Consider the following 283,592-nt stretch of genomic DNA (forward strand, 5'->3'; position numbering starts at 1 on the left):
AAGCTACACGCCCGTTCGCAGGCAGAGCCCATGCCCTGCCCTGTCAATAAAAGACCCTGCAAGTTGGTGCAGAGCACAGAGAGTGAGAAACTGGGGAAGCCGTTGCCTTCCGGGTGATTATTATTCCTTCAGGTAAGTGAGGTAGGTCCAGGGCAAACAGCCTGCTAGTCCATGCTGAGTCTCTAAGATCCACAGTGATTGGAACGTAATTGTATGGATGGGTTGATCCACAATTCTGACAGTCAGGGAAATAGGAAAGATGTCAGAAATGAACCATGCTGTGGTTAGCGCTGTCAACTGACGGAACCTGTAATTCCCCCGGGGGATGGGCCTCTGGACATGACTTTGGAGGATTATCTTGCTTTCCTTAGTGGAAGTGGTAAGTCCTGCCCACTGTGGGCAGCACCATTCCCCAGGCAGGGGATCCTGAACTGTTCATTCCTTGTCTCTGGGACTGTGGATGAATGTGGCCGCGGACCTCAAGCTCCGGTGGTTTTGAAATCTCTGCCGTGGCCCCTTCTCCCTTAAGCTGCTTTTGCCAGGTCACCCTACAGCTAGAGGAGAAGAAACTGCCATATAAGAGAAGAGGAGCAGCGAGAGAGAAACTAAAACATTCTTGGCTGAAGCAGATGATGACAGATTAGGTTAAAAACCAAAGATCAAAAAGCCAGGTCTTCAGAAGGATTGCGCCAATCCTCCTCCTTTCAGAAGACTCCTCGGCTTTGCAGCAAACACCTAAGGAATTCAGCACAGGGTGTGGGTTAGATGGAGAAGAGGAACTAAGGAACTAGTTAGCTTTCGCCACTTCATGGGTTTCCTCCTGTGAGCTCCTGCCTGAGGCTTACCCCAGGGCACCCCAACCTACCCCATCCTGAAGTGTGTTGCTGCTGCCCCCTGCTGGACGAACCCTGTCAGACCCACCTGCCCCACCTCGGGGGACGGCCATTTTCCACATCCAGGCAGGAACTGTAGGAGGCAAACAGTGAAATAGTATTTAAATATAGCCAGAGACCAAAATAAATCTGTTCTGGAGAAGGCTGAAACCTCTGGCTAGTAATCAATATACCAGCTTGTGAAAAGGGGAGAGGGAGAGAGACTAGGGAACAGGAAGCCGGCTGAGGCTGGAGGCTTAAAGGCCTCAGCTGCCGGCCCCACTGTCCTGGGTCCATCTGGACCATGCTCCCCTCCCCAAACGCACTGCTAAACGTCAGGAAGGTTTGCAAAGACCACACGGCTAAGAGAATAACGTTCAAGCTTTTCAGCAATCCTTTTTTTCCCTCTATTCCAGAGACTCTCGACTTAGCCCCCACCTCCTGGGTTAGCCTTCCTTCCTCTCACTGCCTGTGCTCCCATCCAGCGGAACTTTTCACAGTGCCCACGCTCTCCTCCTGCCTTCCCACTGTCTGTGTTCTCTCCTATCCACACCCCAACACTTACAAATCTATTACTAGTACGTATATATAGTATGTATTTGTAATACACACACACACACACACACACACACACACACACACACACATATATATATATATATATATATAGAGAGAGAGAGAGAGAGAGAGAGAGAGATGAAACAAAACTGAACAAAAATGAAATAAGAACAGAAAAAAAGCCGGGCATAGTGGTGCACGCCTTTAATCCCAGCACTCAAGAGGCAGAGGCAGGCAAATCACTGTGAGTTCGAGGCCAGCCTGCACTACAAAGCGAGTCTAGGACAGCCAAGGCTACACAGAGAGACTCTGTCTCAAAAAAACAAAACAAAACAAAACAAAAAAAGAACAGAACAGAAAAAATATATATGTATTGAGACAGAGTTTCATTGTGTAGCTCTGGCTGTGTTGGAACTCACTATGTAGACCAGGCTGGCCTCAAAATCACAGAGGTCTACCTGCCTCTGCCTCCAGAGTGCTGGGATCAAAGATGCCACTATGCTTGGCCAGAAGAGATAAATATTTTTAAGCCAATAATTTCTTCATTTTATTTTGTCTCTTTTGAATCTTGAACTATGTAGCCATAACTCCTATCCAAAAATAAATTCATCTTTAGTTTTTTGAGATGGGATCTCTTGTAGCCTAGGCTGGCCTCAGATTTCCTATGTAGTCAAGGATAACTAACCTTGAACTCCTGATCCTCCCGCCTCCACCGTCACCATCAGCATGCCCACTTTTATGCAGTGCTGGGAGCAAACCCAAAGCTTCCTGAATAGGCAATCACCCTCCAGCTGAGCCACGTCTCTGGCCCTTATCTGTTTCCTTCTAATCAGAAGCCAATGAGAAATCTTGGAAACATAATATATATATATAAATTCATTTAAAATAATCAATGGACAGAATAAACTCTAGGTTAAACATAAACTACGAATTAAAACATGACAAAGGAGCTAGGCATGGTGGCCAGATCTCAGTATAGATGGTTGTGAGCCACCCTGTGGCTGCCGGGAATTGAACTCAGGGCCTTTAGGAAGAACAGATAGTGCTCTTAACCTCTAAGCCATCTCTCTAGCCCATGGATAATAATTCTTCTTCTTCTTCTTCTTCTTCTTCTTCTTCTTCTTCTTCTTCTTCTTCTTCTTCTCTTCTTCTTTCTTCTTCTTCTTTGTTTCTTGTTCTTGTTTTGTTGTTGTTTTGTTTTGTTTTTCGAGACCAGGTTTTCTCTGTGTATCCTTGGCTGACCTGGACTTGCTCTGTAGATCAGGCTGGCCTCGAACTCACAGCATTCCACCTGTGCCTGCCTCCTTGAGTGCTGGGATTAAAGGCATGCGCCACCATGCCTGGCTGGATGATTCTTGGGGGGGAAAGGGAGTTGGGGTTAGCAAAAGAAGCCATAAACAGAATGTCACACGTTGTATGATATTCAATTTGTGTGAACCTTCGTTACATTTTTTTTTAGGGGTATGTTGCATGTGGAGATCTGAGGATAAATGAGGGAGCTTATTCTCTTCTTCCACAATGGGGTCCCAGCCCCCAAACTCCAGCCATCAGTCTTGGTGGCAAGCACCTCTACCTGCTGAGTCAACTCGCTGGCTCTCTGCGTGAGAATTGTAGAGTGTGTAAATCTGTGACTACAGAAAGCAGGTTAGTGGGCCACAGGGTGTGCAGAGGAGAGGGGGCAGCAGTGACAGGTAGGTGACGGGTAGGGGGCTCTTTGGTTGATTCCTGGTTACTATTCTGAGCTTTCTGAGCAAGTGACGCAGCTAGGAACGACACACTGTGTGGCGGCAGATTTCATGCCGCGTGAAGCCCATCTCAATAAAGCTACCAAAGGAAAACCATTGAAATTGCCCTAAAATGTAAGAAATACAGGATTCTTCATATAAAAAGTATATCCTGATGTCCACGCAGGAGATATAAGTACAGCAGCCCTTGGTGTGTTGAACTAAAGTGTCAACTGTAGACTCAAACAAAACAAAACAAACAAACAAAATCACCTTCCCACGCACAGTAGGAGCGCACCTCTGTAATCACAGGTTGAGACAGGGTTTCTTTGAGTTCCAGGAAAGCCTGGGCTACAGAGTGAGATTCCAAGGAGAGAGGGGAAAGGTAAGCAGTCCATCCCAACTATGGGCAGAAGAGCGAGGGGCATCTTAGGGCAGCTTGCTTTGCACCTGTCATCAGAATAGCTGGAATAGACTAAATGCTCACAAATAGGGACGAAGTAAGAGAGCTGGGCCCTGTTGGCCATAGATGCCATGCTTTCTTTGGACGCTCACACGGGCGAACAGAGCAGGGCCTAAGCGGAGTGCGGCTCCTCATCTCGACCTATGGACTGGAGCAGGCGACGTTGCCTCTCTGTTGACTCAATTTCCTCATGTGAAAGAGGCTGGAGAGAGAACTCAGACTCAGTGGCTAAGAGCACTGACTGCTCTTGCAGTCAGTTCAATTCCCACATTAGGTGTCTCACAGCCACTCCAGGCCCAGGGGATCGGACACCATTTTCTGGCCTCTACCCTCTCTCTCTCTCTCTCTCTCTCTCTCTCTCTCTCTCTCTCTCTCTCTCACACACACACACACACACACACATACACAAATTTAGAAAAATAAAATTGAAAAACATCTGTAAGTGCAACATTAACAATGCCCAGCTCACAGGTTGTTCTATGATATCTGAAAATGAGATAAAAATAGACATATGCCAGTGAACGTCCTCACACACTCACAATAACAGATGAGAATATATAGTAAGAAATAAATCTTGACAGGCAGTGGTGGCATATGCCATTAGTGCTACATTAGGCAGATTTCTGGGTCTGAGGCCAGCCTGGTCTACAGAGTGAGTCTGAGACCAGCCTGGTCTACAGAGTGAATTCCAGGACAATCAGCCACACAGAGAGCTCCTGTCTCGAAAAATAAATCAATAAATCTTTTTTTTTTTTTTTTTTTTTTTTTTTTTTTTTTTTTTTTTTTTGAGACAGGGTTTCTCTGTGTAGCCTTGACTGTCCTGGACTCATTTTGTAGTCCAGGCTGGCCTTGAACTCATAGCGATCCACCTGCCTCTGCCTCCCGAGTGCTGGGATTAAAGATGTGTGCCACCACGCCCGGCTAAGTCAATAAATCTTATTCTCCATTCAAAAACCATTGGCAATCAACTTAGATGCCATAAGGAAAGCACACGTCCTCTCTTCCTCTAAATCTTCCATCCGGTTAAATGGAGCACCACCAGGCTGACGATCCGTCTCCCCTTTGCTTCCTGGAGGACAGAGTGACTCCAAGCTGAACATTGATGAAGACTGAACCAGGCTCGCTGAGCTCACATTTGCTTTTTATTTGGGGCACAAACTGCTGCTCCTGTCCTATCTACAGATATAACACCCCTGCTAGATTGTTTGTGTGATATTTGTGGCTTGAACTGCTAGGCTCTTGATGACCAGACCTAACCCTGCATCCTTTACTCTGGTCTCCATCATACTGAAGGCCATGTTTGGCCACACCGGATACTGCTCCCTTACAGGGGAAGCTCTGTGTGTTGCCTGGACGCTCAGACAATAGTAGAGGACACAACAAAAGATGGTGACAACTATGGATGCGAAGGCATTTTATCGTAAAGACATCAAGACTCCCCAAATGTACTAATTCAGTGTGTGTATTGATTTGCAGCTTATATTTTTAATTTTTCAGTGAACTTGACAAGCTAAGTTTAAAATCTATACAGAGGGCTGTGAGTGGTGGTCCGTGCCTCTGATCTCAGCACTCAGGTGTCAGAGGCAGGTGACTTCCAGGACAGCCAAGACTAAGAGGGAGATTCTGTCTCAATCAATCAGTCAATCAAATCTATGTGGTGGAGTGGAAGGCTAAGAATGGCAGGCGGAGTGTTAAAAAAATAAATTTGAGGAACTGGAGAGATGGCTCAGAGGTTAAGAGCACTGCCTGCTCTTTCAGAGGTCCTGAGTTCAATTCCCAGCAACCACATGGTGGCTCACAACCATCTACAACATGATTCAATTCCCTCTTCCGGTGTGCATGAAGACAGCATACTCACACATAAAACAAACAAAAAAGAGCACTTGCTGTTCTGGCAGAGGACCCAGGTTTGGTTCCCAGCACCCATATGGTGGCTCACAAACATCTGTAACTCCAGTTCTAGGGAATCCAATGCCCTCTTCTCACCTCCAAGGTCACTATGTGTGTACATAGACACACATGCAGGCAAAAACCTGACTCCCATCAAATAAAATAAATAAAATCTTCCAAAAACTGAATGACTTGCTCGTGCCAAACTTAGTAGACTCAGGTGTGGTGTCATGCATCTGGAGTCCCAGCCATCAGGAGCCTGAAGCAGGAAGGTCCAGAATTCCAGGGCAGCCTGAGCCACCTGGCAAGAGCTGGCAAGGACGGTGTCTTAGTTAGGATTTATTGCTGTGGAGAGACACCCCCCCCTGACCATGGCAACTCTTATACGGAAAGCATTTAACTGGGGCTGACTCACAGCTTTCAGAAGTTTAGTTCGTTGTCATCATGGCAGCACGCATGCAGACACGATGATGGAGGAGCCAAGAGTTCTACATCTTCATCTGTCCACAGTGACACACTTCCTCCAACAGGACCGCATCTACGCCAGCAAGGCAACACCCTCTAAAAGTGCCACTCCCTGTGGGCCAAGCATGAGTTTATGGGGGCCACTCCAATTCAAACCACCACAGAAGGGTTGCCCATTGGAGCAGGAAAGCGGGAACTACTCTGTAAACCAGGCTGGGCTGGTGTGGTGGTGTTGGACCCTAGAGTCCACTTGGGTAGGGAGTCGTCTTGAGAGACCACTCGAGGACCACAGTGTTGATGCAAAAGCACAAGGTTTATTGCTGACACGCGTCAGGGGGCCTCAGCACTCACTCGGGAGGGAGGCATACCGAGTCACTGTTATAGGTTACTCTTAAAAGCTAAAACCGCAAAGGTTAGGAGGGGCTGCGTGCCCTATGTTAGGATTGGCTCTGGTGGTCGCTAAGGGTGCTTGTCTAAATGTTATTGGCTATTGCAGGGGTCGTTGGTCTTGGGGGCTATTCTTGGCAGGGAGGGGTGTTGGGGAGTTTCCAGAGAATTTCCAGATGGTACTTTTCTGAAAATTGTTTACCTTAGTTGAAATTGTTTATCTCGGTTGGCCACCTTGATCTCAGAAACTGAAACTGGCCTTCAATTCTTTCTGAGTCACTTTCCCAAGCTTGCCTGGGTCACATTCCCGGCTTAGGCTGAGAGAGAGAGAGCCTTACAGTGGTTTGAAAGAGACGGTTCTGCCCAACACCACCAAGAGGATCATGGACTTGGTAGCCAGTTGGCGATGCTGTGTGGCTCAGAGCTCTGAGCCTAGAGGAAGCGTCACTGGCAATGGCTTTGAAAGTTTATGGCAGTGGTGGCGTAAATGAGAATGCCCTCCCCCACTCCTGACACACAATGGGCTCTAATGTCTGAGTCCTTGGTATCCGGTTGGTGATACTGTTCGCGTAGGCAACTGTAGCCTTACTGGAAGTGCTTTGCTGGAAGTGGCCATTGCGGTTTCAAAGCCTCACAAGCCATTCCCTCTCTGCTTGCTGTTTGCAGTTCCGGTTCCGGGATGTGAGCCTTCCACATGCGGGTCCTGCCACCGTGCCTGCTGTTTGCTACCATGCCTCCCTGCCATGACAGACTCTTCCCCCTCGGGAACCGGAAGGCAAATGAACCCTTCTTTCTGTATGTTGCCCTGGTCGGGGTGTTTTATCACAGCAGAAAAGCAAACAAACGCAATAGCCTAGTCCTCTTCCGGTTCACGCTCTGCTTCCTGTGTGGCTGACATGCGGTCCCTCAGTGTCCTGACGCACCTCCCTGATGCCGTGCCTTCCTCACCATCAGAGACTCTCCCTCTGGAACGATAAGCAAAAACAAACTCTCTCTTCTGCAACAAAAAGCAACAAATAGCGGTAGCAAATCAGAAACCTATGTATAAATGTTTAAACACTCTTTTCCTTTGCATTGCACATGGGGACAAGAAGCAGCCAAGTACTTTTTATGCATTTGGTGGCCTGTAGTGCAAGCGTGTCACAGCACTGTCAACTGAAACCATGCCCAGGGCCATGTGGCTATTTAATACATTCACAAGGTCAGAGGTGTGATGCAGACCTGTAAACCAGTTGTCAGCAAGATGGTGTTTGGGGAAGTCTCACAGGCAGGCTGGGGGGAGTCAGGTCTTACAGGGCTGCAGAAACTCAGTGTACACAATGCCCTCTGAATCGCTGGGTTATTTCTAAGCTGTTTCTCAGTTCTGAAAGATCACAAAGCCAGATGGTCCCTGATCCCATCAACTGCTCTATAAACTCACCATGTAATACAATAGTCATCCCTCTCTGTGTACTCAGTATACAGCATAGCAAAGTGGACACAGCCTAGGCACTTGCCCATATAGAATCCAACTTTTTTGCGCCTCCAACACATGCATGTACTATTGCATTGTCTGTCCTTGGCCCTTGCTTCCTAAACAGAACTATTGCTAGTGGGGGAGAGAGGAACTGCTCTGAATATTATGATTATGATTATGGTTATTATTTTGTTTTTGAGACAGGGTTTTTCTCTGTAGCCTTGGGTGCCCTGAAACTCACTCTGTAGACCAGGCTGACCTCAAACTTAGAGATCCTCCTGCCCCTGCCTCCTGAGTGTTGGGATTAAAGGCATGTGACACCACTGCCCAGCTTATTTTTATTATTTGTGTGTGTGTTTGTGTGTGTGTGTGTATTAATGGCATGTGTATGTGGGTTTCTCCTGTCTATGCTAGAAAAGGGTGTTGGATGCCCTGGAGCTAGAGTTACAGGTCATTGTGAGCTACCAGACTTGGGTGCTGGGAACATAACTTGGTGGGTCCTCTGTAACAACAGCAAGTGTGCTTATCTGCTGAGCCATCTTTCTAGCCACACCCCACCTGCAGCTTTGTTTATAGTAACAAAACCTTCAAACAACCTAAATGGTGATCAGTGGAAAAACAGATAGATGGTAATATGACAGGGAGAAATGATTTAGCAACTCTATTTGTTCTATGAATAAGTCATAAGACTGGGTGTTAAACAATGACATCAGGGGCTGGAGAGATGGATCAGAGGTTAAGAGCACTGGTTGCTCTTCCAGGGGTTCTGAGTACAATTCCCAGCAACTACATGGTGGCTCACAACCATCCATAATGAGATCTGGTGCCCTCTTCTGGTGGTCAGGCAGAACACTATATACTAATAAGTAGACAAACAAATAAGTAAATAAATTTTTTTTTTAGTTTTTAGAGGCAGAGTCTCTCTGTGTAGCCTTGGCTGTCCTGGACTCGCTTTGTAGACCAGACTGGCCTCAAACTCACAGCGATCTGCCTGCCTCTGCCTCCCGAGTGCTGGGATTAAAGGCATGTGCCACCACACCAGGCAATAAATAAATCTTTTTTAAAAAATGACACCAGCAGCATTATGCACATGCATATACACGTAGTCATATCATTTATTGATGGGGACACGCTGAGAAGTATAGCTTTAAGTGATTTCATCATCGTGGCTATTATAAGGTGTACTTACACAAACGTAAATGGTAACACCTACCATATACTATAGTGTAGCGTTCTTTTGAAAAAATTTCATTGTAGCTTCTTTTTTTTTTTTTTTTTTTTTTTTTTTTTTTTTTTTGGTTTTTCGAGACAGTGTCTCTCTGTGTAGCCTTGGCTGTCCTGGACTCACTTTGTAGACCAGGCTGGCCTCGAACTCACAGCGATCCGCCTGCCTCTGCCTCCCGAGTGCTGGGATTAAAGGCGTGCGCCACCACCGCCCGGCTCCATTGTAGCTTCTTAATGCCTCTTCCTTTCTTCCTTCTCCTCCCCTTATTTCTCTTAATACCTTCTAACCCCCCAACACTCAGTAGGAGAGAAAGTTAGTGGGGGGATGGGGCATAGTTCTCTTTAGCTATTTCCTGCTAGTTAGGGTCATCGGGTTCCTTGGGGCAAGTCCAATCTCAGTCATCAGGATATCCAGCAAGCCAGCAAATGCAGCAGCAGCAGCAGCCAGGTGTGAGCATCAGCAACTTTCTTCCTTCTCAGAGGCTCCCCCACCCCCACCCCCGCCCCTGTCCCTCTCTGGGCTCTAGCATTTATTCCCTCTCAGCATCTGCTTCTGTGGACAATCTGAAGCAGCCTCATATCTCACACCTGGGATTAAAACAAAAACATAACTGAGTTTTTAAAGACACCAAAACTTCCCACTACGCCATAGCTGTATACCATTGCCCATCACTCCTAAGCTGCCACCTTGTTCAGCCTGTTACTGTCTGGTACTTTCCACTGGAGGACGACGGCAAGCACTCCCGTATCTAAATGTATCTAAACATAGTACAGTAAAATGTCTAGTGAAGGCAGTGTCTCGGCTCCCCTATAATCTTTGGGGTCACATTATGTGTGTGGTCGTTTTGCGGCTCATGGCTGTGTATACACATGGTGGTTTGGTAATACACAAAAGCTCTCTTTTTGGAGCCATTCCTATGTAGAAAAGCATAAAACCAGACACAATAGAGACAAGAGTCACACTCTGGAGAGGAGGGGGAGGACAGGAATTGCAGGCTCAGGGGCAGTGCCTGGATCGGCGGTACTTTGCTTTTGAGTTATCTCAAGCAGACCTATAAGACATCTCAAAGCCAAACGGGGGGCAAATGTTTGTGTGCTGTTACCCGCTTTATGCTCCTGTCTGTCTCAATCATGTCAAGAATTTTAAAAGAGGGCAGGTAGAGCACTTGCTTGGAGTGTGCGGCCTGGAGTCCCATGCTAGAAACACACAAGCTTTATCATTTAAGTCGTGTGTGTGCATGCATGTGTGTGTGTGTGTGCACGTGTGCGCGTGCGTGTGCATGTACCTATGAAGGATCATGAGCCCCACACCACACAAATGGAGGCCAGAGGGCAGCTTCAACTCCCCAGCAGGATCCAGGGATGAACTGAGGTTGTGAGACCTGAACGCAGACTCCACAATCTGCTCATCCATCTTGCTAGCCCCTATACATATAGAACAGTCACAGACTTAACATGACAGAAACAAACAAACAAACAAAAAAATCAAGCAAGTATTTGGAGTGTGTGTCGTGGGGAGGGGCACCCGTGGGAACTAAGCCAGCAAGTGATGAAGGAATACCAAGGAGCCAACAAAATGGGTTGACACTCGCCCAGAAGACAGAAAAACACATTTGGGACAGGAACGTCGCCTGCAATTAGAAAAATTAAAACTAGAGCTGCAGAGATGGCTCAGCACTTAAGAACACTTGTTCTTGCAGAGAAACTGGCTTCAATCTGAGCGCATGCGCACACACATACACACACACACACACACACACACACACACACACACACACACACACCTACCTGCAAGTGGCAACTTAAATACTTAGGTGTAAACCCCTTCCCAGATCTAGCCAATGGTCAGAATATTCTCCACAGCTGAGTGGAGAGTGTGATATGACTTTCTCACGTACTCTGGTGCCTCACATTTGACCATGTCCCCTGGAGGGGGAGACCTGGTGGCACTCAGAGGAAGGACAGCAGGTAGCCAAGAAGAGACTTGATACCCTATGAGAATATACAGGGGGAGGTATTCCCCCTCAGGAACAGTCATAGGGGAGGGGAATAATGGGAAAATGGGGGGGGTGGAATGGGAGGATACAAGGGATGGGATAAACATTGAGATGTAACAAGAATAAATTAATTAAAAAAAATAAAAATAAATAAATAAAATATAACTTAAACCCAGAAAAAAAAAATACTTAGGTGTATGTTGCTAGCACTGAACTTGGGGCCGCACACACCAGGCAAGCACTCTACCAGCCCTCTTCAAAATCCAGGGGATTTTTCCCCCTCTTCTGACCTCCTCAGGAACTGGAAATGTATACAGTGCACAAGCATACATGCAGGCAAAACACCCACACACATAGCATAAATAACCCAAAAAAATAATATATAAACAGACTATTTGGAAGCCTTGGTGAGAAATAAATTGCTATAAATTCAGCACATTGTTAAGAAGAATAAAACTTCACTGAGCAAAACCGGTCAATTGTTATTAGCAAATTTGCCTTTCCAGATTTTCTTGGCATGTTAACACATGTTTAAATACTATTTTTTCCTTTGAGGTTTTGCTCAAATGACACCTCCTCCACAAGGCCACTTGGATTGAGTCACTTGTCTTTGCCCGCTTGAAGGGGTGGTGCTCATGGGAGGTGCTTGGTAAGTATACAAAAGGAGAGACCTTATTGAGGAGAGAACAGATAACTGAAAGTGGCTGCCTGGTCCAGCCTGCAGTGCGCAGGGCATTTGCACAAGCCAGCCTCAGATGCCCTCCTCTGAGTCATGTGCCCTGTCAGTTTCTGTCGCCAGCCTCAGCCTCAGCCCCAAGATGCTGATGTGGTCTCAAGGAGATGCTTTCAGAAGCATCCAGGGGAAATTATGCCTGGAGCTCCGCTGAGGAGCTGGATCAGGCTCAGCTCTCGGTCCGGGACATATATAGCAGCACACAGGGATGGCCGGGTGGGGACCAGGAGCCCAGAATCAGGATTCCACACAAGAAGGCCAGGGGTATCAAGAATCAGGCTGCTGAGGGTTGGTCTGGACCAGCAGGAAGTCTGGCTGCACTTTAAGGAATGCTCTCTCACCTCACTGTCATCGGTGTGGCTATTAAAACAACAAAACAAAAACAAAAACAAAAAATAACAACTGTCTTCCAGGATGCAGAATAATTTGAATTCCTTGAATTCTGTTGCTGGAAGTGTAGACTTGTGCAGCTGCTTTAGAAAACAATATGGCAGTTCTTCAAAAAGTTAAATATAGAACTCCTCATCGCAAAGTCTCTTCCCTTCTGGGAAGCATTAGCAAGAGTCAAAAGCAGAGTCTTAAAGTGGTAGTTGCACACCTAGCTGCTCATGCTAGCATTATTCACAATAGGCAAGGGGGGAGGCTCACTCACATCCAATGGGGAGTGAATGAAGATGAAAATGTGACATATGCCTAAGGGAATATTACTCAGTCTTAAACAGAAAGGAAGGCTGGAGACGCCCCTATCGGTAAAATGCTGGTCCTATGAGTGGGAAGACCTGAGTCTGGCCTCCAGAACACATACAAAATTGCCAGGTGTGGTGGCATGCTTGCAGTCCTAGTGCTGGGAAGGTGAGGACAGGAGGAGCCCTAGGGCTTGCTAGCCAGATGACTGCTGAGCTTCAGGCCAATGAGATCTTGTCTCTCAGGAGCTGGACAGGCTTCCTGAGGATAATACCTGGGGCAGTCCTCCGGCCTACACAGACACACACAGAGAGACACACTTACACAGTCACACACAGAGACACAACACACACAGACAGATACACACATAGACACACACACACACTGTTTTAAAGGGAAGAACATTCTAACACATTCTACAAGAAGATGAACCTCGGGGACCTTATGCCATGTGAAATAAGCCAGTCAACAAAGGCCAAGGCTTTATGATCCCAGTTATATAAAGCATTTAGACGAATCAGAAATCATAAAGAAAGTGGAATGCCAGGGACCGCAGGATGGGAGGAATGAGGAAGGTTTTTTTTTTTTTTTTTTCAGTTTTCTTTCCTTTCAATTTTGTAAGGTGAAAAATTCAGGACACAGCATTATGAATGTATGTAACCTCACTTAGCTGTATGGTCCAAAGGGATTAAGATACGAAATTACAAGTTTCATGTATTTTATCACAAGACAAAAGTCTAGAGAAATGGCTAACTGGCTAAACGGACTGGCTGGTCTTTTGTAGGACCTCAGTTCCCAGCACCACACCGTGGACATAGTCACCTGTAATTCCAAACCCCTGCTCTGGCCTCTGAGGGCACTGAACACAAGTGGTGGTACACAGACACTGGAGACAAAAAATACCAATATGCATTTTAAAAAGTAATAAATCTTGTTGTTTTTTTTTTTTAAAAAAGCATACAGGATGACCAATGAATTTTGCATTTCAGACAAACAACTAAATTCTTCAGCATCATTATGTGTTATACAGCACTGGGGACATACTTAAACTATTCCTCACACATCTGAAATTTTCTTGGGCACTCTCTAACCAGGGTTTTGCTGTTGTGGTTTGGTTTGGTTTGGTTTGACTTGGTTTTGGTTTTTTGAGACAGGGTTTCTCGGTATTAGCCTTGGCTGTCCTGGACTTGCTTTGTAGACCAGGCTGGCCTCGAACTCACAGCTGCCTTCCGAGTGCTGGGATTACAGGCATGAGCCACCACACCCAGCATTGTTTTTTTGATGGGATAGTTCACAGGCATGAAATGAGAAGCTGAGAGATGTTCGCTCAGGCCAGAGCGTGCCTCCTGGCAGGGGGTGTGTTCCAGTCACACTTGCCTGTCCAGCCTGGTGAGACTCCATATGGGTGGAGCCCTCTCAGCTGGATCTGCATTTCTGACCTCACTCACCTCGTAAGATGTCCTCTGACTGACATGCCTGCCTCTACCTGGGAGGGGAAGTGACTAAGTTTCAAAGTCAGAGAATCCGGTGTCAATGCAGCCTGTGGCATGTAAAGCTGGGTGGCTTTGGCAACTCGCTTCACCTCTGGGAAGTGAGTCTCCCCTGCCCCCATAAAAAATGTGAATACCACTAAGATGCTGTAATAAATATACATAGTAGGATGCAGGGACCTGGTGCTGAGACTACCAGCATCATCTACACTCCAGGGTGGCGCCGTTGGCTAGATAAATGGACCACGGGGGGGGGGGGGGGTAGTGGGGGGGCCATGCGCTGTGTGGACTCTGGCTCCTAGTGTTCCATCCTGGCTGTGAGCCATGGTTCTGGTGGAGGCGGGAGACCTCAGTCACACATGTTCCAATGCCAGCCTCTGAGAAGGCCCGAAGGGAACGTGAGGGAGACGAGGTCTTGAATCCCTTTGGGCTTTGCTATATCCAGCGCATCCTCATGAGCAGATGGCATGGAAAAGCCTGTCAACTCACAGGGTCCCAAAGTCACAGACTTAGCGGTAAGGGTGACAGCACAACTGCCCAGGGAGCCAGGGAACATATACAGGCTCATGAGACCTCCCACACCCTGCTCCATCTTCCCTCAAGAGCATCTTTCCACCTCTAACCTTGTAGCTTCAGCTTCCTTCGTGCTAGGATTATAGGCTACACAGAGAAACCCAATCTGGGAAAACAAAAACAAACAAACAACGACAACAAAGAACACAATTAGTTTCGGGGGTACCTGCAGCCCAAGTGATAGTCCAAGCTCCCGATAGCTTTCCACTGCCTTGTTCAAGTCTCATTGTGTTCCTGGCTTTGTTTGGTTTTGAGACACGAATCCCAGGCTGGCCTTGAACTCCTGATCCTGCAGCTACCTCGCCCAGTTTCTGTGGTGCTTGAGATTAAAGGCAGAGCTTCATGTATTTTTCACAAGTGCTCTACCCACCCGAGCTATGCCCCTGCCTTCCAGGCCTTTGACTTTAATATTTTGTTGTTGTTGTTTTGCAGTTTGCTTCACGGGGCAATAGAATTGCAAGAAAGCAGCTTAAGGTTAGACCCAATGCAGTCACTGAAGAGCACTGACCTTGGGCATCATTGTGTCAGCCTCTCTGGATCCCAGATTATTCTTCTCTGGAGCAATGATTTAAGCTCAGATTTCTGTGGTGCTAATGAGAAGTAACATTTTATGGTGTTTCTGTTCTATCTCTATAATAAGCTCTATTTGCTTAGATTACTTCAAATTCAGTTGGTCATGTAAAATGTTTTTAAAGAGATGCTTTTATTTTATGTGTTTTTCCCTTATGTGTCTTTGGGCCTCGAGCATTCAGTGCCTGCAGAACTGGAATTACAGGGAGTTGTGAGCCACCATCTGGGTGCTAGGAGCTAAGCCTGGGTCCTCTAGAAAAGTAGCCAGTGCTCTCAACCACTGAGCCATCTCTCTCTAGCGTTATTTTGAATATTTTTTTAAAAATCCTATTCTTAGCTGCTCAGAGATGGCACATACCTTTAATCCCAGCACTCTGAAGGAAAAGGCAGGTGAATCTCTGAATTCGAGGCCAGCCTGGTCTACAGAACAAGTTCCAGGACACAAGGCTACATGAAGAACTCTGTCTTGAAAAACAAAGATTCCTTTTCTTTTCCCCAAGAAAGGTTTTCTCTGTGTATCCCTGGCTGTCCTGGAACTCCCTATGTAGACAATGCTGGCTTCAAACTCATAGAGATCTGCCTACCACTCTCTCTGAGTACTGGCATTACAGGTATGTGCCACCACTGCCTAGCTAAGGTTGCTATTTTTTTTTTCATTTCTCGAGACAGGGTTTCTTTGTGTAGCCATCCTGGTCTCACTTTGAAGACCAGGCTGGCCTCGAACTCACAGTGGTCCACCTGCCTCTGCCTACAGAGTGCTGGAATTAAAGGCATGTGCCACCACTGCCCAGCTCAAGATTCCTATTCTTAACTACTCTTAATTTTAGAAACAGATAAGTTACATTTTTTGTTTGTTTGTTTTTGTTTTTCAAGACAGTTTCTCTGTGTAGCCCTGGCTTGCTGTCCTAGAACTGTCTTTGTAGACCAGGCTGTCCTTGAACTCACAGAGATCTTCCTGCCTCTGTCTCCCGGGAGCTGGGATTAAAGGCATGTGCTGGCACCGCCACCACCACCACCACCGCCACTGCCACCGCCACCGCCACCACCACCACCGGACAATAAGTTACATCTTGTATTAAAAAGCATCTACAGCTGGGCTCCTACAGCGCAGCTGGCATGTGGCTGCAGGGCTTCCAGCAGGAGCCCGGAGGGCCTCATGGCCTCACCTCCCTTGGCAGGCAGGCAGGCAGGCAGGGAGGCATCCTCTCCGCTCTTCAGCCACTCCTCCTCACAGGGGACTCTCTCCCTCGGTGGACTCTCTCCCTCGGTTGGGCCTGCCTCCCTGCTGCCTGAGGCCAAGTTCATGCCAGATCTCCAGCAATCCAGCAATCCAGAAAACAGCAACAAACAGCAAACAGCAACAACAAGCAAGCATATCAGCATCAGCAACAGCAGGAGGAGAAGCAGCAGGGGGAGCAGCAGTCACTCCAGCACTCTTGGGTATAATACATGGTCTTCCATCTCTTAATTCATTTCATAGAGAACCCCGTGAAACTGATGGAAGAGGCAGAGTGTTTCTTCTTCTGTTCCTCCCAGAAAGTCTTAATCAAGCCTGCTGATGCAGATGTAGAGCTCTTAGTTGCCTCTCCAGCACAATGTCTGCCTGCATGCCACCATGCTTCCTGTCATGATGATAACGGACTAAATTACTTGAGTAGAGTTTATTTCTGTTTCATTGTCCCCACTGTCAGCTGATAAGGAGAATCTTTTCTGTCAGGAAGGAGACTAAGGACCCTACTGGGATCCACAGACCACAAGACCTGGAGAACCGTAGGTGACAGGGGTCCACACAGTGCAGACCACAAGCAGGTCTGGCCCTAGTCATCCACTGGCCCACGGAGGACGGGAGCCCACTCCCCAGAGTCTGGACTGGAACCTTCCTGCAAAATAGCACAAACTTGGTATATGGGACTGAACTCCAGGAAGTAAAGCATCAGAGCTCCTGGCCTGGGGATATCTCAGGGAAACAGGTGGATCTGTCCTCAGACCCCACCCACCCACCCTGCTCCAGTCCACAGAAATCCCCAGGTGCCACACAGGGCCCAGGCAGCTGTGGACACATTATCCAGCCACAGCTGGGTGCTCTGAATGGAAACAGGCAGGAACCTAGAGGCCCAGAGGACCAGCCCTGCACAATTGGGCAAAACAGACCCCGCCTAGCCAGGCTCCATAGCTCAGCAGGGCCTCCCATGCTCTCGGGAAAGGCTGGGCAGGACTGAGGGGATAGGACAGAAATCTAACCAACCAACAACAATCAGAAGCCAGTAGCTGCTCTCTCCCTGGATGGATCAGGCAGAAATCTAAACAACTACTAGAAGCCAGCAGGGGTTCAGGCACTCTAGGGTGATCTGAGCCCAGGACCCAAAGCCCCAAGGCTCGAGGGCAGGGTATTCAAAGCTCAGCGAAAGATAGGACAACCAGCTCTATATACAGTACCTTGAACTGTTCCTGAGGCTACAGAGCACCAGCACCTACCTCTGCTGACCCAGTGGGGAGCCCAGGGTGTGGAGCGATGTCTCCTGGAGTCAAAACCAGGTCACCTGCCTGGCCCAGGCGAGCGTTCCCTGATCCCCACAGGCAAGGACCTTCAACCTATAATCACTCACCAACAATCTGCTCTCAACGATCAGTGAAGGACACCAGAAGCCACCTCCCAACATCAGAAACAGCAAGATGACTAAAGGCCAGCATAACAAACATAAACAACAAAACCCAAAACAATATGGCATCTCCAGATCCCAGCTATCTCAAAGAAAGCAACCCTGAGAATTCAAACACAATTGAAATACAAGAAAATGACCTCAAATCCTTAGTAATGAAGATGATAATGACGGAAACAAATAAAATCTGTAAATAAATGCAGGAAGATGCAGCCAAACAGGTTGAAGACATAAAAGAGGCCTATAGAGAGGCACTAGAAGAAATTCAGGAAAATACAATCAGATGAAGGAAATCAATAAAAATATTCAAGATCTGAAGATGAAAATGGAAATGATAAAGGTACAGACAAAAGAAAAATGGGAATGAGAGAACTTATAGAAGAAGGCAAGCAACACAGAGGTGAGCTTCTCTAACAGAATCCAAGAGATGGAGGAACAAATCTTGTGACTAGAAGATACAATTAAAGAATTTGAAGCAACCATCAAAGAAAATGCTAAATCTGAAAAATTCCTGACACAAAACATCAAAGAAATTAAGGACACCATGAAAAGACAAAACCTGAGGATAATAGACACTGAGGAAAGAGAAAACGCCCGACACCAAGGCCCAGAAAATATTTTCAACAAAATCATGGAAGAAAATTTCCCCAATTTAAAGAAGAAGATGCATATAAACATACAAGAGGTCTACAGAACACCAAATAGAATACTCCAGAAAAGAAAATCTTCCCGTCACATAATCAAAACACAAAATATATGGAACATAGAAAAAATATTAAAAGCAGCAAGGGAAAAGGGCCAAGTAACATATAATGGCAAACCAATAAGAATTACACCGACTTTTCAACAGAGACCATAAAAGCCAGAAAGGCCTGGACAGAGGTCCTGCAAAACCTATGAGACCACAGACCCAGCGAAACTATCAATAACCATTGATGGAGAAAACAAGATATTCTATGACAAAAACAAATTCAAACAGTAACTATCCACAAATGCGGCCTTATAGAAGTTACTAGAAGGAAACTTCCAACCCAAAGTGACAAGCTACAACCAAAATTACATGGGAAATAGATAGCTATACTGTTGCAAAAACATAACCACAGAAAAACTCTACTGCAACCAACATCAAAATCAAGGGACTTAACTGTCACTGGTTATTAATATCTCTCAACATCAATGGTCTCAATTCTCCAATAAGAAGATACAGACTAACTGAATGGATGCATAAACAATACCCAAAATTCTTCTGGATTCAAGAAACACATCTCAGCCACAAGGATAGACATTACCTCAGTGTAAAAGGCTGGGAAAAGGTATTCCAAGCAAAAGGACATAATAAGCGAGCTGGTGTAGCCATTTTAATATCTAATAAAATAGACTTTCAACCAAAGTTAATCAAAAGAGATGAGGAAGAACACTTCATACTCATCAAAGGTAAAGTCAACCAAGATGACATCACAATTCTAAACATCTATGCTCCCAATACAAGAGCACTCACATTTGTAAAAGAACTATTAACAAAATTTAAATCACACATTGATCCCCACACATCAATAGTGGGAGACTTCAACACCCCACTGTCACCAAAGGATAAGTCATTGAAACAGAAAATAAACCAAGAAATAATGACACTAACCAACATCATGAATCAAATAGATCTAACAGATATCTACAGAACTTTTCACTCAAACACAAAGGATTATACCTTCTTCTCAGCACCCCCATGGAACCTTCTCCAAAAGTCATCACATAGTAGGTCACAAAGCAAGCCTCAACATATACAAGAAGATTGAAAATATAGGGGCAAAATTAATGCCATATTCTATATATAATTTATATTCTACAATCAAAGATGGTCTGTATGAGAACTTGTCTTCTTGTTGCCTTTCTCCCTGTATTCTGGGAATGACACCCGCCAACACTCTCCAGAAACTGCACTGGAACAATTAGATACAATTAGTGCCCAATGATCCTCTGAGATAAAACAACTTCCTTGGAGACTCAGCCTCCTGGACCCAACCTGCTGAGATCACGACCCCCGCTTATGTTTTTTTTTTCCTTACTTTCCTGTCATCTCAACCCCTAATTACAGTTTTCCCCTATAAGCCCATTGCCCTTGAAGCTCAGGGTCACTCTCCTATCCTGCTCCATCAGGACGGGTTGTGATCCAAAGCTCTGAGCCTGTAATACAGGACCCTGTGTTTGTTGCTTCAGTATCGAGTCCTGCTGGTCTTTTTTTTGGGGGGGGGGCCTCGTGATCCGGGTAATCTCAGCATGACAAAATAATACCTTGTATCATATCAGACCACCATGGTTTAAAGTTGGACTTCAACAACAGAAATAATAAAAAGCCTACACACACATGGAAACTAAACAACTCCCTACTTAACGACACCTGGGTCAGGGAAGAAATTAAGGACATCTTGAAATTCAATGAAAATGAAGGAACAATCCTGTACAATAAAAGATCATCCAGAGGAATCTCCATACCTGATCTCAAGCTGTGCTATAGAGCAACAGTAATTAAAACAGTATGGTACTGGCATAGCAACAGGCTGGTTGATCACTGGAATCGAATTGAAGACCCAGAAATAAATCTACATACATATGGACACTTGATTTTTGACTAAGAAGCCAAATCTATTCAATGGAAAAACGAGAGCATCTTCAACAAATGGTGCTGGTCTAACTGGATGTCTACATGTAGAAAAATTCAATTAGACTCATTTATCACCATGCACAAAACTCAAGTCCAACTGGATTAAAAACCTCAACATAAAACTAGAGACACTAAATCTGTTAGAAGAAAAAGTGGGGAAGAGCCTGGAACTCATTGGCACAGGAGACAACTTCCAACAGTCCAGGCCTTAAGGTCAACTATTAATGAATGGGATCTCATGAGGCTGAGAAGTTTCTGGAAGGCAGAAGATACTATCAAGAGAACAAAGCGACAGCCTACAGACTGGGAAAAGATCTTCACCAACCCTACATCTGACAAAGGTCTAATATCCAAATTATATAAAGAGCTCAAGAAATTAAACACCACCAAACCAAATAACCCAATTAAGAAATGGGGCTCACAATTAAACAGAGAATTCTCAACAGAGGAATGCCTGAGAAACACTTAAAGAAATGCTCAACATCCTTAGTCATCAGAGAAATGCAAAGCAAAATGACCGTGAGATTCCATCTTACACCCATCAGAATGGCTAAGATCAAAAACTCAAGTGACAGCACATGCTGGCGAGAATGTGGAGAAAGGGAAACACTCCTTCATTGCTGGTGTGAGTGCAAACTTGTGAAACCACTTTGGAAATCAATCTGATGCTTTCTCAGAAAACTGGGAATAGGGCTACCTCAAGACCCAGCTATTCCACTCCTTGGAATATACCCAGAAGATGCTCCACCACACAAGGACATATGCTCAACCATGTTCATAGCAGCCTTATTCGTAATAGCCAGAACCTGGAAAAAAAAGCTAAATATCCTTCAGTTGAAGAATGGATAAAGAAACTGTGGTACATTTACACTATGGAATACTACTCAGCTATTAAAAACAAAGAAATCATGAAGTTTGCAGACAAATGGATGGAACTAGAAATGATCATACTGAGTGAGTTAACCCAAACCCAGAAAGACTGACATGGTATATACTCACTTATAATTGGACACTAGCCCAAAAGGGATGTCCCATTAAAGTCTTCACTTACCAGGAGATTGGGATAGATGTGAGGACCTCCTATTGGGTTGGGACTCTAGGTGAGAGAAGTATGGGAGATGGGGAAATAGAAAGCTCCAGAGGGTCCTAGAAACCTACAAGAAGAACATTATGATGGGAGGATCTGGACTCAGGGGTGTCTGCTCAAACTACTGCACCAACCAAGGAAAATACATGCAGTAAACATTGAACCCCTACTCAGATTTAACCAATGGACAGGACATTCTCTACAGTTGTGTGGAGAGCAGGGACTGACTCTGGCATGAACTCTGGTGCCTCACATTTGACCACTTCCCCGTGGTGGGGAGGCCTAGTGGCACTCAGAGGAAGGGCAAACAGGCTACCAAGCTAAGACTTGATAGGGTATGACCATATGGTGGGGAAGGAGGTCCCCTTCTGTCACAGACCTAGGGGAGGGGAATAGGGTGAAAGAGGAAGGGAGGGAAGAACGGGAGGATACAAATGATGGGATAATAATTTAGATGTAATCTGAATGAATTAATTTAAAAAGAAAGAAAGGGGGGGGGGGAGCATCTACAGTGCCTGGCAAGGTAGGACATGCCTGTAATCCCAGCACTCCGGTAGGCAGAGGCAAGCATGGTCTAACAAAGCCAGTCCAAGCCAGCCAAGGCTACACAGAGAAAAACTGTCTTGCGAGCACGTATGTGCGCACGCGTGCCCGTGTGTGTGTGTGTGTGTGTGTGTGTGCGCGCGTGCTTGTGTGTGTGTGTGTGTGTGCGCGCGCGTGCTTGTGTGTGTGTGTGTGTGTGTGTCTACAAATTCACTCTCGGGCTTGGCTACTAGTACTGACTTCATAGAATAGCTCAGAAACAGGAGCTATTCAGTGATTGCTCTCTATGCTCCTGGAACGATCCCAAACAGCTCCGTGGACGTTAACGCGCACATCACCTTTTAAAGTGCATAGCTTAGACCAGCAAGATGGCTCAACCTGTAAAGTCATTTGCCACTAAGCCTGAGTTTGATCCTCAGAACCCAAATAATGGAAAAGACACAATGGACTGCTAAAAGTTGTCTGCCCTCTGACTTCCACATGTGTGTGTGTGACGTACTCACAAACACAATAAATAACTAAATGCAAACAACACCCAGCACACCTCCCATCTCACTACATACCCTGTCCCAGTAGTAACTAGTGTGTACTGGGCTTTGCACATGAACAGCCTTCATTCCAGAATCCGCATCACAATCACTACACCATGTGTTTTACAAACACTGGCCTTCAAACACAACCCAGCAAGTGACCTCCCATTGACTCTCCGTCACCCCTAAAACTACTGATGGCCTTTGTTGTAGTAAATCACCAAATTCTGCATCAAAGTCCCCTCCAGAGAGAAAAAGCAAAATTGATTAAAACAAAACAAAACAAAACCTTACCTCAGGGCTGCCTCAGCAGAGGATCACAAACGGGCAACAAAGTTATTGTCTCACTATTGTGAAAGATAAGCATTCCAGATCCAAGTGCCAGCTGGGTTGGCACTGTCTTGAGGGTAGGAAAAGGAAGCTGTTCCAGGCTCCCCCTAAGTGTGTGGGGGTGTCATGGTTTTGGTTGGGTCACCCAGCCCATGTGTTCTCTTATTCTTAAGGCATTCATTTGTGTTCATGTCTTGCCTAAGTGTCTATTTTTCAAAGGGCATTAGCCATAGATTAGGGGACCCTTCTACCACAGTATAACCTCATCTATACTAACTGTATCTGAAATGACCCTGTTTTTAAAAGGATACATTCTAAAGTACCTGAGGGCTAAGAACTCACATGTGAGGCAGGCGTGGTGGAGCACACCTGTAATCCCAGCATTTGGGAGGCAGAGGCAGGTGGATCTCTGTGAGTTCGAGGCCAGCCTGGTCTACAAAGCGAGTCCGGGACAGGCAAGGCTACACAGGGAAACCCTGTCTCAAGCAAAGCAAAACAAAAGAATACTGTGGCCCATGTTCTTAATCTCGGCACTTGGGAGGCAGAGGCAGTTGCATCTCTGTGGGTTTCAGTACAGCCAGGGCTACTTAGAGAAATCTGACGTCTAAATGACAGCAGAACGTATGTGTGCTGCAGGATATTCGATCCTATTGTGAACCCAAGAATGTGAACTATGAAACCCTGTTTCTAGCTGTAGGGTGCCTCGGCCCAAACACACACCTTCAATCCAAAAGCTTCCTGTAAACAGGAGTAAGTAAAGTTAACCCTAGGTCAAGAGGTGGAGCAAGTGACCAGCTGACAGGGATTAAACAGAAAGGAGGGACTTGGAGTTGAAAGGTGTTTAAGAGTGTGGAGCAGGAAGGGCTTTTGACTTTTTCCTTCTGGGACATCAGCTAAGCAGGAAGATCAGGTAGCTGCCTTCTCTGCCTCTCTGAGCTAGCAGGCTTTCACCCCAGCATCTGGCTGCCAAGTCTTTGTTTTCATTTGTTTGTCTGGTTTTGGTTTTGGTTTTTTGAGACAGGGTTTCAATGTGAAGTTTTGGCTGTCCTGGACCTGCTTTGTAGACCATACTGGTTTCAAACACACAGGCCGGCCTCTGCCTCCCAGTGCTGGGATTACAGGCATGCACCACCGTGCCCTGCTGTCCACTGACTTTTTGTTTTATATGTGTACAGGCAGATGTTAATGTGGGCCTGTGTTCGTGAATGTATGTTATCTTGACTAGATTTTGTCAACTTGACATAAGCTAGAGCCATTTGGAGAACAGGATTCAGTTGAGAAAATGCATCCGTAAGATTTGCATTTACACAGCTCACAACTGTCTGTAACTCCAAGATTTGACACTCTCACACCAATACACATAAATTTTAAAAATTAAATAAAATATTTTAAAAAGTTTTTGCCTGTACAGCCAGGCCAGGCGTCGGGGCACACTCTTTTGATCCCAACATTCAGGAGGCAGAGGCAGGAGGATCGCTGTGAGTTCAAGGCCAACCTAGTCTACAAAGTGAGTCCAGGACAGCCAAGGCTACACAGAGAAACCCTGTCTCGAGAGGGTAAAAAAAAGAAAAAGAAAAGATTTGCCTACAGTGGTGTGTAGTGTATTTTATTAATGATTAATATAGGACGGTCCAGCTCTCTGTGGGTGGTGACACCCCTGGACAGTTGGTCCTGGATGATGATATAAGCAGGCAGAGTGGTCTATGTGGAGCAAGGCAGCAAGCAGCGTTCTTCCAAGGCCTCTACTTCAGTTTCTGCCCCTAGGTTGCTGCCCTGGCTTCTCTTCATGTTGGGACTATAAACTGTAAACTGAAATGTAGGCATAAGGTTATTGTGTACTGATCCACAACCCTTCCCTCCCCCCAAAATCTGGTTGTAACCTTGTTCTGAGAATTTCCTGTCTCAATGTTATGCAAACATTGCTCCCCAATTGTCTCCTGGTATGACAATAAAAGCAGCTTATAGCCAATTGCTGAGCAGAGGCGGGGAATAGGGCTGGACTTCCTGCCAGCCAGAAGAGGAGGAGTTAGAAGACTAAGTAGGGGGTGTGGCCAAGGGCGAGCTCCAAGAAATATCAGGAGAAGAACTGGAACAAGGAAAGCTATAAAGTGCAAGTATCTCTGGGATGTATGCTGGGAGGAAAACAGATTAGTTTAGAGGGTTAAGAATACTGCTCAGTGGTGTACGCCTTTAATCCCAGCACTCGGGAGGCAGAGGCAGGTGGATCACTGTGAGTTTGAGGTCAGCCTCGTCTACAAAGTGAGTCTAGGACAGTCAAGGCTATACAAAGAAACCCTGTCTCAAAAAACCAAAACAACAACAACAACGACAAAAAGCTCAGGCCTGTGCTGTGAAGCTTAAGATAATATAATAGTCTCAATTACCTGTGTGATAGCCAGATTAAGAGAGAAACTGAGGGGAAAAAAAGCCATAGTTTTATAAAAAATAACATTAACACTGACCTAAACCTTTCCTCCCTAAGTTGTTTTTGGCCATGGTGTTTACCACAGCAATAGAAGCAGTAAGAGAGCAGTGTAGGCAAGAGGTCAACGGTGGGTGTCATCTTTAGTTTTCCACCTTATTTTCTGAGACAGAAACTCTCCCTGAACCTTGGACTCCACTGATATGGCTAGACTGGCTGTCTGGCCAGCAAGCTGAAGGGATCCCCACCTCCCATCCTGTGCCCTGAAGCACTGGGCTAACAGGTGGTGCTCAAGACTGCTTCCATAGCCAACACTACTGAGTCATCCCCATCCCCTCAGACTATCTCAACACTTCCCACCTTCCTATCCTTAGTCACCTTAGTTATGTCTCAATCAGTTCCTGTCCTGACCTCCTGTTACTTTTTGCAGTGGAATAATCATAGGATTGTATTGTGGATCACGCTGTGACCCTGCTACAGACCTCTGAACGGCTTCTCGGTGAAGCTCATAAAGCCTGAAGCCTTTAGTTTGACAGCTAAGATCTGACCTCAATATCTTGGTACTAGACTCACCACTTCTCCAGCATGTAGTTCCTAGCTACTCCCTAGAGCTTGCATCACTACACAGACTGCTATCTGCCTGGGTCTATCCTTTCATCACTTGAGACTCTTACCTAGACAACATCATTCCCGGTTTAGAGTACCCATTCTCCTTGCCACAGGGGAGCCCATGAATAAGTCCATTGAGGTAATGACCGCTTTGGTGTTGTGGCCATCTTCACATCTAACTTTGGAGCAGAACAGACTGTTACTCCTAGCTTTGTTCGCTTCTTTCTCTGTATATCACAGTAGCTGGCATGAGCCTAGCATTTAATAGGTGCTACAAAATATTTAATCAATACTGTTAACTTTTCTGATTTTTTTTTATTCTTTCTAGGTAGCTAACAGCAAGGTTATTGGGGAGAACTTTCACAATGTCAAAGCTGGCCACACAAAGCACATTAAAAGCCTGTGGGGAATCATCACTTCCACGTGATGGCTGCAGAGCCCTGGAGTTCATTGGAGCTTGTGCTCTGAAAAAGTGGACAGCACTTGGCTGCTCCCAAATGCTCCAGCTTTCAGGAAATGACCATGTGTGTGCGCCTTCACCCCTCTGGGAATCTAGCTAGAACTGGTTATTACCCTTTGGCTTCTGAAGAAGACTGACAATGTTCATCCCAATATTTTTTTTAATTTTTAAAAAAGATTTATTTATTACTTATACAGTATGCTGCCTGCATGTATGCCTGGGGGCCAGAAGAGGGCACCAGATCTCATTATAGATGGTTGTGAGACACCATGTGGTTGCTGGGAATTGAACTCGGGACCTTTGAAAGAACAGACAGTGCTCTTAACCTCTGAGCCATCAATCTCTCCAGCCCATTCATCCTAATTTTAAAGCCCTCTTTCCTCCAAAAGTGACGCTGTACCACGTCTGTAATCCCAGTACTCTAGAGCTATAGGCTGTATGACAGATGCAAGTTCAAGACCGGTCTGCTCCACTCCAGAGTGAGTCCCTACCACAAAACCCATAAAAAATGGTGACTTGAAGACTGCATTTTCCATCATATGCAGAGTCTAGACTTAAATGCACGCACATGTGACATCAGAGTAGAAGGGCTGGAGGGAGGACAGAGGTAATGGGAACAATGTCAGAATGCGTGTGACCAAAGTGGATGATATGCAGATGAAAACAGCATTGACAAAACCCATCATTCTTACAACGGATGCATGTCAACAAAGGAGCACAGAAAGTAAAATCTCTTTAAACACAGACTGGGAAAGGAAGCAAGTCAGCCATGTTACAACAAAGATGTCTAGCTTACTCCCATTGTAATATGCCTAGAACTAAACTTTGGACATTAGCATTTTGTTATTTATGCATGGTGCTGGGGGTTGAACCCAGGGCCTTGCTCATGCTAGGCAAGCACTCTACCACTGAACTAGATCTCTATACAGACATTATTTTTTCATTTTGTTTACTTTTACATTTTAGTTTGTCTGCAAGTGTGCGTGCACATGTGGGCCACAGCCTGCATGTGAAGGGCAACTTTTGGAACTGGCTTTCTCCTTCCAGCTATGTGGGTGCCAGAGATCAAACACAGGTCATAGGCTTTGGTGGCGAGTACCTTTACCTGCCGAGCCATCTTGCCGGCCCTAGTTTTAACCTTTCATTAGGAAGCTAAGGCAAAACAGACCCCTCAATTAAAATACAACATTCTCACTTCTAAACAAATATCAAATCTATATCAAGAACTAGAAAGTCATCTTACCAGTATTTCTGAGTAAAGGAGTTGGACAAAAAGCACTGACAATAACAACTGCTTCACCGGCTCAGATTCGCATCCTCTGCCTTCCTGCTTCTCCTGGGAGCCATCTTACGACATCGGATTTCTTCCTCATCTGTCTTTGCTTACACTCTGGTATGTACATTCATAGGAACCTCCTACTCACTAGGCTTAGGGATGAGGCACAAACAGTTCGCCCAAGATGCTGTATTTGTACAGGAGAGCTGGACACCAGGAAATAATCAACACTAATAAGCAGGGTGTAAAACCCACAGTTTGAGCCAAGTATGTATTAAAAAATAAAACCAGGGAAATTGCAAGGAAGGAGAGACTCCATTGAGGGGACTGAGGAAAATGTTATGAGAGCAACATTTGGGTTTAACATAGACTATTCTAACCGTCATCAAAGTGGCCTTTCCCACAGTCTCAGCCATGGCTGTCCTGGCTTATGCCATTCTTTCAATACTAATATTTGTGAAGACGCCTTAATTTCTGTCTCATCCAACTGCTATTTCTTAAAATGATGGAGTTAACTGTAATTTCTGGAAAGTTTAGGTCTTTGCTGTTTTTCAAGCTTCCTAGTCAAGTCAGACCCAAGAGGCAGGAGATACTTGATTCAGAGCTATCTCACTCACTCAGCTGGACCAAATGAACTTGCTTCCGATGCTTTGTCAAATCTGTATTTAAGCTTATTTGAGTAAAAATGAGAGATGAAAGAAATGGCCTGGCACTCAAGTCAACAATGAAAATAAAATGGCAACTATGAAATGACACAGAATTCCTTGTATGAACTTTTTAATGAAATATGAGCCAATGAGTATTACAGAATTCAGCCTTAATATTTCTTTCCTATGAAAATCCAAATAATAACAGCCTATCTCAAGTAGGACAGAAGACCATAGTGAATATGAGTAATGGTAATTAATGTTTGTTCACCCCTGCATGCTTCCTCACAGGATGACACAAGAGCTCCCACGACAACAACAAATTCAATTACATGTTTTCCTGATCACAGCTGCAACTGAAATGTAACAAATACTTGCATTTCTGCAGGACTTCCCCCACAACACTAACACTCTCAGTGTTATCTCTGGTACCCTCTGTGTCCTTGTGAGGTAATGAGGGGAGCAAGATTTCCTACTCTACAGATGAGAAAACTCTAGGCAAAATTCAGCACAAGTACCCTCAACCTTTGGCAGCATTCTGAAACGAGGGCATTTTAAATCCTTGTGGTCAGAACACATCCTAGTCCCAACACCACAGTCAGGACACAGAGCCCGAGCTTTAGTATTTTTAAGCCATTCCAAAATCCAGCCAAGCTTGAGGGGCAGTGATTTAGGAGGTTTATGTTCAGTCTTCAGGTACAACTGTGTTCTTCTATGTGCTCCTTAAGTACCAGTGAGATCATGGCCTCCTTCAACACTGCACAGTTTGCCTTAATGATCTGGACAGCCACTACTGGTCCCTAGTAACAAACAGATCAGGCTATAAATGGAAGTTCTCCATTCTCTTGATGTTCACTCTAAACTAGGAACATTCAGATCTTTGAGCTAAGAATGGCTTGTTGTTCTGGGAACAGCAGTGCACAGCTCCAGTCCCAGTGCTGGGGAGACTGACGCACGCACATCTCTGAGTTCAATGACAACTTGAGCTGCACAGTGAGAACCAGTCTTTAAAAATCAAAAACAAAACAAAACACGGAGAGAATGGCTTGGTGTTAAATAGTTAAGCAGTTATCCAATTCTAGGATCAATAAGGAACGAGTAACCATGTGATTTCGTTTTCCAGTCAGCACCTTCAAAAATTTGTTGCAAATGAACGTTTACAGACAAGACAAAAGCAGAAGTTATAAACCAAACTCATCAGGAGCTGGAGGACTCGTCACAACCCAACAGTGTGGCAAGTGTGTACGGACTGCCATCACCTCTTAACTAGTCAACCTCACGCTTAACCAAGACTTAATCATTTTTTAAACGCCACCAAATTGAGTTGTTCTAGACCAGAAAAACAAAACAAGAAAACAAGAAAAACAAGACAATTTCTGGGCCAGATAGCTTCCCTAAGAAGTTTAACATAGAATTCCATCTTGTACAAGGTTTCTTCTCGATACAGATTATCAAAAGAATCTTTAACACGGTTCTTTTTCAAGCAACATAACAAATACACAATAAATCCCTGTGACCCTTTCAGGAGGCAACTACAGACTGACCTAAGGCTGAAGACTCCTGCTTCATAGCAGTACTGACAAGTTTAGTTCTCAAGGACCCCAAGAATCCCAGCAAGCTGCTCACTGTCCCTAATTTTATTAGATTTAGAACAAAATATACATACAGCAATCATGTAAAAAGTACAAAGATTTTACTTGCCTTCATCAGTTCTTACGTATCTGAACCACATTAATTATACTTTAATATAGAAAGATGTTTCTGTTCTAACAAAAGAAAACAAACAAACAAGAACACCTCAGCTCTTGTGTAGAATTATTAATTCCAGAGAGTGTTAGTGAGAAGGTTTATGGGTCAAAATAGGAAATAACGTTCTTTCCAACGAAACTTTCAATTTGTTGCCAACCTGCAGCATTCAGCGTTAAGTCCCATGGGGCAATGCCTAGGTGACTAAGGATAAATAGCCTTCCCTGCTTCAGGCCCTGATCAGATGGGTAAGTAAACATTTTGTTGACAGCCCCAGTGGAGACTTTGAGGCTTCGATTGTTGTATAATGTAAACAATATGAAATTAAAAATTCTTCATAACATCTACAGCATTATAAAGTTAGGAAATAAAGGAACCGCTGACCATGTGTTCTCCTAGGGTTTATGCTAATGGTGCCCATACTGAGTCCTGTGAGAGCAGCTGGGACTGTTCTGTGTGGAGACCACTCTTCTCAGAGGGCCAAAACTAAAGCCAGATGCCAAGGGACACACATTCCTATTACGTTTGTATCAGCCTTGCTAGCATATGCATAATTATAAGTAGGTCTGCTTTCCCAGTCGTCAGCCAATTGAGGAACCTTTATCATAATTGTTAGAGCCATGGACTATAAGCCCAAAACATTATCAAATGACTCAGCATAACATGTCTCCTCTTCTTGTGTTACCATACTGTCCCCAAATGTCACTCTTAATTTTGTACCATGTAGTGATTTTTTTAAGAAATTGAACTAGAACAAAGCAATTCCTTTGTCCTTTTTCTTTTTCTTTACAGTTTTTACACACATTATATATACAACTTTTAAAATAGCTGCACAATTTTGTTTCTCGTTGCTAGAGAAGTGCAGTCCAGGCAGACCATGCTTCTCAATATATTAAAAATATTAAATAAAACCCAGCCAGTTTCATACTTTCTAAAGTCAAGCTGGCTGGAAATAAAGGGACCGGAGAAAAAACAGGCAGTTGTAAGATGGGACGGAGCCTTCTCCATGAACACCACAAGTCAGTCTTGCGATTCCCTCCTATAGCACCTCTAGGCGCTCACCTCTAAGCTGGAAGCGACACACTGCTCACTGCGGCAACACGCATGTCAACTGCCCACTCAGCCCACTGCAACCCTGAGGATTTTCTGGCCCAGTGGAGAGAGGGAACACTGCGATCACGTCTGCTGCAGAGCTGCTTCTCCAGTTCTCAACTTCATGTGTTCTCGGGATGTTTCTTGGGCATGCACACATGATACTATCACTTCATGGTTCCACTTCCCACAAGCAGATCTCTTCTCCACTGTCCTCCTTCCCAGAAAGCCACTGTCATCCATCCAAAGGTTTTCCAAGGTACACCAAAGTCACTTCTGTGTTGCCATATACTGCAGAGACTGCTGGGTACAAGCAGGCCTTTGGAAGTCCTCGGAAGGCAACCCCCAGGAACTCATACCCACGTTCGAAAGCTAAAGTCTTATCCTCCATGTCCAGGATGACTCGGATCCTCTCTCCTATCTGTAAACAGACAGCACATGGTTAGCAGGGGCTCCACCAAAGGCCATCTAAAGAAATGATACAAATTAGAAAGAGGAAAAGTACAAAGAATCTCTATCTTCTAAGTTATCTCTGCAAGCCAGAAGGGGGATTTCTGGATGGGGTAAACAGCTTGAAGAAGGAACACTATTCTTAACACAAATGCTTATCTTGATTTTCTTTTTGGATTTTGAGACAAGGCTTCTCTGTGTAGCCCTCACAGTCCTGGAACCCACTCTGTAGACGAGGCTGGCCTTGAACCCACCTGTCTGCCTCCCAAGTGCAGAGGATTAAAGGCGTGAGCCTATGCCACCATGCCTGGCTTATAAAAGAACAGCAGCACTGCCTGTTTACACTGCAACCTCAATACATCCAGCTTTCTCCCTTTTGAAAGCTGAAACAGCAAGCCTGTGTCACCTTTATAGTTTGCAACTATAAAGGAATGCTACATTGTATGCCGAAGAGTGGCAGTAGGGCTAGCCACTAGCTCCTCTGACAGGCTGCTTGCTCAGCATGCACGAAGCTCTGGGTTCAACCCCAGCACCACACAAACTGGGAATGATGGCGAATGCTAGCATCCCCAGCACTGGCGAGGTGGGAGTAGGAACACAGAAGTTCAAGGTCACCATTGGCTACACAGTGAGACCAAGGCCAGCTAAGCTACATGAGCTCCTGTCTCCAAAGGGGGGAACTAACAAAGTCCTAAGATCCACAATTTAATTTAATTTAATACTTCCTGATTATGGTGATTCTGTTGTTATTTAACTTTCCGTCATTTATTTCCTGTCATAAATGACTGGCAACACCTGCTTTTATCCACTCTTTGCCCAATTTGACCACTAACATATCCAATCTTACTGTCTTCTAAATTTTCTTTACCATGCCTACCAAACAATACAAACAGAACACTGCTCCTGCTCCGTCAGGCAACACTGTTTATTAAGCCAGAGTCCTTCCTTCAACCTCAGAAATGAGCCCTATTTTGCAACAGATTAAGAAGACACAACTAACTCTGCTGAAATTCTCACATTTGCCTCACCTTGGGACAGACAGCATGTACGTTCACAGTAAAAGAACCAGGAAGCACGGGTCTCACTAGTGTTGGTGTCAGTTCTATGACAGCCAAAACTATACTGGGCTACACTATCTCGGGGTGGGGGTGGGGGAGTAGATGGCAGAACCAGACAGTGTGGAAATGAGTGAACACAAACTCCACCCAACGGCATGAGAGCCCAGAGACTGCATGAGAAGCTCCCAGGGAGGTGGACGAGTAAGCAGACAGGCCTAGGAGCCAAAAAGTGCTGCTGCACACCACAGGGGCATGGGGTTTACAGCCTTGACAAGTTAATGCCTTGACAAGACCTGGCAAGTTAATGTCTGTACTGAAGAATACAGCAGTTTCTGGGGAAAAAAAGACATCCCAGAGTTGTTAATATACCTTACCCACACATCCAACTTTCAGTTTAAAAAAAAAAAAATCACTGGAATAAAATAGGAAAAGTATGAATTTCAAAGTGGTGGGAAATTAAAAGAGACTCAACCTGGACCAAAGTTTTCTAATTTGACAAATAATTCAAAGTATTTATAGTTATTATATATGTGTGTGTCTGTATATATAACTGTGAAGTTATACACACACATATATATATTAGTATATTACAGATATTCTAAATATGTCCAAAGAATTAAATAAACAAGAAATCTCATAGAGAAATAGAGACAGAAAAGAAAGCAAATGAAATCTGGATCTAAAACCTACAATAGCCACATCTCATTAGTCAAAATGGTACAATGAATTGGCTGGGCATGAAGATAGAACAATAGAAATTATGCAAATACACAGGACAGAGTGCCCAGCATGGGGACACACACCTTTAATTCCAGCACTCAGGAACAAAGCCCAAAACAAAATGGAAATAAAACACTGAAAACAAGGACATCAGCATTTTCTTTTTTTGTTGTTTTTGTTTGGTTTGGTTTTGAAATAGGGGTTCTCTGTGTAGCCTTGGCTGTCCTAGATTGCACTGTAGACCAGGCTGGCCTTGAACTCACAGAGATCCGCCTGCTTCTGCCTCCTAAGAGCTGAGATTATAGACATGAACCACCTGGCCCCGTTGTGCACCTGAAGTGATAAGACTGCACATTCCAGGCTGGAGAGAAAGATGGCTCAGTGGTTAAGGGCACTACCTGCTCTTCCAAAGGTCCTGAGTTCAATTCCCAGCAACCACATGGTAGTTCACAACCATCTGTAATGTGATCTGATGCCCTCTTCTGGCCTGCAGGTGTACATGCAGACAGAGCACTGTATACATAATAAATAAATATTTTTTAAAAAAGAGACTGTACATTCCTCTCTGTAGGATACATACAGAACCTTAACAGACAACAAGAAAGTGAGTTTATGAAAGAAAACTTTGCAGTTTTTTGCACTTCAGAAAACTGATGTATCTTTTTACCATTTACATTAGTGTAGCAGAGCTGATAATTTTATTACTTTTTTTTTTTTTTTAATGTGGATGGGTGTTTTTCCTGTAAAGGCCAGAAGAGGTCATCAGATCCCTGGGAACTAGAGTTCTGGACAGTTGGTTGTGAGCTGCCATGGGTGCTGGGACTTGGACCTGCAGTTCTCTGCAAGAGCAGCTAGTCTTCTTAACCACTGAGGTATCTTACCAGCCCCTGAAAGCATTATTGAAACTTGAGATTTTGGCTACCTGTGGCTCCAAAATATGAAATCTACATTTCCTCAAGGCTTTTACAGATTTAAAATAAAAAGATATATTTTAAATGGGGGATAGGAAGCCAGGCGGTGGTGGTGCACACCTTTAATCCCAGCACTCAGGAGGCAGAGTCAGGCAGATCGCTGTGAGTTCGAGGCCAGCCTGGTCTACAAAGTGAGTCTAGGACAGCCAATGCTACACAGAGAAACCCTGTCTCGAAAAATCAAATAAATAAATAAATAAATAAATGAAGATAGGGGTGGGAGCACTGGAGGGAACACTCAAAGGTTAAGAACACCACTGGTATTCTTCCAAAGACTCTGAGTTCAATTCCCAACAACCACATGGTGGCTCATAACAATCTGTAATGAGATCTGGTGCCCTCTTCTGGCCTACAGGCACAACACTGTATACATAAAAAAAAAAAAAAATTGTGTGCATATGTGTCTGCAAATGTATGCAAGCGCCCACAGAGGCAAAAGGCGGAGTCTTATCCCCTGGAGCTGGAGTTAGAAGCAGCTGTGGACTGCCCAAGGCAGGTGATGGGAACTGAAGTCTGGAAAAGCAGCAAGTACTCTCAACTACTGAGCCCACTCTCCAGCCCAATTTCTAGAATCTTTTTGAACTGTTGGTTTACACTTTCCCAAATCTATAATAAATGGCTTTAAGACACAAGGATTGTAATTTTGATTCTAGAATCAAATGAGTGCTAGACATTAAGATGGAATAAGGGTGGAGAGGTGATTTAGCAGTTAAGAACACTGTTGGCTCTTCTAGAGGACTGAGGTTCAATCCCCAGCAATGTCTGTAACTACGATTTTAGAAGATATGACTTCTTCTGTACTCCGAGGGCACCAGGCATGCACATGGTTCAGACATACATGCAGACAAAACACCCATACCCATAACATAAAGTTTAAAAACATATAAGATATGAAAAACAGCCATCTGTCTGAACTTGTTTGTCGCTATAGAAAACACTGACACCTCCAGGGACTTTGAATGCACACATTAGTAAGGAGCAGAGAGTGACTGTGCATGTGTAGGTACACACATGCATTTGCTGTGGTGAGGTGACCAGAAAAACAAAACAAAAACATCTTAGATGTTTCATGACCCAGGAAAGATGACAAGCACACATGAGCCAACACACCGCAGCCCTTGGGCAGACTAGTCTTGCAGCGTAGATAAGGTCTTTTCCAGCAGACGATGCTTCTTCGTTCACATTACCTAGAGCTGATGCGATGCTGAACCAACAGAGCTGGAAGTGTGTTTGAGACACACCAACAGCAAGGCCTAAAACAGTTACTCTTTGGCCTGTACAGAAAAAGCTTGGCAATTTCTGGTCCAGAGCAAAGATGGATTGCTCAAATAATGTATTAAGAAATACTGAGAAAACCAGGAGTGGTGGCACATGCCTTTAATCCCAGCACTCAGGAGGCATAGGCAAACGGATCACTGTGAGTTTGAGGCTAGCCTGGTCTACAAAGTGAGTCTAGGACAGCCAAGGCTACACAGAGAAACCCTGTCTCAAAAAAAAAAACCAAAAACAAACAAACAAACAAACAAAAAAAGCAGCAGCAGAAAAGAAAAAAAAATACTGACATGCAACATTGTATCATTTATTTAAAAATTGCCAAAACAAAGACAAAAACCTATATATAAAAAAAGTTCATGTTTTAAACAAACTAAGGTGTGATTCAAAATGGCTGATACTGAGAAAGCAGCACTTCTCACCTGATATTTTGGTGCATTGTTGCACTGTGGGAAACTGCCATTGACTTCCCCATTATGTAGTAGATTATTGTCCACCAGATTCCAGCCCCAGCTCTGGTCGTCACTCCCCAGCAAGGCAACATAGCCTTGGCACTGCATGGGGGCCCGTTTCGTAGCAATCCCTATCACTGCCACAGTGCCCAAAGGGCCCTCCCACCATACTTCCCAGGCGTGGCGGCCCTCACTGAAACCAATCTTGGTCCTTGCACCATCGGTGCTCTGAGCGATGGGGTTCCGATGTAACGTGAAGCCATTCTTCTTGATGTAGACATTCCTGGAACAGTCATTCGTGCTGAAAGCATGCTGGAAAGCACGTACCTAAAAACGTAAGAAACAGAACCAAAAAAGTAAGTTTGATTTTTCTTGAATATTAAAATGCAACAAGCTAGGGCTAGAGAGATAGCTCAGAAGTTAAGAGTACTGGATGCTTTTCCAGAGGTCCTGAGTTCAATCCCCAGCAACCACACAGTGGCTTACAGCCATCTGTAATGAGATTTGGTGCTCTCTTCTAGCCTGTAGGTGTACATGCAGGCAGAACACTACATACATAATAAATTTTTTTTTTAAAGGCAACAAGCACCCGGGTGTGGTGGCGCATGCCTTTAATCCCAGCACTCGGGAGGCAGAGGCAGGCAGATCTTCGCGAGGTTAGCCTGGTCTACAAAGTAAGTCCAGGACAGCCAGGGCTCCATAGAGAAACCCTGTCTCGAAAAACCAAAACCAAAACAAAATAAAAAAGGCAACAAGCTAAATGTGGTGGCTCAAACCTGTGATCTCAATCCTCTGGGATGCTGAAGCAGGATTGAAAATTCAAGGCCAGCCTGGGCTACTTATGAAACCTCATCTCTCTCCTTTGGCCCAAACCAAAAAACCTGAGGCATGGTGGCCTTTAACCCCAGCACTCGGGAGGCAGAGGCAGGCAGATTGCTGTGAGTTCAAAGTGAGTCCAGGATACCCAAGGCCACACAGAGAAACTCTGTCTCGAAAACAAAAACAAAAATAATCTGAGGCTTTGTGTTTATAAATAGTAAGATTATTAACTTTAAGTAACACACGATTTCCAAATAGTGACTAAGGTTTCTGGATGGGAAACTAACATTAGATATTGTGCCCTGTTAAAAATAATTCTGAGCTAGCGCGAGGCATGGTAACATATGCCTGCAGGCCTTACTAATGCTTGAGCCAGTTTTGGATGAACATGGGAAACAGAGGCCCGTCCAAAGAAAGGGTGAGAAATCCGATAGCCTTATTGACCAAATTCCAAACTGTAGCATAGCTTCTACAAATAAACTTAAACCATCAAACACACAACTATCCTTGTACTTTAGAGAAATTCCTGAAATAATGACATATGGTAATTGATTTGAAACAGCCAGAGGCAGAGTGCAGTAAACATGAAACTTTGTCATGAGTCACTGGTAAAGCTCGGCGTAAATGTGTATGGAAATTCAGCAAGCTACTTTACTTTTATTTACACTTACGTGCTACAGTTTCCACACTGTCAAGGCTGTGATCCAGAAGAACTACAGCCTAGTGTGGTGTATGCTGTAATCACTGCCGGGAAAGAAGAGGCAGGAGAGCCGAAGCTCAAGGCTATCCATAGCTGCATATCAAGTTTGAGGCCATCTTGGGACTACATCAGGGCTGAGATCACTGATAGAGTGCTGGCCCTGCACAGGCAAGGGAAGAAGTGTGTGTGTGTGTGTGTGTGTGTGTGTGTGTGTGTGTGTGTGTTGAAATATTATATAAAGAACTTAGTCATAGCAGCTCTAAAGTTTAGGAAAGGTTTCAGTGCTCACAAACTACCTGGGATCCGCAGTTTACTTGCTCGGTATTACTCACACCCTGCTATATCACCACGCTCATTGTTTCAAGCCACCTAGAGAGCACACGAATTCAACCAAATGGAAGCCAGACATGGTGGCGAGCACCTTTAATCCCAGCACACAAGAAACAGAGGGCAAGAAAAGAGCCCGGAGTTCAAGGGAAAGCTAATCTTTGAGTTCAAGAACAGCTTAGTTTTTACAGAGTAAGTTCCAGCCAGGGATACATGGAGAAACCCTGCCTAAAAAATAAAATAAGGACTGGAGAGATGGCTCAGAGCTTAAGAGCACTGTCTGCTCTTCCAGAGGTCCTGAGTTCAATTCCCAGCAACCACACGGTGACTCGCAACCATCTATAATGAGATCTGGTGCCCTCTTCTGCTAGGGAGGTGTTCATGCAGACAGAGCACTCATCCTTCCCTTTGTCCCAGTGACAGCCAAGGATACACCGAGAAACCAGGGCTCTTGTTACCCAGGACAGCCACGGCTACATCGAGGAAACAAACCCTATCTTAAAGAACAAAACAAAATATTAAAGTCACAGTTTCTGAACAAGCTCGATTTTCTATTTCCACAGCATGGAGACCTACCTTAGGGCATCTGAGTGCACAATCTCCCTAGCTCACCAGCCCACCCTCATTCCCCAGAATAATCTCCCTTCCTCAACAAATTGTCTCTAGGTCTGTTTCTGAAAAAGAAGAAAAAAATAAAATAAAATAGCTTAGGCTATAAGTCTGATATTTAAAGTATAGTAGATGCAAAGTATTTGGGAAAACCAATGCTACGTGGAGATAGGTAAAACTTGAGTTATAAAAAAGAACATTTGCTGGGCATGGTGGTGCACGCCTTTAGTCCCAACACTTGCGAGGCAGAAGCAGGTGGACTGCTGTGAGTTCGAGGCCAGCCTGGTGTACAAAGTGAGTCCAGGACAGTCAAGGCTACACAGAGAAACCATGTCTCGAAAAACCATAAATAAATAAATAAATAAACGTGAGCATTTCTGGAAATGGCGTAGCTCAGTGGTAGAATGAGTGCTGAGCATGCATCAGGCCCTGGTGTTGAGCTACAGCACGGAAGGAGAAGTGAAGGGTAGGGAAGGGGGGGAGGAGGCACGATGGGCCACCTGAACACTTGCCAGGATTGTATCTTGCTGTTGCCCAGGCTCCTTGGGAGTTCTATTTGGTCCACCCGCCCTGTCATCTGTCACCCATGTGGAGCTGTCCTCTGTGGTGGCTCTCTCAGCCAGTGTCCTTCCCTCTTCTATGCCCTCTGCATTTCAGGCCTTGTCTTTTTAAAGCACGGCTTTTACTTCATTGTTCTTCTGTTCAAACCTGGATGGCGTTTCCACTCGCAGAATCAAGTCCAAACAGCTGCTTCAGAAGGCCTTCCATGACATACCTAGTCCCAGGTCACCTTAACATCGCAGTTCCCTTCATCAGTCCATCTGGAAAGTACTGCCTTTAGCCTAGATTTCCTCTACTCCTGGGCTACCAGGAGCTGCCTCTCTGAAATCCGTGGAGCATCTCAACAACAGTATGAGTTCTGCTCTCTCACAGGTGAACTCGCTGCCATTCCCCTAACCTCTAGCTCAAGTGCTGCTTACATTATGCAAGGCAAATAGCTAGGAGTCCTCCGTAGCTGCTCCTGCCTCATCTCTACTTCAAAACTACTGTCAAATTCTGTAGATTCTTTTAAAAAAATGTTTGATCCCACAAATTTCAGAGAATACATAGATAATCCTAATATCTTAATATTCTCTGAGTGAAAAAAAAATTAACTTTAGTTTATGATGACCTAAAATCCTAGTGCCACGTCTAAGGCAGCAGGAGGAACAGCCATCAAGCTCTGTAGATCGCGTCTCCTGCGTCTGTCCGGTCCTCTCTGTCTCCACTGCCTACTCTCTAACTGCTCCACCTCATCTCTAGAGTCTTCTTCCACCCTGCTCTCTACACTGCAGTCAGATCAAACCACCCATCCCCACATCCACTTTTCTTGCTTCCAATTAGAAATGGCTTCACTGTAGTTTGTCCCATTTCTTTTCATCTTATTCAAACCAGCATCACCTGAGCAGCCAGATTCCCTCCTCAGAGGCTCCTCCTGGGCTCTTTAGCCTTGTATTTTAGGTCTCACTGACCGTATGCATCATGTCTTGTAAGAAAGCCTTCCTGACCCCAGTACCTAGTAAAAGTCTCCATTACTGACACTCACAACAGCATGTAACTCCAATTTATAATACTTACCATACGCACTTTTACAACTGCAATTATCAGATTAATAACTACCCCCCAGGCTAGGGGTGTAGCTAGCACGTATTCAATCCCTAGAACTGAAAAAAAGAAGCAGGCAGGCAGGCAGAGAACGCATGCACGCACACACATGCCCCTGACTAGACTGGAAACCCCACAAAGGAAAGTGTTGGTAAGAGTTTGCATTTTTGCTTTCCTTGTTCTTTTGCTCAGCTTTTCATAATGTTTCAAATCCACCTCATCTTTTTTATTAAAGGATTTATTTATTTAATATTTATGCAATATTCTGTCTGCGTGTGTGCCTACATGCCAGGAGAGGGCACAAGATCTCATTATAGATGGCCGTGACCCACCATGTGGTTGCTGGGAATTGAACTCAGGACCTTTAGAAGAACAGCCAGTGCTCTTAACCACTGAGCCATCGCTCCAGCCCAAATCTACCTCATCTTAAAGTTCAGCTTCGTATCATCTTAACCTCAAACCTTTTCTAATTCTCCACTCAACTCTTGTTGAAGTTTTTCTTTTTTAAGATTTACTTATTTGCCAGGCACGGTGGCACATGCCTTTAACCCCAGCACTGGGAAGGCAGATTCAGGCGGATCACTGTGAGTTTGAGGCCAGCCTGGTCTACAAAGCGAGTCTAGGACAGCCAAGGCTACACAGAGAAACCCTGTCTCGAAAAACAAAACAAAACAAAGTGTTTTTATTCATTTTATGTATATGGCTGCTCTATCTGCATGTACACCTACAGGCCAGAAGAAGGCATCAGATCACATTATAGATGATTGTGAGCCACCATGTGGTTGCTGGGAATTAAACTCAAAACCTCTGGAAGAGCAGCCAGTGCTCTTAACCTCTGAGCCATCTTCCCAGGCCCCTTAAGTTTTTTCTTTCCATGAACTTCCAGTATTCCTACATGCACTAAGGAGCAATGTGTGCCATGGGTCAGTTATTTCTATACATTCCCCTCAACTAGTCCGAGGACTTGTAGGTTCTCTGAGTCCTCCTAAACTAACCTTCCATCTCCACAGTCATTGCCTAAAACAACCCAGGACAAGCCCATCTGGTGGCTGCATTAAACACAGCAGAAAATTAAACAAAGTATTAGAAACTTCAGAAAACTAAAATCTCTCTGGAAATATACAAAACTCGTATCACCTTGGGCTGCTTGCAGGGAGGGCTGGGTAAGCAGGCAAAGGGGGACATGTTACTTCTACTGCTGCTTCCCTCGTATGAACACAGCATCTATGACATGCTATGTGAATCTTTTGTGTAGGTGTGGTTGTGTGAATGTGTGTACTTACTGGGGCACATAATCCCAGTGTGAACACTGGCTGGCTCCCTCCTTTGCTCACTTGGTCTCTGGGCCCCGCGCTGGGGTTGCAGATGCATGCCAGGCTGGCTTTTTCACGGGTGCTGAGAATCTGAACTCAGGCCCTGCAGCTTACCCAGCAAGCAACTTACGCACTAAGTCTTCCCCAGCCCTTTATCTAAATCTGGACTCACATACACGTAACTATCAGAAGTAAAAAACAGTATTAATTTAGCCAAGCGTGGTGTTGTACACCTTTAATCCCAGTACTGATGGAGACAGAGGCAGGCAAATCTCTGTGAGTTTGAAGCCAGACTGGTCTACGAAGTGATTCCGGGACAGAAAAGGCGACATAGACGAGGGATAGTGGTGGCACACGCCTTTAATCCCAGCACTGGATGGCAGAGGCAGGTGGATTGCTGTGAGTTCGAGGCCAGCCTGGTCTACAAAGTGAGTCCAGGACAGCCAAGGCTACACAGAGAAACCCTATCTCGAAAAACCAAAAAAGTATTGATTTATTTTGCTTTGTTTTTTTTTTAAACAAGATTTCACTCTGTAGTTCAGGCTAGCCTGAAATTCATCAAGCTGACTTCAAATTCATGTTGGTGCTTCCACCACAGCCTCCCAGTGCAGAGAGTTTAGGTGTACATCACTGTACCAGGCTCCGAAACCTTAAACTTGGTAAAATTAACAAATCTTAAGGGAAATTTTTAAAAAAATATATTTTTTTTGTAGCTCTAGCTAGCCTTGATCGCACAAAAGACCCACCAAGGCCAAAATTTTTCATTTTAAAGTTAAAAACGCTGAATATCGAGCAAAGTAGGACAATACTGAAGTCTTCTGAACTCTCCCATAAATTACTTATACAAGTAATACCCATTGACTATGTGCCCTACACAAATACAATCCTGGCAAGTGATTTTCTCTTACTTAACAAGAAAACAAGTCGGGCGGTGGTGGTGCACGCCTTTAATCCCAGCACTTGGGAGGCAGAGGCAGGCGGATCGCTGTGAGTTCGAGGCCAGCCAGGTCTACAAAGTGAGTCTAGGACAACCAAGGCTACACAGAGAGACCCTGTCTCGAAAAAAAAAAAACACACACACAAAAAAACAAACAAACAAACAAAAAAGAAAACAAGCAGTTTGGGTGGGGTAACATCTGTCTGCAACTCTAGCCGCAGAGGTTGGCACTCTTCTAGACTCTGCGGGCACTGATAGTCACATACACATAAACACAAAAAAGTCTTGCCAGGAGTGGTGGCACTTTAGTCTCAGGACTTGGGAGACAGAGACAGGTGGGTTTCTGTTAAGTTCCAGACCAGCTTGGGCCAGAAAGTGTCTCAGAAAAAAAATGAAAGACTATCTATCCGGTAGTAGGCATGTTCAACAGCAGTGCCTCCTTCTCTTATCACATCAACACTTGTCTGAATAGACAAAAATAAAGCAGTAGCCGAGGCCCATATCACAATCCCAACACTCTCTGACAGAAAGGTGACAAGTGGGAGAGTACTCTGAGCTACATGTGAAGCCCTGTCTCCAAAAAGACAGACATAAAATAAGTGTGTATAAACACATTTATAATACATATATATTAAAAGAAATAGTGCATCTATTTCACATGCCAAAAAGGAAAACTTACTTAGACAATCACTGGCAAGATAGCATTTAAAAAGGGATACGCTCTACGGGGTGAGTTCCAGGACAGACACAGTGAAACCCTATCTCGAGGTGGGGAAATGGGTATGTTTACCACATTGCAGATGAGAATTTATCATCTCTCATATGTGTTTTTTGCTTTGTTTGAGGCAGTCCCTCCCTTTATATAGCTCTGGCTGTCCTGGAGCTCGCTATACAGACCAGGTTGGCCTTGAAGAGATGCATTTGCCTTTGTCTCTGGAGTGCTGGGATCAAAGGTGTGCATCGCCACACCTGGCGACTGCTCTCCTGAAGAGCTACCATCTATCTAAATGAACCAAGGCCCTTTGTTTGTATGGGCTGGACACTACTTGGTCCTGCACTCCAACTTTGTTATGAAGGCACAAGAATCAAGGATAACAACAGCAACAAGAAAAACTCCGGCAAAACAGCAATCAACATACTAAATGACAGAAGAGACATCAACTGAGTAGAACTATGAAAAAGGTATCAATAACACCGGTACAAGGCAGTTTTATTAGTTAAATGGCGCCAATGGGAGGACGTAATACTAAAATCTCTTTCTTGCAAATTAGTTAGCAGGATGCCTAACCTCATACTAACTTGGAAGCGTTAAATATTGTGGGCCCTGAGAGAACGTGGGCGGAAATAATGAAAATGTGCTTATTAATCAAAGCTTGGAAAAGGGGAGGTGAACACAAAGATCCCAACAACTAAACCCATCTTAAAGCAACCGAGATGAACTAATGTCATCAGTCTACTTGGAGGCCAGGAAAATATTCAGTCAAGGGTACTGGCTGGTGGTCTGTCTTTAGGAGCAGAGACTGTCGAAAGTAGGACGAGTAATTAAACTGAATGGTGGGAAACCACCTAATATTTTAAAAAGTGAGGTGGGTTACGTAGCAGAACTTCAAGCCAAAGAAAGGATCTTTACGGAGAGGAGGGGTGAGAGAGGTATTGACTGGCTGGAGCCGTGGAAAGGCGGGATGATAAGGTTAAACCTGACATAAGCTTTGAAGGGACCCCCACCCCATCCCCAACCCCCGAGAGTGGCAGGCAGGTTAAAAGCCGGGTTTCGACGTGGCCCGGGATTCCCTCACCTTGGCCTTGTAGCTGGGCAGGTTGCAGAGGATGTCCGTGCGCAGAGCCTCTTCTGCTAAGCTGCGGGCGCACAGGCTCCGCCACACCTCGCTGTTCTCGTCGCCGTGGAGGCAGCGGTACCAGTGCTTGCACACCAGGGCGCAGCTCCGCAGCTCGGACAGCTCCAGGTAGGAGAACACCAACTCCAGCACCCGGCTGGGCAGCCGGCCGCCGGCCCCGGAGGACCCCGAGCCCGAGCCCGAGCCCGCGCCCGCGCCGCCGCCACTTGCGCCGCCCGAGGCTGCCCCAGCCCCCGGGCCCGGCGCCGCCATCGCCTCAACAGCCGGCCCGAGGGCCGCCGCTGCCGCCGCTTCGCCCCGTCTCGGCACGGGAGGCCAAGCCTCGCCTTAGAGACCGGAGCGGCTCGCTGACCGCCCCTTTCAGCGCCAGCCGCCCGCGCCTCCACCGCTCCCGCCCCTGCCCGGGGGCGTCCGTCGCGCGCCCCGCCTCACTAAGGGCAAACGCGCCGGCCGCTCGGGTCCCCGCCCCTCGTAGCCGCTCAGCGAGGGCGCCGGAACCACCCGCCTCGCCCGGCCCGCCTGCGACGCGCCCCGGGATCCGCCATGCGGGTTGAGGGCAAGAAGCAAGGGCGCACGCCCAGCTCGCCCGCCGCGCCTCTCAGCCCGGAAGTGACTGCTCGGCGGAGGCGCCTCGCTCCCTAAACTTGGTGGGATTGGATGCTGCGCGTGAGGTCATCACTAGGCGCCGACCGGGAACGGGAAGCGAGGTATGAGGCTGATGGCTAGTGTGTTCTGATCTCCTCTCAAGTGCATTTTTCTCTTTTTCGTCTGATGGCCTTGAATCAGCTTTCCTTGGCCTCTCTTCCTACGGAGTTTCTTGTTTCATTTGCTTTCTGCGCAGTCTCCAACTTTATTCATGACACTTCCCTTTTTTTGCTAGCCAATTCTTAGTTCCTGCACGGTCAATTCTGTTTGGACCCATTTTCTTTCCCTTTGGGCAGTTGAGGACCTCTTGTCTTGGACAGGTTAGATCCATTTTACTTTATTTTATTTACTTTGAGCAATTGACATAGTCTTTTTCCTGGCCAAGAGCGTAGGAACTCACCAAAACATCTGTATCAGTACTCATTCTAAAAATAAGGAGGCTAAATCCGAGCAACCCTTGTAAATATGCAGCCAAAAACAAGTTTAGATAATCTCAAAGTGCCATTTGAATACTAAATGTCACAACCGTTTTGGACAAAATGAGTCCCATCTCCTACTAAAAAGATTAAGGAAAGGTATAGTTTGTTCTTTTCTTTTTTTATTTGTTGCTCCCAAGAGGGAGAATAAAGTAGATGCATAAAGGAAAAGAAATCCAGCATTATTCAGTTATACTAAGTCTTCAAATTTTAAAGAGCACCTAGGGGAAAAAAAAGGATAACAGGAGCTGAAGTGATGGCTGAGCAGTGAGGAGCGCTTGCTGCTCTTGGAGAGGACCCGAGTTTGTTCCCAGCGCCTATGTGGAAGCCTAAGGCTGCCTGTAACTTCAATTCAAGGGGAGCCAAGCCCTCTTCTGTGTTCATGCATGCCTGAGAGGCACATACGTACATGCCATACACATAAAGTAAAATAAAAGAACTGCAATGTGAGCCTGGCATTATATGAAGTCTTTAAATCTGGCTTTTGTATAATTCTCAAGACAGTTCTAAGAAGTGATGGTTATTATAATAATAGAGTTCACAGACTCAGAGGTCAACTCCAGTGTCATGCAATCTTTGTGTAGTAAGAAACCTTGCCTGAGACCCACCTATGTGTAATTCACTTCCTGTTTTTCAGTAAAAACAAATGAACAGCAACTACTGGTTCCCTACTGTGGTATAATTACATGCTTATGACTTACTAATCCCTTCCTCAGGATGCCTTTCAGCAAGTTAAGTAACCCAAATTCTTGTCGGTTTCGTCAGTGCTCGTGCCACAGTCTTCTAGTTGTTTTGGCTGTTGCTCAGTTTCTCCACACCAGGACTAACTTTAGAGAACCCAAATCTATGAGGAGGTGTTGACTCGCATAATATAGTAATGGCCATCTCTCTTCACAGTTCCTGAATGTTGAACCAAATTTTGTCTGACAGTTACATTTCCCTTAAGTTTAGTGGATCTGAAAAGAAGGTAGAGAAGCATGTAGAATGGTCAGGTTGAAAGGCATTGACAAGGCACTATGCTACAGAGTCTATAGCCCAGCTACTTGGGACCAAACTGGGCAAGGCAGAGTCAGGCAGCTTCTGTCTCTCCCTCTCTCTCTGAGCCTTACACACATGAATAGCAAAAATGCATAAATACAGGTGTGGCTGGAGAAAAACACTTGACAGTAGAGATGTCATTTCTCAGATTCTTTCTCCTTTATTTTGTCTCTCTGAAGACAAGTCTTTGAAGTATTTAATGGATATCGTTCTCCCTCTTGTACGCCGATTTCTCTGTGTAGCCCAGGCTGACCTGGAACTTGATGTATAGACCAGGCTGGCCTCTGACTCACAGATAGCCACCTGCCTCTGCCTCCTGAGTACTGGGGTCAAAAGGTGTGTGCCACCCAGCTTCATTCTGTTGTCTCTATCCCTGTTATTCAGATGACTTTTAGTGTCATATTATCGCCCAACTAGCATCAGGATAGTTTCAAAGTAGAAAAAGTTTGCCTTTATCACTCTCTTGTTTTCTTGTTACAAGTCTTTAACCTACTTTTCATGGACCTCGCCTTGTCCTTCCCCGTGTGGGGAATGTTTACAGTGGTGGTGCACACCTTTTAATGCCACAGGAGCCAGTTCTGAGCAGGTAGAATGGATTCTGCCCTTTTAAAAAATGCTCTTAACCTACCCTACTTTGCTTTTATGCACTCCATGATCTCATTAGGAGTTAGAGGAAATGAAACTATTATCTAATTACAGTAATCCATATTAAGATATGAGTGATTCTGTGCAACTACACAGGAGAAGACAAGCTTAATGACTTGATAAATAGAATAGTGGCGTTAAACCATTTCTACTAGGTTGTCTGATCCAAGTGTAGAAAATCAGTGGCTTAAAAACAACTAATTTTCTAATTGTTTTGACTTAGCTCATAGTTAAGTACATTCTCCCCATAGCCATTCTGCCGTAGCATTCTCTTTGACACACATTCCCTTTTTTTTTTTTTTTTTTTTTTTTTCTTTTCCCTTGCAGGTCTCAATATGTAGCCTTGAAAGTGGCCCAGAACTCAAAATCTTCTTGCCTCAGCCTCCCAAGTGCTATGATTACAAGTTTAGCACTTTTGGTAATGATCTTTGGATGTGTTTTGGAGACCAAATAATTTTGAAGGCTCTAATTGGATCACTAATAAGTATTATGCATGATAAATGTTGATTGGCTACAGTAAAAAGCCTCACTGAATATGTAACCAAATGTTTAGATGTATTTATTTGATGCATATGAGTAAATAATCATACATAGACATGATGTACGTACCTCGTGGCCCAAAGAAGGCACCAGATCTCCCAGGACGGAAGTTATTCATTGGCTGTTGGCCACCAGGTGCATCCTGGGGACCTATGCCAGTCCTCAGCAAGAGCAATAAGTCGAGTTCTCTTAACCACTGACCTACCTCAATGGTCCCAAATGACATATACATTTTTGAAGTTTTCCTAACTTTTTTAAACAACCCATTTATATTTCTTTACTATTTTTTTGGACTATGCAAGTGGTCAATAAATACCCATGTGATTCATTTAGAGTCTGGAAATTTAATTTTTTCCCTTTCTGGTGCGTACATATGTACTGTTCTTAAATCTTATGGGATTAATGAAATAAGACCTACTATTAGCCGGGTGATGGTGTCGTGCGCCTTTAATCTGAGCACTTGGGAAGCAAAGGCAGGTGGATCTCTGTGAATTCACGGCCAGCCTGGTATACAAAGAGAGTCCAGGACAGCCAGGGCTACACAGAAAAACCCTGTCTCCAAAAAACAAACAAAACAAAACAAAAGACCTACTACTGGATTTATGGAGAAAATTATCAGAACTTTATGGTATCTATAATAGTCCTTTTAACTATAAAATTTATTCATTGCCTAACTTCTTATGCTTTAGGTAGAATTTAGCCAAAAGCACCTTTAAAACTGAGTTAACCCATTCAACAAACAAACAAACAAACAAAGGATAAGATTAGGAAGAAAACCTGCAAAAGCTTGCAGCTGCTAGTCAGCATGTTTGGTCTCCTGTGGATAGATGTGTACTAGAGAGGCAGAAATCAGTCTTAGGTTTACCTAGAGTTCTGGAGGTTTGGTCTTTAAGTGTCTTTGAGAGGAGGAGGCAGTTGAATTTTTCAGCTGTCTTTAAGATCGGTTGAAGTGTTGGTTATTTGTCTCATCATAGCATCAAGTTCTTGTATAGAATCTGAAACTGGCTTCTTTCCTCTTCTCAGAGTTCCAGAGGCCATCATGGCAGTCAAGTGGACCAGTGGGCATTCTTCTTCTATCCTCTGCCTGAACGCAAGTAAAGATGGGCTGGTGGCTTCAGGAGCAGAGGGTGGAGCTCTTGTGGCATGGGGTGAAGATGGGTCTCTACTAGGACACATGCAGTTGGAAGGGGCTGAAGATGTTACCAGTGTCTTGTTTTCTCGCTCCTGCGCCACCAAGCTCTATGCCTCCCACGGAGAAACCATCAGTGTACTAGACGTCAGGTCCCTTAAAGGGGCCCTGGATCATTTTCATGTGAATGAGGAAGAAATCAATTGTCTGTCACTAAATGACACTGAAAGTCTGCTGGCTTCTGCTGATGATTCTGGGGCAATCAAAATCCTGGACCTGGACAAGAAGAAAGTTACCAGATCTCTGAAGAGACATTCCAACATCTGTTCTTCTGTGGCTTTTCGACCTCAGCGGCCTCAGAGCCTGGTGTCCTGTGGCCTGGATATGCAGGTGATGATTTTGCAAAGGGCACTTGGGTAATTTCTGAGGAGGGCTTGCTAACAAAATCAAGTATGTGTTTGGTTGGTTTCCTTGACAGTTCTGGGAACTGAACTCAGGACCCATATATGCTAAACATGTACTCTACCACTGAGCTCCTTCTCACTGAGCTGCTGGAATCAAATTATTGATCAGATGTTTTCTGTTCTCCGCTAACATTTCTTACCCAGTTGTGAACTGTAGCCTTACTTCTACCTGAGTGCTTGCCTGACAAAACCGACTATATTTTACTCATTAGCCTTTTGTCTTCCTTTGTCCATCCGTAAAGACAGAAATTCTAAGGCCTTAGGCTTCAAATAGATGATTTTAATACTTTAAACAAAGAAGGGGTAGTTTTATATCAGCTTAACAAGACAAACAAACTAAAGGGGGGTGCTGAATTTAGAGTTGATCCACGCATTCTCTTTGTTTATTTGTTTTTCAAGACAGGGTTTCTCTTGTAGTCCTGGCTATCCTGGACTCACTTTGTAGACCAGGCTGGCCTCGAACTCACAGAGATCGCCTGCTTCTGCCTCCCAAGTGCTGGGATTAAAGGTGTGCACCACCACTCCTGGCTCTCTAGAAACTCTTAAGAGGTTTAAAAGCACTGGAGAGTTGAAAGGTCTGTTCTTACTTTAAATTTTGAGATTCTTGACGTGCGTGTGAGTGACCAGAGCAGAACACTGTATGCAGTGCCAGCCTTTGAAAGCAACATCACAAATTTGCCTGAGTTCAAAGGAAAGAGATGGAGGTACAGAGTACACGGTGTGGGGAAAGCTAGTGGGTGTACTTCTCTGTTTTCACAGGTGCAGAGCATGAGTTAGTATGAGAGGTTTTAGGTAATGTGAACTTTCCCACGGTGAGCTGGCCTTCCTCCTGCAAGAGAAAACTCTCATCACTAGGACTGAGTACTTAGGACTTTGGAGTGCTTTGCACATACAGTCTTCATTCTGTTCATGCCTTCCTAGTTATTGGGCCTTTTAAAAAGCATTTGATTTTATGTGTATAGGTGTTTTGCCTGTGTATATATGTCTGTGCACTGCTTTGTGCGCATGGTACCTGTGGAGGCTAGAACTGGGCATTGGATTCCCTAGAACTACAGTTACAGACAGCTGTATGCCATGTGGATGCTGAGATTTGAATCAGGGTCCTCTGGAAGAGCAAACAGTGTGCTTAACTGCTAAGCCATCTTTCTAACCTCCTATTGTTCCTTATAAAAATTATTATTATAAACGAACCACCTCAGGGCTGGAGAGATGGCTCAACAGTTAAGAGCATTAACTGCTCTTCCAGAGGACCTGGGTTCAAATGCCAGCACTGCATGGCAGCTCACAACTACATGCAGGCAAAAAAACCAATGCACATAAAATATAAAAATTTTTTGTTGTTTTTTTTTTTGTTTTTTTGAGACAGTGTCTCTCTGTGTTAGCCTTGGCTGTCTTGGACTCACTTTGTAGACTAGGCTGGCTTCGAACTGACAGCGATCTGCCTGCCTCTGCCTCCCAAGTGCTGAGATTTAAAGGTGTGTGCCACCATGCCCGGCCCCATTATAAATAACTTTTTTAAAAAGGAACTACCTCACTAGAATCAGATATCAGTCTCTGCCTCCAAAGTCCATGTTTTTTCTCTACTCTATGAGGTATTCTCAGTGTCATCTATGCGTGAAGTGGTGCTGCACGCCTTTGATCCCAGCTCCCAGGAGGCAGAAGCAGTCAGATCTCTGAGTGTGAGGCCAGCTAGAGCTACATAGAAAGTTCCAGGACGACAGCCAGAGCTATGTCACAAGAGATCCTGTCTCACCTACTATAGACAACAACAACCACCACCACAAGTCAGTATCATCCACAGGGTGGAGGGCCTGGCAGCAGAACCAGTAGCTGGCCTATGTTCTCCGACACTCACCAAACAATAAAGACCACCCCTGAAAAATATTTGTGGTGCTTCTGTAGAAATTCACTATAGATTCAGTCAATACACAATTATTCTGGGTGTTTTTGTTTTTGGAGACAGGGCTTTCTGTGAAGTCCTGGCTATCCTGGAACTCACTCTGTAGATGGGGCTGGCCTCGAACTCAGAGTTCTGCTTGGCTCTGCCTCCAAGTGCTGGGGTTAAAGGCGTGTGCCACCACAGGCTCCTCCTGTATTTACGTATAGGACACAGTTTCCCAGCAGCCTACAACTAGTTCTTGACCAAAGCCTTCCTAAATCTGCATTCGCTACCCTCCAGTTGGGTCATCCTTTGATTTTCAGTAAGCACCAGGTGGCTGCTGGTTATAAGAAGGCTGATAGAGTTTGTTTTGACTAGTCACTCTCTCATCCTTCAGCTAGACTTGTTTTCACCACTGGCTCATTAACCACTAGGTGTGGCAGTTAGAGAAGCAAAAATCACCTGTACTCTAGGCTAGATTGGAAATGGACAGGGCAGAAGACAGGCTCAGCAAGAGTTCCCTCTGCTCTTGCAGAGGACTTGAGTTGGGTTCCCAGCACCCATGTCAGGTGGCTCACAAGTGCCTGTAACTCCAGCTACAGGGCATGTAGTGCCCTCTTCTGGACTCCCTAGGCATACACATGTGTGCATAGACACACACATAAGTAAAAGTAAAAGGAATCATTATGAATGGGCTGGGTGTGCATGCCATCTCAGCATTTGGAGGCAGAGGCAGGCAGATCTCTATGAGTTCCAGACCAGTCTGATCTATATAGTAAGGCCTTGTCTTTTTAAAAAAAATTTTTTAAATCTTTTTAACAAAATGAAGATCCATTTTGCCTCCAATTCTCTGTGAAACATTTTAGGGGCATGTAGTTGCTAGAGAACTTTTTTTTTTTCTTTTTCGTTTTTCCAAGACAGTTTCTCTATGTAGCCTTGGCTGTCTTGGAGCTCATTCTGTAGACCAGACTGGCCATGAACTCAGAAATGCACCTGCCTCTGCCTCCCGAGTGCTGGGAATAAAGGCGTGCACCATGAAGCACGGCTGCAAGAAAACGTTGTTAAACATTTGGAGAAAGGCAGGGTTAGACAATTGGCTGCTTTGACCTGCCAGGTAAAGTCTCACTATGTAGCAGAGGATGATTTTAAATTCCTTCCTCTACCTCCCAAATGCTGGGTTTGCTGGGGTGTAGAACAATACTTATCTCACCCGCCCCAAAACTGATTTTCACTAAATTAAAAAAAGACTCTGAGCTACGCATCGTAATGCATGCACTGGACAAACAGGCAGAAGGGTAACCACAAAGTTCAAAGCCAGCTTACCCAACATAGCTTGAAATAAACCAAGAATTTGTTTGGCAGGTCAAATATAAAGTATGAAAAAGAGAGGGGTTTTTGTTGTTTTTGTTTTTTTGTTTTTGTTGTTTTGTTTTTTGAGACAAGGTCTCACTGTGCAGCATTGGCTAGTCTAGACCTGGCTATGTCCACCGAGCTGACCTTGAACTCATAGAAATCTGCCTTCTATGCCTGATGGTGTTGGCGGTGGCACACCTTTAATCTCAGGGAGGCAGAAGTAGGCAGATCTCTCAGTTTAAGGCCAGCCTGGTCTGCAGAGCGAGTTCCAGGACAGCCAGGGCTACATAGAGAAACCCTGTCTCAAAAACAAAACAAAACAAAACAATGACATCCTCTTTCCTCTGCCTCCTGAGTACTGTGGTTAGAGGCATGTGCTACCATGCTACCTGGCTTTGTTTCCTTTTTTTTTTTTTTTTTTTTTTCTTTAATTTGAGGAGTGATTTTGGCAATTACACCCAGGGTTTTGCAGATGACAAATAAGTGCTTTTGCCACTAAGCTATGTCCTGAGCCCAACAATTGTATTTTAAGGGAGTCTGTTCTATAAAAGTTTTTAGGATCTGGCTTTGTAAATTTTACCTCTGCATCTTGATTCTAGCTTTAGGCTAGTGTCAGTAACATTACCCTAGCATGTTGTAGTAGCTTCTGACCATTTGAAATGTTACAGGAACTACATCATATTTCATTAGAAGCTCAGTAAGCACTATAGTTGAGCAACGTGGCTAGAACACCGTGTGACTGTGTAATTTCACCTTGTTTAAAGGTGATGCTGTGGAGTCTTCAAAAAGCCCGTCCTGTCTGGATTACAAATTTACAGGAGGATGAAACAGAGGAAATGGAAGGCCCTCAGTCCCCTGGTCAGCTCCTAAACCCGGCACTAGCCCACTCTGTCTCTGTGGCATCGTGTGGCAATGTTTTCAGCTGCGGTGCAGAGGATGGTAAGGTGCGCATCTTCAGGGTGATGGGAGTCAAATGTGAGCGAGAGTTGGGATTTAAGGGTCACGCTTTGGGGGTATCTCAGGTCTGCTTCCTGCCCGAGTCCCATCTGCTGCTCACCGGAGGGAATGACGGGAGGATAAGGCTGTGGGATGTGAGCAGCGCAATGGAAAAGAAGCAGAAGAGCCCCGCAAAGCACACCCACAGGAGGAAAGCAAAGAGAGGCATTTGCCCCGGGCAGGGTGGGAACTCCAGTGCCGCAGCAGCAGATGGGGAGGAACATGCAAAGATTTTGCCAAAGCTCAATATTGAACATGGAGAGAAAGTGAACTGGCTGCTGAGTACAAAAATCAAAGGGCACCAAAGTATATTAGTGGCTGATCAGACAAGCTGTGTATCTGTGTATCCCTTAAATGAACTGTAGGTCCAATAAAATGCACTGTAAGAACTGACAATGTCTTTTTGGTTTTCTCTTGGTTTCCTTGCTTCCTTATTTAGACAGTCTCACACTTGTAGTCCAGGCTAGTCTAGAACTCAGTAGCATATAGCACAGGCTGACCTCAAACTTGTAGCAATTTCATGTCTCAGCCTCCAAATTCTGAGATTGTAAGTGTGAGCCCCCTCTCTGTTCTGCTGACAGAAGACAATTTTATTTTCTAGGTTAAGAAAAATTCTTGCAGGCCGGGTATGGTGATGCACGCCTTTAATCCCAGTACTCAGGAGGCAGAGGCAGGTGGGTCTCTGTGAGTTCAAGACCAGCCTGGTCTATAAAGTGAGTCCAGGACAGCCAAGGCTACACAGAGAAACCCTGTCTCAAAAAAAGAAAAAAAATCTTGCGTCAAACTATTTGTCATATGTAGAATCATATCAATTTGAACTAAAGAGATTTATTGGATCATACTTCATATAATAAGTGACATTAGAGTTTGGATAAAGAGATTCATTCAGGGCTGGAGAGATGGCTCAGAGGTTATGAACATTGGCTGCTCTTCCAAAGGTCCTGAGTTCAATTCCCAGCAACCACACGGTGGTTCATAACCACCTATAATGGGATCTAATGCCCTCTTATAGTGTGCAGGCACACTTGCAGCCAGAATACTGTATAAATAATAAATAAATCTTTTAAAAAATAAAGTAAAAGGCAACTTAGGGGAAGGGGGGGGAGAGAGAGAGGGAGATTTTGACTGTTTACCAACCATTCAGTGTGCCAGGTATTTGACTCAGTATTTCATTTTTCTCATATAGTTTGAGGCTTTCACTATGTTTGTATCTTACTTTGATTTCCTATAATTTTCCATTAAAAATAAGAATTTTGGTTAGGTTTTACAATTTAATACTTTTTCCATATTCTTCTTGTTTAAAAATATGATTTTCCTGCCACAGAAAGAGAAAGGTGGGTGAAGGAAAGGGACAGGAGAAAGAAAGTTCAGGGGGAAAGAAAGGGAGGTATCTTTTGGTTTAGTTGATTTGGTTATAGTAAACTATTGCTGCCATATAAATAGCTGTAATTTGGCTTGCATTTAATATTTAGATTTGAATCATAGTTGCTAAAGAACTGTATGCGTAAGACATTTATACCTAATGCTGGATTTGCACATATTTAAGCAACTTTATACACGATTTTAGTGTAGGAATTAGTGATAAACCCTGGACATCTAATACTCTTTTTCTTTTAAAAGAATGCAGTCCTTGGGTCAGATGTGATGGTGCATGCCTTTAAAAAGCATGAGACAAGTGGCTCTCTGTGAGTTCTAGGCTATCCTGGGTTACATAGTAAGTTCCACACTAGCCAAGGCTCACCACCCTGTCTCAAAGGGGGGAAAAATGCAGTCGTCAGTTCCTCAAGTTAGCTCATCAGGTCAACTGCTTGCTCTGCAAGCCTGACAGCCTGGGTTCAAGCCCAGGACCCAAGGAAAGGCAGAGAAAAGGAAAGCTGTCTTCACAAAGATGGCCTCTGACCTTCACATGTGTGCTCATTCTCGCTCGCCGGCCCACCTCCCTCCCTCCCTCCCTCCCTCCCTCCCTCCCTCCTTGTTTCTCTCTCTCTCTGTCTCTCTCTGTCTCTCTCTCTCTCTCTCTCTCTCCACACACACCACCACCACCACTACCACCATACATGTATTCATACAGTAATAACTGAAATTTTTAAAAGAATGCAGCCTTGGTGACTGGGTGCTTCCCTATGTCCCAACTACTGCAGGTGCGGAATGCCAGAACATAAGCAGTTTTGACTAATCCCTACCTGATCTGCCCTGACTGGCCCTGACCAGCCATTCTGGTCTCATTACCACTTGAGAGCAGCGTGGAGTTTCTGATAGTAGTCATCAGTGTTACTTCCATGTGACAGAAACTATCAGACAGCAAGGGTGGTTTGTAGTGTGTCACCAAAGGGCTGAGCAGACATTTCTCTCTCTCCTTCTTTCCCTTAATTATCTTGCTGTAAGACTGACTGGTGGGTTGGAGAGACTGCTTAGAGGTTAAGAGCTTGTGCTTCTGAAAGGCCTGAGCTCAGTTCCCAGCAACCACATGCGGCTCATAACCATCTAAAATGACATCAGGTGCCCTCTTCTGCCATGTAGGCGTACATGCAGACAGAACACTGTATGCACAATAGTAAACCTTATAACAAAACAAATACCAATCTTTAAAAAAAAAAAAAAAAGACTGATTCCTTTGCTGTTAACATACACTGCTCTACCCACCCGCATTCTTGCTCCTCCCCTCTTTTCACCTCATTTCAGACTTCCTGATACTGGGGGTTAAGCCTAGGGAATTACTCATGATAAACCAGTGCCTCATCACGAAACAATATTGCCAAGCTATTTATTACTTTCTATTGTTTTGAAACTGGATCTTCCTGATTTGTCCATGCAATCTGTTAGGTCTCAAACAAACCACGGACTCACTCAGGGCCTGTGGCTCCTCCCAGCAGTTCTCGCCCCGCCCCCTACCCTGAACCCTCTTTGCCAGGGGCTAGGCTTCCGCTTCCTTTTCCACAGCTTCTCTTTCCTATATAACCTCAGCCATTCGGCCTACTAGGTCTCTTGGTTCCCAAGCCCTCACTTGGCCTCTTGGCTCCTGATCCCCATACTCTCTCCTCTTTCCTCTCTTACTGCCCCCGCCCCCATCCCCACCCTCTCCTCTCTCTTTTTGTGTGCCTATGATTGCCCTCTTCTGGCATGCAAGTGTATCTGCAGGTAGAGCACTGTGTGCATAATAATAAATAAATCTTAAAAATATGCATCAAGTGTCTGTGTTCTCATTGGTTGCTAGTGGGTTAGAAATACCACTGTAATAATAATTAGCCTAATAATAAATATTTATTAGGCCATACTTATTTTTTAAAGATTTCTTTATTATGTATACAATAATCTGCCTGCATATACACCTACACACCAGAAGAGGGCACCAGATCTCATTATAGATGGTTGTGAGCCACCATGTGGGAGCTGGGAATTGAACTCAGGACCTCTAGAAGAGTAGCTAGTGCTCTTAACTACTGAGCCATCTCTCGAGCTCCCCACTTGATGTATTTTAAAATGAGCCTTTAGCTGTGGCAAGGCAAATATTACCTCCTAAACTATCCTCCAATAACCCCCAGTCTCCATCCCATTCCCTCTGCTTCTAATACCTTCTATTTGGGCTACCTCCCATCCATAATCCCCAAATGCTTACTATTGCTCTTCCTTTGGCTCTCTCTTTCTTTGTGGAACTTCAGAGTCCTTTCTCTGGGCCACATGGCTCTATTCTCTCCCACAGTCATTTTCTTTGTTCTTCCTCCATCCCATCTCCTTCTCTTTCCCAAGATTCTCGGTCTCCGAAAGCCCAGGAACCTTAGCCACACCCATCCCATTTGCCTGCCCAGGTGTGTGGGCTTTTTAGCGGTCAAACAGGAGTAAGTTTTTAGGCAAGGTTACATAGCAATCTTAGGGGCACAGACACAACAAGCAGTAATTAGTATCAAAGTACATCTGACTAACCTCCAAATTAAATAACAAAACAGTAATAATAATGCCCAAGCATGACATTATGAGATAAGGAAGCCCCTTGTTTAGGAACTAAGAGGATGACTGAGGTCTAACAAAATGTTTTAAGGTCTAAGTAGATGTTTTTAGGTTGATAGATACAAAATATGATGAGAAAGTGATTTAGGTACAGAAATTAGGACTCACCAGGATAGGATTAATAGTGGAATACTTTCTCCAAGATTGCCAAATGCAAATGGACTGGGCATTGGGCTTTGTTGTTGTTGTTGTTGTTGTTGTTGTTGTTGTTGTTGTTTTGCTTTTTGGGTTTTTTTTTTCCCCACGACAGAGTTTCTCTGTGTAGCCTTAGCTGTCCTGGACTCGCTTTGTAAACCATGCTGGCCTCAAATTCACAGTGATCCACTTGCCTCTGCCTCCCGAGTGCTGGGATTATAGGTGTGCACCACCATGCCTGCTCATAGTTAGATGGTTAGATTTTTTTAAAGATGTATTTACTTATTATTATGCACATAGTGGTCTACATGTACACCTGCAGGTCAGAAGAGGGCACCAGATCTCACTATAGATGGTTGTGAGGCACCATGTGGTTGCTGGGAATTGAACTCAGGACCTCTAGAAGAGCAGACAGCGCTCTTACCCGCTGAGCCATCTCTCCAGCCCCAGATGGTTAGATTTTTAACCATGATTGTCATCATAAAAATGTAAGGCAGTCCTTCAAGCCTGATTTAGGTTGTAATTTAGTACAGAAGCTATGAAGATATGAGGCCTGAGGCTGGAGAGGTGCTCCCAGGTAAGCACCAGGACAGCGGCACACACCTTTAGCCCCTTTCCCAGGGAGGCAAAGGCAGGCAGATCACTGTGAGTTCCAGGCCAGTGTGTTCTACACACACAGTTCCAGCATACTCTTCCAGAGGACCCAGATTAGACCCCCAGCTCCCACATGAACACTCACAACTATCTGTAACTCTACTTACCCTCTTCTGGCACATCATGCACAGATTTATGTGTGCACAGAACACCCATATACAGCAAATCAATACAATTTTTAAAATGAAAATAGCATCTCCATCCAATTTGAATGTAGAGTAACAGATATATTTGTTTGTCCCTCTCTAAGTTTTCCAACATAAACAGAGTTGTCTTTGTGCATGGCTGTTTGTTGTTCTTTAATGGCATGGTCTGTTTTCAAAGGCAAATGTCATAGTGCACTCCAGGACACCTGTGCTCATGCCACTGGCTCTCTGAAACTGTAGCTGGATGTTGCAGCTATTAAAAGCTTCATGGACTGAGTGACCTTCCAGGCAGAGCGGATGTTCCTGTGTTGCTGCCTGTTGCAGAGGGGGAGACAGCAGCAAATCGGAGAGCTCATCCTCTGTAGGGTTTTCATCTTGCTTCGTTTTGTTTCCTTTCATTTCCCTAAAGAAGATGAACCAGGAAACGACAACCCTGATATCCTTGAAGGAAGTGATGAAAAGGTGGCTCAGGGATGCAGGGAGGGAGGAAGCCAGGGTCTGCTAGTCCCAGAAGATGGGGGCTGAAGGGTAAAAAATGGAGATAAGGAAAGCACAGCGGACATACCAATTAGAACTGTTTGCTAAAGTGGTTTGTGACTTGCAGGTTCAAAACACGTGTAAGCTGGTAATAAAGAAAAATCTGGGGGTTGAGATTTAGCTCAATAGTAGAATGCTTGTGTAGTTGAAAGCCCTGGTTTTTAAATCTCCTGTACCAGCATGTGCATGGGTGTACACACACACACACACAGAGAGAGAGAGAGAGAGAGAGAGAGAGAGAGAGAGAGAGAGAGAGAGAAGGGGAGGGTGGAATATCACCAAAAAATTTGCTTTGAGATGCTATAACTCTATTCAATTCATGCTAGATTTGCAGAAATAAGTGAAAATGTGACTTTTTCCCTCCAGGAGCTCATAACCTATAGAAATGGTAGAATTTTTTAAAAATACAGTTTAATGCAAGAGACCTTATCCTGATAATGTTCCAAAAAGACCAAATGAGCATGAAGGAGGGATCAATCTGTTTTTCCTAAGAAAATGGCTTTTCCTAGAGGGATACATTAGCTGGACCATAGCATCCGAGTGAGTTTATGAGAAAGTAAACGTGAGGAGGAATCTTAAAGTGAGGAAACTACATTTCGGCCACATGGAAAATTGGAACCACAGACTAGCAACTAGAATGTGTGAGGAGACTCATGCTTCTTACTGAGGAGATCTGATTTGGCCCAACAGGCAGGTTGCATAAAAGGTACATTTTTAATCTGAGTTGAATTATCACAGTAGGTCCTTTAGAGATGGGTGTGTAGGATGAACTTGAGACTAGAGCAAGGGTCCAGTTAGGCTACTGTAGTCCTAGGACCAGGTGAAGGATGATGGACTAGTTTACTGGGTCTGAGAAGTAGGAGATGGGCTAAGTAGTTATTAAACTGGTCTTAGATTTTCTGTTCAAACAATTGAATAAACTGTGAGGCTTTTAAATGAGCTGGGAACTGTGGTAAGAAATTACATTCAGATTTGCTTTTTTTTTTTTTTCTTTAGTTTTTGGGTTTTGGAGATGGAGTTTCTCTGTGTAGCCTTGGCTGTCTTGGACTTGCTTTGTAGACCAGGCTAGCCTCGACATCACAGAGATCCACTTGCCTCTGCTTCGCGAGTACTGGGATTAAAGGCCTGCGCCACCAGGCCCAGCTCAAATTTACATTTTTTAATTTAAAAATTATTTTTAGGATGGGCAGAAATTGCCATTGATCTCCTATCTAGACTTTATGCTTTACTTTATGAAAAGCAAACTATAACCAAAGAGGTGCTGGGTGGTAAAGGCAAGCCATTGGAGGGCAAGGGTTTCCCAGAGAGGGGATTTAAGAAGACAGTGGAGGGCTAGACATAGTTGAGTGGTAGATCTCTTGCCTAGACGGTTCAATCCCTACCACCACCATTAAAACACACACACACATCAGCACACATGCACATGCATATGATATTTGAGCTGATCCTTGAAATAAAAACAAATTTGGAAAGTCATGACAAGTTAAAGAAAGTCACTTTACTATGGTCACTAGTTCTAGCATAGTCATTGAAATGACTTGGTCTTTTTCAAACTTAATTTATCTATAAAATGGCAAAATCGGAACTGTAGAGCTGCAACAAATAAACTTTCACTCCCTAAAATGTAAAAATGGGACTGGTTGAACTGGTAAAGGCACTTGCTGCCCAGACCTTACAACCTGAGTTTAATCCCCTAAGACCCACAAAGTGGAAGGAGAAAACCAACCCCTGCAAGTTCTCCTTTGACTTCCGCACATGCACCCCAACCCCTCCCTCCACACACAAAAGAAATCATTGTTTAAAAAAGTCAACACTGATAGCTTCACTTCTCGTAGTCATGAGAAGTCATGCTTATTGATGGCATATGAAGTATAAAGTATTGCCCAAGACACGGGAATAACTACTTAGACATGTTAGATAATTTGAAGAATAAAAGAGCCAAGGTCAGCCGAGGGCACGGCAAATGGGATCCCCGTCGGCATTTTAGCTTTAAGTACCTCTGTAAACTTGGTAGGGGTTGTACATAACCTAGTGGAGTCCTAGGTCTCCCTGACCCAAATTTACCTTTGATTATTTAATCCTGTAGAGTAGACAACAAACTCCAAGCTCTAGACACACACTTCAAAGAACTAGACGTCACCAGGGATAATCTGACACGGCAATTTGAACACCTTAGCAAGACTTTGGCAAGCCAAGCAGCCCAAGACGAGATGTGGACAGCAGTTCTGGCCCTCGGGTGAGCAATGGTTGAGAAAGCCTGGCTTCCGTGGCTTTGTGAAAGCTTTCAGTGGCCATTCCCAAACTGAGCCTGGTATGATTCTAAACCATATCACTCATGCTTGGGTTCTGCCATTCAAAAGAGAGTGATCTGAGTACCTGGAGAGATGCCAGGCACCCCAGTACAAACCTTGTGAGTGCTTACCTGCTGGTCATACTGACAGGAGTGAGATCAGAGTTCTCTCTCCACGCCAAGCTCATGCTATGGGTAGCCTGAGAATTCGGCTGTGCAGTTTGGTGCGGGCCATACTTCTGAGACACACGGCTGGTTTTCTGGTGGGTTTACATTACGCTAACTTAATCAAATGTAACGACGGTTGTACATAAAATGTTCCATTTAAGGAGCTCTCCACATTTTTCATAGATTCACCTCAATGGAACTGAATATTTTATACAGCTATGTCATTGAGGTCCTTATTTGCTTGCACACTCGAATGCTTCAGAAGCTTCCAGACCTGGTGAGAACTCTTCCGACCTTAACCTCTGTCCTTAGAAGAAAAGCCAAGAACAAGCACGTTAGAATTGTGTGGGAGTCTGTCCTGGAGGAGTACGGGCTGCAAGAGAGAGACGTCACAGCGCTCTGTACCTTCTTCATTGCACACGGCACCAAAGCAGACCACTACGCTGCTAACGTAAGACGGATGTACATCAAAGATGTTACACTCATGGTCACCAACATGGTAAAGAACCAAGCTCTGCAGGATGGTTTGCTGAGAGCTGTTCAGATCATCGAGACAGGGACAGCAGCCCGGACCCCTGAAACTCCAAGGGCACCCTTGAAAGAGTTGATGCCACCAGTCAAAGACTAGACTGTTTCCTTATGACTCAGCAACCCCACTTTCAGTCATTTGTATTGTAAAAACAAAAAAATGCATAGTTTAATTACTGTAGACTTATAGCGAAAGTGGGAGGAACAATAAGGAAATTATGACAAATCCATACAAAGAATAGTCTGTGTGTAGCCATGTTAAAACATAAGGAAACTCTATTTATAAGGAAGTAGAATTTGGGGGTGTAGCCCAGAGCACGTGTATGTATGAGGCCCTTGGTTCAATCCCTAATACCACCAAATAAATTATAAAATAATAAAATGTACATGGAATCACTCAGAATTAATGTTTGTTTAAATATATATGTTATGTACAAAAAGGGACAAAACCAATTATATATGCATAACTATAATTTTTGTTTTGTTTCAAGACATAGTTTTTCTGTGGCTGTCTTGGAACTCATATAGACTTGGCTGGCCTCAAACTGGGATATTGCCTGCCTCTACCTCCTGAGTGCTGGGATTAAAGGTGTGAGCACTGGCAGTAATAGTTAAACAATGTTGTTTTAGGGGGTTAAAAATAAAACCAAGAGTCTAAGAGTCAAAGGGAGAGAGATTCTTTTTACTGGATAGTGGAACTTGTATGATGAGATGACATGACATTCTTGTCCCAAATCAGAGAAGCTGTGATCAGCCACAGAACATGGTCCTGAGATCAGGCCTCCAGTCGCTTCCTCACTGAAGGGAAATGTTCCTTTCCCCTGAGAGTCCAGACTAAGCCACGAACTGAGTCTGCTCATAATCTTGCCCCAGGCATCACTGATCGTAGGAGAATGCTAGCATACACAGAAGGAAACAGCTGATTGTGATGTGGCTTTTGCGGGTCATCCCCATACTGAGGGGCGGATTTTAGGTGGTGTGGTTTGCCTTTGAGCCGGGCATGCTACTGTAAGGAATCCCACACCAGTGTGCCAGAAGACTAATGAATTCACTGGCTCACCAAGATCAACTTGGGTGGAATCTCTTCTTTGGCCTGCCTTTGCCCTGCCTGGGGGAAACAGACATTTCTTTATATTTCCCTCGGAAGAGTTAGGCTGATGGCTCACTTTGAACGTTGAATGCCTATTAAAAGGCAATTAATCAATTAAAAACATAACATGTAGGGGTGGAGAGATGGCTCGGCGCCTAAGAGCATGTATTGTTCTTCCAGAGAGCCACAGTTCCATCCCCAACCCCTGTATCCAGTGTCTTAACAACCACAGCTCCAGGACAGACCCGGTCTTGATACTTTTGCCAACCTCATGGGCCTTAAGTCTTTAGAAAGGAAGGATGCAAATGTCAGGGGACCTTGCGTAAAGAGAAGTATAATGTCAAGTTGTCACAGGTGTGAGGATTCTCTGGCCCAAACGTTCAACTTTCTGGTGAGAGCAACTTTATTACAGACTTACAGGGGAGTTGAACTAGGGTCTGGAGCTCTCTATGTTACCCAAATTGGACTCCACGTCCAGATCCTTCTGCCTCTGCCTTTGCTACCAAAAGCCAACAAAAATGCTGGGATTAAAAGACATGTTGACCATGCCTATCTCAGAGCTACTTTTTTTTTTTTTTTTTTTTTTGAGAGTCTCTAAGTAGTACTGGCACTCACTGTATAAACCAGGCTGGCTTCTAACTCACAGAGACTTGTCTGCCTTTGCCTCTCCAGTGCTGGGATTACAGGCTTGTGCCGCCGCCACCACCCAGCCATCGGTACTTTTCTGATGTTAAATAAATTAGGCGACTGATGAGGATCCAGTTATTATAGCATGCCAGGCTGACCGATTGAAGCAGGATCGCATATAGCCCAGGCTGGCCTGGAACCAGTTATGTAGCAAAGGTTAGTTTATAATAATCCTTTTGTGGCTACTGGGATTATAGGCATGCACCTCTTTGCTGAGGTCTTTAGATGCCGCATACCCATCCCAACAGGCATTTACTCATGCTGGAGTTTGTGGGTATAGGGCCCAAGCTAAGCACCCAAAAAACCAGGAGGGAAACCTCCAAATTGCTGAGTTTTAGCTAGAATTAGGATACTGCCCCACTTTACAAGTATTCTTTGAAACCACCAAATTTTTTTTTTTTTTTTTTTTGCTGCTGCTTTCCTTAAAGGTCACTTGTCTATAAGGCCACTATCTACTTGTCACGAGACACATTCTTTTTTTTTTTTTTTTTTTTTTTTAAAGATTTATTTATTATTATGTATACAGTGTTGTCTGCTTGTACACCCGCAGGCCAGAAGAGGGCATCAGGTTACATTATGGTTGTGAGCCACCATATGGTTGCTGGGAATTGAACTCAAGACCTTTGGAAGAGCAGGCGGTGCTCTTAACCACTGAGCCATCAAGACAAGACACATTCTATAGAACGTTAGTGTTGCAAACCAAAGGCAACAAAAATGTTTGTTGCTGAATTTGTTGCAGTTTTTTTTTTTTCCCTTTTGGCACTAAGAACTTTGGAAAGCTTGGTTAGGAGAAACAAAAGGGTAGGTTGAAGAGTAATGAGAGAATAATTACAAAAAATACTGTTCGGATCTTGGTTTAGAGAGTTTCTTTTCAGCGAGGGACCAAGCCAAACTTCTGCAGCCCACAGCAGCCAGAGCACCAAAAACTGGTGGGCTAGGCGCAACCGCGCGCGAAGCTACCGGAAGTCCCACCCAAGTGGGCGGTTTCCTGGGTAAGAAGCGTTGTTTTGGCGGGCAATTGTGACGTCTGTAGACCCTGGATACCTCCTCGGGCCGCGGCCAATAGACAGGATGGCGAGACAAGCAGATCTAAGAGGCTAGGTCTCGGGACGCTGGAGAAGCTCGAGGCGGCCAGAAGCTGGATCGCAGGCACTGGAGGGCTGCCTCCACCGCAAAGACGAGACGGAAGTCCGGCGGCAGCCCGCGCCCGGCTTCCGGGAGGTATCTGGTGCTCTGGGAGCAGCGGTCTCCAGGCTTCCGGCCCCAGCAAGCCCGGCGGCCTCGCGCAAAGACGTGCCCTCACCGGGTAAGAAGTGGAGCCGAGCGCGACCTTCTGCAGCGCGGGGAGCAAGCACCACTCTCTATCCCGAGGCCGCCGCGCTCCCGGAGGAACGTTCGTTCATTACCTTGCTGGACGCAGGGCATAACTGTTTACCTGACATCACAACGCCTGCTTGCCTCAGACCTGTGGAGACTCAGGCTGTCTGGATTCCAGCACGCTGCTGTTTGTGAGCATAGACACCAAACCGCTCGCCCATTTACTCCCTACTATGCTTTGCCGAGGGAAGACGCTAGCTCCTTTCAGGTGTTGACGTTGAGTGGACCTCATTAGCATATGAAGATGGCTGCATCCAAAGACCCTGTCCCTTCCTTAGCCGAGTGTCAGTGCAAGATCTGTATGGAAATCCTCCTAGAGCCGGTAACCCTTCCTTGCAGTCACACGCTCTGTAACCCGTGCTTCCAATCCACTGTTGAAAAGGCCAATCTATGCTGTCCCTTCTGTCGCCGCCGGGTCTCTTCGTGGACTCGGTACCACACCCGAAGAAAGTCTCTTGTTAATACAGACCTTTGGGAGATTATTCAAAAACACTATCCAAAGGAATGCAAGCTTAGAGTCTCTGGGCAAGAATCAAAGGAGATCGGTGAGTAAATTCAACATGTGTATTGGGTTAAACGCTCCTCCCCCACCCTCCCAACAAATCATTCAGAAAGGGAACCATCTTTTTTTGTTTTCTTTGTTTTTCGAGACAGTGTTTCTCTGTGCAGCACTGGCTGTCCTGTACTCACTCTGTAGACCAGGATGACCTCGAACTCACCTCGATCCACTTGCCTCTGCCTCCCCAGTGCTGGGATTAAAGTTGTGCGCCAACCACGCCCGGGGAAACAGAATTTTAAAAAAAAATTTTTTTTTTATATAAAAACGGTAAAAAGACGAGTCTAAATCTTGAGGATTTGTGATTTTATGAGCCCCGCCCCCACATCAATTAACGTCAAAGATAAGCTTTTATCATTTGTGGTAATGCTCAAGTTGTGTTCACCTGTTGTGAGTTGAGTTAGAAACTGCAAGGAAAAAAAAAATAGAATTGACCCCCTTAGAGTGTTCTAACTTCTCAAAATACCTGTGGTCGAATCCCAGATTTTGCATTATTTCTCTGATTTGTTTATTCATTTTCCTTCATTTTATTCTCTGTTGTCAGTATGTAGCAAACCTAAAATAGCTTCCTGTTACTGGTTCCACTTAGGTCAGGCATTTTTGAGTGGCCCCTTCCATTCAGAGGTGCAAAGAGCTACACTCTGACTTTGCCTTCAGCAGTTTGGCAGTGTTACAGAGCTGTTCCATAGTTCCTTTTGGGCCTTAAATGTGTGTGTGCTGGGGTGTGCTTGCTTTTTATTTGTGTGTTATGGCAAATAAATACATTAATAATAACAACAACAATAATCACAAAATGTCTTGGGTGTGGTGGCTCACACCTTTAACCCCAGCATTCGAGAGGCAGAGACAACTGGATCTTTGAGTCCCGGACCAGTGTGGCCTACACAGAGTTCCAGGACAGCCAGGTCTACACAGAGAAATCCTGTCTTGAAAAACAAAACAACCCCACAAAATTTGCCATCTTAATCATTTTTAGGCAACAAATCTTAAAACCCCAGTTTTTTAGAGGTTCATCAGGTTATAGTCACATTTAAAGTACCCCTTATTTAACCAGCACTTGGGAAGCAGAGGCAGAGGGCATGTTGTGAGTTAGAGGACAGCAAAGATAACACAGAGAAACCCTGTCTCAAAAAATTTAAATAAATAAATAAATAAAGTGCCCCTTAAAGCAGAGTGTTGTGCTGTTAGCCTTTAACCCCAACACTTGGGAGGCAGAGAAAGGCAGATCTGAGTTTGAGACCAGCTTGGTCTGGTCTATATGGTCAGTTCCAGGACAGTCAGGGCTATATAGAAACACCATACCTCAGAAATAAGTATATCAAGCATAGCTTATACCAGGCATACATAGGATTATACATAGGATTATGCCTTTAATCCCATCGCTTGGGAGGTAGAGGCAGGTAGTTGGATCTCTCTTGAGTTCAAGGTCAGTTTACACAGTGAGCTCCAGGAGTACAATACTCTCACCCTGTCTTGGAAAAAAAAAAAAATCTCTTGTGGCTCAGGCTTCTCTTGAATGTGCTATGCAGATAAGGATGACCTTGAATTCCTTTTCTTTTTGTTTTTGTTTGAGACAGGGTTTCTCTGTGTAGCCCTGGCTGTCCTGAACTGGCTTTGTAGACCGGGCTGGCCTCCAAACTCACAGAGATCCCCCTGCCTCTGCCTCCCTGCGTGCTGGGATTAAAGACGTGAGCCACCACCCCCAGCTTATAAAGACAATCTTAATAAAGTTTTGAAAAGGTCTTAAGGAGTTCCAGGCCAGCCAGGGAGACCCACTCTCTAAATAACAAAGGCAAAAAACGAAAGCATACAGTAAAGAAACTATAAAAACAATGGTATAACATGAACAGGGATAAACTGTGCTGAATTCTCATTTCTTTCAGCCACTAAGAGACCATCCATTTGAGATAATATAGTGGGATCTAGAGGAGAGAAGGAGACACCCTCAAAAATGGGAAGGATTGGGACTGAGCAGTAAAGTGCTCCCATCTGTGACACCCCAGTCTCGCTTCCTTCCCTGTCCCCACTTAAAATAAAAAGGTGCTAGAAAAAAAACCTTTCGAGGATCAGCATTTCAAGTAGAGTACTTTTAATAAAGGACAATGTGACATGCAGAGAGGTAGAGTTATTTTTTTTTTTTTTACTCTATTATTATTGCGTGAGCACAGATGTTAGCAAGTGATTGCCACCCAGTTGGAGGCCAGAGGACAATTTTTGAAGTCAGTTCTCTCTACCCTAGGTTCCAGGGATTGATCTTTGGTCATCAGGCTTGTGTAGCTACTGTTTGAATCCACTGCCTTAGACACTGTTCTATTGCTGTGAAGAGACACCCTGACCAAAGCAGTTCTTAGAAAAGAGCATTTAATTCTGGCTTGCTTAGGGTCAAGAGGCTTATTTAGTTCATTAACTTCATGGGTAGGGAGCGTGGCTGCAGGCCAGCAGGTGTGATGCTGGACCTCTTCAGGCAAGTAGGCAGAGAACAAGACACTGGACCAGTCTCGAGCCTTTGAAAGAAACCTCAAAGTTCACCCTAGTGGCTTTCCAACAAGGACACACCCAGCCCTTCCAAAAAGTTCATCAGCTGGGGACTAAGTGAACAAATATATGAGCCTCTGTATGTATGTGGGGGGGCAGGGGGGTTCTCCTTCAAACCACCATGCTTACTGGCCCCCGCCTTGGGCCCCTTGTTTTGTTTTGAGACAAGGTTTCACTATCTTCTTGGGGTAGCCTTAGCCTCACAAATCCTGGACTTGGCAGGTGTGCAAGAACACACCTGGCTTGGAGGCGGTCCTTTGTTATGTAGTATTAGTGAGGGTTGGCAAACCTTTTCTGTAAATGGCAGAATAGTGTTTTGTGGACTGTGTAAATCTATTGAAGATAGCTAGGTCTTCCACTGTAGAACAAAAGCCATCATAGATATTACTTACTTTGTCCTCTGTAAATGAGTGTAGTGCCTGTGGTTCCATAAAATTTATTTAGGAATAAAAATGGGGGGAGGACCAAATTTGGTCTGACAACACACTACAGCTAAATAGCCTCTGGCTTAGAGCATCCCTAACTATTAACATTCTTAGGAAAAATTATTTTATCTGTGGAGGTAGCAGAATTAAGTAGTTGCAGATGCTTAGGAAAGGAAAGTTGAGCTTTTTTTAAAAATATGCATTTAATTGTGTGTGTGTGTGAGAGAGAGAGTGTGTATGTGTGCACTATGTGCATGCAGGAGCCCTTGGAGGTCAGAAGGGCATGAGATCCCCTAGAACTGGAGTTATAGACAGTTGTAAGCTACCTCGTGGGTACTGGGAACCATCTGAAGCCAGGTGCTCTGAAAGAGCAGTAAGCGTTCTTAACCACCGAGCGTATCTCCAGCTCTCAGAAATTTCACTCTTTAAAGAAATTCACTTGATAAATAAAAATAGTCAAGATGGGCTGGAGAAGAGGGCTCAGAGGTTAAGAGCGCTGGCTGTTCTCCCAAAGGTCCTGAGTTCAATTCCCAGCAACTACATGGTGTGGCTCACAGCTATCTATAATGACATCTGGTGCCGTCTTCTGGCCTACTGGCTCTCATGCAGGCAGAATACTGTATAAATAATAAATACATCTTTTAGAAAAGTCAAGATATTAAGAGAGCAAAATACAGCTCACAAACTGGAAGAAAATATTTGCAAACCTTAGATGGTAAGAAAATAATACCTAAATATAAGCAAGAGGGTCACTGTAAATTCTAGGTTAGGCAAGGCTGTATTGGGAAAGCCTCTTACAGGAAGATAAATAACCTATTTCGAAAAGAAACTCAACAGGGCATCTACATTAAGAGTTCCAGTCTAGCCAGGACTACATAGTGAGATCCTGTCTCCAAAAAAAGATTTGTTAAGCCGGCCGTGGTGGCACATGCCTATAACCCCAGCAGTTGGGAGACAGAGGCAGATGGATCTCTGAGACTTCGAGGCCAGCCTGGTCTACAAAGTGAGTCCAGGACAGCCAGGGCTATACGGAGAGATACTGTCTCAAAAAGACAAACAAACAAACAAGAAGATTTGTTAAACTTAAAAAAAGAAGAAATAATCCAATTAAAAATGGGCAACATGGTAAGGTAAGGTGGCTCACTTCTATAATCCTAGCACTCAAGAGGCTCAATTTAAGGTAAGCCTGAGCTACATAGTAGGTTCAAGGACAGCCTGACTTATAGTGCGAGTGTCTCACAGAAAAGAAAGGGGAAGGGCAAAAAATGTAGACACTACCGCATTGATGATATTCAGGTGGTTAGCCAGTGCCTCACTGGTGAGCTAGACACCTGAATGGCATTAACGGAGTCGCTTAGTCATTAGGGAAGTCAAGACAAAGCCACCTCTTCATACTCTTTTAGATGACTGGATGAAGGCACAAGTGGGGCAAGGGGTGGGCTGAGATGGCTCAGTGAGTAAAGGTGCTGGTGCTAAGCCTGATGACCTGGGGAAAAGTGAAGAGGGGAGAAGAAAACCAACTCCTGTAAGCTGTTCTGTAATTTCTACAGGTACATAAACACACATGTACACACTCACAAACACAAGTGTGCCAAATAAATGTAAAAACCAACAAAACAAAAAAACAAGTGTCAGGGAAGATGTATAGCAACTAGAATCCTGTATGTGCTTGGTGGGAGTATAAAACTGCAGCTGCTGTGGAAAAATGAGTGCCAGTTCTTAAAAACAGTTAAACACAATTACTGTATGATTTAGTGTTGCCTGAGAGAATGGAAAGAGACTCAAACTGATAGAGTTCGCAGTAATTGAAAGGTAGAAATGTATGCTTGCTTGCTTTGGCAGCATATATATTAAAATTAGAACGATACAAGAATGCATGGCCCTTATGCAAGGATGACATTGCAAATTCATTAAACGTTCCATAGTTTTAAAGAAAATAGGTGTGGTGGTGCACAGTTTTAATCCCAGCAGATCTCTGAATGGAGGCCAGCTTGGTCTACAGAGATCAGTTCAAGGCCAGCCAGGGCCAACCAAAAACCCTGTCTCAAAATAAAAAAGAGGGAGAGGGAGGTAAGAGAGCAGTGGAGAAACCCAAGTTCAAGTAATGGTAACCTACGATTAAGGGGAAAGGAACTTGAAAAGTACTAGAAGGATGTGTGGAAAAGAAAACTTGTGAGTTCGAGGCCAGTCTGGTCTACAAAGTGAGTTTAGGACAACCAAGGCTACACAGAAAGACCCTATCTCAATCCAAAAATAAAAGAAAAACGAAAAAAGAAAGAAAGAAAACTTAAACAAAACAAAACCAACAAAAAAACGGGACTGGAGAGATGGCTCAGAGCTTAAGAGCACTGTCTGCTCTTCCAGAGGTCCTGAGTTCAATTCCCAGCAACTGCATGGTGGCTCACAACTGTCTATAATGTGATCTAATGCCCTTCTGGCCTGCAGATGTACATGCAGACAGAACTCTATACATAATAATAAATAAATCTTCAAAACAAATGAACCAACAAAAACAAGCATAGAGGGGTCAGCAAGAATCCCTAGACAAAGGAGAGCTGGAAAGGAAAGAGACCTGCATTCGGGGCACCCAGAGGAAGAGGGCAGTTCCAGGGAAGGGAGCAAGAGGAGGTGCAGGACCCATGAAGAGAGCAAAAAAGGGAAGCTGAATCAAAGCATAAGAGGGTGAGCCAGGAATAGCTAACTTAATAAACTACAACTATTTATCTTAGTTAGATTGTAAGTCACCTTTTGTCTTCAGAGGCTTTTTCTTTTTTTCTCTCCCTTCGATGCAGGGTTTCTGTGTGCGGCCCTGGCTGTAGATTAGTCTAGTCTTGAATCAGAGATTCACCTGCCTTTGCCTCCAAAGTGTTTTGATCAAAGGCAGGTTCCACCACTGCTCAGCTTCTGGAGGCCTTTAGAAAGAAAGGCAAAGCCCTTTAATCTCAGCACTCAGGGAGGCAGAGAAAGGCATATCCCTGTGAGTTTGAGGCCAGCCTAGTCTACAAAGAGAGTCCAGGACAGCTAAGGCTACACAAAATCCCTGTCTCGAAAAACTGGGGGGAGGGGCTGGAGAGATGGCTCAAAGATTATGAGCACTGTCTGTTCTTCCAGAGGTCCTGAGTTCAATTCCCAGCAACCACATGGTGGCTCACAACCATCTATAATGAGATCTGGTGCCCTCTTCTGTCGGGCAGGTGTACATGCAGACACAACATTGAATACATAATCCTTTTTTTTTTTTTTAAGTGTTACTTTAAAAAAATAAAATATAATAAAGCAAAGCTACTTTGAGACTGTGACTCTCCATCTAGCTCCCAGCCCCAGGGTTGAACACCTATTTGTTATTCTTGTCTGCAAAATGACAGTTGCAAAATAAAAAATTCTGATGTTTTGAGGATAGTTCTTCTCTCCTGTAGCAATCTTTTTTCTAAAAAGTCTATAAAACCAGCTGGGTGTGGTCTTAGCACGCCTTTAATCCCAGTGCTTGGGAGGCAGAGGCAAGCGGATCTCTGTGAGTTTGAGGCCAGCCTGGTCTATAAGGAGGCCAGGTCAGCCAAGGCTGCACAGAGCCTCCCTGTCTGGGGGAGAGAAGTCTGTAAAACCCACAGATTTCTCTCTTGTTGCTTTCCCATTCAAACACTTTATCTTTTTAAACTTACATTGGTAATGTATAAGTGTAGACACCAAAGCGGAAAACCAGAGGACAACTCTTTTTTTTTTTAAAGATTTATTTATTATTATGAATACAGTGTTGTGCCTGCATGTACACCTGCGTGGCAGAAGAGGGCACCAGATCTCACTATAGATGGTTGTGAGCCGCCATGTAGTTGCTGGGAATTGAACTCAGGACCTCTGGAAGAGCAGTCAGTGCTCTTAAGCTCTGAGCCATCTCTCCAGCCCCCTCAGAGGACAACTCTTGGTTTTGGGTTCTTTGCTTCCACTGTGTGGGTCCTAGGGACTCAGCTCAGGTAGTCACACTCGAGGCAAATACCTTTACCCACTGAATCATCTTGCTGGCCCCTGGCTTTCCCTTTCTTTTTTGCCCCCATGTTAATGACCTAAGTTGTTTTAGAGTTTTGTGGTTTTGTTTTGTTTGTTTGTTTGTTTTTTGAAATGGTTTCACTGTGTGTCCTTGGCTGTCCTGGAACTCCTGTAGATCCACTTGCCTCTGCCTCCTGAGTGCTGGGATTAAAGGTGTGCGCCACTATGCTTGGCATGAAGAAATATATATTTGTCTATGTATGTGTATATGCTTGTGAGTTTTTATATGCACCATGGGCATGCAGGTGCCAATAGAGACCGGAAGAGGGCGAGACTCAGATCCTCAGCATCTGCAGTTAAAGGTGGTTGTGAGTGTCTGATGAGGGTGCTGGGAACTGAACCTCAATCTTCTGGAAGAACAGTAAGTGTTGTTAGTTGATGAGCCATCTCTTAGCCCTTTTTTGAAACAGCCCTGCTATGTAGCATAGACTGGTCTCAAACTTGCAGCAGTCCTCTTGCCCGAGCCTTCCAAGTGTTGAGATTACCGCCTGTATCTAGCTTTTATTATTACATTTTATTTACTCTGTGTGGGTTGGGGTTCATGTACCATAGAGTGCAAGTGGAGGCCAGAGGACGATGACTTTCAGAAGGTAACCCTCTTTTCTACTATGTAATCCCTTGCGATCACATTCAGTTATCAGATCTGGCAACAAGCACCTTACTGTCCTCAATGTTTCCAACTTTGTTTTTTTGTTTTTCAAAGATAGGTATCACTTTGTAGACCAAGCTAGACCAGAACTCATTATGCAGACCAGGCTGGCCTGAACTCACAAAAATCTACCTGCTTCTGCTTCCATTACGCTAGGATAGAGGCATGTGCTACATGTCTGGCTCCACATCATAACTTCTTAGACGAGTTTCTTAGCACTTAAGCCTTGCTGTTGAACTTTTTTTTAATTCATCAAATTTTCATGGTTTAAGCCTGGAATATAGTTCAGTGGAGAGTCCTTGGATTCAGAGTACCACAAACCTGAAATTTTTCCTAATAATTTTGAAAGCCAGAAGTCAAGATGTAACCAGGACCCTTGACATTTGAAACAGAAGCAGTATCCTTCCTCACTTCTTTGAAGGGTTTTGTTGTTGTTGTTGTTGTTGTTGGTTTTTTTTGTTGTTGTTGTTTTTTGTTTTTCCCCTCTGGCGCTTGGCCTGATGTCATTTTTTTTTTTTAATTAATTTATTCTTGTTACATCTCAATGTTTATCCCATCCCTTGTATCCTCCCACCCCCCACCCCCCACCCCGTTTTCCCATTATTCCCCTCCCCTATGACTGTTCCTGAGGGGGATTACCTCCCCCTGTATATTCTCATAGGGTATCAAGTCTCTTCTTGGCTACCTGCTGTCCTTCCTCTGAGTGCCACCAGGTCTCCCCCTCCAGGGGAGATGGTCAAATGTGAGGCACCACTTTGTAGGGTTTTTGATCTTTTATGTGTATTGTTTTTTTGCCTGGAAGTATGTCTGTACTATGTGCATGCCTGATGTTTGCAGAGGCCAGAAGAGGATATTGGATCTCTTGGAGCTTGAAGATGGTTGTAAGTGAACATGTGGTTACTGACAATCACACCCAGGTCCTTTGCAAGAGCAGCCATCTCTCACTCCAGCCCCTTCTCTACATGTCTTGATACTATGTCCAACCTCTGCATGTTCGTCTTTGTGTCCAAATTTGTCCCATATTTACAAGATTACTTACTAGTCATAATTAACGGAGATTCGCCCCAATGACCATAGTTCAATTTAATTGTCTTTAAAATGACAATTTTAGCTATTTCCAAATAAGCTCCCATCCTGAAGCAGTAAAGTTTAGAATTGGAGCACAGCTCAACACAGTATCTAATGCCTCTCTCAGAAAAACTACAAAGCATTTCTTAGAGAAATGGGGAGATTGAAGACTCAGCCGGGCATGGTGGTTTGTGGCTCGTGCTTCTAATTACAGCACAGGAATCTGAGGCAGGAGGAGCACAAGTTGGAGGATAGACTTTGTCTCAGATTGATTGATCAAGACAGGGTTTCTCTGTGTAGCCTTGGCTGTCCTGAACTCACTTTGTAGACCACGCTGGCCTCAAACTCAAGTGATCTGTCAGCCTCTGCCTCACTGAGTGCTGGGATTACAAGTGTGCACCACCTTGCCCGGCTACCTTTTTTTTTTTTTTAAGTAGTCTATTGGTGAATAGTTGTTGTTGTTTCTGGGTTTTTTCGTTTTGTTTTTGTTTGTTTTGTTTTGGGTTGGGTTTTGGTTTTTCCAGACAGGGTTTTTCTGTGTAGCCATGGCTGTCCTGGACTCCCTTTGTAGACCAGGCTCCCGAGTGCTGGGATTAAAGGTGTGTGCCACCGCACCGGGCTCTATGGGTCAGTTTTTATGTCCCAGGGCCTGGTGCATGCTAGATACAAGCTCTGCTCTTCCATATCACCAGCTCTGCCTTTTAGTTATTTTAATGGAGGAGAGCGAGGCGGGGGGCTGGGGGGCAGGGAGAGGAGAGAGAAAGTATTAAGTTTCAAAGTTAAGTCATAAAGTTCTGTGTTGCTCTAATACTGTTTTCCCCATGTGAAACAGTTGATGACTACCAGCCAGTTCGTCGGCTAAGCAAACCTGGGGAGTTGAGACGAGAATACGAAGAGGAGATAAGCAAGGTGAGTGTGAAGTAGTTTGGGTTTTTATTTTTTTATTTTGTTGAAAATATCTTCTGAGAAATCTCAGATTTACTTAGAGTATGGGTTTATATAACCATCATGTACTGAGATGTTAGTAATTTTAAAGATTTGTTTATTATGTATGCACTATTCTGACTGCATGTATGCCTGCAGGCCAGAAGAGGGCACCAGATCTCATGAGAGATGATTGTGAGCCACCATGTGGTTGCTGGGAGTTGAACTCAGGACCTTTGAAAGAACAGCTAGTATCCTTAAGCTGAGTCATCTCTCCAGCTCTAGGAACTTTAATGTACTTTATAGCTACCATTTGCTTTCCCCTATTTAAAAGCCTTAGGTTGTTTTAAGATGTGGTCTCAGAGATCCTGCCTCTGCCTCTCAAGTGCTGGAATTAAAAACACGTGCCACCTAAAGCCACCTACAGGTCCTATCTATCTATCTATCTATCTATCTATCTATCTATCTATCTATCTTATGAGTGTGGGTGTTTTGCCTGCATGTATGTCTATGCATTGCCTGTGTGCTTAGTGTCCTTAGAGGCCAGAAGAGGACATAGGATTTTCTGGAATTGTAATTACAGTAAGCTACCGTGTGGGCATGGGATTCTAAGGTAGGTCCTCTAGAAAAGCAGCCCGTGCTCTTAACCAGTGAGTCAGCTTTCTAGCCCATGGTCCCTTTTTAAATATGCAATAGTAATAGTAAACTGGCTTCTATTACTTAAATATAATTAGTGAGGGGCGCTTTTTGTTTTTAGATAAGGTTTTGCTTATAGCGGTGGCTGCCTTAGTATTTATATGTAGTTAATGATCTTTTAGCACTTCAGTATTAAACCTTCTTGATTTTCCTGGAATTTTTACCTTAAAAGGATGGTAAAGTAGTGGTAGGTCATGGGCTTAATGAGAAAAGTATACAGTGACCGAAGTGCACAGTGGGAGAAGGTTCACTTTACAGTGACGCAACGGAACTTCACTTGCGTGGTGCTAGGAGGACACTTCCATATTTTTGAGACAGGATTTTACTCTGTAACCCTCTTGTTTTCACATACAAACACACACAAATAATATTTAAAAATTAAAAAACAGGGCCGGGTATGGTGACACGTGCCTTTAATTCCAGGGAGGCAGAGGCAGGCGGAACGCTGTGAGTTCGAGGCCAGCCTGGTCTACAGAGTGATCCCAGGACAGCCAAGGCTACACAGAGAGAAACCCTGTCTCAAAAAATTAAAAAACAAACAAACAAACAAATAAATGTCAGGCATAGTGGTACATGCCTTTAATCCCAGCACTCTGGAGGCAGAGGCAGGTGGATCTCTCAGTTCCTGTCACTGTGTAGCCCAGCTAGGCTGCCCTCAAACTTGTGATCCTCTTGCCTTAAGCCTCCTCCATGCTGGTATTGGAGGCGAATAGCTACAATTCAACTAGTAATTCTGTTTGCAGAGGAAGGAGGAAAGCAGAGGAGCTTGCCCAGAACTGGAGCTTCTGATGGTCCAGTGTAAGGGGGGACTGCTGAGGAGTGCTCTAGTTACTTTTCCTCCACAAAGAAAATAAATTCCTGTGTCCTGGAAGTTCTTTTAGGAGTTTGAGGTTAAGGACTTCAATCCTAATTGAGAAACAAGACTCAACAGGCCAAGTGCTGGAAATAAAATACACCAGTTCAAATAGTATACTTCTGGGACAGCATACTGAATCAACCTCAGTGCTTCTTTTTGCTAAAGGACATTTCTCTGATTTTGTTGTTGTTTTGGAGATAGGGTTCCTCTGTCCTGGACTCAGCTCTGTAGACCAGGCTGGCCTCCCACTCATAGAGATCTGCCTGCCTCTGCCTCCTGAGTGCTGAGATTCAAGGCGTGCGCCACCACCACCCAGCAACTTTAATTTTTAGAGAGTATCAGTAGGGGCTGCTTTTCTAACCCAAACTGTGTTGAGATAAATTTGAAAATTGGCCTGTATATTTAGCTCAGGACCAATGTACTACAGAAGGGCACAAGCAGCTGTGTGTGACATCACAAAAGGGGTCCTTTTTATGCCGGCGGCGGGGATCAGAAGCAAACAAATCATAACATGGCAATAGCTTTATAACAAAATAAGGCTGATCTAGCAAATAAAAGAGCTGTTGACTTCAAGGAAACACAGCCCTATGCAGATGACAAGTTTGTTATTCACAGAGGCCTCATCTAACACAGTGAATGAAAGAGCATTCACAGCGAGCTTAGGTCAAAAGCTGCCAAAGAATGAGCCACAGAATTTGGGAGTAAATTCTAGAGGAAGAGAATGGGCTTTACTGAATCTACACAACCAATGGGAGTCTGTTGTAATAAGCATCCATTTTGAACCAGCTGCAGCAGCTGCTTCCTAAGTGTTATTAGAATTGGAACGTTTTGCTCATCCAAGCTGACTTCCAGAAAGAAGGCTCCTTATTTGGTTAGAGGAAGAGGAGGTTAGAGATAGGGTCTCAAGATCTAACCAGGCTGGCCTTGACCTTGCAGCAGTCCACCTGCCTCAGTCTCACAAGTACTTAGGAAACTGGTGTGTGCTACCACACCCAGCTAAAGTCAAATGTTGAGTGTATGGGGCCTGGAGAGATGGCTCAGAGGTTAAGAGCACTGGCTGCTCTTCCAGACCTGAGTTCAACTCCCAGCAACCACATGGCGGCTCACAACCATCTATAATGAAATCTGGTGCCCTCTTCTGGTGTGCATGAAAACAGAACACTCTCCATGCATGTGGAAATTGACATCTGGTGTCACTCTCCACTTTGTTTTCTAAACCTCAGTCTCTCAGAGAACCTGGAGCGTGTCAATTTAACTAGACAGGCTAACCTGGCATTAGCACCTGGGATTTAGACAGTGGGGGCACACCTACCTTCTGTGTTATGCTGGGATCCCAACTCAGTTCCTTATGCTTGCATAGCTTGTACTTTACCACACTGAACCATCTCCCCTCGCCTAATGTCACGGATGTGTTTATCAGCTCTAAAGATGGTTGAGTGCACAGAAGGAGTGTGTGTCCTTTATCATTCTCTCCTTTTAGGGAAAATGTCTCCTGAACCTGGGACCTGCTGCTTTTTTATTTTTCCCTCAGCTAATCTGAAAGCCAGCCAGCCCCAGTAATCCTCGTGTTTTCACACACACACACTTAAAAATAAAGCAGGGTGTGGTGGCGCACGCCAGAGGCAGGCAGATTGCTGTCAGTTCAAGGCCAGCCTTGTCTACAAAGTGAGTCCAGGACAGTCAAGGCTACACAGAGAAACCCTGTCTTGAAAAAACAAAAACAAAAACGAATTTTTTTTTTAAATAAGCAGGGGCTGAAGAGATGGCTCAGAGATTAAGAGTACTGCCTACTCTTCCAACGGTCATGAGTGTAATTCCCAGCAACCGCATAATGGCTCACAGCCATCTCCAATGATATTTGGTGCCCTCTTCTGGCATGCAGGTGTACATGCAGATGAAGCACTCATACATAAAATAAATAAATAAATCTTTAAACAATAAAGATAAATAAGCAAACAAACAAATGCTAGGTTTGGTAGTGCCTGTCTGTAATCCTAGCACTCTGGGGGCCCAGGCAGGTGGATCTCTGAGTTCTAGGACAGCCAGGACTACATTAGAGAAGAGACCTTGTCTTTTTTTTTTTTTTTTTTTTTTTTAATGTAGCAACTAGGTCTAGGGTGTTCCTCCCTTGCTTCCCTTCTACCCTTGGAAATTCTTTCTCTTTTCCTTAGTAAATCTGCTTGCTCTGCTAAAGGAAGTGGCAGCAACAGCAGCAACTAGGTTTATCTTAGTCAGTATGTGGCTTTTGAGGAACTGAGGAAAAACACTGTGTGGAAACTGGTAAGGATTGCAGGCAAGAGGTTTAAGTCTTTGACCAAAGCCTTGTTGGGCTACCTGGGATGGGCTTCCTGTACCTTGAACTGGCGGTACAGGAATTTGCCTGTAGAGACGTGAATTTATTTCTTTCTTTCCTTCTTTTTTTTTTTTTATTTTTTATTTTTGGGGTGGTTTTTTGTTTTTGTTTTTTGTTTTTTTTTTTGTTTGTTTGTTTTTTGTTGTTGTTGTTGTTTGTTTGTTTGTTTGTTTGTTGTTTTGGTTTGGTTTGGTTTGGTTTTTGGTTTTTGGTTTTTGAAGACAAGGTTTCACTGTGTAGCCTTGGCTGTCTTGGCCTCGAAGTGTACTACCACACCTGGCTGAAACTTGAATTTCATTGGAGATAAATTCTTGCCAGTTTTCACTTTGTTTTTCTTTTTTCATAATTATGAAATATGAGTATATTAAATTTTTTAGAAAAGGGTGTCTTTCATTATTTTTAAGGTGGAGGCTGAGCGACAAGCCAGCAAAGAAGAAGAAAACAAAGCCAGTGAAGAATACATACAGAAATTGTTGGCAGAGGAGGAGGAGGAGGAAAAAAGACAGACTGAAAAAAGGAGAAGTGAGATGGAAGAACAGCTGAAGGGCGATGAGGAGCTGGCGAGGAGCCTAAGCATCAGTATTGTGAGTTTGACAGATGCTCCCATGGCCTTGCTTTTCTGAGGACCTGAAGAAGGCACCCCACAAATTAGGTTTTAGCATATCTTTGTTTTACTTAAAGAAAAGGGTTTTTTATTTTTGTTTTTTGTTTTGTTGTTGTTTTTGTTCTTGTGAGTATATGCCACATGTGTTTGGGTGTCCACAGGGCCAGAAGAGGGCATCAAATCCACTAGGTTAGATGTGGTTGTGAGCCACCTGACATGGGTCCTCTAGAAGAGTAGTGAGTGGCCGTAACCTCTGAGCCGTCTCTCCAACCCCAAGATAAACAGTAACAACAACAGACTTTTGAGAAAGGGTTCATCTGTAGTTCTGTGTAGTCCAGGAACTCCCTTTGTAGATCTCACAGAGATCCACCTGCTTTTGCCTTCTGAGCGCTGGGATTAAAGGTGTGGACCACCACTCCCAGCCCAAGAAACATTTTTAAGAATAACATTTTTGTATGCTGTTACATATTTACTGTAGTTGGATACATACATACTTATCAGGGTTTCGGGTGGAATCCCAGGATAGGCACGTAGGCTCTGTCTTCAGCCTGATCCTAACTTATGCTAACATTTATATATTTAGTGTGTGGGGAATACATGCGTAGTAGTCAAAGAGCAGATTGCAGGAGCTGGTTCTCTCCTTCCTCTGGGTGGGTTCTGGGATTCAAACTCAGGTCTCCAGGTGTGGTTGCAAGTGTGTTTAACCCTTGAGCCATCCACTGGCCCTCCAAGCCTAATGTTTAAATATATATTGAGCCTGGATTTTGTTACCTTTCTGTAAAATTATTGCTTATATAGAAAAATGAAAGGCAAGATGGTAAAACATGCTAAACCTTAAGGATTTGAGGACGTAGTGGCTTAACAGAGCCTGGTAGATTGAAGGTGAGCGATAGCACAAAGCTGTACACCCTAAGCCACCAAGGCGCCTCCCATATGCTCTCTGTAGTGGAGGAAGGGGAGAAGGGAAAAAGAGTGCATAGGAACAGGGGTAATGAGTGGAGTCAACATGGAGACATTTGAAGAGGGGAGTTTGGAGCCACCTGAACCTGCTAATTCTAGTTTTTACATGAAGTCATAGTGGATTTATTCAAATTGTAGAATGTTTTTGGTTCACAGTAAACTTTTAGAGGTGGGTGAACCGTTATGACTTACTTCTTTTTTAAAACATATTAATTACTTATTTATTTTTATTTATTATTATGTATACAATGCTCTGCCTGCTTGTACCCCTGCAGGCCAGAAGAGGGCATCAGACCACATTACAGATGGCTGTGAGCCACCATGCGGTTGCTGGGAATTGAACTCAGGACCTCTGGAAGAGCAGCCAGTGCTCTTAACCACTGAGCCATCTCCTCAGCCCATGATTTATTTCTGTGTAATAACTTTTGCTCCAGTTTCATTCTTGGCTCTTTACTTTGCTCAGTAGAGTAAGGCAGCTACAATTTGTGAGCCCGTCAAGGGCTGACGAGGTGGCTCAGTGGTTAAGAGTCTCCCTTCATTTGTCAAGAGCACCTGCATGTCAGCTCACATCCAGTGCCCCTTCTGAACTCCCCGGGTACCAGGCATGCATGTGGTGCATAGACACATGTGCTGGTAAAATACCAACACACATAAAAGAAGTAAATCGTTTTGTTTGTTTGAGCCTGGGTTTCTCTGTGTAGCTCTGGCTGTCCTGGAACTTGTAGAACAGGCTGACCTCAAACTCACAGATCTGCCTCCTGAGTGCTGAGATTAAAGGCATGCACCACCACCACGTGGCATATTCTTTTTGGTTTTCCAAGGCAGGGTTTCTCTGTGTAGCCTGGACTCACTTGGTAGACCAGGCTGGCCTCAAACACAGCAATCCGCTGGGATTAAAGGCATGCGCCACCACTGCCCGGCTTTAATGGATAACTTGTGAGAGTTGGTTCTCTGTACATGTGAGTTGTCAGACTTAGTGATGAGCACCTTTAGCCACTGAACCATCTTGCCTCCCATGGACTTTAAATCATTACTTAGGATCTGTAATGTGATGTGAATGCTGTGTGGACGCCCATTGCAAAATAACTTGGGAATGAAAATGAAGTGTGTACATGTTCAGTATTTAAAGAATTTACAGAATTTAATTTATGAAAAATGTTAAGAATTTTAAGTTAGGGGCTAGAGAACTCTTCCAGAGGACCCAAGTTCAATTCCCAGCACCCACATAGCACCTCACAACTGTCTGTAACTCCAGTTCCACACACACATACAAGCAGGCAGAACACCAGTGTACATAAAATAAAAATAAATAAATTGTTTAAAAATTTTTTTTTTCCAAGACAGGGTTTCTCTGTAGCCTTGGCTGTCCTAGACTCCCTTTGTAGACCAGGCTGGCCTTGAACTTGCAGCGATCCACCTGACTCTGCCTCCTGAATGCTGGAATTAAAGGCGGGCACTACCATGCCCAACCTGGTTTTAAATTTTTTTAATTAAAAAAAAAATTTTGAGTTAGTACAATTCTAGTCTTATTTCATCACTTTAATAATGTCTGTGTGTGTTTTTCTTGTTACTGAAGAACAGTAACCACGAGAGAAATATCTTGGCTTCTCCTTTGAGTTCCAGAAAATCAGATCCAGTCACAAACAAGTTGCAGAAGAAAAATACAAATAAACAAAAAAGCTTTGGAGATATTCAAAAGTAAGTGAACATGACTGTCATTCATCCATTGATCATTTACTGTGTGGCTCTGTGTTGTTAATTGACCAGTATTGTCTAATAATTGCCCCACTTTCGGCGCCAATTTGTTGTTAAATTATCAGTATTGACTAATAATTGCCCCATGTTGGGTGCCACTTGTTGTTATTAAATTACCAGTACAACCTAATAATATTTATTATCAGGCCTATAATTATTGTTATGGCAGTATTTTTTAACCCACTAGCAATCAATCAAGACACTGACACTTGTTATACTTTAAAATAGCCTTAGTTAACCTGGGGCAGGCCAGATATCAGTCCCCTAAACTACTTCCCATAGTGCGGCAGGTACAGAATACCTGTCCCAAACCCATGCCATCTGCTTCTAATAATTTCTGTCAAGCTACCTCTCATCCATAATCCTAAATACTTGCTAATGTTCTTTATCTGGGCCAAATCTTCATCCAGGCTGGCCATGTGCTTCTCTTCCATCTAACCCATGGTAGTACAACCTTCTTCTCCTCTCCTCTCAGGTCTTTCTTCTTCCCAAGATTCTTTCTGTCTTCCCAAGCCTGGGAACCTTAGCCAGGCCCATCCCAGTTGCCCTGCCCAGGTGTGAAGGTCTCTTATTGGTCAAACAGGTTAAGCTCTAGGCAAGGTGGGTCACAGAGACAACAAGCAATAATTAGCATCAGAATACATCAGACCAACCCCCAACAATCCCTCCCTTTTTTTTTTTTTTTTTTTAAAGACAGAGTTTCTCTGTGTAGCCTTGGCTGTCCTGAACTAGCTTTATGGGCCAGGCTGGCCTCGAACTCACAGTGATCCACCTGCCTCTGCCTCCCATGTGCTAGGATTAAAAGGCATGTGCCACCACGCCTGGCCCAAAAAGGCCATTTTTTATATATATAACAATTACAAAAACCAATAGGTAAGACTATTTAATCAAAAGGTATTTGACAATCTTGAGGAAATATTATCTATTTTATCTTGGTGAGCCTAAAGTTTTGAACCTAAATATTTATTAAAGTTTATATCTATCAACCTAAGATATCTGTCTACACCCAAAAGTATCTTCTTAACTCATAAACAACTAAGCTTAATTTTAAAACTGACTGGTCTTCAACCCCATCAGAGACTTGAATAAAATTAACTACCTGAGTAAACAGGAAGTGCTTCTAAAATGAAAAATAATGACAATTTGCTGCCTGAATAGTCTCCCAAAACTATAACGTTGGAGCATCATCTTTGGCCTTCTGGCCCAATATATCTGACAGATATATTTGTGAGGCATGAACTGTTGAGGATTTGCTTACTGTGTCTTGGCAGAGTCTGGCCATCAACTCTGCCTGTGTCTGGAGCTTGCCCATTTTAGGCAGAATTTTGTCTGTGGCAGGTAAAGGACATTTTTGTTTGTTTGCCATACTTGAAACCATCTCTGCAAGGAGTTTCTTCAATGCTCATCATCATCTTTGAGGTAGGCTGGGTGTTGTCAGGAGTTAACCTGTCTTATAGTCAAAGAATCCTTAAAATAATAAAAACATTTTTAAATGCCATATTCTCTAGGTCTCTGAGGTTTTTTAAGACCACGTCTTAACTATTTTACCTTATCTATCTGTAGAATCATACCTATCTGTTAAACCTAGGATGTATATTCCTGTGATAAAATTATATTAACATTTGACATGATCATGAGTTGATCAACTAACAATTGGCTTGTGATTACTTAATTATCCAAAACAGCCTGTAAAGCACTATCAGGGTATTGGAAGTAAACCATGTATTAATTGAGTTGTATGTGTACAATACCTCATAGTAGAGTAGAAATACAATGTGTGAAGAATAATATTAAATAAAATAAAATAAATAAAAATAAAAAGCTGAACCTGAAAAATAAATAAACAAACAAATAAATAAATAAATAATGAGCTGAACCTGAAAAAATATTAATATTAAATTAGAATTTTATTTAAATGTGTCAAAATTAAATTTATTTTGCATCAATATACAAAATTCTATATCAATGAATTAAAATTAACCTTTTTTGTGAGTAACAATTAAGGCCTTAAGTTGAAGGGTAGATTCAATAATCTACTTTTTGTCCTGTCATCCCTACATATTTCTATTAGAAGCAGATGGCATGGGTTTGGGACAGGTATTCTGTACCTGCCGCACTATGGGGAGTAGTTTAGGGGATTGATATCTGCCCTGCCCCAGGTTAACTAAGGCTATTTTGAAATATAGCAAGTGTCAGTGTCTTGATTGATAGTTAGCAGGTTAAAAAATACTGCCATAACAATAATTATAGCCCTAATAATAAACGTTATTAGGTTGTACTGGTAATTTAACAACACCTCTGAGTTTGTTCGTATGGACAAAAGAATCTTTAAGATTTGTTAATGGGCTTTAGTTTTGTTTTTTAAGATTTAATTATTTGTTTGTTTGAATTATGTAATGCATTGAGTGTGTACCGGGGCCCTCAGAGCCCCTGGAACTGGAGTTATGGATGGTTATGAGCCACAGTATAAGTTTTGGGGACTGACCCTGAGTCTCCATCAGACATGGCAGCAAGTACTTATACCTGCTGGACCATCTTACCAAAAAGGTGTTTTAAAATATTAAGAATTCAGCCAGGCTGGGTGGTAGTGGTGCACGCCTTTAATCTCAGCACTCGGAAGGCAGAGGCAGACAGGGGATCTCTGTGAGTTCAAGGCCAGCCTGGTCTACAAAGAGAGTTCTAGGATAGTCAGGAGTATTCCACAGAGAAACCCTGTCTTAAAAGAGGAGAGACGCCGGGCAGTGTGGCGCAGGCCTTTAATCCCAGCAGTCGGGAGGCAGAGGCAGGTAGATCTTTATGAGTTCGACACCAGCCTGGTCTACAGTCAAGGCTAAACAGAGAAACCCTATCTAGAATAACCAAAAATTAAAAAAAAAAAAAAAAAAAAAAAAAGTGGGGAGGGGAGGCTTTAACCTAGGTATGATTGATGGCACACATTTTCGTCCCGGTTACTCTAACGGCTGAGCAAGGCAGGAGAACCTCAAGTTTGAGGCCAGCCTGAACAATATAAGTGACATAGTGAGCCCTTGTCTGAATAGAGGTAGAAGGCCTGGGTAGGCAGTGAGTGAGTGAGGGGGAATGCTGCCCCACTGAGGAGAGCCCTAAGGGCTGCTTCAAGTTCCAGAGACAACACAGCTGTGTGAAGAGGCTGGTGGGATCCTCTCACCCAGGTGTTGGTGTCAGGTGCCTACATGGTTCTTGGAGCTGAGCAAAGAGCATGTGTGATGTGTCGCTATTGGTTTGTATGAACTGCCATTAATAAAGCAGGGTGACTGTGGGAACAAACGTTTTCAAGTCACCACAACTATGTTAGATATCATGCAAGTACCTGGATCCTTGCAGGAAGAAACTTATTTATTCATGGTTTTTCAGGACAGAGTCTCTCTGTATCAGCCTTGGCTGTCCTGGACTCACTTTGTAGGCCAGGCTGACATTGAACTCACAGCGATCCGCCTGTCTCTACCTCCTGAGTGCTGGGATTAAAGGTGTGTGCCGCCACCACCCAACCTAAAATGGTATTTTTGTTAATTTTGAGAAACTTTATAGTCTCCCATTGTTTGATTCTATTAGCCTTTTCAGGAATTATGAGATATTTCATATGACCTTTTCATTTTTTTACACTAAATGTAGCACTGAGCCCCCTACCTCCACCCCTGCAGTGTTAGGACAAGAAGCTAGGACCTCCAGCCTGCTAGCCAGGTACTCTGACTGTTGTGGCATACTCAGGGTTTCTAGTTGTGTCTTAAAGTTGACCTGAGACCTGGAAATGAAATCTGTTCCAGTAAGATGAGTAGCCAGCAAACCTACAACCTTTAGGTGTGTGGTTCATCAGGTTTTATCATACTGAGTTTTTTCAAAGTATTCAAATATTAGTAAACTTTTAACTTGTTTTTGGTTTTGTTTTTTTGTTTGTTTGTCTGTTTGTTTAAAGGTATTTGTCACCTAAGTTGCAGTCTGGGTCGGCATGGCTGTGTAAAGCCATGCATGGAGAGGACACAAACTGCGTGTCTAAGGTATGTTGGTGCTGAAGAGGCTGGGGGTGGGGCTGGACTCCTCCTGTGCGGCTCTAGGACCTGTGCTGTCCTGGCTCGCTTCTCCAACGGGCTATGGACAGATACTTTTTTGTTATCAGAGGAGCTTTGCCCTGGCTACCAATGGATGCCTCCTCAGTAAGTATGCAGACAAGCAAGCTTGTTGGGGTCCCATAAAACTCTCTTTTCTAAGATTTTCTTAATTTATTGTTAAAGAGATTTTTTTTTTTCTTTTCTTTTTCTTTCTTTATTTCATGTTTTTGTTTTCTTGTTTTTTGAGCAGGGTTTCTCTGTGTAGCTTTGGTTGTCCTTGTCCTGGACTTTCTTTGTAGACCAGGTTGGCCTCGAACTCACAGAGATCTACCTTCCTCTGTTTCCCAAATGCTGGGATTACAGGTGTGTGCCACTGCACCTGGCGGCTGGCTCTTCCTTCCTTCCTTCCTTTTTTTTTTTTTTGAAAGAGACATGCTGGGGAGGATTGCTATGAGTTTGAGGCCAGCCTGTTCTACAAAGTGAGTCTAGGACAGCCAAGCTTTGTCCTAGACAAAGATACCTTGTCTCAAAAGAAAAAGCGCATGAGAGCCCCTTTTTTTGCTTTGTTTTGTTTTGTTGTTGTTGTTGTTGGGTTTTTGTTTTTGTTTTTGTTTTTGTTTTGTTTTGTTTTGTTTTTTTGAGACAGAGTTTCTCTGTGTGTATCCCTGGCTGTCCTAGACTCACTGTGTAGACCAGACTGGCCTCTAACTCACAGGGATTCACCTGCCTCTGCCTCCTGAGTGCTGGGATTAAAGGCTTTGGGCCATGGTTCCTAATCTCTGATACAATGCACACAACTGATAGGTTACACCTGGCACCATTTTACCTAGACTTCAAGATGGAAAGCAGCACACTGCAGGAGGGCAGTGTCAGGCGTGTCTGTGGAGGAAGAACCCTCACAACTGAGATCCTACGCAGGGGCTAAAACACAACATGGAACATGAACACTGAGCAAGTGTGTGGTGTCCCTTGGACCCCATGTCAGAGTGCTCTCTGCGAGTGGTGTGGCCTATAACCCTTTTACACAGGGGACTATGGCCAGAATATTGTGAATTCGACTACATAGCAAGTTCCATGCCAGTCTGGACTACAGAGTAAGACTACTTTCAACAAAAAAAAGTCATTTATTTCTGGTAGCATCCTACATGTACAGGTCCCATGGGTCCTGGTAAGGAGCAAGCCTAGGCAGAGTTATAAGTCACTTCAAGTTTTGGATTTGTAAAAAAATGAGTGTGAGTATTTTGCCTGCTTGTCTGTCTGCGTGCTGGTGCCTGTGGAGGCCAGAAGAGGGCAGAACTGGAGCTACAGATATCTGTATGGGTATTGGAAATTCAGTCTGGGTCTTGTAGATGTACAGGCAGTTTTCTTTTTTTTTTTTTTTTTTTTTTTTTTTTTTTTTTTTTTTTTTTTGGTTTTTCGAGACAGGGTTTCTCTGTGTAGCCTTGGCCGTCCTGGACTCGCTTTGTAGACCAGGCTGGCCTCGAACTCACAGCGATCTGCCTGCCTCTGCCTCCCGAGTGCTGGGATTAAAGGGGCGCACCACCACGCCCGGTGATGAAGGCAGCTTTCTTATCCACGCACTCATCTCCCCAGCCTGCACATTACTTCTTTACCCTGTGGGCTAGGTAAAAGAAAGTCTATATTTTTGCTAATCTCTAATTTAGTGTTTCTCTAAATGTAGACAACAGACCAATCGTTCTTGTGACTTAGTCATTGAGAGAAAACACAAGTACTGGCTAGGAATGGTGGCATGTGCCAGGGCTTGGGAGGCTAAGGCAAGAGGATCTTATGTTTGAGGTCAGCCTGGGCTACATGAGACTTTGTCTCAGATATGTATGTTCATAAAAGATGTTGAAGTGGCAGTGTTCTGTGATGGTGCATAGTGACTGTTCAGCTGTGGGATCAGTGTGGCTGCCTTAGGTTTCTCTTTATATACCCAGTAATTTTGCTTTCTACAGGAAAGTGACAGAGGTGACATGAAGAGCCCTATGTTGCAAGACACTGAAATTGAAAAAGATGTGCTAGCACTTTCTCCACAAATGTGCCTAGAAACTCAAAAACAGGGCTCAGAGTCTGTGGCAGAGCTGCCTGTGCCATGGCTCTGTGTAAGGGATGCTGAACAGTGCCTTGAAGGGAAAGCTGACCCAGCATCAAGCGATCCTGATGGTTTATGTATTGTGAATCATGGCGGACCTATTGCCAACGTTGCCTACTCTGATGAAGCTGCCATTAAGCCTTCTGGCAAAATAGAAGATGAAGAGTGCTCTGGGTCCTACACCCAGTTAACTGGGGGCAGCAGAGTTCCATCGGAGAGTAGTGTGTGTCACCTACCAGTCAGAGAAGAGATTTCCAAAAGGGAAGCCCAGGAATCTATGTTTGAGGACGTCATGGATCCATGCTTTTCTGCAAAAAGAAGGAAAATATTCTTCAAATCCTCCTCAGATCAAGAAGAAACAGAAGTGAATTTTACACAAAAACTGATAGATTTGGAACACATGCTTTTTGAGAGACATAAGCAAGAAGAACAGGACAGGTTGTTAGCGCTACAACTTCAGAAAGAGGTGGATCAAGAGCAAACGGTGCTAAACCGGCAGAAAGGATCCCCAAATCAGTACCAACTGCGCACATCCTCACCCCAAGACAAGATGCTGCTGCATAGACAGAGAAAGAATTCCAAAGATAGGAACCCCGCAAAGCAAACTAACGCAGAGCGTTCAAAATCCCAGAGGAGTACAAACGGTGAATGCTGGCAACCCTTTAAGAGCTCATGGAAGGAGTCAGTTCATGGAAAAAAGATGCCACGTTCTAGTAAAGAGGATTGTAACGTATCTAAAAGCGCCTGCCCCATACAGCCTAGTAATTCTCAGAAAAGTATTTTTCAGATGTTTCAGAGATAACAGCAAAGCATGAGGAAGGAGAGTCCTGTAATCTGGTAACGCTGCACTGCAAGCCTAGCTCTTCATCTTAAAACCCTGAGCTGTGTCCGTCATTTCTGCTCAGCAAGCATGCTCATTCTCAGTGTCGCTACAAAGGAAGAAGCTACAAATCGGGTTCTGCAAAAATCAGTAATGAGGACAGGCCCTTAACAATTGTTTCCGTTGTCAGTAACTGCCATGTTCTGAGTGCAGCATCTTTACAGATGTAAGACTGCCTTGGTCAGGACATCTTCAGGTGTCCTTTCTCATTCTAAAAATCCATGTTTTGTGGTCTTTTTTTTTTTTTTTTTTTTTTTTTTAATGAATGGGTAAGGAATCCACACAGGGTCTTTCCATAACACTAAAGTAAGTAATTCTCATCCTAACTTTAATTCTAAGCATTTTAGCATTTCCTTTGCTTTAAAATGGATTAGTATCAACATCAATATCAATTAGTTGACAGAAAGGCTGCTAGCTTGTTAACACAAAAGGGTGCAAGAGTAGGATGGGCTGAGTAGTGGGTTGGTGGTCAGGCGTCACTGGAATTGAGCGGGCCAGCAGGACGTGAGTGGGTCCAGAACGGGCAGAACACTCTTCCTCCATCCCTGTGTCAGTGGCAGGAGCCTTCAGCGCTTACAGCTTTTCACACCGTGGTATCTTGGTGTGAAAAGGCAAATGCTGGGATTTTTTTTACTGATTGCTTCTAGAAAAAGGGAATTTACTGCAAGAAAATCACTGTGCTCTGCTGTTGAACAGCACCCTTATCGCTTGCTGCTGGCTCGGACTTTTGCTTGTTTGTGCCCAGAGATAGATAGAAAGTGGTGTACTGGGTTTGTCCAGGCTTTCTTTGGAAGATAAATCCATACTACTGACTCCATCTTGTGAAATTTAGCTTCTACTGCCATCTTTCCTTTCATTAAGACAGCTTTTAGGGTTGGAGAGATGGCTCAGTGGTTAAGAGCACTGTCTGCTCTCCGGAAGTCCTGAGTTAAATTCCCAGCAACCACATGGTGGCACACAACCATCTATAATGTGATATGGTGCCCTCTTCTGGCATGTAGGTATACACACAGACAATACTCATATACATTAAAAAATAAAATAAAATAAAAAAGATTTTAGCAAGCTGTAGTTTCAGTAGCCTTTCTGGTGTCCTGGCATCTGTTTACTGGTAAGAATAAACTGTCCTAGGACAGTGTTGGACTTCAGCCACATTTTTGTCATTTGAACTTTTCCTTCCAAGTTTTGAGATTGTTTTTATGTTGGCATAATTTTTTTCTAAGAGTAATTTAACTTAATGCTTTAAGGAGACAGTGTTGGCTTCAAATTAAAAGTTATCAATCAGATTGAATCTCTGTGGAATAGTTTATGACCAGAAAAGGGGGAAGGAAACCAGACCACAGTGTGATATAGTTAGAATTTATATACGTGGCTGCTTGTTTGTCCATGGGAAGTCTTCATCCTGATTTAAGTTTTCAGATTTTTAAGTTTTCTGTTAGCCTTTTTGTTAATCCTACTGTTTATGCCTTTGTTACTTAAGTTTTTTTATTGTTCATTAGTGAACTGCTTTTTCTTCATTTGTGTTGGAAAATACTTAATTTCTCAGAGTATTAAAACTGTGCAAATGTTGAAAAAAAAATATCAAAAGAGGCCAGGCATGGTGACACAGCCTAACTGCTCCCAGTGCTTGAGAGGCAGAAGCATGGGACTCTCTCTGTGAGTTCTTTAAAAAGAAAAAGAAAAAAAAAAAATTAAAAGAATAATAAAAACTGGCTCTCATGTCTATTTTACTACACTTTAATAAAAATAATGGCTACAGACCAGGCATGGTGGTACCTGTCAGCCCTATCAAAGCTAAGGCTGGAGGATTTTGGTTTGGTCGTCGAGCTGAGCTGCATTTTAAGGTCCTGTCTGTGCTGCAGGAGGGGAACCACAGCTGCACAGGTGCTGGGTGCCCATCCTCTGCCTGAGCTACATTTCCAGCCCCAGGGAAACTACTCAAAATCCACAGCAAAAATTGGCTACATAAAAATTAGACATTATGCATTATATTAAAGCTCCCATAGGCCTTAAAGATGTAGTTGCTGGGCATAGTAGCACACACCTTCAGTCCCCACACTTATAAGACAGGCAGGCAGGTCTGACATCCCAAGATCTTAGGTTCAGTACTTAGTAACACACAGAGAGGCAGCAGGAGGAACATGGTGGGGGCAGGGGGACGACGGGACACGGTCCTCAACTTTGAATGGTCAGGAGATGCAGGAGTTCTAGGACATCCTCCGCTACACAGGGAGTTAGAAGCCAGCTTGAGATGTAAGTTTCTCTGCCCTGAACGGGAGTGGTACCCATTCTAGAGTGGGCTTTTCAGTGAGTGAGTGTAGCAACTGCCTGTGCCACCATGTGCCTATAAACAACCTCTCCTCACCCATGCTTCTGTAGGTAGCTGCAAAAACCTCCCTGGCTCACAGAACAGAAACTGCCTAACAGGGTTGGAGAGATGGCTGCTCTTCCAGAGATCCTGAGTTCAATTCCCAGCAACCACCTGGTGGCTCACAGCCATCTATAATGTGATCCGATGCCATCTCCTGGTGTGAAGGTGTACATGCAGATAGAGCACTTATAAATAAAAAGTATTTTAAAAAGTACTTAGCAAAACAACCTATAGCAGGTATCTACAAGAAAAAAAGTTATTCTTTGGCTGGCTGTAGTAGCCCATACATTTAATTCCAGCATTCTGGAGGCAGACAGGTAGATCTCTTCAAAGCTCTGGGCCATCTTTGTCTCCAGGCCAGCCAGGGCTAGAGACAGTGCTACAAAATGAGACCCTGTTTCAAAAAACAAAAGCAGGGCCTGGAGAGGTGGCTCAGCAGTGACGAGGACCTGGATTCAATTTTCAGCACTCCCCGGGCAGCTCTCCTGGCCACCAGCCAAGCATGTGATGCACAGAAACATCTACATTTGTAAAAAGTAAAAGCGAAACCACAGGGAATATTTAACCAGCTGGTATTTAGTATGGACCCAGGTGATCTTGAATGATATTACCGCCTTTAATCCCAGGGAGGCAGAGGCAGGCGGATCACTGTGTTCAAGGCTAGCCTGGTCTACAAAGTCCAGGACAGCCAAGATAACAGAGAAACCAAGGGGCGGGGGGAGGGAGAGATTGTTACATCCTTGAGGGGAGAGGTTTCTTCAATGTATGTGTTGCTGCTCTGAGGACATAGCAAACCTCACAGAATTTTACTGGGGGACACAAAATGGTGACAAACGGCAGCAGGGAACTAAGCAGGAGCTAGGCGTACATAGGGTTTCTGGAGGCCTGTGGTTTTCCAGGGTGAGGATTGGTGGGATGCCAAGTTCTGAGTTTGGGGGGAGTCAGGGGTTGGCGGAGTTTTCTAAACCTGGAAGTGAGCTTGGACTTTATACCCTCGAGAACACTGAGACAATCTAACCATAACTGAGACGTAATTTATTGCTTCCTACGCTAGCAGGAACTCAGGGTGTGTGAAAGGATGGGCCTAAAGGCCTCTGAGGAGGAAATGATCCCAACTGTTGCTTTGCTTTGTTTTGTTATTTTGAGACAGGGTTTCTCTGTGTAGCCCTGGCTGTCCTGGACATCGCTTTGTAGACCAAGCTGGCCTCGAACTCACAGAGATCCGCCTGCCTCTGCTTCTCAGATGCTGGGATTAAAGGCATGCGCCGCCATGCCCGGCTGTTACTTGTTCTTGCAAAAGACCCAGACTCAGTTCACAGCACCCAAATGGAGGTTCACAGCCATGTATACATCCCCTGTGGGTCCCAGACACATATGATGCACACATATAGGAAGACAATAATTTTAAAATTTTTTTAATCTTCCAGAAAAAAATTACAAAATAGCCAAAACAAGACACACAAGGGATCAATTGGAGAAAAGAGAAAACCCTGAAGGATCTGTAAAAGGCCTTGAGTGTTCATGATGACTCTGAGTAGAGCTGCTGATTCAAAAGAATATGAGGTGGGGGGTGGAGAGATGGCTCAGTGGTTAAGAGCACCACCTGATCTTCCAGAGGTCCTGAGTTCAATTCCCAGCAACCACATGATGGCTCACAACCACCTATGATGTGATCTGATGCCTTCTGCAGATAAAACACTCATATACAATATATATATAAAAGAATATGGGGTGTGCCCCACTCCATAGCCAAGCTGTTACCGAGAGCTATCATTTGACAATTTGATCTTTACCAGTCCCTCAACCATGAGGGTGCCAAGAATTCCTCTTTGAAATTGCCTCATAAAATTAATCCCTTAGCAGGGCACTAGTGGCACACGCCTGTAATCCCAGCACTCAGGAGGCAGAGGCAGGCGGGATCTGTGAGTTTGAGGCCAGCCTGGTCTACAAAGTGAGCCCAGGACAGCTGGGGCTACACAGAGAAACCCTGTTTCAGAACACCCCCCCTCCCCGCAAAAAAAAAAATGAATCCCTTAGACATAATCATTAAATTCCTAGTGTTCCTAGGAGGATACACCCTAGAAATAAGAGTCAGAGCTCTTGAATAAATTCAGATTTCTCTCTTGAAAAGAGGGCACATGAGTAGTTGAAAATGGAGCATAATTAAATAACTCTCCAGGGCAAACCCGAATTACAAAAAAATAAGGCTAGCCAAGGAGTAACAGCAGAGGCACTGACCTTAGGAGCAGATAGCTTGCTTCCCACCATGAGTGAGTGCTTAGAAGACCTTGTTTTTATAAATCTGAAGATTACAGGAGCTAGAGCTAGAGCCAGGCACAGTAGTACATGCTTACAGCCTGGCTACTCAGGAGACAGGAGGACCATCCCTTAATCCCTAGCTAAGAGGGAAATTCCATCTCAAAGAGAGAAAGGAAAAAAGTCGTTCATTTAATCATTTGGGATTGTATTTGTTTTTAAGACAAATTTAACTTTTGGTTGTGAACCTAGCCTATAATGGCTGAGCCATTTCTCCAGCCCCAATTTTAACTTTTAAACCTGTTCAGAGGTGGGGCATGGGACGATGCTAACAGCCTTGCCAGCCTGTGTAAGACATTAAATATAGTCTTTCCTATTAAATACTAGAAAATGTGTTTAGGACAAGGAATTCAAATCTCTTTTATTCTTTCCCACAATGTGAGACTTTCATGCAAATGTCCCTACACACACACACACACACACACACACACACACACACACACACACACACACACACACACGCAGAGGCACACACAATAGCCTAGTAAAACCTTTGTTTACACAAAGGCCCCTGCTGCATTCCAGGAGTTCTGTAACCTGAGGCAGTGGCCTCTTGCCCTTTCCTTCTTCCTTGACTAGCCAGTTAAGGAACCAGCTGCCTGTCCAGGCACTTCAGTTGGACTGGTGGTCTCTTTCTTTGCAACCCTGAACTTATTTCTAACACCTGGAACTCACCGTTTTTATGATTTAGATAATACGGTAATAAGATATAAGGCAGCAGATATTAGATTATATGAGTGTAGTAAGTGAGCATGGGGGGAGAAGGAAACGGGAGAGGGATACCCCAGAAAGGGAGACAGAGACAGAGGAAGAATGAGAGGGCTAGAGAGACAGGGAGAGAGAGAGGAAGAGTAAGAAGGAGGAGCAAGGTAGACTTGTCCTTCTATATTGCCCTCTGCAGTGCCACGCCCTCATGGCAAGTAGGCAGTGACATCATAGGTGGGCAGACTGAAGCAGAATCCTAGCAACCATTCTCCTAGGAGCTACAGCCATGTACTAGAACACTCAGGGAGTGCTGTGGTACACATGTAGAGGGCAGAGGACCACTCAGTGGAGTTGGTGCTCTCTCTCCACTTTTCTGTGGGTTCTAGGAATCCGACACCGGTAAACTCAGGCAGTCAAGCTTTCTCTGCCATAGCCTTACTGGCTCCAGCAACTGTGCTTTATTGTTTGCTGTCTTGAGACGGAATCTCACCATGTAATTCTGGCTGTTCTGGAACTCCCTCTGTAGACCAGACTGGCCTCAAACTCAGAGATCAACTTCCTCCTGCTTCCAAGTGCTGGGATTAAAAGTGTGTTGCACCAGCCGGGTGTGTTGGCACACACCTTTTATCCCAGCACTTAGAGGCAGAGGCAGTTGGATCATTGTGAGTTCCAGGCCAGCCTGGTCTACAAAGCGAGTCCAGGACAGCCAAGACTACACAGAGAAAGCCTGTCTTGAAAAACAAAAAAACAAAACAAACAAAAAAGGGTGCTGCATCCTGGCCTCCTCCACACATTTTTTAAAAAATATGTTATGTATTTATTATGTATACAGCATTCTGCCTGCAGGCTAGAAGAAAGTACCAGATTTCTTTATAGATGGTTGTGAGCCACCATGTGGTTGGCTAGGAATTGAACTCATGACCTTTGGAAGAGTAGTAGTCAGTGCTCTTAACCTCTGAGCCATCTCTCCAGCCCCACACACATTTCTTTTTTTTTTTTTTTTGGTTTTTTTTTTTTTGGTTTTTCAAGACAGGGTCTCTCTGTGTAGCCTTGGCTGTCCTGGACTCGCTTTGTAGACCAGGCTGGCCTCGAACTCACAGCAATCCACCTGCCTCTGCCTCCCGAGTGCTGGGATTAAAGGCGTGCGCCACCACGCCCGGCTAACACACATTTTTTTTTTTTTTAATCCAACATTTATTTACAGTTTGGTGGCCTGGCTGTAGAGATGACTCAGCAGTTAACGTTGATTGCTTATCTACAGGATGACAACTGACACATACTAGCTCATATCTGTTTGTCTTCTGGTCTCTGGGGACACATGTACAGACATGCATGTGAGCAAAACACCCATACATAAAGTTTTTATTTTTATTTTTTTGAGATTAAAATTGCATGCAATTACATCATTTTCCCCTCCTCTTTCATCTTTCTAAATCATCCCATATACCCCTCCTTGCTCTATTTCAAACTCATGGCCTCTTTTTTTATTAATTGTGGTTACACACACACACACACACACATACACACAGACACTGTTAATGTTAGATGTTAGAGGCTATTACTTATGGGAGATAACAATACACATGTTTTCGTGCCCCTGCTTGGATGTAGACAGGAAGTACACAGGAGGTACATCAGGAAGCAGGAGGTACTGCCGGAGATATGCTCTGATTGGACCTGATGTGGAATACTGTGGCCTTATTATTAGGATTCTGCTTCAGTCTGCCTACCTGTGATGTCATTGCCTACCTACCATGGGGGCGTGGCCCTGCCCTGAGCTATATAAAAGGGCAGTCCTACCTCGCCCCTCCCTCTTACTCTAACTCTCTTTCTCTTCCCTTCCTCTTCTTTTCCTCTGTCTCTGTCTCTGTTTCTGTCTGTCTGTCTGTCTGTCTCTCTCTGGGGTACCCCTCCCTCATTCCTTCTCCCCCCCCCATGTTCATTTAATAAACTCTGTAACATAATAGCTGCTGCCTGATATGGCTCAGAGGTTAAGAGCACTGTCTGCTCTTCCTAAGGTCCTGAGTTCGAGTCCCAGCAACCACATGGTGGCTTAACAACCACCTGTAATGAGATCTGGTGCCTTCTTGTGATGGGCAGGTACACATGTGGGCAGAATACTGTATAAATAGTAAGTAGATCTTTAACAAAAAACAAAAAACGTATGGCTGTGCTTTTGAGCCTCTGCACAATGTGACTTGTCCATGGCTATTTTCTAGGAACCCAGGAATGGTCTTGACCAATGTCCAGCATCCTGGCCAGTATCCAAAGCTTGCTTCAATTTTGGTTCAAAATTGTGGTAGGGGTCTTGTTCTTGCCCAGCAGGGTTAATAGTACGTATTCCTAATATATCCTGCTCAGTCTATATACAGTGTTACTTGTGTGTGTGTTTTCAAGGCTGACTATTTGGTACTAGGTAACCAATTGGTGTGCTCTTCCCTGGGAAGACTGTTTGTTCTCAGCATTCCTCCATTGTCTGTGGTTCTTTGTGAATGACTGAGGCCTCCTGGGCATAAATACTTTCAAGTTTTTTGGTGGCTGAGCTGGATGGTGAGCACACACCTTTAAACTCGGGAGGCAGAGGCAGGCAGGTCGCTGTGCGTTCAAGACCAGCCTGGTCTGGTCTACAGAAAGAGTCCAGGACAGCTAAGGCTACACAGAGAAACCCTGTCTCAAAAAACAAACAAACAAAAACAAACTAAACAAAACAAAAAAATTATGGTGACTTGTGCATTAATTGTCCTTTGATATTGTGCCTTAATTTCATGGCTGTGGTTTGTGTGTTTCTGTAGGACATTGCACATCGTTATTAAATAAAGCATTTATTACAGAAGATGAGAGTCTTTGAGATGACTCAGTGGGTAAAGGTGCTTGCTGCCTGATTGTTAGCATCCTGCCCCAGTCTGCCTAGCAACCTGTGATGTCATTACTTACCTCACTAGGCCTGCCCCTGCCCAGGAGTATATAAAAGGACAATCCCACCTTGTCTCTCTTACCTCTTACCTTTCTCCTCTATTACCTTTCTCTCTTGTTTTCCTACCTCTTAACTTTCTCTCTCTCTCTCTCTCTCTCTCTCTCTCTCTCTCTCTCTCTCTCTCTCTCTCCCTCTCCTCCAGTCTCTCTCTTTCTCTCTGGGGTACCCCACCACTATAATAAACTTCTTCACATCATATCTGTTGTGTGGCACATAGTTCATATTTCAAACTGATGACCTAAACCTGGGACCTCTGGGACCTACAAGATGGAAGGAGAGAATCAACTCCTGAAAGTTGTTCCTTGACTTCCACAGCTATGCACATATACACAAGACAGTCACACAGTGCAGTCAATTTTAAAGCAACAAAGGGGTTGAGATACATTTGTGTCAGTGCTGGAGGTGAACCCAGGACTCTACGCACTGAGCTACCTTGTAGCATGAAGTTAGTTTTCCTTTCAACATTCTGGACCATTTGCTTTTTTTTTTTTTTTTTTTTTTTTGAGTTCTTTCTGTTGGGATGTTGGTTTTTTGTTTCGTTTTGTTTTACTTTTCTCGATTTCCAGAGGATTCTTTATGTACTGGGAAATTCGACTTTTTCTCTGTGGTGAGTTACAAAAAATATCCCCAGGAGAGTAAGACTCCCCATGCTCCTAGGAAAGCATTGATTTTTTTTTTTTTTCTATCTATATCCATGGTAACAAGTAACAGCAGAACAGGGTATAACCCCAGCTAATCAATCAATGACAGCTGAGTTCACTGACTACATGCCTGACAACTGAATGAAAATGAAGACATGACAGCTCCAAGGTATGGTTGGGGAGAAGGATTTTATTGTAGATATGAGGGAAAGTACACCCATAAACCTCTGGAAGAGTCCAGACTGAACCAGGCTATGATGGGAGCGAGAGGGAGGGAGGGAGGGAGAGAGAGAGAGAGGAGAGAGAACCAAGAGAGCTCATGGCAGACCTACACAGGAATAAGAAGCAGAGAAAAGGAAAGGGGGCGGGGTGAGACGTTCTGGGAGGAGCCACAGGTCCTGAGAGAGCCCAGAGGCCAAGCATGCACTTTGGTATGCGAATAGATAGCATGCTTAGCCATTTGTTCTGCGTTTCTTTGGTACCTGACAAAAACCAATCCCTAACCAGCTCTTACTTTGAAAGTCAGCTCACCTTTGGTGGGCCATACCAGGAACGAACTCCCTTCTGCAGCTGACTCAACCTGCTCTGGCTTTGAAGTTAAACAGCCACTACCAACCCTGCTAGGAAGGTAGACATACACGTTGAGTTCTTATCAAACTGCCTATCACCAGCCTGCTTTGTGCCAAGTGATTATGTCTAAGCATAACCTCTCTCTGTCTCTCTCTCTCTCTCTCTCTCTCTCTCTCTCTCTCTCTTTCTCTCTCTCTCATAAGTGGTACATTTAGATTTAGGGTCTTAATTTTCACAGTTTTAGCCTCTCACCTTGACATCGGTTTTTTCATTTCACCTTGCAGAGAGTATTTTATGTTTACTACGCTGATTTAAAAAAAAAAATCCATGCAATTGGTGTAATGATTTAAAAAATAAGATGATTAGATAATAAGATGCAACAGATATTAGATATATAGAAGTTTATTAAATGAACATGGGGGAGAGAAGAAAAGGAGGGAGGGGTACGAGAGAGAGGTGGGGGGTGGGGCGAGGTAGAAGAGACAGCCACAAGGAGGGTCTATCTTTTTATATAGCCCTGGGCAGGGCCATGCCCTCATAGCAAGTAGGCAATAACATCACAGGTAGGCAGACTGAAGCTTAATCCCAATAATTGGGGCTGGAGAGATGGCTCAGTGGTTAAGAGCACTGGGAGGCAGAGGCAGGTAAATCTATGTGAGTTCAAGGCCAACCTGGGCTACAAATTGAGTACAGGACGGGCAAGGATACACAGAGAAACCCTGGAGAGAGAGAGAGAGAGAGAGAGAGAGAGAGAGAGAGAGAGAGAGACAGACAGACAGACAGACAGACAGACAGAGACAGAGACAGAGAGACAGAGACAGAGAGACAGAGACAGAGAGACAGAGACAGAGACAGAGACAGAAAGACAGAGAGAGAGAGACAGAGAGAGACAGAGAGAAAGAGCATTGTGGCCTGGAGAGATAGCTCAGAGGTTAAGAGCACTGTCTGCTCTCCCAGAGGTCCTGAGTTCAATTCCCAGTAACCACATGGTGGCTCACAACCATCTATAATGTGATCTCATGCCTTCTTCTGGCCTGCAGGGGTAGAAGCAGGCAGAGCACTGCATAATAAATAAATTTAAAAAAAAAAAAAAAAGAGCATTGGATGCTCTTCCAAAGGACTTAGGTTCAATTCCCAGCACCACATGGCAGCTCAAAACTGTCTATAACTCAGTTCCAGGGGATCTGACACCCTCACACTGACGTACATGTGAAATGCCCAAGTCACAAAATCTCCACAGACCACCAGAGACCAGCCAGATGTAATGTACACGGGGTCTTTTTTATTGATCTTGCTCCGGAACAAGGACCGTCGTTCCCCTAGAGGCTGAGGAAGGTGGGCGGCCTTGATTCCTTAGAATATAAGGTTTTTAAAGGCAGAAACCACAAGCGGGACTTTCCCAACTTTGGTATCACATAATTGGGTAAAGGGGATAGGGGAAGTTGGCCTTAATTGATAAAGCACAGGACAGAGGAGCTTTGAGTCATGCTGCAGGGGCACTCTTATCTAAAATTTTCGTCTGATATAGCTGTTACACTGCAAGGTCTCCCACACAATTGGGGAAGGGGAAGCTGGCCCTAATCTGATAAAGTGAGCTTTTGTTTGGATCTCAGGGAAGTGAGCCCCTAGTCTAGTTCCCAGGGAAGTTGACTAAAGCTGATTAAGCACAGGGCAGGGAGGGGGCGTCTGCTCAGGGAAGCTAGCCCTTGTCCAGTTCCCAACCATGCAGGCAAAACATTAATGAACATTAAATAAATAAATAGAGTCAAGCATGGTAGGCACTCCTTTAATCCCAGCACTTGGGAGGCAGAGACAGGTGGATCTCTGTGAGCTCAAGGCCAGCCTCGACTACGAAGGGAGTCCAGGACAGCCAGGACTACAAGAGAAACCCTGTCTCGAAAAACCAAAAATAAATAAATAAATAAAAATCCAGACAATTGATTCTTTTCATGTGGTGCCAGCCTTTAATCCCAGCACCAAGGAGGCAGAGGCAGATCTCTGAGTTCTAGGACAGCTTGGACTACAAACAGAGTTCCAATCCAGCAAGGGCTATCTACTGAGACCCTTAAAAAAAAAAAAAGACTTTAAAGTTATTATTTATTTTCTTTTTTGTTTATTTTTTGAGACAGGATTTCTCTGTGTAGCCTTGGCAGTCCTGGACTTGCTTTGTAGACCAAGCTGGCCTCCAACTCAGAGAGATCTGCCTGCCTCTGCCTCCCGAGTGCTGGGACTAAAGGTGTGCACCACCATGCCTGGCTCTTTATTTTCTATTTATGACTGTTTTGATTGCATGTATGTATACCTGGTACCTGAAGAGGCCAGAGTAGGTCTTCAGATCCCCTGGAACTGCAGTTACAGACAATTGTGAGCTGCCATGGAGGTGCTAGGATTAGAACCTGGGTCCTCTGAAAAAGCAGACAGTACTCTTAACTGCTGAACCATCTCTGCAGCCTCCCAGATTTTGAGTTTTTGTTGTTTGGGGTTTGTTGGGAGCAGGGAGGAATTGAGGCCAGTCTGGGAGCACAGCGTTCTAGACGGGCTTACTGGTATACCTTCACAAACTGCCATAAAAAATGGTGGTCTGGTGCCCTGGTCGGTTGGTTGTCTTTGATCAACTTGACACAAGCTAGAGTTATCTAGGAAGAGAGAACCGCCACAATTGAGGAAATGCCTTGTGGGACATCTACATGGTGACTGAGGTGGGAGGGCCCAGGGGCCCTAGATGGTATAGGAAGGCAAGCTGAGCGAGCCATGAGGACCAACCCAGCACACAGTGCCCCTCTATGGCTTATTCTTTAGTTCTTGCCTGGACTTCTCTAGGTAATGGGCTACAAGCTGTGAGATTAAATAAACCCTTTTCTCCCCCAAGTTGCTTTCCGTAATGGGGTTTTATCACAGCAACAGAAACCCTAATAAGGCACCTGGATATGTGGGGAGACTTGGGCTCTGAAGAGTAAATAAAGCTTTGCAGTTTTTTGGTTTGGTTTGGTTTGGTTTGGTGTTGGTGTTTCGAGACAGGGTTTCTCTGTGTAGACTTGACTGTCCCGAGTTCTCTTTGTAGACCAGGCTGGCCTTGAACTCATAGCCATCCACCAGCCTCTGCCTCCTGAGTGCTGGGATTAAAGGCATGTGTGCCACCACACCCGGCTAAACTTTGCAGTTTTTACCAGCACCCAGTGCTTGGGAAAGGAATTAGCATCCTTAGATTTGGGGTGGGGGGAGGTGGATGTAGGGCTCTGCTGATAAAGGTTGAGGTCTGGTCTTCTCAAAGGAAAATGAAGAATGAGCCTCTTTCTCAATGGGGCCTCTTATCTCACCTGATATGATCACTCCAGAATTTTGTATGGAGCATCATATAAAAAGACACAGACCGCACTTTCCCTGATAACAGGCACAGGAATTTCCAGGAACCACCACCCCTTGCTGAGATCTTAGCCTCCAACAAATGGTTTCTAATTATGCCCCTGGCGCCAAGCCCTCACACATAGGATCATTAAGTACTATCTTCCTTCCTGTGATAAAGGCCCCCAAGTTACTAAGGCACAGTATGTAGATTCGGTATTCTGGCCCCTTCAGCAAATCAGACATATTCATCTTCACTCCCCAGGGTATATAACTCCCTAATTCACAAATAAAGTTGGTTTTTGCTTGGCTTCACTTCTCACTCCACCATGACCGTCGGAGAGTCTATTTATTGGGGGGTAAGGGGTAGACCGCCCGCTGGATGCCAGGCTATTGGCACCCATGGATAAACTGTCTCTGTAGCTGCAGGGGAAGCATTCTCTCCCAGGACCCGCCTCTGGCACCTGCCCACTTCCCTGCCGGGTTCGGCGCTCTTGGCCTCAGGGCTCACCCAAAAGTGCTCTAGCCGCCCCTGGGAGGGAGACCGAACCTCGGACCTTGAAATTGGTTCGTTTGTCTGGAAGCGGAAGGCAGCCTGACTGACTAGCCGCCCCCCAGCGGGGGAACTCAGGACTCAGACCGACCCCAGGGGCGTGGCAGCAGGCTGAGCAGAAGCCAGCTGAGAACAGCTGGAGCTGGAACCACAGGGGCCTGGTTACACACCCTACAGTCGCCACTCCGGAGACAGGGTCTCTCTGTGTAGCCCTGGCTACACTGGACTCGCTTTGTAGACCAGGATGGCCTCAAACTCACAGTAATCCGCCTGCCTCTGCCTTCCGAGTGCTGGGATTAAAGGTGTGTGCCATCCCACCCGGCTTCCTTGTGATATTAAGAGAAGCAGCTTTTTTTTTTTTTCCCCGAGACAGGGTTTCTCTATGTAAAGAACTCTTTTTTACTAAAGCCATTGGGAGGTGTGTGTGTGTGTGTGTGTGTGTGTGTGTGTGTGTGTGTGTGTGTGTATGTGTTAAGATTAAAGGTGTGGGCTACTATGTTGGGCCAAGTATTTTTGTTTTCTTTTGAGGACAAGGTGCCTTGGGTGGCCTGAAACTGCTATGTAGACCATGCTGGCCTGGTGCACTCTTAATTTCTTATCGTCTAGATGACAAGTGTCACCCTCCTCCCTGACTTCTGGCTCTTCTCTGGAAATGCTTAGGAAACCAGATCCTGCTAGGTTGTGGGGCCTATGGGGACTGGGATGATTTCCAGAGGCGAAGCTGTCCAGCTCATGTCCCGGCATTCGGAGGAGTCAGTGGGTATTCAGAGAAGGCCATTAGACTACTCCTAAGTCCCTGTGCAGGTGGATGCAGGTTTTAAGTCTTCAGGGGAAATTAACTGCAGGTTCAGAATCTCCGTCAGGGGTTCCGCTCCTGGGGAGAACCAAGTATGAAAACAACTCTCTAACCAAGCGGCTGATGGCAAGCTTGGTCCCCCACCGGAGCCCGTGTGTGTGTGTGTGTGTGTGTGTGTGTGTGTGTGTGTGTGTATGTGTGTGTGTGTGTGTGAGTCCCTTCCTTCAGTAGAAATTCAGACACTACCCAGATGAGATAATTGTATCCGTCAGTTCCCCTACCTGCACACGTTGGGGTACTTAGTGCCCCCACCCCTACCCTACTGAAAGGGAATTTGTTAGAATAAGAAACAGCCATCTCTTCTGGGTGTGGTGGTGCTCATCTTTAATCTCAGCACTTGGGAGGCAGAGGCAGACAGATCATTGTGAGTTCGAGGCTAGCCTGGTCTACAAAGAGAGTTCCTGGACAGCCAGGGCTATTACACAGAGAAACCCTGTCTCGAAAAAACAAAACAAACAAGCAAACAAAAAGAAACAGCCATCTCTGACAATAGAGCCTGGGGTCTCAGATGTCCTCGGAGTCCCACAGAGCCATTCTGCGTCCCTCACGACACATCTGCTCTGTCTCTGTTGATTAAGGGCTTTGCAATAAACAACCCATTGTTATCTGTGAGAATAAATACTTAAAACCATTACATGTTATGGTGGTTTGAACAAGACTGACACCCACAGGCTTATATGTGTGAATGCTTCAGTCTCTAGTTGGTGTAACTGTTTCAGGAATATTAGGAGGCATGGCCTTGGTGGACCCACCTTTGAGATTTCAAAAGCCCAAACCATAGGGCGTGATGGGCCCATAATCTCAGCACTTGGGAGGCAGAGGCAGGTGGATCACTGTGAGTTCGAGGCCAGCCTGGTCTACAAAGCAAGTCCAGGACAGCCAAGGCTACACAAAGAAATCCTGTCTCGAAAAACTATTTAAAAAAAAAAAAAAAAAAAAAAAAGCCCAAGCCATTCCCAGTTGTCACTCTCTCTGCTTGGTGGTTAACTCTCAGCTCCTGCTCCAGCTCCGTGCCTGCCTGCCTTCGTAGATTCACCCTCTGAAACTTTAAGCCTCTAATAACCTCTTCTCCAAGTTGATTTGGTATGGCATCTCATTACAGCAATAGAAAAGTAACAAAGACACATTACATTTGTGTGTGTGCACTCACACATACCACAGCAGGTGTACAGAGGTCAGGGGACTTGTGGGAAGTGGTTTCCATCAAGTGGGTCCTGGGGATCACACTCTGAGGTCAGACTTGACAGCAAGCGCCTTTACCCACTGAGCCATCTTGTCAGCCTGAGAATAAAATAATAATAATAATTATTATTTTTTTTTTCTTTTTTTTTTTTCAAGACACGGTTTCTCTTATAGCCTTGGCTGTCCTGGAACTCACTCTGTAGACCAGGCTGACCTTGAACTCAGAGATCTGCCTGCCTCTGCCTCCCCAAGTACTGGAGTTACAGACATGTGCCACTACGCCTGGCTCATTTAAACCTTTTTGTTTGCTTGGTTTTTTTTTGTTGTTTTTTTGTTTTTTTTTTGAGACAAGGTTTCTCTGTGTAGCTTTGGCTGTCCTGGACTCACTTTGTATACCAAGCTGGCCTCGAACTCATGGAGATCCACCTGCTTCTGCCTCCCAAGTGCTGGAATTAAAGGCATGCACCAACACCATATGGCTATTTTTATTTATTTATTTATTTATCTATTTATTATTGGTTTTTTGAGACAGGGTTTCTCTGTGTAGCCACAGCTATCCTGGATTCGCTTTATAGACCAGGCTGGCCTCAAACTTACAAGAGATCCTCCTGCCTCTGCCTCCCAAGTGCTGGGACTAAAGAAATACCACCACGCCAGGCTTATTTTTATTTTGTTATGTGTATGAATGTTTTGCCTATCCCAGCTTCTGTGTATCACCTGTATGCAGTGTAAGACGGGCCAGGTATTAGCTTGTCTTGTATTGCTGTAACAGACTGCTTTCAAACGTGTGCTGGGGATTGAACCTGGGTCCTCCAGAAAAGAAACCGGTGCTCTTTACTGCACAATATCAACTTTTAAATTTCATAGAGAGAGATAGAAGGTTCTAGTGATTGTTTTCCTGGTCTTAAGGAACCTGAGAAACTGTTGTTCCGAAGGATTCTGGGTAAAAGGAGAACCAGGCTAAAGGGAAGTGGAGGAAGGAGCCTTTCTTGTTCAGAGGAAATTTTATGAATGGAGAAGAGCCTATTGGTTGCCTAATTAACATCAATTCTTCCTCCTCCTTTCTCCTTGTCAAGTACCACGGTCTGGTGCTTTACAGCGCTTTCCTCCACAAAGCCATATGTTACACTAACCAGTTATGCTTTTCTCCCACCCTAGCCTTCTTCCCTGGCACAGGGACTAGTTCAGGAAGGGAGAGTAACTCAACTCGAACCAATGAGCTTAGAAGGAAAGCCTCCAAAGAGACTTATCAGCAAGGATGGATACCTCAGTGTGGTGGTCCAAAGTGCTGCAGCTCCCTTGTCATCAGCATAGGATGACACTTAGGACGACAGAGGGAGTGTCTGCAGAGTCAGAGGGAAGTGGTGTTGAAGCCTGAAGGCCTCCCCACACCCTCCTATCCCCCCACCCCCACTCCTCCAGAGAATCGCTACCCTCACCAGCTGGGGTTTTCCTGATATAACACATAATACCCTAAATAGCTGCATGCCTTAACTGAGCATTTGCTCCATCTTTGTTGTTTTGTTTTGTTTTTGTTTTTTGTTGTTGTTGTTGTTTTTTCCGAGACAGGGTTTCTCTGTGTAGCCTTGGCCATCCTGGACTCACTTTGTAGACCAGGCTGGCCTCAAACTCACAGCGATCCGCCTGCCTCTGCCTCCCGAGTGCTGGGATTAAAGGCGTGCGCCACCACGCCCAGCTTTGTTGTTTTGTTTTGAGAAAAAGATTCTCTGTGTAGCCTTTTTGTTTTTTGTTGTTTTGTTTTGACAGTGCTGGAATCAAATAAAAATCACAGGCGCCTGGGAAGGCTCCTCCTCTACTGAGCCCTAATATGTGTTTCTGATGGTAGTCACACAGGGCCCACCTAAAAGACTGGCCCAGGGGATTGCACTCAGGTTAACAAGGTGGCCAGCATGCCTTTGTACTGACATCTCCCTGGGCCCAATCTTGTTAGCTTATTTTTGTCTAGGTTCAAACTCAAATTTTATTCTGTTTTTTTGTTTTTACCCCCCAGATACTCTCACTATGTAGCTTTGGATGGCCTGGAACTGAATAAGTAGACCAGGCTGACCTCAAACTCACAGAGACCTGCCTGCCCTTGTCAGATTTTATATATATATATATAATTTAATTAATTTATTCAGATTACAACTCAATTGCTATCCCATTACTTGTATCCTCCTGTTCCTCCCTCCCTCCCACTTTCACCCAATACCCCTCCCCTAGGTCTAAGACCAAGGGAGACCTCCTCCCCCACGATATGGCCATAGGCTATCACCTTGTCAGATTTTAAAGGAACCTTTTTCTTTGGTCCTTTCCTTCCTTCCTTCTTTCCTTTATTTTTTGAGACAGGGCTTTTCTGTGTAATCCTAGCTATCCTGAAACTAGTTCTGTAGACCAGGCTGGCTTCAAATTCAGAGATCCATATACAGGGGGAGGAGGTCCCCCTTAGTCACAATCATAGGGGAGGAGAATAGGGTGAACGTGGCAGGGAGGGAGGAATGGGAGGATAGAAGGGATGGGATAACAATTGAGATGTAATATGAATGAATTAATAAATAAATAAATTAAAAAAAAAACAAATTTAGAGATCCACCTGCATCTGCTGCCAAGTGCTGGGATTAAACTTGTGCACCATCAATGCCCGCTTTGATCTGGAATTTTTGATCTACAACTTCAGGACCATCAGATTGATTACCGGAATGAGCAAATGGCAAGATGAAGTTACATATAAATAAATGCAGGCTTACTGGAAGCAGTTGGGGAGAGGGGAGGGAGGGAAGAAGGGGGGTATGGAGGAAGGGAGGGAAGCTCAGATAAAAGAGGGGGGAGAGGTAGAGGAGAGAGAGGAGACAAAATGTCTGGAAAAGCCTCTGGGAAAGGGCAGGCCCAGCCCTGGGCTAAGGAATTCTGGGAAGAAGGAAGAGTGTACCACCCAAGCCCTGCAGCCCAGAGGCGCCTAAACACCATGCAATCACATTGTGTCCTTTACTTTTTGTTTTTTATATTTATTTATTTAAAAAATACTTCTTTTTATTTTATGTGTATGGATGTGTTGGAGGATCCTGCTGTCTGAGGTTGCAGGTCTTCCACCCAGATAGCCTTTCTGAGCTCAGCTCCCCAGCAGGGCCTCCTCCTCTCTGCCTGGCCTCATCTGGAGAGTGTCTTTGGGCACAGATTCCCCTAACCATATCTGGAATATGACCTTTGACACAGTTCCCTGCTAGCTCTCTGGGCCTGTAGGATAATGAGGTACTGTGCCCTGTTCATTTGATAGAATCGCGCTGACAAATACAAATAAAAGCATCTCTGGAATTCCTAGCAGCAACCAATTATGTACACCTATCCTGTGAACAACTCCCCTCCCCCCCCCCCAGACCCCAAGGACTATGTAGCCTTTGTTTACTGGGAATAAAGTTGAGCTTTCTCGCTGAGGTGGCTCCCAGAGGTCATTCTGTCATACTTGAGGGCCCTCTGAATCCCCAGTTTCTTGCTTCTGTTCCCTTGTTCCTGAGGACCAGTGACCAAAGATGCCAGGAAAGAGGGAGAAGCACAGGATGTTTTGATCTGCGTGAAATGTTTGTGCACCACATGTATGTGGTGCCATCAGATCTTATGGGCCTGGAGTTAGACAGTTGTGCACTGCTGTGCAAATGCTAGGAATTAAACCCAGGTCCTCTGTAAGAGCTCTTAATAGCTGAGCCATCTTTGCACACTTCAACTCTTCAAAATAAGAAGACAATGTATCATTCCGTGTGTGTGTGTGTGTGTGTGTGTGTGTGTGTGTGTGTGTGTGTGTGTGTGTAGGCACTCATGTGCCATATAGCAAGCGTATGGAGGCCAGAGGACAACTTAAATTTTTTTTTTATATTTACTTATTTTATGTGTATGATTGTTTTGTCTGCATGTATTTATGGCATGGGTGTCTAGTGCTGTGGAGGTTAGAAAGTACTGGATCCAAGCGGGCGTGGTGGCGCATGCATTTTATCTCAGCACTCGGGAGGCAGAGGCAGGTGGATCGTTGTGAGTTCAGGGCCAGCCTGGTCTACAGAGTAAGTTCCAGGACAGCCAGGGCAACACAAAGAAACCCCATCTTGAAAACCAAAAATAATAGATGATAGATAGATAGATAGATAAGTAAATAAATAAGTGAGAGCTGGGTGCAGTGGCCCATGCCTGTAATCTTAGCACTAGGGGAGGCAGAGGTAAGCAGATCTCTCTGAGTTTCAAGGCCAGCCTGGTCTACAAAGCGAGTCTAGGACAGCCAGAGAAACCCTTTCTTGAAAAACCAAAATTCAAACCAAACCAAACCAAACCAAAAAACCCTAAACCCAAATAACCAAAAAATCAAAAACCAAACCAACAAAAATAAACCCCAATCTGTGGGAGTTGGTTCTTTTTCCATCATGTGGGCTCTGGGGATCAAGCTCACGTCATCAGATTTGACAACAAGTGCCTGAGCCATCTCACTGAAGCCCACAGTACAACTTGGTCCTCTTATTCCATTGTGGGGACTAGGGGATTGCACTAGATCATCAGGCTCATGTGGTAAGCACTTGTGTGCTCTCTTGTCGACTGCTCTCTTTGTATATTCTGAGTTATAGTAAAATAATGTTTAGCTGTATAATTATGTTTACATTCCTTCAAGATCTATTTATTTACTGATTTTATGTGCATAGGTGTTTTGCCTGTATATCTGTCTATGTGAGGGAGTTGGATGCCCTGGAACTGGAGTTACAGACAGTTGTGAGCTGCCATGTGGATGCTGGGAATTGTGCCTGGGTTTTCTGGAAGAGCAGCCAGTGCTCCTAACCACTGAGCCATCTACCCAGGCCCTGCTTATATTCTTTATGTAAACCCAATTGACAAAAGTGTATTATGTGCATGGCTGGATTTTGGTTGAGTTTAGAATTTTTGCTTCATAACCTTAAATGAGGCTCTGGTCTCATTTGCTATTTTGTTTGGTTTTGGTATCAAAGTTTCGCTAACCTCATAGAACAAGATTTGTGGCCTATTTATTCTTTGAAAGCATTTCTATAAGCTTGGCATATATATTTCTTTCTTTCTTTCTTTTTTTTTTTTTAAAGATTTCTTCATTTTACTTTGTATGTATAAGATCATCAAAGTATACATAAAAGCTATATTAAATAGCTAAAATAATGTCTTAGTTCAGAGTTTCTACTGCTGAGATGGAACAACTTGACCATAAAGCAAGTTGGGGAGGAAAGGGTTCATTTGGCTTATATTTCCAGTGCTGATCACCACTGAAAGAAAACAGGACAGGAACCTGGAGGCAGGAGCTGAAGCAGAGGCCGTGGAGGGTGCTGCTCACTGGCTCGCGTGGCTTCACGTGGCTTCATGTGGCTCGCGTGGCTTCATGTGGCTTGCTCAGCCTGCTTTTTGTTTGTTTTGTTTGTCTTTGTTTTTATGTTTTTTGTTTTTTTAGAGATATTTTATTTAATTTTAATTTATGTGCGTTGGCGTGTGTGTGTGTGTGTTAGATCTTGGAGCTATAGACACTTGTGAGCTGCCCTGTGGGTGCTGGGAATTGAACCTGTGTCCTTTGGAAGAGCAGGCAGTACTCTTAACCACTGAGCCATCGCTCCTGCCCCTGTTTTTGTTTTTCATTTTTTTGTTTTTTGTTTTTCGAGACAGGGTTTCTCTGTGTAGCCCTGGCTGTCCTGGCCTAGAACTCACAGAGATTTGCCTGCCTCTGCCTCACTGAGTGCTGGGATTACAGGCATGAGCCATCACGTACTGGGCTGACACTTTCTCATTTTATATCTGAAGTAAGAATGACCCTGACAGGAGACATACTGAGACATTTTTGAAGTAAAACAGAGCGAGCCATCAAAGTTTACTATTGACTGGTTTATTTTTTGACTAAATTATTAATTTACACTTTAGAATTTAAGAAACACATTGTCACATAAACGAAACAAAATAGCTACTTAAATTTTTTTTTTTTTAATGTGCATTGGTGTTTTGCCTGCACATTTGTTTGTGTGAGGGTGTCAGATTCCCTGGAACTGGAGTTATGGACAGTTAGTTGTGAACTGTCATGTGGGTGCTGGGAATTGAACCCCGTCGGTGCCAGTGCTCTTAACCACTGAGCCATCACCCCGGCCCCAAAACATCTACTTTATGTGAAATCCTGAGCGTTCCATGAAGGGTTTTGGTACTTCTGAAGATTCTTCAAGGACACTGGCATCAACGCCGTGTTTAGGAAAATACCTTCGGAGCTTGGAGAAGGAGTCTAGTGTTTCAAATAAGAGGCTAGCAGGGAGCAACGCAGGATTCAAAACCACGGCTGGGCGCGCGGCGGCTCGCAGAGACTACGCCTGCGCGAAACTCACACACACAGCGGGAGGGGGCGGAGCCTTGGGCCGGGCAGTGCGCCTGCGCATAGCACGCAACGGCGTGGGGGAGGGAAGGCCGTGTGTGTCTGTGTTGTTGTTCCGCGGCGGCGGCGGCGGCGGTAAGATGGCTGCCCACGGGGGCTCCGCGGCGTCGTCGGCGCTGAAGGGGTTAATCCAGCAGTTCACGGCCATCACCGGTAAGAGACACGGTTACGGGATGGTGAAGAGTCGGGGTACGGGGAGGCTGTCGGGGAGGCCCCCGATTTCATCTCACCTTCGGGCATTCCTCGCCCGGGCTTTTCCCCTCAGCTCCTGTCCTCTCCTGAGGAACAGACGACGACCGCGTCCGGGGTCTGCGGTTCAGGCGGGAGGCAGCCTTCCCTTCCCCCCACCCCCGCTTCATCCCCCCCGAACCCCGCGCCTGTCCCCAGACCCTCGATTTGGTCTCCATTCAGTTCTTAGACAGGTCCCCACGCCCCCTGCCAGCTCAGACCAGGGGATGGGCCGAGCCCGCGGTGGCCGCGGCTGGGGACCTGCGGGCGGGAGAGTAGGGGGCCCGCAGCCGGGCCACCGCCCTCTTCCTCCTTCATCACTTTCTCCCGGTGTGTCGTGCGGCCCCGCGGGCAAGGGGGTGCAGTGCCGTCCCCTCGACGCTAGCCTCTCTTCCCGGCCAGCTCATGGTCCCTCCTCCGCCCCTGGCCTGCCCTCCCGTCTCTGGGCCCCCCGGAGCCTCGGCGGTGGCCCAGGCATGTGCGGGCCTTCTTCCTCCCTTTAACGGGGAGGTCGGTGGGTTCTGCCGCGCCTTTCCACATCCCGGGGGACTTGCTGCCGGGAACGAGAGGTGCGGAGGGGTACCTTAGGGATGGCGGGTTTAAGATAGGCATGAGGAGGGACCCCCCTAAGCTAATGTGTGTGTGTGTGTGTGTGTGTGTGTGTGTGTGTGTGTGTGTGTGTAGAGGGGGGAGGCCTAGAGTAATCCTGGGTGGCCTTTCCCACCTCTTCTTGATAAAATCAAAGATTGAGACGATGGCGCCGGAGCGTTTGCTGATAAAATAGGGATGGCGGCAGAAACTTCTTGCAGAGAAATCTGTTTCTGGGCGTCGGTATCCGGGAAACCTTAGGCCTAGCTTTTGCTTTCCCTTTGGACCCCGGTGAAGGGCAGATGCAGGTTCTTAACCGCCGCGGGGAGGACAGGCTCGAAAGCCATTCTATGAATGCGCAAAGTCTTGTTTCTCTCTGACGGTGCTCAACTTTTTTTTTCTTTCTTTTGCATGAGTTATTAGAGGGCGGAGCAAATGAAGAAGTTCTCTGTGGAGTGATTTGAGAGAAGAGTACTCCATGTGCCCGAGTGTGATTTTTTTTTTTTTTTTTTCCTGTGCTAGTTTATCATTTTGAAAAGAGGTCAGAAAGTTAGTTCCCGCTCTGAGCAGGGCTATCTTTTCTTTGGCAGTAATTCGTTAGATGCGGAGAATATTTCCATTTTGTCTTGAGTCTGACGTGTAAGCTGTAAGACGTGGGATTTTTAAACAGTGCACGTTGTTTGGAGTTTGGTTTTTAACATAAGCTACTTTTATTTTTCGTTCTGCAGTGACAATTAGATGGTTGAGGCATTGTTTTCTGTCTTGCAACGTGAAATATGTCGAAGCTGGTAAAACAAGATTTGTAATAAAACTGAGGTGAAAAGTAAGAAAACTGAAATATTGTCACGCTTTGTGGTGGGATTGTTGTATTTATTATAATATGTGGACCAATGCCTAACCAAACCAACATTATGGAAAGAAATTAGATTTGTGTGTAAACAAGTTAATACTGCCGAATTATTTGCATAAAAATCCAGTAGTCACAGAGAGAAATATTGTTAATCTTTCTTTGGATTTCCTAGAGATAGTTTAAGGCGTAACTAATTTTAGGATCTTGGGCAAATTATTATCACTTCGTTTTCTTCTACAAATTAATATTACTCAGAAACTCAATTGCCTTAACCTCACATTATTTCTTATGCAACATTTTCAAAACATATACACAGAATCCAAATGTGCTGAAATAAATAGACTCAACTTATACTATATAATAATACTATGTACTATACTATATAATAATAATAACTACTATTATTGTTATTATCATTTTGTTTTTGTTTTTTGAGACAAGGTTTCTCTGTGTAGCCTTGGCTGTCCAGGACTTGTTTTGTAGACCAGGCTGATCTTGAACTCACAGCAATCCTCCTGCCTCTGCCTCCCTGAGTGCTAGGACTACAGGTGTGCACCGCTGTGCCTGGCTTGTTCTAATACTTTTTTGTCTGCCAGTCTAGTCCATGCAGCTTGTTTCTGGCCTAGGCCTCTGTGCTGCTGGATCAGATTGAAGTTCCTTGGTAGACAGTGGTTTCTGCAAGACTACAGAAGAAATAAATCCTTTAGCGTGGTCTTTTGTGGGTCAGGTTCAGCCTCTGGCTGCTGCATTTATAGGTATGAGCCACTATACCTGGCTCCTTAGAGTATTGCTAATTTCTTTTCTTTTCTTTTTTTTCTTTTTCTCGAGACAGGGTTTCTCTTTAATCCTGGCTGTCTTGGACTCTTCTTTTGTAGACCAGGTTGGCCTTAAATTCACAGAGATCCACCTGCCTCTGCCTCCCCTATTGCTAATTTTTTTTTCTTTTTTTTTTTTTTCCTTTTCTTTTTTTAAATTGGGCTTGAACTTAAGGCCCTAGGCTGGGCATGGTGGCACATGTGTTTAATCCCATTACTCAGGCGGATCGCTGTGAGTTCAAGGCCAGCCTGGTCTACAAAGTGAGTCCAGGACAGCCAAGGCTAACACAGAGAGACGCTGTCTTGAAAAACCAAAATAAACAAACAAACAAACAAACTCACTCACTCAAGGCCCTGAATATATTAAGTACCCAATCTGCCACTGAGCTGTATTCAAAGTACCCTAAAAGTTCACATATTTTGGGGGAGTCATTGGTTAAGAGTGAATGCTGAATGCTGTTCTGCTTCTGAACTCCACTGTCAAGCAGCTATAGATTAACTCCCCCGCTCCTCTTTCGATACTTAACATGTCTCACTACATGACTCCTGCCCTAGAACTCACTATGTAGATTAGGCTGGCCTTGAACAGAGATCTGCCTACTTCTGCCTTTGTTTCCCCAGTGCTTGGATTAAAGGTGTATACTACCCTGCCTGAATTTCTATTGATGAATATTAGGACTCTTTAGAAGAGTGTGATGAACTATTTGGAAGTTGATTAAACTTGATGTGGTGATATGCAGTTAGTCCTACTTAGACTGAAGCAGGAAATCTTTTGATGTTTGTTTGTTTTTGGTTTTTTGGTTTTTTATGAGACAGGGTCTCTGAAGTCCTGGCTATCCCAGAACTCACTATGTAGACTAGGCTGACCTCAAACTAAGATCCTCTTGTCTCTGTCTCCCAAGTGCTGGAATCAAAGGTAGATGCTGCCATGTCCAGCTTCAGGAAGATCTTTTGATCCCTGTATGACATAGTGAAACCCTTTCTTTTGAAGGTGGGGCTGGAGAGATGGCTCAAAGGTTAAAAGCACCTTCTGCTCCTCTAATGATCCAGAATTCAATTCCCAGCAACCACATGGTGGCTCGTGACCATCTGTAATGAGATCTGGTGCCTTCTTGTGGTGGGCAGGTGGACATGTGGGCAGAATGCTGTATAAATAATAAATAAATCTTTTAAAAAAATAAGAAGAAAGAGAAAAAATAAAAAATAAAAAAATAAAAAAGGCGGCCAGGCAGGCCCATATTACAACCATCTGTAACTCTAATCCAAGAGGATCCATCCAATATTCTCTTTTGGCTTTCCTGGTACAAGGAATGTACATGTTGTATGAGCAGACATAAAATAACATAGGCAAAGCATTCATACATACAAATTAAAAATAAATAAATCTTTTAAAAAATTATTCATCTAGGCTGTAGTGGCTCATGCCTTTAATCCCAGCCAGCACTCGGGAGGCAGAGGCAGATAGATATCTGAGTTCCAGGACATCCATGGCTATACAAAGAAACCCTTTATCTAAAATAAAAAACAAACAAACAAAGCAAAATTTAAAAGATATGTAATAAGGGGGCTGGAGAGATGGCTCAGAGGTTAAGAGCACAACCATATGGTGACTCAGCCATCTATAATATAATCTGGTGCCCTCTTCTGCCGTGCAGATATACATACAGGCAGAGCATTGTATACATAATAAATAAATACATCTTTATTTTATTTTCTTTTTGTTTTTTCAAGACAGGGTTTCTCTGTGTAGCCCTGGCTGTCCTGGCCTCCAACTCACAGAGATCTGCCTGCCTCTGCCTCCCGAGTGCTGGGATTACAGGCATGTGCCACCATGTGCAGCAATAAATAAATCTTTAAAAAAAAAAAAAGATTGTATAACACTTAGTGTTATATATATCATAGTATTTTTAGGGGAAAATGGCAGGAATTAATTTTCCACTATTGCCACAGCGTTGTTATGTATTTAACATAGTCTTCCTTATTTGAGTATCCCAGGCTGGCTTAGTACTTAGAGTCCTCCTGCCTCTTCCTCCCAAGTCTGGGACAAATGCTTTATTTACTTGTCTCTATATACTGTGGATCATGGTATACATAATAGAGAAGTCAGACAACTGCACTGATTATATCTTAACTATTTTGGTGGTCTTTGTTATGAATTTATGAAGAGCCTACCTTTGTTATCTAAGGCTAGGTAAGAAAACTAGGGTGGGTGAGATGGCTCAGCAGGTGGGAGAGGAGCTGTCTTCTGTGCTTACCTCAGCACGTGCATGCCTGTGCACAAGCACGCACACACATGCACGGGTGATAAAAACATTAAAAAACATTAAAAAAGAGAGAAGTAAGAAAGTAAGTCCTACAAAACGTTGCTTGTGTTTTGAGATGGGGTCTCACATTGCCTAGGCTAGCCTTGAGTTAACTATATAGCAGGGGTAATCTTGAGCTCCTGATCTCCTGTCTACACTTCCCAGGTGCTGGGATTACACTTTTATGCTGCCACATCCAGCTTATGCCATGTTGGTCTTTGAGCTCTGGGCATTACTCAAGTTAGGCAAGCAGTACCAATGGAGCTACATCCCCTGTTCTTGATATTTTATAATTATACCACATTTAAAAATATTTGTAAGCTGGGCTTTGTGGCACACGCCTTTAATCCCAGCACTTGGGAGGCAGAGGTAGGCGGATCACTGTGCGTTCCAGGCCAGCCTGGTCTACAAAACAAGTTCAGGACAGAGAAACCTTGCCTCAGGGGAAAAAACCCAAAACCAACCAAACAAACAAATAAATATATTTGTAGTCATATTGGTTTTCCACCTACTCTCCAGGTTCAACTCTACTTAGTTTCAGAGAGCAGACAGAATTAATTTTCTTTCTTTTTTTCTTTTTGGTTTTTGGAGACAGGGTTTCTCTGTGTAGCCTTGGCCATCCTGGAGTCACTTTGTAGACCAGGCTGGCCTCGAACTCACAGCGATCTGCCTGCCTCTGCCTCCCGAGTGCTGGGATTAAAGGCGTGCGCCACCACGCCCAGCTCAGAATTAATTTTCAAAACACGAAGAAATAATTAGTATTGGATTAATTCTGGGAGAACAGTTTGTTTGTTTGTTTGTTTTAAGGTTTTGAACCCATTAACAGCAACCTTGGACTGCTGTCTAGATATATATATATATACATACATGTATACACACACATACACACACACACAAATGTATACATATAGTCAGAATAACTCGAGAGGTAAAAAGACATTATAGAAAAGCTGGGCACAGTGGCATGCACCTGTAACCCTAGCACTTAGGGAGGCAGATGCAGGTTGGGTCTACAAAGTGAGCCACGGCTACACAAATAAACCCTGTATTGAAAAAAAAAAAGTCTAGAGTAGGTAAGAAATAAAGCCAGACACAGAGGCTCATATTGTAATCTCAGCACTTGTTCATAGCTGCTGTCTGTTGTATAGTGAGTTCTAGGTTGAACTGGGCTGCATAAGACCCTCAACCAATCAAGAAGCAAAGAACAGGTAAAAAATTAACTAGTAATCAAAAAATAAGGATAAATGTACACTAGAAAGTAGGGGCTCTTGCAGCATGTGTTGCCACAGGCCGCTAAAGTAAGAAAGTTCAAGCTAAGCGGTAATGGTGCACACCTTTAATCCCAGCATCCAGGAGGTAGAGGCAAGTAGATCTCTGAGTTCGAGGCCACCCTGGTCTACAGAGAGAGTTCCAGTGCAGGCAGGGCTGCATAGTGAGACCTTGTCTTTAAAAAGAAAAAAGAGGAGGGCTGAGTAAATGGCTCACTGCTTAAAAACACCAGCTGCTGTTTCAGAGGACCTGGGTTTTATTTCTAGCACCCACCTGGTCACTTATGGCTATCTGTAACTCTAGTTCCAGAAGATCTGACAGCGTTTTCTGGCCTCTGAGGGCACTAACCATGTGCATGGTACCCAACATACATGCAGGCAAAACATTCATATATATAACTTTTTTTTTTTTTTTTAGGGAGGGCAGAGACAGAGTCTCTATATAGCCTTGTTATCCTTGAACTCAACTTTGTAGGCCAGGCTGGCCTTGAACATCAAAAAGATCTACCTGCCTCTACCTCTAGAGTTCTGGGATTAAAACCATGCCCAGCCCTGAAATAAACTTACAAAACTGGAGGCGGAGAAGAATATAAGAGGCTTCTAATGAAGACTTTAAAGTTATTTACTTAAGTATGTGCATGCCTGTGTTTGTGTTCTGAAGGCAGAAGAGGGTATCAGATCCCCTGGGACTTAAGTGAATTTCATGATATGGGTGGTGAAACCAAACTCCACTTCTCTGTAAGAACAGCAAGTGCCTTTAACTTTCTGAGCCTTCTCTCTAACCGCAGACATTTTCATAGAGCTTTGTGCCTACCAGGCATTTGTAAATTTGAAAAAGGTACAGAATCTCATTGTAGAAGAGACCTTAGTTTACTATTTCTCAAAAACTGTTGAATGAGTAGATTACTAGTGTTACTACTTGAGATGAGGTTCTTACCAAATAGCCCTGGCTGGTCTGGAACTCACTGTGTCCATGAGGATGGCCTGGAACTCAGAGATCTGCTCAAGTCCTGGACATACACCACCATACCTGGGTTGGATATTTATTGTAACGTTAGAAACATTGGTGTGATTAGTATTTGGCTTTGTGGCCAATTTCCATTCATGTTTTCTGAATATTTCTCTTGGGTTGGTATTAAACTATGATTGAGAGCATTATGTAAGGAAATGTTGCCATGATCTTGATATTAAAGGAAAATCCCTGGTTTTCTAGTTACTATCTCAAAAGATAATAATGAAGTTTGACCCTCTGCACCTGTCCCCCCCCCCCAAAAAAAATCACATGATAGGTGAGATGTTCCAGGCTCTCATCCTGGCACCAGGAAGGTCTGAGTTCCAGGCGAACCAGAGTTACAGGATGACATCTTGTATTAAAAACAAAAAGAAGGGGGTGGAGAGATGGCGCAGCAGTTAAGGGCACTGTTTGCTCTTCCAAAGGTCCTGAGTTCAATTCCCAGCAACCATATGGTGGCTCACAGCCATCTATGAGATCTGTTACCCTCTTCTTGCATGCAGGTGTACATGGAGGCAGAACAGGTATATATAATAAATAAGTAAATTAAAAAAAAGAATTTCCTTTTTAAAACCCGGAAGAGACATTTCTGACAGGAAACATGTGCAAAGGCTTGGAGGTGAGAGGGTGAGAGAAGAGACAGCAGGTCTGGGGATTGATGAGAATTCCAAATGAATAAGGCATAGCTGGTAGAGAGATACAGTAAGTACAGCTAAAAGAGCCTTGTAAGCCACTTTAGGGAATCTCAGCTTTATTATTGTTTTTTGTTTTGTTTTGTTTTTCTTTTTTGAGATAGGGTTTCTCTGTAGCCTTGGCTGTCCTAGACTGGCTTTGTAGACCAGGCTGACCTCAAACTCAAAGTAATCCACCTGCCCCTGCCTCCCAAGTACTGAGATTAAAGGCGTACACCACCACACCCAGCAATAATAATCTTTTTCAAGGCAGGGTTTCTCTGTGTAGTCTTGGCTGTCCTGGACTTTGTTCGTAAACCAGACTGGCCTTGAACTCACAGCAATCCTCCAGCCTCTGCCTCCCGAGCACTAGGATTAAAGGTGTGCGCCACCAAGCCTGGCCGGCTTTATTATTTGTTTGGGCTTTTTAAAGAAAGAGCTTCTTAGCATAGTGGAGAAGAGATGCCAGACACCTGTTGCATCAATACAAGAAATGTTTTACAGTAAGGAACAGAGAAAAATGAACTTTAAAAGACACAGAAAGAGGGCTGGAGAGATGGCTCAGAGGTTAAGCACACTGACTGCTCTTCCGAAGGTCCTGAGTTCGATTCCCAGCAACCATGTGGTGGCTCACAGCCATCTATAATGTGATCTGATGCCCTCTTCTGGACTGCAGGTGTACATGAGACAGTGCACTGTATACATAATAGTAAATAAATAAATCTTAAAAAAGACAAAGAAAGAGCTGGGTGGTAGTGGGATATACTTTTAAGAGGCAGAGGCGGGTGGATCTCTGAATTTGAGGCTTACCTGGTCTACAGATTGAGTTGTAGGACAGCCAAGGCTGTCCTACATAGAGGAAAGACCCTGCCTCATTGGGCATGATGAGGTATGCTTCAATCCCAGCATTTGGAGGCAGAGGCAGGTGGATCTCTGAGTTCGAGGCCAGCTTGGTCTACAAAGAGAGTCCAGGACAGCCAGGGCTACATAGCGAAACCCTGTCTCACCCTCCCCCCCCCCCCCCCTGCCACACACACACAAAAAAGAGTTTGGGAGATAGCTCATTTATGAAACTACTTGCTGCAAAAGCATGAATTCCATCCTCAGGACCTAGGTAGGACCTAGGTAAAAATGTCAGCATGCTTGTTATCCCAGGGCTGGGGAGAGACAGACAGATATAGATCCTTGGAGCTTGCTGGCCAGCCAGCTGATAGAGGGGTCTAATGAGATTCCCAGTCTCAGAAACAAACAAAGCCACACAAAACCAACCAAACAAAACACAAGTAGATTGTCATTGAGAAGCAAAACCTAGGGGCTGGAGAGATGGCTCAGTGGTTAAGAGCACTGCCTGCTCTTTCAAAGGTCCAGAGTTCAATTCCCAGCAACCACATGGTGGTTCACAAAACCATCTATAATGTTATCTGATGCCCTCTTCTGGTGTGCAGGTGTACATGCAGGCAGACCACTGTATACATAATAATAATAAACAAAAATCTTTAAAAAAAAAAAAAAAAAAAAGAGAAGCAAAACCTAAAGTTGGCCTCTGGCCTCCACACACAAGTAAACATACACATTTATTTCCCTCTTTTCTCTTTCTCTCAGTAGAATAGAAAGAAAATCTTAGTTTTCTGTTGTTGTGAGAGTCTGGAAGATCTTGCCAGTGGGTCACGTCTGTAATGCCAACACTGTGGGAGTCAGAGGCAGAGGATCTCTGTGAGTTCCAGGCCAACCTGGTCTATAAAGCAAGTTCAGGACACAGAGAAACCCTGATTAAAAAACAAGTCTGGAAGAACTCAGAAAATCGTGATCCATTTATAGGTCATATAACCAAGGAAACAGCTCAGAGAAGTAAACTGACTTGGGTTATACCTGTCTAGATCAGTTTTGAGGCCTTTTTCACTACTTTTCCCAGGCTGGCCTTCAACTCTATGTAGCTGAGGCCGGCTTCAAATTTAGAATCTTCCTGCCTTTTCCTCCTGAATAGCTATTGACAGAAGCAATCTATGGAAGGAAGGCTTTGTTTTGGCCCATAATTTAAGAGTATAGTCTATTGATAGAATGGCATGGTGCTAGGAGCATAAGTCAGAATGAATCTTGGACACTCTTGCTTTTTTGTTTTGTTTATTTCAAGACAGAGTTTCTCTGTGTAGCCCTGGCTATCCTGGAACTCTCTTTGTAGATCAGGTTGGCCTCAAACTCACAGAGATCCACCTGCCTCTGTCTCTTGAGTGCTGGGATTAAAGGCGTGAGCCACCACCGCCCAGCTATTCTTGCTTTTTTATTTAGTGCAGGACCCCAGCCCTTGGCATGGTGCTACCTACATTTAGGTTGTGTCTTCTGTCTGTCCTCAGTTAAACTTCTCTGGAAATGCCATCAAAGATACCTAGAGGTGTGTCTCCTAGATGATTCTGAATCTAGTCAAATTAGCAATGAAGAAAAACTATCACACCTTATGCAGATTCCTACAGGTTTACATATACATGAATAAGTAAAAGATGGTGCCAAAGAGCCAGGCTCAGTGGCACACTCCTGTGATCCTAGCACTCAGGGAGGCAGAGGCAGTTGGATCTCTGAGTTTGAGGACAGCCTGGTCACCAAAGTGAGCCCAGGACAGCCAAGGCTACACAGAGAAACACTATCTCAAAAAACAAAACAAAACAAACAAACAAAAATCCTGCCAAATTGTTTCCCTTCCTTGCCTATTTGCATTCCCCTGAGCAGTACAGGAGAGTTCTAGTTCTCTTCATTCTTGTAAGCACTTTGTATTTTAAACTTCCTTATAAAGCTCTTTCTGTAAGTATGTAATAAGTGTAATACAGTTGTGCCTTTAATTTGCATTTCCCTAGTGACTATTGTTATAGGCCTCCCCCTGCCCCCTTGAAACAGGGTTTCTCTATGTCGTCTTGGCTGTCCTGGACTCCTTTTGTAGACCAGGCTGGCCTTGAACTCACAGTGATCCACCTGCTTCTACCTCGAAAGTACTGTTTTTTTGTAGCAGCTCTGGCTGTCCTGGAATTTACTCTGTAGCTCTGTAGACCAGGCTGGCCTTGAACTCACAGAGATTTTCCTGCCTCTGCCTCCCAAGTGATGGGGTTAACGATGTGTGCCACCACCGCCCGGCTAGTGATCTGTTCTGGCTCGGTCTGCCTTCACCTGTGTGTAGCTTCTCTCTTCAACCTCTCTGTAAAACTCTCCCGGTAAAAACTGCCTTTGAGCCGGGCGGTGGTGGCATACGCCTTTAATCCCAGCACTTGGGGGGCAGGCGGATTTCTGTGAGTTCAAGGCTAGCCTGGTCTACAAAGTGAGTCCAGGACAGCCAGGGCTACACAGAGAAACCCTGTCTCAAAAAACCAAACCAAACCAAACCAAACCAACCAACAAAACAAAAAAACAAAAACAAAAAAACCTGCCTTTGACTTCCCTAACTGTACTGTCAGAAACTCAGCTCCACTGCACTGCCTCTCAACCAAACTGTCTAGAACACTGCCTCTGTCTCCTCAGTTCTGGGATTAAAGGTGTGCCACCACACCTGGATTTAAACTTTTCTTTCCTTGGAAACTTTTCAGGCTGGTCTTGAACTCAGAGATCTGCTTGTCCCTGTCTCCTGGTATTAAAGGAATGTCTGTATTCCAGGCAGAGCAGCCATGTTATTAGATTAAAGTTCCTCTGCAATACTACCTTCTAGTCACTGGAGGTTTGCTCCCTGTGGCAGTGAAGGACTGGCCTTTTCTAACCAGACTTACTTGTTTCCTTTCTTTATTCATACTAAGTGTAGTTTTGGTATACACATTTATAAGAAGAAGTTTTATTGTTACTTATTTACCTTACTAGTCTCAGAAAGAGGAACCTATTAGCTCAGTCCAACATGATTTGCAGTTAAAAGCTAGCCTGAACTACATAATGAAACCTTGTCTTAAAACAAAAACAAACAAGGCCTGGAGAGATGGCTCAGAGATTAAGAGCGCTGGCTGCTATTCCAGAGGTCCTGAGTTCAATTCCAAGCAACCACATGGTGGCTCACAACTATCTGTGATGAGATTTGGTGCCCTCTTCTGGTATGCAATGTACATGCAGGCAAAACACTGTATAATTAATAAATAAATACATCTTTAAAAACAAAAACAAACAAACAAAAATGAGCAAAAGCTTTGTACTGAAACTGAAAATCTCCAGGGTTGAAGACTGGTGAGGTTAAGGTTTAAATTATGAAGGTTTCAGTTTTTCGGTTGTGGTCACTTCACTGAAGTCTGTGGCTCTTGAGTTGCCTTCTCCTGCCACCATGAAGTGAATGTTTAAGGAGGACCACTCACTGGAACACGTGTGTGAAATGCAAAAGATCAGAGCAAAGTACCGCAGCCGGGTTCCAGTGATCATAGAAAAGGTCTCAGGCTCTCAGATTGTTGGCACTGACAAAAGGAAGTCCGTGGTTCCTTCTGACATCACTGTGGCTGGTCCATGTGGATCATCAGAAAAGGGATTCAACTTCCTTCTGAGAAAGCCATCTTCCAGTTTTTGGACAAGACGGTCCCACAGTCCAGCCTAACTATGGAGCAGCTTTATAAGAAGGAAAAAGATGAAGGTGGATTCTTGTATGTGGCCTACAGCAGAGAGAACACATGGCTTCTGAGGGCCAGTGCTGGGCTAGGTGCACCTTTCCTGCTTGTGTATCCTGTAACTAACCAGCTGTTTTCCGTTACTCTTCCAGAGTCTCCATAGACCTACTAGTGCATTTGTAACTGCATTTAATTCTTTATATATCGGAAGGCTTTGTTTCCTTAGACAAGTAAAACTACCACACAGAGTTCTATTTTCAGTTTTCTTTTTGTGCACTGTCTTCATGGCTATATGCTCCAGAGAACCAGTCCTTTGAGAATGGAGGTAGGTAGGTGTGGTATAGGAGTAAAAAGGAGGGCATGCTGCATTGTTCTGGGTTATGTCTGAAGTGTTAGATGGCTACGTTTTGTTTTTGTTTGTTTGTCTGTTTTTTAGTTTTTCTTTTCTCTCTTTCTTTCTTTTTTCCTTTGGAGACAGGATTTCTCTGTAGCTTTGGCTGTCCTGTACTAACTTTGTAGACCAGGCTGGCCTGAAATTTACAGAGATCCACCTGCCTCTGCCTCCCAAGTGCTGGGATTAAAGGCATGTCCCACAACCACCTGGCTTTTTTTGTTTTTTTCAGACAGGGTTTCTCTGTTTAGCCTTGGCTGTTGTGGACTTAACTTTGTAGACCTGGCTGGCCTCAGACTCACAGAGATCTGCATGCCTCTGCCTCCTGAGTGCTGGGATTTATAGGCGTGCGCCATTATGCCCAGCCTAGTTTCCAGGATCTTTATGTATATAGAGAAATACACATTCCATTGCTTATGTGAAGAAAAATATATATGTAGTATATTTTCTCATTGTTATTGAGTATAGAAACGGGGCATGCAGATTTTAGAGATCATAACTTTGTTTTTTTAGACAGGAGTTCTATGTGTCCCTGGCTATCCTGGAACTTGCTCTATAGACCCAAAACTCAGAGTTTGCCTGCCTCTACCTCCTGAATGCCGCGATTAAAGGCATGCACCACCACTATCCAGATTGATTCTAACTTTTAAGTTTTGTTTTTGTTTTTTTGATTATTTTTTAATCTTTTAAATTTTATTTATTATGTATGCAGTATTCTGCCTGCATGTGTGCCTTCCACCAGAAGAGGCCACCAGATCTCATTATAAGATGGTTGTGAACCACCATGTGGTTGCTGGGAATTGAACTCAGGACCTTTGGAAGAATAGACAGTGCTCTTAACCTCTGAGCCATCTCTCCAGCCCCCTGATCGTTTGTTTGTTTGTTTGTTTGAGACAGGGTTTCTCTGTGTTATCTTGGCTGTCCTGAACTCACTTTGTAGACCAGGCCTGCCTCTGCTTCCGCCTCCCAAGTGCTGGGATTAGCGGCGTGCCCCACCACACCTGGCCTAACTTTTAATTTTTAAATTTATTTTATGTACATTGTGTTCTGCCTGCTTGTATGTTTGGAACTGGAATTACAGACAGTTGTGAGCTGCCATGTGGGTGTAGGGAATTGAACCTGGGTCCTTTGGAAGAGCAGCCAGTGCTCTTAACTGCTGAACCATCTCTCCAGCCCCTCATCCTAACTTTTATATCGATCTCCAGGTACTTAAGTTTCTTTTTGGTTACTTTTAGGGCTTAAACTTTTCCACTGGTTAAACTCCCTCCTCTTTAAAAACTTCTGTGTTAGTTTTACTTTATGTGCATGAGTGTTTTGCCTCCTTGCATGTGTGTATGTGTATGTGTCCTGCTAGTATGCTTGGGGGTTTCAGAGATCAGAAGAAGACATCTGAGTCCCTGGAACTAGAGTTTCACAGAGTTGTGAGCTGCCATGTGGATGCTGGAAACTGAACTCAGGTCCTCTGCAAATGTTCTTTTTGTTTGTTTGTTTTTTGAGACAGGGTTTCTCTGTGTAACCTTGGCTGTCCTGGAACTCTATAGATCAGGCTGGCCTTGAACTTAGAGATCTCCTGCCTCCCAAGTGCTAGGATTACAGATGTGCCCCGCCGCACCCCCCTCCCTTTTTTTTTTAAGTTTGAGAATCTTTCTTTCTTTCTTTCTTTTTTTTTTTTTAACAAAACCCTCGGTACATAGCTACATAAAGCAGTATACAATAAAATATTTATTGCTAATAAATTTAATTATTGAGACAAAAATAAATCCAGGCTGACCTTGCATTTACTATAACAGAACATGAGCTTGAAATTCTGATCCTCCTGCCTCTACCCTCCAGTGCTGCGATGGCAGGTTTGTGTCACTGTCTTAGTTACTTTTCTATTGCTGTGATGAGATACCATGACCAAAACAACTTATTTTTTTAAAAAATTATTGGGACTTAGGGCCTCATAGAGTTAGTTTAGTTCATGACTATCAGGGTGGGGAGCATGACAGTAGACAGGTAGGCATGGTGCTAGAGCAGAAGAAGCTAAGAACTCACATCTTGAGACCATTGTGTGAGGTGGAGTAGGGTTGGAGGAGAGAACACTAATGGGGAATGTTGTGGGCTTTTGAAAGCTTAATGCTCTCCCCCAGTGACATACTTTCTAATCCTTCCCAAACAGTTCTACGAACTGGAGACCAGGCATTCAAATATATGATTTATTGTCATTCAAACCATCAATCACCATGGTTAGTTTTATGTGGGGCCAGGTATCAAACTCAGGGCTTAGTGCTTGCTAGGAAAGCACCCTATGTCCTCAGCCCAATAATTTTTTATTATTATTATTATTATTATTATTATTATTATTATTATTATTATTATTATTATTATTATTATGACAGGGTTTCTCTGTGTAACGGCCCTGCTGTCCTGGACTCGCTGTGTAGACCAGCCTGGCCTCGAACTCACAGTGATCCACCTGCCTTTGCCTCCTGAGTGCTGGGATTAAAGGCGTGCACCACCACGCCTGGCAATAATCATTTATTTATTATGTATATAGTGCTCTGCCTGCAAGTACATCTGCGGGCCAGAGGAGGGCATCAGATCACAATATGGCTGTGAGCCACCATGTGATTGCTGGGAATTGAACTCATGACCTCTGGAAGAGCTGTCAGTGCTCTTAACCGCTGAGCCATCTCTCCAGCCCAGCCCAAGAATTTTAATTCATTATTATTATTGTTGTTGTTGTTGTTATTGAGACTGTGTAGCCCTGGCTAGCCTAGAACTCACTATGTAGATCAGGCTGGTCTCTAACTCAGTGCTGAGATTAAAGGTGTCCAACACCTGCCAGATCTTTGTGTGTCTGTGTTGAGGCTGAGTGGTGGTGGTGCATGCAGTGTGCTTATAGAGGTCAGGTGATAATTTTCAAGAATTGGTTTTGTCCTTTCACTGTGGGTTCCTGGGATCTATATCATGTTATCAGGCTTGCTTAACAAGTACTTTTACCCACTGAAACATCTTGTTGTGCCAAGACATTTATTTTAAAGCAGTCCTTTGGTATACACACATTTTTCCAATTATTTAATATATTTGCATAATGTTTACTTTTTACATAAAGATATCTTGGATGAAAAGTTAATACTATAGGATGTAAACCATCTTCAGTGCTTTTCAGAGTTGGTCAATATTTTGATTTCATGACAATGCTGCTTCTCTAAAAATACATGATGGCAGAAGTATGTATATTGCTACTTTAGAAATCGATGGAGGGGCTGGAGAGATGGCTCAGTGGTTAAGAGCACTGACTGCTCTTCCAGAGGTCATGAGTTCAATTCCCAGCAACCACATGGTGGCTCACAACCATCCACAATGAGATCTGGTGCCCCCTTCTGGCCTGCAGTACATGCAGGCATAGTACTGTATATATAATAAACAAATAAATATTAAAAAAAAAAAAAAAGAAATCGATGGAAATTTTATCGTAATCTCAGGACAAATTTTTTAGGAGATAGACAGTCCAGAGTGTTGACATGTTGCTTGAGGATTGACTTAACTTTCTCATTTTGCCTTTATTGTTTTTATTATTCCTCGATTTATTTGTCTAGCTCAGGTTTACCTCAAAATTTATCTGCCTTTTATTGTTAGAATTACAGGTGTATGCCACCATGCCTCGCTCATGCTGTCTTGTTATAGAACAGAAAATCCCAGTCTTCTATTTTTACCAATAGACTCGGGAGCCAGATGCTGGGGTGAAAGCCTGCTAGCCCAGAGAGGCAGAGAAAGAACCCAGCTGACTTTCCTATTCTACTGACATCCCAGAAGGAAAAAGGCCCTTCTACTCAGCTCATGTACCAGATGGAAAAAGGAAAAAGCCCAAAATCCAAAGCTTCTCCACAGTCTTAAATACGCTTCTCTGAAAGTCCGTACTTTCTTGCTTAATCCCTGTCAGCTGATTTCTAGGTTGATTTTATTTGGCTCTTGGATTTTTGTTGGTTTGTTTTGTTTTCAAGCAGGGTTTCTCTGTGTAGCCTTGTCTGTCCTGGACTCACTTTGTAGACCAGGCTGGCTTGGAACTCATAGAGATCCACCTGCCTCTGCCTCTCCAACTTAGCTTTTGAATTGGAGATGTGTGCAAGGGCTGAGCCAAAACCACAAGTACTTAGCCAAAACCACAAGTACTTGTTTACAGTAAACAGAAAGCTCTTGGGTTAAAGGTGTGTGTTGGGGTTGAGCCACTCCACAACTTGAAACAGTTTTTTACAGTTCACAGTCTCAGGGTTCACAGTGGGATCAAGTATCCTGCAACATTGTTTTATTTTATTCAGAATTCACAAATAAAGTGTCATTGGAATTGTGGTAAGGAGTACGGTGGTGGGAAGGTATACAAATTTGTATACAATAGTCATTTGTTGCTTGAACTCTTTTCTTCTTCCTGTTTGAAGTGGAGTTGCATTCTGTAGTGCAGGATAGCTTTGATCCTGCCTCAGCTTCCTGGCTAAGGACAATCTTGTATATTTTGTATGCGGTTCAAGAGAAATTATGATTTTACTAAAAAAAGAATTGGTAGAGAATCACATGTATATATCAAGGGTACTGGCTCAGTGGGTAAAGACACTTGCTCCTAAGCAGGATGATCTGAGTTCAGTCTCTGACTTACTTGGTCGAAGGAGAAAACTGACTCCTGAAATTTGTCCTTTGATCATACTGTGACATGCACACACCTCATACACACAAGATAAATTTTAAGATGGGAAAAAAAAAGTAGGGCTAGGCATAAATAAACAGTGTTTAAAAAGGGTATCAGTGTATTTTTCCTTGAGAACCCCACTCTTAGGTGTTTGTTCTTTCTTTTTAAAGATTTATTTATTATGTATACAGTGTGCCTGCCTGCCAGAAGAGGGCACCAGATTTCGTTGTAGATGGTTATAAGCCACCATGTGGTTGCTGGAAATTGAATTCGGGACCTTTGGAAGAGTAGCCAGTGCTCTTAACCTCTGAGCCGTCTCTTCAGCCCCACAGGTGACATTTCTTACTTTGCATTAATAAAGTTACATTCACTCTGGTTTAAACCTTTTTTCAAAAAGGAGCATGACCAAGAGCAGAGTTCTTGAAACAAGTTTGTAGTAGAATTTTAGGAGTGGGCATAGAAAAAGTTGAGTAAGAGTGATCTCCTTAGATAAACCCTAGGACTTGCTGCTTGATGGTATGTTCATAGTTGAGGGAGGATGAACAGTCTCAGAAAGCTGAAGCTTAGCAGCCCGCTGTATCTTTGACTTGATTATTTCCTGAGGGAAAAAAATGTTTTTTGATTTTGTTTTTCGAGACAGGGTTTCCCTGTGTAGCCTTTGTAGACCACGCTGGCCTCAAACTCAAAGCGGTATACCTGCCTCTGCCTCCTGAGTGCTGGGATTAAAGGCGTGCACCACCATGCCCGGCCTGAGAAAAAAATTTTTTTAATAATTATTTTTATTTTATGTACATTGTTGTTTTTGACTGCATGTATGTCTGTGTGATGATGTAAGATCCCCTGGAACTGGAGTTACAGACAGTTGTGAGCTGCCATGTGGCTGCTGGGAATTGAACCTGGGTCCTTTGGAAGAGCAGTCAGTGCTCTTAACCACTGAGCCATTCTCTAGCCCCTTCCTGAGTAATTCTTGACCTTGAAGAAATATTTGTTTTCCAGCTTACTATGAAGGACATTACAAAGGCTACACATTGATTCATTAGATTCATAGGGTGACATGGAACTTCTACACTTGGAGGTAGACATGCCATCCTCCAAGAACCTCACATTTGGTTTTTTGAGAAGCTCTCTGAAGGCTGTTATTACTGGTTTTTACAGAGATTTCATCACATATTTATTGGTTAATCTTTAGTACTGCTACCCTTTCCTAATCTGCCTTGATCTTTCAGGTGATCATATTCCACCCTGAAAGCTGCCAGAGGCTTCCAGCCATTAGTCAGCCTCAATTGCATACCTTAAGACACTGGTTTGAAGATTCCAAGGATTTTTAGAATTGTATGCTAGGAAATGGGACTTAAGGTCAATGAATTTCATGTTATGCCACACGAAAGAAAATTCCATATTCCTTCAGTTTTCTCCTCCCCCCATAAAAGATGTTTATTTTTCAATTAAAATGTAATTGGTTTAGCCAGGTGTGATGGCTCAAGCCTTTAATCCCCTAGCACTCAGGGTTAGGGTTAGGGTTAGGGAGGCAGAGGCTGGTCTCTAAATTGAGTCCAAGACAGCCAAGGCTACACAGCAAAATCTTGTCTCAAAAAAACCAGGGGAAAAAATAGATTTTGTTTGTTTGTTTGTTTTTTGTTGTTGTTTTTTGTTCTTTTACACAGGGTTTCTTTTTGTAGTACTGGCTGTCCTGGAACTAGCTCTGTAGACTGGGCTAGCTGTGAACTCACAGAGACTCACCTGCCTCGAGAGTGCTGAGATTATAGGGGTGTGCCGCCACCACCTAGCAAAAATTAATTATTTTTTAACTCTGTGGTGTGTGTGTGTGTGTGTGTGTGTGTGTGTGTGTGTGTGTGTCTGTTGTCCTGCATACACAAATCACAAGACAACTTGAAGGAGTGGTTCTCTTAGTCTGCCATGTGGGTCCCAGGCATCAATCTCAGACATGCCTTTGCCTACTGAGCCATCTTGTTGATCCTCATGAAATAATTTTATTAAGTTTCATTTTTTGATTTATATCTTAGATTTATATTTTTATGAGCTAGCAGAAACTGCTATAGCTACTTTTTAAAAAAAAGATTTATTTGTTTATGTATATGAGTGCTCTATCTGCATGTATACCTGCATGCCAGAAGAGTATATTGGATCTCATTATAGATAGTTATGAGCCACCATGTGGTTGCTGAGAACTGAACTCAGGACCTCTGGAAGAGCAGATAGTACTCTTAACTTTTGAGCCATCTCTCCAGCTTGATCGCAGCCATTTTAAATTATCTTTATATTGTTTAAGATACAACTCTTTTTAAATTGTGTGATTCTCTTTATTGGAAAATTTCTGTCAGAAACATTGAAAAGATTTTTAGTGGTTCTGGTTCTTTTTTTTTTTTTTTTTTTTTTTTTTTTTTTGGTTTTTCAAGACAGGGTTTCTCTGTGTAGCCTTGGCTGTCCTGGACTCACTTTGTAGACCAGGCTGGCCTTGAACTCACATCGATCCGCCTGCCTCTGCCTCCCGAGTGCTGGGATTAAAGGCGTGCGCCACCACGCCCGGCTCCTCATTTTTCTTTAGTATATTATCTAGTGAACTAAAGTGCGAAATAGTTATTTCTCCTTTTGATTTGTTTTGTTTTTTGAGACAGGGTCTCCATGTCCTGGCATTTTCTATATAGCCTTTGAACTTACAGAGCTCCACCTGCCTTTACTTCTCAAGCACCACCACGCCTGGCCTGGTTTTTTGTTTGTTCGGTTGGTTGGTTTTTTGTTTCTTGTTTAGTTTTCAAGACAAGGTTTCATTGTGTAGTTTGGCTGTCTTGGACTGGCTTTGTAGATAAGGCTGGCGTCAAACTCAGCGATTCACCTGCCTCTGCCTCCCAAGTGCTGCGGTGCACATACATACATGCATGTATGGAAGAATTCCATATCCCCCCTCCCATAAAAGGCACAGGTATACGTGCAAGCAAAACATTCATACACGTATAAATAATAAATAAAAAGCATAGTATTGAAAAAAATCTGTTATAAGCCAGGCCGTGGTGGCTCACATCTTTAATCCCAGCACTCAGGAGGCAGAGGCAAGTAGATCTCTGTGAGTTCCAGGACAGCCTGGTCTACAGAGTGATTCCAGGACAACCAGGACTATACACAGAGAAGTCCTGTCTTGAAAAACTAAAAAAAGAAAGTCTGTTATAATCCATCATTGTCTAAAAATGAAATTGGGAATGCCTATCCTCAAGAAATAATAAAAACCCAAACATTAAAGAAAGATTTTTATTGTGGTGGAACTAGAAGGTAAACCAAAGCTGGCATGGCAGCACAGGCCTGTAATCACAGTACTTAGAAGACAGAGACAGGTGGATCTCTGTGAGTTTAAGGCCAGCCTGGTCGATAGATAGATAGATAGATAGATTAGATAGATAGATAGATAGAAAGAAAGAGAAGTAAACCAGCACTTACTCCTTAGTTATAAGTTTATAATAGAGGGGGCTGGAGAGATGGCTCAGAGGTTAAGAGCGCTCACTGCTCTTCCAGAGGTCCTGAGTTCAATTCCCAGAAACCACACGGTGGCTCACAACCATCGATACTGTGATATAATACCCTCTTCTAGTGTGCATGAAGACAGAAAACTCATATACATAAAATAAATAAATCTTTTTTAAAAAGTTTGTAATAGAAAAGTATCACCTGTTGTGATACAAGACATAGATGGTCAGTGGACAAGTTGACAAATCAACACTTTTGTTGATTCTCAGCATGCCTGAGTTAGATGAGCGAGGTGGATGAGTATAATGGCATCCCAAGCATTTAGTTTGTTTTGAGTTTAGCAAATTTTATAGAACGGAGAAGAGGATTGACAAAGCAAGAGAAATAAGCTGAGACCTTGTCATGAGGGCTGACTTTCCAGTTTTGGGATTTATCTTGTAGCGTCAAGAAAGCCATTAAGGCCGGACAGTGGTGACACACACCTTTAATCCCAGCATTCTGGAGACAGAGGCAGGTGGATCGCTGTGAGTTTGAAGCCAGCCTGGGCTACCGAGGGAGTCCAGGACATCCAAGGCTACACCAAGAAACCCTGTCTTGAAAAACACAAAAAAGCAAAACCAAAACCAACCAACCAAACAAACAAAAAAGAAAGCCATTAAGGAATTCTGGGTGTGTGTGTGGTATAATTAGCCTTGTGTTTTGAAGCATACAAGGTGCAGAACTGAGTGATGATCTTCTAGGGCAGCTGGAGTTAGTTGAAAAGAGTGAAGGACTTGAACCTAAACCCTTGAAGTAGTAGTAAGTGAAGTTAGAGAGAAAAGCAGACGTGAGTAGCACACGCCTTTAATGATAGCACGTAGGAGGCAGAGGCTAGCCTGTTTTACATAATCAGTTATTTACCTTCTCAGCACTGGAGAGATGGCTCAGAGGTTAAGAGCACTGACTGTTCTTCCAGAGGTCCTGGGTTCAATTCCCAGCAACCACATGGTGGCTCACAGCTATCTATGAGTCTGATGCCCTCTTCTGTCCTGTATATGCAGGCAGAGTGCTGTATACATAATAATAAATAAATAAATCTTAAAAACAAACGAAGATTTATTATGTATATAATGTTTAGCCTGCATATGTGCCTGCCTGCCAGAAGAGGGCATCAAATCTCATTATAGTTGGTTGTGAGCCACCATGTGGCTGCTGGGAATTGAACTCGAGACCTCTGAAGAACAGACAGTGCTCTTAACCTCTAAGCCATCTCTCCAGCCCCATAATTCCTTCTTACATAAAAAAATGCTGAACAAAACGTGTGATATTGGGGACTGGAGCAATGACATGTTGAGAGCTCTTAACTGCACTTGCAGAGTACCTTGGTTTGGTTTCCAGCATCCATATAGTAGCTCACTACTGTCTTAACTCCAGTTCCAGAGGATGGTGACAGTGTCTTCTGACCTTTTTGTGCATGAGGCACACATATGGTACATATACATATATGTAATCAAAACATTCATGCACATAAAATAAACAAAAGATATAGCATTAAAAATTTTAAAACAATCCATATGATGCTGACAAAAGGCTAAAAATGAAATCAAATTGGACTGCAGATGTTAGCTAGCTTTACAAACCGTTCATCCTATGGGTTCTGCCTAAATGTGTGTGTGTGTTTTCCAAGATAGGGTTTCTCTGTGTAAGTTTTTTTTTTTTTTTTTTAAACTTCTTTTCATAGTACTGTAAAGCCCAAGAAACAAAGTCCGAGGCTTGAAGGACTCCTGTTCAGGAAGCTGACACTTTGATGCCAGTCTTGGCAGGATGTCATCCCATGTACGGAGAAGGATGTCAAACAAGGCTTGTTGCAAAGTTACATTTCCCATGTGGTCTTGGAAAACTTTACAGTCACCTATCAACTCTTATTTAATTCTCCCTATGGTTACTTCACAAAATCTATTTAGGAGGATGTCCCTTCAATGCCAGACTTAAAAGTTCCAGGGCACACTACACCAGACCTTAGTGTGTCCACTGAGCCAACTTTCTGGTCCCTAATCTCAGCACTTGAGATACAAAAGCAGAAGAACTTGAGTTAGAGGCCAGCATGGGCTATAGTGTGAGACTGTCTCAGAAAAGGGAACGGGGCGGGGAGATATGGCTCATTGTTTAAAAGCTTGTGCTGTGCAATTGTAAGGACCAGAGTTTTAATCCTACCACCATCTAAAAAGCCAGGCTTCCTGCAAATACCTGAGACTCCAGCTCCAAGAGGCTTATGCATATAAACTCATGCAGATATGCACATATAAATAAATAATGAAAAAAATTATAGGGCTGGAGAAATGGCTCAGCAATTAAGAACAAAAACTGCTCTTGCAGAGGACGCAAGCACATGGATTGACTCAAAACTACCAGCTCGGGGGAATCCAACCACCTCTCTGAATTCATGTGCACATACCCACCTCCTTACACAATATATACATAATAAAAAATTAAGAATTACATAAAAACTATTGCATAATGAGTGAGAGCCAGGAAAACAGGAGATATTGATCCACAGAGACTGCAGAAAGTTTATATTTTATTGTAGTTGTATATGTTTGTATACTATAGAGGTAACGGAAATAAAAGGTTAAAAAAGGAATGAGAGTTAAGGCTTTCTTAAAATGTAACAGCTGTGCTTGGTGGTGCACGCCTTTAATCCCAGTACTCTTGGGAGGCAGAGGCAGGCGGATGTCTGTGAGTTCGAGGCCAGCCTGGTCTACAAAGTAGTCCAGGACACTCAAGGCTACACAGAGAAACCCTGTCTTGAAAAAAAGCAAAAGAAGGGGGGTGGGAGATGGCATTGTGAAGAACAGTAGCACAATATCTAATTGGATTCCTGAAAAGAAATAACTGTGAAAGGAAGAGTGGGGCAAAGTTCAAGTTACATAGCTAAGATTTTTTTTCCAGAATTGAGAACAGAAAATATTAGGTATTAGAAATCATTTGCCTTTAACCCCAGCACTTGGGAAGCAGCGGCAGGCAGATTTCTGTAAGTTCTAGGATAGCCAAGGCTAGTAAGAGAAACCTTGTCTTGAAAAACAAAAACAAAAGAGCAAAAACAAAACAAAAAAAAAAGAAAGAAAGAAAGCCAGTGAATCCCAAGGAATAAGTACAATAAACTTTGGCAAGTCACAGTGCAACTGCAGACCAGTGACAGAAACTTTAAGAACAGCTAGAACCAACAGACTGCTATAAAAATCATTTTCTTTAAGCTGAGAACTGATTTCCCAGCTGTAGCAACAGAAGCCAGAGGACATTGGAATTCTGTCTTGTGTACTGAGACAAAACAGCTGTCAGCCTTGAAACGGCACTCTCAGTCAAATGCTTTTACAATAGACATATTGAGGCAAAAACCTTAGAGCATTTGCTACCAACAGAACAAGATTCGAAGGGATATAATTCAGATAAAGAAAACTCATCCCAACCAGAAAGCTTGAGGTGCTTTTCAGTGGCCACCTAATATTTAAATCAAAAATATAGTTTATGCTTTGTTTCAAAATTTGCTTCATTAACCAAATCTACTCCGGACATATATCTGGAGATGTTTGTTTATGTAACATTTCATGTTGATTTGATTCTGGATGTGTATACTACTGAGTCAAAAAAGGAATTAAAAAAAACTTTTTAGCCAGGCGATGGCGGCGCACGCCTTTAATCCCAGCACTTGGGAGGCAAAGGCAGGTGGAGGCCAGCCTAGTCTACAAAGTGAGTCCAGGACAACAAAGGCTACACCGAGAAACCCACTCAGATCATGCCACCCCTAGGCAGCATGGCCCTCAGATATCCACATGGTCTGAGGTGGCGTGTGATAACTTGGACCACAGATACCAACACAGAACTCAGCTGGCAGGACGACTTCCAACCCAGACATAGCCCTCGGTGGCAGCCAAGCAAGGACCTCACCATGCCTCTTGGTATCCACTTGTTCTCACCACTGCTGAGTCTCCAGTTCTACCCTCTCCACAGTGTATGGACCCCCTGCTTTGTTTTCTCTTCCATGTATCCACCATGCATTCCATCCTTCCCATCTCTCCATCACACATTTACCGATTGTACTGGCACCCAGGACAGGTGTTTGGGTGTCTTTTTCCAGCCTCAAGAATTTCTTGGTACTTGTAAAATTGCTTTTTTACGAGAACTTTAACAATTTGCGTTTCATTCAACAGACTGTGCTGCTTTATTTACAAATGATTGTTCGGACGAGTTTTAAAGAACAAAGATTAGCATTTCTTACCAGATATTTTTATCTTAGACAAAAATGTCTCTGTTTACTTTTCTTGGTTTGATATTAAAAATGTGTTCTGAATTTGAGCCCGATTCCTGCTCCTCCTCAAAAACTTTTTAAATAGATGAAAATATGATGCTTGCTTTTTGTTTTTTTGAGACTGGGTTTCTCTGTGTAACCTTGGCTGTCCTAGACTTACTTTGTAGACCAGGCTGGCCTCGAACTCATGCATGTGCCACCACACCCAGCTTTCTTTTCTCTTTTTGAGACAGGATTTGCTTTGTAGACCAGGCTAACCTCAAACTCACAGAGGTCCCCCTGCCTCTGCTTCCCTGAGTGCTGGGATTACATGTGTGCGCCACTAAGCCTAGCTCGTTTGTTTGTTTGTTTGTTTGTTTGATTTTCAAGACAAGGTTTCTCTGTGTAGCCTTGGAACTCCCTCTGTAGACCAGGCCTTGAACTCACATAGATCTGCCTGCCTCTCTTCCCGGAGTGCTGGGATGACAGGAGTGGGCCACTGAGCCGGGCTCAGAAAATATTTCTTTCTAGAATGTAGTCTTTATTTTTCTTTATCCCTCTTCAGTTTATTATTACTAACAAATAATATATTTCTTTCTTTCTTTTTTTCTTCCATTTTCTTTTTTTCTTGAGACAGCCCTGGCTGTTCAGGAATATACTTTGTAGACCAGGCTGGCCTCAGAAATTTGCCCTTGCTGCCTCTTAAGTGCTGGGATTAAAGGTGTGAGCCATACCTGCCCAGCTCTTTTTTTTTTCTTCCTCTTCCTCCTCTTCTCTTTTAAAGTATAGTCCCAGGCTGGCCTTGAACTCACAGAGATGTATCTGCCTCTAAGTCTAGGGTATTTGTATGTACCAACACAACTAGTTAATTCAGCCATCTAAAGAAATCACAAATATGCCAGGCGGTGGTGGTGTACGCCTTTAATCCCAGCACCTAGGGAGGCAGAGGCAGGCAGATCTCTGTGAGTTCGAGGCCAGCCTGGTCTACAGAGTGAGTCCAGGATAGCCAAAATAGTGGAGAAAAACCCTGCCTCAGAAAAACCAAACCAAAAAGAAGAAAAAGAAAAAAAAGAAAGAAATTGCAAATAGAGCTGAGGAAATGCAAGCATGAGGATCTGAGTTCACATCCCCTAGGTAAAGCCAGTTACTGTAGCACACACCTGTAAACTCAGTACTCCTACATTGAGATGAGAGGCTAGAGAGAGATCCTGAAAGCTTGTTAGGTAGCTAGCCTACCATGTTGTGGCAGCTAAGAGACTGTGTCTCTGACAAGGTAGAAGCAAGGCACAGTACTAGATGTTGCCCTTTGACTTTGTGCATGTGCAGAGACACTCACATGTACATACATGCACACACATATACACTAAGAAATGGCAAATAGCCAGGTGTGGTGTGGTGACTCATTTTTGTAAGCCTAGTATTTGAATCTGAGGCAGGAGGATTTCTGATTTGAACACTAGGCTCAGCTACAGTGTGAAACCTGTCTCAAAACAAACAAACAAAAACCCCACACATAAACTAAAAAGAAAAAGAAAGAAATGCCAAATGGGGAGCTGGAGAGATGGCTCAGGGGTTAGGAGCACTGACCGCTCTTCCAAAGGTCCTGAGTTCAATTCCCAGCAACCACATGTTGGCTCACAACCATCTATAATGTGATCTAATGCCCTCTTCTGGCATGAAGGCCCACATGCAGGCAAATGCTGTATGTATAAATAAATAAATAAATCTTTAAAAAAAAAAAAAAAAAAAAAAAAAAAAAAAAAAAAAAAAAGAAATGCCAAATGTTTAATTTTCTTTTGATTGTGGAAGAGTGTACTGTTGTGGTGCTGTTGTGTTGTTTTCTAGTTCTGTGTATTTTTGCCAGCCAGCCAGCAGGACAGAAGTAAACGATGTGTTTACATGTAAGTCCTTTTAAAAGGGAAGGACTGTTAATTTGTTTGGGAATTCCATGTTCTAATGAGAGCTTGAATGTAAGAAGTCATCTTTAACTTTTTTTTCTGTTCTTTTGCTGTTTCAGGTGCAAGTGAGAGTGTAGGAAAACATATGCTTGAAGCTTGTAACAACAACCTGGAGATGGCAGTCACCATGTTTTTGGATGGTGGAGGAATTGCTGAAGAGCCCAGTACCAGTTCAGCAAGTGTCTCTACTGTCAGACCACACACAGAGTATGAATTTATTACTTATTTATTGTAGCAGCTACTATTTGCTTAAATTAACTAGTTGTATTTTTTCAAAGTTAGTCAGTTTTCTAGTTTTGAAAACATTCCAGGTTGAGAGCTGGGGATTTAACATAGCTGGTAGTTTGCCTTGCATTAAAGAAATTCTGGACTTGCCAGAACTAAAGGTGCACACCTTTAATCCCAGCACTCGGGAGGCAGAGGCAGGCGGATCCCTGTGAGTTCAAGGCCAGCCTGGTCTACAAAGTGAGTCCAGGACAGCCAAGGCTACACGGAGAAGCCCTGTCTCGAAAAACAAAAAACAAACAAACAAAAAAAGAAATTCTGTACTTAAGCTCCAAGCCTGAGTAAACCAGACTTGGTGACACACATTTGTGACAGTGGCTCTTAGGATATAGAGACAGGAGGATGGAGGTTTTCAGGGTCACCCTCATCTACAGAGCAATTCAGAAGCTGTACTGGGTTACACCAGGATTTTTTAAAGAGCTTTTATCGATTGACATCATTATTTTGCCTGTGAGGAAGCTAGAGCACGACCATTGTCTTGCCGCCTCAGTGTTGGGATTAAAGGCATGCATCGACATGCCTGGTGCAGCCCCAGCTCAGTTGTGAGGATGGGCGTTTGAAGCCTGCCTAGATAGACCGTGGCTCAGAATCGGGCTAAAAATACCCCGAGTGGTGGGCAGGGGACACCAGAACACATGATCATTAGGACTAGTTTAACGAACTTAAACTGATAAATATCAGGCTAGCTCAAACTCAGAGATCCATCTGCCTCTGCCTCCCCAGTGCTGGAATTAAAGGGGCGTGTCACCACGCCCAGCCCAATTTCCTTTTTGTGGGGTGATGGTGGCTCAAAACAGTTGTTTCTCTGTGTAGCCGTGGCTGTCTTGGACTTGCTTTATAGACCAGGCCAACTTGGAACTCACAGTGTTTGACTGCCTCTGTCTCCCTGAGTGCTGGGATTAAAGTTGTGTTGCCAGCAAGCTTGGCGACTTGTTTGTTTGTTTGTTTAATTCCTTATCTTTAAGAATTAAGGGAGACTGAGCATTTGGAGAGGTGACTCCACAGTTAAGAGCCTGTAACTGCAGCTCCAGAGGTATCTTTTGCTTATGGTCTCTGAGGGCTCTGCACTCATATGCACATACTTGCACACACATAATTAAACTAAAAATAAAATCTTAAAAAAAAAAAAAAAAAAGAATTTAGGGGATGCTAGTAATTAGGGATTTAGCTTAGTGGTAGACAAATTTCTACTGAAGTGAAAGACCCTGGATTCAGCTCTTAGGAACAGGGAAGTGCTAGCAAAAATCATATTTAAGGGGGGAAAAAAGGCCAAAACAATAACTGCAACACAATATAGTGTGGAACAAGCTTTAACTCAGTACATGAAGGCAGAGGCAGGTGGATCTTTTGTGAGTTCCAGGCCAGACTGGACTACATGGTGAGACTTGTCTCAGAGAGAGTTGCGGGGTGGGGAGAAGATCTAAGATGGAAAGAGACTTTTTTTTAAAGAACTTATCTATTTTTTCCCCCTTTCCTTGTAAACCATTTTACCCTTTTCTGCTAGATATTTTATTACACTTAATCTGTGTAGAAAATCTTTCACAAATCTTGGTTACTATAGTTCCTAAAAATCATGTTTGTTTCACTTGCTAATTTGAATGCATTCATAATTAAAGAACATAGGAGCTGGGCAGTGATAGTGCACGCTTTTAATCCCAGCACTTGGGAGGCAGAAGGATCTCTGTGAGTTCGAGGCCAGCCTGGTCTACAAAGTGAGTCTCGGACAGTCAAGGCTACACACAGAAACCCTGTCTCAAAAACAAAACAAACAAAAAAAGAAGAAGAAGAAAACAAAAAAGATAATAGATGCCATAAAAACAGTTCTTCATTTGGGTATTTTTTTTTTTTTTTCTAACTTTTTTTTTTTTTTAACAGAGAAGAAGTTCGTGCTCCAATTCCTCAAAAGCAAGAAATATTGGTGGAGCCAGAACCTTTGTTTGGTGGTAAGTTCACCTTATTTGCTTGACTTTACCTGGCTTTTTATTGTCTCGGATTTCAGTAAAATGAACTGAAAATATGTTTACTCAGAGGTTGTTTCTTCATTTATAGGATCAGTTCCTGGTAAGCTGCATTCCTTGGCAGAATAATGTTGTGCATTAACAATTGGCAATATGTTGCATAAGGCCAGAATGAGGAAACTTACCAAAAAGAATTGCTGTCTCCACCCCCCCCCCCCATCCTCAGCCCTCCACCCCCATTCCCATATTCCTGTGATAGTGCTGTGTTGGGAACCAAGCCATTAACACAAGGTCCTTTGGGATGACTCCCAAATCGTAGGAAGAAGCATTTTCTTCAAAGCTGTTGGACAGAGTTGCTATATCCTCAAGCAGGAGAGCCAAAGTCTTATGTGACTGCCTATGGCTTAGAACAACTAATTTTATTGAGACAGGGTATAAAGAGCTAACTGATTAGATTTTGGCTTGCACAAATCATTTTTAAAAGATTTTTTTCTTTTATTATTTGTTTGCTTGTTTGCTTGTTTTTTCTTGAGAGGGTTTATTTGTGTAGTCCTGGTTGTCCCAGAACTCAGAGGTCTATCTGCCTCTACCTCCTGAGTGCTGAGATTAAAGGCATGCACCACCACTGCCCTGCTCAAGATTTTTTCTTTAATATTAATTGTGTGTGGGTGTATGGATATGTACACGTGAGTGCAGTTATCCAAGGAGGCTGGAAGAGAAAATGTGGTACCCTGGAGCTGGGCAGAAGGAAGATGACAGAGGAATGGTGTGTGTTTATGGTTAAATGGTTTGCAAGAGCTAGGAGTAAAAGTCCTAAGGTTTCGAAGTGCTGTAGCTTGAAGAGAGGCTTTCAGTAGAGGTGTGATGGAAGCACATAGCAGATGGTGAGCCAAGCAATCCCAGGAGCTAACAATATGAAGTGGCAGTAAAAGCACCAAAGTGACTGGGTGCCTCCCAAAGGGAGAAATGAGAGGTAATAGGAAATACAAGGGAGAGCTATTTATTAGCTGGCCTGCTTTGGGATATTTATAAGTAGAATATTCCCCTATTAACACTGCTGTTCTATATCTAGTCATATAAGAAACTGACTTTGACAGTTGTTTGGGTTAAAAAATGTGAGAGCAGGTGAGTGGCTCAACATACAAGTGCTTGCTGTGCATGCCTGATGGCCAGAGTTTGATCCCTGGAGCCCATAGTTGAAGAGGACCAACTACTGAAAGTTGTCTTCTGACACCCACACCTGGGCTTTGGCAAGCATTCATACAGTAAAATAAAATAACCCTATAATAGAACTAGTTCTCAGAAGGCATCATTTGTGCACCAAGCTCTGTAGTGCATGACTGTAATTCAGCACTTAAAAAGCTAAGTATATTTTGACCTGTCTTAAAAAACCAAAGCAACAACAAAGGTGTTGAGTCTAAAGTATTCCTGTTACAAACATACATTTTATTTATTTTTTATTCTTTTTTTTTTGTTTTTGTTTTTGTTTTTCAAGACAGGGTTTCTCTGTGTAGCCTTGCCTGTCCTGGACTCTCTTTGTAGACCAGGCTGGCCTTGAACTCACAGCGATCCGCCTGCCTCTGCCTCCCGAGTGCTGGGATTAAAGGCATGCACCACCACGCCCGGCTAATTTTTTATTCTTTTGCCAGTCAGCCTTGCACTTTATTGTCATTGCCACCGCATACTTGGCAGTGGGTACAACCGCTCTTTCCGCGGCTGCTCTTGATCTTCGCCTTCTCCTTGTGCTTGGTGAGCCCGTGGTGCATGGCTCTGGTCTTCTTGAGCCGTAGATCAAAGGCTTGTACTTTTTGTCCTTGTAGAATTTCCTGAGATTTTCTTTTTGAGTCTGATTATTGACAGTGAGGACATGGGCAATGGATTTGTGGGCAACTCATACCTTGGAGAGCTTGGATGCGGCGCTGCCTGTCACCTTGGTGACCTGAAGCTGAGCCAGCTCCACCTTCAGATCGTCCAGTTGTCTCAGCAGCTCCTTCTTTTTGCCACGCAGGTCCCGAGCCTTAGTTTTGGCCATGGCTGTGTTGCTCACCACTGAGGCAACCTGGTACCAAACATACATTTTAAGTAGGAAATCTTGATTAATTGAAAATAGAAAATCTCACTGGGCAGTGGTGGTGCAGTCCTGAAATCTCAGCACTTAGGAAAGCAGAGACAAGCGGATCTATGATTTTGAAGCCACCCTGGTCTACTGAGTGAGTTCCAGGACAGTCAAGGCTACACACAGAAACGCTATCTCGAAAAAACCAAAAAAATTAAAATAAAATAAAAATAGGAAATCTCTTCACCACCACCATCCCCTTTTAAAAAAAAGAAAGGGAAGCAGAACAAAAAAGATTAAATTTGTTTATTTATTTATTATTTGTCTATTTATTTTGAGACCAATTTCTATGTGTAGCCTGTCCTGTCCTGGAACTTGATTAAAAATAGTTTCAAGATAAAAAAGAATCACATTTTTCAATTTAAGAAATTATTTATTTTATTTTATATGCATTGGTGTTTTGGTGTGTGTGATAGTGTCAGATCTTGGAGTTACACACAGCTGTGAGCTGCTATGTGGGTGCTGGGAAATAAACCTGGGTTCTCTGGAAGAACAGCCAGTACTTCTAACTGCTGAGCCATGTCTTCATTACCGCCACTACCACTACTACCACCACCATCACCACCACCACCACCACCACCACCACCACCACCACCACCACCACCACCACCACCACCACCACCACCACCACCATCACCACCACCATCACCACCATCACCACCACCACCACCACCATCACCACCACCACCACCACCACCACCACCACCACCACCACCATCACCACCATCACCACCACCACCACCACCACCACCACCACCACCACCACCATCACCACCACCACCACCATCACCACCATCACCATCACCACCATCACCACCACCACCACCACCATCACCACCACCACCACCACCATCACCACCACCACCACCACCACCACCGCCGCCGCCGCCGCCGCCACCACCACCACCACCATCACCACCATCACCACCACCACCACCACCACCACCACCACCACCACCACCACCACCACCACCACCATCACCACCACCACCACCACCACCACCACCACCACCACCATCACCATCACCACCGTTTTTATTTAAACATGAAAGAAAAGCAGAACAAAAACAGTTGATCTATCTGTTTTGGGGTCAGTCTCTCTGTGTAGCCCTGTCTGTCCTGGAACTAGCTCTATAGACCAGGCTGACCTTGAACTCAGAGATCTGCCTGCCTCTGCCTCCTGAGCGCTGGGATTAAAGGCACATACCACCACCTCCTGGCAAAGATTTATTTTTGTATATGATTGTTCTGTCTTCATGCACATCAGACAAGGGAATCAGATTCCATTACAGATGATCATGGGCCATCATATGGTTGCTGGGAATTGAACTCAGGACCTTTGGAAGAACAGCTAGTGTTCTTACTTGCTAAGCTATCCAGCCCACCCCCCAGTCAAGGTTTTTTTGTGTGGCCCTGGCTTTCTGGACTTGCTTTGTAGGCCAGACTGGCCTCAAACTCACAAAGATCGACCTACCTCTGCCTCCCTGAGTCCAGGACTGCATGCTAGCCCAAAGTTCTGGGTTTTTACTTTTTATTTTTTGTTTTTACAAGACAGGGTTTCTCTGTGTATTTTTTGGCTGTCCTGGACTCACTTTATAGACCAGGGTAGCCTTGAACTCAGAGATCCTCCTGCCTCTGCCACCCTAGTGCTGAGATTAAAGGCGTGCACCACCATGCCAGTTGATTGTGTGTGTGTGTGTGTTTGGGGGGGAAATAGACAGACAGAGACAGAGCTCGCCCAAAAAGGAAAATGGATTTCCCGGAGCTAGAGTTACATTAGTTGTGAACTGACCCATGTAGGTGGTAGGACCTGAGCAGAAACAGCATTGCTTTTAACTACTGAGCTATCTGTCTCTCCAGCACCTGATTTTGTATTTTTAATTATTTTGCTTATAACATAGTGATTCTAAGATAGAAATAATTATCTTAAGTAATGAAAAGCATAGTTTGTGGAGAAAGATGCTTTGACAAGGTGGTAAAAGACTTTGGATTCTATCTTCTAATTACTGTGGGGCTTTGGTTACATGCTGACTAAACTTATGATAAATAAGTCCATTTAAACTGTTACACTGGAAGCCGGGCATGGTGGCGTGCGCCTTTAATCCCAGCACTCAGGAGACAGAGGCAAGTGGATAGATCCCTGTGAATTCAAGGCCAGCCTGGTCTACAAAGTGAGTCTAGGACAGCCAAGGTTACACAGAGAAACCCTTTCTCGAAAAACCAAAATAAAAAATAAAAAACAAACAAACAAACTGTTGCACTGAAAGAATTAATTAAAATCTCCATTTTCATTTGGCCATGGGTAGTGTAGGTTTTTAAATCCCAGCACACAAGCAGGCTGATCTGGTGGTAGCTAGTCTTCATAGTGAGTTTCAAGACAGGCAAGGCTACATACAGAGACCCTGTCTCAAAAAGCAAAACAACAAAAATCTCTATTTTCTATGATGTACATGAGTAATTTGACCCCCCCCCCTTTAAGTTTGAGAACATTTTTCTAAAAGAATGTAACATTTTAACTACTACATTCTAACTCTTATGTAAAATATTTACATATTGAAATAGGCTCTTTACAGGGCTAGCAGAACTTTGCTCTGTGCATTTTCTGTTACTAAGCCAATATATAATAATGGGAACATTTCAGAAATTCACAGTGTAAGGTGGGCAGTGGCCTTTCATCCAAGCACTTGAGACAGAGTCAGGCCAATCTCTGCATTCAAGGCTAGTATGACCTACAAAGCAAGTCCAGGATTCTACATGTGCATCCACTAAGACAGAATTCTTTTTTTTTTTTTTTTTTTTTTTTTTTTTTTTTTGGTTTTTCGAGACAGGGTTTCTCTGTGTAGCCTTGGCCGTCCTGGACTCACTTTGTAGACCAGGCTGGCCTCGAACTCACAGTGATCCGCCTGCCTCTGCCTCCCGAGTGCTGGGACTAAAGGCGTGCGCCACCACGCCCGGCCACTAAGACAGAATTCTTAAATCTTAGGGTTCAGAACTTATTCAAGGGTTGTAGCTATAGTTCAATAGAACACCTGCATAGCATTTTTTTTTCTTCCAAGACAGGGTCTCACTACATAGCTCTGGCTGTCCTGGAACTGTCTGTAGACCAGGCTGGCCTTGATCTTATAGAGATCTGGTCTGCCTTCCAAGTGTTAGGATTAAAGGTATATGACAAGAATAAGACCCTTTCTACAATGAAAAGAATTTACAGCTAGGCAGTGGTAGCGCATATTTCCAAGACAGCCAGGGCTCCATAGAGAAACCCTGTGTCAGAAAACAAACAAAAAGAAAAAGAAAGGAAGGACGGAAGAAAGAAAAAAAGGAGGAACTTGTGTTAGGCCAAAGTGTGATTAGTCCCTTAATCACTAAACTGAACTAATTAATTAATTAACTAAACTGATTTTTTTTTTCCAGACAAGGTTTCTTTGTGTAACAGCTTTAGCTGTCCAAGATTCTCATTGTAGACCAGGCTGGCCTCAAACTCACAGAGATCTGCCTGCTTCGGCTTCCCAGAGTATTGGGATTAAAGGCATATGCCACCACGCCTGGCTTCTTCTCTTTTAAAAAGAAGTTATTTGTATTTCTTCTCCCACCCTCCACCCCCTTTGGCTTTTCAAGATAGGGTTTCTCTGTGTTGCTCTGGCTATTTCGGAATTTAGTCTTTTTTTTTTTTTTTTTTTTATGTGCATTGGTGTTTGGCCTGCATGTATGATTGTGTGAGGGACTTGAGTTACAGACAATTGAGTTGCCGTGTGGGTGCTCTGGAAGAGTATCTAATGCTCTTAACCACTGAACTATCTCTTCACCTTTTCTTTTTTTCCTAAGGAAAGACACTATTAAGAATATAGGCAGAGGGCTGGAGAGATGGCTCACAAACTTACATGTTGAGAAAATATTTATACACATAAAATAAAAAATAAATGCTTATATAAGGAATATCTTTAGAGTTTTCTTTTTAAAAAATTTTATACTGTATTCTGCCTGTATGTGAGCCAGCAGGCCAGAAGAGGGCACCAGATCTCATTATAGATGGTAATGAGCCACCATGTATGTGGTTGCTAGGAATTGAACTCAGGACCTTTGGAAGAACAGCCAATGCTCTTAGCCTCTGAGCCATCTTTAGCCCCATCTTTAGAATTTTCAAAAATCAAGGTTTAAATTTTTAATAATTTCTGTTTTTCTCCTACAGCTCCAAAAAGACGAAGGCCTGCACGTTCAATTTTTGATGGTTTCCGAGATTTTCAAACTGAAACTAGTAGGTATTTGTGAACCAGTCTCCCTCAACTCCCTCTTCTCCTTCCTTAGTGTTAAAAAGAAAAAGAGGATTAGTATTAGTCCTAAATACTTTGAGGATTCACCATGTTTAAGGAGTGAAATCCCAGAACTGTGAGTTTGAAGCCAGCCTGATACAAAGTGAGTCCAGGACAGCCAGGGCTACAGAGAGAAACCCTTTCTCAAAAAACAAACAAAAAGCAAAATTAAAGACATCAAGATTTTGGGTAAAGGTACTGGCTGCCAAGCTTCATCTCAGGACCTACATGGTGAACTGACATCTGCAAATTGTACTTTGACTGCACATGTCATATATACACACACGGTCCTAGTTAGGGTCACTGTTGCTGTGGTGAAACACTTGACCAAAAGCAAGTTGGGGAAGACAGGGTTTATTTGCCTTATATTTCCATGTCATAGTCTATGTTTGAAGGAAGCTAGGAAAGAAACTCAAACAGAGCAGGAACCTGGAGGCAGACAGACCATGGAGGCATGGAAGGGGTACTGCTTACTAGCTTGCTTCTCATGGCTTGCTTAGCCTGCTTTCTTATAGATCTCAGGACCACCACCACAGGGTGGCACACCCACAATTAAGAAAACAAAAAACAAAAAAACTCCTATAGCAGTGATCTTAACTTATAAGTTGAAACTTTTTTCACAGAAGTCTCATATCAGATACCCTGCATATAAGATATTTGAATTATGGCTCATAATAATAGCAAATTTACAGTTATGAAGTAGCAATGAAAACAAATTTTTGGTTGCGGGTCACCACAATATGAGGATCTGTATTAAAGGGTTGCAGCATTATGAAAATTGAAAACCACTGGACTACAGGCTTACCTGCAGACTGGTTTAAGGAGTCATTTTCTCAATTGAGGTTCTTTCCTCCCTGACTCTGGTTTGTCAGGTTGACATAAAACTAGTTAATGTGGTTCAGACCTTTCTATGGAATAGGTCAAAAATATCCTGACCTCATACTTTTAAAGAGTTCTAAAGAAAGGACAATTTTTATTTCTTTTGTTGGGGATGGTGTATGGGCCATGATGTGTATATGTCCTCTAACTGGGGATAGCTTATTGGAGCTGGTTCTTTCCTACCATATGGGCTCTGGGGATTGAAGTTGGGCCATCAGGTTTGGTAGCAAGTACCCTGACTTACTGAGCATCTAGCTGGCCCAGAATAGTTACTTTTAGATAATACATGAGAAATGCTGGACTGTGTCCAGTTTTGTAATTTACGATGAGCTATTCAGGACACAGGTAGGTCCTGTAACTTAGGGAATGGTTGAAAGGGAAGGAAGGCTTAACCTATCAAAGGAATCTGCTCTTCTAGTAGCCAGCTGGGTTTCTGGCTTTCCTTATTGTGAGGCAGGCAGCTCTCACTAAGTTAAGTTGTCCAGATTGGTTTTGAACTCACTCTGTGGCCCAGGTTGGCCTTGAGCCTTTGATCTTCTTGTGTTAGCTCCCCAAGTAGCTTTGATTATAAGCCTGCACCATCAGACCTTGCCCAATGTGACTATTTGTGACTAATTTAATTTTCTACTTTTATCCTTTGGCCTAGAGTACAACCACCAAATCCTAAGGTTTTGTTTTGTTTTACCCCTCTTTGTATTTTGTTCTTTTTTCCCCCAGTCATCATTAGCCTTTTGTATTTGAGGCCAAACGTGCTGTTCAGTGCTGTTCAGTAATTCTTTCAGTCAATAAAGGCCTTTTGTTTATTATGTTATATAACACTTTCATTTTATGGCTAATTAAAACTTTTCCATCCTTCTGTGTTGCAGTTAGGCAGGAACAGGAATTAAGAAATGGAGGAGCTATAGATAAGAAACTGACAACCCTTGCAGATCTGTTCCGGCCCCCAATTGACTTGATGCACAAAGGCAGCTTTGAAACAGTAAGTTGCTGGAGATTCTGTACTATGACTGTGAATTGTTTCTTACGATTTCAGTGTCCTTTTTCTTTGTTTTTTGTTTTTCCAGACAGAGTTTCTCTGTGTAGCCTTGGCTGTCCTCCACTCAGTTTGTAAACAAGGCTGGCCTCGAACTCACATTGATCTTCCTGCCTCTGCCTCCTGAGTGCTGGAATTTAAGGCTTTCTTTTCTTTTCTTGTTTTAAAGACAAGGTTTCTCTGGGTAGCCCTGGCTGTCCTGGAACTCAACTTTGAAGACCAAGCTGGCCTCAAACTATGCGACCCACCTGTCCCTGAGTGCTGCAATTAAAGGAGTATGCCTTTTCTTGGGCAGTAATGGTGGCAGCGCACAAAAACAGACAAACAAAAAGCTGATCAGAAAAAAAGCCGGGCTATGTTTATTTTTAAGTAACTCATTTTCCTTAATTGTGAAGAAGGAAAAAGAATTTTGTGCTAATTTTACTGTCATACCTCACATTATAAAAGTTTGGACTTGGTGTGGCAGTACATTAAGTTTGTGTATTTGCCATTGTTTGTTGTTTCAGATATGTATTGGGGATATTAGAAATGCATCTGTATCTATTACAGAATATATTCTCTTCCAGTTCTTCCTAGCGTTTTCTTTCTTAAACGGAAAGGGAAACTTCCTGGGGCAAGTTTACTTGATTGTCTGCTAACTTTTAAGCAGAACAAGAGTAATAAATATATTCCCTTCTCACCGCAGTGAGAGTGTCTGTCATCTAAAAATCAAGAGTAGGGGCTAGAGAAATGGCTTAGCAGTTATAATGTCTGCTGCTCTTACAGAGGGCTCAGGCTCAGGCCCTAGCAGCTGCCTGATAGCTGCACTTCTTTGGAAGCTGGTGTCCCCTTCTTGTTTTTAGCAAAATCTCAAACCTTCAATTTTACCAATTAGCCAGATGCTGGGGTGAAAGCCTGTTAGTTCAGAAAAGCAGAGAAAACACCCAGCTGACCTTCCTTTTTTGGTGACATCCCCAAAAGAAAAGCAAGACTGCTTCTTCTGTTGTTTCCAAAAAACAAAACAAAACTCAGACTGAATGTTCCTTTCTTCTACTTCTGTGCATCTCCCTTATCTGTCCTCCTGACTTTCTCTATGGTTTTTTTTCCTGTATTCGCTTCCTGTCAACTGGTTGCTTGCTCCGCCTCTTGACCTAGGGTTAACTTTATTTAATCCTGTCTTGTATTAAAGGTGTGTGCTAGAGCCGAGCCACACATTTTAGTTTTTTTAGTAAGCAACACAGTCTCGGGTTTACAGTGTGAACAAATATCCCACAACACCTCTGGTTTCCACAGACAGCGGGCATGCACATACATACACTCAAACACATAAATCTTTAAAAACAAACAAATAAATAAATGTGATTAAAAATGAAAACCATCACATCTTCAAGATACTTGGCGATTCCAGAGAGAGTTTGTTGGGGAGTAAGACTTGCTGAGAGTAGACAGTACTGTCTCACAAGTGGGGTTCCAGTAGGTGGATAAAAACCTGTCATGGTCTGGAAGATAGTGTTGCAGTCTGGCCCTCTCCAGGTTTTGCCTCTTAAAATTCTCCACCCTTGCCAGGCAGAGCGGCACACACCTTTAATCCCAGCACTCAGGACGCAGAGGCAGGCAGTGCCAGGTGGATCTCTGAGTTCAAGGCCAGCCTGGACAACACAGTGAGTCCAGGACAGCCAAAGCTGTTACACAGAGAAACCCAGTCTCAAAAACCAAACAACCAAACAAAAAATCTGGAGAGATAGCTCAGCAGGTGAGAACACTGGCTATTTTTGCAGAGCACCTGAGTTCGGTTCCCAAATCACGTGGTACCTTAGAAGCATCTGTAGCTTCAGCTTGGAGATCTGACACCCCTTTCTTTATTATTATTTTTTTGTTTGATTTTTATTTGTTCAGGTTTTTCCAGACAGGGTTTCTCTGTGTAGCTGCACCACCGCAACCAGCAGCTTTTGATCTCATTTTTAAAAGCGTGCTTAGTGTTTATATGGGAACGCTAACCAAGTAGAAACTATTTTTTAATAAATATTTAACTTTACTCTTACAGGCCAAAGAATGTGGTCAGATGCAGAATAAGTGGCTGATGATAAACATTCAAAACGTACAAGACTTTGCATGCCAGTGCCTCAACCGCGACGTGTGGAGCAATGAGGCTGTGAAGAATATTATCCGGGAACATTTCATTTTCTGGCAGGTGAGGAGGGCAGTTAGCTAAAAATTTTATAGGATTTGTTTTTTGTTTTTTGTTTTGTTGTTGTTGTTTTGTTTTTTTATTTTCTCAAGACAGGGCTTTTCTGTGTAGCCTTGACTGTCCTAGATTTGCTTTGTAGACCAGGCTGGCCTTGAACTCACAGCAATCTGCCTGCCTGCCTCCTGCGAGTGCTGGGATTAAAGGCGTGAGCCACCATGCCCAGCTTACCCTGATTGTTTTTAATGGCAGAACCTCTTCTATTTTATTCATATATTGGCTGAACATCTCTGCCTAATAAGATGTTGGGTTTTCAAGCTTATAATCTTAATATATTGTGATTTATTAGAACACATATTTTGTGCACCGTGGCTACTTGTGAGGCAAAAGACAGCCAGGACAGCCAGAGCTACATAATAAGACCCTGTCTCAGGGGAAAATAAAACTAAACCAAAGATTCACAGATGGACAGATAATTGAAAAGGAAGGGTTAGTGCTTCTTCTGTCTGAGGGGAGGAAGAATGGGTTGGTATATTTATGACAGTTTCAAAAGGGGCTAAGAGTAGAATGTTAAAACTGTGCCTGATGACCTTATTTTCTATTTAACATGGGAGTGAGAATCCAGAATGTTTGCCAAGGCTTATTTGGACAATCCACTGTCCTTAATAGATAACAAGATTGTAGTCAACCTTTTTTTAAGAGGCTTTTTTATATCATTGGCTTAACAGGTTTATCACGACAGCGAGGAAGGTCAGAGATATATACAGTTTTATAAACTAGGGGATTTCCCCTATGTTTCCATTTTAGACCCAAGAACAGGTAAGTTACATCAAATTACAGCTTTAACCTATCATCTATTTTTTACAGTTGATTAATATTTGACTATATCTTGTTTCAGCGATGTGATAGTTATGGGAACTTTTCTTGTTTATTACAGTAATAATTTTGTAAACATCCTTGGATGTGTATATTTAGGGAATCTATGTCTGGCAACTTGAGGGGTAACAACATTTTGTATTTATACTGATAAAATCAATTCTTTTTAAAGGGTCACCTTAGGTTTCTGTTATTAAATTGATGAGATTATTTTAGGTATGGTTTTATTCCTCTAGAGAACTAGAGGGTGAGCTGTTTCCATTACTAATTATATTTTATTTAGATTCTGTTTTATTTGGATCTCTTCTTCCTGAATGTCTGTAAGTGATGCAAAGATAATTTTCCTGTCATGATGGGTGAGAATCTTTCAGTGAGTTATAATTGATGTCGTCAGCAGGTTATGAAGATGCTGTGTGACCTCAGCAAGTCAGGGACAGGGATATAGATATGTAGGGAATTTTAATTGTGCATATGTTAATTATTTTATGAGTATGGTTAGAAAAATTACTGATTTTGTATGTCTTGATTTTTTCTTTTTCTTTTTTTAATTTTTAGGTCAGAAGCTAGTAGAATGGCACCAATTAGATGTATCTTCTTTCTTGGACCAAGTAACAGGGTTTCTGGGTGAACATGGGCAATTGGATGGACTTTCTAGCAGCCCCCCCAAAAAGTGTGCCCGATCAGTAAGTATGAAGTGATGGGCAGTTGAGTGTACCTGTGTCTGACATTTCCTATAAAATGTTTGGTGTTAAAATGATTTTTATAATAATGTAAAGAGCAGGGCTGGGAGGCGAAAGTAGCACATGCCTTTAATCCTAGCACTCGGGAGGTAGAGGCAGGCAGATATCTGAGTTTGAGGGCAGCCTGGTCTATAAAGTGAGTTCCAGGACAGCCAAGGCTGCACAGAGAAGCCCTGTCTTCAAAATAATAATAATAACAATAATGATGATGATGTGAATACTTATGGTTTTGGGATATACTACGTCTTAGATATCTTTCTTTTTTTCTTTTCTTTTTTTTTTTTTTTTTGATAGCTTTCTACAGAAGAATTTCATGTCCTCAATGAAGCCATAAGGCATATATAACCCTCCCCCCACATACACGTAATTAAAGAATAAAAATAAATAAAGAATTTTTAAAAGCCAAGAAAAGAAAGGAACATTGTAAATATGTAAAACAGGAAAAATGACGGCCAGATCTGCTTCCTAGTGGCAGTCCTAGGAGGGCGCCTCACTCCAGACGGAAGCAAAAGTGGATGTCAAGTTTTGCTGGTGATATTCCTGGCTAGAAGTTACTGCTTAGACAGCTTAGGTCCTGTGATTCTCTGCTTCTCCTAGAGTTTCTTATATACTCAGGTTCTATAATATGCAATTATGCAGACATCTTTGCTAATTAGCATCATGATTAAGTTTGCAGTAAAAGATCTTCAAAGATAAGGCAATCTAATGTTGATTATAATTGCTGTTTGGATTTTGTGAGAATAAAATTTTACATATCTTTAGAAGTGATTAAAAATAGTTATTTTAAGTTACTATCTAAAAACAAATGCCTAAGTAAAGTGAAAATTTTTCATTTGTTTTGGGCATTTCACAATTCTTTTTTTTTTTTTTTTAATATTTATTTATTATATATGCAGAACTTTGCCTGCAAGTACACCTGCACACCTGAAGAGGGCATCAGATCACATTATAGATGGTTGTGAGCCACCATGTGGTTGCTGGGAATTGAACTCTGAACCTCTGGAAGAGCAGCAGTCTTAAGAGAAGTGCTTTTAACCTCTGAGCCATCTCTCCAGCCCTTTTTTTGTTTTTTGAGACAGGGTTTCTCTGTGTACCCTTGCCTGTCCTGGACCAGGCTGGCCTTGAACTCACAGCGATCCACCAGCCCCTGCCTCCTGAGTGCTGGGGTTAAAGGCCTGCACCACCACACCCGGCTAGTAATTGAATCTAGGCCTATAGTATGGAATATATCTCCCTATTTCTGTTTTTATTTTCTAACAACAGTGGGGTTGTTTTGTTGGTGTTGTTTTGTATTGACCTTAGAGTGTAGCCTCATTAAACAAATTTATTATTTTGAATAGCTATTACCACACATTTTGTTGTTAGCTGGTGTGTATGTGTATGTATGTATAGTATATATATTATGTATAAAGAATTTTATGTTTTTATTCGTTTATTTTTGTAACATATTTATTTTGGAAACTTACAGAAACATAGGTGAGAAATTATTTACAGGAGCATTGGCACCTTACCAGGCTACACCAGTAAAGAAAATGCCCTGTGCCCAGCAAGCATTAACTGTTCATCTTCAGGGAGGATTGAGTTCTTGTGAGTCCCTTCCACAGCAGGATGTTGATGGGTCCCATCTTGTGTAGGACTTAGGCAAATGATCCCAGCTACTATGTGTTTAAGAGTTCCATATTTGGGCCAGGTGTGGTGGTGCACATCTGTAATCCCAGTACTCAGGAGGCAGAAGCAGATCTCTGTGCCTTTGAAGACTGCCAGGGCTGTTACACAGAGAAACCTTTCTCAAAAAATGCGGTGTGGAGGTTGGCCATATTTTGGGCTGGAGAGATGACTCAGTGGTTTAGAGCACTGTCTGCTCTTCCTGAGGGCCTGAGTTCAATTCCCAGCAGCCACATGGTGGCTCACAACCGTCTATACTGGGATCTGATGCCCTCTTCTGACCTGCAGGTGTACATGCAGACAGAGCACTCATACATAAAATTTTTAAAAATTAAAAAAAAAGAATTCCCATATTTTATCATGCCCAGAAAACAGTGTTCCACATCTTCCGTCCTGTCCTTCTCACCATAAATCCTTTCTGCCCTCTGTTCCACAGCATCCCCTGAACCCTTGAGAGGATGCTATGGAGGCTGTAGTCCCATTTTGCTGAACATTTATTTCCTGCATTTTAACACTTAGGAATCTTTGCAGAAAGAAGCTTCTGTAACTGTAGCCAACAGCAGCAATAACCTGACTGCTGGAGGCTCTCAGTGTTTCTTCCCCAGCTCCTGGAGACTTGGCTTACCACTAGAAGTTTCTCTGTCTCATTAAATATTTTGTTTTTTAACCTTGTGTCTGTGTGGTATGTATGTATGTTCCTGTAGATGGTGTGTGGGTTTGTGTGTATGCTCAATGTTGACATCAGCATCTTTGCTCATTTGCCTTTTTTGCTCTCCTTATTCATTGAGGCAGGGTCTCTGTTGAACCCAAGGCTATCAGTGTGTGCTATGGGGATGCCCTGTTTTCACCTACTGAATGCTGGAGTCATAGTCAGCTGTTCTACCCTCTGAGCTTCGCCCCCCCTGGTTTTTCAAGACAGGGTTTCTCTGTGTAGCCTAGGCTGTCCTGGGCTCACTTTGTAGACCAGGCTGGCCTCGAACTCACTGCGATCCCCTTGCTTCTGTCTCACGAGTGCTGGGATTAAAGGCATGCACCACCATGTCTAGCTCTCTGAGCTTTTGTTAAGGGTTCTGGGAATCTGACAATGGTCCTTATGCTTTTGAAGTGAGTGCTGTCTCTCTAGTCCATGTAATCAGGTTAATGTGCTTTCCTCCTTTATTGGAGACAGGGAGCTCACCTGGGCTCAGATGTCCTTGGATTCCTGGTTCTTCTGCCTCCATCTCCTACCCCTATGCTGTATTCCTCTTCTTAGTTCTCAGGGTGTCACATGCCTGTGATCCAGCACTCAGGATCCTGAGTCAGGAGGATTACTGCAAATTTGAAGACATTCAGCTGTATAATGAATTTTGTGCTAGTTCAGGCTACAGAATGAAACCTATCTTAAAACAAGTCATAGAGAAACAAACAAAAACTATAGGACAAGTAGTACATGGACTTTCTTAATTAGACTTTTTTGTTTGTTTGGTTTTGTTTTTCAAGACAGGGTTTCTCTGTGTATCCCCGCCCGGCTGTCCTGGACTCACTTTGTAGACCAGGCTGGCCTCGAGCTCACAGGGATCCATCTGCCTCTGCCTCCCTAGTGCTGGGATTAAAGTCGTGTGCCACCACCACACCCAGCAACACATTTTTTATTTAAAGAATTTTTTTTTTAAATGTGTGTGAATGTCTTGCCTGTATGTGTGTATGTGTTGGGTTCCCTGGAATTGGAGTTATTGATGATCATGAGCCACTATCTGGGTCTTAGGAACTGAGGTCTGCTCCAAGCATCCATATCAGGTGGCTCATGGCTAGCTCCAGGGGAATACTGACACCTCTGGTGTCTGTAGGCTCACACCTCCTCATAGACAGAAACATGTATACATCATTAAAATAATTTCTAAATCTTTGAGAAAGAGTAGCATGTTGTCAGCCTGAACCTTCTAGCCCCTGAATTTTTTTTATACCTATAGTTTGGGCTCTGTAAGGAACCCCAGAGAAGAGTGAGTATTGGACATGAACCTGGGCTGTCTGCTATTATACAGGGTTATTGCAGCCTAGTCACCTTAGCCATTGCGTGTCCCATTAACAAATCTACCTGCGTAAGTGGATCGTAAATTACACTAAAGCTTATTATTGTTTATTTGTTTATTTTTGTTAGTTTGTTTTTGCTTTTTTGAGACAGGATTTCTCTGTGTAACAGCTTTGCCTGTCCTAGACTCACTCTGTAGACCAGGCGGGCCCTTGAACACACAGCAATCCACCTGCCTCTGCCTCCCAAGTGCTGGGATTAAAGGCCTCTGCCACCATGCCAGGCTATTTTTGTTTTTGTTTTTTTAAGATTTATTTATTATGTATACACTATTCTGCCTGCATGTGTGTCTGCAAGCCAGAAGGGGGCACCAGATCACATTATAGATGGTTGTGAGCCAACATGTGGTTTTTGGGAATTAAACTCAGGGCCTCTGGAAGAGTAGCCAGTGGTCTTAATCTCTGAGCTCTCTCTCCAGCCCATATTCTTGTTTTTTTAAAGACAAGTATATAGCTCTGGCTGTCCTGTAGTTTGCTATGTAGAATAGGCTTGCCTTAAACTCACAGGTATCCACCTGCTTCTGCCTCTCAAGTACTGGAATTAAAGGTGTGTGCTGCCATACTCACCTTATTTTAAAAAAAAAAAAAATTATGGACAGTAAGAAGATTGAGATTCAAGACCATCCGGAGCCATATAGTGAGTTTTGGGCCAATCTGGACTATATAAGACTGTTAAAAAAAAAAATTAAAAAAAAAATAATAACAACAATACCAGGCTAGAGAGATGCCTCAGTGGATGAGAACACCTGCTTCTCTTCTAGAAAACTAGAAAAACCCTAGTTCTGTTCTCATACAGGCTCATAACCACCTATAGCCTTCTTCTAGACTGTAGGTACCAGTCAACCACAAGATATACATATATAAATTTAAATTTTTCATTCAGATGGTTTATATTTTATGACTTTTAAAAATGAAATCTGAGCTGTTCAAAACTTTAACAAGAAAATGTCAGATATTTGCATTTCATTGAGATGACTCAGTGGGTAGAGGTACTTCCTACCTAACCTGATGACCCAAGTCTAATCTTCAGAACCCACATAGGAGAAGGAGAGAATGTCCTTTGACTTACATGTGTACACATTGACTGTACAGCCACACACACACACACTCAATCAATATAAATAAAAAATGTTAAATTTGTGTTTCTCATCATAATGAAATTTTGCATTATATTTATTAAGCTTTTGAGAATTTAATTACTCCACCCACATACACCCATGTGTTTTTCTTTTGATTTTTTTTTTTTTTAAAGGGATTTTTTGGTTTTGTATTTTTCAAGATAGGGTTTCTTTGTGTAGCCCTGACTGTTCTGGACTCACTTTGTAGACCACGCTGGCCTTGAACTCACAGATCCGCCTGCCTTTGCTTCCTGAGTGCTGGGATTAAAGTCGTGCATCACTCCTGTGGTGGTGGTGGTGGTGGTTTTTTTGAGGGGAGGAGTCAAGATCTCACTGCTGGAAGTCAAACGTACAAACTTCCTACCTCGGCCTCCCAAGTGTTAAGTTCTGGGATATAGCATACATGATCATATTTTGGTAATGATATCTTCTTGTTTTGAATGCTAAGAATCATTACATTTAATGATAAGCACAGGAGACATCTTTTTCTGATGTTTAATCACTTTTAAGAATTGTAGTTTGGCTTTATAATTAAAACTTCAATTCTTTTTCACACACACACACATATATACATACATACATACATACATACATACATACATACATACATACATACGGCTTTGTTCATTGTGATGGCAAAAATGTCTGGGCTTGACCAGCGGCAGCAGTGGTGCACCACTTTAATCCCAGCATTCAGGGGGAGGCAGATCTCTCTGAGTTTGAGGCCAGCCTGGTCTACAAAGTGAAAACCCAAAATAATAATAATAATAATAAATAATAATAATAGTAATAATAATTTTTAAAATGCCTGGGCTTAAAACACCAGTGCACTAGGTACTATGAGAGCTTTGTATTGTTTATGTTTCAGACAGGGTCTCAGTGTTTAGTACAGGCTAGCCTCAGACTTACCTGTGCTTCATGAATGTTGGCATAGGTATGTGCCGCCATATCCAGCTTAATGGTAGCCTTTAGTCTTTAAAATATTCATTCCAATTTGGCTTTCTGATACTAAGTCTTTGCCTCCACATGGCACACGAGATAGGTTCCACTTCGGCAGAAATTTATGATGGCAAGTTGACTCATATTCTTCTTATACCCTGTTTGAGTGGTTTTTGATCTATTATTCTTTCCATCTGTGTTTTGACTGCACCTCACAGGAGAGCCTCATAGATGCCAGTGAAGACAGCCAACTGGAAGCTGCCATCAGAGCCTCCTTGCAAGAGACACATTTCGACTCAGCACAGGCAAAACAGGATGGCCGCTCAGATGAAGAATCTGAATCGGAACTTTTTTCTGGCAGTGAAGAATTCATATCGGTTTGTGGCTCTGATGAAGAAGAGGAGGTAGAGAATCTTGCTAAGTCCAGAAAGTCTCCTCATAAAGATTTGGGGCATAGAAAAGAGGAGAACAGAAGGCCACTGACTGACCCCCCAGCCAGAACTGAGCCGGGCACAGCCACAAACCATCAAGGATTGCCAGCCATGGATTCTGAGGTCTTGGAGATGTCACCTGAAAAGTCAGATGGAATAGTGGAGGGGATAGATGTAAATGGTGGGTTATAGTATAGACCCTGCTTTACCTACCCAACTCGAATGTACTAAATGACTTGCCTTAGTCTGTCTCCCATGTTAAACACCTGTGTGTATGTATAACTCTTCCTAGGACCAAAAGCACAGCTGATGCTGCGGTACCCAGATGGAAAAAGGGAGCAGATCACTCTTCCAGAGCAGGCTAAATTGCTGGTGAGCTTATCCCACTGGGGCATTAGTGCATGCCAGGCAACCCTACCACTCTGCTGTGCCCTTCCTCCAGAGAAGGCAGGTGCCTGAAGTCAGTCAAGTAAGAGTGCTTGACTCCTGACATAGATAGGTATCTGATGCCCAACTGGAAACTTGGCTGACAAGAGGCTTAGGTGTTTGGGTTTTGTTGTTGTGGTTTATTGCTTGTTTTTTGTATTGGTCTTGAGGCAGGACCTAACTTTGTAGCGCTGACTAGCCTGGAATTCACAGAGATTTGCCTACCTCAGCTTCCTGAATGCTTGGATTAAGGATGTGGTGGGGTTTTTTGTTTCTTTGTTTGTTTTGTTGTTGTTATTATTATTATTATTATTTTGGTTTTTCGAGACAGGATTTCTCTGTATAGCCTTGGCTGTCCTGGCAGTGATCCGCCAGCCTCTGTCTCCCAAGTGCTGGGATTAAAGGTGTGCTCCACCATGCCCGGCTGAAACTAGTTCCAAACTAGCCTGGAACTCAAAACAGTCTTTCTGCTTAGCCTCCCGAGTGCTGCAGTTATAAGCATGAGCTACTGTGCTTGTCTTACTTTGAATTAGTTTCTTTTCTTCTGGAAAAGAAACGTTTTTGATTTTTCTTTTTTGTTCCTTTTGGTTTTTGGCTTATTTGCTTGCTTTTAAACATTTTTCCTGTTTTTTCTTTTCTTTTTTAACTTTTTTTGTTTTTTTGAGACAGGGTTTCTCTATGTAGTCTTAGCTGTCCTGGACTCACTTTGTAGACCAGGCTGGCCTCGAACTCATAGTGATCCACCTGCCTCTGCCTCCCAAGTGCTGAGATGAAAGGTGTGCGCCACCACGCCGGGCTGAAACTAGTTCCAAGCTAACCTGGAACTCAAAACAGTCTTTCTTCTTAGTCCGGCTCTTTTTTTTCCATTTTTTGAGACATATTTTCTCTGTGTAGCCTAGGCTGTCCTCCTGTCCTCGAATTCAAAGAAGTCTGCCTGCCTCTGCCTCCCAGATGCTGGGACTAAAGGCTTGTGCCACCTCGCCTGGTGGATCTAGGATTTCTTAGTAGCTGTTACATCAGAGGAGTTAAGAACCAAAGTTGTGGCCAGGCTGTGATGACACAGGCCTTTACTCCCAGCACTCAGGAGGCAGAGGCCGGTGTATCTCTTGAGTTGAGGCCAATCTGCTCTACAGAGTGAGTTCCAAGACAGCCAGGGCTACCCAGAGAAACTGTCTCAAAAAAACAAAACAAAACAAAACAAAACAAAAAAAACAGCAAAATAAAACAAATGAACAAACTAAAAAACTGAAAGTTGTTCTTGTGTATCTCTTCTGTGGGTGTTAGGCTTTTCTCTTGTGATTCTACTTTATTCCATTCCCCTCTTCGTTTGCTTGTGAGTGTTGTTTATTCCTTGATTTGCACATGACATCGCATCACCTATCATGGTACATCTAAGGGCCTACTTATCTAAAAATCCGTGATTGGCCTTTCTTCTATGTTTGCAACTGCTAGAAAAGAGAATTGGTCTGATCAGTATAAGTTAACCTGTGGATGACCTAGTCAGTGGTGGTTCCAAAGCTTAAGTAATGCTGGCATTTTGTTTTTAAAGATTTATTTATTTATTATGTATACAGTGCTCTGTCTGCATGTACACCTGCACAACAGAAGAGGGCATCAGGTCACATTATAGATGGTTGTGAGCCACCACATAGTTGCTGGGAATTGAACTCAGAGCCTCTGGAAGAGCAGGCAGTGCTCTTAACCTCTGAGCCATCTCTCCAGCCCCATATGCTGGCGTTTTTATTACACTATATTATATGATATTTTGTTATTAGTTGTCGATATTCAGGGGTCTGTACTATGATTAGATATCTGCATCATGGTGTGTATTTCTTAGAGACAGGGTTACTACTGAATATACTACTCTTTTGATAAGTTTAGTTGCAAAACTGAGTAGAAGATGAGGCAGTAGGTAGAGGGAGAGACGACTGGAGAAGACTGGGCATGGTTGTCTGATGAGAAAGCATTATAGAGAAGGAGGTGTTGAAGAAACTGTAGTAGACAGTTCTGTGGCTTTGTGGTTGATCTTAGACAAAATGAAAGGATTTATTTATTGGGGAGATAGAAATGACTTTTTTATGAAAGATTTATTTATTATATATACATTTTTGTATCTGCATGCACAACTGCAGGCCAGAAGAGGGCGCCAGATCTCATTATAGATGGTTGTGAGCCACCATGTGGTTCCTGGGAATTGAACTCAGGACCTCTGAAGAGCAGCCAATGTGCTCTTAACCTCTGAGCCATCTTTCCAGCCCAGCAATGACTTTTTCAGCATCACATAGTAATCCTAAATTGCTGGATATACATTTATATTACTATCTAAAGGATTATGTTGGCCTTTTATAAGCTTTGATTATCTTAACTTAGAGTACTCTTATAAATTATCAGCATGGTGTTTTATTTCTAGCTAACAGTTGTGTCTCACTCTTGTTTTTCATAGGCTTTGGTGAAGCATGTCCAGTCTAAAGGATATCCAAATGAACGTTTTGAACTTCTTACCAACTTCCCTCGGAGGAAGCTTTCTCATCTGGACTATGACATTACCCTACAAGAGGCAGGCCTCTGTCCTCAAGAGACTGTCTTTGTACAGGAGAGAAATTAACACCATGGCCTGACCTCTCTCAGCTTACCCCCTTTTCTCTTTTCCTGTGAGATACCGTGTCACTAAGTGTGCATTTTGGCTCATAGGACTATAGAGCCAAAGCTGGGCAAGCAAGTCACCTGCCTTTTCTTATTTCTTTCTGTCACCTATAAGCCAATCTCATTTTTTTTTCTCCCTTCATTCTCTGTCATTTTCTTTCTTTCTTTTTTTCCTCACTTTGTTTCTTTCTTATCAAGTGTGGTGACCAAATGGAAGTATAAGCATAAGACCTCGCCTCGCCCTGGCAGCAGGAGACTGCTCTCTGATAAGTGGGCTCTTGGGTTGCGTGGCACCTTCTGGGGATGTAGGGATGTTACTTCTTGACAAAGAATGGCTAGGATCAGAATTAAAAACAGACTCCATTTTGGGTAGGGAGAAGATATTCTCGGAACATGTATTTTGTTCATATAGGAAGAGCTCATAATGAAATATTCAGGCTTTTGTTTATGTGGGAAAAGCATCCTTTATACCGTTGCTCATCATATTTAAATTTTTCCTCAAGTATTCCCATCTTCTGGTTACACGTTATTTCCATGATGTGTTTTATTGGCAGAATGAGTGCTCAGTGTATTGTGTGTAGCACAGGGTGGCTTTCAGTGTCCTAGCCTGAGACAATTTTCTTTATTATTACTCTGTTAATTATATTCCTCTTTCCAGTCCTAGGATGAACCTTTAGTAAGCATCTTGTGTCTGGGCTAGGAAGGTGCTTGCTGTTTTTGCCTGCACAGCAAATTAGTTCCTTTGGCTCCATTGTCTGAGTCTATAGTATTCTGTAGGAAGGCAGGTATTCAATAATCATGTAGTGCAATGGCTTTGTAATTGTAACCACTGTGGTTATTGATTGTCCTATGTGCTTAAGGCATACTTATGTATTTCCCAGGGTTGGGTGGGATGGGCAGGGGGCACAAAAACCTGCAGCTGAGAGTTGTTAACAATATTCTTTTGGTTAGAAATAGTGATTCATTTTTTTACACCCAATTGGAATAATTTCTAAAATGCTCTGGTAACTAATTGACCTTAATTCCTCATAATGTTTTATTTTAGAAAATATCAAAACTGAAAGTCTGAGAGGAAGACCTACAAACGCAGTTCATAAGACAACAGTTAGTGAGAGAGATACCAGTAATCATCAGATGTGAGGTTTTCTTTTTCAGCCTACAGAAGTCATACTCAAATTGTATTTGTGAAAGCTTTTTTCAGTATTATTTTGAAAAGGCCACCTAAGTCCATACTATTCATCAGCTTCACTGTATGTTCATTTCTTTCCTTGAACTTTAAATAGAGTTCTTTAGCAGGGCAGAAAATCAAAATTTTAAACTGGTTATAAAACCATTTCTGTAGAATAACTTGTCAATTGAAAATTTTGACTGATTCTTGTACTTGAGGAACATGACTTGCCATTGCTCAGAAGCATTGGGTTCCTGTGTAGATGGCTCTTTTGCCAACTAGAGGATTAAAAAGAGAAGCTAAAGAGATGTGGTATATTGCTAGTATACTACTATGGAATGTGGCTGCTAATGGCTGGATTTTGAGGGACCTCCCTAAAGAATGGGTTATGTATCTCCTCAAGGAAATCATGGAAAATTCTGTTATTTTTCAGTGAGTCCTTTTGGTTTAATGTTCTTACATTTTTTCTAGGTCTGTGTAAGTGCTTATGTATAAGTATATAATTGTATAAATATTTATAAATATATTTATATGATTACATTTTCATTTATACCTTGAGTTCTCTCTTTAGATTGGTGACTGAATAATATCACTTTGGTGTTTTTCATAGCACTTGAGGCTTAGCCAACAGTTTGGATTTATTGAGCAAGCATGTTAATTCCTCAGTTGCATCTCTGAACATGAATAAAAACTGGCTGAGGAATGGAGCTGTATACTCTCTGACGGACAATGGAAGGCTTAAAAAAAAAAACACAAAAAAACTAGTGGTCAAGGTCAGCAGTGTAAAGCTCGGGGAGCCACAGGGTAAAAAGGGAGAGAGTACTCAGCTTTTGCCATGCCCCCACAGAGCCAGCTGAAGCCCACATCAGTCAGAAATGGGGAGTCAAGCATTCATTCCCCTAGAGGACTCCTCTGCGCCTGCGTGTCCTCTTAGGTCAGGTTCTCTTTCTATAGTGAAGCCTGCCTTGAGCTCCTGAAGCAGGGTGCTCACAGGTGAGAGGCTGGTGCAGCTCTTGTGTTATATGCATAGCGCTGGCAAATCCATTTAGAAGAAACCAAAGTAAGATGACCAAGTATATGAGCACATGCATTCATCAGGCTTAGTCAGGGTGTCAGCTACAGAGGGTTTTATTTCCCGTTGACTATGTGGTTATCAGGGTTAGCCCATGGGAGGAAGGATCATGGGTTACAAGTGAGGAAATGAATGGCAATATCGCCTTGCTCAAGAATTTAATTTCCATACGGAGTTTGCCTTAGTTCTTCTGCAAGTTATTTTTCTTTCCAGGGAGAGCTTTCAATTGGGCAGTCAAGAGAGATCTGTGAGGTTAGTTAAATGTAGTGATTCCCTGTAGATAGTTGGAACAGCTCAAAAAATTTTAAAGTAAGGAGAAAAGGAACAGAGTACACTTGAGAGTGACATATAAGGAGGGAATGAAAGCTAGTGGGGAAAGTGAAAGGAAGACTGTCGGGCCTGAGATCTCGAGCAGGGCTAGGTGTGCGTAGCTAGCGTGTGTGGGTGTGCTCCGTGTGTATCTCCTCCTTCAGTCTCACACAGCCCCTGCACAGCATTCGAGTCACTTGTAAATGAGGAAGAGAACTGGGATTCACACAGCGTGTTCAGTGTGTCATTATTAGGAAGGGCCAAATTAAAATTAGAGCCCAGAGTCTGTTCTTCACTTTGTGTGGTGTGTTGTCCTTTGTCAGTTGGAGTCTATTTACTCTAAGGTCATCTTACTATATTTGGCTTTATAAACTAAGAGTTTTTGTTTTCTTAAAGTTGGAAGGAATGGTTAGGTCAAGATCGTGGGATTTGCACTATCCCTATAAAATATTAATTATGCCATTTTTTTTAGCAGACAGTTGTCCATTGCTTTTTAAGAATAATTCACTAAGGAAAACGACTACAGCATTATTTGCCAAGAATAAATGGAAACTGTAGGGGAAAATTTTAAAGAGAAGATGCATTTATTTTTTTCCTGATAGCTTATCCATGATAGATTATTTAACAGCCCCTTTGGTTTTGTTTTATCTTGTATCCAACTGTATTAGTGCTCTATTGAGTCTGTAGTCATTAAAGGTTGGAAATATTTTGAAAGTTAAGATCTGGTTTGATAGTTTTATCCAGTTAGGGAGTCATCTGTATACTTGGCAGGAAGGTGGATGTTGCCCTTTTCAGGGTTGATGTGTTACTACAACAGGAACTTAGGAGGAAAGGGTCGTATAGGGTCAGGTGGGGCTCTCCTCGCAGAGAAGGCAGACAGTGGCAAGCACTCATTCTTTGACTCCACCTCCTGTAAGTACTTGACTTGAGCCCTGAAGCTTAGGAGTAAGGCAAAAGTAATAATCCCTAAGTAATAAGGGATTTTGAGCTCCAGAACTAAAAACTCTTTCAGATTTTTGAGACAGAATTTCTCTTGTAGCCCTGGCTGTCCCAGACTCACTTTGTAGACCAGGCTGGCCTTGAACTCACAGAGATCCACCTGCCTCTGCCTCCCGAGTGCTGGAATTAAAGGCATGTGCCACCGCGCCCAGCTAAAAACTCTAATTAGCAGCGATCTCACTTGAACACATAAGAAAAATACCATAATGTTCCTGAAAAATGAAGGCAAGATTTCTCTTCCTGGGTGCAGTACAGGGTGTCCGATACTAGAGTAAAGAAGGCTGCCTGCTTTGTGGGTTCAGTGCACTTGGGTTACAACTTTTCTGCTCATCCTGTCAAGTTATTTTCTTCCTCTAAATCTTGAATTTCTTTTTTGAGAAACAGAATTCAACTAGATCAGTAGTTCTTTATCTTTTAAAGTGAAAGGACTTCAGATGTTTCAAGTTTTGACATGAGTGGGGAATGGCAGGGCTCACTACTAACAGAATTAACCTTATGGAGGAAGCATGAGAGTGCACCTTGAGCCATAACCCTACAGAAGAACATATGTCTGCCCCAATGTTTTCTTAGTCTCCCCCTTTATTTTATATCATCCTCAGACTAATTAAAAGTGTTAAAAGTGTGCTTGTTAATTAGTTCCTTTGTGTGTGTGTGTGTGTGTGTTCATCCGTGTGTCCCTCTGTGTTTAAGTATCTTTTGCCCAATCTCTTACAGACCTCACTGTGATGACTTGAAATCCCTCAAAGCAAAGTACAATAGTTACAGATCCAGTGATCTTTAAGCAGCCAGTTATTGTTTAAAAATTTAATACTGTAAGCCTAACGAGTTTTAAGAATGGCTGGCACAGCCAGGTGTGGTGGCGCACGCCTTTAATCCCAGCACTCGGGAGGCAGAGGCAGGCGGATCACTGTGAGTTTGAGGCCAGCCTGGTCTACAAAGAGAATCAGGACAGCCAAGGCTACACAGAGAAACCTTGTCCTGAAAAACGAAAAAAACCAAAAAACAAAAAGATGAAAGGGCCGGCAAGATGGTTCATGCAGTGAAGGTGCTTGCTGGTAAACTGGAGTCCTGAGTTCATTAACTTCTTCATTCTGGGATTACACAGAGAAACCCTGTCTCGAAAAAACAAACAAACAAAAAAGAATGGCTGGCACATAACGAATGTGAAGCAGATAATGTCACCAACACTGGAGCTGAATTTGTGTGTTTTAAGCCAAGTACTGGCTCAGCAGTTTTGAAGCTGATTTGTGCAAGTTGTGAAATTCAAACTTGGTTTGGGCAGATGTGACCTTTACAAGATGTCCATCAAACTAATGTTTAAAAATAATTCTTGTCCCATAGAGTGCATCTTTGTGGTGTCATATGTTTAGAGATCTTTCATTTACTTACTTAATAATAAATTACAGATACAGACTTATAAGTAACGCCCTGTCTAACTAAAACTTGAAATGTAATGAGGGCAGGAAGAGCCAGCCCTCGGAGGGGCTCACACTTGTCCAGCAGCCTAAGCCTTAATGAGTCGGCTGTGTATAGGTAGCCGCTCTACCCTCCCCCCCCGCCCCCTCCCCCAGTTACTCCTCAGTTCTTGATACGTAAAGGCCCTGTGGGCAGTGAAGGAGTCCCAGTATTATTGGTTTGCCTTACCTAACAGTTCAGTTGTTTACTGTGAAACGTAGAATCCCTAGTCGACATTTTAGAATGGGGCAAGAATGTTCTGCAGAACCCAAAACAACCAAAGAGTTCCATTCTAATATATTGACTTCCCCTATAATATAGAGATTTAATATTTCTGTGATGATTAATTGGATCTTAGACTCATCTCTTTGTCAGTCCTGGTAATGAGACAGCTTAGAATTAAGAGTATTGGGTTTATTTTTAAGAGCAAAGATTATCAACTGCCTTGGTTAGTTTCTTTAGTAAGGAACTCAGGTGCCTAGATTATTAGATACAATGAGACCTTAAAGTAGAACAACTGTTTAATTCTCCATTTTCTTTTTTGTCTTAGTTTTGTTTTTAAACACTCTTATGCAATTCAGGCCAACCACCTCCTTCTCCTGTTCTTTTCCTTTCTTTCTTCCCCCCCCCCCACCCCCCCTTGAGACAAGGTCTCTTTATGTAGTCCTGGCTTTCCTGGATCAGGCTGGCCACTTAGCAACTATGTAGTTAGTTGAACATAACCTTGAACCTCTGGGTCCTCCTTGGATTGAATGAGCCACTATACCTGTCTCTTCTTCATTCTTTACCTAATTCATCCAAAAATTAGTTGTGATATTTAATACACTTGGCCTTGTTTTTAAAATTATATTTCTAAGCCTTAATATATATTTCTCTTTTTTAATAAAATAATATAGAAGGGAATATTTTGAAATAACTCTCTCTTTCACAGCTCATTTTCCCTTTAGGAGAATTCTCATTCCAAGTAAGAGGATGGTTGGCTCTGTGATAAACCCCCAAGGCAGTTGGTTTGCTTCATTACAGATTTTTGGTTGCCCTACTTAAATCTCACCATTCTCATGAACACTTTGTTTTTTAAAGACACGCTGCTGAACCAGTACTTAGTTGAAAGCACACTTAGTAGCCCAGGCTGTCCTAGACCTCAGTAGCCTGATTTGGCCTTGAGCTCTTCTGGGATTATTTATAGGTGCAAGCCACTACACCTGGCTTAACCTGATTAATTTTTTTAAGACAGGGTTTCTCTATGTAGCCTTGGCTGTTCTAGACTCACTTTGTAGACATTGGTGACCTCAAACTCACAGATATCCTCCTGCCTCTGCCTCTGCCTCCCACGTGCTGGGATTACAGGCATGAGCCACCACGTCCAGCTCTTATATGTTTTTAATATGGCCTTTATGTCAAATAATCCCAAAATAAATTGAGTAATCCATATGAAATACTTTATTAAGTAGAGTGAAGAAGTTTACAAAAATTTGCTTGTGGAGCTAGGGAAATGGCTTAGCAGTTAAGAGCAAAGCCCTTGGTTTGAGTCCCTGCCACCACCTAATAGCTCACAACTGTCTATAACTCCAGTTCCAGGTGATCCAGGTCTTCTGAGTGTGAGGCTACGAGGCACACTTGGGAAACAGAGACAGGAAGATTGCTAGTTCCATGTCAACCGGAAGTTACATACTAATTCCTTAACTCAAAAATAAAATTCTCCTTGCCTCACCCCTTTTGAATACACCTGTAGGTTACTTTTACTGTGGCATGTATCTGTATATCGCAGTGCTCTTCTAGCCCCAATTAAATGTCATTCTTTCAAGAATTACAACTAAAGCTGCTGCAATGCCACATACAAGTGTCTGTATGAACACGTCTCCTTGCTCTGAGAGAAAATAGTGAGATGTAGAATTACTGTGTTTATGTTTGATTTTATAAGAAACCAGAAAACATGGGACTGGTGAAGTAGCTCAATAGTTAAGAGCACTTGCTCTTGGGGAGGACACAGGTTCAATTCCCAGCACCCACATGGTGCACCACAACTATCCCATAACTCCAGTCCCAGTCAAAAAACAAAAACAACAACAAACCAACAAGATTTGCTCACATATTTAAGAGATGTGAATACCAATGGTAGTATTTTGCCTAAGAATAATCACATTAATTATAAGTATGAAAAGTTATATCACTGCACTGAACTCTTTGGCAGTAAGCAGCAGATTTTTATGGGCAATAGTACTTCTGCAAGTAAATAAATGCCTTATAAGGTCACTTAGGTTTTCAAATGGGAGGAAGAGTCAAGCTAAACTGGAACAATAGGTAATGAGTAATGATCTGTCTCCAGAAAAGCAGCTGTGGGCTGGTGTGTATGTAGCTCAAGACCCTGCCTTGAATCCCCCAGCATTACTAAGAAGAAAAGGGTTTTGGTTTTTTCGAGGCAGGGCTTCTCTGTGTTGCCTTGGCTGTCCTGGACTCACTTTGTAGACCAGGCTGGCCTCAACTCAAAGCAGTCCACCTGCCTATGCCTCCCAAGTGCTGGAATTAAAGGCATGCGCCATCACACTCAGCCGGAAGAGAAGTTTTTAATCTAACTGGGATGGTGAGAGTCATCTGTTGGTCATTTTAAAAAATTGGGAGCTGTTTTAAATGAGAGAAGTTGGCTTAAACTTGAATGTCGTCCGTGTCTCCCGCCCCCCGCCCTCGTTTGGTGTTTTGAGACAGGGTTTCTCTGTGTTAGCCTTGGCTGTCCTGGACTCGCTTTGTAGGCCAGGCTGGCCTTGAACTCACAGCGATCTGCCTGCCTCTGCCTCCCGAGTGCTGGGATTAAAGGCGTGCGCCACCACGCCCAGTTGAATGTTCCCTTCTCAAAATCCTTTATATTTACTTTTATTAATGGGCTCTTGTGGGACTATGTACTGATAGGGAACTATTCACATCCACCCTGGATTCTTCCCTGTATCAAGATAGCTGAGTTACAGTGTGTGTCACCAGGATTAATTGCAAGCTAATGACAATAGAATATATTCATTGATAGAATTGTATTCAGCTGGCGACATTGGTTTCAACAAAACGAGTTTAGCATATGCTTTTCTCAAAGCTGCTGTGTTCTTAATGGGAAAATATCAATAAATACTAAGTGATATGGTTCGAAATACCCATAGGCTCATGAAACTAATCTTAGACTCTTAACTGTGTTGACGCTCTGCTGCCTCCAGAGAAAGCAGTGTGTGACCTCCACTTTTCATTAATGCGTGTGGTAAGGACTGTTTATCTTGCCCTTGGCAGACTTGGGCCTTGTTTTCTAGGCGTACCCCTCTAGTTCATAAAGGCTACTTACAGCACCTGAGAAGCTGAGACAGCCCTCTAGCTTCAGAGGTGGAGACGTGAGTGCTGTTTGATTCTGGCGTGATGCACAGACTTCAAGGGGCTTCTGTCCAAGTTTTGCCATGAATATTTTAGACACAAATTTTACACTCCTTACAATTCTATTTTTCTGGACAGTTTTTCTGTTGGTTATTTAAAAATTCTAAGCATCTAGATCTTTCTTTCCTTTTTCTCCTTAACCATTAAGAAAGTCCTCTTGCTAGTAAGTTTTGTTCTGTGGAAACTTCAGGAGTACTTGTGGGCTTAGAATGTTTTGTATGATTTCAGTTTGAGCAGTGCATTTAGAATCCTCTGGGACGCCCAATTTTGGCAAGTCTTCACTGCTTGTGTTTTTAAACATGTCTCTCATGTCTTCTCCAAACCTCACTTCCCATCTTACTCAAGAGTTAATTGAAGTTGATTTGGGGTATTTGCTTTACAAATGTTCCCCCGCTCCCAGCAGTTCTTAACACAGAGCGTAGATATTTCCTGGGCTGTCTGTATGCTCAGTTTGCCCTGGACAAAGTGGTGGTCTTGCTGAGATTTGAATTCTTAATACAGGACCGGTTCTAAATTTAATCCATAGTTCCGCTTGTTGCTGCATCCAAGAAAATGGCGGACAGAGCTAGTTCTTGTGGTGTGCTAGCCAGTGCTCCCTAATATGGAGTGAGTTTCCAGGTTTCTGGGCATCAATCCCACAGTGCAAGGAGATTGTTTGTTGTGAAAATACTTCTCTAAATTGGAATGAAGGCTTTGAGACCAGTGAGATGGGAAAACTACACTGTCCACTGAAATATTGTCCAAGGTGCATGAACGATCTTCCCAGACATGTGGTGATTATAAAGGTGCTAGGGGAAGCCTGAAGTCAAAAGGCACGTGGAGGCAGAGAGCTCTAACTCCTGGCTAAGACTCACTAGACTCCACTGCTCTGAACCTAGGGCATGTTAGACACCTGGCTGTGATGTTTCCATGGACACACATAGGCTATAGGCAAATGCTTTCTGAAGTGATGGTCTCTCTATTGATGGTTTATTTCCTGGTTTGGGCTGTACTAAATTGTGAGTATTCGCTGTGTTGTACCCAGTTCCTTTATATTAATACTGCAACTTGAGTTGTGGGTGGGTGGGTGGGGCAGCAGGGTTGGGGAGGGAGGGGAGTGGAGTGAAGTCTTTTGAAGACATCAGCTCACTGTGCTGAGAGAGGGACCAAACTCAAGGAAACCTCTGATCTATACATTCAACTGCTGCATTTTTTTTATAAATACATGTAAATGTCCTGTTGTAATATTTGATCTTGGAAATAAAAACAAAAACCTTTCAATATTATTTTTTGTGTCATTGTTTTTGTCAGATATTGGGTATTTTCACTCGTGTAATTCAGATTCCAAACCCTTGTCCAAATGTTCTCATGTTTGAGACACTTAAGCTTGTTTTCCCAGTAATTTAAGGCAGGAGAATTCAACCTCTTAAAACTTCCTTTTTTCCTCCCTCCAGTTAAGGGGATGTGCACCATCCCGTCAGCCACCTGCGGAGGAGGTTAGTCACCGGAAAGACTGGAGAGCAGCTGGTCTGCTAGGCCTATCATAGTTCCCCTTCCCTTCCTCCTAATTATGTTGTGTTAACTTCTTCTTCTTCTTTGGGCTGAGATCCCACCTCTCAGTACCCCTGAGAATGGAACATCTGTCCTGGTTTTCCTAGGCCTTTCAGCCCGAGGGAGCCTTCTGTGCCATTAGCTTTCTGACCCCTGCCCTATTCATAATCTGACCTCTGATACTCCCTTGCTTCTGCCTGCAAATGCACTGGTGAAGGGAGGGAGAGGCAGGTGGATCTCTGTGAGTTTGAGGCCAGCCAGGGATACACAGAGAAACCCTGTCTCGAAGAACCTTAATTAATTAATTAATTAAAAGATACAAAAATTATTTTGGATATTAGTTGTCATCTTTGTTGTTAGTGTGCCACAAATTATTTCAAGCTAGTTGGTGTTTTGTTTTTGTTTTTGTTATATTTTGTTTTGTTTCGTTTTGTTTTTGTCTTTTTGAGACAGGGTTTCTCTGTGCAGCCTTGGCTGTCCTGGACTCGCTTTGTAGACCAGGCTGGCCTCGATCTCACAGCGATCCACCTGCCTCTGCCTCCCAAGCGCTGGGCGCCTCCATGTCTGGAGCTGGGGCCCCTCGAATAGGAGCTTAGTAAGCAGGTCCGCGGCCGCAGCACAGTGCAGTGTACATGGTTTGTTGTGACTGTGACACTAGAGGAAGGTGCCTTGTGCTTGAACACAAGAGGGAAAAGAAAGATGGCGTGGCCAAGTAAGTAGAGTGAGAAGGAAGAAAAAGTGGGCTCGGCTCAGTGTTGCTTCCGTGGAGAGCTCGGATTCCACCAGGGAGGAGGCTACAGCAGGATGGAACAGCTGGTGACAGGGAGGGCACGGGTGGCAGAGGCTGAGGCTTCTCCCGGGTTGCATCCAGTGACTCATTAAGACCGGGCAATCTCATGAGGATGTGCACATTGTCTCCTTGCTTTGGAGTCACATGAAAATGAGCAGAGAGTGGGTCATCATCATAGGGGTTCAGCTGTGACAGAATGATCACTCAGCAGAGGTCCGTGGGCAGTTGTGGACACTCACACCCACTCACACACGAATGCCGGGGCGACCTCTACATATAGAGGGCCCTGTAGGAGTCCTGGCTGAGGCTACAGGAGCCAAGGCCCACTTGGAACAGAGCGTCTCCTCCACCTGCTGGTTTGCCCACCCTGATTCCTTCCATCAGACACAGGTAAGCAGAGAGCCTAGCAGTTAAGAGCGTCTGCCTTGTGATGCACAGTCTCAGCTCTGCCGATTAACCGATTAACCACTGCGGGACTGGGGCTGCCTCCCAGGGGACTTCAGGCCGCTGTACGTTCAGTGACAGCACTCCTTCCAGTAGTCCCTGTCTTGCAGGCAAGCGTTAAGCCCCTATGTGAGCTTCTGCCCCTGCCTTACTTGTTCCCCCTAGCTTTGATCCTAGCGGAAATGGACTGCATTTCTTCCACCATTGTCTCCCTAGGTTCTAGCACTGTGTCTGGCAAAGACTGGGCATTTGATGAATATCCACCCAGGGATAAAGGGAAAGGTGGGAAGTGGGAAAAAACAGACACGGAATTTGCATTCTTCCTCTGAGATGATTGCCCCTATGGCCAGCCAGTGGCTGGTTCGCACAGCCCGCAGCTCAGGTTTGAACAAGGGCCTCCTGTACAGCCTCGTTTTAAGGTGTGGCCTTTGAGGCATGATGGGGTATGCCTGAGGTCCTAGCGCTTGGGTAGTGGAAACACAAAGATCAGATATTTCAAGGCCACAAATTCAAGGCCTGGGCTAGAAGAGACCCTGTGTCAAAAACAAAACCGAATTTGACCTTGTGATCCTGCCTGTCCCTACTCACAGGAAAACATGCTGGCCTCTTGGCTAATCATCTGACTCACGTATTTGGAAGGATATCTCAGGATGTGATTTCTGAGGGAAGTGAAAGTCAAACCAAGTCTTTCTTTAGCTAGGGTAGAACCTCCTTGCTCTTCTCAGTGCAGCGTGGGATGGGCAGGCCAAGCAAGGCCTTTTCCTCTATTTTCAGTGAAATTTTTATGTTGCAAACTGAACATGCCCAGAGACATTTCTGTCCATCACTTCTACATTTGTGTGTTCCCCCCCCCCCAAATATGTCTACTTTTTAAATTCTTAGATTACAACTTCATTTGAGCTTGCCCAGGATGACTTAACTGAGTATACTGATGCACATCCACTTAAATGCAGTGGGCCCACCCCTGTGTGACTATGAATAGGCCCCCGAGTCAAACCCCTCTCCTCCGTTTGCTCTCCTTGCCATGTACACATAATACATCCTTCACTCCCCTTAACATCTTGGCTGTGCTGCTTCTGGACCTCAGCAAGACATCCTGAGTCCATTGTTACAGGGTCTCTGAATTCTGCTCGCCCAAGGACCACAGTTCGGGGTTGTAGGCTTTCATCTATTTGTCTAAATTGGTTTGCTTTCGTTTGTTTTGTTGTTTGGTTGATATTTAGGGTTTTGTTGTTGTTGTTGTTTGTTTGTTTTTTGCTGTTGTTGTTGTTGGTTCGTTGGTTTTTTTTGTTTTGTTTTGTTTTGTGTTTTGTTTTGAGACTAGACTCATGTAACCCAGGCTGGTCTCAAATATACTATATAGCCAAGGCTGGCCTTGGACTCTAAATCTCTTGCTTCCAACCCCAAAGAGCTGTGATAACAGGCACATGCCACTGTGCTGACTTCAAGGATTATTCTTTTCATGATTAAAGTTTAGTGACAACTGAGAATCTTTTCTTGTTTGGTTCATTCGGGAGTTTGTTTGTTTTTGATTTTTCGAGACAGGGTTTCTCATGTAGCATTGGCTGTCCTGGACTTGCTTTGTAGACCAGGCTGGCCTCGAACTCACAGCAATCTGCCTGCCTCTGCGTCCCGAGTGCTGAGATTAAAGGCATGCGCCACCACGCCCGGTTCATTTGGGAGTCTGTGAGACAGGGTCTCTTGGAGTAACTCCTGGCCTCAAACTCACTAGGTGGAGGACAGCCCTGAACTCCTAATCTGCTTGCCCCTGTTGTAGTACAAGAATTTCCACACAGGCCACTTGAGCCCCAGTCTCAGTGAGATGTTGATGGTTTATTGAGTGAACGCCCACCCCAAGACAAGGCTGATTGCAATCAAGGCCACAGAAAGGACTTGGGAGCCAAACTGTGATGTCAGCCTGTTTCTAAGGCAGGGCTTTTATAAGAAAAACTGTAACCAGGTAACAGGCAGGTAAACCAGTTGGGAAGCAAGGGGAGGGCAGCATTACATCATTTTGATTAGCTAAGCACAAGAAGAATCGATTTTGTTCCTAGTACATTGTATCCAGGTGGCTAGACAAAACATTTTAAGCTGATTGGCTGGGACATAGGCTTGGGGACCTCCAGTTCTCTACCTTTCCGGAAGGTACATAGCAGGATACTATGGTTTTGTTAAGAAGAACATATACCACTAATTCAAGCAGAACGTTCAACAGTGTTGAGTTGTAAGTGAAAGGCTCTTCAAGCTCCCAGACAGGTAATGCCTGAGAACCTGAGCTTAATTTTACCTTATGATGAAAATGGAGACTTAAAAACAAAACGGCTACAGTTCTGCTATGCTAAAGGCTGAAGCAGGTCTCAACACCTCTACTTCCCAAAGCTGGGGTTATAGCTGTGTGCCTCCATCCCTGACTCATGCTCACTAGTTCTCAAGCCTTTCTTGTGACTTTCCTGACAGGAAACCTCCACAGAAGAGTTTGGTTTTGGTACTGGGGGAGGGGAGTGTCTTGAAACCCCTCATCCACTGGTAATATGAGCAGGTGCTGAAGGCATTCCTGGCCAAGAGTAGTTCCTGGGCCAGGTTCAAAACACACTCTGAGGGCTGTGGTGACACGCGCCTTTAATCCCAGCACTTGGGAGGCAGAGGCAGGCGGATCATTGTGAGTTTGAGGCCAGCCTGGTCTACAGAGTGAGTTCAGGACAGCCAAGGCTACACAGAGAAAGCTGTCTCGAAAAAACAAACCATAATGAAACCTATATTCTTTTTTTTTTTTCCGAAACAGGGTTTCTCTGTATAGCCTTGGCCATCCTGGACTCACTTTGTAGACCAGGCTGGGAAACCTATATTCTTGAATGGTCAATGACTTATCAGTCCTTCCTGGGCCCTGACAAAGTCAGACCTCTGAAAGACAGCGGCTTAGTAATGTTGAAATCAGAGCACTGGCCTTAAATGGGAAGATGGTGCGAGGAGGGAAGACTGCCTGCCTCACAAGATGATGAGGAATTCAGTGCAAGGGGGAAGAAACTAAAACAAAAGAACACAACCAAGCTAAGGGGAAGAAACTAAAACAAAAGAACACAACCAAGCTAGGCCAAGTGGCGCACACCTAAAATCCCAACACTCAGGGAGGCAGAGGCAGGTAGATCTCTTGAGTTCAAGGCCAGTCTAGTTTACAAATCCAGGATGACAGCCAAGGCTATACAGAGAAACCCTTGTCTCAAAAAACCAAAACCAAAACCAAAAAACACCCACACTGGACAAGGGTCACATCCTGACAGGAGCTTGTGAGGCTGCATCTGGTACAAGGAGCATGGGGGTGAGGATGCTTCTGAAAGAGGCCTCCAGCATCTTTCCTGGCTCCTCGCCACTCCCTTCCCTCCAGGTCCCTGGTGTCCCTGGATGAAATCTGTCCTTCACATCTACCCCCAGCTCCCCTAGCATGCCCCTCTCCTCTAGAAAGACCCAGACATCCTTTCTCTTGGAACAAGCTACTTTATTCAGTGTGACAGGGCTCAGTAAAGGGCACTTACCACACAGGAAAACTGCAGCTGGAAGTAGGTGCTGGGGGAAGGGAGAACAAGGGCTGAGGGGAATCACAAGCCACCAAAGGTTGTGGAGACCAGCTGAGGAGAAGCCTGCTTCTGGCAACCATCTCCTTAACATAAACTCTAAGGATTTTTGGTTTGAGGTCTTTGTTTGTTTGTTTGTTTCTTTCTTTCTTTCTCCCTCGAGACAGGGTTCTTCTGTGTAGTTGGATGTCCTAGACTCACTTTGTAGACCAGGCTGACCTTGAACTCACAGCAATCTGCCTGCTTCTGCCTCCAGAGCGCTGGGTTTAAAGGTGTGCACTTCCATGCCAGGCTGACAAGGTCTTTCTTATTTGTGTTTAGTTGTTTTTGAGACTGGGTCTCTCTTTGTAGACCTTTTAAGAACTGTCCTGAAACTCACTATGTAGCCTGGGCAACCCCTACTCTTAAATTGTTTTTGCCTCAGTCTCCTAAATTACTGGGCTTACAGATGTGAACCAATGGTAGGATGGATCAGGACTTCCTTTTTATGGCCAAATATTTCCTTATATGCACGTATAAAATGTATTTTGTGGATGGACATCTGGGTTATTGGTATATATCTAATTTTAGCTATTATGACTAAAGCTACTGTGGACATTCAAATTTCAGTGCCTGTATGGGCATGGATTTTTTCTGCACTTTCATAAAACAGTGAAATTACTGGTTCATTTGGTAAGTGGATGTTTAGTCACAAAACATTGCTACACTATTTCCTAAAATGCTTTAACCGTTACATCCTCCCCAGCAATGTGGGATCATTCCAGTTGTATCTCGTGCTCACCCACAATTTAGATACGTTTATAAATGCTAACAAGGCTGGGTGTAGTTGGTGGTGCACTCCCAAAGCCAGAGGCAAGCTGATTTCTTGAGTTTGAGGCCGAGTTGGTCTGCATGGTGATGTCCATGTCAACCAGTCTATGTAGGGAGACCTTGTCTCAAATAAAACAAAACAAAAACACACCTCTAACAATTGCATGGGGTAGCATGTCTGTCTGTCTGTCTCCCCACCTACAGGCTAGCATTAAACTCCTGGGCATGTCTTCCTTTTCTTCACAATGCTCTGCAATCCTTAGCACACACATCCTGTACACATTGTTAATATATATCCAGAGATATTTTTGTTTTGTGCTATTATCTTTTAAATTACATTTCAACTTGTCATTGCCTGTATGTGGGAGTAGAATACAATATTAATATTTGGTTATATGTCCTTGCTAAACTCACCTATTAGTTCAAGTAACTTTATTATTTGGGGGGGGGAGGTTGAGACAGGGTTTCTCTGTGTAGCCTTGGTTGTCCTGGCCTCACTTTGTAGACCAGGCTGGCCTTGAACTCACAGTGATCCACCTGCCTCTGCCTCCTAAGTGCTGGGATTAAAAGTGTGCGCCAAACTTTTAAAAGATTGCTTAGAAGGCTGGGCATGGTGGCGCACACCTTTAATCCCAGCACTTGGGATGCAAAGCCAGGTGGATCGCTGTGAGTTTGAGGCCAGCCTGGTCTACAAAATGAGTCTAGGGCAACCAAGGCTACAAAGAGAAACCCTGTCTTGAAAAAACAAACAAAAAAAGATTGCTTAGAAACCACCTACCTAGCTGACCTTCCTACTCAGCCTACATCTCAGAAGGAAAAAGCCCCTTCTCCATGCTGTCTTAAAAACCCCTCAAACCGAATGCCCCGCCTTTGTACTTCCTGTGCATCTCTCTATCTGTCCTCTGGGCTTCCACTCATTCTCTATGTTTTTTTTTTTTCCTATGTTCACTTCCTGTCAACTGGTTGCTTGCTCTGCCTCTTGACTTATGGTTGACTTTATTTAATCCTGTTTACAGAAAGCTCTTGGATTAAAGGTTTGTGCTAGGGCTGAGCCACACCACAACTAGCAACAGGTTTTTTTTTTTCAAGTACACAATCTTGGGGTTCACAGTGTGATCAAATATCTTGCAAAAACAAACAACATCAAAAGAATACCATTGACAAGAAGCATAGAAAATGGACACCTTGATGGAACCTTTAGAAGCTTTATGGAATAGAAATAACCACTGGCCATAGAGATGGCCAGCAGGTAAAGGTGCTTGCCTTCAAGCCTGGCAAGTTGAGTTCAATCCCTGGGACCCACATGGTGGACGGAGAGAATGGACTCTTGAAAATCATCCCCTGTGGCTGTCGAAATGGCCCAGTGGTTAAGAACACTGGCTACAGCTGGGTGTGGTGGCACATGCCTGTATTCTCAGCACTCTTCAAGGCAGAGGCAGGCAGATCTCTGTGAATCCAAGGCCAGTCTGGTCTACAAAGTGAGTCCAGGACAGCCAAGGCTACAGAGAGAAACCTTGCCTTAAAAACAAACAACAACAACAAAACAAAAACAAAAAAATAGCTGGGCGATGGTGGCGCACACCTTTAACCCCAACACTTGGGAGGCAGAGGCAGGTGAAGCACTTTGAGTTTGAGGCCAGCCTGGTCTACAAAGTGAGTCCAGGACAGCCAAGGCTATACAGAGAAATTTGGTGTCCTCTTCTGGCGTGGAGGCACAGATGCTGGCAAACACTGTATAAATAATAAATAAATAGGGGCTGGAGAGAGGGTGCAGAGGTTAAGAGCACTTCCAGAGGTCCTGAGTTCAATTCCCAGCAACCACATGGTGGCTCACACCCATCTATAATGTGATCTGATGCCCTCTTCTGACCTGCAGGGGTACATGTAGGCAGAATACTGTGTACATAATAATAAATAAATATATCTTCAAAAAATAAATAAATAAATAAATAAATAAATAAATCTCTAAAAAAAAAACAAAGCCAGAGAGAGAAGAAAGAAGAAAGTTGTCCTCTGACATCCACATATTGGATGTGTCATACAAATGCCCTATGCACACACATTAAATGAATAAAATGTACCACAGTTTTAAAAGAAAATAGAGAAACAATCACTGGTTATAATAGGGAATACACAAAATAGGATGGACTGTGGAAATGTGTGTGGCTGAAGCTTGGCAAAAAATAAATGAATAAATAAATAAATAAATAATAAATAAATAAATAGAGGATGCCCTACAAGAGGACCGTCAAGGCTGGCAGATTTGGACCCAAAGGGGCCTGAAAAAACTACTGTACCAAGCCGGGCGTGGTGGCGCACGCCTTTAATCCCAGCACTCGGGAGGGAGAGGCAGGCGGATCGCTGTGAGTTCGAGGCCAGCCTGGTCTACAAAGTGAGTCCAGGATGGCCAAGGCTACACAGAGAAACCTTGTCTCAAAAAAAAACAAAAACCAAAAAAAAAAAAAAACAAAAAACTACTGTACCAACCAAGGACAATGCATGCAGTAAACCTAGACCCCCTGTTCAGATCTAGCCAAATGGAGCTCACATTCTTCACAGTTGTGTGGAGAGCAGGGACTGCCTCTGACATGAACTCTGATGCTCCCTATCTGACCACTTTCCCTTGGTGGGGAGGCCTGGTGGCACTCAGAGGAAGGGTAAGCAGGCAACCAGGATGAGACCTGATAGGCTGTGATCATGTGGTGGGGGAGGAGGTCCCCTTCTGTCTCAGGCCTAAGGGAGGAGAATAGGGTGAAAGAGGGAGGCGGGGGGGGGGGGGGGGGGGGGGGGCAGGCAAGGCGGGGGGAATGGGAAGATACAAGTGAGGGGATAACAATCGAGATGTAAAGTGAGTTAATTATTCAAATAATTTTTAAAAATGGAGGACGCAACTCCTATTTGTTGGGGGAAGGCTTAAAAGGCAGCATGTTTAAAAAGCTCCCCAGCTGTCCTTGATGTGACCTGTTCGCAGAAGCCATCTCCGTTTCATCTGGCACCACACCCTGTTGGGCACTCCTGCCCTTGCTCTGTCCTGACTCTTTCCCATTGTCGCAGGATGCTGTCCTTTCCCGGTGTAATGGCCTGCTCCCGGACCTGTTCCCGCGTCCTAGGCCTGAGCCTTGGGACCTCATCCCTGTGTGCTGCCGGGGCCAACATTGCACTCCTCTTTCCTAACTGGGATGTGACCTACCTGATGAGGGGCCTCATTGGCAAGCACGCCATGCTGGGCTCTGGGCTCTGGGGAGGAGGCCTCATGGTATGTGTCTTGGGTTCGGTGAGTGGGATCATTCCCAAAGCCTCTTTTGGGGATGGAGCTGGGAGGTGGTCTTGGGGTGTTCCAACAGGCTGGTGTTGAGTCCATAAATAGCCCAAGATAAAAGAGGACTTGTCATGGGTTGCTGGATCTTTAACTTGGAACTAGGAAGCCTACATGAATGTAGTACCTACAGAGTCAAATTGGGCTAAACCTTCAACCTGGACCCTAAGTCTATTTTAGCAGCTGTGTATGGCACCTAGAAATGCAAATTGCCCAGTCTCTTCTTTTAGGTTTATTTTTATGTGTATGGGTGTTTTGACTGTATGTATATATGCATATAATTTTCTATATATACAGGAACCTTCAGAGGACAGAAGAGGGTGTTGGATTCCCTGGAACTGGGATAACAGGTTGTAAGCCACTGTGTGAGCTGGAAACCAAACCAAACCTGGGTCCTCTGAAAGAGCACTGGTGCTCTTTTTTGTTTTCTTTTTTTTGTTTTGTTTTGTTTGGTTTGGTTAGTTTGGTTTGGTTTTTTGAGACAGGGTTTCTCTGTGTAGCCTTGGCTGTCCTGGCCTCAAACTCACAGTGATCCGCCTGCCTCTGCCTCCCAAGTGCTGGCATTACAGGCATGGCGACCAGTGGTGCTCTTGACCGTGGAGGGGTGTCTCCAGCCCCACCTAGGCTCCTGTTGACACACCTCTCCACTCTCCAGGTACTCATGGCTGCGACTCTCACCATGAGGGGCTTCTTCAGTAAGAGTGCACCCTGTCTGCACGTAAGCATCAGTCCCCGCCCCCTCAACACAACTCTCACATCTTCTGCTCCAGAGGCAGAGGGCTCAAGGGGCAGTTTTAGTTTCCAGGCCTGAGGTCAGTTCCTAACTGTGCCATTTAACAACTCCAAACTCTTGGCAAGTGGTTTAATTCTTTCAGTCTCATCTGTAGGAAGGGAGTTGTTCAGGGCAAAGGAACCACAGAGGTCTACAGAAATGCGATAAACTGCTATTTTCTCTGATACTGAGTATCAGTGATTTGGGTTTAAGTACACTGTAATCATATGACTTTTATAGAAAATTTCCTGGCTACTTTTTCTGGTTTACTTAGTTATCTCTTTTTGTATTTGATTTCATCTGTGTCTGGTGTTTTGGCGTCTTGTATATTGGTGTGCCGCCTGTGTGCCTGGTGTGCATGGAAGCCGGAAGAGGCTGACAGATCCACTGGAACTGGAATTCAGATAGTTGTGAGCTGTCATGTGGGTGCTGGGAATAAAACTTGGGCCCTCTGCAAGAACAACTAGTGCGCTTAATGGCTGAGCCACCATCTCTCTAGCTTCTATCTGGGTTTTCTTGAGACAGGTTTTTTACTATGTAGCCTGGAGCTATCCTTGAACTTGTCATCCTCCTGCCTCATCTCCCCAGTGCTGGTGCTTGGCTAGTTTAATATTTTCTTAGGATTTGCCTAACACGCATAAGGTAGTGGAGTGGGCTGTCAGCACTAAAACAACCAATCAAGATAAACCACATACATGTACCCCATACACACAGACACCCGTTCATAGTGCGCCCATATGCATAGAGATTTTTTTAACCATTAGAGATAATTCACCTACTAATTTACACTTTAATTTTTCTACTCTACTCTACAGATACAAGGACCAGAATAAATTTGTGCTTTATTAATTACAGCTGCAATGGTATAGATTTTCAAATATCGCAAGCTGGGTATGATGTTGCCTCACCCCTTTTAACGCCAACTTTTAGAAGGCCGAGACAGGAGGATCAGGAGTTCAAGGTCACCCTGAGCTACATAGTTATAATGAACCTGGATCCTGTGTGTGTGTGTGTGTGTGTGTGTGTGTGTGTGTGTGTGTGTGTGTGTGTGTGTGTCAGGGACAGAGACAGAGAGAGGCAGAGGCAGGGTTTCTCTGTGTAGCTTTGGCTGCCCTGGACTCACTTTGTAGACCAGACTGGCCTTGAACTCACAGAGATCCACCTGCCTCTGCCTCCCCAAGGGCTGGGATTACAGGTGTGCCACCACGCCGGGCTTCTATTTTGCTTTCTATGCTATGATAAACATCATAAATAAAGAAACTTAGAAAGGAAAACCTGAAAACTTCCAGGTCACAATCCACATGTGTATATATTACTTTTTAAAAAAATATTTTAAAAGATTTATTTATTTTATTTATTGCATGTGAGCACTTTATCTGCAGAAGAGGGCATCAGCTCTCATTATAGATGGTTGTGAGACACTATGTGGTTGCTGGGAATTGAACTCAGGACCTCTGGAAGAACAGGCGGCACTCTTAATCTCTGAGCCATCTCTCCAGCCCATGTGTATATATTACTTATTCAGTCTCAGACCTGGATCCATGCCTCACTGCTGCCACCCCACACGCCACCTGTTCTGATTCTCACAGCCCACGCACACACTGGGAAGCGCTCTGACTGAGTTCCATGCTAAAACATTAAATAGAAACACATAAGCATTTCATTCACTGCTCTGTTTACTTTTGCCTGAGCTAGTGGCTCTCGATCTTGAGTGAGCATCAGACTTTCTGAAGGATTTGTGCTCTGTCTCACCCTGGGTCTCTGACCCAAGACGTCAAGGTTGGATTGGAGACGGTCTGCGATTCAACATGCATTCCCAAATGCTGTGTTGATGCTGTAACGGGAGAGCCGTGGCGCTGGGCTTCCGACAGACTGACCATGTTTCAGCCCTCTAACATCAGAGCCAGGTCCCTGCCTGCTTCCTTCCTGCCTTTCATGCTTGATTTGAAAAATCGAGATCAAGAGTGGGAGCTTAAGCCAGGCGTGGTGGCGCACACCTTTAATCCCAGCACTAGGGAGGCAGAGACAGGTGGATTGGTGTGAGTTCAAGGCCAGCCTGGTCTACAAAGAGATTTCAGGACAGCCAAGGGCTCTGTTACACAGAGAAATCCTGTTTCAAAAAAAAAAAAAAAAAAAAAAAAAAAAAAAAAAAAAATGGGAGCTTTAAAAACTTATAGCTTGTCACTGGAGGGGAAAAGTGGACACCCAATAAGCAATTTGTTAGCTCAGAGCTGAGACACTGCAGTAGAAGAGCAAGGGGGTATCAGCCTGCTAGAGGGTCCAAGACCCTGTGCAAGGAGGGGGTGCAGATCCATGTGTCTGTCTGTTTGTCCTCAGTCTCTCTCTCTCTCTCTCTCTCTCTCTCTCTCTCTCTCTCTCTCTCTCTCTCTCTCTGTCCAGGGTTTCTCTTTGTAACAGGTCCCTGGCTGTCCTGAATTCTCTTTGTAGAACAGGCTGGCCTCGAACTCACAGTGTCTGTCCTTTCTCAACAATCTCTTCTTGGCTCTACCCAGAGACAAACAGACACCTCACCAGCCACCCTTGGACATGTTTTAAAGGAACATGTCACACACACACGCACACATGCACGCACACGCGCGCGCGCACAGACACACACACACACACACACACACACCTCCTGTGATAGGCTGGGAGAATGCCTGGCCACCAGAGAACGTAGACTTGTCCATGTCACTCCCAGCGGCCCCCTGAGCACCTTTCTGCATGAGTTCTGTTTCTGCCTCCTCTGCAGATTCTCACTGCTCTGTTGTCAAGTGGCCTGGCTCTGCTCGGGGCCTTGATTTGCTTTGTCACTTCTGGAGTAGCCTTGAAAGACGGTCCCTTTTGCATGTTCGATGTCTCGTTCTTCAATCAGACACAAGCATGGAAATTCGGCTATCCCTTCAAAGATCTGCCCAACAGGTAACTGCCACTGATAAACCCAGCCAGGGGACCCCTGCCCTGTGTCTTCTTTTGGAGCTCTCATTGATTGATTCCTCCACTTCTGATCTGCTTGTTCTTGGCACTAGGAATTATTTGTATGACCGCACACTCTGGACTGATGTCTGCCTGGAGCCCTCTAAGGCTGTGGTTTGGCACGTGACCTTCTTCTCCACCATCCTGTGCATCAGCCTCCTCCAGCTTCTCCTGGTGGCGATCCATGTCGTCAATAGCATCCTCGGCCTGTTCTGCAGCTTCTGGGAGAAGTGCTAGGTAACAGATGTTCTCTCGTGAATTGATGCTCTCACAGCAAGAATGGGCTGTGAATCCCTCTTAGGCCTTCCCATAGGATAATAGCACGTCCTTGCATGTAGGGGAAATGTCGCAATAAGCTGAAAGACAGGCTGTGTACTCTGAAGATGATATGGCAATAGAGTAACGAAGTCATTGCTCATGTATAAATGGTCTCAATTTCAGCCTCTTGACAGCCCATAAAAGTTGGCCACACAAAAAGTTCAGCACACATAAAGGCAGAGCTGCTGAGACTCCCAGATGATAATAGACTCTCTATTTTATTTTACTGTTTTTTGTTTGTTTTTTAAAATTTTTTTGTTTTTTGAGACAGGGTTTCTCTGTGTAGCCTTGGCTGCCCTGGCCTCACTTTGTAGACCAGGCTGGTCTTGAACTCACAGCGATCCGCCTGCCTCTGCCTCCTGAGTGCTGGGAAGAAAGAACCTGTGACCTATAAAACACCTTGCAAGCATCCTTCATCAGAAAAAAAAAAAAAAAAAAAAAAGAGAAACCCTTTGTTTACCTACAAGACCGAGGCTCCAGAGAGGAGGTATGGGGTCAGGGTAGCCTGACCTTCCCTAAGCCTTTTCAAAAGAAAGATGGACCAATGAGATGGCTTACTGGATAAAGATGCCTGCTGCTGAGACTGAAGACCTGGGGCTTACTCCCCAGAACCACGTGGTGGAAGCAAAGAACAGACTCTGGCAAATTGTTCTCTGACCTCTATGCGTGAGTGCGAGCACACACGTGTGTGTGTGTGTGTGTGTGTGTGTGTGTGTGTGTGTGTGAACTCCTACCCCCATACAAAAATAAATAAATACAATTATTTAAATTTTGTTTTATTTGTGTCTATGGATGGCTTGTCTGTATCTATGTCTCTGTACCTGCATGCATCTACAAAGGCCTGAAGTGTAGGGGGCTGGTCTGATGTTGGGTATTCTGATGCTATTTGCTACCCAGAGGAGCTCATTCTCAAGGACACCTGTCCTAGCTGTGTAAGCCTTGCCTCTCTGACCAATAAAAGGCCTACACTTGGGCAGGGCGGCAGGGCGGCTGGTGGCGTGGCAAAGGTTCTCCGGTGTTATGGAAAGAAGGACCTTGGGAAGGTGAGAGGTGCGGGAGGCAAAACAAGGAGTAGAAGCGCTGCAGGATAGGAAAGTGGGCCAGGGGGAGGAGCTCTGAAGTTCCGCACGGAAAGAAGCGGCTCAGATGACCTGCATATACAAGTACTTTGGGATTACGGATGGGAAATAGCCCAAAGAGAAATGATTAAAGCAGACGGCATGGGATGGGGGCTGGGAGATAATGGGAGGTAGTTTAGGGGTTAATATCCACCCAGCCCCAGGTAAAATGGGGCTATTCTAAAATACAACAGGTGTCTGTGTCTTTTATTGATTATGGTAGTGGGTTAGAAAATACCACTGTAATAATTACAGGTTTTAATAATAAACATTATTAGATTTTTAAAAATTTACTACAATACAGAAGAGTGCGTGAGATTCCCTGAAATTGGACAGATGGTTGTGAGCTGCCATGTGGATGCTGGAATTGAAACCTGGGTTCCCTGGTTGTGCTCTTCACCACTAAAAGCCATCACTCCATCCCCCCACCCCATTTGTTTTATTTTGTTTTTGTTTTTTTGTTTTGTTTTGTTTGGTTTGGTTTGGTTTTTCAAGACAGGGTTTCTCTGTGTAGCCTTGGCCATCCTGGACTCACTTTGTAGACCAGGCTGGCCTCGAATTCACAGCGATCCTCCTGCCTCTGCCTCCCGGTGCTGGAATTAAAGGAGTGCGCCACCACGCCTGGCCCCATTTGTTTAAAGGAGGAGGAGGAGGAGGTGGGGAGAGGGAAGGAGAGACCCAGAACTCACTTGTTACGTGAGAACAAGGAAAAGGCCACTTAAGAACCCAGCAAAGAGTCAACCCTCTGCATGGCAAAGAGACAGGCCTCCATAGAAATTAAATCTGCAGCCGGGTGTGGTGGCACACACCTTTAATCCCAGCACTTGGAAGGCAGAGGCAGACAGATCTATAGGAGTTTGAAGCCAGCCTGGACTACAGAGTGAGTTCCAAGACAGCCAAGACTATGTAGAGAAACCCTGTCTAGGAGAAAAAAATTACAAAATTATATATAAATTCTACTTGTCTCCTACTTTTAAGTCAGAAGTTGTTAAAAAGCACAAGGGCCAGTGTGCAGAGATGTGACTCAGCAGAGTTCTAGCCCAGCACCCATGAAATTTGTAATAGTGGTGAGTTATCCCATCCAAACCTGGGGAGGTGGAGGCAGGAACTCCCGGACACCAGTCTGAGCTACATGCACCCAGGCTCAAAAAACATAAACGAAACAAAAGGAAGTTAGGCTGAGTTTGGTTTTTCCTCTTACTTAGTGCTAGTAGGTGGTCAGTTGCCTGACTTCTAGACTTGTCTATTTGGTGCTAAATCCCGCTTCCCAGGCCTGCAGCCAGTGAGCAGGCGCAGCGTGGGGGCGTGGCTACCAACACATCACGTGAATGACCCGTTGCCCGGGCAACGTTTTCTAGGATCTTGGTGTAGCTGCAACGGGCTGGGCCTAGCTCTGGAGATCTGCGGGACCGGGACGCGGGGATATGGCCGTGTCCACCCGTGGCCAGTCCTTATCGGAGGCCTTGTCAGAGGCCGACAAGAACTCAGGCGAGCCCGAGAACACCTATATCCTGAGGCCCATTTTCCAGCAAAGGCGCGTAGCGGCCGGGGCATGGCGGGCTACATCGGGAGTGGGGGCCCTGGAGCGGGAGCGGGCTAAGGGGACGCGGAGAGGGGCGGGCTGGTGCTGGCTTTAGCCATCCGAGGAGGCGACTTCTCCCTTGCAGAGAACTCTGCAGTCTGACTAGCACGTCTTCCCCGAGCCCTAGACCGTGCGCGGTAGGAGTGGCTGACCTCTCGGAAGCTTTGAGGTTGCACTTGCGGGACAGGAAACATAGAGGCTAGAAACAAGCAGCTTGCAAGGGTTACCGTGAGCACACTGTGCCAGGATATGCTTGCTTCTGCCACCTGACTTGACTCAATACAAAACCCTTCCTATAAAGTGTCGACTTCGACTCCAATTTAAGTCTGTAGGGTCCACCAGTAACTTCATCTTGAAAAGAAAAGGGGTGCATGTGCGTGTGTGTGTGTGCGTGCGTGCGTGCGTGCTCGCGCGCTACTGTGCACTTGTGATCAGAGGACAACTTTTGAGAATTTGTTCTGTTTTTCCACTATATGAGTCCTGGAGATTGAACTCTGGGTATCACGCTGCAAAGGCCGTTACCAGCTAAGCCATCTCACTGGGCCCAAGAGAGGATTTTTTTTTTTTTAAGGCGGGCGCGCGTGCATGCGTGCGTGCGTGCGTGCGTGCGTGCGGGGGGAAGGGCGGGGGGGGGGGGGGGGGCGGCGGTGCTCTGGGTGGAGTAGGTTCGTGGAAGGCTGTAGAGATAGCGCAGTCTGTCATGTGCTTACTCTGAAATCGTGAAGACCCGAGTTCAAGTCCTACACCCATATAAAAAGCCATTGCACATTGTAATCTCACTGATGGAAATTTGACCCCAGTAATGGAGAAACAGAGACCCTGGGATCCCCTGGCAAGTCCCAGTGGAAGACCCTATCTCAAAAACCAAGATAGAGGGCTGGAGGTGGCTCAGTGGTTAAGGGCACTGGCTACTTCTCCAGAGGATTGGGGTTCCATTCCCCCACATGGTAGCTTTCAACCGTCTGTAACTATGGTTCCAGAGGATCAGATGCTGTTTTCTGGCCTCTACGGTCACTGCATGTTGTGCTTAGTCATGCATGCTAACAAAACATCGATGAACATAAAATAAACATAATTTTTTTTTAAAGGGGGAGAGGAGCTTTGGCTATATGTAATAGCAACTTCATGCAGTAGTTTCCCCGTGGATATAGAGAAATGTATGTTCAGTTACCTCAAGAAATGTTCTAAATGTATAGAATGGCTTTGAGCTGTATTTCTCTTATAAACAGTGCAGAGTGAGGATGCAGTGACTTCATGTGTGACTTGTTCGAAGAGAGGCTTAGCATCTTAGGAAAGATCGGAAGAGTGTAAGCAGGGGCCGGAGAAGGATTCAAACCATTTGCTGTCCATTTGCTGACCCAGGTTTGGCTCCCAAAGCCCACACAGCAGCTCACAATTGTTTGTTAACTCCAAGGGCAACAGGAGTTACATGTGGTGCACATACATACACAGACAAACACATAAAAATAAGTAAAATTATAAAAAAAAAGAAAGCGCTTAGGCAAACCAGTGAGATGGCTCAGCTGGAAAAGGCACTTGTTTTCAAACCTGATGACCAGAGTTCAGTCCTGGAGAGCTAGGTAGTAAAAGGAAAGAATCAATACAGATGCTCTGACGCAAAATAACTGTTAGAAAAGGCGGGGAGGTGGGGGCGGGGGGCGGCTGGAGAGATGGCTCAGAGATTTAGAGCACTGTTTGTTCTTCAAAAGGTCCTGAGTTCATTTCCCGGCAACCACATGGGGCTCACGATCTGGTGCCCTCTTCTGGTGTGGAGGCACACAGGCATACATATACATACTGTATTTGTAATAAATCTTTAAAAAGAAAAAGAAAAATGCCCTCCTAATCACACAAATATATGTGTACAGAGGGCTGGAGAGAAGGCACAGCCATTAAGAGCATTTGCTGTGTGCCTTCCCACCCCCATGGTGGCTTATAGCCATCCTGTATCTGTAGTTCCAAGTTTTACCTGCAGGTAAACACAAGATTAAAAAAAGAAAGAAAGAAAGAAAGAAAGAAAAAAAAAAAAAAAACACAGGGACACAAGTCAGTATAGGCTGGGAGTAACGGGACACGGTAGCTGGGTCAGACCGACTGAGCGTTAGATGGTTTTGAAGGTAGAACAGATAGGATTTACTCACCAACAAAACTGATCCCAAGGCTTTTGGCTTGAGCACTGGATGAATGGAGTAACATCAGCTGACTGAGAGGACTTTATGAAGACCTCACCTAGGCAAGGTGAGACTATTGGGAACTAATGTGGAGTGTCTAACTTTGTGTGTGGCACTGCTGATAGTGCCCGGAGCCCCAACACACGGCAAATGCTTCACAAGCTGAGCTCCGTAGTCTAGGATGTTCATTTTGAGTTGCCTGTTAGACATCTGGTGGAATGTGTGTTGGGCTGAAGTTCAGGAAGCCCAGGCCATAGATGTGGATGTGGGACATGAGTTATTTGCTTGTTTATATTATATTTATAATGAAAATGTAAGAAATAGCAAAACGAAACGAAAACCTTAAGGCTGAAGTGTGAAGGCAGCTGGCTGTGAGCTGACATTAGCTATCTCAAATTGTTTGACTTAGGTTTAGACCTTCTGTGGTTAAAAACTGCATTCACGCCGTGCTCAAGGAGGAACTGACAGGTGCTGAGTACTCTCCAGATGAAATGCCTCATCTCACAAAACGCCTGTCAGAAATCATTAAAGATAAACTAAAAGGTAACACGGGCTAAAAATGTGTTCCCCTCAAACATCCAGTTCTACCTATTTGTTCTTGCCCTGATTTTGTTGTTGTTGTTGTTTGGTTGGTTTGAGACAAGGTTTCTCTGTGTAGCCTTAGCTGTTCTGGAACTCACTCTGTAGACTAGGTTGGCCTAGGACTTAAAGATTCTCCTGTCTCTGTCTCCTGAATGATGGGATTAGAGGTGTGCACCACCCTGCCCTATCTTTAAACCCAGGATGTGAACTATACATTTTATCAAAGACAAAATTTTCTTCAGTGTCTAGAATTCTATAATTATTTGGTGACTTTTACTCAGGTGGGACTTTGCAGATGGTGAGAAAGAGTAAATATTTATACTAAAAGATCACAGGGAATCACTGTCCAAGAAACCCAAGAATTTAGAAAGGCCCCCCTTTTGCTTGTTTTTCCCACCAACCCCCTGATTGTTCAGTTCAGCATCTCCCAGGCTGTCCTAGGCCCAGCACTTGACGAATCCTTCACTGCTTTTCTTATTCAGCCCTCCACTCCTGCCAAACCCAACATCTGCACGGTACATCTTATGCTTGTCTCTTGCTATCAAAAACATTTTTTTGTTTGTTTTTGAGACAGGGTCTGATTGTGTAGTTCTACTGGCCTGGAACTTGCTATGTAGACCAGACTGGCCTAGAATTCATAGGGATCCATCTGCCTTTGCCTCCTAAGTGATGAGTTTAAAGGTGTGAGCTACCATGCCCTACACCCAAAATACTATTTTTAATGTTGTAGCACAAAAGTTATTTACTTTTATCTGTGCCAACCCCTTTCTGTAGCTTTAGAGATGGAGCTCAAGGCCTCCTGCATGCTAGGCAAGTGTTCTACCACAAAGTCATGTCACAAATCTAGCCTTGCCCGCCTTTTTATTTGGTAAAATGCCATGGTTTTTATTCCATTAGGGCCACTCTGTAAAAGTGGAGGATTTGTTCTCAAAACAGTGTTCCATTTCCATCTAATGCATGAGAATGACATAGTATCATAAGACTCACGTGATAAGTATAAAGCTACATTTCTACTGTAGTCTACACTCAGTGGAAAACAAGAGGCATTATTAGCAACACTGGTTAAGGTCATAGTAGTAAACACTGGGGTGCCAGGATAAATTGACACAGTTAGTGATTTATTTATTTATTTTTCCGAGACAGGGTTTCTCTGTTATCTTGGGTATCCTGGAACTTGCTCTGTCCACCAGGCTGGCCTTGAACTCACAGCAATCCTTGCCTCTGCCTCCCAAGTGCTGGGATTAAAGGTATGTGCCACCACCACCCAGCGACATTTAAGGGATTAAGTTCACTACAGAAAAGTGCTTTAGGCACATTTTATATCTGTGCTAAGCCAGCTGAAGTGAGCAAGTGCTTCAGTGCCTCACAGTCAAGTGCCCCTATAGTTAACACTGAGAAAAAAATCCACCAGTGGCCAGAAGGCAACACTTTGAAAGCATCCGAAGAGCTTACCCTTCGCAGAGTTCTTTGTTGTTTGTTTGAGACTGAGTTTCTCTGTGCAGGCTTGGATGTCCTGGATTTACTCTGTAGACCAGGCTGGCCTTGAATTTACAGAGATCCACTTGTCTCTGCCTCCCCAAGTGCTGGGATTAGAGGCATACCTGAGTAGTCCAACAATTTTTTTTCAAAGATTTGTTTATTATTATGTATACAGTGCTCTGCCTGCATGTACACCTGCAGGCCAGAAGAGGGCATCAGATCACATTATAGATGGTTGTGAGCCACCATGTGGGTGCTGGGAATTGAACTCAGGACCTCTGGAAGAGCAGGCAGTGCTCTTAACCTCTGAGCCATCTCTCCATCCTTTTTTGTTGTTTTTCGAGACAGGGTTTCTCTGTATAGCCTTGGCTGTCCTGGACTCCTTTGTAGACCAGGCTGGCCTCGAACTCACATCTGCTTCCTGGGTGCTGGGTAGTTCAACAATTCTTAATATTGGCAAGCTGTTATTTGTCACTCATGTTTACTATCTATACATTTATTTTTTTCTTTATTTTCCCCCTAAGATAGCTCTGAGCCTTATCCAGACTAGAGAGGTGTAAGGGAAGCCTAGGCTGTAAGGTTACATAGGGTAACCTCGTGTTTCCCTCCGGGTTCCGGACCCCTGCCTGACCAGCGTGCTCCTAAGTACCTGTGTACTGAGAGCTGGCTCTGTTCCTGAAGGACTGTGCTCACTAGGTGATTTTACCTCATATTTGGTATAGATATCTTTCTTTTCTTTTCTTTTCCAGATTTGGGATATGACCGGTATAAAATGGTGGTGCAAGTAGTGATTGGCGAGCAGAGGGGTGAAGGAGTATTGTGAGTAGTTTCTCTTGTCTCTGTGTTTCTGGAAGTTTCCCACTGTGTGGATAATGACTCAGTAAGTGGGTATCTTTGCAAGAATGAGGAGGACGGATTAACAGATGCAGCTGTGAACTGAAGAGGTTCTGGCAACTGAATAGTAAGGCTAACAGTCTGGGTGGTTCCAAGGTTGAAGTCTTCAGAGTCATCTCTTATTGAGTCACAACGCTCTTGTTGCTTGCTCTATGCTTGGATGCCAACACTGCTTAGCAGCCCGTCACCAGGGCCTGACTCTGGCCTCCTGACAGCCTGTGGTGTTTGGTTTGCTGTGCTGTGGGGTAGGGATGGGGACTTAGGGCCCTACACATAGGAGGAGGTAAGTGACCACCACCTCACTACATCTTAGCCCCCCAAATCTAGAGGTGTCTTCAGAATGACACTATGGATGCTGAAGTGTTTTGTACCTGAAACTTACACTCATTTGGGTTGGCGTTGTTGAATGTTGTCAGGCCAAGCTCCAGAAAGTACTAGGAGGCTGAGGAAGTGGCATGGCAGATATAGGCACCAGACACCTAGCCTTGTAGGCTCAATTTTCTTAACATTTATATTTCAACTTTATTTATTTTTATTTTTTTAAAGATTTATTTATTTGTTATTATGTATAAAGTGCCTGCGTGTATACCTGTAGGCCAGAAGAGGGCATGAGATCACATTATAGATGATTGTGAGCCACCATGTGGTTGCTGGGAATTGAACTCAGGACCTCTGGAAGAGCAGTCAGTGCTTTTAACCTCTGAGCCATCTCTCCAGCCCCCAACAATTTTATTTTATTACGAACTTATTAACCAAGAGTACCTCACTTATAACCCGACTAACTTAAACAACAGGAAAAGAAGACTAAAGAATAAAATAATGAAACCGTAAGGATATCAGTTCTGAGGAACAATCCTCCTGGCATAATCAGCAGGATTTCTTCTGCTGGAACCCGGAGCAACCGGAACCTGGAGCCCCGAAGCCTTCCCTTGAGCGGTTCTCTTTAGGAGCATCTCGAAGTGGAGCGATGAACAGCCAAAACTATCCCAAGTCTCCAAAAGCCCCGCCTCCTATTTTTGGCTCACATTTATATCTCCTCTCAGAATTTGTTCAAGGATGTTTTTCAGCTCTCTCACAAGTCTTTTTCTCATCCCCCACTTGTGATCTAAACAAAAAACATGTTTCTCTCTCCTTCAAAGCCTGACAACTCAAGCTTCATCTTTGCACTCAACATAGTAGAAGAGAAGCAACTCTCGGTCTCCATTCTATGCCATGTCACACAGGTTCCTTCCCTCCATCCTTTCAGGACTCTGTAGCACCCTGTAGTTGTCAGGCAGCCCCTGGAGTACTGCGGTGGGCAGAGGCCCTGGGCCCTCACCTCTCACTGCAAGCAGACACCTATGACTTCCGTCCTTCCTGGGTGTCCAGCGCACTTTGGAAAGGTTTGGAAGCATGGCCCTGCCAGAATGTAGGAAATGACTGCGCTGGGGCAGGCGAGTGGCCAGATGTGGACTGCTGACCCTTCTTCATTGCTATTTCAGCATGGCTGCTCGATGCTTCTGGGATGCGGACACTGACAACTACACTCACGATGTTTTCATGAACGTAAGTTCTTGGGAAACTCCTTTCTCTTGCACATCAGATTGCTGCCAAAATGTGAGGATGCTCTAGTATTTTTGAGACCCATCTCAGATTTCTGGATAAAGTGCTTTTAGAAGGGTGGGGGGCTTGAAACAGGGTTTCTCTGCGTAACTGTGGCTGTCCTGGAATTGTAGACCACACTGGACTTGAACTCAGGGATATGTCTATCTCTGTCTCCCTAGTGCTGAGATTAAAGTCGTGTACCACCACTGCCCAGCATCAATGGTTTTACTTGAAATGTTACTATTTTATTTGTGAAAAAACAAGAAGAATTCATAGACATTTCTACTTAAAGCAGGAAATGATGAAGTAGCTTCTAATAACATAGTTGTTTTTCGTTTTCGTTTTTTGTTTTTCAAGACAGGGTCTCTCTGTGTGCTCTTAACTTCTAAGCCATTTCTCCAGCCCAAGAAATATTTTTTAAAAAAGAACAATCAGTTGGCATTGGTATTGCATGCCTTTAATCCCAAACTCAAAAAGCAGAGGCAGTTAGACTGCTGTGACTTCAAGGCCATCCTGGTCTACAATCTAGTTTCAGGATAGCCTGGGACACATAGATGTACTCCATCTCAAAACAAAACAAAAACCCAAACCCAAAAATCAATTAGTAATGTATTCTGTTAAGGCATATAGGCAGATTCCTTTCCATAATATGAAGTACAAATGTGTTTTATAGTACAGAATATGAAAGTACCTCACCTATTCTTTCTGTCCCCTATCACTTTTGGTGGTATATGCCAATGTTCCTAGCACTCGGTAGTACAGGCAGTAGGGTAAGGAGTTCAAAGTCTTCATTGGCTAGCCTGGGCTATATGAGAACTCTGTCTCAAAACAACAAAATAAAAATTAAATAAACACACCTACACACAAGACACCAAACCTAAACAAACACAAGGTTTCATTTAAACATTGGTGTGTTATTGGCAAATGTGTTCCAGGTAATTACTTTGACACTTGTTTCTAGAAATCACCTCGCACTAATGTCCTCCCAGGCTGTCATTAGGAGTCACAGTCAGTAGAGCGGAAAAGAACTTGGACTGAGTAAACTAGGAAGGGAGCTCTATTTCCAGCTCAGTCACTTTGATTGACTTTGAGGAAATCACTTTATTATTCTGAGATTGTATCATGAATATTAGAAAGTAGGTTTTCCAAAGGCTGGGTTGGGCTTCCCAATACTGAGGGAACGTGTTTAAAAGCATAGATGCCAGGGCTGCTTGAAAGTAAGTTCTGATTAGTAAGTCCAGGTTTGGACCAGGGACTCTCAGTCGGTAGAAAGCTTGCCACATGCTCCTGCTCGTTGTCAGAGTTTACAAAAGCATCAGTCTGAGTGTGGACGTGGCACTGGGGAAGTGGAGGCAGAAGGATTAAGCTCCTTGAATACTTGAGACCCTATCTCAAGTCACCCCAAAACAACCCCTGTAAAACCTCACAAAACCAAAGTGTCACTCTGTGAATGAATGGACATTAAACAAACAAACAAACAAAAACCAGGCTGAATTGGGCATGGTGGCGCACACCTTCAATCCCACCACTTGCGAGACAGAGGCAGGTGGATCTCTGTGAGTTCAAGGCCAGTCTGGTCTACAAATCGAGTCCAGTACAGCCAGGGCTGTTACATAGAGAAACCCTGTCTGGAAAAACAAAAAACCAACCAAACCCAACCCAAAAAACCCAGGTCTCCCACTACAGATAGGCTATTGTTAGAACAGAGATACCCAGCCAAGGAACAGCAGTGCCGCCCACCAAAGGGTTTGCCTCTGGCTTCCGGCCTGGAGGAAGTTGGTATGACAACCATTGATTGCTAAGGCAGGTAGAAGTCCTGTAACAAGTTCCTAAAGGTATTTTACCAAGTTTAACTGAGCTCTACAAAGCATTTAGTGATTTGTAAGCTAATAGGTGAACAAATAAAGCTGGGCGAAGCAAGGGGATCTCCAGTGGAAGGTCTGCCATGGCAGAGAGTGATTCAAAACTAGTGGAGCAATTTGGTGAGATCATGTTGCAAAGTAAAAGCTGGAGGAGTTGGCCTATCATGTATGGAGCTGTCTCCCCCAGCAGAGTACAGGGTAATGTGCTGCTGCTGTCAGCAATAAGAACCTCAAAGAATTTAATAATTATTTGTGTTAAATAAGGAAACATAGAATTATTTTATGAATATGTATTAAAGCTTATTCATTCATTCACATATTTAAACAATAATTCTTTATCCATCTTTTCTTTTTGCCTCATTGTCTATGCTTTAAAAATACTAAATATAGGCCGGGCGTGGTGGCGCATGCCTTTAATCCCAGCACTCGGGAGGCAGAGGCAGGCGGATCGCTGTGAGTTCGAGGCCAGCCCTGGTCTACAAAGTGAGTCCAGGATGGCCAAGGCTACACAGAGAGACCCTGTCTCGAAAAACCAAAAAAAAAAAAAAAAAAAAAAAAAAAAAAAAAAAATACTAAATATAGCCGGGCGGTGGTGGCTTTAATCCCAGCACTTGGGAGGCAGAGGCAGGTGGATCGCTGTGAGTTTGAGGCCAACCTGGTCTACAAAACGAGCCCAGGACAGCCAAGGCTACACCGAGAAACCCTGTCTCAAAAAACCAAAATGAATAAATAAACAAAATATTTATAAATATATGTAAGTGTGTGTGTGTGTGAATGCAGGTGCCTGTAGAGGTCAGAACAAAGTGACAGATCCCCAATGGCCACCTGATGTGGGGGCTGGAACACTCAAGTCCTCTGCAAGAGCAGGAAGTGCTCTTCACCACTGAGCCATCTCTTCAGCCCTGGGTTTTTTTGGTTTTGTTTTGTTTTGTTTTTTGTTGGTTGTTTTTTTTTTTTGGTTTTGTTTTTGTTTTCAAGACAGGGTTTCTCTGTGTAGCTTTGGCTGTCCTGGAACTTGCTATGTAGACCAAGCTAACCTAGAATTCAGATCCTGCCTCTGTATATGGAAAACTGGCATACACCACCACACCTGGAGAGATATATAACAACACACACACACATATAAAATTAAAGAGGCTGACCTCCCACTCTCTAGTCTCCTTCCTTAACTTCAAAGATTAGATTAGTAAAGATTAATTCTACATAATAGGTTTTATTGGCATTTCCATACTGCTTTGATTATCCTCTCTCCCAACTCCCCTCCAACCCTACTGGCACCTTTAGCTAGCAGTATTGTAGGTGTCCTCGGGAAAACAAACTCTAGAGCTGCTCCTTGGGAACCTGGAAAACTTCTGTTTCCTGAGGAAGAAATGTTCATAATTGAAAACTGGCAATAGGCAGGGTGTGAAGGGTCACACCTGTAACCCTGCACTTGGGAGGCTGAGGCAGGAAGATCACTCTGAGTTTGAATCTGGTATAATGTCAATTTCAATTGCCTGTGTTGACCCACTTTCTCATTAGCAATGACATCATGGATCTCTGTGGTTTTTATTTTTATTTTTTAGGACAGCTTATTCTGTGTTGTAGCAGCATTTGGTGGTTTCTATTACTGAATCTTTGGAAAGAGTGAGTGTGACTTTGAAGAATCCTCAACTTTTTTATATTGTTAAATACCCTGACCAAATAAAAATAAGTTGGCACTTTGTTACCTAAGACCTGTTATTTTAGGCTTTATATGTTTAATGGTTCGATTTTAATAATTCATTTTAATATTTCAGACAACTAGATATTTGGGTGCATTTTATTCATTGTTCTTTATACGATGTAAAAGAAAACACATATAAAATGTATTGTTTTTTTACCTCTCATGTCATTTCTTGCTTTTTTGTTTTTTGTTGAGACAGGGTCTCTCTGTGTAGCACTGGCTGTCCTGGACTCACTCTGTAGACCAGGCTGGCCTCGAACTCACAGAGTTCTGCCTGCCTCTGCCTCCCGAGTGCTGGGATTATAGGCATGAGCCACCACGCCTGGCTCAGCCTGGCTTTTAACCCCAGCATCCTGGAGGCAGAGGCAGGCGGATCTCTGTGTGTTCTAGGACAGCCAGGGCTACACAGAGAAACCCTGTCTGGAAAAAACAAAAAAGAGAAAGAGAGAAAGAAAAGAAAGATTCAGCTATTTCTATGTTGGCTATAATCTAAACCACTATCCTTGTGATGCCCATCTTCCCCAGAGAGGCCCTTGGTGTCTCCTCCATCTAGGCAGCCTTTCTCCCCCCAGCCCCCGCCTCCCCACCCTGCCAAGACAGGGTTTCTCTGTGTAGCCTGAGCTGTCCTGGACTCGCTTTGTCGACCAGCCTGGCCTCGAACTCACAGAGTTCTACCTGCCTCTGCCTCCCAAGTGCTGGGATTAAAGGTGTGCGCCACCATGTCCGGTTTTGGCAGCCCTTTTTTGGGCCATTTTATCTGCCATGCCCAAATACCTACTTGAACAAGTAAAGGGTATGTCAGATTTTAATAATTTTTTTCCCTCAGCAGATTTACAAGTTTACTCATCCTCTTTCCTCTCAATTATCTTCAAGTAAAAAATGCAAACAAAATACATTCAAGTTTCCTCCCATCTTCTGTAACGTATGTACCCACTTGCCTTACATCTACAAAATCCCACAGGGTGTGGCTAATGCCTGCATTGTGGAGGCGGAGGCAGAAGGGCCACTGCAAGTTCAAGGGCAGCATAAGACACAGTAAGTTCCAGGATAGCCTAGGCAACAGCCTAAGACCTTGTCTAATTGTTACTCTTAATCCCCAAACAAAAGCTACCCCCCCCCCCGCCCCCGCCGCCCTCCCCCCCCCCCAAAAGGGCTGGAGAGTTCCTCGGTCAAGAATGAAAAGGGCATTTACTGTTCTATTAGAGGGCTGGAGTTCAGGGTCCAGCACACGGAAAGGGGCTCACAAGGGCCTGTTAACCCCAGCTCCAAGATACCTGCTACCCTGTTTCTGACCTCAGTGGACACACACAAAAATCTTAAAAGAGGAAAAGAAACGTCTATAAAACAAAATCCCTACAAAAGTTCGCCGTAGGAAGTTCGTTCTCGAGACTGAACATTTGTGCTTTTTTTGCCCTCGCCTCTACTCTTGCTCAGTCGATTCTTAGGGTTCATTTTCTGGTGAGTCAACCTAGGTCAAAATTACCGGAAGAAAAGTGAGCTCAGACCCGATTGTTCGCTGGACGTAGCTAGCGGGCTTGGATTCTTCGGTGAGGTGGGGAGTCGGGGCCACCCTTGTAACCAGTGCAAGGGTTGGCGGGCGCAAGGGACGCCGGGAGACCACAGGCCGAGCGAGCGCCGCGGCCCGCAGGAGGCGCTACACATCCGGAATTCCGGGGCCGCTGACCCACGCCTCCAGCGCTTCTGTTCCGTCACTCACCCGCCCGGCCCTGCTGGAAGCGGAACTACTATGTCAGGTTGTGGTTTTCAGGGATGCGGTGGTGGAATTGACAAGAGGGCGGGGGGTAGGCGGGACTTCCGGTCCGCAGTCCGGTCAGATGTTTCCCGGGCGTCTCCCCGCAACCTATTTGACTTCGCTAGTCGGTGACGCGGCGCGGGGAAGGAATCGGACCGGACCGGAGGCCGGGGGAGTTGCGGTAAGGAACCCCGGGGGAGCGTGTGCTTGCGGGTTGGGACCGTGAGGGGGCTGTGAGTGAAGAATGGGTCAGTGACAGCCAGGGAAGTGTGAAGCAGGAGCTACTGTGACCGAGGTACAGTGACAGCCAGGAGGACTGTGACCCAGGAGTGGCCGCTTGTGAGGGGTCTGCGACCCCGGAGCAGTAATTGCGAGGGACTCTGACCTCGGAGAGCACGAGGCAGAGGCTGCGACGGGACCATGACCGAGTAAGTATGCAGCAGTGACTACGAGGGGTGACTATGGCTAGTGACTGAGGGGGATTGACCGCGGAAGAATGAAGTGGCGGCTACGAGGACGAGCTCACCAACAAGCAGTGACTTTGAGGGCTGATTTGGAGAAGAATGTAAGATCAGGAATTGGGGCGGGTGCTCTGAGGTTGTGTTTGTATACTAAGTGGGAGTGAGTGGTAGGGCAGAAGTCTTAAGTAGAAACCGCACTGGTGTGTGTGAGACTTAGCAGACAAGAGTTTGAATTTTATGGGCAAACTTCCGTGGATCAGAAACTTTTAAAAAATTTTATTTATTTATTTATCAGCTTTTTTCGAGACAGGATTTCTCTGTGTAGGTTTGGCTGTCCTGGACTCTGTAGACCAGGCTGTCCCTGAACTCACAGAGATCCGCCTGCCTCTGCCTCCCGGTGTGCTGGGATTACAACGGTGCGCTTCTTGGATCAGAAACTTAATTCACCACCGAGTTACAGTTGCTTCATTAGTAATTTGGAAGTTCAAATTCGAGTCACTGTCTTCCAACTCTTGAGTCCCAGTTGACTGTGGGCTGTGAAGACAGTTTAGTGGATGGCATCCGAATAGAAAGGCAACTGGAGTAGACTAGAAGTTTCCACTATGTTCACATAGCCAGGCTTTATGAAACGGGGTTCAGGTATGTATGTTTGCAGTGATGATGTAAAGTTAGTTTCATACATCTTACAATGTACGCAGTAAAATGTAAAGTTTGGGAACTGGATGGGCTGACACACAACTAGAATCCTGACACCCCTAGCCCCCAACTCCCCATCCCCCCCACCCCCTCACCAGAAGACTGAGGCAGAGGTATTTTGAGTTGGAATTCAGCCTGGTGGGCTCAAGGTGTTTTGATTTTGTTTTTCGTTTGTGTGTTTTGGCTTTTCTTTCTCTTATCTCCTCTCCTCTCTCCTCCCCTTCCCTCTCCTCCCCTTCCCTCTCCTCCCCTTCCCTCTCCTCCCCTTCCTTCTCCTCCCCGTCTCTTCTCTTCTCTTCTCTCTCTCTTCCCCCTCTGTTGCTCCCTCCTCCTCCCCTTTCTCCCTCCCTCCCTCCCTTCCTCTTTCTCTTTCTTTTTCCAAGACAGGATTTCTGTGTAGCTCTGGCAGTCCTGGAACTCACTCTAGACCAGGCTGGCCCCAAACTCCTTGAGGTCCCCCTGACTGAAGCTAAAGATGAGCACTACCATGTCCAGGTTTTTGCTGTTGTTGCTTTTTTCATTTGGGGAGCAGTGGATTGGATTATTTCTGAATTTTTCTTCCTGTAATGATTCTGTGATTAAGGAACTGCAGGAGCCGGGCATGGCGGCGCACACCTGTAATCCCAGCACTCAGGAGGCAGAGGCAGGCGGATCGCTATGAGTTCGAGGCCAGCCTGGTCTACAAAGTGAGTCTAGGACAGCCAAGGCTACACAGAGAAACCCTGTCTCAAAACCTACCCCCCCCCCCTTCCGCTCACGAAGATGAGTTAGGACAGAGACCTGTGCTCCGAAAGAGTGGCTTAACTGGGGAAGGGTTTTTGATCGTAATTGAGGTGACTAGTTATGGTTGAGGACTAAAGCTCAGGATCTTTGTTGGGAGAGCCTAAAGCTATATTGAAGCAGGGATGGAGATAGTCATAGAGGCAAAGAGGATACAGGAGCTTGTTATAGGAGAAGCTGCTAGGAATAGACACTGAGGAAGGAGAAACTTTGAAGATAGGAAAAACACAGAAAACAGTCTGCTAAGAGTAAAATAGAGGTAGGGAGCATATTCTATTCAATTTTGATGTTTAGAGATTCTAAAAGTAAGTAGAATTGCTACTAAAAACATATAGGCGAGGTATGGTACCAACTGCTTTTAATTTCAGCACTTGGGAGGTACAGACATGGAGATTTCTGTGAGTTCAAGGGGAACCTGGTCTACATATTCAGTACCAGGACAGCCAGGACTGCATAGAGATACTAGGACCGGGCATGGCAGCACAACTTATAATTCCAACACCTGTGGGCTCATAGCAGTAAGACCTCCCCACTCCAGGGTTTCTATGTGTGTAGGCCTGGCTGTCCTGTAATCACTCTGTAGACCAGGCTAGCCTCCAACTCACAGAGATCCACCTGCCTCTGCCTCCCAAGTGCTGGGATTAAAGGTGTGCCCCACCACTGCTCAGCTTAAGACCTGGTTTTAAAGAAAAATTAAGAATAGCATCTAGCCAGGGATCCAGGGAGCTGGCTGAGTCATTAAAGGTGCTTTACCCTAGTGCAAGCCTGCCTACCTGAATTTAACCTCTGGAACCCAAATACAGTGGAAGGAGAGAAGCTGCTGTACCCCGAACATGCACATACACAGGGAGTTTTAACAATAAACGAAAAATATTAAAAATGCTATTTCGTCTCGTACAGTGGTAATAGATGACGACTGGCATGGGGGAGAAAAGGGCCGAAGGATGATGCTGGGAGTGTCACTGTCATCAGAGTCTGGCATGGACCGGCTTTGATGTATTCTTCTCTCTCTCTTGATGGTTAATGCACGGTAGGCTAAGTCTGGCACCTAATTCAATTAAAGTTCTAGCTTCTGATTGTATCTTCCGCTCATTCTCTTTCCTAAGGGCTATTGGTAATGCAGTTCAAACTATTCAAAATGAGTGTGGTCTTTAGTCTCAGCACTTGGGAGGCAGAGGTAGTTGGACCTCTGAGTTCAAGACCAGCCTGGTCTACATTATCAAGTTCCATGCCAGCCACTACAAAATGAGGCCCTAAAACAAACATATATACATACATACGTACATATAGCGATTCTCCTGCCTTAGCTTCCTGAATGAAGGGATTACAAGAGTATGTTGTTACGCCCATCTGTACTTCCTTCCTCCTCTCTTAGAGCCGTTTGTAGAAGATTCTCCTGATTGTGCCACACAGTGCTTACAAAAAAAAAAAAAATCTAGCCAGGCATGGCAGCACACACCTTTAGTCCCAGCACTTGAGAGGCAGGGACAGGAGGGTCAGTGTGCATTTGGTCCAGGACAGCCAGGAGTGAGAGCCAGTCCCAAACCAAACCAAAACAATCTAACAGGAATTTGAAAGCCAGCTGTGGTTGGGTATCATCCTATCACTTAGGAAGTTGAGTCAGGAGGATGATGAGGCAGGAGACTAGCCTGGGCTACAATTTAACTTAATCACACACACATTGAATCTGGTTACCTACTTAATAGCCGTCCTTTCTCACTATACACTTGACAATAGGAAAAGAGAGTCAGGAAGGCTCTTAAGTGGATGATGGCTTGAGGTTTGAGGAAATAGTCTATGCTTGACTAACTATGCCTTTTTATAGAAGAGAGATTGGCTTTAGCTGAACTGTTTATAGAAGAGGAGACACTGGGCTTGGGGACAGCTTCGCTCCTCTTGAGAAATGATTGCTTTTTGTTTTTTGTTTTTGTTTTTGTTTTTTGTTTTTTTTTGGTTGTTGTTTCTTTTTTCGAGACAGGGTTTCTCTTATGTAGCCCAGGTTGTCCCGGACTTGCTTTTTAGACCAGGCTGGCCTCAAACTCACAAAGATCTGCCTGCCTCTGCCTCCCGAAAGCTGAGATTAAAGGTGATTTTTGCTTCTTATTTGTTTTATTTTTTTTAAACCGAGGCAGATTTGCAAATATCCTTCGAAACAAGCCAGCAAAATGGCTGGATGTGATGGTGCAGGGCTGTAAGTAGAGGCAGGAGGATCAGAAGTTCAAGATCACCCTTGGCAGCATAGAGAGTTTGAGGCCAGCCTCAGTGAAAACCAAGATGACTTGCTTGAGGGAGAATGAGCTCCCCACCCCAGTTTCTGATTTCTCCTTGTGTAAACATGAAAGCCTTCCTTTTTCTTGGGGACCTCCTCCTCTTAAGGAGAGTGGTCTCATTAGGTGAACTTTGGATTCTGAAGTCCCAGGCTACTTTTATCTGTTTTAACACTGACTCACTCTGATTATGAGACAGATTATTTCTTTTTTTTTTTTTTTTTTTTTTCAACATAATATTTTTGTTGGTTATTTGAGGTTTCACATAATGCACTCCAATCTCATTCACCTCCCAGCCCTCCTAGGTCCAACTGCTACCCTTGTGACCTCTCCCCACAAAAAGAACAGGGAAAAAAAAAAAAACCAAGTCCAATTTGTGTTGCCTATGTACTCACTAGAGCACAATCAAACTCCCAGTGGGATTATTTTCTATACTTATTTTATATTTAGATTTTCTAAATAATTGATTTATCTGTATTTGTAGGTAGGCGTATAGCAGGGCCCTACTCCCCTCCACCCCCCATACTCTCCTCCCGCAACTCTGTTGCAATCACAAGTTGAAAGTTATATTAGTTTAAGGCTTTCTGTGTTTGAACTAGGATGACTGCCAGAGAAGTGGGGGAACCCTCAGATCTACAAGGCTGTTACATCACATTCAAAGTTGTTTACAAATCACTTTTGACATGAGGGATGCTAAAAATAGTGGCATGCTTTTTTCTCTGTACTTGAGAACATGAGTGTATGACTCCTAGAAAAGGGTTTGGTTTGGTTTTTGAGATTTACCTGAGATGTGATTATTTGCTTACATTTTTGGTCACAGAATAGGGCTCGTTTTTGTGGTATGATGAAATCTCACAAAGTCTGTTTTCAGAATGTTTCCCTTTTAATTTTTCATTACAGGGTTTCTTTGGGTAGCCTTGACTGCCCTAGGAGTAGTTCTGTAGATCTGCCTGCCTCTGCCTCCCGAGAGCTGGGATGTGTTTTCTTTTGCTTTGAGGAGGCTTTCATACAGCCTAGGCTGGCCTCCAACTCCCTGTGTAGCTGAGAATGACCTTGGACCCTGATACTTCTGTTTCTACTATCCTTTGGGAGATAAACACCACCATACTGAGCTTAGAGTAACTTTGTCTCAGTGTGTTTCCCTGGCTGGCCTGAACTTACTATGTAGACCAAACTGACCTCAAACTCAACGAGATCCATCTTCCCCTACTTCCTAAATGCTGTGAATAAAAGCCTGTACATCAGCAGAATACTTTTTTTAAAAATATAAGTAAAATCATAGAATTATAAAAGAAGTAATTATACTGTAATATGTTTAACAAAACATTTTAAAGTGCATACTGTAGCAGTTTATGTGTTTCTTAAAAGAAGATTTGTTTATTTATTTATTGGTTGATTGATTTTTTTTTTTTTTTTTTTTTTGAGACAGGGTTTCTCTGGCTATTCTGGAACTCACTGTGTAGACCAGGCTGGCTGGCCTGGCTCTTAAGAGCTAAGCCACCTCTCTAGCTCCAATGTTTTTTTTTTTTTTTTGTTGTTGTTGTTTTTTGTTTGTTTTTTGTTTTTTTCAAGACAGTTTCTTTGTGTAGCCCTGGCTGTCCTAGACTCACTTTGTAGACCAGGCTGGCCTCTGCCTCCCCAGTGCTGGGATTAAAGGCATGCGCCACCACACCTGGCTCAAAAATCTGTTTTTCTAATACATGTGCCATTACTGTTGCGGCTCATGTTCCTATAACACTAAAGGTAATGGTGAATCTGTTAGAAGTAAGTGAAAACAAATGTATAAAGTGTTAGGTTTAAATTCTGAATTCTGTCGTACACTACCTTGGGGGAATTTTACCCACCTTAGAAAGAGTATAAGTTAAATAGCGTTTACTCACTGAACCTTCATGGGCTAGTTTTGTTTTGTTTGGCAGTTTTGGGGGAGAGAGTGGAGATACTGTTTCATTTGTCAGCCCAAACTTGTCTCAAACTCAAAAAAATTCTTTTACCTCAGCCTCCCAAGTGTTGCAGTTACAAATATGAGCCACCCTTCATCATACACAGCTTGAGTCTTTTGAAGAATAGTGCAAAGTAATATTGTTTGTCTGGACCTGGGTTGTGCAGTAGTAATGTGCTTGGCCTAGCAAGCTTGAAGTCCTTGCCTTTGGTCTCTAGCACTGCCAACCCACCAGAGAGTTCAAGTGTAAGAGCTAGTATTAGTGGGGACCATAGAGAGGTGGCTCAGTGGTTAAGAATGCTGACTGCTCTTTCAGCAGACCGAGGCTCCATGGCTGCTCACAACCATCTGTAAGTCCAGATCCAAGGCATGTGGCCCATCCTCTCGCCTCCTCAGGCACCAGGCCCAACTATGGTGTACAGGCATATGATGCAGGCAAAACATTCATACACATAAAATAAAAAGCTCATGTGCTGGCCCATGCCTGTAATCCCAGCACTCAGGAGGCAGAGGCAGGTGGATCTCTATGAGTTCAAGGCCAGCCTGGTCTACAAAGTGAGTTCAAGATAACCAAGGCTACACAGAGTAACCCTGTCTCAAAAAAAAAAGGTACACTTTTAAAAAACATGTTTCTTCTTATGTATGTGTGTGTGTGTGTGTGTGTGTACACACCTGTGTCACAGCAGAGGTGTGGAGGGAGGTCAGAGGACAACTTTGTGGAGTTAAGATTTTTTTCTTCTACCTTTATGTGGATTTCAGGAATTGAACTCAGGTGGTCAGGCTTGCATGGCAATATCTTTACCCACTTAGCCACATCACAAGCCCTATAATAATACTAGCCCTATTGGATGATGGATTCCTAGCACTCTCATATAGTTCTAGGGAAAGTTTATCAATGGATGGTTTGTTAAAACTGATTCTGATACCGGGCATCATGGCACACACCTTTAAGGCTAGCACTCAGAGGCTGAGGCAGGAGGATCACTGTGAGTTCAAGGCAAGCCTGGTTTATATAGCAAGTTCCAGGACAGCCAGGTTACATGCAGACACCCTGTCTCAAAACAAAATAAAAACTAGTTCTGTCTTCATCTACAGATCTGACTTGTCAAACTTGTAGAATATGTCAGTAAACGTTTTGGACTTGCAGGTCCCACAGTCTCTTCTGCACTATTCACCTCTGGTGTGCTGCCTTAAAACTTAGACAAGCAGCCAGTCGGCCACCCCAGGCCTGCCAAGAAGCCTGCTCACCCCATCCAGGAGTTCTGCTTCTTGCATACAGTCCTTCTTCCTGATTTCAGGTTAGCCCCATCTTCCCTTAAACTTCAAAAGACTTTCCAAGAACACTACTGCTGCTGCTGAAACAGTGGATGGCATAGTTGACGAATGCCCAGAGCAGTCGATACACTCCTTGGCATTCACTTATTAAGGTTCAGCATGGTAGGCACAGGTAAAGGTCCCACATATGGAGTAAGCTTGCTCACTCCCATGGTGCAAGCATGAGCAAACTGCTGAGGAACGGTCCATCTCTCGTGTTTTGCAGCTAGTTCCCTATGGTGATCGATCTAACTTGAATTCTTGAAATTTGGCACAGTGTATGTAGTTTCAATGTGACACTATCTAGATTGTCACATGCTTTTGGAACCACTTCCTTTTTTTGCCCTGAGGTGCTTGCTAGATCTAATAGCAGTAAGTATAATGGAAGGGTTTGGGTGAGAGTCCCTAAAACTGTACTTATAGAGGCCTGCCTGTGTCTCCTTCAGGACATACATATTGAAAAAGTACTTAGTAGGACAAGTTCAATAGACAGAAATAGTTCAGTGAATAAAGCTTTGTCACCAAACCTGATGACCTGATTTCCATCTGTGGAACCCACATGTGGAAGGAGAGAACCAACTCCTGCAAACTCTCCTCTAACCTCCACACATATACCGTGGCACATACACACCAACATACGTGTTCACACACATGCATGTGCACACATACAATGTTAAAGAAAAACTTCTAAAAATAAACTTTTAAAATTTTATTTATTTTTACTTTATTCAGTTTACATCCCCATTGTAGTTTCCTCCCAGTCCCACCCTCCATCCCTCTTCCCTCCCCTCCTCCCCTAGTCCTCAGAAAGGCAGAGCCCTCCTCCCCTAACCCTCTCACCCCAGCCTATCAAGTCTCATCTGGACTGCCTGATCCTCTTCCTCTGTGGCCTGGAAAGGCCGTCCCCGCCAGGAAGAAGTGATCAATGAGTGGAAAAGAGAGTCCATGTCAGAGGCAGACCCTTCTCAAGACACTTGCCTAGTTGGATGTGGTGGCGCACGCCTTTAATCCCAGCACTCAGGAGGCAGAGGCAGGCAGATTGCTGTGAGTCTGAGGCCAGAATGGTCTACAGAGTGAGTCCAGGACCACCAGGGCTACACAGAGAAACCCTGTCTTGATCCCCCTCCCCAAAGCCAGTTGGCTAGGTCCATCCCTATCGCCCCCCCTTCCCCCCCGCCCGTGGTACCCCACCCCCACATGTACGTTTGCATATCTCTAGCTGAGTTGATGTGTCCAAGCAGGCATGCATTGGAACAGTGAAGAACCAGGCAGTGTGTACTGGGGGCGTGAGTCAGCAAAGCGCTGCCAAGTCTGGTGAGTCTGGATAGAGAGAGCAGGCACAGGCACTACGCTGTCTTGAGAGCACTTGGGAGACACTGATGCAGAGAGTAGGCCGGGCGGAAGGAGGTGACCCTGATGTCCATGGTTAGAATGCATGCTGGAGATGAGAGTCTGTGACTTTAACGGTGTCAGGCTGAGCAGGCAGAGGTGGGACAAGTGGGGCCTTACAGATGCTGCGCTCCATTGCTGGCAACTTTTCTTGTTACAGCTGTTTTGAAAAACTTTTCTGAAGGATAAAGCATTAAGTGGGAAGCTGGACCAGCACTTGAGCAGTAGAGGCAGGCAGACCTCTCAGTTCAAGGTCAGCCTGGTTTATAAATTGAGTTCCAGGACAGTCAGGACTGTTATACAGAGAAACCTTGTCTGGGGTGGGGCGTGTTTGCTCTCTTTGTAGAGCTAATGAGGGAGTTCTGTGTTCTGTCTTCAACTTCTTTCCTCTCTGACTCTTCCCTGTTGAATTAACTATTGAATGCTTCCTGGGCACTAGAAGAAGTCATTATTAGACACTGCATTCATTATGAGTTATGATTCAGTTTTATTATTTTTTGTAAGTGATAAACAAATTGACAGTAGCCGACTTAGGCAATAGGAGAATCTATTGGTTGTCGTAATAAGTAGTTCAGGGTCTGGCTTCTCACCATCAGGTCTGTTTTATCTATGCTATTTCCTGCTCTTTCCTCGTAGTTACAAGATAGCGGCTAAGTTGGTCCCAAGAATGGTTCCTGAAGTCACACTCTGAGGGTCAAATATATAAAATAAGGAGTAATAGCTTTGTCCAGGTGTTTTCATCTGTATAGCCCCATTTCTTCTGTGTGGGCTGGTTTGGGTCATATACCACTGCCCCCCTTCCAGAACAAGTTAGCTGCAGCATGATAGCTGGTTGGTTTAGGGTTGGCACATGGGATCAGTTGCTAGGGCGAGGGAGAAGGCACATGCAGCAAATGAACCTCCCAGTGAAAAGGCGGTCTTTTTTAGGTCAGGGTGCTTGCATGCTTGGAAAGGCAGACAACAAATATCCACTATAATTAGGATTTATAGTGTGATTTCTTATTTGATCTTTACCATGACTCGGAATTAAGTATATTTTATTGCAACCTTTCTTAATCACAGGAAGAAACTCCCAGCCTCCTAGCGTTAGGGAGCTGGGAGGACCTAGAATTAAACCCCAATTTAATTGGGATCCTACTCTGTTAATGATCTGCTTTCTGGGAAGGGAGCCTAGTGTTTATGAAAAGTGAAGTAAAATCCTGCCTGGCACAGTAGTATGCAAAAGCGATGTGGTCGTGTGGTTGAGAACAGACTGTAGAGGGAGTTCCTAATTATATTGGAGCACAGAAAAGAAAAGCCTGCCTTTTCCCTGTGGGAGGTGGGGGAGCTCAGTGCAGTCATTTAACCTTGCTGTGCTTCCGTCTTCTCCTGTGTAAAATGAGGATGAGGGCTGGAGCTGCTTTGCAGGAGTGTGGTGAGGTTACAGTATTTATTATGTACAGGAGGCTTGTACCTTCCTGACACATAGGGAGTACTCTATTAGCTATGGCTGCTGTAACCACTGTTTTAGCGTCACTATCTTTAGGGCTGCCTGCCGTACAGGAATGCGGACTATTCGTTAGCACATACTCACATACTATTAAGAATTCCAAATATAGTCTATATTTTATTTTCTGAAGATAAAACTTTTTAAGTTTTTCTGAGACAGGGTTTCTCTGTGTAGTCCTAGCTGTCCTGGAGCTCGTTTTGTAGACTAGGCTGGCCTCAAAGTCACAGAGATCCACCTGCCTGGATTAAAGGTGTGCAGTATTATGCCCAGCATGGTAAACTCCTTTATTGTATTTTACCTGAGGAATTTTGGGGTGCTTGTTGGAAAGGAGGGCTCTATTGATACATTATACAGTTCTATGGAGATATGCATCTACTCTGAACAACATTTTTAGGGGTGCTATGTTTACTGAAATCATAAAACCAAATTGACAGATATGGTGGCCTGCACCCATAATCTCTACACCTCAAAGGCTGAGGCAGGAGGATTGTTGTGAGTTTAAGGTTAGCCTCGGCAACATAGTGAGTTCCAGTGTGGGCTACCATGTGGGACGCTGTCTCAAAAAAGAAGTTAGCTGGGCAGTGGTGGCACATGCCTTTAATCCCAGCAGAGGCAGGCAGATCTCTCTGAGTTCCAGGACAGCAAAGCTACATAGAAACAAGCAAACAAAAACCCAAAACAAACAAACAAACAAAAAAGGAACAAGAAGAAAGAAGAAAGTTGCTTTAAAAAATTTTTTTTCAGGTTACATCTCAGTTGTTGTCCCTTTGCTTGTCTCCTCCAGTTCCTCCCTCCCTCCCTCCTTCACCCTATTCCCTTCCCCTAGGTCTGTGACAGAAAGGGACCTTCTCCCCCACTGTATGGTCACAGCCTATCAAGTCTCATCCTGGTAGCCTGCCTATTTTTTCTCTGAATACCACCAGGCCGCCCCACTAAGGAGAAGTGGCCAAATATGGGGCACCAGAGTACATGTCAGAGTCAGTCCCCGCTCTCCACACAACTGTGGAGAATGTCCTGTCCATTGGCTGGATCTGAGTAGGGGTTCAATGTTTACTGCATGTATTGTCCTTGGTGCAGTAGTTTAAGTAGACCCTCCTGGGTCCAGATCCACCCGTCATGATGTTCTTCTTGTAGGTTTCTAGGACCCTCTGGATCCTTCTATTTCCTCATTCTCCCATGCTTCTCTCACCTAGAGTCTCAATAGGAGGTCCCCATACCTAACCCAGTCCCCTGGTAAGTGAAGACTTTCATGGGACATCTCTTTTGGGCTAGTGTTCAAAGTCTGGGTTAACTCAATCAGTATTATGATTTCTAGTTACATCCATTTGCCCACAAACTTCAGGATTTCCTTGTTTTTTATTTTTTATTTTTTGGTATTTCGAGACAGGATTTCTCTGTGTAGCCTTGGCTGTCCTGGACTCACTTTGTAGGCCAGGCTGACCTCGAACTCACAGTGATCCGCCTGCCTCTGCCTCCCAAGTGCTGGGATTAAAGGTGTGTACCACCAGGCCTGGCTGATTTCCTTGTTTTTAATAGATGAGTAGCCTTTTTTTTTTACCCCCTCCAAGACAAGAGTTTCTCTGTGTAATAGCCCTACCTGTCGTGGAGCTCTCTTTGTAGATCAGGCTAGCCTCGAACTCACAGTGATCTACCTGCCTCTGCCTTGTGAATGCTGGGATTAAAGGCGTGTGCCACCATTCCTGGCTAGCATGGTAGATGCATTCAAGATTAAGTTATCTCAGCAGTTTACAACAAAGAGCAGCGAACCTTTTCAGAACTGTGACTTAAAAATGAGCTTTTAAAAAGGAGTGAGTCTTTTTAAGTGTAAAGGTCAGTTGGTGTTTCTGTATGCACATTTGACCTTGTTCTGTGCTATAGTGCTATTTCTAGGAACACTCTCTCCTAGAATGTCTTGTATTGCCAAAATACAGTGGCCCCTAAACTGCCCAATCCCTTTGAAGATAATTCCTGAAATCAGGTAAGATTCTGTTAAAACCTGTGTTCCACATCTTCCAGTAGGTAATCTACTTTTTTGGCCTCCATTTTCACAGAGTTTCTGCGTTATCCAATGTGATACATTAATAATTATTTGGTTCTTTAATATATAGCCAAGATTACATTAATAAGTTATATACTAGTGCTCTTTTATGCCGACTGACTGAATTTGGTTTTTCATTTGTTTATTTGCTTGTTTATTTCTTTTACAAGATCTCCCTCTATGTAGCCCTAGCTATCCTGGAACTCACTGTGTAGACCAAGTTGGTCTTTTACTCACATAGATCCACCTGCCTCTGCCTCCTGAATGCTGGGATTAAAGGTGTGGATAGGGCTGGGTGTGGTGGCTCACTCTCTTATTCCTAGAACTCAGGAGACAGAGGCAGGCAGCTCTCTGTGAATTCAAGGCCAGCCTGGTCTATGAAGTGAGTCCAGAACAGTTACACAGTGAAATCTTGTCTGAAAAACCACTGAAAGAGAAAGAGTTGTGAACACCGAGAGTTATAACAATTTTAAGATGCTTTTGGCAGGCAAGTGTTACATAAATGTTTAGTGTTAATAAAGGTGGGTTTTGTGTTTCCTGACAGGGTTTCTCTGTGTAACAGCTCTGGCTGTCCTGGAACTCCCTCTGTAGATCAAGCTGGCCTTGAACTCAGAGATCCACCAACTTCTGCTAACCTAACCAAATGCTGGGATTAAAGGTGTATGGCACCACCACCAAGTTGCAAATAAATCTTAACAAGAAAAATGGGCCAGCCTGACAGTGTGGCACATACCTGTAGTCCCAGCACTTAGGGAGGCAGGGGCAGGCAGATCTCTATGAGTTCAAGGCCAGTCTGGTCTACAAAGTGAATCCAGCCAAGGCTATACAGAAAAACTGTCTCGAAAAAGAAAAAAGAAAAAAAAAAAAGCAGATTGGCCTTTGAGCCTCCAAACTTTGAACCAAAAAGCTTCTTTATAAATTAATTGGTTCAGGTATTTCATTATAGTAAAGTAAAATGGACTAATACAGAAAACTGGTATGAATGAGTGAGCTTGCTAATATTAGATACCAGACTCTGCCCCTGGAGAGAGAATAAGCCATGCTTTATATACTGCCCAGTATGTTCCTGAGCTGCTTAGTGTAGCAGCCACTGCAATGCAGCAGTAGAATTAACTTCCTAACCAATACCTTATATCCTACCTTCACTAATCTGCTGAGCTCAGAAAAGTAATTGATTTCCTTTGTTCTGTGGCTTATTTGTGTCTCTACCTCAGTGTGCCTACTGCAAGGTCATCTTACCTGGGGTCCATCTCAGTGCACCCTACAACATCAGCAAAGAAATGGGTTTTTAAAGCATATTAGTCTCTGTCTCTGTCTCTGTGTCTCTGTCTTTGTCTGTCTCTGTCTCTCTGTCTGTCTCTGTCTCTCTGTCTCTGTCTCTCTGTCTCTGTCTGTGTCTCTCTCTCTCTCTCTCTCTCTCTCTCTCTCTCTCTCTCTCTCTCTCTCTCTCTCTCTCTCCCGTGTGTGTGTGTGTGTGTGTGTGTGTGTGTGTGTGTGTGTGTGTGTGTGTATCCCAGAGGGTGTATGTTTGGAAGTCAGGGGACAACTTTTGGTAGTCAGTATCTCTGCCTACCATGGGATCTAGGGACTAAAGTTGGGTTATCAATTTTCTGAGCCAAGTATTTTACCCATTGAGCTCAGAAATGATTTTCTATTGGAAACTGGATGAAAGGCCATTCTTGTCACACTGTGGCAAGAAATTACCAGATTGGCTACATAGCCTTTGGGAATGGAAAGTTAAAACTAAGTCTTGAACTCATTCTGTGGCCGAGACTGGCCTTGAACTTCATTTTTCTATCTCATCCTCTTAAGTAGCTGAGATTACAGACCTCCATATCAGTCCCAGTTTGGTGGAAGAGATTTTTTAAATTTTTATTTAATTTTAATTTGTGTGTGTTGGTGTGAGGGTGTCAGATCTTGGAGTTACAAACAGTTGTGAGCTGCCATGTGGGTGCTAGGAATTGAACCCGGGTCCTTTGGAAGAGCAGGCAGTGAATGCTCTTAACCACTGAGCCATCTCTCCAGCCCTCGGGAGAGATTTTTTTATTTTTGTTTTTCTTGTTTATGTGTATGGGTGTTTTGCCTGTATGGTTACCATGCACATGTAGTGTCTGTGGAGCCAGAAGAGGGCATCATATCTCTTGAACTGGAGTTACAATTCTGAGCAACCATGTGGATGCTGGGAACTGAACCCTGGTCTTCTGGAAGAACAGCCAGTGTTGTAACCACTGTGGTGGTTTGAATGAGAATGGCCCATAGGTTCATATGTTTTAGTATTTGGCCTCCAGTTAGTGGAACTGTTTAGAGAGGATTTAGGAGGGGTGGCCTTGTTGGAGGAGGTGTGTCATTGCGGGTGGGCTTTGAGGTTTCAAAAGCCCATGCCAGGCCCAGTTTCTCTCCTTCTCTGTCCTTTGCCTGTGGATCAGGATGTCAAGTTTTCAGCTATTGCTCAGTGCCTGCCTGCTTTATTTATGATAATCATTAACTCTCAAAAACTGTAAGCAAGCCCCAAATTAAATGGTTGCTTTTATAAGAGTTGCCTTGGCCATGGTGTCTCTTCACAGCAACAGCAGTAACTAAGTGGTGCGCACCTTTAATCCCAGCACTCAAGCGGCAAAGACAGGCAGACCTCTGAGTCAGAGGCCAGCCTGTCTATAGAGTGAGTTCCAGGACAGCCAGGGCTACACAGAGAAACCCTGTGTCAAAAAAACAAAACACAACACCAAAAGGAAAGAAAGAAGGAAAGAAAAAAGAAACAATGACTGAGACAACACTGAGCTCTCTCCAGCCCCTGGTAGAAGGGGCTTTAAAACAAGAAAGTATCCCTCCTGAGAAACAGGGATTATTGGCTACTTTTACCCAGATTTACAGTGAGGCTAAGGAGCAAAGGAAGCAAGGTGGGAAGACTTGGAAGATGTACAGCCAGAGAAGGAGCAAACTTAGACCATGAAAGGTTGCATCTAGGAAGGTGTGTGCCAGGAGTGATGCTGCTTAGTGTTGGGACAATTAGAAAGTGTGGCTCAGAAATTAGGTTATTCCTCCATCACAGGCCAGAGGTCTACAGAACAGAGTTACTGCAGCAAGTGCCTTGGGGAGGAGATGCCTTAGATTCATTTCCCTGTTTAAGATTGGCCAAGCACTTTGTGTCTGCAGCATGAATCACATGGGTCTAGGTACAGCTTGTACTTTGGTGTCTGTGTGCTTTGTATGCAGGTATGCAGAATGCAAGGGTTATGGGGTCATAGTGCCTCCTACTCAGATTTCAAAGGAAAGCCTCGGAGGCCAGGCAGAAGTTTCTCACGTAGTCGGAACATCCTCGGAGAACCCAGATAGGCCATTTCTAGTGTAGTTAGGTATGCTGAGCATCCGTTGGGACCCCAGAAAGGTTCAGCAATCAAGAGCGTGTCATGCCTGTCAGGCAGAGCTTTCCAGCAGTCCTGGGCGATAAGCAGCAAAGTCTTGGAGACCCACTCCTCAGCAAAGTGCGAAAGCTGTGGGCTTGGCCTTCAGGGTGCCTTCCTTGCTGTGGTTCAGACTGACTTTGGACTGCTTGTTCCTTCCTACATACCTCTAGCTTTCTTTTGGAACAGGATATCTATTCTGTCCCTCTCCCACCGTTTTATCCTGGGTATGTGTAACTTGATTATTGTTTTAAAGGGAGTCACAAATAGAAGTAGTTGCCTCAAGTTTCCAACAAGACTTGGGATTTTTACATGGCACTTACTTATGACTTCGGCTGTGCAGTGGAGTGAAAGCATTTCACATTGTGAGGTGATAAGGATGCGGACTGACATGATTAGCCATACCTAATCTTTTTGTGTCCTTCCCAGCAAACCATAAATAAATAAAAATCACCAGAGTCACATGTAGTGATTTACCATAGGACCCTTGGTCCAAGGACACTCCCAACTCTTTAGTAATATATCTTAAGATAAAGCAGTACATTCCAGCTACCATAAGGTCATTTTTGTCCTGACCCATAACTAACACCCACCCCCCACCGCTGTTTGACCCAAATTGCAAGATTTAACTGGTTTTGATGCTGCTTATAACCATACTTCTGTAAGTCTTTCAGTAAGTCGTATTCTGTACAACTTAGGTCTGTTTGCTTCTTTTTTTTAGAAAAAGTTATTTATTCTTATTTTATGTACATTGGTGTTTTGTCTGCATGTATGTGTATGTGTCAGATCTTGAAGTTACAAGCAGCTGTGAGCTACCACATGGGTGCTAGGAATTGGACCTTGGACCTCTGTCTACATTCTTAATCACTGAGCCATCTTCCAGTCTCCCTGTGCAGTTTAATGTATGTCAGTTATACCTCAATGTCATAAAAACATAGTTTGCATTATATGGCACACGCTATGTACCATATTTTCATATAAGACGACTGAGTGTATAAGATGATCCCCAACTTTTCCAGTTAAAATTGAATATACTCTCCATGTAAGACTACCCCTCTTCCAACGCACACCCTGTGCAGCAGACTCGGGCATGTGTCTATTTGCAGGCAGGGCACAGACAACCAGGCACTTTATTAAATGCCGGCAGACAGCCAGTGCCAGCCTACACTGCCCCTTTAAGGCACGCTGCACACTCAACCCCAAGAAGTGCAGCCCTCTGAGTCGAATGGGCAGGTTCCGGTGGAGAGCTGATCCACACTCACATTCTCCTCCTCGAGGTACAGGGAAACATGTGCAGCTTGCTCCTCCCTGTGCAGCTTGCTCCTCCCTGCTTCATACTCCCCCCCCCCCCACACACAGAGTGGGGAATTGGCAGCAGTGCCCCCTACCCCCCACTATATGCGCCAGGCATATGAAGCAAGGGGAAGCAAGTAGCGGGTAAGTACCTGGCATATAAGACGACCCTGGACTCTGGCATGGATTTTGGGGGGGTTAAAAAGTTGTCTAAAATGCTAGAAAATATGGCACATACATCATATAGAGCATGAAAGTGTGTTATGTACCACATGTTGGGATTCCACACATTGGGACTAAGAAGGAACTAGTTTCTTGAGACTCCAGAGATGACCTCATATGAGGACTGGTCTGTGCAGGAGGTTGTAGAGATTAAAAGAAAAAGTGTTTTAATTTTGAAAAAGAAATAAAACCTATGGAAAAGTTGCAGGAATACTGAGACGAGCTTCCTTGTGCTCAATCTACAACCATACTTTACTGTTTTTCTCACTTTAGATCAACACAGGACCTTGTGGATGGTAGGGGAGTACTCACCACTAAGTTCCAGTTCAGCACTGCTATATATATATATATATATATATATAAAATATCATATAAAAAGTGAAGCCTATTACAAAGTTCAGGAACATTAAAATAAACTCCCATATGTTCCACTGAGATGCATATGTGGCAAACATTTTGCCATTGTCAAGTATATTTTCCTTCGTCCTCTTCCCCTCTCTTCTTGTACCTAGAGTAAGCTGTAAGTCATTATTTTTTATTTCAAAATATTTCAGTGTATGGCTCCTAAAAACACGTAGCATGTGGCAGCATAATTGCCAAGTCTGGAGGATTCATTTCTCAGCCTTTCAGTTTTTCATGCCTCAGGTTTGAAGAGTCCGTGTGGGACGTCCTTCAGGTGGGGTTCGTTTGCTTGTTTCTTTCTGGCACATGGGTGGCATGTCCTTTGTTCCTCATAGCAGGAGGATTGTGGGTGGTTTTGTGGAATGATTTCCCCTCCTGCTGTCAAGGCAACCCTTTTCCCTTTGTAATTAACCATTAATCTATGGAGAGATGGTTTGACATCGTATAAGTATCTTGTTCGGTAGCAAGCTGTCACATGGCAGGTTTGGAACCTTTTATCAAGCATTCTAAAGGTGAAACCCTGCATGTGGCTTCCATGCATCAATTAAAGGCTCCTTAGGATAGTTGTTACTGTATTTAATTTTATTACACATATTCATTTTTTAAACTTTTTCCTTTATTTATGGGAGGTGTGTGCATGTGTGGAGGTCAAAGGACAGCTTGCAGGAGTCAGTTGTCACCTTCTACCATTTGGACCCTGGACATGGAATTTGGGCCGTCAGACTTGGGCGGTGGGTGCTTTTACTCACTGAGCCATCTCACTAGCCTGCATCTTATTTTAGTTAGCCAATAATAATTGTATATAGATATGGATACACTGTGATTATGTGTTTGTGATGCTGGAAATTGAACCAAGTGCCTCTTCAGGGTAGGCAAGTCTACCGTTGAGCTATGTTTCCTTGTGAGACAGGGTCTTGCTATATAACTCAGACAGGCCGGGCTGGCCTTGAACTCACCATTCTTTAGCCGTTGACACCCAAGCATTGAGATTACAGGGCTTGGCATACTGTGATGTTTTATATGTGTGCTGGTTAGTTTTTGTCAACTTAACACAAAATCCTCAGTCGAGGCCCTGAACAGATGTGTATCGAAGAGCCTGTACTAAGCAGGCTAGAAACAAGCCTTTCAGACCAGCGCATATTTGGGGGAATAAGTGTTAATGGGGAGAACTTAGTGTTGGTGGCACGGGGCCTTCTTCATGTCAATTTGTGTTTGTGATGCAAGGCAGTTTCTGGGCGTGTTCCTGTCACTCTAGACTGCTATCTCCCTGTGCCAGGTTCCTGCTTAGCCATGACTCACGGGGCGTCGTCACCTTCAGCCTCTCAAGAATCAGGCCAGGTTTCTGGTAGATCTTGCACCTTTCCATGTGGACTTGAGCTGCCGGGAGGAAACTGAAACACAGCTGCAGCTGCTCAAAACAGCTCATCTGAGGGCTTACGGGAGGCAAAGTGGAATGGCCTCATTCTGTCTGGCTGTTGTTTTCTTCTTTTGTTCCAAGGATTTTTCACTGTGCCACTCATTATCTTAAGCAGAAATGACATTTGATTGTAGATCTTCCTCTATCTCAGTTCTGGGTGATGCCTAACAAGTTCATCATTAAAAAGAATTAATTGCTTTATGCAGATTGTATTACTGAAGGAAAATGCAAATTTTGGGCTAACTGGGTGGTTCATTGGGTTAAAAGCACTTGTCACCAGACCTGACAACCCAAGTCCAATCCCCAGGATTGGTAGAAGGAGGGAGCTAGCTCCCACCAGTTGTTATAAACACACACACAAACACACACACACCAATAAATGTAATAATTTTTTAAGTGTAAATATTCCTGCTGGGGCTATTGAGGAAGCAAAAGCCCACCTCTAAACAGGAGCATTGGTGGCTCTCACTCTTGTGATGGCAGGAGGTACCAGGAACTCTGCTGAATTAGACAGAAAAAGGAGCTCTTCTTTTAGAGAAAGAGATTTTGTGCATTTCATTAGCTGAGGAGTCTGAACCAGCTTGAGGTAGTGACCCTGGAAGGAGAAGAAATGCCATGGTGACTCACAACTGTAATCTCAGTACTAGAAGGCTGAGGCAAGAGCATTTAACTGAAGACAACTTTTCATGTTGTGCCTGCTGTGTTTTTGTGATAGCTGCAAGGAACAAGCTGAGAGTGGCGGCGCGTTCCTGTAATTCCAGCATTTAGAATGTGGAGCAGGAGGAACAGCACAAGTCTGAGGCCACCCTGGTCTATATGTTGAGTTTTAGGCCAGCCAGTGCTACATAATGAGACCCTGTCTCAACCTCCTGACACACACGCACCCCCACACACATCTGTATAGGTTGAACATCCCCCAGTTGGCTAAAAATACTAAAGACTTCACAGTTTTATATTTTAGGATTTCAAGTTAGGAATTATAATCAGTACTCTTAAGTATAATAATCTTAAATTTAAAAAAACTTGAAATCTATACTTCTTGTCACAAGAGGCCAAGTTATTACAGTCTCTGCACAGAGTCAAGATATGAAATGGGCAGTGCGTAGGCTGCAGTGCTGGGAGGGGCTTCAAGGTCAGGAGATTGACTGTGGCCATTGTTCCCCAGGGATGTTTTATGAGTCCTTGTTTTTGCTATGAGCTAATCTTGGTGAAATGTATGCTTTATAATTAATGTTTTGCTGATGTCTCTGGAATATTGGTTCAGACATTTTTTTCACTTTTTTTTTTTTTTTGAGCAGTTAAAAGAAGATGGATGCACAGTGTTCAGCTAAGGTCAATTCAAGGAAGAGGAGGAAGGAGGCATCAGGCCCTAATGGAGCAACAGAGGAAGATGGGATTCCTTCAAAAGTCCAGCGCTGTGCAGTTGTAAGTGAGGAGCTGTGACTGGAAACACCCCTGTGGTGGAGCTAGAAAGTGATGGGACATTGATGACATTGGTGTTAGTGTCCTAAAGTGGTGGGAAGAGCCAAGCATGCATGATAAAGGTGTTATGCTTTCTTGCTGCATGAATTTCAACTCAGTTTAGCTTTACATGGGAATTGGTAAAAAGTGATTGGGAAAATTTAGAAGGTGTGCAAGTATTAGGCTAAAATTGAATTTGTAGTGACAGAATAGAGAAGCTGTGGTTCTGGCTAGTGATTTGGTCCGGGTATGGTCTCATGGTGTCAGTGTCCTGTGTCCTCCTGTCCTTCCTTTACTACACTGCTGGGCACAGCCACCATTGTGTCCTTTATATACCCTCGTCTCTGGGACACTGTTGACATGCTTCCTAGACTTAGATGAAAGACGCCATTTCAAACTTGCTACTTTGTCTCAGCCTGGTACTTTTTTAAAGCTTTCCCTAAAAAACATATCAAAAGACACTTGGAGATCGTTAATGTTACTGTTGAACCACAATGTTATTCTGAAGCCTGTGGTTCAGATACTTCTATGTTTCATTGCCACTATTGACCAGAGCCATTTATCAAATTACAATCTTTGCTTATTCTGGAACTCTCTGGCCTAAAGGGGAAAATGTTTTTCTTTCTTTTTTTAAAAGACCAGACTGGCCTTGAACTTACAGATTCAACTACATCTGCCTCCCAAGTCATGTACCACCATGCCTGGCAAAATGTGGACATTTTTAAGGAGTATGATTCTATATATCATAGAAAACTCAGATGGCCTAGTAATCAACAAAAATAGGGGCACTGTGCCAGCTGTGTCCTAGCACACCAGTGCCTTAGTGCTAGGCAGGCAGAGATCTCAAAGTTTGAGACCAGCCTGGTCTTCATCTAGAGCGTAGGCTGGTAAACACTTCAAATGGGGCCTGTAGCCAAAAAAAAAGCCAAGCATTGGTGTTGCAAGTCTTTATTTAATTCCAGCACTTGGGCTGCAGAGGCAGGTGGGTGTCTGAGTTTGAGGCCAGTCTGGTCGACAAAGCAAGTTCCAGGACAGCCAGGGCTACACAGAGAAACCCGTCTCAAAATGCAAACAAACAAAAACACCCACAAAAAATGAGGGCATTGTTAGTTTCTGAAAGTTTCTCAGCAAACTGAGACTAAAAAGATGGTGGTGGCTCTAGCTCACCTTTAGCACCTGCTAAAGCTTTTAGCACAGCTTTTAACCATGTAGTTCCTGTCTCTGTGCTGAGGAGCAGAGCAGAGGCTTTCAGTCTGCTTGGAGAAATGGGCTTAGAGTAGACTTAACTTCCGTGCTCCTTAGAACCCGAAGAATTCCATGGCTTTAGATTACTTTGTTTCACAGATTCCTGTAAAGTGATTTATATGGATTCGGAGACATGCTATCCCCATCTCCCAGCTATAGGCCAGCTGTCTAGCCTTGGCTACCAGTCCAAACCCCACTCACCCACAGCGCTGACTGACCTGGAGGGAAGAGCGTGTGCTAAAGCACATTGTTTGTCAGCGCCACTGTATGCTTTCGACTCCTTCTGAACTCTGTAGCAAAACCAAGGTTTGCTGTCCCACCATGCCGCGGGGCAGCCATCATTCCAGATGCAGCTCCTTGGGACTGTGCTTAGGTCCGCAGTCAGATTGCTCAGTTTTACCCCAAACCCACCAGCAAGACACTTGCTCTTCATGCCATGGTTTACTCAGTCTGAAGAAGGTTGCAACTTTCATTCTTCCCCCTGGAATACTTTTTTTTTTCTTCTCAGTGTTATGAAGTTTTAGTCACATCATTGAATAACCAACTTCTTTAAAGCTATTTTGAGTCATCAGTGTACATCATTGAACTTAAATTTTTTGTCACATTCTTGTTCAGGGCTTACGGCAGCCAGCTCCTTTTTCTGATGAAATTGAAGTTGACTTTAGTAAGCCCTATGTCAGGGTAACTATGGAAGAAGCCTGCAGAGGAACTCCTTGTAAGTAACTGCTTAACTGTTTGCTTGCTGTAGTGTTTAGCATGCTAGTCTGCTTCAGTGATCTGCTGGAAGGAAACTTCGTTCTATAAAATTGTTAAGTTTTTTCTTTGTTATACAATTGTTTTCTGGGTTACTGGCAAAGCTATCATGAAACAGAAAACAAAACAAATAGCTGGGCATAATGGTGCATGCCTTTAATCCCAGCACTCAAGGAGGCAGAGAGGCAGGCAGATAGTTTAATGCTAGTCTAGTCTACAAACTGAGTCCAGGACAGCCAGGACTACACAGAGAAACCCTGTCTCCAAAAACAAAAACAACCAAACCAAAAAAACCCAAAACAAAACAAAACAAAAAAACAAACCACCAACAACAAAAACCTCACAGCTATTAGCCTGATGCCTGAGGATGTCACTCATTGGTAGGGTGCCTGCCTAGCCTGTCAAGTCCCTGGGTTTGACCCCCATTGGGGCAGAAAAGACAGATCCTGGCTCTAGCTGTCTTGTGTCTTGTTTGCTTGTTTGTTTTTGTGGTACAGGGATATCAAACCTAGAGCCTTGCTCATGATAGGCAAGTATTCTATCTACTCAGCTGGATTTCTTGTCCTATGAATTTTATCTGTTTTTTAATAAATATCCAAATAATTAATATATCAAAAGCTAGTTTCCCTAGCCTCAGAATTTTCTCCACAATTCTTTCTCATAGTATCAGTCAACTATGGTATAGGTGATTAATAGACGACAAATATCCAAGTTGGGGAGATTCATCACTTAATTTTATTTGTAGTGATATAATTGTATGCTTCTTAAAAGACTTGCTTTATTATTTTGAAAGCCCATTTTCTTTATTTATACTTTTAATTTATATCGTTAGTTAACAGTTTTGCCCAAGTAATGTTTTTAGTGAGTACTCTTATGCATGCATGTGTATATACATGCTAGTTGTATATGTGGGCAATTGTGTGTGCATACTGCATATATGTGGGCATGTGTGGAAACCAGAGGAAATAGTGGAGTGAGTTCTTTCCTTCTACCTTAGCATGGGTTCTGTAGGTCAGCTTCCTGTCACTGGGCTTGTGAACAGTTGGTTTTGGAGATTGCCATAAATAGAAGCACTCAGGTGTGTGGACGTACACCTGTAATCTCAGCTGGGAGGTGGGAGCAGGAAGATCAGTTCAGAGAATTCTTGGGTGCCACATAGCAAATTTGAGGCCAGTTTGAAGTTAAGACCCAGTCTCAAAAATCCACCCGCCCTGGGCCTAGAGAGATGGCTCATCCATTAACTGCAGCTCTAAGGATGTGACGCCCTTCCTGGCCTCTGTGGGCAATGCATATACAAGATAATACAGACATAGCTAGGAGTAGTGGTGCACACCTTTAGTCCCAGCACTCAGGAGGCAGAGACAGGGAGATCTCTGAATTCAAGGCTAGCCTGGTCTACATAGTGAGGTCCAGGATAGCAAGGGCTCTAGGGAGACCCTATCTGAAAAACAAACAAGCAAACAAAAAAGATACATACATGCAGGCAAAACACCCATCCATACACATAAAACAAAATAAACAAACAAAAAGAAACAAAATAGACTGCCTACCTACCCACAAATGAAGTGCCTCATAAGCATTTATTGTAAATACTAAGTTGTACAGGCAGCTATCCTTCCTTCCTTTTTTCAAATCTCTCATTCTTTCTTTAGTTTTTCCTAATCTTTTTCCCATTCTGATTACTGTGATTACACGTTCTTTCCGCTCTGCAGATATGGGCTGACCTTAGCTCCAGGCAGTCTCAGAGTAAGAGGTCGTTACAGCCACAGTGTGTTCTCACGCACATGCACACACCCCTCCATCCTTGTTCCTGCACGGCCTGGAGCTAACTCCCAGGGGTCCATCTGCCTCCACCCTGCCCCCACCCCAGCATTGGGATTAAAGGCACTACAACTCCTGCATATGATCCCTTTTGTTTTTGTTTTTGTTTTGTTTTGTTTTTTCGAGACAGGGTTTCTCTGTGTAGCCTTGGTTGGTCTGGACTCTCTTTGTAGACCAGGCTGGCCTCGAACTTACAGAGATCTGCCTACCTCTGCCTCCCACGTGCTGGGATTAAAGCCATGTGCCACCATCCTGGCTTAGAATATAATTTCTAAGTCATGCTTGAGATGATCTTCTTTATTATATATATGAAAAAATGAAGAAAGAAAACAATTAAAGCCAGTAGAAACTATGAAGTAAAGCTGGCCCTACAATGAGAGAGTGGGTGCTTGAAGTGGAGGGAACCCAGGACCCCTGCATCTCCTCAGTGCACATGGAGCCGTGGTGCTCTCATACACACACACTAAACAGTGCGAGGCCTTTGGCGAAGCTACTGCATCTCCTTATTTTTTACATGTACAAATATTTTGTCTGCATGTATATATGTGCACCGTGTATGTCCCTGCTGTCAGAGAAGGCCAGAAGAGGACACTGAATCACTAAGAACTGAACCTGGTCCTCTGAGGGCGCAGCAGGTGCTCTTAACCTCAGGTATCTCACCGAGGTCTTAGGTGTAAGAAGCAATAGATGTTCAGGTGTAAAGTTGGCCAGCTGGTTTGACCTCTTGTGTTTCTCTTGCATATTCCTCTTGCCGTCTGTTGTCTTATACTGGGTAAGGTTGTATTCCTGTCACTAGAGGACAAGGAATAAAGCAAGAAAGGCCATCGTACTAGTTAGGGAATTCTAGTCCAATAACTGACACCGGGGTATTTCCTCCTGCGCCCTCCCCAGGGTTTTCACTAGGAAATTTAAGGGAGCCTAGTAGGGAGGCTGTGCAGTCTCGAAAAGTCTTTAGTCAGAGATAAAAGTATATGATAGAACAGGTGAGCTCACCTTCAGACATCTATTGGAAGACAGTGACAGGCAGCAGCGTGTTTAGCTGAGAAAGAAGGGGGTGTGGATAAAAGGCAGTGCTTTCCATGGTTGATGAGATATCTCAGTGGACCGTGAATTGAAACTAGGTTTGGCCTGGCTGGGGAAGACATCCGCTTACTAGAGTAATGCATTCACTTTATTTAGAACCCAGGGGCGCTGGAGGTTGCTCTTAATTAGCTGAGACAATTACCAATCAGGGTGTGGTTTATTTGGTTCAAGACTTGCTAGTGGTTGCTTCTCCCAGGACCTGTGCAAGAGTGGCCCCTTCTGGCCATTTGGTTAGTAGACCAGCTTGTGTTTATTGAAGACTGGAGGTGAGACCTTAGGACACTGAGCTGCCAAGGCTCCCCTGGAAGGGGCGCTACAGAGGCCACAGGTAGATGTAGGTTGGCTGGGGAAAGGCTCAGTTATGTTCTGTTGTGGTGAATAGCTTCCTCTTCCTCAGCCAGCGCCTCCAGATCGTTTATTACTTGCAGGCAGAGTGGCTCATTTCCTTTGTTTGGTTGCCTCACTATTAGCCCTGGCTGGCCTAGAACTTGCTATGTAGACCAGGCTGACCTCGAACTTAGAGATCTGCTTGTCTCTGCCTTCTGAGTGCTGGGATTAAATATATGCACCCCCGTGCCTGGCTAGGATTTATTTTCAAAGTAAAATGTTAGTTACTAGGAATCAAGGCAAACTGAAAATGAGAGAGCTAGAAGTCAGAATAGAGTATTATATTCTGTTTAAACATACTTGGAAGGTCTTAAATTCCAGGTGAGGGTTTGAGCTGGAGAGATGGCTCAGTGGTTAAGGGTATGTTTTACTCTTGCAAAAGACCTCAGTTCAGTTCCCAGCACCCATATTGGGTACCTCACAGTTACCTATAAGTTATACTCCAAAGAATCAAATGTCTCTGGGATAAATACTTGCATTTACATGCACACACACCCTTATACACATAATTAAAAGTTAATTATTTTTAAGGTGAGAATTTTGAAATTCAGGATATGTTTTTGTTGTTGTTTTTGTTTTTCAAGACAGAGTTTCTCTATTAGCCCTGGCTGTCTTGGACTCATTCTGTAGACCAGGCTGGCCTCAAATTCACAGAGATCTATCTGCCTGCCTCTGCCTCCTGAGCACTGGAGTTAAAGGCATGCATCACCACCTCCTGACCAGGATATGTATTTTTTATTATATATTTAATAACACTTCTAAGGTAGCATTAAGGAAAAAGTACTCAGTCCCTATAAAAAGAAGGACTGCAATCTAAATTCTAGATACCAGAGACAGAAATCACCACCTCTTCTTCTTCTTCTTTTTTTTCCCCCCCAAGACAGGGTTTCTCTGTGTAGCCTTGGCTATCTTGGACTAGTTTTGTAGACCAGGCTGGCCTCGAACTCACAGTGATCTATTGCCTCTGCCTCCCAAGTGCTGGGATTATGGGTGTGTGCCACCACACCCAGCTAAATCACCAGCTCTTACTAAGGGAATACCTCAGTCTTTGAACATTTCCTCTGTACCAGTTCTGTACCACAGTTAGTAAAATGGCTCATGTTTGCATTTATTTTATTTTTTATAGTAGTGGGGACTGACTTAGGGCCTTATGCAAGACCTCTGCTATTGGGTTATATACCCAACCCTTTGTTTGTTTATTTGTTTGTTTGTTTAGGTTTTTCAAGTCAGGGTTTCTCTATGTAGCCTTGGCTGTCCTGGATTCTCTTTGTAGACCAGGCTGGCCTCGAATTCACAGAGATCCTGCTGGGATTAAAAATGTATGCCACCACACCTGGCTCTCTCTCTCTTTATTTTTTATTTTGAGACTCTGTCTTACTTACATTGTTCAGACTGGCCTTGAGTTCACTCTGTAGCCCAAGTTGGCCTTGAATTTGGTAACCTTCCTGCCTCAGCTTCCAAAGTGGCTAGGATTACAAGTCTCTGTCAAACAGGCCTGGCCCTGGAGAACATGTAACAAGAGAGGCTCTTCTGTAGTGAAAGTCCCACATGCTGTTAGAATTTGTCAGCTGTGAGAGACTGAGTAAATATGTTTTTTTGTTGTTGTTGTTTTTGGTGTTATTTTTTTTTTTGTGGTTCTTTTTTTTTTTTTTTTTAAATAATTTATTCTTGTTACATCTCAATGGTTATCCCATCCCTTGTATCCTCCCATTCTTCCCTCCCTCCCATTTTCCCATTATTCCCCTCCCCTATGACTGTTTCTGAGGGGGATTACCTCCCCCATATATGCTCATAGGGTATCAAGTCTCTTCTTGGGAGTAAATATGTTTTTGTAATGAGCTCTTTGATTTGGATTCAGGTGAGCGGCCTGTGAGAGTTTATGCGGATGGAATATTTGACTTATTTCACTCTGGTCATGCCCGGGCTCTAATGCAAGCGAAGAACCTTTTCCCTAATACGTATCTCATTGTGGGAGGTAAGAAAACACCCGATGACTTTAGGTGCCATCTAGGAAAAGGGCAATTGCCCTCCTGTTGGTGAGGTTTGAGTGCCCTGTCCCAAGTCTCATTCATCAAAGGAAGGGTGTGGTGCGGCCTGCCTCAGATCCAGTCTCTCGGGGCTAGACAGCTCGGCCTGGAAAGAAAGCAGCAGCAGGCTCACCGAGGAGAGGGTCTAAACCACTTGGTCTAGACTTTACCTCCTTGGATTTGAATCAACAGAAGTAGGAAAGTCTGCCAAGCAGATGTTATATGGTTAAACCCTATCCAAAATAAAATAGGAAAACATTTAAAAGTTCTTATTTTATGTATATGAGTGAGTTTTTTGTCTGTTTGTTTGTTGGTTGGTTGGTTGGTTGGTTGTTGATCTTCGTGTGTGTTTCTGTACCAAATGTGTGCCTGGTACCCAAGGAAATCAGAAGAGGCCATCAGATCCCCTGGAACAGTTGTGAGTCACCATGTGGGTGCTAGCACTCAAACCCAGTGCTCTTAGCTGCACAGCCATGTCTCCAGCTCCAACACAATGTTTAAAACAGAACAAAACAAAAAAACTGGTGTAGAAATACCCAGCAGATTCATTTCAAAGTCAAGGTCTGGGTTCCATGTTTTACCCTTTTCAGAAGTATGAGCCTTACTGTAGTGAGTGTTGCTCCCGAACGCTGGTTGGTCTTAGATGAAGAAAAGCATCGTTACCCAAGATCCAGAAGATTATTCTCCAGATTGCATTGGGGGTTGGGGATGGGCATTGTGACAAGCCTAGAAAGTAGGGACAAGGGTTACACAGAGTGGGCCTTGACGTACAATTTTGTGATGCTGTGAACCCAGTCTGCAGTGATGAGCTGACGCACAACTTCAAGGGCTTCACGGTGATGAACGAAAATGAGCGTTATGACGCAGTGCAGCACTGCCGCTATGTGGATGAGGTGGTGAGGAACGCACCCTGGACGCTGACACCTGAGTTCCTGGCAGAGCATCGGGTAAGAAACTGGCCACATGTACTCATTTTTAGTTCTAACGTCCCCTCAGTGTTGCGGCAGAAGGCTGGTTTTCAATTTATCCTGCTTTACCTATGCCGTCTGTGGAAGTTTCATCTAGAGATGATGGTGGTCCCTGACATTTCTATCGGGTGTGATGCTTTAACAGCTCCTTTATAGTCATCATGCTCTGGTTGTCCCCACAGCAGTCCTGTGGGACAGTCGTTATTTCCTCTTACATACAGATAGACTAAGTAATGTGCTCCAGGCTACACTGTTCCAGCTTAAATGAACTGACCAACTACAGCACTTTCCCCCCTCAGTAGGTGTGTCCTCCCTTTACAGCATGCCAGTCTCCCTAGAGGATCTGCAGTCCTAGCCGTACACTCACAGCGTTGGTCTGTCTGGGTTAGTAAGATGCTCAGCAGGTACCAAGATACTTGGTGCCCAGCTGGGTGACCTGAAGTTGAACACTGGACTCACAGGCTAGAAGGCAAGAACCGACTCCTGCAAGTTGTCCTCTGGCCTACATGCACGTGTGTGTGAACAATGCACACATACAAACTAAATAAACTTAACTTTTAAAATGTGAAATACATGTTTATATTCCAGAGCCAAAGGATTAAAGCGGACGCTCACAAGTTTGAGGGCAGCTTGGGCTTCATAATTGAGACCTTGTCTCAGAAACACAGGATGGAGAGATTTCTCAGCAACTAAGAGATGACAATTTGTTCCCGCACCTACATGGGGTAGCTTTCAGTGGCTTGTAATTCCAGCTGTAGGGGAATCCAGTGTCTTCATCTGGGCTTTGTAGGCACCTGGACATATGTGTGCACATGCGTGCATACACAAATAATAAAATCTTTAAAAAATGGGCTGGAGAGATGACTATGTGTTAAGAGCATTTACTGTTCTTCCATAGGATCTGGATTGGTTCCCTGCACCCACATGATAATTCATAAGTGTTTGTAATTCCAGCTCCAGAGGATCCAGCACCTCTCAGCCGCCACAGAGAGCACACACACATGTAGTGCACAAACACACCTCAGACAAAACACTCATGCACACACAAAATAAGCGAGGTGCACACCTTTGATCCCAGCACTCAGGAGGCAGAGGCAGGCGATCTCTGTTTGAGGCCAGCTGGTGTATAGAGCGAGTCCAGGACAGCCAAGGCTACACAGAGAAACCATGTCTCAAAAAACAAAACAAATAAAATAAAATATTTCAAAATGATAAATAAAATGAATTAAAGAGTGAAAAGTTTCATATCTTAGGAAATAGCACATATTCTCTTATGTTAATTTAAGTTGACTTTCAGCTTTGATTTGGGGCTAGGAATTATGGGAGATCAAAAACCAAGGGTGTTTCCCACTCTTATTTAAGAAGTAAATTATTTTAAATCAGGGGTATTTGAATTCTCCTGCATTAAAGCATGCTTCCTACAAAGGTGGGCTTTAAAGAGATGAGTTTATCACACCGGATAGAGAGCCTCAACCTTGAGTGGCCAGTGTGCATACTGCCCCTTCTCTGCACAGGCATGTGGGTGGGGGCAGGAGAGTGGTTCAGTGAAGCAAAAAGGAACAAAGCTAGCTGCGGTGCTTCCAAAGCAGTCGAGATTTATTGTACCTGTCTAGGATTAGGGCAGACCTTTTACTACACTTTACTTATATTACTGTGTGGGGCCATTGCACACACGTAAAGGTTAGAGAGTAACCCATGGGAGTCACATCTCTCAGCGATAGAGCTGCAGTTATTATGCTTGGCAGCAGGTGCCTTTAGCCCTCTCACCAGCCCAGGACAGACCTTTGATGGCGCTCTAGCTTTGGCACTTAACAATACCAAAGGTGTGAGCAGTGTTACTCTCTGCAGCACAGCCAGCGGCGTGCGGGGCTGCTGGGGGAGAGCATGCAGCATCCCTTGCCCTTTGTAGGCAGTAAGTCTCAGCCACGAAGCTTGCTCACCACGGAGTCTTCACTTTGCTGTCCTATCAGCTTGTTCATGGGTGACGTAGCTGTTCTGAGGGTTCATTTGGCAGTGTGGTGATTACATTAGGAAAGGTTTATCGGCTCTCCAGCAGGAGCCAGTGAGGGTCTGCAGTCTTCCTAGACCTGTGAAGTGTATTGTGAGCAGTATAGTGATACACACTCCTTTGTGGCTTTGGGTTTTGCATTTCTTGGTAGAACAATTCTATCTATTTTGGTAAAAGGACTTCAGTTGTTAATTTTTAATTCCCCTTTTCTTAGAAACTGAGAGAAGAAGCAGTTAAGAAATCAGTAACCAGATCTTTCACCTCTTAGAAGCTTTATGTGGCTTTAGAGACTGGGAGGTCAAGGAGGGTCCTTTCTTCTAGGCTCCACCGACGGCTCACCAGAAGCCCTCCTGCCCCACTGAGCACAGCGTGTACTATGTACAAGGGGTGTGTGTGTGTAGCACTTCTCTTAGGCCAGGAGAGATGGCTAGAGAAGAGATGGCGAGCTTCCTGTGTTTGCCATAAGCCATAAATAATCAGGTTGGTGGTTTCTGAGCAGATAGTAGAATGGTTGTTCTGAGGCATGGCCCCTGCTTTCCCTTTTTCTGAGCCCAAGAATATTTACAGGGTCTTTCCAAATAGCAGTTACACTGGGGTTGAAGTGCTGTTTTCTCATTTTCAGATTGACTTCGTCGCCCATGATGATATCCCCTACTCCTCTGCAGGGAGCGATGATGTGTATAAGCACATCAAGGAAGCAGGTGAGTGCTCGTGTCCACTTCACCTTACGGGCCTTGGGCAGCTTCACAGCTTCAGCCATGACGCTGCGTGTAGTGGGAAATGTGAACTCTGAGAAATTCAACATTGTCCTGGTCACGTTGTGGACAACAGTGTGAGTGAGCATAGCACCAGCACCTGTTGATTCTTGGTCCAAACGTCTTGTTTTAATTTCTCTTAGTCATCGGACAAGTTCCATATTTTTCTGTTAGGCTCGCTAGTGTTCACTCATAATCGTAACAGAGTCTGCATTTTTTTCTTTTTCTTTTTTTGCCCTGGAACTCACTGCATAGACCAGGCTGGCCTTGAACTCAGAGAGATCCACCTGCCTCTGCCTCCCAAGTGCTGGGATTAGAGACGAGTCATCTAATCTCACTGTCTGATGTGTTTGTCTGTCTGTGTTTCGCCTTAGGCATGTTTGCTCCCACACAGAGGACAGAAGGGATCTCCACCTCAGACATCATCACCCGCATTGTCCGTGACTACGATGTGTATGCAAGACGGAACCTACAAAGGGGCTACACTGCAAAGGAGCTCAATGTCAGCTTTATCAACGTGAGTGCACCATTATCTCACAGTTCCCACCTCAGTAGAGCATATGTGCTGTCTGCTCTAAGCAGCTTTTCAGTGTGCTGTGACTATCACTCTCCCAGCCTAACCCATGCCTCTTGGCCTCGTGGTCTATAATCATAATATCACTTTATTAATACAAGGACAGGCAAACAAAGCCAGGCATCGTGGTGGGCCCAGCACTCGGGAGGCAGAGACAGGTGGATCTCTGTGAGTTCGAGGCCAGCCTGGTCTACAAAGTGAGTCCAGGATAGCCAAGGCTACAGAGAAACCCTTGTCTCAAAACCCACCACCACCACAACAACAAAAAAACCCCCAAAATGTTTAAAAACATTAAAAAAAAAAAAAAAAAAGACACACAAAACATTTCAACAAATAAGAATATATAATTAAACCTATAATCCCAGCACAGATATATCTAATCTAATTAAAGGGCTGGAGGCAAGAGTATTAGAATTATTTTGATCCAGATGGTAGCCTTTAACCCCAGCACTTGGGAGGCAGAGGCCAGCCTGGTCTACAAAGTGAATCCAGAACAGCCAGGGCTACACAGAGAAACTCTGTCTCGAAAAACAAAAAACAAGGGAGCTGGAGAGATAGCTCAGTGGTTAGGAGCACTATCTGCCCTTCCAAAGGACCCAGATTCAATTCCTAGCACCCACATGGCAGCTCACAACTGTCTGTAATTCCAGTTCTAAGGGATCTGACACCTCACACCAATGCACATAAAATAAAGTTTTTTTTTTTTTTTAAAGAAGAAAAACAAAAAACAAAACAAAACAAAAAAACCCAAAAACTATTTTGAGGCCAGTCTTAGTGACATGATACTTTGTCTCAATAAACAACAGAAGTATAAATTCCGTGGTATACTATATCGGTGTGTTTAAAGAATGGCTCTTAACTGTTTGGTTATTTTTTCTTTTTCTTTTTTTAAAATTAGCTGTTCTTTTGAGACTATGATGAAAATACACACCTTTCGCTATGAGGCAGCATTTTATATGTGGTATCCCTCATGGGCTATTTAGCAAGTCCTGTCTCAAACACAAACAAAAAGCCACACAAATACTTTTGTTTAATATTGACTTTTAGAAATGATATAAATTTTATATATAATGCTTCTTCAGTAAAGCTGACTTAAAAAGAGGAAACTGTCTAACTATATTGTGTACAATAATGATTTAACCAAACCCCTTCATTTGCTCCCAGATCTGTGAGGGAATAAGGAACTGGAATAGGGCTGAATGGTTCATCCTGTCAGTTCAAGGCTTGGGAGGCAAAGGCAGGAGGTTCACTTGATGTTCAATGTTTCAGGTCAGCCAGGGCTATGCAGGAGGCCCTGTCTCAAAAAAACAAACAAAGTAGGTAAACCAAGTGTGGTGGTGCATACTTATAATCCCCAGGAGACTGAGACAGGATGATTACAAATTTGAGGCTAGTCTAAGCTACGTAGCAAGACTGTCTCACAAAACAAAAGCAGGAGTTAGATGGTTCAGCGGCATTAAATGTATGTGGTGCATAGACAGTGTGCGATTTATATAGAGTCGTGGAACGGGCTAGTGGTGGGGATCCATATAATAGTTAAGGATCTGGCACTTCCATGTTGACTCTGGCATAACTGGCTGCTGCTTGTTGTGCTGTGTGGTGATCTCCGAGAGCCGTATTGGGTATGTTTGCCTTTCATTGTATTAGATTTATCTTGAAACCCTGACTTCACTTGGTTGCATGCTGATCCATTCCTGCCCTCGGTGTTCTAGCTAGTTTACTCCAGAGCTTTTATGATGTTAGAATTATACTTTCATGTAAATGACTGACTGTCCAGAGAGTATGCTAAATAAATACAGGGCATATTAAACAAAGCTGAATTTAAAAAAAAAAAACAGTATTAGTAGCCATATTTTTCTTTTTTTGGTAGGTAAAATCTATTATCTTAAAAATCACGTGTGTGTGTCTGGGTATGTGCATGTGAGTGCAGGTGCCTGAGGCAGGCGCTCTGGGAAAGCAGGAAGCGCTGTCAACCTCTGAGTCGTCTCTCCAGTCTGGGATTGGTCCTTAAAAATCCACTGGCTTCTTGTCGTAGGAGAAGAAGTACCACTTGCAAGAACGGGTTGATAAAGTCAAGAAGAAGGTGAAAGACGTGGAGGAAAAGTCAAAGGAGTTTGTGCAGAAGGTGGAAGAGAAGAGCATCGACCTCATCCAGAAATGGGAGGAGAAGTCCCGGGAGTTCATCGGCAGCTTCCTGGAGATGTTCGGTCCTGAGGGAGCGCTGGTGGGGCCTTCCTCCTCACACTCAGGGGAGAGGGGGGAGGCTGTTGTCCTTTCTGCTGTACTGCTGACTGATCCCAGGGCACAGTATGCATGCTAGCACGCGCTCCACGACTGGGCAGCATGCATCCTCAGCCCTTTTCTTCATTCACTCATTCATTCATTTATATTATTATTTTTCTTTTTTTCATTTATTTATTTATTTATTTTGGTTTTTCGAGACAGGGTTTCTCTGTGTAGCCTTGACCATCCTGGACTCACTTTGTAGACCAGGCTGGCCTCGAACTCACAGCGATCCGCCTGCCTCTGCCTCCCAAGTGCTGGGATTAAAGGCGTGCGCCACCACGCCCAGCTTTCATTTATTATTTTTGAGATTAGAATTCACTATGTAGCTTTGGTTGATTTGAAACTTGTAGTGTAGACCAGGCTGGCCTTAGAACTCACAGTAATCTGCCTCTCTCTGTCTCCTAACTACTGGGATTAATGATGTGTGCCACCGCACCAGACTTATTTCTTTTCTTTCTTTTGTTTTTTGTTTTGTTTTGTTTTGTTTTGTTTTGAGACAGGGTTTCTCTGTGTTAGCGTTGGCTGTCCTGGACTGACTTTGTAGTTCAGGCTGGCCTCAAACTCACAGCAATCTGCCTGCCTCTGCCTCCCTAGTACTGGGATTACAGGCATGCACCACCACGCCCGGTTCTCAGGCTTGTTTCTTTATTATTTTGACACAGGGCTCCCTAAGGTGCCTAGACTGGCCTTGAACTAGCTTTGTGGCCCAGGCTGGCCCTGAACTTGTGATAATAATACTTCAGCCTCCAGTGAATTCAAGAGAATGTCAGTGCTGTAGAGTGGAGAAGAATAGAGACTCTGAGCAGAAAGGAACATCAAGATTAAGAAATTACCTAATGTAGTCACACATTTTCCTAGTAATTTTGTCAGCTGCCTGGCAGCCTTGACAACTTCTATGTTTTGGGTTTACATTGAAGAGAAGGGGAAAACAATAGAACAGATAGAAAGCTTCCTCTCTATGAAGATTGCTGTGGGTTCCCCAGTGAGGCGGGGAATCTGTCCTGAGGGTTAGGACAGTGTTCTCAACCCAAATAAAGAACTCATTAGTGAGCCTTTGTTCTTGCCTGGAACATAGCCCTGGAAAAATGCTTGTGTTGGAAGCCAAGGCTAGGCTGACTGGCAAGCAGGTGGAAACTGAGGAAAGGAGGTGGCCTGGGAGTACAGCTGTGCAGGGGCTAGGGCAACAAGTCAGTGGCAGAGTGTTTCTTAAGCATGCGTGAGATCAGAGCTTTGATCCCCAGCAGTGACAAATGATTACAGGGCAGATTTATACTAATTGGAGGTTTCAAAGGCTCCGGCGGTGCCCCATGTAGCTGTGGGTATCTTCTAACTCTTCCTTTTGGTCTCCCTCCCCAGAAACACATGCTGAAAGAGGGGAAAGGCCGGATGCTGCAGGCCATCAGCCCCAGGCAGAGCCCCAGCAGCAGCCCTACTCGAGAACGCTCCCCCTCCCCCTCCTTTCGCTGGCCCTTCTCTGGCAAGACTTCCCCATCTTCTTCCCCAGCAAGTCTCTCTAGGCGCAAGGTTGTGACCTGTGACATCAGCGAGGATGAAGAGGACTGACTTTTCGTCCTTGTTCCCTCTCTCTCCCCCTGCCTGCCACCTCCAGAAGTTCTCTGTTGAATTCCATTTTGTGATCCCAACACTAAACCTAAGGACATCTACAAAGAAAAGACAAATGGGGCAAGAGGACCTGGGAATGGGGGAAACCAAACAGCCCGTGCCCTAAGAGACCCCCTCAGCCACACCACCCAGGAGGCTGAGCCCACCTTAGACGCCTGCTCCGCACCCACCTTCCCTCCCCAGAACTTTGCTTTACTGTTTATGCTCATGTAATCTTGACAGGGAAATTGTCATTTTTATTAATTTTTTAAAAATTAGTCTTTCAAATATAGTAAGTAGAACTAATTTTTTGCCCCCGAGGAGTGGGCAGAAGAGGAAGCGTGTAAAGCCCAGAGGCCTTTCTCCCTGCTCATAGTGCTCGCCTTCTGTTCTGAAGCACACTGCCTTGCCAGACCTTTCACACGGAGAGCCATGCTGATGGGTGATTTAGGGAGACTATTGGAACTTGAACTTCCTAAAAAAAAACCGGTGTAAAAGCTGAATTAGCTCCAAAGCCCCCAAGTGTCCTGCCGGCCCCTGTGTCAGCATGGCTGTTGGGGGAAAGACACCTGAGCAGAACTTTCCTTACTCCCTGAGGAGTTTCCTGTCGGGCCCAGTGGGGTCCATGAAGACACTGATGGGGATGGAACTAAAGCACAGAGCATCAGTTTTTCTGCTGTGTTCATCTTCTCAGAAAACTCTGTTGCCCGATTATCTGGGAGCTCTTACCAATCTCTCTCCTACAACCTGCCTGTAAAGGAAGGGGCATTTGGAGGGCTGCTGTGGTTGGAGAGGCACGTGGGGTAAACTCAGTCTAGTGCAAGGGCCGCTGAGGTTGAGTCTCAGCTGGGTGAACATCCCTCGCCCTGCAGCTGCCATCTCAGCACCAGGCCCAGCTCTATACAAAGGATGCTTTGTGACTGTTTGCAGCTTGAACTTGACCCATTTATCCATGTTGCTTAGCACTTTGCCTTTCACAGAGCATACAGGCAAAAGCATCAGGAAACGCTTCGATCTTTGAAACACTTCCAGCAGCCTCTGCTCCTCTTAAGAATGTTCTGGGTTGAATGAGTATCCCAGGGAGACACTTTCCTCTAAGAGCTGCACCTGGCAGGGACTGACCCTGCTGGCACAGAGCTCCATGCCCCCTTGCCCACCTGTGCCTGCTGGTTCCACGCGGAAGCAGAACTTGAATTTCAAATCAGAAGAGTGCAGACTCAACACTTGCTACAGAGCACGAGCTGGTGTGCTCAGTCCCCTTGTACCCCGTCTCAGCCACATGGCCCAGCAACTTCTTCGCCTCAGTTATCCTGTAGCTAGATTAGGGCAAAGTTGTTTATGTCCAGGGTCACCTCATCACTCATAAATAGCCCTTGTGAGGGTGGAGCTTTACCGTTTTCAGCAAAGTTTCCTTGTGCCCGTGCTGGGACTCTGAGTGTTTTATAGTCCCTCCCTAGACACTTTCTGTAGAAGCCTAAGGGTCTGAGGCTAGTACCACACAATGCCTGCAGAGCATAACTAGGCTCCTAAACTCTCTCTCATAGAGCCAAGGGGAGGGGCGAAGGGGCCGATGGCCTGTGGAAACTCTGCTCCTACCTCCTCATGAAGCGCTTTCACTCTCAGATGTGGTCCACACAGCCTTGGCCTGGAGTCCCTTCTCTGAACCTGTTGAAATTCATCTTTTCTCACATTACATAGTGCTGTGTGGCTCGTTTTACCTTTTCTACTTGAGTCTTCTCTCTGAGGAGCCACTCCTCTCTGCCTTATTCTCCCAGGTATACAAAGGTGATGGCCTTACTGCCGACATTCACCTGCTTGCTCCCTCAGTACACGTCCCCCAGGTGTGCCCTGCGGTGATGCAAAGGGAGCCACTCGTGGTTTTCTTCTCATGGGTACTGTCTGGGCCCAAATAGCAGAGCCCTTGGGCTGACAAGATCTGTTACCACATCTAGGACTAGCCTATGCTCATGTTCTTCGGATGTCGCTCACCACTTTACCATCTCCTAATAGTCATATTCTCAGTTTAGACAGAACCATCAAGGGCATGACAGCGTGTTAGGTACTTGAGGGTTGCAGTGCTCCTGGGTGCTAGAAAAAGGTGCTGCTGATATGGTGTGCCATCGGCCACTTGTACCCAGTTAAATGTGGTGGAGCATATGAATGTGGTGTCTGTGACTGTACTCCAGACCTCCTCTTGTGCAACCTCAGCTGCACCCCTGAGTTGGTACAAGAAAGCAGGCAGCACAGAAGGGCTGGGGTGGCAAAGACGGGAGAACCTTAGGTTGCTTGGGTAGCAGCCTCTATGCCATAGGAAGAGGCTGAAGACAGGAGCCCTCAGCTGCTGCTGCTGAGGAGGAGGAACAGTTAACCTTGGCTTGGGCCAGACAAGAACTCGGCTCTTTCCACAGACTAGGCTGAGATGGGAGTGGAGGTTGCCACTTAGAGAAAGTAGAAATGGATTGCTAGTGCTGCAGCAGCTGCTCCTGGGAGCTAAGCCAAACCCTTATTTCGAAGATGCTTGAGGAAGGAGTTGGGAGTGTGAGGAGGTTGGAAATCCTGAAGAGAAAGGTTGAGAGACCTTTTCTGGTCACTTTTCTCAGCAGCACCTTAGTTACCCTCGTGGCCCTACATCTGCCCAGCTGTCCCCTCCCAGTCTTCCCGTGCTTTGTCACTGTCCCCAGCCTGTGTCCACTGTGTAGCTCACTTTCTGTTGTCTTGGAATCTCTTCCTTACTAACTTTTCAATTCCAAAACCAATTCTGTTTCCCTTCTTTGTTTTAATCCCTCAAGCCATAGCTTCTAGATTTCTGTCAGCAAACATGCGCCGAAATTGAACCCACATGGTTCAAAGAAAGCTTCCTTAACAAGGTTTTAAAACTAATGGTATTTTTTTTAAGCTCACCAATATAAGTATTTTCAAAGGTTGTATTTTTCAAAGTCATAACAATGATTGTTTTCTCTCACAGAATAGATTATCACGGGATAAAGAATGGTCCCTGGCTTCTATTTTTCAGAATAAATAAGTAGAACATGTTCTTGGACTTACACTATTAAAAGTTAATTCTCCTAAAAGAAAATAGAAATATATTCTGTCTGCCAGAATTTTTTTTGTCGGCATAAGATTGGGGTAGAGAACAGAAATGGCAGGATTAACGTTTGGATGGCCCAGGTTGGGTTCCAGTTGGCTTGAAGTGAGGAACTAAGCATTCTGAACAGTGAGAATTGGTTGGTTGGGGGTTTGACATTGTGGCTCCTGAGCAGAAAACGCTATGGCATGAATGTCTGCCATGGCCAGTGTGAGTCAATGGGGAACTCGCCCTGGAGTGCAGTGTGTAGCCTCACTGTCTAATGATGCGTTCAGACTTATTTTGGCTTTTGTCCTTTAGCCAAATAAAGGCCATGTGGTTTTGCCTGGTGTTTCTATTTCTAGTAGTTTTAACCAGGCATACATTTGTGTAATGTTTTAAGTACTGGGGGATTTTATTTGTATTCTCAGTTCTTTGGTTTTGCATCCTAATTTCTGTCCTCAAGATCTTAACAAGCGGTTGTACTTACAGATTCTTACTAAGAAAACCCAAAAGGCTAGCACAGAGGGACCTCAGACCTCCCAATGGTAACTGACACGCCTGAGGAAAGGCTGGATGCCAGTGCAGTGCCTGGCTTTGAGAAGCTGGGCTGGTGCTGTTATGCCCACTAATGTCTTCACGAATTTGCGTGTCATTCTTGTGCAGGGGCCATGCTAATCTACTCTCGTTCTTTCATCAGATAAACCATACGTCAACCAGGTACTCTTCTCCCCTTTATTCTGCCGTGCAGACGCACAGGGTGACTTTCTGACAAACACATTCAGGGTTAACAGTGGCACCCACAGAAGCAGTGTGCCTTGTGCAGGGGTCTCAGTTTTCACCATTTATTACAAAACTTCAAATGCCTTCCGTGAGAAAGACTCAAGATGATTTCAGCCTCCTGCACTTTACCTTCAGCCCTATAGCCACGTGGAAGCTGCCAGTGGGACCCTTAGCCACTGGTTAAGATGGACAGAGAAGGAATCTCACACTCTGAGAAGTACAATGCCTCTTCCATAGTCCAAAGCCTCAGGCTTTGATTTTTGAGTCCGGCTCTGGCGGCTAACAAGTCTGATACCCAACCTTGTCATCTTTCTTCCGGTAGTACATCCGTGTCAGCACCGTCATCAGGAAGGTCTCCAGTATGAGCATGTGGCAGTTCATCACTGCAGTGTGGGGTAGGACATGACAGGTTACATACACCTCGTTACAGAGGAGGGGTCCATGGCAGCCCTGGCAAGCGAGCTGAAAGACACCCCATTTTCCCTCCAAACCAGGACCTAGGGATACTAAACTGTTGGGTGGAGCAAGGCAGATTAATGGCAGCCAGAGTTTGCCTCTGACTTCTGTGATCCGAGGAGCAGTGCATGCGTTTACTCAGCATAGTCTGCTTCCTAACCAAACCCTTGGCTTCCAAGTTTGGCCATGAGGACTGGCCTCAAGCTTAGGACATTGCAGTTCTCTATGGTCAGAGGGGAAAGAGTGCTCACAGCCTCTGCCTCGTCTCTTGGATCCTTCCTGAATATCCTGAGCACCCTGGGCTAGCCCAACTTCTGCCCCAAGATCCTTTCTCCCCTGATCTGCTCCCAGTATCACCTGCAACGTGGAAAGGGGGCCTAAGTGCTTACCTTGAGACCTGATTTTAGAAGAAAAGGGGGGTGAGCAAGCAATCTGCCCGGTGCTAGCCAAGATGGAGAAAATGGAGGGCTGCAGGGCGGTCAGGATGACAAGAACCTGAAGAATAGAAGAGATGGGGGAGGGGCAGTTGGCACCGGCAGATTAGGCACACCATCAGATCTCTGCAGTTAACGGAGGACTGACACTTAAACTTTACTGAAAGTTGGTGCGGTTTTCCTCTTTGGGCATATTATATTCCTGCTTCTACCTCATTGATTAAGGTTGCCCATTTTAAAAAGTCAGTTTATCTCCTCTCATGGCCCCCATCAGACACTCAGTAGCATCTAGCACAAATAATAGAGACAGATATGTGGACAAGGTCATGTGATGGTGGAGGCTGAGACTGGAGTGATATAGCAGAAGGCCAAGGAAGGACCACCATGGATTACTGGCCAATTCCAGAGAGGACGTGGCCATCTGGGTTCTCCCAGGCAGGTTCCAAAGAGATTACGGCCCTGCCTGCATTTTGATTTGGGGTTTTCAGGCTCTAGGTCTGTGCAACATTTCTGTTGTTTTAAGCCAGGTTGGCGGTATTTTGTGGTCCAGAAAGGCAAAGATAAAAAATGGAAGGGGATGGAGATAATGCCCCAAATCCCCCAGGAAACCTGAAGGTTAAGATTGTCAAATCCAAGCCAGGTGTGGTGGCGCACACCTTTGACCTCAGCACTCGGGAGGCAGAGGCAAGCAGATGTCTGTGAGTTCTAGGCCAAGCCTGGTCTACAAAGTGAGTCCAGGACAGGCAGGGCTGCACAGAGAGACCCTGTTGTCTCAGGGCGGGGCGTGGGGGGTGGGAGGGATGTCAAGTCCACCTTTGCCTCTGTTAGTCCTAACCCCAGTCATTTACTGTCAAACACCGTTTCTGGCATGTAGTTACCTGGAACAGAGCAAACTTGGACCCCATATTCTGTTCACCCAGGTGCACCCTGGCTTGACGGAAAAGGATGGCCAGGGACCAGAGAGCAAACAGGGTGGACACACCAAGGAAAGTGTTGATCCACAGAGCTGTGCTCTTCTCAGAAATCTGGTGGCAGACCAAAAAGCAGTCAGGAGGGCACACCATCTCTGTCTCCCCTCCTCTACATGGAGAAAGCTGATAGGAAAGCCCCCAAAACTTGGACTTCGTCTATCCCCTGGGCTGCTACTCTCCTGTGGCAGCCCTGCCCTTGGCCCTGCCTTGCTGGTGCCCGGACTAATTCTAGAACACAAAGATAAATGAGTCTTAGTCTTGCCGCTGCCTCTTGGCTTACGTCTGATGGGTCATAGATGCCGTCGGGGATGAGAAACAAGCCCACTAAGCTCAGTAGTATCTTGAAGAAGGCATACTGGAAAGGGCCCAACATTAGCAGCTGAAGCTTCTTCCTGCAGGAGGAAGAGAGTTGAGAACATGAACCCACAAACCACCCACCCTAAGGAAGCCTAGTCTCCCCCATCAAGCTCCAGGCTGGGCTGCCATCACACACAAACTGTGTCTCAGGGATGAAGGCTGAGAGCACTGAGACTGCCCCTGCCTTGTGAGCAGGAGCCCAAGTGCTGACTTCAAGCTCATTACTCAAAGTGGGCGAGCACCAGAGCACAGTTTTCTCTTTGCTACTAAGTATGCAGTGCAGGCTGGGCATGATGGAAAATGCCTTTACTTCCAGCACTGAGAGGCAGAGGCGAGTAGCTCTCTGTGAGTTCGAGGTCAGCCTGGTCTACAGAGTTCCAGGACAGCCAGGGCTACATAGTAAAGACACATGGTCTCCAAAACCCAACAAATTAGGCCAGGCATGGTGGCACATGCCTTTAATCCCAGCACTTGGGGAGACATCAAGGCCAGCCTGGTCTACAAAGCGAGTCGAGGACAGCCAAGGCTACACAGGGAAACTCTGTCTTGAAAAACCAAAAAAAAAAAAAAACCTCAGGTGCCAGGCCAGGTGTGGCAGTGCAGGTCTTTAATCCCAGCATTTGGGAGGCAAAGGCAGGAGAATCGCAGTGAGTTCAACGCCAGCCTGGTCTACAAAGCAAGTCCAGGACAGCCAAGGCTACACAGAGAAACCCTGTCTTGAAAAGCAAAACAAAACGAAAAACCAAAAACAGTAACAACAACAAATTGAGTAAGCAGGGCAGGGAGGTGAAGCATAAAGATGCTTCCTCCTTTCCCCCTTCTCCTGGGGTCTGGTACCCACGGTGGCTGTTCCCTCATCACTGGCTTTGTCCAATACAGTCCTAATTCCAACGGCCTTGGACTGGGCCTAGAGAGCCGCATGGCTCACTTGTCCCTCTGGGCTCCCCCTCTCCTGGCTTACCTGGTAAGTATGAGGGGTGGACAGCAGGGACAGCAGCAGCAGCAGGGGCCCGTGTGCACCCTCATTGGGGTCTCCTTCAGTGTCTGCATCACCGCCTCCTTCCCACCAAAGCCTTCCACCATGACCAGCATCAGGAGGTAAAAGCACACCGCGTAAAACCTGAGAGAAATAAGGAGAACTGTAAGTGGGAATACCCCAGGATACACCTTTGCAGCTAAAGAGATAAAGTTTGCAGGGAGAGGTGGGGCTCACTTAGACAGAGACCAAAACGGCTAGGGTTTCAGTTGAGTTTCTTTTTGTTGTTGTTGTTGTTGGTTGTTTGTTTGGGTTTTTTGTTTTTGTTTTGTTTTGATTTTTGGTTTTTCAGTTTTGTTTTGTTTTTTGGTTTTTCGAGACAAGGTTCCTCTGTGTAGCCTTGGCTGTCTTGGACTCACTTTGTAGACCAGGCTGGCCTCAAACTCACAGAGATCCGCCTGCCTCTGCCTCCCCAGTGCTGGGATTAAAGGCGTGCGCCACCATGCCCGGCCTTCTGTTAGTTTTTTGAGGTAGGGTTTGTCTGTGTAACAAAGCCCTGGAAGCTCTGGAACTTGATCTATAGACCAGGCTGGCCTCGAACTCACTCAGAGATCCACCTGCCTCTGGTTTCCAAGTGCTGGGATTAAGGCTTGTGCCACTGCTACCTAGCTGGGGCTCGTGTTTTAACTTCTTGACACAAGAGGGGTAAGAGAGGAGACTGGAAAGGGGGCGATTTGGGCCTCTGGAAACAAACAGGTGACCCAGGAGTGTACCCCAAAAAGGCATTCCCTGAGTACAAGCAGAATTCAAGAGCCCCACGTTACCACTGTTCGGCAAGACTCATATCAAGAGTCATATTATGGGGCTTAAAGACATAGACTCGGGCGTGAGGGGGGGGCTTGGGAGTCAGAAAGGGACCCCAGAGAGAGACTCGTCCCTGGTAGTGGGGGTGGAGTCAGACACTCACGAGGTTATGGACATTTCCACAAGTGTGAGGGAACGTGGGATCCAGAGACCAAAGCAGCAGAACACGGACACCACCTGCTTGCAGAAGAACAGGACGCAGGTTAGGGCGGGGAGAGAGAGAGAGAGCGTCCCAACGTCTTGTAGCAAGGGCTCCAAGAAGTCAGACCTGTGCGATTGAGGCACAAGTCCTTCCACCTGTTAGATGCTGGGGCTGGATCGGCGGTAAGAGCACGCGCAGGGCGCTGGGCTCTGCCCAGAGCCAACAACAACAAAAAGGGAAACAAGAACTGGTGAGATGGCTCAGCAAGTAAAGGAGCATCCCACGAAAACCCGAGTTCAAGCCCCAGAGCTCACGTAAGAGTGAAACAGGAGAACTGACTCCACAAATTGTCCTCTGACCTGTACACGGTGAGCTGTGCTTCACACGCTCCTCCATCGTGTGCTCACAGACAATAATAATAAAATAGCGCATTTAAGAAGAACCAAGAGCCGGGCGGTGGTGGCGCACGCCTTTAATCCCAGCACTCAGGAGGCAGAGGCAGGCGGATTGCTGTGAGTTCGAGGCCAGCTTGGTCTTACAAAGCAAGTCCAGGACAGCCAAGGCTACATAGAGAAACCCTGTCTCGAAACCCCACCACCAGCCGCTCCTCCCCCCCAAAAAAAGAGAGAAGAAAAAAAAAAAAAAACAGCAACAACCAAGAAATGGCAACTGGAAAATAACAATAAATTAACTCCAAGTCCTCGGCAGTGCTGCATAAAGAAGTTTAAAAAGGCTTACAGTTGCTGGAGCTGTGGCTCAGTCAGTGGTAGTAGCCTGTTCAGAGGAACAAAGAAAAATGTAAAGGGGCTGGAGAGGTGGCTCAGGGTTTAAGAGCTCTGCCTGCTCTTCCATAGGTCCCGAGTTCAATTCTTAGCAACCACATGGGGGCTCACAGCCATCTGTAAGAGGATCTGATGCCCTCTTCTTCTTTTTTTTTTTTTTTTTTTTTTTTTTGGTTTTTCGAGACAGGGTCTCTCTGTGTTAGCCTTGGCTGTCCTGGACTCACTTTGTAGACCAGGCTGGCCTCGAACTCACAGCGATCCGCCCGCCTCTGCCTCCCGAGTGCTGGGATTAAAGGCGTGCGCCACCACGCCCGGCTCTGATGCCCTCTTCTGGTGTGCATGAAGGCTCATATACATAAAATAAATAATTTTCTTTAAAAAGGGGGAAAGGTTGGGCGGTGGTGGCACATGCCTTTAATCCCAGCACTCAGGAGGCAGAGGCAAGCAGATCTCTGTAAGTTCGAGGCCAGCCTGGTCTGCAAAGTGAGTCCAGGACAGCCAAGGCTACAGAGAAATCCTGTCTTGAAAAAAAAAAAAAAAAAAAAGCAAGCTCCTGGTGCCCAGCAGGTTGCTGGCTGTCTCTGTAGCCCTTGGCAGCTGAATACTTCACCCACTGGCTGGCCTTGCAAACAGGTGGGGGTTAGTTCACAATCCCCAGCGCCACATAGGACTGGCACAGCGGCTCCGTTCCTCTGCCCTTTCTCTGGTCTCTCTGAGGGGCCGCCTCCAGCATCCTCACCGTGGGTGCTGAGCTACTCCAGATCAGAGTCCTCTTCTTGATGGGGCAGAGGACGTTCTTGTACAGGTACATGGCATCCTCCAGGAAGATAGCCACCGAGCCCATGGTGAGAAAGGTCAGGATGATGGTGAGGGTGATTTCCACAGAGCCCAGTTCTAGAGGGGAAGGGGAGGAGATGCCCATGAGTTGAAGGGCAGAGGCTAGTCCAGCCATTACAAGATTACTAAACACGGATTAAAGTCTGAGCATGGGTGGTGTGTGTGGATATGTGTTTTGAGACAGGGTCTCACCGTGTAGCTCTGGCTAGCCTGGAACTGGAGCTCTCTATGTGTAGAGGAGGCAGGACTTGAGCTCACACAGACCTTCCTGCCTCTGGCTCCCAAGTGCTGGGATTAAAAGTATGTGCCACCTGAGCCGGGTGCGGTGGCGCATGCCTTTAATCCCAGCACTCGGGAGGCAGAGGCAGGCGGATCGCTGTGAGTTCGAGGCCAGCCTGGTCTACAAAGTGAGTCCAGGATGGCCAAGGCTACACAGAGAAACCCTGTCTCGAAAAACCAAAAAAATAAAATGAAATAAAAAATAAAAATAAAAATAAAAGTATGTGGCACCATACTTTTATGTGATCTGATTTTCTCTTCTGGCAGGCGGGCACACATGCAGGATCTTTACATGGACCCATACAAAGGGTCTTTAATTTTTCTTCCCAAATAAAGCATCTTTCCTCCAAGCAGTGATGGTACACGCCTTTAATCCTAGCACTCAGAAGGCAGAGGCAGGAGGATCTCTGTGAGTTCGAGGCCAGGCTGGTCTACAGAGTGAGTTCCAGGACAGCCAGGGCTACATGGAGAAACCCTGTCTTGAAAAACTAAACCAAACAAAAAGCAAAACAAAAAACAAGCCCAGCCATAGGCCCTGGCCCACCTTTATCTAGCTCAGCCTATCAACTCCTTCCTCCTGTTTTGCATCTTGCTGACTCACAGGACACATTTCTGTCCACAGAAGTCCCTAGTAAATTGTACTTTGTGCCACCCCGGCTCTGTCTGCCTTTGCCTCCAGCTTTGATACATCCTTTGGTTTTGTGGTCGTTTCTCAAACAGTGGGATTGGATTTTGTTAAAAAAAAACTTGGCATCAGAGTATTCATTTACGACACTGGAAATTGAAGCTACACACTCATCTTTATGATTGGGAAAAGAGAACAGTTTCTTTTTTTTTTTTAATTAAAACAATTTTCTTTCTGTTTTAAGATTTATTTATTATGTATAATGTTCTGCCCGCATGTGTGCCCGCCCGCCAGAAGAAGGCATCAGATCACATTATAAATGGTTGTGAGCCATCATGTGGTTGCTGTGAACTGAACTCAGGACCTTTGAAAACCCAGCCAGTGCTCTTAACCTCTGAGCCATCTCTCCAGCCCCAGAACAATTTCTTAAAATATATGAAAGGGCCAAGGACGTGGTACAGGAGGGAGAAGGCTTGCCAGGCCAGCCTGGAGACCCAAGCTGGCTACGGTAGCACGTGCCAGTAGTTCCACCATGAGATGGAGGCTTCTAGAATCTGGTCCACTCTGTCTGTCCTATCAGGAGACCTAGAGTCTCTGCACACTAGGCAGATGCAGTACCGCTGAGCTATAGTGCTCCACTTTTCTCTAAAGGAAAAAAATCCTTTAAGTCAGAATCTTTCTTAATTGTCCTGGTTGGACTTGAAATTACAACAATCCTCCCGCCTCAGCCTCCTGAGTCACTGAGACTACACACCTGAATGTCTGATCTCACATGGGCTTCTTCTTTTATAAAATGTATATGTGAGTCCCACCCTGATGACCAACCTTTTGTTGGCTAGAGCTTTGAAAATACCTTTTCTGTGTCCATGTATTAGTTTTGACTTTGCTTATGGTGGTTTTTTGTTTTTTGTTTTTTGCTTTTTGTCATCTCTACAGAAAAAACAAAAGCAAAAACCTGTTTGCCTCATATAGTTGATGCTTGTGATTGTGATAATTTGTGCTTGTGTGTGTGTGCATGTGTGTGTGTCCTCCGCCTCCTTGTGTGTGTACATGATAGGCCATGTGGTGCACGTGCCATGGCACAAATGTTAACGTGAGCAGACTGGAGTCAGTGCTCTCCCTTATTTGAGGCAGGGTCTCTCCTGTTCCTGCTGCAGCACAGCTGGCTCCAGGCTAACTGGTCTACAAACTTCCAAGTCTTCCGCCTTCCATCTTGCCACAGAAGTGTGTCCTTATTACAGATGTATGCCACTTCATAAGCTTTTTTTTTTTTCCTTTTAAACATGGGTACTGGGGTATTGAACTCAGGTCTTTAGGCTTGTGCAGCAAGTGTGTTTACCTCTGAGGCATCCCACTGGCCTTTTCTTGAATGTTAAGAAAGTATTTGCTGTTTCTAGTTATAAAGACAATTTCTTTTTTATTTCGTTAAAAAAAAAGGTTTTCATTTTGTGTTTATGTCCTTAATCTGTCTGAATTAAAGCTTATTTCCTGTGTATTTATTTCCTTGGGGATAGGTGGCTGTCCTGTACCTCTTCCTAGGAGCCCTTCCCCCTGCATCCTTTTTTGTGGAGCCCCAGGGAGGCCTGACACTGCCTCTGGACCCTGTGATTTGTTGTTTTTCTCCTCCAGGTGCTTTGTCATTGTGACCTCATTGTGTCAACTGCCAGAACGTCACAAGCCTTCTCTGCCTGCAGCAGCGTAGTCTGCCTTTTGTTTTGTTTTGTTTTTTCGAGACAGGGTTTCTCTGCGTAGCCTTGGCTGTCCTGGACTCACTTTGTAGACGAGGCTGGTCTCAAACTCACAGAGATCCGCTTGCCTCTGCCTCCCGAGTGCTGGGATTAAAGGCGTGCGCCACCATCGTCTGGTCCGTAGTCTGCCTTTTTATACCTTCTCCAGACCATTCTGACTCTTTTAGATAAACATTTAGCTTGGTTTAATTAAGAAAAAAATTTAAAGATTATAACTGGAATCATATTAGAAACTCTAAAAAGAGCTGGGTGGCGCATACCTTTAATCACAGCACACGGGAGGCAGAGGCAGGAGAATCACTGTGAGCTCCAGGCCAGCCTGGTCTACAGAGTGAGTTCTACACAGAGAGACCCTGCCTGGGAAAACCAAAAGAGAAACAAAGAAGGAGTTTCCTCCTTCCTCTCCAAGTCCCCTGCTGGTCATTGCCACTGCTCAGAATCACAGTCTCCTGCCTAAATATTTACCAGGGCTCCTGGCTGCATTTTCCTTTTCTTCCCTTCCTGGTGGCCTGGCTCACCCTCTGTCGTTTGCCCACTCCACAGGTCGGGTCGACAACCTCTCTGTCTTACTCCTGCCTCTCCGAGGCTCTTTCCCCTAAGTCATTCTGAGTACTGATTAATGGTCCTGGAACACTCCACCCAGCCCCTCCCAGTCTTCAGCTCTCCTGCTGGCTCTGCCTGGAGGATAAAGTACAAACCACAGGCTTGACCCTGCTCAGGCCCCCCCTCACCTGCCCCGCCCTCTCAATTGCCTCAGGCCCCTTCACTAGTAAGATTCAACCTTGCTTTCCAGTGTGGGGAACCCACTGGCTCGTTGAATCACCACCCCACCCCAGAAATTCCCATCGTCTACTCCGCACTGGCCAGGTCCCTCCCTCCTCCAGCCCCACAATGCAGCCTGCTCGACTAGGAGAGCCAGGGGCATCCACCTGCTTCTAAATCCTTGCAGGCTCTACCTGCACGTGTGCTGGCAGGGTGACATAGGAATTAGTGTGTCCTGTGAGGCAAGGCTTCAGAGCCCCAGTACTACTCTGATAATTTGACTTGGAGGTCTGTACTGTGCCTGTAAGTGCGTTAGTGGCCTCCTCGGCCTCTATGTATTAGATGTTAAGGGCGGGCAACCTTCAGTGTGGCCACTCCAACTGTCTGCAGACATGCCAAATACTTCCTGGTGTAAGGTGACATTTGTCCCTCCAGCTCTGCTCTCTAAATAGGAGGTGCTTAGAGCTGGATGCAGCCGCCCCCTGTTGGCTGCTAACCACAAGGGTGCCACCAGGCATCTCTGATTACGCTCTGGCTCAGAGCATCTGAAACAGAGCTAGCCTTAGCCCAAGGGCCTGAGCGCATCTGCTGCCCACTGCACATGGCAGTGGCCCCCTTCTTAGCGGGAATGCATTTTGGAGAGGGCCACCAAGAGTCCCACACCTCAGAAATGCTTAATCATGGTGTAAGCCCTACTTTGTTCTCAATAGTTTGGAGGCCTAATGAATAAGCTTGGTTTTATCCCGTGCCTCCCACTTTCAAAAGCAGTTTCACGCTGGAAGGGCATGCTCAGGCTCATGAGAGTCTAGGCCACACCTCCCGGCAGCCATCCCTCTACAGTGCTGAAGCTCTCTTAGGGAATATGTAAACACTCCAGCGGGACTGTGGGGGCTTGGCTTATCTGGTACCATCTTGGAAGACCAGAGCACAGAAAATGTCCCACATTTTAGTGTGGCCAATTTTTTTTTTTTAAGATTTATTTATTATTATGTATACAGAGCTCTGCCTGCATGTACACCTGCATGCCAGAGGAGGGTATCAGATCACATTATAGATAGCTGTGAGTCACCATGTGGTTTCTGGGAATTGAACTCATGACCTCTGGAAGAGCAGTCAGTGCTCTTAACCGCTGAGCCATCTCTCCAGCCAATTTGAATTGTATCTTGAGGCTGGGGGTGGGTGGAGACCCAGCCTCAGGTTTTCATAGATGTTCATGCCTCACTGTGGCCCACTGATTCCTTGCTGCTCTTCTCTAAGGCTCTGGCCATTCTGAAGAGCAGGCCAGCTATCCTCTGGGGTTGGCCGGGTGAGAACCAGCTCTCCTCAGCTCCCCAACTTGTCCTGACTTCCCGCTTGGATACACACGTCTCCCCTTCAGCCCCTCCAGGGGGCTCCCTAACTCACCTGTCAGGAGCTGACCTGCAGTGGGAGGGTGAGAGAAGCAGGCAGGGGAGATGCTGTAATTGGTTTCCAGAAGCTCCAGAAGGTCCACTGTGTACCTGGAAAGACAGCGGGCTGCTCAGAAGCAGGCAGCTGGGGAACGGCCGTGGCAGACAGGTCAGCAGGCAGTTGGTACATCTCAGACACGCCTGAGGACAAGGAGCCAGTCCGTTCTTTTTTCCCCAAGGCCCTGGACAGCTGGTTTAGGTTAGAGTATAAAATAGGCTGCCCGTTAGCCACTCACCAGGGCAGTAGTTCAGCTGGCCACGGAAGGCCAGCAAGAGAAAGAGTGGACTTTTTGCCAGGCATGGTAATGCAGGCTTGTAATCTCAGCACTGGCGAGGAGGGCTGAGGCAGAAGGATCTTAGTTTGAGGCCAGCTTTAACTACATAATGGCATGGTAAGACTGTCACAAAACGAAAGAAAAGAAAAAGCCAGGTGTTGGTGGTGCACACCTTTAATCCCAGCACTCAGGAGGCAAAGGCAGGTGGATCTCTGAGTTCCAGGCCAGCCTGGTCCACAGAGTGAGTTTCAGTACAACCAAGACTACACCAGGTGGGGTGGAGTAGGGAGAAGAAAAGTAGTCCCATAGAATCAGGGCCTGCCCACTGTTGGTCAGGGACTCTGTGCATGTCTAGGAGTGTCCCCAACCTCTGTATCTTCCCATGCCCAGGTACAGAAGCAATTCACAGGCCTGAAGTGGCCACACACTGACCCAATTCCAGTTTCCCTGAAGCCCAAGGGCACCATCAGACAGTTTTCAATCTTATCTTGTATGGAGTTCTGGAAATCAAAGGGCTCTGACAGGGGCAGCCAGGGACGGCCAGGCCAGAGCCATGAGGGCTTAAGCTGTTTCTTAGCAACTGGCTCCCTGCCACCCTCACTTACCTGGGGTCAAGTTTCATGTGAGTCCTGCCTGGCTCCATCCTTCTTGTCTTTCAGGCAGACACTGGGGGTGAGGGCCGTCAGACGGGGCAGTTTCTGCGGGTACCCCAGCACTAATAGCTTTGTTCGTGGGGTGAGGGCTAAGCAGTGAGTGAGTGGACAGTCTCCACTTCTGTCTCTTTACCTCTTCAAGCCTCCAGTGTCAAGCCTTTTATCTCAGAGTTCACCTCAGAGGAATTTGATCCCCTGTGCTGACCGAGTTCTCCAGACTCCTCCCCATAGGTTAGGCGTGGTCCCTCCCACCTCTTTCAGACAAACTCCTCGGGTCACTCCTTGTCCCTGGACTACCCAACCCTTCAAACTCTATACTCCCTCTTAAGGAGCCTGTAAGGCTCACTGGATGCTAGACAAAACGTCTCCAACCGGGCCAAGTAGAAGGGGGCAAAGTCCTCACTTGGTATCCCTAGGTGACCCAGGCAAAAGAAGCACAGGTCCCAGACCCTTAGAGATGGGAGACTCAGGGCTCGGGCCTGGGTCAGGGTCTATGGCTTGGCATGTGGTGGCTGGCTGGACAGGTTGAAGGAGGTCTGTTGGCTTCTGCTTCTACTTTCTTACTGACAAGATCTTGCTATGTAGCCCTGATTGACCTGGAACTCATTATGTAGACAGACCAGTGGGCCTTGAATTTACAGAAACCTGCCAGCTTCTGCCTCCTGCATGCTGAGATTAAAGGTTGCGCCACCACACCTGGCTTCTAGCATTTGCCTCCCCTCTCTCCCATCTCTGTCTCTGTCTCTCCGGGGGTGGGGGAGGTTTGTTTGAGACTGGGTTTCTCTGTGTAGCCTTGGCTGTCCTGGACTTGCTTTGTAGACCAGGCTGGTCTTGAACTCACAGAGATCCGCCTGTCTCTGCTTCCCGAATACTGGGATTAAAGGCGTGCACCACGGAGCCTGGCTCAAGGTTTGCTTCTTAAAGGTCCACTCATCTTTGGTGGAGAATGGACTTAGCCACATAACTGGGCCTGATGACTAAGCCAAGGGGAGGCTGTGTTATATCTGAAGTGTCAGAGGTGCACTGTCAGATTTTTAGCATTTTGACAAGGGCTTCTTTAAAAAAAAAAAAAAAAAAAGCCAAATTGGGACTGAGGAGTTGGCTTAGTCAGTAAGTACTCACCATCCAACGAAAAAGACCTGACTTTGATCCCCCAACACCCACACAAATCTTTAAATGTTGGGAGTGGCAGCATAAGCGTCAAATCCTACAAATCCTACATCAAGGGAGGTAGAAATGGAAAGATTCTGGGTGCAGGGGTGGCATGGGGTGGGTGTTGCTGGCCAGCCAATCTAGCTGAATTGGTGAGCTACAGGTTCAATGAGAGACCCTATTTTAAAAATTAAGACGGGATGTTGTGCGATGGTGGCCCACTTGGGAGGCAGAGGCAGGTGGATCTTTGAGTTTGAGGCCAACTTGGTCTACAGAGTGAGTGCCGGGATGGATAAAACTATAGAGAAGCCTTGACTTGAAAACCAAAAAAAAAAAAAAAGATAGAAAGATGGAAAATGATAGTGACTGAGAACCTCATGCTGACTTCAGGCCTCCAGAGGCATGCGCACCCACACCCACACAAACTCCCACTTATATCCACACCCATACACCCATATGCCAAGTTATACGCTTAATAAGTATTTTATTGGACTGGAGAGATGGCTCAGAGGTTAAGAGCACTGGCTGCTCTTGCAGAAGCACTGAGCTCAATTCCCAGCAACAATACGGTGGCTCACAACCATCTCTCGTGGGACCTGATGTCTTCTTCTGGCATGCAGGTGTACATGCAGGCAAAGCAGTCTGTAGGCTTCGACCTTTTCCAAACCTACTTCATTTGAGGTTCCTTCCAATCCGCCTACCCTAGACAGGAGGGAAAAGAGGTTAATGGGAACAGGAGAGGTAGACCTTTTAGCACTCGGTTCCTGGCAGCGATTCCCCTGGTGTAGTCGGCAGGATTTTAGCAGACCAGCAATTCAACCAAAGTTGCTGCTGGAACCTGGAACAGCAGCCGGAACCTGGAGCCTCTGGCTGGGTCTCTCTAGGAGCTTCTCGAAGTGGAGCAATGAACAGCCAAACAATACTGTGGGAAAGAATAAGCTTTGTCACAGGTGGGAGCAGTCTTGGCGGGCTTTACCCTTGGGGCACCCCATGAATACCTTGTGACAGACTGAGTAGAGCCATCCTGGGTCTGAAATTCAGGAAGCAGACCTGGGAACCCCACCTGGACTATTGTCTTTCTAATTGACCCTCACGGGGAGAAGGAGACGGTCCTTCCCACGTGACTCAGGGAGTTGGGGAAGAGAGAACAACAAAGTCAACTGGGCGGGAGAGCGTGGGGAGAGCAGCGGACCAGCTGGACCAGCACGCGGGCCAGAAAGACACCTAAGGACCCGTCCCGTGGAACGGCTACCTGAAGGTTCACTCTTTTGTCCCTTTAGCCTTTTTCCTTCTTGTATAAGCTAATTAGGTTGTATAATAAAGTTTTATTGTAAAGAAACAGATCCAACACAATACCAAGACCCAGAAAGCCCCCGACTCCTGTTTTGGATATACATATATATATTCACACTCTCAGAATCTGCACTAAGATGTGTTTCACCTGGCAAAAAAACCAAGCCCCCGCATGAGGTGGTTTTATCTTCTAGACAATAAACATCACCTGTTCTCTCACAAGCCTGTTCCCCATCCCACATTTGGGATCAAAACGAAAACATGTTTAAATCCACTGCAACACTCATACATTAAAGCAGTGGTTCTCAACCTTCCTAATGCTGTGACTCTTTGATACAGTTCCTCACGCGGTGATGACCCCCAGTCATAAAGTTTCATGGCTACACTTGTAATTTTGCTACTGCAATGAATAGTAATGTAAGTATATGACGCGCAGGATATCTGATATGTAACCTCTGTGAAAGGGTCATTCGACCCCTAAAGGGGCTGTGACCAACAGGTCACATACATTAAAGAATGCATAAGAATGCATAAAGAATGCATAAATATTTTTTTTCGAGCCGAGTGTGGTGGCGCACACCTTTAATCCCAGCACTCGGGAGGCAGAGGCAGGCGGATTACTGTGAGTTCGAGGCCAGCCTGGTCTACAAAGTAGGTCTAGGACAGCCACGGCTACACAGAGAAACCCTGTCTCGAAAAGCCAAAGAAAATTAATTAATTAATTAATTAATTAATAATTTTTAAAAAAATATTTCATTGGTTGGTGGTTTCTCCTTCCAAATAGATTTAAACTCCTCCTCTGCGGCTGAGTGCAGTGGGCTGCACCCCGGATCCCTGGCATGGAGGCTGGCACACACTATGTGCTCCTTGGAACTTGGCAGCAGGTGCTCTCAGTATGCTAGGCACCGTGGGAAATGGAGAATGTTCCTCATCTAACCCTTGCAGGCCTCTTCTAAAGTAAGGGCGGTCTTTTTCCCATTTTACTGACAACACAGCTCAGGACAAAGAAGGTTAAGTAACCTTTGCCATGGGCATGCGCGGAGGCAAAGGCTCCTGTGGCGGGGAGGGGGGTCACAGCGGTGGCGGTTCAGTGGCGGGTTTTAGTAGTGAGACACAGGCTTTGGGAGCCCTGCGTCCTTGCGAGGTACGGCAGGAGCCCCGTTCACAAACACTTCCTGTGCCTCTTGAAGTCCCGCAGTTTACACTCTGTAGGAAGCACAGTTCTCGGGACAAGGTGCTATAACGCCAGGAGTAGGAGTCTCAGGGGCCCAGTTACCTCCTGAGGCAGAGGGAAGGGCCGGAAAAGTAGGTAAGGATGCTGATCCTGAGGGTCAATGGCCTAGGCCACACCTAACAGGCAAGAGCTGACTCAAGGCTCTTCCACCAGAACACACCTCAGGTCATTCATCTATAGCTGGTGAGAAGCCTTGAGCTTGCACTGCTCACAGCCCTGGACTTTAGACTTCCCCGGAGGAGACCTCCTTAACGTGGCGGGAGGTGGGAGGAGCCTGAGGCCCAGACCTCAGAGGAGCCTAATGGATGCTCCTGCTTTGCTGGGACTCTTTAAATGGCTGTTTCTTTACAGTGTGCCAGTCAGGTCAGACCAGGGCGCAGGCCCTGCTCCTCAAGGCCAGACCCAGCTTGAACCTGGCAAATTTTCCTGGGCGCCCTGGACTGACAGCTGCCAACCGTGTGTGTGTGTATGTGTGTGTATATATACATATATACATATTTTTTGTTTTGGTTGTTTTTCAAGACAAACTCACAGCGATCTACCTGCCTCTGCCTCCCGAGTGCTGAGATTAAAGGCCTGTGCCACCACGCCCGGCTTGCCAAACATATTTTTAGAACCATTAAGAACCAACCAACCTTCGTTTACTTAATTATTATTTATTTATTTACTTTTTGGTTTTTTGAGACAGGGTCTCCCTGTGTTTGCCTTGACTATCCTAGACTTGCTTTGTAGACCAGCCTGGCATGGAACTCACAGAGATCCGCCTGTCTCTGTCTCCCAAGTGCTGGGATTAAAGGCATGCACCACCTCATCTGGCCTACTTTTTTTTGTTTTTTGTTTTATTTTTTGAAACAGGGTTTTTCTGTGTAGCCCTGGTTGTCCTGGACTCACTTTGTAGACCAAACTGGCCTCAAACTCACAGCGATCCACCTGCCTCTGCCTCTCGAGTGCTGGGATTAAAGGTGTGCGCCACCACCGCCCAGCCTGGCCTACTTTTTTAATTTTTAAGAATTATTTATTAATTGCTATGTATACAGTGCTCTGTCTGCATGTATACCTGGAGGCCAGAAGAGGGCATTATATCACATTATAGATGGTTGTGAACCACTATGTGGTTATGGGAATTGAACTCAGGACCTCTGGAAGAGTAGTCAGTGCTCTTAATCTCTGAGCCATCTCTCCAGCCCATTGCTTATCTTTTTCAAGCTTAAATAGTTTAAATAAACATTAAATATATTAATTGAATAAAATAATTATTTTATTATGTTGCTTCATTTTCAGCTTGGAGGCCACCCTAGGCTACAGAATAAAAATCTCATCTCTACATTAATAAATAGCAAAATGTGTTTTGTTTTAAAAACTTGCAAGCCAAGGCTACAGAGAAATTCTGTCTTTTTGTTTGTTTGTTTTGACTTTGGTTTTTTGAGGCAGAGTTTCTCTGTGTAGCCTTGGCTGTCCTGGACTCACTTTGTAGACCAGGCTGGCCTCAAACTTACAGAGATCTGCCTACCTCTGCCTCCCGAGTGCTGGGATTAAAGGCCTGCACCACCACGCCTGGTGAGAAATTCTGTCTTGAACAATAACAAAACAACAACAACAACAGAGCTCATGCAAGAGATTGGGGGGGGGGTGGCGGGGAGAGCAAAAGGCTATGCTCAAAGTGTGTGTGTGTGTGTGTGTGTGTGTGTGTGTGTGTGTGGTGGGGAGACAGAGAGTGAGTGAGATGAGAGGGCTGGCTGTGATGGTGGGGACCTTTTAAAGGGTACTCAGGTTACATTTGGTGGTTGGTGATGACATGGCTGACATGGCTGAGTCACTGATGGTGAGCTTTGGTGAAGGGAGCATGCGGTGGGGGGCGGGAGTGAAGGGGGTGCCTGGGGTTGGAATACTTGCTTCCTAACAGATGCTAATAACCTGGTGACCTTTCACTATCTGTAGAGTCAGGCCTCACCTGGATCACACAGACTCCTGAGCACTGTTCCTCAGCCAATAGAACCCACTCTTCTGGACCCATAAGAGGTCCCGCGTTCATCACCAGAGTCTTCTATCACACTTATTGCAGACTTTTCTTTACTAGACCCTGGTCCCTGGCACTGTCAGTCAATAGGACCCATTCTTATGGACGAGGTCACAGGTACTTTGCAAAAGTCATGTACATTGCGAAGGAATTTATGTAGTCATGCCTTAAGCTTTATTGTCATAACTGTCACAAGGAAAGTTGTACTATACTTAAATATGCCAAAACTAAACTGCTCAGGGTCAGACTCTAGACTACTGATTTATATTGAACCAGATTTCCTTCTTGATTGTTAATTAGCATTTGCAGGGAGCCCCCCCCCAACACAGATAGATCACTGTAATTCTAGCACTCAGGGAAGCAGAGGGAGGTAGATCTCTCTGAGTTCGAGGTCAGCCTGGTCTACACAGTGAGTCCAGCAAAAATCTGTCTTGAAAAAAAAAACATTTCTCTGTGTGTGTGTCTGTGTGTCTGTGTGTGTGTGTGTCCCATATTTGCTTGTCCATGTATGTGTGTGTAGAAACAAGAGATCAATGTTGGTTCTTCTTTTTTGAGGCCTGGTCTTTCTTTCTTTCTTTTTTTTTGGTTTTACAAGACCAGGTCTCTCTGTGAAGCCTTGGCTGTCCTGGACTTGCTTTGTAGACCAGGCTGGCCTTGAACTCACAGCAATCTGCCTGCCTCTGCCTCCCGAGTGCTGGGATTAAATGTGTGTGCATCACCACGCACGGCAAGGCCTGGTCTTTCTAAACCTGGAGCTTCTCAGCCAGACTAGTGTACAGTGATTCCCCTGCATCTACCTCCCTCCGCTCTCCCAGTACCGGCTCATAGACCAGTGCTGTTGTCTAGCCTTTACATGGGTCCTAAGGATCCGAGCTCAGGTCCTCATGCTTAGGCGACAAGCCATTTACCCACCAGCCATCTTACTGCCCCATTGTCTTCCTTCCTTTTTCACTTTCTTCCCTTCATTTCTCTCTTCTGTTACATTACAACCTTCATTTCTCCTAAGCAGTCTAGCCAGCAAAACTAGCCATGTTGACAAGCTCTGGGTTTTACTGAGAAATTCTGTCTCAAAGATCAAGACGGAAGAGAGGATGATTTCTGACATGTACATTTCACGCATACACGTACATCCATATACACACAAAAACACACACATGCACACATGCGCACACACACTTGAGAAATGCAAAAGCAAGAATTTCAACTGATAGAAATGGGCATGTGGTTCAGTTGGCAGTGCTTGCCCAGCACTCATGAAGCCACGGGCTCCGCCCTTGGCATCCCATAAGCCAGGTGAGATGCTGCACACCTGTAATCCCAGCATCCTCAAGGTGTCAGTGGGAACATAAGAAGTTCAAAGTCATCCTTGGTTCTGTAGGGACTTGGATGCCAGCCTGGGATACATGAGATCTTTTCTTGGAAGAAAAGAGACAAGATAAGAGAAAAGAAAAAAAGACAATTGCACTGACATATAAACTAAATGGAGATTGGTGCTATCCTAACAATGCTTAGTTTTCCTTTTTTTTTTTTTCTTTAGAATGTATATTTTATTATTACTCATTCCAATAAAAGAAACCAAAATTAAAACTCAATTAAAGCAATGTTCAAAGGCTAATTTTTGTGTGCATTGGAAGTTCATTCAGTAGACATGCACACGTGAACTACTGTTGGAGAAGTTCTTGAAATACCTACTTTTCCCCCTTAGAGTCCTGCACTTTAAATTTTTTAATCTGTTACTATGTTATAATTGTAATGCTTAGATCATGATTATTTAGGTCTCCTTTGTCCTTTCAACCGTACTTTGTATTCTTTGGCTGTCCTGTACTTGCTTTGTAGACCAGGCTGGCCTTGAACTCACAGTGATCTGCCTGCCTCTGCCTCCCAAGTGCTGGGATTAAAGGCGTGCAACACCACCCCCCGACCCCCCACCCCGGCTACTTTGTACTTTTCCGTACATAAGACTCATGCTTCCAGCTGGTTAGCGGCACACGGTGGGGGGGGGGGGGAGGCGGGCAGAGGCAGGTGAATCTCTGAGTTCAAGGCCAGCCTAATCTACAGAGCGAGTTCCAGGACAGTGAAGGATAAACAGAGAAACCCTGTCTTGAACCTGCCCCACCCCCCCCCTCCAAAATATCCTTCTTCCTTTTGAATTTTTATTGATTTTAAAGGTACAGTGAACTGCCTCTGACGTGCCCATTGGAAATTTTTTTTTGTCTTTGTTTTTGTTTTGTTTTGTTTTGTTAATGGGGTGGAGAGGCGGCTCAGCAGTTAAGCACACTGGCTGCTCTTCCAGTGGGTTTGGTTCTTAGCACCACAACCACCTGAAACTCAGTTTCCCTCTTCTGGCCTCACAGGCACCGGGTATGTCCATGATACACATATGATCATGCAAGCAAAACACCTATACATATTAAAAAATAAATAAATAAAACAAATGGCTATTATTTTTCAAAGTTAGGAAGCAAAACGTGTTAGGTAGGGTGCGGGGGGACTGGAGTGCTTACACCTTGGTGGGAATTTAGAATGGTCCAGCCGCCATGTCGAGGACAATGCCGAGTTCTTCACTTAAATACACAATTGCTGCAGACCCCAGCAAGCCATTTCTTTTTTTTTTTTTTTTTTTTTTTTTTTTTTTTTTTTTTTTTTTTTAAAAGATTTATTTATTTTATTTATTGCATATGAGTGCTTTATCTGCAGAAGAGGGTATCAGATTACATTATAGATGGTTGTGAGCCACCATGTGGTTGCTGGGAATTGAACTCAGGACCTCTGGAAGAGCAGGTGGCGCCCTTAACCACTGAGCCATCTCTCCAGCCCAGCAAGCCATTTCTTTACACAAGTCCTAAGGAAGAGGTGACAGGGACTTGCACAAGCATCTGCAAACAGACATTCATGACAGCCATGTTTACAGTAGCCAAACTGGGAACCACCTACTGCCATGTCCCGGCAGATGAGTGGATAGATCCGGGCATGGTGGCTCATGGCTTTAATCCCAGCACTCCACTCGGGAGACAGAGGCAGGGGGATCGCTGTGAGTTCGAGGCCAGCCTGGTCTACAAAGTGAGTCCAGGACAGCCAAGGCTACACAGGGAAACCCTGTCTCAAAAACAAACAAACAACAACAACAAAAAAGAAAAAAAAAACGGGAAATAAACATAGCATGGATTGTTGTGTGGCCTTTAAAAGGAACAAAATTCAAGACAGAAATGGTAGTTGAAGGCTGAGACAGGAAGATACCTGAGTGTTTGAGGCCAGCCTGGAATACATTATGAGAGTCTATCTCACAAAGGAAGAAAAGAAAAGAAAAAAGAAAAAGAGTGGAGAGCAAGCCTTTGGTGCTATCTAGCTGGCAACAGACATTACTCTCGGTGTCGCTGGAAGACATCTCTCTTGGTAAATACTTGATAGGGAGGGTGGAAAAATAAAGAGGTAAAAGAAAAACTATTTTAAGAAGGGCTTCTGAGCCTGGCTGGTGGCACACGCCTTTAATCCCAGCACTTGGACAGCCTGGTCTACAGGGTGAGTTCCAGGACAGCCAGGGCTACACACAGAGAGACGTATCTTCCCAAGGTAGGGGTGGTGGGGGTGGAGCTTTTCTTGGCCGTTATCTGGGCTTACGTGGATAACTAGAAGAAACCATACTATCAAGGGCTCCAATTATCGCCCAGAAGCAGCTAATCGGCACACACAGAAAGCCCCAGGCTTTTCAAACCCTGATTTCCAACTGAGCTGATTCTTCAAGTTCTGTCTCATTAGCTCTTGTTTTCTGTGAATATACATTGCCTGGCTGATTCCTTTTTTAAGACTTATTTTTATTTTTGTGAATGTGTCTATGTGTGTCTCTGCCGCACGTGTGTGATGCCCACAGGGGGCAGATGGGGTGCAGGGCTGGCATTGGCTCCTGATCACAGGTATACCAGACTATCATTAGGAATCCCCACCCCCACCCCTACCCCGCCTGCCCCGCTGCAAGCGTGTTTGGTTCTACCCTGGGTCTCTGGGCTATCTGGCCTCTGGTTGCTGGTCCACCAGACAGTGTCAAGTGTGGGCTTCCCCTTGTGGCATGGGTCTCCAGCTGGACCAGTCGTGGGTTGGTCACCTCCACAATTTCTGTGCCATATTTACCCCAGCATATTGTGTAGGCACAGCACAAATTATAGGCTGAAGGTCTTTGTGGCTGGGTTAGTGTCCCAGTCCTTCCACTGGAAATCTTGCGTGTCACAGGAGGTGACCGCTGCAGGCTCCATATCCCCCACTGGTAGGAGTCTTAGCTAGGGTCACCCTCACAGATTCCTGGGAATGTCCATTACATTAGGTTTCTGTCCCCCGCCCCCCAACTCCAGTTGTCTCTCCCAGCACTCTCTCCATCCAGCCTCTCACCTGCCGTCTCTCCTCTGCCCCCTCCCCCACACTTCCACCCATGATGTCTATTTTATTTCCCCTTCCCAGAGAGAACGATTTGTCCAGCCTTGAGCCCTCTTTGTTATTTAGCTTAACTTCTTTGGGTCTGTGAATTGTAGCACAATTATCCTTTACTTTACAGTTAATATCCATGTATAACTGAGCACATAACATCATACCATGTTTGTCTTTCTGGGTCTGGGTTACCTCACTCAGGGTGATCTTTTTCTAGTTCCATCCATTTGTCTGCAAATTTCATACTGTTATTATTATTTTTTTATTTTTTTTCTGTTATTATTTTTTTTAAAAAGCAGCTGAGTAATATTCCATTGTGTAAATGTACCACATTTTTCTGTATCCATTCTTCAGTTGAGGGACATCTAGGTTGTTTCCAGTTTCTGGCTATTAGAAATGAGGCTTCTGTGAACATAGTTGAGCAAACGTCTAGTGTTTTTAAAATTATCTGTATTGCTTGTAGGCCTGGCTAGTAATCAATCAAGACACAGACACTTGTTATATTTTAAAATAGCCTTAGTTAACCTGGGGCAGGGCAGATATCAATCCTCTAAACTACCTCCCATAGTGTGGCAGGCATGGGATCCTTGTCTCAATCCCATGCCATCTGTTTCCAATAATTTCTATCAAGCTACCTCCCATCCATAATCCCAAATACTTGCTAATGTTCTTCATCTGGGCTGTTCTTTGTCCATGCCGCTGGTCATGTGCTTTTCCTCCGTCTAACCCATGGTAGGCTTCCTTTCTTCTCCTCAGGCCTCTCTCCCTTTCTCCTCCTGGCCCTCTTTTCTTCTTCCCAGAATTCCTCTCTCTCCTAGCCCCACCTATCTCCTTTGCCCTGCCCAGGTGGGATGGCTTTTTATTAAGCAAAAGGTGGGCCACAGACTGCAAGCAGTAATTAGCATAAAAATACATCAGACCACACCCCAACAAACGTCCTTGTGCTACGGTGAGCAACCTTTGGGTATATGGCCAGGAGAGGTGTACCTAGATCTTGACATAGATTGATTCCCAGTTTTCTGAGAAACGGCTATATTGATGTCCAAAGTGGTTGTACAAGTTGGCACTGCCACCAGCAATGGAGGAGCGGTCCAACTTGCTCCACATCCTTACCAGAATGAGCTGTCTCTTGTGGTTTTGATCTTAGCCATTCTGACAGGTGTAAGATGGAATCTCAGAGTCATTTTGATTTGCATTTCCCTGATGGCTAAGGATGTTGAGCATTGCTTTAGGTACTTCTCGGTCACTAGAGATCCCTCTGTTGAGAAGTCTCTATTTAGATTTGGACTCCATTTTTTTTGTTGTTGTTGTTGTTTTTTGTTTTGAGACAGGGTTTCTCTGTGCAGTCAGTCCTGGCTGTCCTGGAACTCACTCTGTAGACCAGGCTGGCCTGGAACTCGGAGAAGTCACATGACAGAGAGATTCTGTGACTGAGGAGGAGTCCCATGACTACTCCATTTGAAAATCAGTGTCCCTGCTCACCCCTTTTCTTGAGATCTCCAGCACATCAACAGGGCCACAGCCTGTGAATTTCTGGGGGACAAATAGCAGCCTCCAAGGAGGCATGTGGCAGGGCTGCGACTCCTTCAACTTTAGCGTGAGGAGGGATGGAAGGAAGGTGGTCGGTACCGAACCTGACCAACAGCACCCAGAACCCGCATCCTTCTGCCTCTGTGACATCACACTTGAAATCTTTTCTCTCCTCTCCTGGGCTGTGTCTTCTGTCGCCATGGCAACGAAATTCTTCAAGTCACCAGGGGAAGGAAAGAGCAGGTAGTGTCGCCTACTTCCTCTGTGAGTATGGGAGTCACGCCCCACCATGTGTGTATATGTGTGTGTGTGTGTGTGTGTGTGTGTGTGTGTGTGTGTGTGTGTGATCCAAAGTCAGTTATCTTCCTTAACTAATCTCACTTCACTTTTTGAGACAGGGTTTCTCCCTGAACCCAGAGCTTCCCGTGCTGGCTGGACTGCCTGGCTAATAAGCCCCGGAGATCCTCTTGTGGCTTCTAAAGGCATGTCCCCATAAACCCTGCTTTTACAGGGGCCCGAGGATTGAACTCAGGTCGGGTCCTCATGTTTGCACAGCAAGCACTTTGCCAATTGAGCCATCTCCTCTGCCGTAGCCATGCCTTTCTTAAAGGACGCCGTGACACTTGTGAAGGAGCCACATCAGCTGCCTGTGGTCCCGTTTTCGTGGTTCCTCCCAAGCCTGTTTGCTGCCTTCAACATAACACTGCTGGTCTTTTTGAGTGGCCTTTTCTTTGGATTTCCGTAAGTGTCCCATACCATCTGTTAGGTTTTATTTTTATTTTTTAATTTATTGTTTTTTCAAGACAAAGTTTCTCTGTGTAGAGATCTTTGGAAGAACAGCCAGTGCTCTTAACCTCTGAGCCATCTCTCCAGCCCCCTTACCTAGTTATTTTTATTTATTTGTTTGTTTGGAGACAAAGTTTCTCTGTGTAACAGTCGTGACTGTCCTGAACCCACTTTGTAGACCAGGTTGACATCAAACTCGAGAGATCTGCCTGCCTCTGCCTCCCCAAGTGCTGGGATTACAGGTGTGCACCACCACACCCAGCTCTTAGTTTTCTTATATGGAGACAGGAATAAAAATATAGTACAGAGGCAGGGGGGTTGCAGGAAGGAGCGCTGGGGAAGAACAGTCTAGTTGGAGGAAAAGAAATGTAGGCCGCCGGGTGTGGTGATGCGCCCCTTTAATCCCAGCACTTGGGAGGCAGAGGCAGGTGGATTGCTGTGAGTTTGAGGCCAACCTGGCCTACAAAGTGAGTCCAGGACTGCCAAGGCTACACAGAGAAACCCTGTCTCGAAAAACAAACAAACAAAAAAAGAAACATGCAGGCCTGGGGTTCTGGAGAATTGGTTCATGGGGGTGGAGGGTAAATGCTGCTGGTACTTCTGGTGACATTTGATGGGTCCTCTGTGAGTCTGTCCCTTGTCTTGATCCTTAGAGCTAGCTTTAAGTTCTGTGAGTGCTGACCCAGCTGGGCAGGGCCTCGGGGGAGCAGGAAGGGTGGGGAGCTCTGGGCTGCTCCAGCTTGGGACTGAAAGTGGCTCTGGTCTCAGTTGTAGGTGGCTGGTTGAGCACGGGGAGTGGGCCTTTCCCATGGTCACGGGCCCGCTCTTCATCCTCACCTTCTGCAGTCTTGTTTCGCTCAACTTCTCAGACCCTGGTATCTTACATCGAGGTAAGGACTGGGCCCTCGGGAAGAGGGAAGTGGTACCCCAAAAGTCTTCCAATTGCTTCAGAAGGGTGGGCTACGTAGAGAAGCCAGTAGGCTTGTCCAAAACCAGTTTGCGTTCCCTCTTCTCACTACACAAAATGTCAAGCGCCACTGCTGTTTGCAAGGCAACGCTCTATACACAAGGCTGGCTAGAGCATGCCCCCACCAACACACCTCTCTGTGTCTCTTTCATCTCCACCCCTGTCTCTCACTCTGATGGTCAGCTTGCTCGGTAAGGCCAGGGATTCTCTTGTCTACCTCTTCCCCGTGCCTAGCGTCACTGTAGGGCTGTCCGGAGGAGCAGCAATCTAAGGGTCACCGCCTAACTCTCTCCCATGTCAGGCTCTGTTGACGAGGACCCCATGACGGTGCATGTGCTGCGTGTGAACCAAAGGGCTTTCTGCCTGGAATGGTGCCCAAAGTGTTGCTTTCATCGCCCACCCCGGACCCACCACTGCCCCTGGTGCAACATTTGTGTGGAGGTGATTGTCCCCTTCCTAATCTGCCCATTGGCTAACCTGTCACTTAGAAGCCTCATGTGTGGGCCAGGGAGAGCTATCCATGACAGGATAAACTGTTCTTGGTCCCTCACACAGCTCCTGCCTTTATGCCTGTGTCTGGCCAGAAAGGCTGGCATGTCAACATGGGTACTTTCATGTGTTCTGGGGCCGGGGCCAGAGTGACAGTCCTTATCTCCTGGTTTGCTGTCAGTGGATAGATATCTAAACCCTTCATCTGTCTATAGACCTGGCCTGGGGACTTTCTCTCCCCTCCCTTGGATGTTTTTGGTTTTGTTTTTGTTCTTCAAGACAGGTTTTCTCTGTGCAGCCTTGGCTATCCTAGACTCACTTTGTAGATTGGGCTGGCCTCGAACTCACAGAGATCCGCCTGCCTCTACCTCCCAAGTGCTGGCATTAAAGGCGTGTGCCACCACGTCCGGCTTCCTTTGGATGTTTTAAGTTGGGAGGGTTTCCTGGTTTGTGAGAGCATGTTTTGCCAGCACTGGCAGACTGGCTTACAGATGCCTCGGGGTGGGGGTGGGGTGAAGCCAGCTGGGCAAGGCTGTTTTACGGCTTCACCTAACAGATAAAGGTCCAGAGATAGTCTGTGTCCTACCAAAAGCTGCAGGACAAGTCTCACAGCACAAGGAGGCACTGGGAAAGCTCAGTGACTTTGGGGTCAATTGTATTCTAACTGAAATGTCACCATTAGGGACTTTGTCACTAGGATTCTTACTGGGGGTGAAAGTCAGCATGGGGGGACCAAAAGTAAGTGATGTAGAGGGCTGAGCTGTTTGGGTGATGGAAGGTGGGCCGAAGGATGGAAGCTGAGCCAAAGGGACAGATCCTGGAGGCCTGCTCCTCTTCCTGTCACAGGACTTTGACCACCATTGCAAGTGGGTCAATAACTGCGTCGGTCACCGCAACTTCCGCCTGTTCATGGTGCTGGTCCTGTCCCTCTGCCTCTACTCAGGAGCCCTGTTGGTCTCCTGCCTGGTGTTCCTAATTCGCACGAGCCATCTGCCCTTCTGCGTGGACAAGGCAATGGCGTATCTACACATGCCCAAGGGGCCACGTGAAGGAGCAGTGGGGAGGGGTTGAGGAAGGTGAGAGATGAGGTCTTAGAGGGGTAAAGTCAGTGATGGATGAAGCTTAGCAGAAGCCACTGGGGAGGCTCGGTGTGGACAATGACAGTAGGAAAATGGATGGAATAAAGAATAAATAAGAACCTAGTAAGGCCATAGAATAACGAACGTCTAAAAGGGACAAGCAGAGCAACAGCGTGGTGGGATGGGGTGGGCGGGAGCAGCGGTGGGGAGGGGAAGATGCGCTGGACCGGGGTCGTGGCTCCTTAGCTGGTGAGCATCCTGGTGGCTGTGCCGGCTACCTGCTTCCTGATTCCTCTCTTCATGCTGCTGCTGATCCAGGCCGTATCTGTGAGCTCGGCGGAGCGCTCCTACGAGAGCAAGGTAAGTGGGCGTGGCGTGGGTGTCCGTGGGTTTAGGTTAAGGTCTGGCCGTGGGAAGCATCCTGCGCCTTCTGGATCTGATTCTCCACACTGCCTTTGGCGGCGAGTGTAAGGTCTTCGGGACGCATCCAGCTCAGACCACAGCGCCACCTGCTGGAGCCCCGTGTTAGCTCTCTGTCCCGGGAGTACCGCTGTGTGCTAGGCTGCCTGCCTTTGAGGGCTATGGGGTATGGAGGTGGCTGCTTGGCGCACTTACCCTAGACCACACTTGGGGTCACATGGCATCTGTGTTTAATTTTAATACAAGCTACCAGATTGTCTTTCAAGGCACCACTTTGAGATTATACAGCGATGAAAATTCCAGTTGCTTTACCTCTTTGCCAGCACTTGACACTGCTGGAGGTTTGTTTAGTTTTTCATTTTAACACATCTAGTAAACGTGCTGTGGCATCCTGTAGCTTTGATTTATGTTTTCCTCATAAGAGTGGTTCCGGGTAGTATATCTTTGTTTGTTGTGCTTTGTTTTTGTTTTTTGTTTTTTGTTTTTTGAGACAGGGTTTCTCTGTGTTGCCTTGACTGTTCTAGACTCCTTTTGTAGACCAGGCTGGCCTCAAACTCACAGCGATCCACCTGCCTCTGCCTCCTGAGTGCTGGGATTAAAGGTGTGCTCCACCATGCCCAGCACTATACAGAAATTTTGTGGGTTTATATTCTGCCTTTAGTTCTATGATTTCTTTCTTTCTTTTTCCCTTAGAGACAGGGTTTCTCTGTGCAGCCTTGGCTGTCCTGGACTCGCTTTGTAGACCAGGCTGGCCTCAAACTCACAGAGATCTGCCTGCCTCTGCCTCCCAAGTGCTGGGTTTAAAGGCATGTGCCACCACGCCCAGCTTAGATCTATGATTTCTTTGGGTTAAATTCTGTATGTGGTAAAGGCTAGCTTTTGCTTTTGAAGTTATTTATTTTTTATGTGTAGCAGTGTTTTCCTGGAAGTATGTGTGTGTACCACGTACATGCCTGGGTCCCGTGGAATCCAGAAGAGGGTGTCAGAGGAGTTCCAGTCCTGAGTCTCCATGTGGGTGCTGAGAACTGAACCTAAGTCCTCAGCCAAAACAGACAGTGGTCTGAACCACTGAATTGTCCCCCCAGTTCCCCAAATCTGCTGTTTGCATATCTGCACCAATCGCTGAGCTGACTGGCTGAGGACATGTCACTGCTGTGACCATTGGGCCCATTCTGACAGTCCCTTCTCCTCCTCATCCCCTTCCAGTGCAGGTACCATCAGGGGTACAACCCCTTTGACCAGGGCTTTCCCAGGAACTGGTATCTAGCGATGTGTGCGCCACTGGGTCCCAAGTGAGTTGGGAAGCCAGACATCTGAATGGTGGATCCCAGGGCTTAAGGGGGGGGGCGGAGTGGCTCCCTCGCCCCACCTCTCAGACCATGCACTTTTCAAGCCTTTCCTCCTCAACCACCTCCACTCCCCCCACATCCCCCCACTCCCACACCCCTCACCTCCCCACCCTCCCTCCCCCCCACTCCCACACTCCTCACCTCCCCACCCTCCACCCCCCTACTCCCATCTGCCCCAGGGACCCTTGTGAGCCTTTCTGTAGAGTTTTGCCTCAAAAGACAGAGTTGATGGGGGTGAGGGAGCTGCAGCTAGAAGAGGTTACCCAAGCTCCAGACAGGCCTGAGCCCTGGGATATGTTCCCAAACTGAGAGAGAGGACGGGCCCTGGCTAAGAAGGGAGTTGACTCCTTGTACCTGGCCTGTTACTTCCTCAGGTACATGTCTGAAGCCATTTATCTGCAAAGACCTGTGGGGACAGAGTGGATCCGTGAGAACACGCAACCCTCTCCACCGCGTCCTCCTGAACACTGTACTCCAGGTCCCCCTGGGCCCCAGCCTCAACCTCGGCACACAGCAGGGATGGGGATCCTAGGGAGTGGTGAGGCTGCAGTTCTCCAGGTGAGGCGAGGCCGGCAGAGGGTATCTGTGGAAAAGCCCCTAGGAGGTGGGGCTGCTTCTGAAGCTGTGGTACTGAGAGCTTGGTGGAGGGGACCTTGAAGAGGTGTGGTCACAGGCCTCCAGAATACTCTTTCTTTCTTTCTTTCTTTCTTTCTTTCTTTCTTTCTTTCTTTCTTTCTTTCTTTCTTTCTTTCTTTCTTTCTTTCTTTCTTTCTTTCTCTCTCTCTTTAATGATTTATTTATTATGTATACGATGGTCTGCCTGCATGTACACCTTCAGGCCAGAAGAGGGCGCCATATCACATTATAGGTGGTTATGAACCGCCATGTGGTTGCTGGGAATTGAACTCAGGAAAGGACCTCTGGAAAGAGCAGTCAGTGCTCTTAACCTCTGAGCCATCTCTTCAGCCCACCTCCAGAATACTTTCAGGCACCCCACCCCAGAGAGAAACCCCAACTTGCTTTGGGTCCTGCGCCAGTCACTAAGTCTGGACGGGTTTCCTCGGGGTGCTAATGAGGGCAGAGATTAGCCTACAGTTTATACCTTTTTTTTTTTTTTTTTTGGTTTTGTTTTGTTTTTCGAGACAAGGTGTTTCTCTGTGTAAAAAGCCCCTGGCTATCCTGGACTCGCTTTGTAGACCAGGCTTGCCCTGAACTCACAGAGATCGACTTGCCTCTGCTTCCCGAGTGCTGGGATTAAAGGCGTGTGTGACCACGCCCAGCCAGTTTATATTGTTTTTGAAGACTATTCCTTTATTTAGATGAAAATTTTACATACAGCTCAATTTCATTGAAATATATGCAAGCGGGACGTTAGGAGTACAAAGGGGCGAGTCGTCACAGATTCCCTCCCAACGCCATGACTTTTAAGGGGCTAGTCTCCTCTTAGCTCAGTCAGCGGGGGTGGGGGTGCGAGCTGGAGTTGAGGAGACTGCAAGGAGCCCGCATGTGTCCACTCTGTTTAGATCCATGCCAGGCCAAGGCTGTCCCTACTGTCAGAGGCTCCTAGGCAACGATACTTAGCCCGGTGCACACAGAGCCGGCACCACCTGAATCTGCGCCTCGCAGTCTGAGTCCACGTGGTCCACTCCGGCTCAGTCCCTGTTGTTTCATTGGTGGAAGCATTGACACCCTCCAAGCCTCATTAAATGTTGATTGTTGGTTTCTGAGGAAGGTGTCAGGCCTGTTCAAGGGATGAGGGGATAAAGACCTCCAGGGTTGGGCAAGGCAGGATCCCTGGAGGCTCAAGCTCAGGTTTAGCACGGCCTAGGCAGGACACTAAAGCTTCTCTCTTTCTTACGACGGGCCGAATGTATTAACCTGATGAGGGTTGGAGATGGTGTGAGAGAAAACCGCCAGCCATTGTGTGCACTGGGGAAGGACGCAGCCTCCTCCCTGCAGTTACTGTATCTTGCAGCAGAGGGCACCCACTGTCTGGGGAACGAGCAAGTCCCGCTTGGCCCTTTGCGTTGTGGCGCTGGACCCATAGGTTGGAAAGCCAGCAGGCTAAGTGTGGATATCCTTCCAGCGGCTGCTCTAAGAGACCTGGAGGAACACGGAGTGCTCAGTCTCATACTAAGCCTGCATCATTCTTGCAACCGCGTCGCATTAAAAAAAAACAAACAAACAAAAAACAAAAAAACATACTGCACCCGTCCCTGGGGTTATCCAAGGTCCTGTGAGTCTTCAGGTCCCTGGGGGGAGCTTGGGGCAAACTAAACTCTAGCTTTACCAGCCGCCACAGTGTGGCCTTGTATAGCATAGGGCATCTCCCAGCTCTTTAGACAGTAAAGCTCAGCCACAAGTCAGCTTCTGTCCCGTATCAGCCCCACTGCCACCGCGGATCCCCAGTCCCACCGCGGATCGCCTCCTGTCCCTGGAAGCAGCTCCATCTGCTCTGTTTCTGGCCCTCTAGGCTGCTGGCTAGCTCGTTTTCAACCTCAGGAGCATCTTTGGGGCTTGAGTCTTTTCTCCAGTTTTACCCTTGCTCTATTTTTTTCTTTTCTTTTCTTTTTCTTTTTTGTTTTTCGAGACAAGTTTCTCTGTGTGGCCCTGGCTGTCCTGGACTCGCTTTGTAGACCAGGCTGGCCTCAAACTCACAAAGATCCACAAGTGCTAGGATTAAAGGCCTGCGCCACGACGCCCGGCTCCTTGCTGAGTTTTTCTGGGTGGAGTTTTGGAGGCCAGGTGTGCTGTCCCATGACTTTAATCCTGGCACTCAGGAGGCAAAGGCAGGAGGACCTCTCTGAGTTCAAGACCAGCCTTGGCCCTTCCAGATGGTGCCAGGGACCACATTTTGGGTTATTGGGGGGGGGGGGCACATTTAACTGTAGAGCTAAAGCAGCCCTGTGGTTACATGGCGGGCAAGGACAGGAATAGCACTTCCAAGCCACTGAGCCCAGATCTATGTCTATGCTTGGCTGTGGATTTCCTGTGTGTGCAGAAGGGCGCAACCCAGCTTCAAGAAAATTGCAAGGATGGGGCAGGTGGGGTCTGCTTCCTACTTTCCCCAAAGGAGAGCTCCCCAAATAGCCTGGGCCTGGGTCAGATGAATAGAGGGGTCCAGTGGCCTCGACCAAGGCTTTGATTAAATGCTGCAAACTCCTGGCTTGGGCGGAGTACTTGCTGAAGCTGTTAGGGGCTTCAGAGAGGCTGACTGCTTCGGCCCATCTTGCCTTGGGATTGAATACTTATTGGTTCCTAGCCTCCTGGTATGCTGGGGGCTCACCCAGTCTCAGGCGAGGGGGGCCTTCAGAGGCTTGAGCCACGTTACCTTCCCTGATGCTGTAAGGCCTCAGTTACCCCCACAAAGGATGCTCTCAAGCGAGGCCCTGACCTCTCCAAAGGCCGGTCACTCCTGCTCTGGGGTAGAGATTCAAAATTTCTCTGTTCTTCCTATAGCTTTAAGAAGGACCTAGCTGACACTTTCCCTCAATGGCCCTTTGCCTTTCCTAGACCTCGGGCCAGGCTAGAAAGGCTTCAGGTCCCACCTTCCCCTCTGCCCATCCTTTGCTTCTCAGATGTACCCCACCCAGTCCGTGGCCAACAGATAAGGTGAGAGCTGTTATCAGAGTCCCCTGAGGGGGCCTGCTGCCCATAAGCCCAGAATGCCATGCCACCCTCAACGAGCCAGAGCCAAGAGTGACCATGTGCCAAGTTGTAGCTGGAGCCCCTCTGCCGAGTCCCAAAAATATCTTGATCCATCCCCCATGGCCTTCAGGGAGGTCAAGACTTATAGGGTAAGAGACAAGTCTCAAGTGATTGACTCAGCCCTGCTGCCAACTAGAGTGCCTGATATGTCACTTTCTTTTGCTCATCTCAGTGGTTCCCCACAGTCATTTACCTCACAAAGAGGCACAGGCTTTGGCTGCCCTAGAGGAGGATTGGGGGTCAGAGACCCTTCACCCCACAGCGCACCGTCACTGGTTTCAGACAGGGTTTGGGGACTAGAGAGGGGAGTGGCTGGCTAAGAAAACCTCTGGTTCCCAGAAGACTGGTACCATTTCTACATGCAGCGGCTCCAGCCGGGGAGCCTGGGCAAAGGGTACAGAGCCTGGCTCTCTCGCCTCAGGCTCTGATAAGGCAGTATGTCTCCATCCCCCTGGGAGCTGATAAAGAGGCTGCTGAGGGCCTCTCCATCCTGGGCCACCTGATAACGGTTCCTGCGGCTCCTGGTTCACCCCACCCTGCTCTGCCCTAACCACCCCACCCAAAGGGGGGGGGGGGTTGGCTGCAAGTGGCTGAACATGGGGCAAGGCAGGGATGAGAGAGCAGAGGAGACTTCCATAGCATGACCGTCAGGGTCAGAGGGTCAGGCTCCTTGCAGCTCATGGGGCACAGGGGCCGGTCACCCTCATGGGCACCTGGGTCTTGTGTCAGGACCTTGGGAGACCTCCATCTGGGATGGTGTCTTGTGTGTCTGTGTGTGTGTGTGTTGTGTATGTGTGCATATATTTGCGTTTTGCCTGCATGTATGTCTGTGTGAAGGTGTTGGATCTTGAAGTTACAGACAGTTGTGAGCTGCCTTGTGGGTGCTGGGAATTGAGCCCAGGTCCTCTGGAAGAGCAGTCAGTGCTCTTACCCGCTGAGCCATCTCTCCAGCCCCTGGGACTGTGTGCCTTTAGTTATTAGCAAGCAGATGCAGCCATGGGTCCTGTCAAGCCTGTGCTAAGGTGTCCGTAATGGTTCCTTTCATCTTCACATGAGTCCTGCAAAGTTGCTGTTCTAGTTTTAGAGAGGCCGGAACCAGCAACGTCCCCTGGTCATGCTAAGTGGGGGAACCGAAATCCCCCTAAGCCTCTCCTACCACATGTTCTACCGTGTGAAGACAGACTGTGGGCTTCTCTAGGAAGCAAGCTGAGTGGTCACAAGTGATAGCATTGTCGCAGGCGCTGACCAGACAGCGGTACACCAACACTCGCCAGTGTGATGCTTAATCAGTGATGGTCATCATTGTTTGATGGCGACTCAAGGAGGCGGGCCTTTGTGTGACCCGCTTAGGGCATCAAAATGCCGGTGACCTTGTCAGCAGAGTTCACTGCTGCTGGGGTTTAAAGTGGGATCCCTTGAGGCTGAGCGGTGATGAGGGAAAAGTGCTGCTTCAGGGGAAGGTTTGTTTTATAGAAAGTCCACCCCGGGGATGTCTCCCAGGCAAAAGGGAAGAGAAGACTGAGCTGTGAAAGCTGGGACTCGCCTGGGGAGCAGCAGCATGGCCTTAGAGCCTTGGCTATGCACTTCAGCTACGCAGGCAGCTTGTGTCCATGGCACCTCAGGCTGAAGGAAGTCAAAAGCCATTTGTTGTTCCTGGCTCCTGCTTCTCAGTGTCCGGGGGGGGGGGGGGGGGCACGGCTCACCTCCCCTCACCTTCCCAGTGCATTGTCCTTCCTCTTCCTTCCGCCCTGTCAGCCTTTCACGAAGCCCCTCCTACTCCCCATCCCTTTAACACTCCCCCCCACCCCCTGGCTTTTCCTGGATGACAACTTCCAGGAACACCAAGTCAATGGAGGGCTTTCAAGTAGGAGAGTCTAACTGTGGCTCTTGGAAACTGTGGGATCTGGTACAGCTCACGAGGGCTGGAGGCAGCGTTTGTACAGGGTGCCTTTGTCTGTTTCTGCCAGGGGGTGGTGGGGTGGTGAGGGAGGGCTCTTGCGGCCCCAGTCAGGCACCCACTGCTAACTGGTTTCTGACTGGGGCAAGTTTTGTTTTTGCTATGGAAGTCAGAGATTCAAAATGGGGGAGACCCTGTGGGTTGTGTGGAAATGGTGGGTGTGGGGCACGGGCACGGCTTCCCCTGGAAGCACATGGCTAACGAAGGCCAGCTGTAGCTGTCTCCAGGTGTCCGCCTTGTGCCCTTTCCAGACCTTGTGTTAAGAAAGCTGAGCCAGATCCCTGGCCTGTCAAACAGGAAGGGCCTAGAGAACTTGCTGCCTGGCGTCAGTGAGTAGGACCACAGGATGACGACAGCAGTTACAGTCACTTTGAATGCTTTTCTGTGTGCCAGGCATTGGCTTAAATGCTCTGCTTGTATTAGCTCATTTAATCAAGCAAGTGTGTGAGGAAGGCACTGCTAGTACCTCTGTGGGTGTGACCCTGGACAGTCCCCAGACCTACAAGAGCAGGACTCCTGCCCTGATCTGGAATTCCATTTTTTGGTGGGGTGGGTGGGAGGGGGGCAGTGAATTTCAAGACAGGGTCTCTCTGTGTAGCCTTGGCTGTCCCAGACTCACTCTGTAGACCCGGCTGGCCTGTAGACCAGGCGATCCGCTTGCCTCTGCCTCCCAAGTGCTGGAATTAAAGGTGTGCACCACCATGCCTGGCCTGGAATTCCTTTTTAAATTAAATTTAAATCATGTGTTTGAGGCAAGTGCCCAATCACTGAGGTACAGTTTAAAATTTTGAGCAGGTTGTATCAAGTTATTGTGGTCTTGAGTTCAGTCGGGAGCCAGCCAGGCCTGGAACCTGTGAGCCTCAGTCTACAGCCTCCAAGCAGATGGCATCACAGGCCTGTGCCACTGTGTCCCTCACACCCAGGATTCTGGCTCAATGACTAAGACCCTGGCCTGTGCCCAATCCTATACCTGTGAGGACCCTTTGCCTAAACTTGTCACATTAGACCTCCTCTGTCCCCTAGCAGCAATGGAGAACAAGAGGTCATCAGGTAAGTGTGCCGACTCTGGGCAGAGAGAACTCTGCTGGCAAACAGCCCACTAGTTTCTGGATCTCTCTTTACCCCATGGGCAAAATAGAGAGATGCCCTTCCTGCTGGCCCCTTCTTGGCCAGGGCAGCAAGGTGCTGTGGAGACAGCGAGAGTGACACTCTGGAGACGTAGGGTGGGAACAGGTTTTGCTGCTTCCTTCAGGATGTCCGGGACATACCCCAGCCTCTCAAGGTCATTCTTCCTCATCTGACAACAGATGATAGGAGCCGATGTCTGGCCTCACATTTGCTGTGGTGAGTCACACTACAAAGTGTGGACTCTCCTCTCTGACAACAACTAAGATGGCATGGTTGCCTGGAGGCAGTGAAAGGACCACCTTAGTCCGCTTAGGGGCTTCTGTGAAGGATTGACCCCCGACCCTGCCCCGAGATTGAGCTCATGGTTTCACATATGCTAAACGTACCGTCCTTTTCTCCGTCTCTATTGACATTAGAGACAGGTTCTAGCATTAAACTTGTTCTTTAGCCTAGACACACCCTGAATTTACAATCTTCCTGTCTCAGCCTCCAAAGTAGCTGGGAATATAGAGCCGGGCCACCAGGCTGGGGTCCCATTCTCTCGTGTTTCTGTCTGCTCTCTTCAGCCCTCTGCCCTTTTGCACACACTAGACTGAAATGACTTGGAAGTAGCCACCTTTCTATGGAGAGCTTCTCAGCTCCCTCTCTCCTTTAGCCAAGTTGACTTCCAGAGGAAGGAGCTAGGCTTGATCTTGGGGGACAGGGGTGGGCCTCATGGCTGCCAGCTGGCAGTACAGACTAGAGCCCCCAAGCCCCTGCTGTGGGAGCCTGGGGTGAAGGTGTTTGTAAGGCTGTGAGGTCGGGCTGTGCCCGTGTACTCTCACTATCCGCAGGGACTGGGGCTGTGGGCCTGGCTCAGATGCCAGGTTCTGGTTGCCTTGGGTACAATCCAGAGCAGAGAGGAAAGGAACCGCTTCCAAAGCAGAGGCTAGGAGGAGGCACACAGAGGGCTCTTTGCTCTGGACTGAAGCCTTTCAGGTCTGTTTTCTTTTAAATATCCTGCAGCAGGAAAGAGAAGCCCAAATCCAGACATTCCTAAAACATTCAGGTGGCTTTAAAGGAGTGATTTGTTTGATTTTTTTTTTCCATCCCACCCCACCCTGTTTTTGTTCAGTGGGGTCTCGGGGACCAACCCCTGGAGTTTGGTTGGAAGGTCCACACCCTTCCAGTTTCATCCGTATAGCAGCTGCTTAAAAGGGACCCGAGATCATCCTGGAGCTTGCTTTTTCTGCTTTAGTCTGTTTTCGTTTTCTTTTGCCATGCTGAAGACCAAACTCTTGGCCATGTGTGTACTAGGTTGCACACTACCACTGAGCTACATTCCCCATTGTTTTGTTTGAGGTCTCTTTGATCCCCAGCTGTAATGGCACCTCGATCACACCCTTTTCCTGGAAAGTCTCTCCCGTGACCTCAGGGGTCAGACACACAGTGACTTCTGACTTAGTGTTATTCTGCCTGACTCTCTTATCCACCCACCACTGTCGCTGTGTCCCTGAGGTCCCACCAGGGCAGCGCCTGGCTCCCAGAGTCTTTACGGCTTCCCTGGCCACCAGCCTGGTGGCCTCTCCAGTGCATCAGGCTTTGTGCCTTTCTTTGCCATGTTGTAATGAACTTGGTAGAGGTGGTGCGCGAGGATGAGCAGAAGGCCAAGGCTAGCCCGGATTCTAAGAGTGAGGCAGGAACAGCCACTGGGAAAGAGGAAGCCAGGGTTAGTGTGAAGAGGGAGAAAAGCCCAGAGTGTGGCCCAAAGCTGGCCTGGGCCAAAGGGAAACAGGAATCCTTTAGCAGCTACTCTTGCGTTTGGGGCCGGGGAGTCCTGGGAGAAGAGGCATTGGGAGGGGGAAAGACATTCAAGACCTTATTGCTTGGAAGAGGAGATGCCTAGGGGGGGTAAAAGTGCTTGCTGAGCAAGTCTGATGACCCAAGTTCTAGTCCTGGAACCGACATTGGGTAAAACCAACCAAAAAAAAACCAAAAAACAAAAATCAACCCATACAAGGTGGAGTTTGCCTGTCATCCCAGCACTCTGTAAGAGAGCAGGAGATAAGAGTCACAGACGCTGTCAGGCTGGCCAGCATGGAGCAGGCAGTACAGTGGCAGAAATGAGAGAGACCCTGACTCAACACTTATAGAGAACCAATCCTCCAAAGCGGTCCTGGGACTGCTCTGTGGCCTATGTGCTCCAACACACACACACACACACACACACACACACACACACACACACACACACACACACACGCATATTGTCTATTTAAGAAGAGATGTTAAAGGGAAAAAAAGCCAGGTGTCGTGGCGCACACCTTTAATCCCAGCACTTGAGAGGCAGAGGCAGGTGGATCTCTGTGAGTTCGAGGCCAGCCTGGTCTACAAAGTGAGTCCAGGACAGCCAAGGCTACACAGAGAAACCGTGTCTCCTAAAACCAAAAAGCCTGGAGCCTAAACTGGATAAATGGAAGAAGGGTCACTCACTCATTCACTCATCAAACACGGAGTGACTGGGGTGTGTCTAGGAAGCAGCAACAAAGTGAAGTGAAATTTTAAAAAGAATACATGTATTTGTAGTATAATTAAATGCTGTTTTGAAATTACACGTGTAGGGGCCACACAATGGCTCATGATTAACAGCACCAGCTGCTCTTGCAGAGGATCTGGGTTTGGGTCTCAGCACCCACATGTCTGCTCACAACCACCTGTAACTCCAGTTCTGAGAGATCGGATGGCCTCTTCTGACCTCTGCAGGCACCAGGCACACCTGTGTTGCACAGACATACACACAATCATAAACATAAAAATGTAAGTCTTTTAAGTAAAAGAAATGTGCATATTATTTTTAAACGACGAGGCAAATTAATCAAATATGACGATTGAGTAGGAGTTTCTTAAGTAGGGGGTATTCTGGCTGTTGGCAGGGGTATCAGGACACCTGCTTTCCAGGCCAGCTTTCCCTCTGCTTTGCTGGGTGACTATGAAAATCTTTTCCCTTTCATGCACAAAACTAGGCCCTCTCTGGCACTTTCCAGCTCAGACGTTACCTGAGAATAATTAGGACCAGATGCATTTGGGCAGTTTTATTGGCACAGATGGTGCTACCCACCCCTGTGCAGGCCCAGCCAGCCAAACCTTAAACCAGCCTGGGCCCCTCTCCCAACCAGGAGGAAGCAGCCCCCACAACCTCCCCTCCCACCAGCTGTGGGCTCTGATCTCAAATTAGAATTAGGCCTCTTTTCTCTGCCTGGGTATGAATCATGAAAAGCCGCCTACACCATCAGCTGCAGCCTCAGGAACAAAGAGGAGACTTCGAGGTTGTGCGGCCCAGCCACCCTAGCTCTGAAACTTCAGTAGGGAAAGAAGGGGACCAGATAGGCATGTATAGTGGCACAATCCAGTGGCATGTGTATTACAGGTCTCAACTTATACCAGGTCCCCACAGCTCGCTGGGTGGGCGACAATGACCTCCTGTGTCACAAGGAGGTGGTGACAAGGTAGTCTCAGTCCTCAGTGCAACACGGGCTCAGGGTGGAGCGGCTCCCTACGTCCCAGAGTGGGATGGGCCAGGCTCTCCCCAGGGCTGAGACAGAGAGACTTCCAGCTGCCCATCCCAGCTGTGTTTCAGTCCCCATCCCTGTCCACACTCCCTTAGTTTTGTCATAGCAGGAGTTTAAACCCATTTTGGATTGCGTGCATGGGAGAAATAAAATTCATCAGGAGAATTTTCTCGCTTTGTTCCTGGGCTTCTGTCCTTCCTGGTTCCATACCCTTCTTCTCCTCAAAAGCCCACAGATCCATTTCCTTTCACAATGTTCTTTTGTTCCTACTTGGTCAACTGACTTCACACCCTTTCCCTCAGCCTGCACCTCACTTCTGCCCCCTTTATTTTTCCTTAATTCCTAAAGGAGAAGAAATTATATCCATTCTCCCACTGGACTTTAGTTTGCCAGTCACACAGTCAAGATAAACAGAAATCAATCTCATTTTTTTTTTTTTTGAGACAGGGTTTCTCATGTAGTCCTGGCTGTCCTGGAACTGGCTCTGTGAACTAGGTTGGCCTTGAACTCAGAGATCCGCCTGCTCTGCTTCCCGAGTGCTGGGATTAAAGGCGTGTGCCGGTGCTCTCACCCCTGTGAATACCTTATCTCTTCTATAAAAGGACTTCAAGAGGCCAGCAGGGGCTGCTCGCTCAAATCCCAACTAGTGTGAGACAGCCAGCTGGCCAGCCCAGGGTGCACCTTAAAATACAGCTTTAATTAGAGAATCATGGTATGGCCTTTTCTCGTTGTGATTCTCACGTTTAACACTGTCACTTGTATATGTGACGATGGCAGCATGCCATCACCAGGACAGGACATATTATGCATACCAGTATTTGTTGTTCTTTTTTCTTGGCTTTTCGAGACAAGGTTTCTCTGTGTAGCCTTGGCTGTCCTGGACTCACTTTGTAGACCAGGCTGGCCTCAAACTCACAAAGATCTGTCTGCCTCTGCCTCCCCAGTGTTGGGATTAAACGTGTGTGCCACTGGGAGCCGGCCCTGCCCTGATGCCATGGGAGCAGGAGAGCAGGCCCTGCCCTGAGGACACAGGAGAGGGTGAGCAGGCCCTGCCCTGATGGCATGGGGGTGAGAGAGTGGGCCCTGCCCCGAGGACATGAGAGCGGGTGTTACGTCCCTGCCCTGATGGCATGAGAGCAGGAGAACAGGCCTGGCCCTGGGGACATGGAAGCAGGAGAGCAGGCCCTGCCTGATGGCAGGGGAGCAGGAGAGCAGGCCCTGCCATTATAACAGCTGGCCCTGCCAGGATGACATGGGAGAGGGATTGTGGGCCCTGCCCTGATGACATGGGGGCAGGAGAGTAGGCCCTGCCCTGAGGACAAGGGAGCGGGCCCTGATCCAGGGCTCTGAGTGAACCTCACCCCAACATCTACCCCATGTATGACCTGCTGGAACACATGAAGGGGCCAGACCTGCAGACTCAAAGATTAAGTATCTCCTTGACACACAGCAACAACTGGATATCCAACAGCAGTCACCAGTGAGGATCCTGTAACGATAGTGTAGGCCTCAAACCAGACCCATGACTCATAGCAATGAGCATTTGAAAGTAAACATATGTGGACAAAAGGCTATACTGCATGATACACTACAGCTTCTGTGACAAGACTTTTTGTTTTACTGAGGGAAGGAGAGGGATTTTGGTGCATGATGTGTAAATCATAGACATTCAATAAAAGTATACACACACATACACACACACACATATATATAGGTATGTGCCGCCACCACCCAGCCTATTTCTTTTCTTCTCCTCTTCCTCCTCCCCCTTCTTCTTCTCTTTCTCCTTTTTAATATTGCGCATGTGTGGCGCACACCTTTAATCCCAGCACTTGGGAGGCAGAGGCAGGCAGATCTCTAGTTTGAGGCCAGTCTGGCCTACAGAGTAAGTTCCAGGACAGCCAGAACTACATAGAGAGACACTGTCTCAAAAAAAAAAGAAAAGATGGAGAAGAGACTCTGCCTTCACCTTTGACCTCTATAGGCACCCACCGCACATGTGTACATAGGCATGTACTCTGCATACATTAAAAAATAGTAGCCCAATTTGAGTTTTAAAATCCATGTTTTGAGCCGGGCGTGGTGGCGCACGCCTTTAATCCCAGCACTCGGGAGGCAGAGGCAGGCGGATCGCTGTGAGTTCGAGGCCAGCCTGGTCTACAAAGTGAGTCCAGGATGGCCAAGGCTACACAGAGAAACCCTGCCTCAAAAAAACCAAAAAAAAAAAAAAAAAAAATCCATGTTTTGGCATTCTATGTACACATTTGTAAAACCACCTCTACCATCAGGATCCTGGGCAGGCCTGCCACTTCTAAGTATTTCTTTGAAGCCCCCTTGGGCCTGCTTTGCCTCCCCAGAGCCTCTCCCAGTGACTTACGGCCAGGATTCCAGGCCAGGAGAGCAGGCACCCAGCCCAGGCTTGCCTAAGCTCTGTCTCCTAGCCAAAGACTGCTTCAAGGAGCGTGAAGGATTCTTCCAGGAGGAATCTCAGAACTCTCTGTACCTTCTGCTCAACTTTACCTTGACCCTTTAACTGCAGAAGGAAAGGAGGAAGCAAGAAAGTCTATTTTAGAGGAAAGAAAAGCTTGTGCTCATATACAACAAAAGACATGCGTTAAGACCAACGAAGACACAGGTGTGAAGCCTAAAATCAGTGCAGGAATTAGAGTTCAGCTTATATAAAGAATGCCTAAAAATAAGATGGGGGGGGGGCGCGGGGAAGCCAGACACAGTGGCACACTCCTCTAATCCCAGCACCCTGGGAGGCAGAGGCAGGAGGATCTCTGTGAGTTCGAGGCCAGCCTAATCTACAAAGTGAGTCCAGGACAGCCAAGGCTACACAGAGAAACCCTGTCTCAGAAAAAAGAAAGAAAGAAAGAAAAAAGAAAAAAGAAAGAAACTCACTCCCCCTCCCCCAAAAAAGAAAAGGAAAAGGCAAGGATGACGTGAGTGGGCGTCTTGTGTCAACAGAACAGGTGTTGCCAGGAAACACATAAGGGCATTTGACTTCATTAGGAGCCAGGAGAGCACACATGGATGCTGCTTGTCAGCTTGGCAAGAATAAAAGAGTGATTAGTCCAGTACTCAGGAGCGTTCAGGGTAGAGAGGACACTCGCCGCCTCTCGCAGCTGTCGCCTCCACTCCCTTGGGAGAGCTGTTAAATTATCTTGTCAGGTGTTACTGCTCTGGCGCTCCTACTCACTTAGGACCCACGTTTACCTCTTTACCCCAGAGGCACTGGAGCTCCTGGGGTATACTGGGGCAAAAGACAGGGCAACTGCTCTCCCTATGAAAACAAAGAACTACAGGCGAACCTTCCAGGGGCAGACCAGTCCAGAGTGCACAGATATGAATAATTAAAAAACCCTGTAATCAAGCCATGGAACTTTTCAAGGTCAAATGGCTAAGTTACGGTGCATCGTAATGGGATCTAGTTCAGAAAAATAAAATCACCTCAGCTTCACTTCAGAAGCCAGTTTCAAGGGCAGAGCAGTATTGAACGAGGTGTGACAACAATGCGTTGTAACAGTGCTTTACCCACTGACTGCTCACCCGACAGCTTTAGGGGCTGAGAGAGCCAAGACCCCAGTTCACGGGGCCACCGAGCCACCTGGCAAGGCTCTGGAGGAGGCCGTGGCTTCTGGCAGCGCCATTCTAGATTTCACACTCTTCTCCCGAGTCCACATGTCCCGCTTTTGTAAGGACTCTGGTCTTATTGGATCAGGGCCCATCCTAATGACTTCATTTCAACTTGTGCACCTCTGCAAAGACCCTGTCTCCAAATAAGGTCACATTTTGAGGTACCCAGCTTAGGGCTCCTAATGCACCGGGTTGGAGGGACACAGTTCAATCCGTACCAACCATATAACTACAAAATAGCAGCTTACATGTGCCGTGGCCACACTTATACAAGCTTAGCCCTCCATAGATGTGAGCTCAGTAAAATGTAAGGGAATGGTAAAGGCTAAACCTGGAATAGTGGTTACTCGTGGGTGGAGGTGGGGGATGGGACGGGGCTCAGCCAGCTTTGATTGTCTTTCTTCTTATTATTTTTTCTTTTTTCAGCTTGGGATCCAACCACAAGGCTAAGCACATTCTCTTCCACTGTGCTGTACTACTAGCCCTATTCTTCTGTTTCTAGGGCAGGCAATAGGTTTGTTTTAATATTCTTTATGATATGTGTGTTATTTTTTTGTGTAGGTGCGTATGTACACATACCGGTGATGTGTACAGACGCATACGCGGTGTATGTCATGTGGAGGCCAAAGGCCTATGTCAAGTGTTACCCTTGCTCCTCTTCACCTTTTTGTTTTAAATAGGGTCTCTAACGGAACCTGGTACTCACCCATTAGTCAGCCAGTGAACCCCAGGAATCTGCTTGTGTCTCCTGTCCCCCAAGAACTGGGGTTACAGGTCCACTGGACACTGTTTTGTTTTAAGATTTATTTTATTTATTATGTCTACAGTGCCCTACATGTACATGTACACCTGCAGGCCAGAAGAGGGCACCAGATCTCATTATAGATGGTTGTAAGCCACCATATGGTTGTTGGGAATTGAACTCAAGACCTCTGGAAGTGCAGACAGTGCTCTTAACCTCTGAGCCATCTGTCCAGCCCTGGATACTGTTTTTATGCGGGTGCTCATGCACGCACGGGAGGCATGTTACCAGCTGAGACAGTTTCCCAGCCCCATGTATATTTTACTTATTTTCTTTTGAGATGGGGTCTCACACCTACCACAGCCTGGCCTCCAACTCCCTACATACCAAAATAATCTCCCTCTAACTGCTGGGATTACGGCATATGCCTCTATGGCCAGCTGTTGTTCTTTTTACTTTAGAGGTCTTGTTTATTTACTTATTCATTCATTTGTTTGTTTGTTTATTATTTCTGGCTTCTCAAGATATGGTTTCTTTGTGTAGCCCTGCCTGTCCTGGGACTCTTTCTGTAGACTTGGTTGGCCTTGAACTCAGAGACCTGCCTGCCTCTACTTCCTAGTACTGGGACTAAAAGTGTGCACCACCACATCTGGCTTGAAGAGGCAATTTATAATAAGTGTTAATTTTCCAAAAAGAAACATCAAATGACTGAGGTAGGGGTGGGCAGCATATTGGTGGGGGGGGAAGAGGAGAAAAACTGGAGGGAGGGGAGGATGGTCTTCCTGAGAAAACTGCTGGCTTCTGAGAGGTTAATGGCTCATG

The 283,592-nt window shown here is 44.9% G+C and overlaps 10 protein-coding genes, 2 non-coding genes and 3 pseudogenes across 13 annotated transcripts in view; 10 read left to right on the forward strand and 5 right to left on the reverse strand.

The window, feature by feature from the left end:
* Positions 1-30,200: 30,200 nt before the first annotated feature.
* Fbxo45 (F-box protein 45) lies at positions 30,201-44,669 on the reverse strand. The gene is made up of 3 exons (XM_051149765.1): positions 44,216-44,669; positions 36,041-36,397; positions 30,201-31,568 (listed from the first exon to the last, which is right to left on the reverse strand). The coding sequence occupies exons 1-3, from the start codon at positions 44,525-44,527 to the stop codon at positions 31,383-31,385; spliced, it is 855 nt and encodes a 284-aa protein (XP_051005722.1). The 5' UTR covers positions 44,528-44,669; the 3' UTR covers positions 30,201-31,382.
* Positions 39,600-39,743, reverse strand: LOC127193498 (small nucleolar RNA SNORA79). The gene has a single exon (XR_007831140.1). It is a non-coding gene; the product is annotated as a small nucleolar RNA SNORA79 (small nucleolar RNA).
* Positions 44,670-48,642: 3,973 nt separating the features above from the next.
* Positions 48,643-53,853, forward strand: Wdr53 (WD repeat domain 53). Its single transcript, XM_051149766.1, has 2 exons — positions 48,643-49,138; positions 53,209-53,853. The coding sequence occupies exons 1-2, from the start codon at positions 48,659-48,661 to the stop codon at positions 53,803-53,805; spliced, it is 1,077 nt and encodes a 358-aa protein (XP_051005723.1). The 5' UTR covers positions 48,643-48,658; the 3' UTR covers positions 53,806-53,853.
* A 4,858-nt stretch (positions 53,854-58,711) lies between these two features.
* Smco1 (single-pass membrane protein with coiled-coil domains 1) lies at positions 58,712-62,087 on the forward strand. Its single transcript, XM_051150426.1, has 3 exons — positions 58,712-58,842; positions 61,004-61,153; positions 61,559-62,087. Exons 1-3 carry the CDS (start codon positions 58,793-58,795, stop codon positions 62,001-62,003), a joined length of 645 nt encoding a protein of 214 aa, XP_051006383.1. The 5' UTR covers positions 58,712-58,792; the 3' UTR covers positions 62,004-62,087.
* A 2,576-nt stretch (positions 62,088-64,663) lies between these two features.
* Rnf168 (ring finger protein 168) lies at positions 64,664-89,743 on the forward strand. Its single transcript, XM_051149767.1, has 6 exons — positions 64,664-65,602; positions 75,164-75,240; positions 79,565-79,744; positions 82,301-82,422; positions 86,411-86,492; positions 88,502-89,743. Exons 1-6 carry the CDS (start codon positions 65,296-65,298, stop codon positions 89,438-89,440), a joined length of 1,707 nt encoding a protein of 568 aa, XP_051005724.1. The 5' UTR covers positions 64,664-65,295; the 3' UTR covers positions 89,441-89,743.
* LOC127193526 (uncharacterized) lies at positions 70,404-70,502 on the forward strand (annotated as a pseudogene).
* Positions 89,744-111,429: 21,686 nt separating the features above from the next.
* Positions 111,430-162,343, forward strand: Ubxn7 (UBX domain protein 7). The gene is made up of 11 exons (XM_051149768.1): positions 111,430-111,581; positions 138,532-138,679; positions 140,633-140,700; positions 147,018-147,083; positions 148,884-148,996; positions 151,074-151,220; positions 151,943-152,033; positions 152,646-152,773; positions 158,838-159,231; positions 159,343-159,422; positions 161,920-162,343. Exons 1-11 carry the CDS (start codon positions 111,509-111,511, stop codon positions 162,079-162,081), a joined length of 1,470 nt encoding a protein of 489 aa, XP_051005725.1. The 5' UTR covers positions 111,430-111,508; the 3' UTR covers positions 162,082-162,343.
* On the forward strand, positions 123,443-123,879 carry LOC127193199 (gamma-aminobutyric acid receptor-associated protein-like 2; annotated as a pseudogene).
* On the reverse strand, positions 142,384-142,878 carry LOC127193200 (60S ribosomal protein L35-like; annotated as a pseudogene).
* An 18,382-nt stretch (positions 162,344-180,725) lies between the features above and the next one.
* On the forward strand, positions 180,726-184,985 carry Tm4sf19 (transmembrane 4 L six family member 19). Its single transcript, XM_051150427.1, has 4 exons — positions 180,726-180,926; positions 181,642-181,704; positions 184,511-184,680; positions 184,788-184,985. The coding sequence occupies exons 1-4, from the start codon at positions 180,726-180,728 to the stop codon at positions 184,969-184,971; spliced, it is 618 nt and encodes a 205-aa protein (XP_051006384.1). The 3' UTR covers positions 184,972-184,985.
* A 2,507-nt stretch (positions 184,986-187,492) lies between these two features.
* Dynlt2b (dynein light chain Tctex-type 2B) lies at positions 187,493-198,168 on the forward strand. Of its 2 annotated transcripts, XM_051149770.1 has the most exons (5): positions 187,500-187,704; positions 190,333-190,466; positions 192,734-192,803; positions 194,360-194,423; positions 197,890-198,168. In XM_051149770.1, exons 1-5 carry the CDS (start codon positions 187,595-187,597, stop codon positions 197,935-197,937), a joined length of 426 nt encoding a protein of 141 aa, XP_051005727.1. In that variant the 5' UTR covers positions 187,500-187,594; the 3' UTR covers positions 197,938-198,168. The 2 variants fall into 2 exon arrangements, with proteins under 2 accessions (XP_051005728.1, XP_051005727.1); XM_051149771.1 differs by lacking the exons at positions 192,734-192,803; positions 197,890-198,168 and having other exon boundaries at positions 187,493-187,704; positions 194,360-194,421.
* Positions 198,169-199,808: 1,640 nt separating this feature from the next.
* On the forward strand, positions 199,809-236,341 carry Pcyt1a (phosphate cytidylyltransferase 1A, choline). Its single transcript, XM_051149772.1, has 9 exons — positions 199,809-199,963; positions 220,189-220,315; positions 222,212-222,311; positions 227,499-227,615; positions 228,463-228,614; positions 231,266-231,344; positions 231,773-231,915; positions 234,008-234,196; positions 235,615-236,341. The coding sequence occupies exons 2-9, from the start codon at positions 220,199-220,201 to the stop codon at positions 235,819-235,821; spliced, it is 1,104 nt and encodes a 367-aa protein (XP_051005729.1). The 5' UTR covers positions 199,809-199,963; positions 220,189-220,198; the 3' UTR covers positions 235,822-236,341.
* Positions 236,342-239,545: 3,204 nt separating this feature from the next.
* LOC127193533 (U6 spliceosomal RNA) lies at positions 239,546-239,648 on the reverse strand. The gene has a single exon (XR_007831168.1). It is a non-coding gene; the product is annotated as a U6 spliceosomal RNA (small nuclear RNA).
* On the reverse strand, positions 239,631-263,159 carry Slc51a (solute carrier family 51 subunit alpha). Its single transcript, XM_051150539.1, has 9 exons — positions 263,063-263,159; positions 250,345-250,455; positions 245,429-245,583; positions 243,869-243,942; positions 242,887-243,045; positions 241,849-241,960; positions 241,476-241,622; positions 240,553-240,658; positions 239,631-240,090 (listed from the first exon to the last, which is right to left on the reverse strand). The coding sequence occupies exons 1-9, from the start codon at positions 263,157-263,159 to the stop codon at positions 239,987-239,989; spliced, it is 1,065 nt and encodes a 354-aa protein (XP_051006496.1). The 3' UTR covers positions 239,631-239,986.
* Positions 263,160-263,553: 394 nt separating this feature from the next.
* Positions 263,554-283,592, forward strand: part of Zdhhc19 (zinc finger DHHC-type palmitoyltransferase 19) — a 20,645-nt gene continuing 606 nt past the window's right edge. Inside the window, exons 1-9 of the mRNA XM_051150540.1 lie at positions 263,554-263,699; positions 264,513-264,634; positions 265,013-265,152; positions 266,047-266,219; positions 266,534-266,639; positions 267,906-267,991; positions 268,423-268,606; positions 274,637-274,763; positions 281,949-282,086. Of these exons, the coding sequence (XP_051006497.1) occupies positions 263,554-263,699; positions 264,513-264,634; positions 265,013-265,152; positions 266,047-266,219; positions 266,534-266,639; positions 267,906-267,991; positions 268,423-268,606; positions 274,637-274,763; positions 281,949-282,086 (1,222 nt within the window). The remainder of the gene's footprint in view (positions 263,700-264,512; positions 264,635-265,012; positions 265,153-266,046; positions 266,220-266,533; positions 266,640-267,905; positions 267,992-268,422; positions 268,607-274,636; positions 274,764-281,948; positions 282,087-283,592) is intronic.

Source organism: Acomys russatus, chromosome 8 (assembly GCF_903995435.1).
Source record: "Acomys russatus chromosome 8, mAcoRus1.1, whole genome shotgun sequence".
NCBI lineage: Eukaryota > Metazoa > Chordata > Mammalia > Rodentia > Muridae > Acomys > Acomys russatus.

What these genes read in the sequence shown, in the direction of transcription:
- Ubxn7 (XM_051149768.1), top strand. Translation starts at nt 111,509, where the DNA reads ATGGCTGCCCACGGGGGCTCCGCGGCGTCGTCGGCGCTGAAGGGGTTA. An exon ending in AGATTTTCAAACTGAAACTA is followed by an intron (nt 147,084 to 148,883) that starts GTAGGTATTTGT and finishes TCTGTGTTGCAG; the next exon opens with TTAGGCAGGAACAGGAATTA. An exon ending in ACAAAGGCAGCTTTGAAACA is followed by an intron (nt 148,997 to 151,073) that starts GTAAGTTGCTGG and finishes TTACTCTTACAG; the next exon opens with GCCAAAGAATGTGGTCAGAT.
- Dynlt2b (XM_051149770.1), top strand. Translation starts at nt 187,595, where the DNA reads ATGGCCGTGTCCACCCGTGGCCAGTCCTTATCGGAGGCCTTGTCAGAG. An exon ending in CATTAAAGATAAACTAAAAG is followed by an intron (nt 190,467 to 192,733) that starts GTAACACGGGCT and finishes TTTCTTTTCCAG; the next exon opens with ATTTGGGATATGACCGGTAT. An exon ending in CAGAGGGGTGAAGGAGTATT is followed by an intron (nt 192,804 to 194,359) that starts GTGAGTAGTTTC and finishes TTGCTATTTCAG; the next exon opens with CATGGCTGCTCGATGCTTCT.
- Wdr53 (XM_051149766.1), top strand. Translation starts at nt 48,659, where the DNA reads ATGGCAGTCAAGTGGACCAGTGGGCATTCTTCTTCTATCCTCTGCCTG. An exon ending in CCTGTGGCCTGGATATGCAG is followed by an intron (nt 49,139 to 53,208) that starts GTGATGATTTTG and finishes CCTTGTTTAAAG; the next exon opens with GTGATGCTGTGGAGTCTTCA.
- Pcyt1a (XM_051149772.1), top strand. Translation starts at nt 220,199, where the DNA reads ATGGATGCACAGTGTTCAGCTAAGGTCAATTCAAGGAAGAGGAGGAAG. An exon ending in AAGTCCAGCGCTGTGCAGTT is followed by an intron (nt 220,316 to 222,211) that starts GTAAGTGAGGAG and finishes ATTCTTGTTCAG; the next exon opens with GGCTTACGGCAGCCAGCTCC. An exon ending in TCAATGTCAGCTTTATCAAC is followed by an intron (nt 231,916 to 234,007) that starts GTGAGTGCACCA and finishes TTCTTGTCGTAG; the next exon opens with GAGAAGAAGTACCACTTGCA.
- Fbxo45 (XM_051149765.1), bottom strand. Translation starts at nt 44,527, where the DNA reads ATGGCGGCGCCGGGCCCGGGGGCTGGGGCAGCCTCGGGCGGCGCAAGT. An exon ending in TGCCCAGCTACAAGGCCAAG is followed by an intron (nt 36,398 to 44,215) that starts GTGAGGGAATCC and finishes TTACGTTTTTAG; the next exon opens with GTACGTGCTTTCCAGCATGC. An exon ending in ACAATGCACCAAAATATCAG is followed by an intron (nt 31,569 to 36,040) that starts GTGAGAAGTGCT and finishes GTCTGTTTACAG; the next exon opens with ATAGGAGAGAGGATCCGAGT.
- Rnf168 (XM_051149767.1), top strand. Translation starts at nt 65,296, where the DNA reads ATGAAGATGGCTGCATCCAAAGACCCTGTCCCTTCCTTAGCCGAGTGT. An exon ending in AGCTTTGGAGATATTCAAAA is followed by an intron (nt 82,423 to 86,410) that starts GTAAGTGAACAT and finishes GTTTGTTTAAAG; the next exon opens with GTATTTGTCACCTAAGTTGC. An exon ending in ACACAAACTGCGTGTCTAAG is followed by an intron (nt 86,493 to 88,501) that starts GTATGTTGGTGC and finishes TGCTTTCTACAG; the next exon opens with GAAAGTGACAGAGGTGACAT.
- Smco1 (XM_051150426.1), top strand. Translation starts at nt 58,793, where the DNA reads ATGAACCAGGAAACGACAACCCTGATATCCTTGAAGGAAGTGATGAAA. An exon ending in TTGAAGGAAGTGATGAAAAG is followed by an intron (nt 58,843 to 61,003) that starts GTGGCTCAGGGA and finishes TTAATCCTGTAG; the next exon opens with AGTAGACAACAAACTCCAAG. An exon ending in ACAGCAGTTCTGGCCCTCGG is followed by an intron (nt 61,154 to 61,558) that starts GTGAGCAATGGT and finishes CATTTTTCATAG; the next exon opens with ATTCACCTCAATGGAACTGA.
- Slc51a (XM_051150539.1), bottom strand. Translation starts at nt 263,159, where the DNA reads ATGGCGACAGAAGACACAGCCCAGGAGAGGAGAGAAAAGATTTCAAGT. An exon ending in TGCAGGTCAGCTCCTGACAG is followed by an intron (nt 245,584 to 250,344) that starts GTGAGTTAGGGA and finishes CTTCCCCTCTAG; the next exon opens with AACTGGGCTCTGTGGAAATC. An exon ending in GGAGTAGCTCAGCACCCACG is followed by an intron (nt 243,943 to 245,428) that starts GTGAGGATGCTG and finishes TTCTGCAAGCAG; the next exon opens with GTGGTGTCCGTGTTCTGCTG.
- Tm4sf19 (XM_051150427.1), top strand. Translation starts at nt 180,726, where the DNA reads ATGCTGTCCTTTCCCGGTGTAATGGCCTGCTCCCGGACCTGTTCCCGC. An exon ending in AGAGTGCACCCTGTCTGCAC is followed by an intron (nt 181,705 to 184,510) that starts GTAAGCATCAGT and finishes CCTCCTCTGCAG; the next exon opens with ATTCTCACTGCTCTGTTGTC. An exon ending in TTCAAAGATCTGCCCAACAG is followed by an intron (nt 184,681 to 184,787) that starts GTAACTGCCACT and finishes TCTTGGCACTAG; the next exon opens with GAATTATTTGTATGACCGCA.